The 288,358-nt window shown below is 43.6% G+C and overlaps 8 protein-coding genes and 2 long non-coding RNA genes across 34 annotated transcripts in view; 3 read left to right on the top strand and 7 right to left on the bottom strand.

Annotated features, from left to right (window-relative positions):
- Positions 1-9,072, bottom strand: part of EHBP1 (EH domain binding protein 1) — a 229,754-nt gene extending 220,682 nt beyond the window's left edge. For 6 of the 9 annotated variants that reach the window (XM_065682212.1, XM_065682217.1, XM_065682218.1 and 3 more), the window contains exons 1-2: positions 8,614-8,907; positions 7,184-7,594 (exon numbers count right to left, since the gene is read on the bottom strand). In XM_065682212.1, the coding sequence (XP_065538284.1) occupies positions 7,184-7,287 (104 nt within the window). In that variant the 5' untranslated portion in view covers positions 7,288-7,594; positions 8,614-8,907. Of the gene's footprint in view, positions 1-7,183; positions 7,595-8,216; positions 8,374-8,613; positions 8,908-8,998 lie in introns of those variants that run through there. The other 3 variants (XM_065682213.1, XM_065682214.1, XM_065682216.1) reach the window with 3 other exon arrangements.
- A 456-nt stretch (positions 9,073-9,528) lies between these two features.
- LOC136015780 (uncharacterized) lies at positions 9,529-15,695 on the top strand. Its single transcript, XR_010613334.1, has 2 exons — positions 9,529-10,045; positions 15,147-15,695. It is a non-coding gene; the product is annotated as an uncharacterized LOC136015780 (long non-coding RNA).
- A 57,749-nt stretch (positions 15,696-73,444) lies between these two features.
- TMEM17 (transmembrane protein 17) lies at positions 73,445-77,833 on the top strand. The gene is made up of 4 exons (XM_065682210.1): positions 73,445-73,651; positions 76,557-76,660; positions 76,913-77,026; positions 77,124-77,833. The coding sequence occupies exons 1-4, from the start codon at positions 73,549-73,551 to the stop codon at positions 77,451-77,453; spliced, it is 651 nt and encodes a 216-aa protein (XP_065538282.1). The 5' UTR covers positions 73,445-73,548; the 3' UTR covers positions 77,454-77,833.
- Positions 77,834-91,533: 13,700 nt separating this feature from the next.
- LOC136015776 (uncharacterized) lies at positions 91,534-127,309 on the bottom strand. Of its 4 annotated transcripts, none has more exons than XM_065682203.1 (10): positions 109,807-110,189; positions 109,375-109,414; positions 105,780-108,128; positions 104,039-105,112; positions 103,046-103,111; positions 101,969-102,069; positions 101,348-101,412; positions 100,624-100,775; positions 100,392-100,544; positions 91,534-92,296 (listed from the first exon to the last, which is right to left on the bottom strand). In XM_065682203.1, exons 1-10 carry the CDS (start codon positions 109,936-109,938, stop codon positions 92,076-92,078), a joined length of 4,353 nt encoding a protein of 1,450 aa, XP_065538275.1. In that variant the 5' UTR covers positions 109,939-110,189; the 3' UTR covers positions 91,534-92,075. The 4 variants fall into 4 exon arrangements, with proteins under 4 accessions (XP_065538275.1, XP_065538274.1, XP_065538276.1 ...); XM_065682202.1 differs by lacking the exons at positions 91,534-92,296; positions 109,807-110,189 and adding exons at positions 97,526-98,205; positions 127,199-127,309; XM_065682204.1 differs by lacking the exon at positions 91,534-92,296 and adding an exon at positions 97,526-98,205 and having other exon boundaries at positions 104,477-105,112.
- Positions 119,187-121,648, bottom strand: LOC136015779 (uncharacterized). The gene is made up of 2 exons (XR_010613333.1): positions 119,961-121,648; positions 119,187-119,867 (listed from the first exon to the last, which is right to left on the bottom strand). It is a non-coding gene; the product is annotated as an uncharacterized LOC136015779 (long non-coding RNA).
- Positions 127,310-131,375: 4,066 nt separating the features above from the next.
- B3GNT2 (UDP-GlcNAc:betaGal beta-1,3-N-acetylglucosaminyltransferase 2) lies at positions 131,376-154,385 on the bottom strand. Of its 4 annotated transcripts, none has more exons than XM_065682205.1 (2): positions 153,825-154,385; positions 131,376-133,804 (listed from the first exon to the last, which is right to left on the bottom strand). In XM_065682205.1, the coding sequence occupies exon 2, from the start codon at positions 133,793-133,795 to the stop codon at positions 132,602-132,604; it is 1,194 nt and encodes a 397-aa protein (XP_065538277.1). In that variant the 5' UTR covers positions 133,796-133,804; positions 153,825-154,385; the 3' UTR covers positions 131,376-132,601. The 4 variants fall into 4 exon arrangements, with proteins under 4 accessions (XP_065538277.1, XP_065538278.1, XP_065538281.1 ...); XM_065682206.1 differs by lacking the exon at positions 153,825-154,385 and adding an exon at positions 153,380-153,474; XM_065682209.1 differs by lacking the exon at positions 153,825-154,385 and adding an exon at positions 153,376-153,460.
- Positions 154,386-164,754: 10,369 nt separating this feature from the next.
- Positions 164,755-247,183, bottom strand: COMMD1 (copper metabolism domain containing 1). Of its 3 annotated transcripts, none has more exons than XM_065682199.1 (4): positions 246,951-247,183; positions 223,064-223,345; positions 169,258-169,406; positions 164,755-168,082 (listed from the first exon to the last, which is right to left on the bottom strand). In XM_065682199.1, the coding sequence occupies exons 1-3, from the start codon at positions 247,143-247,145 to the stop codon at positions 169,299-169,301; spliced, it is 585 nt and encodes a 194-aa protein (XP_065538271.1). In that variant the 5' UTR covers positions 247,146-247,183; the 3' UTR covers positions 164,755-168,082; positions 169,258-169,298. The 3 variants fall into 3 exon arrangements, with proteins under 3 accessions (XP_065538271.1, XP_065538272.1, XP_065538270.1); XM_065682200.1 differs by having other exon boundaries at positions 164,755-168,009; XM_065682198.1 differs by having other exon boundaries at positions 164,755-169,406.
- A 118-nt stretch (positions 247,184-247,301) lies between these two features.
- Positions 247,302-254,756, bottom strand: CRLS1 (cardiolipin synthase 1). Of its 3 annotated transcripts, XM_065682195.1 has the most exons (8): positions 254,672-254,756; positions 254,451-254,573; positions 253,381-253,518; positions 252,676-252,805; positions 252,132-252,217; positions 251,348-251,416; positions 250,919-251,010; positions 247,302-249,042 (listed from the first exon to the last, which is right to left on the bottom strand). In XM_065682195.1, exons 2-8 carry the CDS (start codon positions 254,502-254,504, stop codon positions 248,955-248,957), a joined length of 657 nt encoding a protein of 218 aa, XP_065538267.1. In that variant the 5' UTR covers positions 254,505-254,573; positions 254,672-254,756; the 3' UTR covers positions 247,302-248,954. The 3 variants fall into 3 exon arrangements, with proteins under 3 accessions (XP_065538267.1, XP_065538266.1, XP_065538268.1); XM_065682194.1 differs by lacking the exons at positions 254,451-254,573; positions 254,672-254,756 and adding an exon at positions 253,787-254,275; XM_065682196.1 differs by lacking the exons at positions 254,451-254,573; positions 254,672-254,756 and adding an exon at positions 253,616-253,770.
- Positions 254,757-255,519: 763 nt separating this feature from the next.
- Positions 255,520-272,460, bottom strand: MCM8 (minichromosome maintenance 8 homologous recombination repair factor). 7 transcript variants are annotated; one of them, XM_065682189.1, is made up of 19 exons: positions 272,427-272,460; positions 271,954-272,119; positions 271,713-271,787; positions 271,129-271,211; positions 270,801-270,950; positions 269,955-270,058; positions 269,277-269,475; positions 268,347-268,432; positions 266,711-266,862; positions 265,450-265,648; positions 264,957-264,987; positions 264,284-264,424; positions 262,497-262,638; positions 261,680-261,875; positions 261,207-261,420; positions 260,063-260,272; positions 259,277-259,353; positions 258,614-258,803; positions 255,520-256,263 (listed from the first exon to the last, which is right to left on the bottom strand). In XM_065682189.1, exons 2-19 carry the CDS (start codon positions 272,078-272,080, stop codon positions 256,171-256,173), a joined length of 2,469 nt encoding a protein of 822 aa, XP_065538261.1. In that variant the 5' UTR covers positions 272,081-272,119; positions 272,427-272,460; the 3' UTR covers positions 255,520-256,170. The 7 variants fall into 7 exon arrangements, with proteins under 7 accessions (XP_065538261.1, XP_065538260.1, XP_065538258.1 ...); XM_065682188.1 differs by lacking the exon at positions 272,427-272,460 and adding an exon at positions 272,267-272,416; XM_065682186.1 differs by lacking the exon at positions 272,427-272,460 and having other exon boundaries at positions 271,954-272,416.
- A 149-nt stretch (positions 272,461-272,609) lies between these two features.
- On the top strand, positions 272,610-288,094 carry TRMT6 (tRNA methyltransferase 6 non-catalytic subunit). Its single transcript, XM_065682185.1, has 11 exons — positions 272,610-272,747; positions 275,132-275,259; positions 275,685-275,794; positions 279,380-279,471; positions 279,558-279,641; positions 280,834-280,958; positions 282,214-282,572; positions 282,781-282,866; positions 286,069-286,171; positions 286,262-286,348; positions 287,689-288,094. Exons 1-11 carry the CDS (start codon positions 272,647-272,649, stop codon positions 287,860-287,862), a joined length of 1,449 nt encoding a protein of 482 aa, XP_065538257.1. The 5' UTR covers positions 272,610-272,646; the 3' UTR covers positions 287,863-288,094.
- Positions 288,095-288,358: the final 264 nt, after the last annotated feature.

Here is a 288,358-nt window from a genome sequence, read left to right as displayed (position 1 = left end):
ACCTCAACTGCCAAAACATATATCTTTCCCAGCTGAGAGGCTCTGACATAAGCTATATGCTGCAAAAAATACATCTTTTTTTCAAATACAGACAGCAAGAGGAAGAAAACAAAGATGGCTTTATTTACCCTATTGCTGCATGCATATCTTAAAAAAAGGAACAGAAGGTCAGCTGCACAGTTCCTGTGTTTCAGAGTCCATTCTGGGACATGCAAAACAGACTTGGTGCAGAGAGCAGCTCAGGAGTGTCCCACAGCAAGGTAGCAAACAGCCTGCCAAGGCCAGCTTCTACTCCAAGGGGGAAAAGGAGAGAAAGGGACAATGGAAACAAACACACACTTCACACACTCCCCTCAGAGTAAACCGGGAAAGCTTTTAGAAGCAACCAACCAACCCCGCACCCCCGTAGTCTCAGAAAGCCACCCAAGCAGAATGCTTTTACTACCCTAACTGAAGGGTTTGTTTTATAAGAGTTTCCTCAGATTTAGTCAACCTTACCAGCCTCCTCCTCCTCTCCGTATTCACACTCAACTGTGAAAGGGACTTCAGCTCTCTCCAACCAATTAAAAACTAATTGAAGCAACAGACTGGCACTATGCAGCCTGAGCAGCCTAAGAGACTGAAGACTCAGCTCGGATGAGGCCTACACAATGTCATAATATTTCATTTTATTTAACCTCATAAAACAAAGAGCTGAAAAGCGTATTCACTGGGATCCAATCCTGCAAAACAATTCTTTATTGCAGCTCAAGCCCACCAGGTTCAAAGGAACAGTCCACATGTACTTTACTGTATGCGTGCACCACAGCGCCTGCAGGAACAGAGCCAGGGTTTATTTATTTGTAAAGCTCTGTGAGGAAGTTACGCACACACACAGTTTCTCTCTCAAAAAATAAAGCTGGTTAGAATGTAAGTTAGTGTATTTTGTTTATTGAAGGAGACATCCTCACCCCTTTAACTGAATGAACAATACACCATTAGGATAGATTTGTCTACACTTGGATATAACCTTATCTTTTCCGATGTAGGCAATTACTTTTATTACTGCTAGGACAGTAAACTATGTTACAGAATTTCAGGAAAGCATTCTGTCTCTCAAAGACAAATAAGATTTATAAGTATTTATGACAAACCCAAATCTTTCCACCTTACAGTGCCTGCTTCTACCAATGAGGTCTTTAGGAACTGGATCCAGAGTTTCAAATACTCTCAAGAGGCGCTGCAAATCACAAATGGGTATAAGTATGTAGCACTGACAATCCGAACAGGTCAGCAGCAATAAAGATTTCACATACACCCATACCTCTCCTACTGAAATCTCTTCACTGAACAATATGCAACCAACAATTTTGATGAGAAATTCCTAACTTGTGGTCCATGCAACAGACATAAAGCTATGAAAGTGGGCCAGGAGGCCAGCCTGGTAAGGTAGGGAGGGAAAGCAGCTGGTACGAAGGAGTCAGGATTGGTAGACAACCTCCTGACACAACTCAGGCACAGAGCCCAAAGAAGCAGATCTACATTTCTGAAACCAAGTATTTTCTTTTGGACACAAAGAAAAGAGAGTTGCAAGGTGGCAGAGGAGAACTGCTTTTGTGTGTGGACAGTAAGTGTGTTTTAATTGACTGCAGAAAGAAAGGAACAAGGGCAACCCTTAAGGCAGCTGGTGATGATTATTTGGAAAGAGTAAGTTTGGCACACAGTCTAAGCCCTCAAAAAGTCCTCAGTCAAACCTGGAAATGAATGGAGAAAAAAAATGCTGAAGTGTATTTGCAGATGGGGATTATTTGGTGTGGAATCGAAGATCTGAATGAAGAGTGCAAGGACAGGGTGTAATTCAATTGAAAAGAAGAAAAGATAAAAAAACCAGGAGAAATTGCACGAGGCTTTCCTTGCACAAGCTACACTTATTACAGTGTACCCAACGTGCAAATGCAAGGCTGATATTAAAACTCAGAAGAGCAAGCCCATGACAAAAAGCCTGGTTCACAGCAAAACCAACTCAAAGAGGCTCTGAATTGACCTGTAACTGTATCTATTTCTTTCACAAGTTTGAATGCGATCATCCTTAATAATTAAACGCACTTAGGTGCTCACAAAACCCCTCTTAACAACCATGCAAAGCAAGGAAATTAACTGAGCAATGTGACAGCCTGACCCCGTACAGGCATCCCTCAAGGATTTCTGCAGCAAGCAGTTAACTCCAGTTCGCTCTGGGGCCTTCAGCACTGAAGTTTGTTAGAAAGCAAAGAGCAGAAGGCGAGCAGACTGGTGTGAACCGTGGAATCTCAAAAAGCTCATCTCTCCCATGCACAATGCATGCCAAATCTTAAAATTCCTGCAGCATCCAGCTATGGAGCTACAATAAAAGAGAAAAACAGATGGCTAAAACCTTTTGGGAGGGGAAAAAAAAAAAAAAAAAAAGAAAAAGAAAAAGAAAGATTAAGCATTACTTCATTTCCAAAAGAGAAAGACAGATATTTGAAAATACAGACCCTACCTCAGACCATACCTAATTTGACACAAAATGAGGCAAACTGCCTCATGGAAATGAAGCCTGTCTTCAGTTGAGGCAGCATACAAGTTTAACTCTCTTAGAACATCATGGCTTGCTGTATTTTTAGGCAGGATTTAAAACCAAAGCAAGTCATGTGGGAGATGATAGATATTACAAACATTGTAAAAAAAAAAAAAGCAGTGATAAAATAACCTATTTCTTTATCTCTAAAGCACCCCTGAATGGAAAATCCTGTAGAGAAGCCTCCTTATGCTTACTCTTGTCCAGCATTTTAAGCATTTAGCACCAATGTGCAAAGCAGGTGAGCTGCTTTCTTGCTCATAAAAGCAACCAATGGACAATGACATATTAAGAACTTGGCATCCTCAGCTCAGTAAGTTAGGCCATTTTCTGTGAAAAACAGTGAATATTATACTTGAAGCCTCTACTGATTCCCTGACTCATGAGAAACCACACAAAAATAAGGAAAAAATATGGCTTTTATAAACCATGCTATAGGGCTCCATGTGTTCAGCATTAGATGCTTCAGCAACTCTCTAAAACAGCTATCACAGCTTCGGGTCCAAGTACTGGAACTGATCTTTGGTCCAAAGGAGTATTTTCATCCTGTGATGCTCCTCTGCTAAGCCTGTGCCTCAGACAAGCCTTGACTCAGTTGCCTGAACAGAGGACTCCAGCAGCTGAGAAGCCCCAGGGTACACAAGAGATGCATGCCAGCCTGGCAGGCTTGACACAGGATCAACAGGAGACCTGGGCTTCTCCAAACTGGCAGCTTGCACTGGCAGGAAACCCAAAGGCATCTCAAACAGTGCTAGACACCAGTGTTCAGGCAACTGAACTGGATCCCCTGTGTAAGTCACAGCATCAACACATGCCAGCAATGCCCAGCATGCTCCTATCCCACGCAGCAACAGCCTGCTCTGACAGCACAAAGCAGCAAATACAACTTTTATTGTAGAAGCCTAAGCAAAACACATGAGGCCGATTTCTGGTTTTATTCAGTGGTTCTGCACCTAGGATATCAACTAAATTAACTCTCTTCTGCCATGCACAGTCCTTCCAAGCCAGGACTGCAGCTCGCTGGTGAGGGTGGTGGAAAATCCTGGGCTGTCCCAGCTTATTCAAAGGATAAGTGGCGGATGACACACGCCAGTACTGCCTTTGAAAAAAAACCAAGTGCTTATATGATTAATGAAAGCACAACGTTTTCACAGTAGCAGGAGTCGCTAATCCATAAAGACCAAGCCTGAATTTATTAATTTATTTTTAATAAAAGGCTCTAAATAAACAAAGTGCTCAATTTTTTAAAGGTACTGAGCATTCACAATCATAGAATCATAGAATAGTTAGGGTTGGAAAGGACCTGAATATCATCAAGTTCCAACCCGCTTGCCATGGGCTGGGACACCTCACACTAAACCTTGTCACCCAAGGCTCTGTCCAACCTGGCATTGAATATCACCAGGGATGGAGCATTCACAACTTCCCTGGGTCAACCCATTCCAGTGCCTCACCGTCCTTACAGTAAAAACTTCCTCCTTATATCCAATCTAAACTTCCCCTGTTTAACTTTTAACCCATTACCCCTTGTCCTATCACTACAGTCCCTGATGAAGAGTCCCTCCCCAGCATCCCTATAGGCCCCCTTCAGGTACTGGAAGGCTGCTATGAGGTCTCCATGCAGCCTTCTCTTCTCCAGGCTGAACAGCCCCAACTTTCTCAGCCTATCTTCATACAATAATCAGGTCTGGGTGAGCAGGAGCAGCCAAAATGCCATAGAAGCAACTCAGTCCTGTTAATCACCTGAAAATAAAGTTTTTCTAATGAAACAGTGGACAACACTGGAGATTCCATCACAACCTGTCACCCATCAAATACAGCACCAATGAAAAGCAATCATCTGACAGTGGCTGCCTTTAATCATCAGCAGGGACATGAATCAGAAATTACAGAGAGCAGAAAAAGCAAGGAAAGGGAGTGGGTTGGTTTTTTTTTGCTGGACAAATGCTCCTGTACCTAGAGATAATCCTTTTAAATACTGAAGCAGCAACACCAGATTGGTAGAGACTTCCCACACAGCCAGCATAACTCCAGAAAAAAAGAGCAGGAGCTATTTTGAACACTAAGCTATTCAAATCAATACATGTCCAGAGGAGACAAAAAATATTAAAGCCAACCAGAAGTACACCAAAGATCACAAACCTCATGCAATCACTTACAAAAATACTCTAAAACACAAGTCATTTTCTGAAGAGTTAGACAAACACAAGCCCAACAGAAGATAGCAGCTCACAGGCAGGCGTCCAACCTGCTTTGGTCATGCACAATCCCTGCTCACAGACACATCTCAGTTTAAGTGTGCTTATGACTGCATTGTCATTTATTTTAAAATATGAATGGAGCATTCTTTTCCTCCAGAAACACTGCATTGTTAAAATGCCAGTATATTAAAATAACTTACTGCTTACTACATTTCAATCAAACAAGCTACAGACTACAGCGCTGACACTTAATATATATTGAGTGCTTTCAGCAGGAACAGCATATGGAGTTCATTTCTTCCCTTTCTCATATGGGCCAAACTCCAGAGTCAAGCATTAGAAACAGAAAAAGAAATTATTTTGTCAGGACGTGCAAAACTGTATCTTCTCCAAAGTTAAGGAAAGATTGAGTTGAAGGTTCTCAAAACATTTATAGACTTAATCTTTTGTTTCATAGAGGAGTTTAACTTATGGCAGAAATATTGTATTTTAGCCTGCATGCTTAAAGAGCACTTTTGTTAAGGTTCTCCAAACAAGAGGAAGCAGAATAGAAAAGCTACAATCAAATGACTGTGTGAGTGATGTTTTTCCCTATTGTTATTTTTCCTAGAATTCATTCACATTTCAGCACTATACTGTTGCTCCATCATAACCAACACAAGCACTGATCTTGCCTTTATTTAAGTTCAAGAACACAAAATGAAGGTTCAGAAAGACAACTTATTTTTAAAAACTCAGTTGCATATCTGATTTTGAAAGGGTGTTTCACTACTTCACACACAGGCATTTTGCTAGGTGGGCACTCTAGTTTATGATTAAACAATAAGCTAATTGTTTCTAAAATAACAAGATTGTTCACAAGAGAACTTTTGTGCATGAATTCTTCTTAAATCAAGTGAAAGTTAGCTGCAGATCCAATCTGAACATTTCCCGGCAGCATTCATACTTCAGTGTTGAAGCATTCTGCAAATTCTCATGCAAGGAGTGAATCAAAGTGAAAATGAAAGCCAAAACAGGCTACTTTATGCAAACAAAGCATTAAAAGTAACAAACACAACTGCTAAATTGAACCTGATAAATCAAAATTACTGTGGAGAACTCTTTGGCCTGAAATAGAGAGCAGATTGCATGAGATAATCATGACAGCATCTTTCAACTGTTAAAACCGTTTTATTTGTAGTTTATTCTGTGAATCCAAGTTCAATTTCCAAAACAATTCTCTTTTTACTAACCTTTCAAAACATTTTAGGCAAGAAGACAACTTGTTACAGAAAAATTAACCTGAAAGTGTTCCTTTAAGACAAAGCAACAAGCAGCCTCCCAGCATATTTGACAGGGATTTCCAACTCCAAGACACAGAATTTAAATTCGTAGAGGCAATTACTCATAACCAGTGTAAGAAGCCAATGCAAGTGCCAAACTTGCCGACAAGAAGAAAGGCCAAGTATTAGAAAGGAGGCTGCAGTTTATTACAAGGGAATTTGAACCTCTTGGTCCATGAGGTCTGGAAAGTACTTTCTGCGTCCCCTGACACTACAGACTCTCACTAACGTGAGGAATTATGTCAGCAATGTCAATATTCCAAACATATAAAACAGCACTTACATATTTGTATAATGGAGATCTTTACCTGACTATTTAAAAGCTGCTTCTAGTCTTCCCTAGCAGATTTATTTAAGCTCATTCTACACAGGAAGGAAGATGCGCCAGACCCATACCATTAACTGTTAACTGCTGTCTAGTCAGCTCCAAAGCCATCCAACTGGACCACCACTGCACAAAATTATCATCTAAAATACCTTAAAAGAATTCCCAAGGATCTGTCTCTTGCCTCTTCCCATTAAAATGTGGAAAGGAACAAGGAAGAAAGAAAGACAAAACATCAGCAGATGCAAAAGTCAAAACTGAAATGGGGATCCACCCCAGATGAACACACCACCATCTTTCAGGACTCATCTCAAATGCCTCAGTAAGGTAACCACAGTGTCAGCAGATAACACTCAGCACCAAAAGTTGAGCTGGAAGCTGGAGAACAGCTCACAGGAAATATTTAATTAAACAAAAATATCAAAAACTAAAACCACCAAAACCCAAAACCAAAACCACACCACCAAGTCACACATACCAAGCTAATAAATGCACTGTCCTCTGCATGATAAAAACAATGCCAGCTTAGAAAAAAATTGGTGTACAGAACAAAACCAACAGGTCCAAAACAAATACACAGCAAAACAAGCACTCATCAAGAAAGACAAGCACACCACGCTGCTGCTTCAGGCAAAAGAAAGCATGGGGAAAAGACCAGTGCATGCACACCAAACGGTACAAAATGAGCAACATCCTTCCTATTTCAGCACCGTCAGCTTACTCCACTCATTCGTGCAGCAACATGAGTGCTTCTTACCATTTTTTGGTGCACTCGACCATCAGCTCCTGGTAAGAGGCCACAAACTGGAACTTGGATGCATGTTTCCCAACACGCTGCAGTCTTTTCCAAACTGAAGCCATGACGGTGAGAAATGCCAGTCCTCTCACACAGTAGCAACTCTGCTAATAGCAGTGTAGGTTGAAGAGTGTGTGTGCTCGATACTAGCAGATTTATATACAGACACAGTAAAAACAGTGTGTGAGGAAGTTGACGGGATGTCTACAATTCATATTCTGCCTCTCCCTTCTTCACAGTAAATCCCAGTCTAGCTGAGTGGCTCATCACTGGACAGGAGCAGCATGCAATACGAGTGGATAGGTAACTGAAAGGAAGTTTTCTCATGGAATCATCATTCTTCACACAGTAGATGATGTGGAGAATGCAGGACTGCAAGACAGATAGAGCAGAAGGGATAAAGCATTGGTTAATATACTCCAGACTACAGTGCTGCAATTGCACGTGATCTTGAACCTTTCAAGCAACCACAATAGACGACAAAAACATACCCCCTTCCTGCTGTCATCCCCCCTCCCTCCAATTAAATAAATAAATAAGAATGCTGCAGCAATTTCAGGAATGCAAACCACGAGTCTGTTTGGAAACATATCAACATGTCCTTTTATCAGCACCATCATAACTGGCAACAACAACAAAAAAGGGCAGGTCAGGGCCACACCGAATCCTTATGAAGCATCTCCAGGAAGCAATACGAAGTGGCTGAGGTGCTGCCAATGTGCACCCAGAGGGAGGGACACAGGGAGATGAAAGCAAGTTCTTTGTCTTGATGACAAAAGGTGTAACAGTTGTTTCCTCTCTCACACACACCTCCTGCTCCCATTTCTCCTTCCAAGGAGAAGGAACAGCCAAGAAGCCGACATGGGAGTGCTACTACTTAAATGCCTGTGCCAAGGTGAGGAGGAGGATGAAAGATGAAGGGGCATTTCTTGAGCCCTCGCTGCATCATACTGAAATGGAAATGCCTCTCCATCCTGAACTGAGAAACGCTCACCAGGGATGCAAAAAGGAAGAAACCCAGGCAGGTCTTCACCCTCCATAGGAAAGCAGCATCTCTGCTGGGCGTGGAGGAAAAAGCCTCTTCACTGGGAACGTGGGGAAGCAAATGGTGTCGGCACCTGGCGAGGAGGCCGGGCAGGATGGCATCAAGGCTGGCAAGGAGACAACCTGGCTCCAGGAATGTCCCGCTGAGGGAGGGGGGACCGTCCCCGCGCCCCGTCCCGCCCCACCAGCCCCTGTCACCTCAGCGCCCAGTCCGTGGGGCAGCGCCCCCCGCAGCCGTTAGCGTTTAAAACACTAAAACGCCAACGGCAAGGAGCAAGGGAGGGGGGAAGAGGGACGGCTCGGGGAGCGGGAGGGGACGAGACGCAGGGCAGCGCCACGGCACTCACCTGCCCGGCTCCTCACGGCCGGTCCCCGCCGGGCGGGCGCTGGCACCACACGGCAGGCGAGAGTCAGCGTTGCCGCTGCCCATTACTGCGGCAGCCCCGCCGGCGGCAGCGCCCTGCGGCTGTCCCCGTCCTCCTGCAGCCTCATGGCGAGCACAGGGCACACTCCGCTCCTGCTCTCCTCGCCTCACCCCGAAGGCTAGGCAGGCTGCGCGGACCCACCGCGCCTCACCACACCACCATCGCCCTCCTGCCGGCGCCGCGCCGCGCCTCACCCCAGCCCGCCGCTCCCCCCGCCCCCGCCGCCCGGCTGAGCCCGCCCCCGCCACGCCATTGGCTGCGCCGCTCGCTTCCCGGAACCTATTGGCTAGCTGCCCCTGTCAATCACCTGCGGGCGAAAGCGGCGATCCTCGCGCAGCGGAGAGAGGGAGGTAGTGAGAGCAGACGGAGCTTACAGACCCTCTTCTCCCGCCCCTGACTGCATCTCTTTTGTGATTGGTGGCAGCTCTCTAGGAGGCGGGGTTTCTTGAAAGGAGGAGCTATTCGATAGGTGAACGCTGCTGTCCGTCAGCACGAAAGTGTCCGGTGATTGGCTTCGGCGCTTCCTAAAGCCGAGGGTGGGCGTGGTGCCAGCAGCAGGCTGTCAGGGGAGGGGCGTGGCTGCGCGGCGGCTGGCAGCGGCCGTCGGGACCCGGCGCCGCCGTCTGAGGGCCGCTGCGGTGCGGGATGGAGGGTGGCGGGGGGAGCGGGCCGGGAGGGAGCCCCGGCCGCCGCCTGTCAGGTCGGTGCGGGCGGCTGACGGGAGGGAGCGGCGGCGGGAGGCGGGCAGCGGCGGTGGGAGGGGAGGGAAAATCACGGCGGGGGCCGGTGCCGGCGGCGGGGCCGCCCCTCAGGAGGTGTCGGCGCAGCGTGATCCAGAGCCCTGCGCCGGAGGGGCTCTGGAGTCCTTGCGGGGGTCGATGGAAACGAAAGGCGGAATTAGATAACGCGGGCAGAGGATTCTTTGCGGATTTCCCTTGGTTATGTGCTCTGTGGGCTTCACGCAAACACTGGGGTTTGGCTGTTGGGTGCAGTTTGATGTAGGTGTATCTGCAGGGGCGAAGGGAGCCGTGAGGGGGTGATCCCTGCGGGAATTCCCCGGCCTGGCTGCCGCTTCTCCCAGTGTGGTGCCAGATACAAGCCCTCGGTGCTAGATTCCAGCTTTAATCGAAGGTGAAATGGGGGTTTATTCCAGTTCAGAGAGGAAATGCCATGCTGCTTCCTGCCCATTTGCCTTCCAAAGCCTCCTTTTAAGTCACAGATCCCAAAGCGCTGTTGGCAACAAGTGGATTCTGGAGTCAGGATAACGTCGTGTGGGAGCTAATCCTGAACCTATCAGCCAGCCAAGTAAGAAACTAAGCCAGCTATCAAGTGGAAGCACAGGGAAATAAGAAAGGTAATGCAGTGGAGGTCTGAGAGCAGCTGTGAAATTAAAACCCCGGGGCTTTGCAGTCCTCTGTTCTTTCTCATGACAAACCAAACGGAGTCCAAGCCTGATCTATGGACTGGGAAGCTCTTTATCCCTGTCTTTTCCTCTTCTTCCCTAAGCTGCCTCCCTCTGTGCTGGTGTATCACAGAGGCTGCCAGCATTCAGTGGCTGTAGTGAAAGGAGAGAAAAAACGACTGTGTGGATGGCCACAGGCCTAAGCTGAACTAAGTGACTTTGGAGAGGGGGAATATTTGAGCTATTAAAAAGGTCAGCCCCTTGCTTATGATGTGCTAGTCTTCATTCCTTTGCCTTCTCTCAGGACAGATTTACTTATCCGAGCTGCCAGAGGGCATGCATTTTCTACCTATTTGGAGCTGTCCTGAAAGACACAGTGATTTTCCTTCTTAAAGCATTACGCTGGAATGTTAAAGACAGTTGTACTTACACAGATTTTCTCGGAAATGTTCTCTTTTCTTTTCCTGCATATTTTTAAGTTACAATTTGAAGATTTTTACACATCTGCCTAAGATTTCTGTCCCAGTTTTGCAGCTGGTCTGCACGCACAGAGTAATTTCAGCACACTTGAGGGAGGCGTTACTGGGTTTTGTAAGTGCAGATCACCTGCTTAGGATGTGGGAAACGAGGCCAGGATTTCCAGAACACATCAGAACGCGCAGTCTGGAGCACACATATGCTTGGTTCTGGCTTGGAAAATACCAGACGGAAATCTGGCAGCTGTAAGGTGTATCAAACAAGTCATTTAAAATTCCAGTGGCCCTGAGGAGCTCCTTGGTTACTCATACCAGGGAAACACCAAGAGTCAGTTGTACTGATTTTGTTTCAAAATATGTCTTTATTCTGTATATACTAAAATAGTTGACCTGTAAGCTGCTCTGATTTATCTTCTGAATACCATGCAGCATCCAGGCTAATTCCTAAGACATATCTTTGGCCAAGACCTTTTTTCCTTGAATGAGAGAGACATTTTCTGTCCTGTGGAATAAATGTAGAAAGTCTGGTGGTTGGTTCAGTGACTTGTGTTTCAAACATCATTATTTATTAATATTTTCCACTTCTTTCTTTCAAGTTACACCAGGCCTAAGAAGTACACAGCATAAGGCTGCTTCTTCCTTCATTGTGTGGGGAGAGTTGTAACACAGGCAGTTATCCTACAGATTGTCTGTTTATTTCACAGGTTTTAAGAGTAGGAATCCTCAGCTCTAACAATTGTGGGGAAGCTTTAGGAGATTTCAAAGAGTGTGAGCAATTATTCTGCAAAGAAGGGCAAGATCTGCAGCTGCAGATTAGAAGCTAGAGGCCACCTCAGCGTTCTCAGGTTACTGGACTGGGTCCTAGACCAGACCAACTCGAAAGCCCTTGTGACTTCTGTTGGCACCTCACAGCCCAAAGGAACCAATAATGAGCAAAAGGGGTTAGCAAAGGTATGGGTGAAGAACCCCATTCCCCTTCCCCTGCTCAGAGCACAGCACGGAACTCCTGCATTGACTTCATTGCACACTGAAAAGATCTTTTAAGTGGACCTGCCAGCCATAAGCCTGGTACGTGCTGGTGAACCAGCAGAAACCATAGCTCAGCTATGCATCACGGTTCAGGATCTGAGCCAAAATCTAGGGAAACAGTCACATTTTTTTACTTAATCCAATATTATGAGCTTGATGGTGGAAACAAGCAAAGGTAGTTACACCAAAGTGCCCAATACTCACTTTTTTATAGCTGGGTGAACAACTCTCATGTGATGCTAGAAGAGTCCTCCTGACTATGAAAACATTATGCATCATTTTATGCACAGTGTCAGAGACCTTCTCACTCATGAGCAGGAAAAAGAGTCATGTGCTGAATAGGCAGATACTGTTTTGTTATTTAAAGATACATAATATATATGATTCAGTATACTTAAACCGTATTCCTGTCAGAACTGCTGCTTCTTTCCCTAAGGAAGGACAGGTGAGGAAGTGTATTTGTGTACCTCTGAGTACATTTTCATGTGTGTCATTCTGGAAATGGCATGGAGCAGCATGCTGAGAGCTGCTCACATTGGGAAGTTGGCAGGGCCGACCAGGGAGTCCCCAGAGCAGCCTGACCCGGTTCTTTATAAGCAGCTGGTTCCACCAGGACACCCTTACTATCCAAAAATACATACTCGTGCTCTGTTGCTCCTCTTCCCCCTCCCTCCATAGTGACACTGAAATATCCAGCCTCCCCCACAATCTCCATAGAAATCCCAATATTTATCTTCTTCCTGGATTTTAACGCCTGCTTTGGCTTGATGGTGGTAGATTGCAAGCCTCCTGGTCCAACTAGAAAGATGATCTATGCTCTATTTATGTTATTCGCTGTTAAGCTTTAAAGATATACAGCCTCTCCTTTATCCTTCAGTGCCTTGTCATCAGCATGACTAAGGACATGTTGTTCACCAATAAAGAAATGACCTTTGCTAGAAATAGCTATCATTATAAATCTCAGTTTCCCTGCCCTTCTGTGTATGAGCCTGCAGAAATGTCACTCGAGAGATCGACTAATTAGATTCTGTCAAATTTGCAAGAGCACTCAGCTTTTTGAGGCAATGGGCGATGCACATGAGGCTACCCTCACCTGCTTACATTTTAAACCTTCTTGTATTGTCTAAATCACATCAAAAGTTGGATCCCATGTTAATGAAGGTAGTGGAGAATTTGCACTGCCCTCAGTAGATCTGCATAAAGTACCATCCTTCTGGTCCCCGACACATCACTAACTGATGTGTGACACCATAAAATTCAGTTCTCTAACCAGTAATATTCACCAAGTTCTACAGCAGCACACTTGTCTGCTCTTTTTGTTTCTTAACAGCCCAACAGTAAATACATACATACATAACAATAAAAATGTATGCAGCAACAAAATATGGTTTTTAATCCTCCCTTCTTTTGTTTCTTATGTGTTGCTGGTTTTCCACTCAGCTGTCTTTTCACATGATGTGATGACATCCAACAACCGTTCTGTTTTGCAGGGAAAAATGTTCTGAATATTCCCTCTGCTAGATATTGATGAAAAGAGAAGGGGGGGAAGGGTGGAATACCCTGTTTTATTTGTGCAATGAAAGACTTTGAGACTTGCAGCTGAGGAAAGCCAATTCCCACGTTGCAGAGTTAGATAGCCCAGTTACTATCATAGCCTGTAACAAAAGCATATAATTTCAGCAATATTCCCAGCTGCACTTAAAGCACCAGGCATAAAAAAATCACAATTTGTTCTTGCTTTACCAGCAAAATAAGTGGATTTTAGGATGTGCTCTGCTGGTCTCACATTTTGTTAGCACTCTGCCAGGGCTGAGGCAGGCCAGATAGCCCGGTACTTACCTACTGACCAGCTCACATATGCAGTGTTCCTAACCCAGGCCAGGTCTCAGCCCAAGGCACTGAGCTGTGTACAGGCACCCACCCTGGTAAACCTCATCCTCAGCCTGCCTCCAGAGGCCAGGCTCACACAAGCTCTGCTGCCAAGGATAATCTGCGGAGACAGGGGCTGGGTTAACTCACCAGCACCTCTTTCTATGAATTCTCTATCCAGCCATTCTCCTGCTGTGGCTGGAGCTTGCGTTTATATGTGGTGAGACCCTGCTGTGCTTCAGCCTCCAGGCTCTGTGCCAGAGAGGCTACTCAAAAGACCCATTCCCTGGGTGGCCCCTTCCTGTTACCACTGCTTTGCTCCCCAGCTTCATTATGCAACCTCACAGGCACTAGCTACTCCCTGCCTTGCCCCTCTTAACCCCACTGCCCTGTCTTACAGGCAAAGTCAAGCAGGCTGGTTCAAAGAGTGGATGAAAACCATCCTCACCTGTCTTTCCTTTATCTCCCCTTTCTCGTCTGGCTGAAATTCTTCCCAAACCACTCAGCAGTAAGGGGCATGTTGTATTTATCTGCAGACGAGGTCAAGGACAGGAGTCACATTCCTGACATGCAGAAGCCACATTGCAGTTCAGCCTGTGGAGGCAAGACAAAAGATGGGGTATTGATGGTGGAGACCCATGCACTGTGGACAGCATTGCCCTATTCTGTACCATAAACCTCTGGATAAGAACTGCTTTCTCCAAGTTTATTATCAACTCACTTGTCAGTCAGCTTGCAATGGTCTGAATGAGTTTCATCATTAACCTTTCAATATCCTTGCGAATTGTGCACATCTCTTAGTGGCCCCAGTTTTTGTCTTCTTTTAAAAAAAGGGGAAAAAAAGGCAATATAAAAAGCAGCAGCCTGTACTTTTTCCATAAATAACCACTTTCGATCTTTTATCATGCTTAGTGCCTCCTGTACCTTTTCCAGTTCTTCAATACCCTTCCTGTGTGGTCTCCCCAGCCTTTTTGCAAAGTATAATTATGCTTGTATAGGACATCCTGCAGCACTAATGAGGTAAAGAATGCCTTTGTTCTTCTCTTTTTAAAATAAACAGCACAGAGTGTGGCAGCAGGGCCAGAGCAGTGATCCTCCCCCTGTACTGGGCACTGGTGAGGCTGCAATTAAATACTGTGTTCAGTTCTGGGCCCCTCACTACAAAAAGACATTGAGGTGCTGGAGCAGGTCCAGAGAAGGGCAGCAAAGCTGGTGAAGGGTCTGGAGCACAAGTGTGATGAGGCTGAGGGAACTGGGGGTGTTTAGTCTGGAGAAGAGAAGGCTCAGGGGCGACCTTGTCACTCTAGAACTGCCTGAAAGGAGGATGGAGTGAGGCGGGGGTCAGTCTCTTCTCTCGAGTAACAAGCGATAGGACAAGAGGTAATGGCCTCAAGTGTAGATGTGACACTTTAGGGACATGGTTTAGTGGTGGACTTGGCAGTGTTTAGTTAACAGTTGGATTCGAAGATCTTAAGGGTCTTTTCCAACCTAAATGATTCTTTCTTAGCAAATAATCCAGCTGTTAATTTAGGATGCCTTTTATAAACAATGACCTTGTTTCTCTGAAACTGTTCACTTTCTCATTGTAATCTTCTTTTTTCCTTCTTTTCTACAGTTACTTTCCACTTCAAGCATGACCTTATTTTTTCATATATACTTTTTTAATAACTTTGTTACAGGTTGTATACTTTTTCATAACCTACCACCAACACTCTGTGGAGACAGCTGAAAGGACCAAACTTTAGACAAGATGAAGACAGGGTGCAAACGATGGCTAGGATTGGGAAAAAGCATCTCAGACAGGTATGGCAGCACAAGTGAGAAAGCAAGACTCTTTTTCCGCAGAGATTAAGAACAGAAAGATCATCTTCTGAGAGCTATGGAAGAAAATAAGAGATGGAGCAAGTTCAGAGGAAGACCTGCTCCCTAGCTCCCATACACACACCCATTCTACATGGCACTGGATATGCCAGACCTCTGATTAATCAGGTGTAGCTGCTTCATGGAGGCATCTAAGGAAACTGCAGATTCAAAGGTGGGAAGGTCAAGGAGTGAAGATTGTACAGCCCGTACATGTTTTTCTACTGAGATCCTGTCTATTAGGAGAGGAGTAGCTGGACATGCAATCAGAATACTGAACTGGAAAAATGTAAAGCCTTCTAACTGTATTTCTGTAACTCTGCATAAATGCCAGAGAAATAGTAAAATGTAATACAGCTGTCTCTAAAGATTATGCAGGAAATACTTCTTTGCGCAGATATAATATCATATGTCGGCTTTAAAGAGAACGCCTGGTTAACTTTGGACCTACACCATCATTCATCCACGCAGTACATCAGTAAGAGAGGCACTCTTCCTTAGAGTACAGACATTAGCAATGCACATATCATCATAGATCAAATATGGGGCCTTCTTGGAAGACTGTCTAGAAGCAATTACCTTGCAGATGTGGTAAGACAATCTATTATGCAAACCAGTGCTCTTACTAGACAGAAGAAATTTGTATCTAACAACTTGTACAATCAGAATCCAAGACATCATACATTAGTGCTTGATGAAAAGAATCTCAAAGCACAGAGTGGAAATATATGTATGTGGTGTGGCCTTCAACCTGCAGATTTATAGGTAGCAAAGTTGCAGCTGATGAAAATGAGCCCCATGGACCTGGAATCCTTCCCGGAGTAACAAGGGACTGGACAAGAGAGAACGGCCTCAAGCTGCACCAGGGGAGATTTTGATTGGATACTAGGAAAAATGTCTTCAGAAAGAGGGTTGTCAGGCATTGGAACAGGCTGCCCAGGGCAGTGGTAGAATCACCATCCCTGAAAGTGTTCAAAAACCTTGTACATGAGTTTCACAGTGACATGGTTTAGCGGTGGACTTGGCAGTGCTGGGGTGACTGTTGGACACGATCATCTTACAGGTCTTTTCCAACCTAGATGATTCTATTATTCTATGCAAGAAAGGCAAGTGGGCAAGTGTTTGCAGACTTTGGTTGTGGTGTTGGGCAGGTGTGAGGTGGTGTGGTGAGAATCAGTTTTGAAAGGACAAGCAATGATTAATTGTGTTGTAAAAATGACTGCAAAGTTTCCTGCTCAATCTTTAAAATCTGAGCAGCCACCCAGTTTCGATAAATATCTCTAGTTAATCTGAAAATGAAACTAAATAATCACACCCAAGGTAGGCAATTCCAGACTTGGAAACAGCTCTTCAATGCCCAGATTAATCCACATGGATTTAAATGCTGTTGCAAGTTATTTTTAACTGAGTGTATTACCTTACCACTAATCCCCCTGCACTCTGTTTAAGCTGTATATATATTAAAGTCACACTGTCAGAAAACATGGGGACAGTTAGCTTCCAAAATCTGCATGCAGCAACACTATGTTCAATTTCATCCATATAAAATGGTGAGAGTTTGCTCACAGAATATGCATCACACCATACAGAAAAGGTACCTCTCACAGGTACCTGTGATGGCAAAAAGAACATTCTGGTGGATATGCTTTGACAGGGATGTGGGCTGAAATCCATCTGGTGATCAGTCACTAAATGCCTGTAACAAATAAACCAGCCCAAAACTCTGTGTACTGTATATACTGCTGGCAGCCCTGCACTGGGGAAAAAAAATGCAAATGTTGACTAATTCATGTGGTGCTTTCACTTACACAGAGAGCCAACCATCCAAAGCTACAGAATGGGACCACCATTCTTCAGCCCCTTCCAGATCTGTACACACTCACCAGCTGCCCCGAGAACCCCTAAGCCATTCTTTCTAAGGACAAAATGGGCACATCAAACATTATAGTTATTACCTAAATTCTTCAATGATACTGATATCCAGGATAACTTAGGGAGTAGATGGTTGAAGCACAGTTAGCAAAAAACGTTAGATCTCAGTACAAATGGGACGTAGGACTCATTTTGCCAGATGATGGTGGTTCTGGGGCTCTTCCAGTTTGCCCCACTTCAGAATCTCATATTTGCTAAATTCCTCTGCAGGAGCTTGTGGATGACAGCAGCCTTACTGACCATGTATCCCTATTGCAGACTTCTCAGTGAGTCCCCAGCTAAAGGAATAGGTTGCTCAATTTAGCTATCATTCATTCACAGGCTTGGGAAGGGACATTCAGATTTTTTTCCCTCTGAATAATTTTAGGAATCGTCCTGATTCTTCACACATGCCTAGAAGGAGTGAATGCTTTGCCAGGTCTGTAGAGGGACAAGTAGGAAAAAGGAAATCTCTAGTTTGGGCTACTTTCTAACTGCACCTAGGTGACACAGCAGTGCCTAGGGCCATCTTGAATCACTAGCTTTGAAATGAAAGATATAGAGGCATAAATGGGTTTATCTCCAGAAAAAGCAGAATCCCAAAACCCCATCAATCATGCCTGCAGCCCAGGACAAGTGCTGGGAACGAGATGCAACCTAATCAGTCACCAGGATACCTTCCTTTCGTCTCCAACCAGAGCTCTGGAGCTCAGCAAAGGACCTACATAACAACAGCAAAAGGCTGGTAAAGGCATCTCAGCCCCCTCTCTTCCTGGCAAAAATTCCTGTATCATCCAGGCTATCAGAATCTGTCTGTTCTGTGAAACAATGGATGTATCAAACATTCTGGCAAAGCCCTGTGGGAATGGCAGTTCAATGATGTTGAAAAGAAAACTGTCGGAGAGATTAGTTTGTCTGACAGTCTTTACGCTTTCCGATGAAGAAGAACAGTCCTTTCATACATGTTGAATTTACCTGTGGTGTGAACCAACCTCTGTCAGTGGGGCTGTAAGTGTTGCCAGGTTAGAAAAATCAGTCATTGCTGTCTAGCACCTGCCCCCTGTACGTCTCAGAGTGCCAAAGTTTCCTAGCCACTTAGTCTGCTGCAAGCGATGCTCATTGTACACTGAAGCATCTCAGGGTTTGGATACAGCCTTCAGGACATTTTCTGCACCGTCTATTCAAATGTTTCCCCGAGTAGGCAGACGGTATAACTGCATGGGGGTCCACAGACCATGGAAACATCAGGCTCTGGTTATGGAGACAAAAAGAGGTAAGGGAGCAAATGTTAACTGGAGTGGCAGTCTCAACTCGTTTCTCACACCACTTTGCAGGTTAAATAGCCTGTGCTGCCGGCTGTCTGGCACCATCTCTCTCTACATGACACAACAAAACTTGATCACCGTTGCGCCACAGCCAGCCCTCAAACCCTGTGGTGTGCAGAAACAATAACCCCTAAAAAGACGCACACAACTGCTCTCCTGAGAGTCTCTGCAGGTATTAGACGTGTGTCACACACTCACCATCCATTCTTCTCCCAAATCTAAAAGGCACCTACAAGAAATCTGGAGAGAGATTTTTGACAAGGTCATGTAGTGACAGGACAAGGGGGAATGGCTTTGAACTGAAAAAGGGTAGATTTAGATCAGATACCAGGAAAATTTCTTCACTATAGGGGTGCTGATCCACTGGCACAGGTTGCCCAGAGAAGCTGTGGCTGCCTCATCCCTGGCAGTGTTCAAGGCCAGGTTGGATGGGGCTTGGAGCAACCTGGTCTAGTGGAAGGTGTCCCTGCCTGTGGTATGGGGGGTGGAGCTAGATGAGCTTTAAGGTCCCTTCCAACCCAAACCATTCTGTGATTGTGTGATTCTATGATCTAAGACATCTGTAAGATCAAAACTCGGATACAGAGTAATGGCTAGAAGTTTCAGGTCCTTTTCTTGGTACCGATAAGATGCCCAACACAAATTACAGTGGTATGGATTTTGTCCCTGGCTCTTTCTGTTCCTCACACCATTCTGGCAGCCCCGTGGTGGCAGCAACCCAAATAAAGTAATGGGTTGTGTCTTTCCTGGGAGTAGGTAAAACCCATGAAGCAGTAGGAATGGTGTGTTATTTCCCAGCTGTGACACAGATGGGAAAAAGGACAGCACAGCTGGGGGCCTGGTGCCATCCAGTATGGCTAGGCAGCAGCAGTGCCTCTTTTGAGGATGCAGCAGCTGGCTGCAATCCTTTTGCTTCCCTGCGCTGTGGCTCAGAAGCTCCACTCTGCAGTGGCTGAGATGCAGATGTGGGTATCCAATGCAGTAGCAAGCTGGCCTAGGACAGCTGAGGGAAGATGGAACTGCAAGAAGAGGCCTCTTGTGTCCTTCTGATCTGTGGGAGGAGCAGTGGGGTCCCAGCCAAGCACAGTAATGACACATATAAGAGAAGTAGTTTGATTAAAGGTCTGAAAATGGCATCCATGCCCAGCTCTGCCAAAGGTTAGCTTGTGCAGCCTCTGAGCTCTCTCTGTAGCAAGAGGATAACAATGTTTACTCACCTTTAAAAGTAGGATTAAAATACTCAAGCACTTTGTGAGGGATCAAGGTATGGTGCAGTCAATAGGAAAGAAAAGACCTGCACTCCAGGTTTTGTGATTTCTAACACAGTTTCCTTTCCAGAAAACTAAAATCATTTTGTTGGGGGAGGAACAATTGCCAAACAAATTCTGCCATTCATTTGCATACATTCTTTTCCTGCAGATAGCCAGGATGTGAGTGGGTTTTCTCAGGACAGTGAGAGCACTTCCTTTATCACAAGATTTTCTTTTGCCAGTGATTTAGTTGAGAGGGCAAACTGCAAAGGAGGTAAAACTGCTCAGCTTACAGTTACATGCTCCTACGGCTTATTTCAAGTGTTGCCCAATCTACTTATTTTTCCTAGCATGAATCTCGGAATAGCTGAACCAAGTTTAGCAAACCTTTGCACTCGAAAGATGAACCTGCAGCCATTGCAAAAGTAGGCCCAAAAAGTTTGGCTAAATTATAAGGGACCAAGCAAAGGGGTTCTGGCATGTGGCAGCTTTAGTAACTGTAGATGCACTTGAGCTTGCTTGAGCTACTACATCAGGCAGTGTTGATCTCATTGCTTACCGCAAAACCATGATGCATTCCTGAGTCCATGGCAGCATCACCTCAGTAAGACTAAAATAAAACCCAGTGAAAGGTTTTATATAATGCCAAGGCCACAAGATCTCTAATGTAGTTTTCTTACTGGAGCAAGAGCTAAGTACAGCTTAAATTCATTAGCTAATGGCCTGTGACAATGAAGGACAAAGACAATTATTATGCACATCTCCAAGCCGATTGTTTCTGTGTGAAGAAAATGCAACAAATTATTGTTCTCCTATATTAATGTTCCATAAAGGATTACTATCACATCTATTTCAAAAACCCCTATCCCTTGCAAAATGCAGACTAATGCTGGATAAATTTGATTTTCATAGATGAAAGCTTGGTGGAAAAATCAAGATTTTATTAGAGCCATGGACAATCACATTACATTTTATATGATATGAGGACTTCACTACTGAATCAGGAAATTGATCTCAGGACATTTTCTTTCTCCTGAAGACTTATCAATTCCCTGAGCATCTCTCATGTATCTCAAATGTTTATCCTTGGATATAATAGTCAGAGGCATTCTTAATGGCTGGTTTTATTTATAGAAAAGTCAGAAAATATACACAGTATGGAGTTGTAAAGATGAGTGAAAGCTTCCTACCTCTCTCAGTATCAGCTGCTGGTACAATTCTTGCACTTGGAACATGAAAGGAAAAGGAGGTTAGAGTAGCCATACAGCTGGAATGGTAAAAATAATTATTTCACTTCTGTTTCGTTAACAAAATGTCACTTCCCATGGAACTTTAATTTAGGAAGAATCACCATTTTGCAGACCTCAAGGCTCATAACAAGCATAAAATCTCGCAGAAAAATTAAACCAGATTTATGGTTAAATAACCTGAAGACTATGGGTCTGCTTCCGAAAAAAAAGAAAATTATATCCTAATACAGAAAAGTTAAATCATGTCACCACTTTCAGCAAAACGTATGGTAGATCACGCTCCTTGTAATATTGTAATGCCAGCGGGTAAAGCACTAAGGAAAGGATGTGTGACCTGAGTCTGCCAACAGCTGTAAATTCACATTGAACACCCAGATCCACCGCATTTCCAGGGCTCCATCCTGTACTCATCTACATGTGCAAGCTCTGACACGCTGCCAAGTCTCCAGGAGGCTGCCAACGCCAGCTCCATGTCAAAAAGGGAAGGGCTAACCCTAACATCCAGATCGTGCCTCCCTGCTGAACACTTACTGCCACTCTCACCCAGTAATGGCCAGGGATTTCCAGTGACAATTCGAGATTTTCTGAAGCTGTGGCTGCTTCATCACCACTTGCCCCTTTCCAGAAAGGTGCTGGATAAACATGTCAATAGAGACTTCTCACAGCATTCAAGGACATAACCCGTGACTTTCGTAACACCAAGCAAGCTTGCAGAGGAGCACAAAACGCCTGGTTTTATGCACAGTATTTTATGAAATCTCATATTCTGGTAAGCATAGAATCATAGAATCATAGAATAGAATCATAGAATAGTTAGGGTTGGAAAGGACCTCAGGATCATCTAGTTCCAACCTCCCTGCCATGGGCAGGGACACCTCACACTAAACCATCCCACCCAAGGCTTCATCCAACCTGGTCTTGAACACTCATTGTTCCCAGAAACCATGCGGGACTACCCAGAAGTGCACTTGGAGCAGCAACCCATCCTCCTTCTCCTCTGTACGCACTCCCAGTTGGTCACTCATAGGTGCTCAAGATTTCACAGTTACTCTGGAGTTAATGGATTGTTCACACAGGGCTCGACAAAACCCCAAATTTATCCTCCAGTGACAAGCACTGGCCAAAAAACCTCCTTCAGGTAGGGCTTTGTAATCATAGAATGGTTTGGGTTGGAAAGGACCTGAAGAGCACCTAGTTCCAACCCCCCCTGCCATGGGCAGGGACACCTCACACTAAACCATCCCACCCAAGGCTCTGTCCACCCTGGCCTTGAATGCTGCCTGGGATGGAGCGTTTACCACTTCTTTTTGAAACCTGTTCCACACTGACACCAGAAAAGCTCAGGGTGAATTCTGGTGTCCCAGCATGGCCCAGGTGCACAGTTACAGCTTGTCCCACAAGCTTTCATGTGTGCTCTGCTTGGTTTGACCATGTTGTCTCCCTCATTCCACAAACCAGTCTCTGTGCATTTTCTCTTTGCAGTTGACAGTTGTAATATCAGCCACTGAGGCTGTAATAAAATGCACAACATGGGCTGTACATATGGAGTGTTACAGATTATGAAATCTAATGTCATTTTTTAGAAGTCATGAAAACATTATCTAATTCCCCCCCTCCCCGAGAGACTCAGGAATATGTTTATATACTAAAATGTCAAAATCGTAAACCGCCTGATTTTGCACTATTCACTTTGCGTTGTGTGAGGCAGATATTCCGTGACATTTCATAAATAGTGACTCAGAAATAATTAGTATGCTGAGTAACAAGCTTTCCACTACAATACAGCAGAATCCACTCTAAACCCCTGATTTTCATGACGCACTTGCACAGTCTAACTCAAACGCTGCAAATCAAAGTCAACTCTGGGGAATAAAAATGCCACCCTTGGGTTTTGTTCCATTTTCTCTTCCTTTAAAGGGAGGTATATTGATAGGAACAACACCAGGGCTGCAGTGACAAGCAGCAGTAGCTGTGCTTCTCCCAAACGGCAGGGACAAAAGAAGCAGCATGTCTTGCTGTTACGACATGAGGGAGAGGTTCCAAGAGAGCATCATGTTAGTGAGATTAAAATTAACACAAGCGCTGAACAAAATCCTTCTTTGAAGGAAAGAGATGATTTAAAATTGCTTATAATTAAGGGAGGAATAGCCCTGCGAGCAGCTCGGCTCCAGCAAAGGAGTCTTCCAGATTTTCACTGCTCAGCTTGTAATACTCCTACTTACATTTTTTTAAGCATGCAGTAGATTTTATTGCCTTTTTGGGATATTAATATGCATCCCATTACAAATTGTGAGTTGCAGCACTGGATAATTTCCCTTCAAGAATGCAAAGCAGGTTCTGTGCTGTATCAGCCCATGTGACAGCACAGCAACTACCATCCCCTGCCATCTTTCAGCAGCAATTCGTAAATGGTTGCTCAGCAAGAAAACTGGAGCAAGTCCCACCTTAGGACCTCCTCATGGTGTTGGGTTTTAACTCGGTGGATGTTCTGCTTAAAATAAAAAGAAAACCTAAGATTCAGCTCAAATGCTCAGCACTGGAGATTCAGATAAACCCAAGAAACAGCAGCATCATATCATAGCGTATAATCATAGAACGGTTTGGGCTGAAAGGGACCTTAGAGATCATCCAGTTCCATCCCCCTGACACGGGCAGGGACACCTTCCATCAGACCAGGTTGCTCCAAGCCCCATCCAACCTGGCTTAGTCATCTGTTAATTATACCAGAGGTACTCGTCTCAGTTTGTGAGATCCCACTTAGAGTACTGCGTTCCGATCTGGAGCATAGAATCATAGAATAGCACCCAAATAAAAACTGCTCGAGCAAGTCCAGAGGAGGCCATGGAGATGATCAGAGGGCAGAAGCACCTCTGCCATGGAGACAGGCTGAGAGAGCTGGGCTTGTTCAGTCTGGAGAAGGCTCGAGGGAGACCTTACAGCAGCTCCCAGTGCCTAAAGGGACTACAAGAAACCTGGAAAGGGGCTTTGGACAAGGGCCTGTAGGGACAGGACAAGGGGGAATGGCTTTAAACTAAGAGTTGATTTAGATTAGACATTAGGAAGAAGCTCTTCCCTATGAGGGTGCTGAGGCCCTGGCACAGGGTGCCCAGAGAAGCTGTGGCTGCCCCATCCCTGGCAGTGCTCAAGGCCAGGTTGGATGGGGCTTGGAGCAACCCGGTCTAGTGGAAGGTGTCACTGCCCTTGGCAGTGGGTTGGAACTGGATGAGCTCTACGGCTCCTTCCAAACCACTCTATGATTCTCTCACTTTGTCTGCTGTTGTGCTGGCACTATACGCAAAGCTTCTTCTTGAGACTTGTCACAGAAGAGACAGCAAATTTTAAGTGCAAGGTTAAAAATAAAAAGAAAAGAGGAGAAGTCAGTGTGAACTTTCATCATGTGTAGATACAATGTACATCCCACAGCATCACTGTCTCTGTGTTGCACTAGCTATCGACATACCTGTAAGAGCACTCAGTTGCTGGAGGTCTTGACAGTACAAAAACACCCTCTTCTGCTTTATCTTCCTGGGGTAAAGTATTTGCAAAAGAACTACCCTCACATTGAGTAAAGGTATAACTATTGACATAAAGTAATTAATTATTGTAAGCATAAATGACACTAGCTGAGCCAAAATTAACCTTGACATAGGTGGCTGTGTCTCCACCAAACCCAAGCAACAAGTGCTATTCCTGAATTTGGACATGGGTATTGAACCAGCAGAAACACTACCCCAGGTAGCAGCTATGCATGAGGATGTATGTTAAATATCACTGTTTACACATGCTTTACACTGCTTTTCTGTTATAAAGCCCTTTCAATCTGTGAGAAAATACTTTTCAACACTGAAATGGAAAAAATGGTCAGGCCAGGCTATGCTATTTTTTGCCTTTATCACAGGACTCAGCTTTGGTGGGTGCCATAACTTGGTTTGGGCTGAGGTAATCTAACGCATTAGAACCCTACACAGTAACACCAGCTCAGACATAAAACACTGAGCTGAGGTCACAACTGTGATATCTGATTGCCTTTGCCTAGAAACTGTAGTCAGCATTTGTAATCCTTAATAGGGAGTTTCAAAACAGCCTCCAATGTGTGCAAAGTGTATAGCCTGCTTTGTGTGCTGCAATGTCAAGAGAGTTTAGGAGGCTCCTGTAATCTTTGCTGCTTGCTTTCAGCAAGATGTTGGCATGTTCTTTCCACACAGGCCTGTTCAGCTCCACACTTTTCCTCTCAACACCTACACATCACCTTTCAATTAACAGCTATTAAAAAGAACTTCCAGAAGTGTCTGCAGTTTGTCACGGACTACCTTTGATGATAAATTCACAGTAAGTTGAAGAAAAAAAAGTCCACTCAAAGATCAAACATCCAAATTAGCTCCCGTTCCTCTGTCTTACTCTTCACTCCCTCCATCATTCATCAGAGGTTCAAATCAGTTCTGAAGGTGTGACAACATGATCCATCCAAGAAACCTAATTCAGAAGCAGTGATTTTTCTTACGGTTTGGGTTTAGGCTTTCTCCTTTCTCAGGGCCCAAGAATGTTCATGGGAGCTTGCTAAGGAACCATTTTGAGTTGCCTGTTTGTGTAAAAATAACCCATGTTTCCTTGACATGTTGAGAATACAACATGCCAGAAATAACTTACATATTTTAGGAGGTCTTTCTGCTTGTGAAAGTCCAGCATGCTACTGGCTTTATCAAGAGGCCTAAAACATGCTTGTGGAACTTGAAAAAGACCTTTACAATGACTGATGCAGTCAATTTGTAAGGCTAACTCATTAAATTAGCAGAAATGCTAAGTCTTACAAGAAGCAATTGCTGTCTTATGCAAAAGATGAAATGGACTCAAATGGCAAAGGAAATTTCATGTCTCCTAGCTGACAATGAAATAACAGACCATTGCAAACTCCTTCCAGACTCTCTTATTTTGGACATGCTCCACATCCTTTTCCAAGCCAGCATTTTCCTGGCCAAAAAAAGCCTCTGGGAGATCCTATCTTTACTCACATCTCTGCAGTTCCAGCCCCAGCCAGGCCTGGATAGTTAAGCAGAAGCCAGCTGAGGATAACAGCATTACCTTCACAACATGTATTGGAGAAGATAACTTTGGAGTTATGATCTGAAAGAGTGCCATGTCCACAGAGCTGAAAAGGTTTATGCAGTTCTTTTTGGTTTGTAGCTTCTCTAGATCACAGCATTGCAGCTTTTAAGGTTACTCACAGGGAGAGGTCTCTTAACGCTTACAAGGCTTCTCTTGTTACTAGCTCTTTAAAGAGTTTACTTATTGCTGCAGGAAAAGGCCAGGAAAGCTGGGACATTGGAGGACTGTTTATAGGATTTTATCTTGTAGGCAGCCTTCCGTAATGAGTGAATACCAGAAAATCCAATATATTGGAGAAACATGCCAAAGCCTTGGGATCAGATATGCTGCATGGTCACTTGTACTTACACATGTCCTTTGCAGCAAATGAATGACAGCACTTGTTAAAAGTATTCGTTGCAGTGAATGTGACCAATAGTACTCAGAAGATAAAATACCCATCCCAGTTCCCACAGGGAATGCTTTCTGCTCCACACCCTTCCTGAAGGCACACCTACAGTATTGGCTCCATGGCCTGCAGCTAATTGAGAAGCATGTGCTGCTAAGGTCACTAGGAAGGATTTTTTGGGTTGGGTTTTTTCCCAATACACAAGGGCTGTTTTGCTGGACTCACTCTCTGTCTACATGCAGCATCTCCTGAGGCATGTATGTGTAAGTTGGTTGATAACAGCAAGACATTTGTGTTGCTGAGGGGAACTGTTTTCAGGCTCCTTCATTTACTACACACAGAAAGGACAGAGTCTGTCAAAGCAGGACACGCACTCCTCAAGCAGTCCTACTTCTGGTCACCAAAGGAGAAACATCCTGTTCAGGTCTCCTGCACTATCAAAGAAGCAATAATAATGAAGGACCACATCCTCAGCTGGCATTCACCAGGTTAGCTTCCTTTATCTGACAGCATTTTCCTTCTTCTCCCAACTCCACCTATGAAATGATGTCAAAACCCTCAACCACTGCTTTTATAGACACAGATTTAATTTCCCATTCCCACAGCCAGCTACCACCCAGCAACTGGAGCCAAACCCCTGCCTGGGGCTAGAGCAAGGCCTTGTTCTAGCAGGGCTGAAAGCTTACCTAGGAACAGCAACCATTCTCCAGGAGGGACAGGATTTCATTCAACATACCCCATGGACAGGCAGTGGGGCTGGCACTCAGAGCCTAGATGTGGAACTTGGTCTGGGATCACCTTAGAAAAGAACAGGGTCATGGAGCCCCATGGAAGTTCTTTGCTTCTAGAAGTCCCAGAGCTAGCAGAGAGCATCAAGGAATGATCTTGTCCCACATATGTCCTGATCGCAAACATTTCTCCTAGGCGGCTGCTGCTGGATTCAGTCAGGGATGAGATATTGGCCTAGATGGATTTGACAGAAACACCAGTCCCAGATTTTCCAGCAGGATACAGCACAGCTTCTGGCTGCTGTCATTTGCAGCTCAAGCCCAAACTGTGCCTGAGAGGCTCTAGAGTCCGTAAAACACCTCAGGGCCAGCTACACCCCATTGCATGGGAAAAGAGAACCAGACACATCCTGAGTGTTTGAGGAGCTTCCTATAGAAGTCCCATTGCTTCATTGCCCCAGACTAGGTGCTGCTCCTAGTACCCAGATGCACTCTCTGTCTACATGCAGCATCTCCTGAGTCATGTATGTGTAAGTTCACCACACTACCTCTCCCAAAGATTCAAGGGATGTGCTAATCCTCCCCCATTCATCTGCAGCAGCTTCTGCGTCTCTTTTTTCCACTGTGTGGAAAGTTGAATATCAGAGCCAGCTCCTGCCTCTGTTATTCCCTGCTCGCTGCTGTGAACTGCACAGGCCCCGGATACTCAGCCCCATGCCTGACCTCTCTCCACACAGCAGAAGTCTGCGCTGGTGTTGCTGCCCAGACACTTCTGTGGGCACAGAGGCAGAGATGGTATTTGCAGTTACACCCACTTATGCCTCCGTGCTGTGTGAAGAACTAGCACTCCCTGCTCATCTAGGTTTTGGCTAAAAAGATCTTGAATTTGATTACATCCTAAGACACATCTGGTTTTCGCAGACTGGATACTTGAAAAACCACAAAGAAGAGGTGTTTGGGTTAAGAATGCTCTTGTGATTAAAAAAAATATTGAAAGTCCTCAAGTGTTTGTTTAAGAAACCAATTTTCATTTAAATGCTGGCACAATTTCAACAATTTGGTTTTAATTTTGAAGTGTTGAAAATGCCCTCCGATAATTTCTGTAGCATTCCAGAACCCAAAAGTGATCACACAAAGCAAGGCACTTAAGAAATCAAGTTAAATGCAGAGCTAAAATTCATTTCCTGTTTTCTAAGAAAACAAAATAGGGTTCAATGCTCTTAAGTCTTTCTGAGAAAGATCTTCTCACGAGCAGTTTTCAACCAGGCAGGCACAGTTTGCCTTTTCCCCCCAAACAAAACAGAGTTTGCCCTTTGAAAATGCTTCCAAGAACCTCACAAACCATACCAATACAAATAATTTACTGGACTTTGGTACTAAGTACACTGCTTTAAGCACAGCCTGGTTGGAGCTGAAAACAGTCTAAAATAATTTGATTATGATGATTATAAAAATGCTCAGTGACACATATTTTACAGTATTTGTCCTCTGAGTCTTATCAAAGCAGTGGTCTGACCATTTTATATTAGGATTTGATCTTGCCTTTAGGATTTAGGTGAGACTTACACACCAGCACTGAGTTTCTGTGTCATCACTGCCTCTAACTTCCTGGCTTAACTGAATCCTCAAGAGATGTTAAAAATCAGAAAACTTCTGTGGTCTGGGGTCAAAGTTTGACTTAGTTTTCACTAAAACAAACCCACTGTTAGCCCAAATTCGCTCAAATTCAGGTCTCAATTCACTGAAGCTTCAGTTCATTGGACTTGGCTTGAGTATGTACAGCTCATTCTTCAAAGAAACCAAGTGAAATTGGGTGTATAGCTCACCTCAGATGAGCTGACAACCCCCAGCGAGACAGGTCTCAGTAGGTTTCCTTCACAGAGGTTTTGTGAGCAGCCCCTCTTGTAACATGAATGTGCCTCAGGGATGTTGCAACTAGCTACAGTCACTGCCGTTGTCTCATATTGGTTTCAAGGGAGTGGATTCTGTAAAACATTTTGCTAGGAAAGCTGGTTTCCATTTAAAAAGGAGAAGGAAAAAAAAAAAGACAAATATGCCTCTGAGCAGGCTTTTGAATGCTCCCCTTTGTCAGCTAACACAGTTAACAGGCCTGAATATGACAAGGAGCTTCACATCTATAGTCTGCCTCAAAGGGAAAATGCAAGTAAAGCAAAGCAGCTCGTGATACATCAGCTCAAACAATGATGTGAGTATACCCGACAGAGCACAAGCCGCTGTTGAAATGGTTTACAGGAAGGAGGAAAGTATTAAGAAGGCAAGTATTAACAGTGCTCCCCTTGGCCAGGACATCCCTTCCCTTGTGATCGCTTAGCTTTATTTGACCTTTATATTCACAGAGCACTGGGACACAATGTGTTTCAACACTTCTTCTAAAGCCTATCGTGATCTCAGAGGAAAGCGTATCCAACCACCCTGCTAGCACTGCCATCGGGAATGTAAACTGGCTGTCTACAAAGACAGGATTCACCCCAGTGCCTCTGAACTCAGTGGCAACCTCCAGCACATAAAATCCCCAAATCCTGTGCTATGCTGGTAGCAACCACTTTCATATGGCACATGGGTACTGCCTGGACCAGACAGCAGCTCTGCTCTTGGTGCATACAGCTAAGGACAGCTGTGAGAGCGGCCAGTGGGATTTTGCACCAACTTCTGAAACCATCTTAGAAACCCTCTTAGATAATGCAGCAGGTTGGTCATGATTTCCACCATACTCCTAGAGATGACAGAGAGACCTCCTCCTGCCAAGGACACGGGCAAGATACCAGATATTCAATGTGTTAGATGAATTATAAACTTCAATATGAATAGGTAAGTTTTTGCAGAATGAAACCAAAACAGTTATGGGTATAGACACATATATATATTGGTATAGGCATTTCCTTAGTGTGCCTGAGGGTACAAGAGGTAGGTGACACAGACAGCCCATAGTACCCAATCCATTTTTCTTTGCTGAGGTCCATCTGACTCACAGCCACAGCTCAACCTCTGCACTATTGCTTCACATTTGAGGAGGAAAACATGGAGCTAACTTCAGTACAAATAACAATGAAAATAATTGAGCCTTCTGCTATTGCCAAGGCTGAACAGGAAAGCAAACCTTAGTAGATTTTTCTGTTTCAGAGAGCTGAAGCTGCTTGACGCTTACCCTGAGATACCAAAAAGGGACCTTTATTTTGTGGAACAGAATTCATCCTTTGACAAAGCAGGCCACTTTAGGTATTGATAACAGGCACATTAAAATGATATTGACAAAATCCCTATTTAGAAATACAGTCAATAATTACTATTTTTTAATCCATCATTCAACAGATTCAGCATCTATCCCAGTTTTCAGTTCCCCACAGTAGCTTTCATTGGGTTTACCACAATGCTCACATTATTAACCTACACTCACTCTTCATCAGCATATCTACTGGGAGGCAACTAAGAAATAAGAGGTTAGTTCACTGTTGAATCACTTGGTATAATAGATTAGGTGTGTTAATCCTGATGTATGTGGTCTCAGGAGGGGGTAGAGAGGGCTGTTTTGTTGGTTTTGGTTTTTTTTTTCTCCTCTGTGCCTAGCACATGTGGTAAGGCAACAGCAATAAATCAGAACAAAGGAAATAAAGTACTAAGGCTTTAGGGAACATGGGCTTTAGAAGAAAAACTTGGCTCGCACTAAAAGCAGTATTGCCTTATAACGGATGTTTAAAATTCAGATGTAGAAAGAGAGAGAAAATTATATAAGTGACTTACAGGTCTGTGCAGCTTTCGAAGGGTACTACAAGCCAGTCCATCAAAGCCAGCCCATCTCCCCACCTCCTTCTGGACCTGGCCAGACAGACCCCACGTTCCACAACAGCAACAGTAAAGCAGCAGCAATGGCACATTTCACCTCCAAGCAATGCTGCACCACATTAGGTTGCAGACAAATGATTAAAGAACTAAAACCAACCCAGGCAACTGACATACTGTTTTCCAGGACCAGGGCTCTCCAGCTGCTGTTGACAGTCCTATTGCAAATCAGCGTCAGCTAGAAACATGCTGCTGCAAGAGGAATTGTCTTCCCTTGGGTCCATGCGTCCCTCACACTGTAGTGCATATGGCAGCAGTTTCACACAGTAAGAAGGGACACTGCTGAGTGCTGAGACTCTGTTCCTAGACTTGGGTGGGCAGAAACTGCTTAACAGAAGTAGTAACTACTTTGGAGCAGGTTTTCCAAGATGCTTGGGGTGTTTAGACATGAAGTGAGGTGCCTGGTGAGGTTTTCTGAGGCTTCAAAGTGGGTAAGACTCTTCAGACTCAATCCCTAAGATGGGAATTTTCCTCCTCTCTGCCTCTAATCTCTGGAGGAACTTCTAAAAGGCCACTAAGTGCCTCTCCGCACTTTTGGCCACCTAAATACCTCTGCAGAGATGTTTAGATTTCATGTCACTTCCCCTCCTCTTGTGAGCTCTCCATGGGACTCCCAGCCAGGCTGGTGGCCAAGGGTCAGCTCTGGACTGACCAGTGCTAAGGGCAAGAAAGCAATCTCAGCTGCTGGCAGGGCACAAGGAATCCCAAGAGGTCTAAAGGGCTCCTGTTTGTCTGTCCTGTGCCTTTTAACTTTTTAGGGTAAATACTCTCTTATTTCTTTTAATGCCAATAGCTTTGCTGCCAGTCTGCTGCCCATACACTTAAGGCCAATTAGTCTAACACTAAATGTACCCTACATCCATTTTTCTTGAGATGTTGTTCTGCCTCTCCAGATCTTCCCCTTTCCTCATGCTTTATCAGTTCCAAGCTTGAATAAAAACAAAACCCAGATACCAAGAACTGAGTAGTGACTAAGGTGAGAGCTGTGAAAAGGAATAGAGAGGGAAGACACCATAAATAGAATCAGGGAAGTGTGGCTTGGGGTGTTTAATGAGCTTACATCTGTGATGAGTCCTTACTATAAACAGCAGGTAGACAAGCAGAGCCAACAGCAGAAAGTGCTCAGGAGTAAAGAAGGTAGAGCTGTGCCTCCCACAACAGCAGCAGCCCTGCTGATGGGAACAAGAGATCCTGGGTTAGCACTATTTCACCTACGTGAGACTTTGATTGGGGTGCACAGTGGGATACATGAAATGGGTAGGGAGCAGAACGCATCCTTGTGGAAATCTGGGAGAAGAGAGGGTGAAAAAAATGAAATTGCTTTTACTAGCAGCAAAACAGCAAAGTGCTGGCAAAAGGGTCTTAAGATGCAGCAAGAAAGCAGTGCTGTGCTTTTACCCTTCATCCCTGGGACTTTTCTCTCTCAGTAGAGATACTTACAGTGCTCACAGGGTTGTTTGCAGCCTCCTGGCAGGCAGAGTAGCACCAGTGGAAGGGGAATCAGTGCATGCGCAGGCAGGTCACAGGCTCAGCCCATGGAGAGAGGGTGCTCCACAGGGCAGGATGCCCTTTCCTGCAGGTTCACAAGAGAGGAAAGTCATTTCAGTCACAGCACTTCTCCCTGTCTGCCACCTTGGAAAGCCAAACAGGAACCAACAGGAGCCACAGGAACCACAGCAGCAGGGCTGGCTGCTCAAACAGCTGAAGAGCACCAGATCATAAAGTTAAATCAGGACACATACCAAAAAGGAGCCTGAAGACACCAGCACTCTGCAGTGATCACCTCCCGTGGCCATCACTGCCTCCAGGCATGGAGTCAGGTCCTGGAGATCTCTGGTGCCAAAGGGGAGCCTGAGGCTTGCTCTCTTTGAGTGAGTCAGGAGGGCACCCACACAATTGAGCTCTCCAGGCTTCAGCAAAGGAAAGCAAAGAGAAATTGTGCTGGGGTAGAAAGAGAGGGATCTTGGGCAGGTCGAGAGACTAATGATCAGGGAAAATGAGGACAATTTGGAGCAGCTGTCCTGCAGTCTTCAACAGGATCCCAGCATTGCCCATTGCTGAATGGGCGAACAAGGCCTCTGAAATCCTGTTGCTTGTTTGAAATCAGAAAGCCACAAGCAATCAAAAGATCTCAATGAATTTTGGGGGTTTTAAGCATTGCTTTCTAGTTCCTGAGCGTGTCAAGTGTATTCAGCTCTCATTTTTAATCTTCTCTCCATCCTTACAAAAGAAAACACTATGCTTTTTAATATTACATTGTAATGAAAACTGAAATTTCCTCCTTGTTCTCTGTTTCAGGATCTGTGTCTCTGAGGAAAATGTGATGTATTGTAGGTTTGTAAGAAAATGGAGAATAAGCAAGATTGAAATTCCAGAGGTGGACAATCATGGCTAAATTCAATGCAGACTTTCTTGTATTTAACGAACTAGCCAAGACTGAATTATTGTTAAAAGATATGAATTTTAAACAGTGGGGAAATAAAAACCTATATAAACCAACCTATTCAGAGTTTTTAAAGAGAAAGGCCAGGTTACTCAAACACAGTATGCTCTGCGAATAGCTCCAGGCCACTCCAGCTTGATTTTCTCCATTTAAACACAGAAAAGGTTTGCACTGCTTGTAGCAACCAGCACTAAGACAGGAGGATGTCCCTCCAATACAGCAAATGGCCAGGCTTGCTGCTGAAAGGAAAACACACTCTAGGAAACACTTACAGGAGGTCACTTCACGACAGAAATGTGTGTGGCTGTACCCAGGCTCAGTCACTGGAAAGACTGGAGTTGGAACACCCCAGCTGCTGTGATTGCTCTACATCACTATCCAGCAATGAAGCTCTCTCTGAAGTTTGCATCAGGAAAAATAGAAGCATAGAACAGTTAGGGTTGGAAAGGACTTTAGGATCATGTAGACATACACATGAGAAAGCTGTGAAAGCTGTGCTTTGTGTAACCCGTGTTTCTCATATGACAATGACATGTACATCCAGAGAACAGTCAAAGCCATGGCTTTGGCTGCTGCCAAGCACCACAGCCCTGTCACAAGAGTACCTCGCCCTTGAGATGCTAACAGGGGGATATGCACAATCCTGCCCAACACATACCCAAATACACGAGGATCACACCAAATGCTCTTCCTTCTGCCATTCTGTTACCACAGTACCCAGTCTCCTGCACCACAGCCAACAAGCTGGGCAGGGTAATCTCCCGCAATCCAGCTAAGCTAACTTTCTGCCTGCTCAGCACATTTTACAGCAATGCAGAGCAGATGCGATGGGGGTCAGGATCTGGCTCCCCACATGCATAGTTTTAAAGATTATCATTCAGCAGAAGCTATTGTGAGGAAGAAAAAATGCTAAGCACAGGGCCTGAGTGATTTCTCTGACCCCAAATGCTTTAAAACATAATATTTTATTTGGCTGGTTACAGAAAACATGTGGCAAAGCCTTCATTTTTTGGATGAAGTTTTGGCCTGCAACTCAAGAAGAAAAATAACTGAACTTCTATTCTGCCTCCCTTTGCTATGCACATCCCTGCATCCACATGAGCTGCTCTCACTTGAATTTTAAGATGTGAATATATTTGATAACTCGATTTATTCTGCAGAAATACCAGCAAGGTCCTGATCAAAGATTAACACAATGATCTAAAGAGTAGGGGGCAAATAGGAAAGCACTCCCACAAGAAGTTCGTGCTCCAAGCAAAAAGGGAAGGTTCAAGATGATCAGTTACTAAAAAGGACACAAAAAGTGGCAAGCTCAGGATAGACTTGAACAGCAAAAAAACATTCCTCTGAGTCCTACTGTGTTTAGCAGCATCAAGAAAAACTGCTCAGTGCTCAGCAGTCTCAGAGCTCTTACCTGAGCACAAGGACTACTTTTACAGCAGTATTTTGAGGGGAGGAAAGCTTTGTTTTCAAGTTCCAGTTGTGACCTAACATCATGTCCCAAATATGGCCTTATGCTTGTTAAAAAAGGGCACAATTACTCATTTACCTCCTCAAACCCTGCCCATGCCAACGAACTCAAGCAGCATTTGCAGGGGACTTGAAGGGTGACAGATGCTAAACCACACAGGAGCACAGCAAGAGAGCTGCTTGCAAACCTGTTTGCTGTTTTCTCCTTCCTGGATACAGCTGTTACTGCTGTATCATACCCTCTCCTAAACCTTCCTAAAGGACATAGTACAAAATGAAGGGGTCTCTTCCAAGCTTAGCTATAGAGCTTTAAGCCCCCAGCCAGCAGAGTGGTGTGAGCCTCCTGCAGCAAGACAAAGGGAGGCTCAGACTCTGACCCTTCCTCAGAGGAAGGCTGATGCTATGTCAGTGCACACACATTTTCACCCTACTTGCTCAGCTCCAGAGATGGTTATTTCCAGCTGAGCAACAGCATCGAACAGCAGTAGCAGGTAACCTTTCCAGCCTTTCCATCTGTTCCTGTAGACAAAATGACATAACAAAGGTATTTCTAAACATGCCAAAGCAAGCAGAGGGTTATGATAGTTGGGACAGTTTTGCCCTAGTTCCTTCATCAGGGGTAAATCCCTCAGCTATTCCTGAAAGCCCCCTCCTCAACTGAGCCACTACAGGACCCATGGCTCCTTCATAGCAGCATCTCTCCTATGAAGACAGGCTGAGAGAGTTGGGGCTGTTCAGCCCTGGAGACTTCTCCAGGCTGAATAACCAAGGCTTATAGCAGCCTTCCAGTACCTAAAGGGGCCAACAGGAAAGCTGGAGAGGGGCTTTTTACAAGGACATGTAGGGATAGGACAAGGGGGAATGATGTTAAACTGACAGAGGGGAGAATGAGATTAGACATCAGGCAGCTCTTCCTTGTGAAGGTGGTGAGACACTGGCAAAGGGTGCCCAGACAAGCTGTGGCTGCCCCATCCCTGGCAGTGTTCAAGGCCAGGTTGAACAGGGCTCAGAGCAACCTGCTCTAGTGGAAGGTGTCCCTGCCCGTGGCAGGGGGTTGGAACTGGATGAGCTTTAAGGTCCCTTCCAACCCAAACCAGTCTGGGATTCTATGATTAAAACTCACCTCCCTCTTTTCACCTATTGAATGACCAGCAGCCCAAGCTCCCTTTGTGTATAAGCAAGTGTCCAGCCCAGTGTTTAAGAGAGCTGTGCTCTTTGGCCAGCAAAACAGTTTCCATTCCTGGCTGTTTCGTTCCTCAGGCAGTCAGTAATGCCTCAAGCTCAGTGACCCAGCTGTGGACACGCTGCCCTTCAGCAGCTGGCACTTGGCACAGTGGCTGTTCGTGACTCAGGCTCACAGGAGCCTTTGGAGATGCCTTCCCCTGATTTATAACTGCAAGTGATTCTTTGTGCTCAGGCCGTATTGTTGGCGTGCCAGCTACACTGTGAAAACCTGGAGTTAATAAACTCCACTGTCAGATCGTGGTAGCTCTTTCCAGGGCACAGCTTAGCAGGCCTGGCAATGCTCGCTCCTGCCCTGTCAGCCAGCGTGGCTGCTGATGGATTTCACATTGGAAAAGTCCTGTGACTGTGTACATGAACAGCCCTCTAGTAGCCTCCCTTTCTCTTGCTCCACCTCCTTCTCCCTTTTGGTGTGGAGTTGGGAGTCCGTGGTCTTGCAGCCCTACCCTTAACTGTGAGAAAAGCCTCCTGGCACCTGTGAGTTGGGCTCCCCCTGAGAAAAGAGAGAATTTAAAAAAAGGGATAAAAAAAAGAAAGAAGGAAAAGAGGTGGATGTGACCAGATGACCCTAGAATCCAATGGAATCGGGACGGTGATACCTTAGCTCTAGTAACAGAAATGTTACTGTCCTGGGCAGCATCTTCCTGCAGCAAAGCAGGTCCCTCTGGGAAAGCTGTTCAGCCACACCAGCTCTGGCTCCCACGAGACCTGTCTTGGGGGATCTTGTTTTGCAAAGGCCTACCTCTGTTTCAGATCCTTTAACTTCTGTGCCTCACATCTGCAGCTGCAAGACGGAGCAATTTTTCTTTTCCTTGCATTTCCTGCAAGAAAGCAAAAGGAAAGGCTAGCTTTGCCCTCTGGACACATTTTGCAAAGCAACAGAGGACAGAAAGGAGAGAGGCTTTAAGAGGATTCAGCTATACTGAGAGTAACTTCTGGCACTTACCTGTCTCTTTCCTGATGCACTGCCATGCGTTTGTGCCCCACTGGTGACACCGCACTGCCTTTCTTGCAGCACTTACTCCTAGGGCTCTAAGTGCAGTTGGGACTTTCATGGAATCTTGAAATGGTTTGGGCTGGAAGGGACCTTAAAGCTCATCCAGTTCCAACCCCTGCCATGGGCAGGGACACCTTCCACTAGAGCAGCTTGCTCCAGGCCCTGTCCTGGCCTTGTACACTGCCACGGATGGGACAGCCACAGCTTCTCTGGGCACCCTGTGCCAGTGTCTCACCACCTTCACAGGGAAGTATTTCTTCCTAATATCTAATCTGAATCCCCCTCATCAGGCTCGCAGCAGCTTTGTCCCGCTTTGCTCCAGAGTGACTAGCACTGGAAACTGCTCAAGTAAGAGCTATTATTTTGCAATGCAGTAAGTTTGTTTATGGAGCTGTACAAATAACAGGACCATCTCTGCCACCTGGGCTACACTCTGTTAAACAGCTGCTGCATCTGTCTCCAGAACCAGTGACATTTTATAGTGGGTAAAGTGACTCATGCATTTCACTGCTGCCTGTCCTCCATGTGGCTCGTTTGTGGATTATCAGCCAAAAAGGGTGGAAACAACTTTCACTTCTCAGCATCCCCATGGGACAGGTATGCTTCAGACCTGGCTACATTTCAGCAGAATGATTCATTTACTCTAGGCCATATTTTTGGCTTGTGTAAGCTGGATCGACATCAATGGAGCTTCACCAGTTTACATCAGCCCAAAAACATGACTCTGTATTTTCATGGCATGGATCTCAGTCCTGGAAGGTTTTGAGCAGCCTCTTGAGGGTGCAGGCTGGATGTTCGTTCCTGTGAGCAACGAGCCCTGCCTGGGAGGAGGGGGATCTGGGGAGGCTGGTTTGCTTTGTGTTACTCTGCAGAAGAACAGGGCCGTACCGGTCATGGTGAATGACAACATGAGTGCCAGAGGAAATGTCTGGCAAACAGAATACAACACTTTAGGACTGAAACAGGGAGCTGGGGCCGGAGGAGAGCTGCAACAGGCCCATGAGAGCCCCTGATGCAGGCAGTCAGGAAAGCAGGATCATTGATCACCTCCATGGGACACAGTTTACCAAGAACTGAAAGGATTAAAGAAATTCCACTCAGACACCCAGAAGAAAACCAGCAAACATGGGATGGCTGTGTGTGACTATAACTAATACTTCAATGCTGGTTCTGTGCACAGTGCTGAGCAGTGGATCCTGTGCAGTGCTGGATGCCCAAGGTGAAGCGATGTGTGCAGTCCTTACCCTGTTCATGCCATACTAAGGTTAACGAGGGCTTACAGCCATCCTCCTTCCCCAGTCCTTTGTGGAGATTTATTCCTGGGCAAATCCCTCTTATAAAAACAAACATCTCAGACCAAAGACACAAGACGGACATGGAACTGCTCAAGTGACTCCAGAGGAGGCCACAACGATGCTCCAAGGGTTGGAGCACCTCTGCTGGGGTTGTTCAGCCTGGAGAAGAGCAGGCTATGGAGACACCTTATTGCAGCCTGCCAACACCTAAAAGCAGACTAAAAAAAATCTGGAGGGACTTTTTACAACAGCATGTAGTGACACAACAAGGGGGAATGGCTTTAAGATGAAAGAGGGGAAGGTGTCCTTGCCTGTGGCAGGGGGGTAGAACTGGATGAGCTTTAAGGTCCCTTCCAACCCAAACCATTCTCTGATTCTATGATTCTGTGATTCTAAGATATATACCCATTAAGAAGCTTGGAAACTGATTAGGCAGAGAATTAAGTGAGAATTAGGCAGAACCACAGAGCAATGGAATATGCTAAATATTGTGGTTGTCTACAGGAGCATCCACCCAGAGAAAGCAGTGCTCTTGCAAAACAGAGTTGAGCATAAGTAACCTCATTTTACACAAAGAGAATGCGAGCTACAGAGATTAAAGGCTGCACCATTAAAATGAAAACAAAGCCTGAAAATACCATTGGCATCTTAAGCAAGATTTTGGCAGAATTTGGGCATCTTGTTTGAAAACTGCAATCTGTGAGCTCCATACGCCCTTTCAGCTGCTGCCTAGCCCTGGAGGTGCCTGAACTTGTCCGCTGCCTCCTTGCTAGGCTCTCAGCCTCTGTAGGCGGCTGTTAACCCACTCCCAAGCATGTCCAGAGCTGCTCCAGTCCAAACATCTCTGCTCCAGCTCTCACCTGATTGCTGCCAGTGTTTGGTATCGCTGCCTGGGGCTGGGGATGCTGTCACCATCTGCAGCAGGGACCAGCCTGGGAGCTGCAATGAGAACACACTGTGACACAGCTTGCAAGGTGAAACATGGTGATAAGCACTACCACCCCTAAAGAAATACCTTTTGCTGCAGCATTGACCCACGTGCTGCCCTGGGCAGCTCCATCCCATGTGCTACCCACCCTGTGGGGCCCAAAGAGCTCCCTAAGAGACACCTCTCAAGGAGCAAGACATGGTGAGCCCCAGGGCAGGGTGAGAGGAGAGGGAGCAGGAGCCTGCACCGCAGTGGGGATCCCACGCAGCAAGCCAGGCCTTGCCTTTCGCCCCAAGCACATGGCTGTGAAATTCTTCCCTGTGAGGGTGCTGAGGCGCTGGCACAGGGTGCCCGGAGAAGCTGTGGCTGCCCCATCCCTGGCAGTGTTCAAGGCCAGGTTGGACGGGGCTTGAAGCAACCTGGTCTAGGGGAAGGTGTCCCTGCCTGTGGCTGGGAGTTGGAACTGGAGGAGCTTTAAGGTCCCTTCTAACCCAAACTGTTCTGTGATTCTGTGAGTATACACACAGCAAGAGCTGTTTCCCTCCCTTGCAGATGCTCTTTGCAGTGTCACAGGGTCCTGGATGATGGTAACAAACTGCAGCCATTGCCCAGCCTCCTCTGTACTCTGTAAAGCTCCCAAGGTAACACATGGTTGGTTTTATCTTTTGCCACTTTTTTAAGTATAACTGAGGCTTGAAGCAGAGCTTTGTTTCAGAAATCATATGCCCATTTCTCTCCCTGTTGTGTGACCAGAGTGGTTTCAGACAAGTAACAAAACATATTAAGTGCCTGTAGTAAGTGCTGAAGCCCAGCCTTCCCCACGCTGCAATCCTCTACAGTTTTCTCAAACACAACCAAGCCTATGGCTTGTTTACCCACTTGCAGAATTCTTGGTCTGACAAGTACCAATGCATAAATCACTGTCAGACCACGATCTTTTGTTTCTGCTCCTCTGCAGGCATCTGTCAGAATCACGAAGGATTAATTATCTCACTAGCCTGGATACAGAAATTCAGACCCTCTCTGCATCCACACTCCTTGTCAGATGCTTTGTGGTCCCTTCAGCAACCACTTCACCTGTTCTTCCATTCTTTCATTCAGCCCTCTTATACTTGTTCTGGGGCTGAATATCTGCTCCCTCTTGCCTACATATCAGTCCTTTTTTAGCCTCACAAGGAAGACTAAAAGAGAAAACCACCAAAATCCTTCCCCGTGGCACTGGCCCATTTCAGATACTCTGGTTCCCATTTGGTTGACCATGTTGAGAAGGTGCCTCCTCTCTCCTTCATATACACTTTCCTATGGCTCAGTTCTAACTCCCATTCACACAGTGCTCTAGAGCATGCAGTATTTAGAAGTATGAAACATCCTGGACAAAATAAAGCTGTCCTCCATCCAAAGCCTGTGGGATAATGAACAAACCCAGGAGCAGTCTCTGGGAGGCATCCAAGCTCTGCCACAGCAGATGAAGCAGCTGCATCACTTCTTCGAAAGAGCCCTGACAGACTCAAATATGCTTTTTCTTTGCACCTTGGAGTCAGGACCCAGCTGCTCACAAGGAACTGACACCTCCAGAAGATGGAGGGATAGCGAGGGCTCATCTGCACGTGGTAGATGTAAATTTTCTTGCACAGTGGTGCATTATGAGAGGCCTCTGGAGCTGATGCAGTTTGTGCCACAGTAAAGCTGTTCCCCACAGCACAGGCACAGCTGTTTACAAAGGCAAAAGGAAATAAGCTGTATCTATTAAAACATCTACAGTGAGAATAAATAAAACATTGGTAGTTTTTACTCAGATGCAAACTACTTCCATGAACAGGGGTGCTGGACCTGCATACCCAGAGCTTTCTCTGCAGCAGCAGCAAGGAAAATCAGTTCAAGCCCCCTTTACTGCTAAGCACTGCCTAAGGAAGTCTCTTTTCTCACTCCCATGAATGTTCCTGTGTGTGATTCAGCAGCTGTCTCCAGAAAGCAATTTGGAAGATGGATGAGTTCACCAGGACTGAGGGAAGAAACAGAAGAGAGCATCTTGCTGGGTGCATGGGGACATATTGGTATTTACTTGGATCACACAGTCCTCTCTCCATTTCTTAAACATACCCCAGGCGCCAGAGTTGCTTCAGTTCTTGTTTCCCTCTCTGTGGTAAAGGCCTGAGAAGCAGGAATAGACAAAACCAAGCAGTGAACAGAATCACGTATTTATACAGACAGAGCAGCTTCATCCTGATAGCTCTTGAGTGTGTGGGCTTTATAGAAGGGGAATGCTTGGCACAGCCAATGCAACGTAATCATACTGCCACTGATATGTTGAAAGTGTAACCCGATATAAAAGTACCTCTTCCTATTTGGAGATTTAGACTGCAGCTCCTTTCCAGAGACAAGTCTAAAGCAGGAAGAATTCTTGTTACCCAAAGTGGAGTTCTCCAAGTATTACACTGCTGGAGATTAAAATGCTTCTTTTATACTTGGAAATTGTCTCCTGCAAAGAATCTCCAGAAGCTCCTATAATCCCAGCATTGTGTCTGCTGGCCTTCAAACACTGCTCCAGCCAGAGCTTCCCAGCCTGCTGCGCTGCTCGTAAACTTCCAAGAAAGTGGCGGAGTCTTCTTAGAGCTTCACTTCCCATGCATTTATGAACGTTAATTGATGTGAGTGGGTCCAGCTGCTGGCTGACACTCGCAGAAAGGACAGAACTAGACTAACCCACATTTCCCCTCCCCACCATCAAGTCTATTTGTGGCCCCGCACAGTGCCGGAAATAAACTGCTTCTCTTGGAGAGACCCACTGACAAGCACTGGGATCTCTACGGAGGGCGCAGCAGCCTCAAAGACAGTCATTTTAACTTGGATTTCAAACTCCTCACCAAGGGGGTTTAGAGGGCTGGATATGCTCCCAGAGTGGTGGTAAATGGGGAAGGGGAGGGAGGTGAAGAATAAGCTTTGAGTGCCCTCCTGCTTACAAAGCAGTCCTTCAGGGTCTGCCCATTCCGTCACATTTCTTCTAGCTGTAAGATCCCAGCCTCACAAGTGCAGTGCTGAGCATACTTTAAATGACTCATTAATGTTTGCATACATATGCCAGATGCTTTCTTTTTAAATAAACAAACAGAAACCTCAAACACCCTCTGAGAGATGGAACATTCTTCCTACAGTGAAGACCAGAGTGGCTGCTTGTGCAGGACAGTAGAAGTCTTGTGGACAGTGGAAGGCTGCTTGTGCAGTTCCCCCTATTCCCCCAAATCCCACTTTACGAAAATTTCTCCCTTCCTCATCCCTTCCCCTGCCACATAGGTCATCCAGACTTTGGGGAGGGGTGGAGAAATGTCACAGCTACTTATTTCCTCTTGCAGCACCTAACAGGAAGGGATTTTGCAGGATGAAAGCCGACCATAGCTGGTGGGACCCTGCAGTAATACAGAATTGATGGGTGCTCATCAGAGCATCTGTCCACGCAGGAACCCCCAGCTGAAAGAGGCAGTACCTGAGGTCACCAGAGAGGGGATTTTCAGTAGTTCATGGCTCAGGCTTCCTAAGCTACTCAGGGGCTTTTTTAAACTTTGTCTCAAATCCTTTTTCTTCCAGTATTTCACCTAACTCACCGGGAAATTAAGCACTGTGATTTCCCAGTCCTAGCAGCATTCAACTTTGCCACACAGTTCCCATTTTCTTTACATCATGAAAATGGCAGTGTTACCAAAGGGACAAATGAGATAAACACTGGGTGTATACAAATGCACCATGACAGAGTCTGGAGTCAAAAAGCTCAGATCCAGAATTGCAAGGAAGGTGATATCACTGAGAAGTGGTCTCTCTTCGCTCCGCAAGCTTTACTCCTATGTGTCTGCTCCCACAGACAAAGGAAACACCCGCTGCTCCATGTACATACAGCATCTTTCCCGCGGGGAACTGTTCAAACATGCTGAACAGATTCCACATCAACAAGCACCATAAAATTTTAAATAAAGAAAGTTGAGTGGATATTCCTTTTATGTCTTGTGCAAAGGCACTGGCTACTGAAAGCAAGAGGGATTCACGTGAGTGCTCCATGAGATGTGACTAGAATATGTTCCTTCTGAAGTCCTCTAATCAGAAGTAGTAATGTATTCCCTCTTTCCCCTAAGACTTGGAAATCACATTTTAGCGCCTGCCACAGGACTGTCAGGATCAGCATTTCAAGTAGCAATTCGGCCTTTATCAACATTCAACAGCATTGTAAGTCAGGAATAATTAAAATAATATTAACATAGAGTTATCAAGAAAGGTAAGACTGTCTACGTTCAACATCCGATTCATTTAGCATTTACTGCAATAATGCAATCAGCAGGAAGATATTTAACAGAAATGTCAGCTTCAGTGGGATGTCTCAGGGGTTCAGACCTGTTTAGAGGTGTGCCCTGTTCTGTATGTACCACCCTCAAGCTCCCCAGAGCTCTTCAGTGCACTCCTTGCAGTGTCATCTTGGAAAGTTGTTTCATGTACCTGTGTCAAAACAAAAACCAAAGTGTTTCTGTAAAACCCAGAAACACTTTGCCATGATATAGACCAGATGAACATAGAGCTACGTGGTACAGAAAGATCATACATCCAGGATATATAGAAATGACAGATGAGAGTTCATACAAACGATAGTCTATACAGCCGTGTTTTTCTATTTATAGACACATACATATGTGAAAGGATCTATAAAATCAAATTCATACATCCATTCAGTAGAGCAGGGCAATACATTATGGCTTTACAGAAAGTGTTTCTTGACCTTCGAAGCACACATCTGACAGTGTAATGTGTACTGCACTTACCTACAGCAATATACATAAACACGTATACAAAAATATATAAATTGATATAAATTCAGTCCAAGGTTTTGCCTCATAATGGAGGAAAACAGCTAAGCTACTTTTCTTAACATCTGGAAAGGATTTACTGTCCCTTAGGAAAACTAGGTATCATTTCAGCAGTTTTCAGGCATGAATCCTGCCTTTCTGTTCCCTCTATCTCCAGGCCTACTCCAGCACAGCTGAAAGAAAAAGAAGCCTGGCTGAGGGGTTTGGCTGAGCAGGTTTGCAGTAAGTGTCTAGTGAGACCTTCAAACACTACCTTACATTGACATTAGCAAGAGTGAGGTGCCCAGACATTCTGGAAAATCCCTGTAGCTACTTAAGTCTCACTTGTAAAAGCACTGGGCATGTGACAGAGCACCTTCAGCCAGGATTCCACTGAATTTCAGTGGAAATGGGGTACCTGCATCCAGTGAGTTCCAGCAAATCCCTGCATCAGTGAACACTCACAGTGCTGCAGGACTGGAGCACATGCCCTGGGCTGTATCCATGCCACAGCCCGGTTGCTCCCATCAAGCTCACTTTTCCCCTCACTGCCACAATTACTTCACAACTCGGGTACAAAGAACAGGGAATAATGGACATGCACATAGGAGCCACAAACCTTTGCTCTGCAAGATAAGCCCTAGAGGCCAGATTCTGCACCACCAATCATAAAGCTGTCGTAAGCAGCATGCAGGGGAATGGGTGAAGGATCAAGTCTGACTCAGGAGAGAAGACACCTCTAGCACTGTCCTAACAGCCTGAAGCAGTGGTGAGGGCATCTACTATAATCTCTTTGCTACATATGGGGCTGCGTCAAATACGTCTTGAACAAACACTACATCCGTCTTTAAAACAAAGAGCTCTTCCTATGAGTAAAATAACATTAACAATCTGCTGCTTGGAATTATGTCCAGATATGCAGTTTCAACACACTGCCTCTTTCTGGGGTATGCAAAGAAGTCTCATTGCAACACAGACATTCTGAGAAAGTCTCCTCATTGCAGGGACGGCAACAGGCAAGCCAGCCTGCTGCAGGTTCAGATGGCAAGCTCCCACTGAATCCAAGCCCCAACACTCCTTAGCCATGTCTTGTTTGACTGTGTACAGACCAGGTGCTATAGAAAAATGTAAATATTTTTATGGCCTAGCTTGCTTAAAATCCTCAGAGGATGGCTGGCTAAGTGGAAAGGAATGCTGTGCACAAGCAGCAGAACAAATTTAAGGAAAGAAAGAACCCAGAAGTATTATTTTACACAGAGACAGAGTATTTTGCATTGCTCTAGAGCAGTTGTTTAGTACATCACAAAAAGGGCATTAAAGTCTAGATAACACAATTAATAATGAACTCTCCAACACAAAGTATTGTCTCCATCAGCATGACCTCACCCTCCTCATGCACGGAATACAGGCTGGCTTTACAAAGCTACTCACTCGTCTTGCCTTTGAGAAACCAGCCAAGTGCCCAATTCACTCCATCTTGGTGGAGGGCTTCAACAGAGATGGAGTCAGGCTCCTCTCAGAGGTGTGCAGGGAAAGGACAAGGTGCAAATATGAACCAGATGGAAGACGGGAAAATTCACTTGGATATAAGTGTTTTCACGGTGAGGTTGGTCAAATATTGGAATGTGATGCAGAGAGGTGGTGGGACCCCTGTTCTTGGAGATAGTCAAACATCAACAACACATGGCCTTGAGCAACTAGACCCCGCTGTACCTGTGTTGAGCAGGGGTAGACTATGGACATGAGAGACTCCTACAAGCCTCTTGTTACCCTATCATTCCTTAGTTAATCCAAAAGGGCATTTTTGAACAAGGCATTTGTCACTACTTTTCTTGCCTGCCTTCTGTATCAGCATACTGACATTAACTGTCACAAACGCCAGATCCACTGTACTGGCTGACCAAGCCTCCAGCCAAGTGACACCTAGGAAACATGTGACTGGACCTAGGAATTGGTTTGAACTGGGCTACAAGTTACTTTAAAGATCAGCTACATCTTGTGAAATCTAGAAGTCCACATAATAGACTGAAATTTGGTGCTCACAAAGACCATGAGTCTTTGCTGACAGTTCAGATACCTGGCACAAAAGCTGCAAATGAGGGGGTCTACAGAAAAGGTGGTTCCTCTGCGGCCACCATTAGGGTCACTTTTGCCAGCACTGAGCCAAGAGAGTCACACCGACTCTGATGGATCACTTCCGTTTGCCTTGCACAACCTCTCCAGCCAAGACCTCTCATCCTGCATGCACTCCAGCCTCTAACAGCTGAGTCCTGAATGGGATGTGGGAGGAAATATGGTTGGTTTAGGTCCACAAAGTCAGCTTTCTGATCACCCTCCCAGCCTCAGGCAGTGCAGACAGTGGAGAGCAGCAGTTTAATTTCAAACAGCCCAGTGTGCCCAGCCTGGCTGTGCAGGGTACTCCTGCTGACCTCCACTTAGCTGGGGGACATGAAGGCTTTAATACCCATGTAACAACCCAAAAATCATCTTCATAAAACAAAGTCAAAGAAAATCCTGAGCTGAGGTCCCCAAGCTGTGACCACTGAGTCCCCAGGTTGCCTCTCCCAGCACAACTCTTAATAAAGACACTGGTGTGAAGTACAGCCCCTACCTGATAGCTACCAGGACAGCAGAAGAGTCAGTGCTTGCCAACAACACACTTCAGCAGCAAGATCACGGGCAGCCAGCACCACCATCAGCTGACAAAAACAAATCAAAGGCAGCCTAGATCTCCCTTGTGCTTCTCTCTCTGTCAACACGACGTTCAAATCAGTTCTGGAAGTTGTAACTTATATTTATGTTATCCTTTCTTATCTTTTCAGATGTTACCACCCCAGCCAGGCACAGCCTCTGGCATGGGGATCGCCCATTCAACTCCCATGGCCACCTCTGAGAGCACTGTACACTGGGAGGCAGCTTTAGTGAGGCTAAGAAAGCTATACAAGGTGTAAAAACTTTTGGATGAGAGCCTAGATACAACACCAAAGAAGAGGTAAGAGATGTGAGCCTGGCACAAAGCTTGGCAGCACCCTAATGCGCTTAATTTCTTTAGATACGTTTATTAAATTAGTATCTTTTGGTGTATCAGTGCTTATGAAGTTCAAGTTTAACCTGGGGGAAAAAAGAAAGACTTATGTGTATGGATAAAAGCCCATCTAAAATATTAAAGCCATTTTTACAGCTGAACTACTTCATGTTATTTCTTCAAATATAAATACTATAATTATGTTAAATGTAAGGTTATTTCTCTCCATTTAACAAGTCCCTAGTCTTGTCTGAATGCTTGAAAAAAAAAGCAGGTAGACAAGGTTTAGCTGGGCCAGGATGAAAGCACAAACATCTTCATGCCTGTGCCAGATCAATTTAAATTGCAGGGTACAAGGTCTCTGACTGTAAGGGGCCTCGATGGCTGCAGCTGCTGGGAGACCTATCCCCAAGCTTTAAGTCCAAAACTGCACCACTGGGGCAAGTTCTGAGGACATTGTAGCAGTGCTTGTTGTGACAGGATGAGGGGTGATGGTTTTAAAAGAGGGGAGACTCAGGCTGGATGTGAGAAAGGAACATTTTACAGCGAGTGAGGGTGGTGAAACACTGGCTCAGGTTGCCCAGAGAGGTGGTGGATGCACCATCCCTGGAGACACGCAAGACCAAGTTGGATGTGGTTCTGGGCAACCTGATCTAGTCGAAGATGTCCCTGCTCTTTGCGGGGTTGGGGGGGGGGTGGACCAGATGAGCTTTAAGGTCCCTTCCAACCCAAGCTATCCCGTGATGCTGTGATTTTCCCCTTGACTCCAGGGCTTGCACTGATTTCTTGCTTCTTGTGAACAGCCCCATCCTTCCAACTTGGGCAACAGCCCATCTTATCCCTCCAGCTGCCCTGTTGCATTTTCCTCTTGCTGTTCCAGCAGTCTCTGCTCCCCTCTACCTGGACCCTTCTCTGCCTCAAAGCATCGGGGGCAGCTGATCCTCTCCCCTTTAACATCAGCAGTCTCTCTGCTCACTGAGTAGGGATTTGAATATGTTTGGCTCCTACGTGCTTTTGAGGCATCTTTACATGAGTCTGAATTAAGAAAGGTTTCTGAGAGCTGAATACAGCTGCAGCAACCAGCCAGCAACCTGTGAAGGGGGCCATGGTCGTGTAGTTGCCTGACTGGGGACTCTTTCCCTTGGGCTTTCACATGGCCTCACTCCCCTTTTCCTGCTGTTCCTGGCTTCAGTTACAACCATAAGTGAACAATGCGCCCTGTGTGCATGTTTCCCATTTAGCACACAGGCTTGTAAAACATTTTTAATATGTGATTTACATGGGTTCTGGCTTGGACTGAAACTGTTCCCCTCACAAGCTGAGCAAGAGTGGACTGGCTGAAGGTGTTGAAGGAGGGCAAGGTGGGAGCCGACAGGCAGGGTTGAAGGCTTTCAGGTCACTTGTAGCTCCAGCATCCAGCACTGCAGCCTATGAGAAATGATAAGGAAACAACACCATTCCTTCCTCAGCCAGTACTAGCCCCAGAAAAGCAGCCCCACTTCCAAAAGTGACACCTTTTGGGGACAAGCAGTGTCTGGACTTGGTCAAAAGCAGAAGCAATCACAAGCCTCTAGCATTTGAGCCACATCTGTTGTGACTTTTTCCTTCCCCAGAAAATAGCAAAAAAATATTACTAGAAACATAGAAGGAACGGAGAAAACAATGACATTTTGGTTAAACTGAATAGAATGGAAAAACACCATCTTATGTTCTTGTAATAGAAATACATTTTAAAAGTGAATTCTTGCAAAAAGCAATATTTCATTTAGAAGCATCAGGCAGCCCAGTTTAGTGTCATTTGAGGTCTCCAAGTGAGCTTTCCAAATGCTCACATAACTACCTTAGACACAATATCCTATCCAAATTCCAATTCCTTACTCAACTTCAATACAGATTCAATTGGAAAAGATAATATAAACTTCCTGGCCTAAAAAATGCTACCACATGCAATTAAAGTGGTAGAGGAAAGAGGCAGCACTGTACTATGCATCTGATCAGCAGATGCAGCATTCAAGTCTCCATCACAGTGACATGCACTATGAAATGGAAGACTGCTATGACTTGATCTTATATACATATATTACAAGATGATGTAATCTCCACTTCAAGTGCCGACAAAACACACTTAATCACATCTTTGAGGATTCTTTAGAGTTATTGCTACAGAGTAAGTGCAGGGAAATGTTTCAGAGCACTCCAGAAAGCCTCACTAAGGTGATTTCTTCACAGGCTGAAGCACAAAAGACAAGCACAGAAATCCAGAACACCCCCCAGATACTGCCCTTATAATGAATCACTGGGGAAGGTGTCTTAAAGTAATCATGAATGTACAGGAGTTTTTCCCTGCAGAGGCACCTCATCCCTGCTAGCAGCAGCTCAAGCATCCTGAGTTTGATACCTGTTTTGAACTGCTTTATACCCCAATTCTATCAGCAATAAAGCAAGTTCAGCACCAAGCAATGCTAAAACAGCATTTAGGCAGCTCCTGATAATGTGGGTCTTGTGGCACCCAGTGGGATGCACCTGATGGGCTCTCCCCAGGAGATATGGGTGATCAAGGCCATGGGATTGAGGTTCCCAGCGATGCTGGGACCAGAGCAATGACTCACACTTGCTTTGCCAGCACTCATGGAGGGAGGGTGTTCCTCTGCACAAGCAGCACCAATGCCAAATCCTGCCCTGCTCCCAGGAGCAAGGGAAGGCCAAGGCAGGAGACAAGCTGTTCACTTTCCGTGTGAGGACTCACATAACCTCTTGGGCAGCTTCCTCTACTAGGACAGTTCAGTGATTATAATTCCTCTGTGCATGAAGCCTGCACCTCCCTTTGCACCTGGAAATGCTGCATTTCTCGGCTGTACCTATCTGCAGTAACTGAACTTGCTCCTCAAAACACTTAGGAAAGAAAGCAGGTCATCCAGCTCTTACCCAAATCCTTTGAGCTCTCAGGGCAGAAAGGATTTGGGATGGAAGCTGTGGAACTACACAATTCTGAGCTTGAAGTTGCATCAGACAGGACACTTTCAGCACTGCGAATGTACTTTGGCGCACCAGAGGGGTACAGAGAGATGCCAGAAAAAGCCTGAAGGTCTCACTTTGCATAAAGATTTTCCTTTAGTTCAGCCATTTCATCTGTCTCTCGTGCCAATCTGCTGAAGCAGCTCTTTTTTTTACTTCCCAGTACCAATTCCTGGGAACCACAAAGGGCAAGGCAGCCCACAGCTTTCAAAAGAATGACATTTCTTGGCATATTGATTACCAATACTGCCACTGCACTCCACATGCAAAAAACAGGTTTCTGAGAATGTCAGGACTCTTATATGGCTCAGCAGACTTACAGTTTTCAGCTACAGTTGAAAAAATCCATTAGAAGCTCTTCTGTATTCCCCTCCTGATTTTCTCTTCTCCAGACCCAAATGTCAACATTAGAATTTAAGACCTCTGCAAAACATATTTCCATGTGTTTGCTGCTCTCTTAAATGAGCTTTTCAACCATACACTGGCAGTAGCCTAAATATTCACTGATGGCTCTACAAAAGGGTAGGGAAGAACCTTCTTTCTCTCGTTTCTACATAAATATTTTTGCTTAAAGCCAGCCAACAGCTTGAACAAGAGATGGTGGAACATAAAATGAGAGTAGGCGATATCAATTAACCGTAGGAGCGGAGAGAGGAAATGAGAGAGCTTGTGTGTGTATGTGCACAAGCAATAATACAGCAATTTCACTGCAGAAGCAAAGACTAGTAACCTAGCACCCAGAGGTGTCCAAAGTGAGGTCACCTGTGCAAACATTACCTGCCCTCCCTGCACATTTACCTTGTGCTACAGCCTCACATTTCATTATCACCCAGCATTTTTCCATCCCAGATAATTTGATGCTTAGCAGAGTGGCACTAACTGAATAAAAAGTTATCCAACATTGATTGTCATCACTGTTTGCTGGCTTGTGCCTTATGTACTGAACACAGAATGATTCATTTTCCATATAACCCTCAGTGAGATGCCTATCCTATAGATTCTGACGGCCTGTGACTTTGATGACTGTAACCATGGAGCTCCTTGGTGAAACAAAGGAATGGCAGTACTTCTTATTTAGATGTGGAAGTGGCTATACAGATGGTCAGAAGTGCCCTTTTATTCAGGGACTAATTTGGGGTTCTTAGAGGCTGGCTCTTCAGGGACAACTGCATCCAGTAATACTTCATAGTACCTCCACCCTGACTTGCCAGGGAGGGAAGGATCTGTGGTGCCTTTCCTGGTGATGAGATGGCTGTTTCCTCTCAGGAGCTGACTGTTGATGCCCATGCATGGTCACCTCACCCTGGGCTGCACCCAGCGCTCTGCCTCTTTTTGCTCCTGTTACCACAGCATACAGAGGAGCTGGGGGGAGAGCAGCACTCCATGCTCTGCCTTGGCTGCCAGTTTATTAATGGGCACAATTGAAAATGCTAATCCCAATCCACAAAGCCACCAGTGCACTGGGGTCAATTAGCTCTGCAGCTGCCTTGCCCTGGACACCCCCCCCACTGTGACATGCTTGGAAAATGTCTGCCAGCCCCTGACACAGATTTCCTGGGAGCAGGAGAATAAGCCTCTTTGCCTTTAGACTTGACTTGAGCTGAACTGGTTTGCCTTTAGAGAGCCCTGAAAGAGCTGGCTCATCTCCAATGGCTACTGAAATCAGGAGTCCCTTTTTTTCCCCATGAATTTTGAGTCATGCCCCAGCATGGCTCTATATTTTCCCTTTGCCATACAGTTGAATTTCTTACTAAGGCATTGTAGGTAGGAGTTCAGTTAGGATGGAGCAGGCTGTGCTGTTCCCGAGTTGGCAGGAAACTAACAGTCCCTAGACATTAACATGATGGACATGTCGACACAGAGAAACGTATGGTACCAATTAAGACAGTATCAACAATTATGCAGAACACAGTTGAGTAGATTAATTTGTTGCCTGGAGTAAAGGCTGCCAGTACGAAGCTGGCTGTCAAGAGACAGACTTTCATCTTGTGTGCTGCCTTATGCCAAATACTGTGAAGCCCATGTGCACTAAGGATGATTGTTGGGTTTCCTTTTCCACCATCAATCTTGAAGCAGGGAAGGAGCAAGCAATTAATGTCTCTACATGCTGCCTCCTTTCTTCTCTGTTAAATTAAAATAAATAAATAAAAACACACTTGGAAAAAAAATCCCCAAATGACCATTATTCCCAAAACACTAAAATAAGAACTACAAAGTAACTGGGAAAGGATGCTTCTTTTCTTGCTCAGAATGGCTTTCTTTTGCTGAAGGACTGATGCAATAACTCATTTGTCAAACGCACTTTTTCCCAGTTGTCTAAGCAAAGAGAAGAAAAATGGATGTCATGTGCGTGACTCGTTTCCAACTTGCTACTTTTACACTGACCAGCAGGACATTTACATACTCTCCATCTCTCGCTTCCCAATGCTCTTTGCTGAGGAAGATGCAAGATTACCTGTAGCAAGTTGCAACTAAATTCTCCCGCTTTGCAAGGTACCTTCCAGAGGCTTGGTAAAATACCTTAGTTCTAGAGGAGTTGTAAGAACAAGCAGCTGATTTTCTCTAAAAACCTCATGTTTGCAACATGCTACATAGGTCTATGGCTGTCAGAGTATTAAACAACAAAGAAAAATCTAGGACTTGTAAATAATCACTTGCTATGTTAATAAGCAACAGCATTTGAATTCCTGCTAAAGCTCTGTCCCAGCTGTGCTGTCCCAAAATCCAATTAAAAAAAAATCTGCTTACGCTTGTTCCTGCAATACAAAGAATATTGAACCACCCTTCATAAACTCTGCTGTTGCTTACAAAGCATATGGCCCCACATCAGGCTCTCATTTCTCCATATTTAGCCTTGTTAAACTACAGCATGCCTACCTGAGATATAAATTACCTTGAGGCTTGGAGTAATGCCATCCTGAGTAAGGAAACTATTCATAACACAGGCAAAAGTTCCCTGCCCACTTCCAACACAGCACACGCTGATCATAGTCAATGGAGAAATCAAGTTTTAATCCAACATTCCCAGTAAACATGTTGTTCTCTGAGCAGCAGAGCCATGAAATCTGGTTTCTGGAGTTTTATATCCTATACGCCTTACTCCCCCTGCCATTACGTTTGTAGAATATTTGCAGTTTGGCAATATTCCCACCACAAAACCTTCCAGCTCCTTCCTATTATCTTTATTCCTACTTCTACTCCTTAGGTAAAGAAGCTAGAAGCTGCAGGGTCCCAGAAACTAGCTCCTCCTGAGACCAGACATGGGGCTGCCCTTCCTTAGCGACAACACTCCAATTGTCCTCTCCTACTCTAACACTGATTTTCAGGAAAAAAAGTATTTTTCAGACCTTTCCCCCTTGGCCAAATTTGATCAAAACTCTCTAACATTTACCAAAGCTTTTTAGGGTAAATAATGGATGGACAGTATAAGAGATCAGATGACCCAATTTATATCTGCTACACGTAAGTGCAATTCATATCTGCACTTTTACCTGCTATGTGTAAGTGCAAAGGAGCATTCAGGTGCTGAGTGTGAAGGCTGAGGGTGTCTGTCTAATTAGTAATTATTTGCTGATATTGCACAGGTAGCATGAGGCACTAAAGAGGACACTGAGCCTTCAGAGAGGCACTTCATGCTTCCCACCAATGTCTCAACCACATCACAAAGGAATGGGAAGGAATCTTTGAAGCTACTTCCAACACCTTCACTGAACTCTAATGGATTTTTGGGCCCAAGTGTTTTGCCCCATTTTTCTCACTTAGGGCTCATATCTCTTCAAGAGCCCTGTACCCAGGGTTGTTTTCTTTCCTGCGCTCAAGGATTTGCATAGAACCAACATTCTCCAAACCAGAAGATAAAATCTCACCAGGCACTTCCTGGAAAGTTATTTCTGCAGCTGGCAATCCTCTGCCAGGCACACCATCTTCCTGGCAAATACAGCCTAGGCCTGTGCTGGGTGGGTGACTTCCCCCTGAAGGAGAGGAGAGAGGCAGTTTTCAAAGCACACAAGCACAGGCTCCGCTGGAAAGGAGCTTCTCAGAGCACACAGCAGCTCCTCACGTCCATATAGTTCCCAAAGCACACAGATGCCTCCTGCCCTCCAGCATGGCTGCTGCTTCCAAACTCCATTGCCCCAAGGCTCTTTCTTATCTTATATTTCCAGATGCTTCTGACACAGCCTACTGAGCAGAGGGGACTAGAAGTAATGTCAAGGAGAACTGTGGAAGGTCAAAACAAGGCAGTAAAAATTGCATCCATTCAAAAGTGCCCAAATATGATTTTTTTCTTCAATTAAACTTCTAAACATCTACACCATTAAGCATTTTGATAGGGAAAAAAATGCATTCCCTCTTCTTTTTCCTCCTGCTGGCATCCGCAATAAAAACATTTCATCCCAAACATCTTCACTACAACTATTTTCTTTTCTATCATTTTCTTTTCTTATTTTTGAGCTTTCCCAATGTGACATGTTTTCAGAAATGGCACGATAATAAAACACCCACACAACAATAAAATAGATGAGATAGGAAAAACAACTGCAAGACTTCATTTATCCTTTTAGACTCAGTAGCGCAAGAAAAGGAGGAGAAAAATTGCAAACTTAAAATTCTGAAATAGCTACGTATCACCTCCCCTAAAAAAAACTCCAAAGTTTTTCTTTGAAAACGTACTTATGAATAGATGGAGACTGGCATCTGCTGAAAGACAAGTCAGGTTTTGGTGAAGGCTCATTTTTTCTGCAGGAAACATTGCACTGGGGAGGAAAAAAAGCCAGCTCATTGTAATAAAAGCGTAGTCACCACCATTGCATGATCAATGATTAAGGGGAGCATGATGCCATGTAGACTGTTCGCTTATCAAGTTAGTGTAGAGAGGAGCTTTAGGAGGCCTTGGGTGATGAGAGAAGACACAGGACAGTGCATGGTGTAACAGCAAGGACAATTATCCTCCAGCAGTGTTGGAATGGTCCTGTGCTTCCATTTGGGGGTGTGGGAAAAGAGACAGCAAAACAATCTGATTCCAGCCTGCTTTTAAAGAAATGACTCAGCCATTCAAACACACTAGACTATTAAAGACTGTTTAGGTACTGAAGTACTTGAAAATTACATGTTTTCTGGGGAAGGACTGGAAAGTGTGAGCTCAAAAGTGATGGCAATCCGCCTGCCAAGCTGCCTCAAGTAAACCTCCTGAGAAATGTCACCCTGGTCTGCTCTGAGAGTTTCCTGAAGATGGGAGATTGCTGGACAGACCCTTCTTGGTACCCTCCCTTGTTTGCTATGTTCAAGACAAATTGATAAAGAGTTTGCACAGAAGGCCGGGAAGGTCTGCTGGTTCAAACGCACCTCCTCTATCAAGAACGAGGTAAGGGGATTTCCTCCTGACAGCAAAACTGCCTTTTCTCCCCCAGAGACACAGAGCTCACTGGAGGAAATGCAAAGCTACACTGCGTCAGCATCTACATATATCTAGAGGGAAACCACCTCTCCGCACACAGGTCTTCCTGAGCAGCACACAGCAGCAAGCCCAGGCTAGGTCCTGAGAACAGTTCTCTCCCATGTCCTCCCTTTCAGGAGCAATCATATCCTCACTTCCAAAGTCAAAATCTGCAAATACATGGCGCTCTCTAGTGTCTTTGCTCTGCCTGGGAGAAACACAAGTATCCCGAGGTGCTGACATGGTTCCAGACAGCACAGCACAAGCATCCAGACAGAGGGATGCCCAAGGCCTGCTATTAATTAGGATGAGTTTTCCAGCCTATCTGCTTGATTGAACATTCTGGTGGAAGCCACTCCAGCAGCACAATGCCTCCCAGAACAGTCATTTAAACTAAGCCAGGATTTTAAACCACAATCCTGATGGAGACAACTATTCCAGGAAAGTTTCTGTTCCACTATTAGGTCTCCACAGAACCTGAGCATGATAATGTCAGCTCCCAAATTGGCCATCAGCAATGTGTAACACAGATTGTAATTTCGGGGTGCAAGCTCCAAGAAGAAATCCTCATGGAGGAGCTGGCTCAGAGATGGCACCAGGGAGGGCCTGGCAAGCCACAGCATGAGTGGCACAAGTACACGCACTGGGCAGAATGAGGGATTCTTCAGGAGCTGCAGGGACTTTTAGCCATGCAGAACAGCTTAACCCTCCAAGTAGTATGGATGGAAGCAGCCTTGATAGAAACACCACTCCTTCCCTTATGTCTTGCCTCTTCCCATCACCGCTTCACTGGGGGAGGAGGCAAGGGCAGAGCACATTTCTAGCTGTTGAAGGCAAGCAATATCCGAAATGGCAACTGCTTTGATTTACCCTTAAATGGCTTGCTGGTCCCTTTATTACTGCATTTTATACCCCGTTACGGTGCCTCTCTTTCTCCTGTGCTTCTCTGAGGCTGACAATTCATGACAGAAATCATGACAGCACATCCCACAGACTCATAGCCTCAGGTCCAACTGTGTTTGCCTAAACGACAAGATCAATGTGGCAATCTGCTGTAGAACATACAAGATTCCCCCTTCTCCCCCTCTTTTTTCTCTCTCTCTCCTATAATATACATTTCACATTAAATCAGCATCTAAAGAGAGGAGGCTCCTCTAGTGCCTAGGAGAACATATTTTCTTCGAGCTTGCAATGCTGACTGGTGACGAGGGGAAATACACTTGCACCGTGTAATTGATTTGATGTATGCCATGTTTCAGAGGGATAAACACCACCCCCTGGACTCCTTGCATTCCAGAGTCTCCAGCCTAAGCTCCTTGTTAAAGCGTGTTGGGAGTCCATCAAAGACACTGAGCAGTTTTGACGTGCAGATAAATGCTCTTATCTTCAGCTTCCAATGCTGCTTCTCTGAATAAGCACTCTTGACAGTTTTGCTATTTAAACTGCTCTTCAGCTAGGGACAGGAATAGGGGGAAACCAATTTAACGAACTGTATTTCAGCAAACTTCTCTGCTGGGAGAATAAACTGAGCTTGTCACCAAGCCAGATGATTTCCACTGGGACACACCACCACAATTCACAGGGAATAAATTAAGGCCCTGTCCAGGCAACACACTTAAGCACCTGAATAAACCTGCAGCTTAAGCTTATCTGCTGCTTTATGGGCTTAGCATGTCCCAGATAGACATGCATTGAATACGACTGTAAAACACCGGCAAAACTACACATCCAAATAGTACTGTGCTGCTGAGGAACTTTATTATTTTACAGCCAGGCAAATACTAAAACATAAATACGTATCTTTTAGGAGGCCAGTGCAAGAGCCAGGAAGAAAACTCATTCCTCCAAGACCTCCACTTCTTTGCCACAGCACACTATCCCTTGGCTCAGTCTCTCACCCCAGGATATGGGAGAGCAAATCCTGCTTTGTGCTTTCCATCTTCTCTCGCAGGAAGGCTGACTACAGAACACAAACCTGATCATTAGATACCGCTCAGCTGCAGCCCAGGGAAAGCCCCACTGATTTAAATGGATCTAGGATTTCACTCTCTACTTCTCTATACAGGGTTTAAACAAAGTAAAGATATAGAAAAGTTGCAGTAATTTCCAGTGGTATGGCAGGAGTTGAGTTTTAGGGCCAAACCACTATTTCAGGCACCATAAATCCATTTCATGTGTCTCTTAATACAATGGAACAATCTTTCACAAGAAAAATGAAAAAGAGATATTAAAGAAAAAATCCAGGAGAATAAATTGCCAGAAGAAATAATACAAAACGCTTTAAGTATATCAAGAGGGAGATACCTAGAGAAACAGTAAGTCTTTGGCAGACCCAGCAAGCAGAGGGAGCAATCAAATAGGGAGGTTGCAACCAAGCCAAACAATGTCTTTGTAATCAGTTTTCACACTGGAGTATGATTGAGGTCAGAAAAAGGCAGAAGAAATAGCTATTCTAGAGGTTGCTGTCTATGTTGAGACACTACCCAACATGCAGGAATAACATAAATAAATAACAGCAGTCCTGGAAAACCTCAAGATATCCCATTGAAATGAACGTGCTGGACTGACAGCAGCTTTCTAAATGCTCTGGCTGACAAAGTAACTGAGCTCCTGACAAGAATATGGAATTAATCTTTACACAGCTATCACTGCAGAGGGACCCAAATTACACCCATCCTTTAGAAGAGGGCCAGGTCACTGTGGGATGAGCTCAATATTTACGAAATGCCCAACCTAAGAAAAACAGCTGAAAAAAAATCACGTAGCTTGAAGTGAAAACCGCTCAGGCCAAATGCAGCAGCAGATTTTTTAAGTCACTGAAGTTACTCTGAATTTCTAGTGGAGGAATCCAGTTTTGATATTGCCCAGACCATTCTGTAAGAGCCTTTGAACTCTGGCAATGAAATATTCAGTTGCACATATCAGCAAGCCCACATCTATACCCAGTTCCTAGAGTGGTAAGAGTGAAGAGTCCCAGAGATGTCTAAAACGAACAGGATTTTGAATAAGTTGTGTTAAAAGTATCAGACAGGAGGTAAATTCTGGTTTATTGGACTGAGTTGAAAAGCCACCTAGATTAGGTATATGCTTGTATTTCAGGGTGAAGTTTTCAACTTACTATAAATGCCATCTCATCCCCTCTACCCCACAAAATGTTAATCATAAAACCACCCATATTTAATCCTGTGTGTGGAAGACATGGCATTTCATATGCTGCACACTAACCACTAAACTACATTGCCACAACAACAGTAAGCACCCTTTGGATCTATTGGTTACATTGACTAGTACTGTCTGAAGGGATGCAGAATAGACAGAAATAGTGACCCAAGACTCATTCAGGCTCCAGCTGTATAAATTACAACCTCTCACAGAGGAAGTTATTTGATATACTCAAAAAACAAACTGTGAAGCATGCTGCAGATAGACATTGAAAGAAACCAGCCAAAAATCTGCCTCCCATCAACCAAACTTTTCTTGTTCTCAGCAGGACTGGAATTTTACCTTAGCATGAACAGTTGCTCCTACTTGGCTTGGTGTAGAGCAGATACATTATAAGACATCTCCTGAAAAACACCTGGGAAAAAAGACAGATGTGTTACAGATGAGGGGTTTATATATATATATATCACTCTTGTGTCTGAGCAACACCCTAATTATGTCAGAAACTATCAACTCTACATACTTGAAACTTTGAGAAACTGTATTTCTATCAGTTTAATATCTGGAAAGAGGATAACTCTTCACACTTCGGTCTGATCCTACTTGCACCAATCAAAGAAGTAGAGTCTTACTGGATCCTCACTACAATCTACAGCAAGGACAATAAAGTACATCAGAAATAGGAATTACAGTTATAGTTACACCCACCTCCCTGCTCCTATAACATAGCATCATTCCTTTACAATCCAGGAGGCTGTGCCAATCTGCATAGCTGACTATGTGGAAACTACAGCACTAACAAATTTGCTGTCCTCTGTTTTGAGAGATTGCAAAGGTCAATCTAGAAGATCAAACGGGAAAACAATGCGAATTTCCTATGCAACTTTTGCATATGATTGTGTCTAACTGCTGAAAAGGGCAATGCTCCAAGCAATCATGTACAGAAGTGTCTGAGAATCACAAGCAATATAATATGTGCCTTAGTAGAGGTTGGTAACCTGCCAAATTTATGAGTTTTCTTTCAAGACTACAGACATTTTATTCTGCCTATAGATATGGTGGAAACACTGAACAGAACACTGTTTTTCTGATTTCAAGCTTAGAAAAACAAGTGTTGAGTAATTTCTGCATTAAACTGTTTAATAGTCAACTTCTATTCCCCTCTCTCCACTTACAAGTTACATGATCAGAGACAAAAAACTACCAAATTTCTCATGGACCAAAATTTTAAGCAACCGCTTTGTCTCTTTCCTTTAAACCCCACATTGCTCAGACTTTGTGTTTCAAGCCACTGACAGACAACATTTACCAGAAAATTTCCCTGGGGCTACAAAGCATTATCCAGCAAGAACAAATTCCATCCAAAAAGCAAAAGTAAAGCCTCTCGTTTTGATTCTTAGCTTCTCACCATGAGGTTGAGGAAGTCTTCATCAGTTCCAAAAAAGCACAGAGAGGAAATATCCTTTGAAAGTGGCTTGGCAATGTTGGCTGGTACCACTGCTACGTACACGTACATGTACACTGCTATGGGGTTGGGTTTTTACAAATCCATACCCAAGCAAACAGACAGACTGAAATGATCAGGATTGCCTGAGTTACCCACGGGGTTTTTTGCTGCCATGTGATCTGAACTATTTCTATGTGTAATGTCTCAGCATGCTCTCTATTATCAGCATCTATAAGTACCACTGCTGGATCTACAACACACTCTGATATGACATAAAGAGAGGGCACTCTGGAATTGATCTGATATGATGTGCTACAGTTCTAGGACTTTTTATCTACATAACGCTTACCAGCAATGTGGCTTGTATTGAGTTGCAGGTCACAGACATGCCTGAGCAGTAAATTAATTGCTAGAGGACACTGTGCTCACAACACAAGATGGTTACCATCAGGATCACTCCTGCATGATTTCAACCTTGGTCCACCAGGAAGGAAACCACTTTGAGCACACTTCTGGTATACATAAGGGATTACTGCAAAGGCACAAAGATTGATGCTAGGTAAGGAATGCCTCCAGTGTACACTAACATAGAGGCACACTATGTACAACACTGCCAGCTCAGCCATGCAGAGCACCATATACTTGTGCTTTCTCAGGTATCTTCTGCAAGCAAGCATCAAGCTGCATCTGCATGGTATATTAGTCCCTTTATTCCAGTACTGATTACAACCCATTGCCATAATTAAGATGAATAATACTGGGAGGAAATGAATATTACTGGGAGGAACAGGGTTTGTGACCAAGTCAGCAGTGGTTTCAAAGGCCTCAGTGCCTTGGTAAAAGCCAAGAATAACTTCCATTTGAGAAGGTGGAGGCAGTATGAAAACCAGCTCTTTTCAATGCATCTTTCCTTGGAAGCCCCAAAGCAGCTGGATCACATGCCATTTTCCATATGGTGGGCCAATATTTGCCTGTGCAATGGACTATGGCAGTTTCCAGAAAGCAGTATGCGAAATTAATCAGCCCAAATATCAGCCAACACTTACAAACCAAATAGCACTTAAATTTGATGAAAGTTCTGACTAAAAAGTCAGGTGTAGTTAGCAAAGGATTTTTAAATTACAATTTCTCTGAAGGTCCTGGACTAGAAAGGCACTTACACATAGCTAAAAGGGCTGGGGGTGAATGGCAAAAAAACAAGTAAACAAAATCTGTTTGATGAAAAACTCTACTTCAGCTAAAGTCTGTATCTTGACATCCTAATAATGGCAAAGCAAGACAAGCTGATGCTCAAAGAGAGCAAGCTGAAGCTTTTGCTGCTACTCAGACTCTTGTGGTCATTGTCCTTTCTGCACCATTCTTACATGAAAAATCTTTTCCAGCCTAGATTTCACCTAGACTATCTCTTAAGCACATGTTCAACACAGTCGAATCAAGACTGACCAAGAAACAAGTTCTCATTCCATTAGGAGTTACAAAAGTCACTGCAGATGTGCTTAGTGAAGTTATATGGCTTGTTTTAATCGAAAGGTTAAAACTCTTCCTTACCTGAAAAAAGTAATACCATCTTTCATTCACTTCAGCAGAGTGCCTCAGGCTGTCAGGACCCTGATCACACACAGGACTGAAAATACAGCTATATTAGTTGTCCACTCTTAGGCAAAATGAAGCCAGCTCCAAGGAATTACAACTTTCTACCCGTTGCTCTGGAAACTCTAGTTGATGAGCTTTCTCCCACAAATAATAAGACATTCTGAAGTTTAGTCTAACTTGGCATTTCTCCTTCTCTCTGCTTTGACAGGCGTACAGCAAAAAGCTGCTTTAAAATATTTGTCCAGTGATGGAAAGGAGTTCCATGATGCAGGGTAAAGAAACATTGAGGACAGAATGGAAATGACAGAAGGGTACATTTTTCAGTTGATAGATTCAACCCCTCACCAGGATGAATTTTGGGACATAATGGCTGGAATAAAGCACTGCCAGTCCAGGCTCTGAGGCTCAGTTCTCCCTCCTGGCACTGCAGAACGCACCCTTGGCATGTGAGGCAGCTTTGAGGCAGTTTTAAGGCAGCTTTGGATACCTCTAATCTACAGCTGCCAGATCCTAGGTCCAGTCGGCCACGCAAGCCGGGGCAATCTGAAAGCTCTTCTATGCAATGTCTGCTGTCAGCAGACATTCCTACAATCAAGGGTCAGTGGGATTCAGGAATAATTTCAACAAGACACCTTCAGCCAGGATGGAATGACAAGAAGGGACTGCCTAGCAATGTTTTTCAACTGCTCTTAAACCAGGATTCCTTGAGGCAAGGCTGAATGTCAAGCTGGAGGTACTGACAGCTTTAAGACTAATTTGCAAACTCAAGCAGCTAACCCAGATCTGATTTTAAAGGCCCTCCACATCTGATAACTGAGACTTTTATAATAAACAATCTTTATGAGGACTGCTTGAATTCAGCTCCAGGGTTCTTTGGTCTTACTGTTTTGTAGAAAAATAATTTCCTTTATATACTATAACACAAAAAGAAATCCACTTTCAGCACAGGAGCAAACACTGACTTATACTCCGTCTCAAGTAGCTCCTTGCTTTTTTTATAAACATATTCACCTGCAGTGACTATAAGGCAGTAACAAGTCTCCTAGGGAATGTTATGTTATGTATGCACATCATACGTGCTAGTGTGTTTCTGGAAAGTGATACAGAGTTTGAGATCAGAGGTTAATAAAATAAAGATAAATAACTCCTCATCTAATTCTCAAAAGGAAAAAAACACTCAGTAAAAATGTGGACAGATCCCAGCCTTACAGGAATTTCCTTCCATTATGCATTTGGCATCAAGCTCTTTCTGATTTCTTTATTCAGGCATATTTTCCTTCAGGGAGAACACATTACAGTTAGAACACTGCCCATGATTTCATAACATGTATTTATGAAGGTGATCATACTCGCATCTCTCAATGGCTCAATGTCCAGCTGGAGACCAGTAATGAGTAGTGTCCCTCAGGGATCGGTGTTGGGACCGGTCTCGGGAACGGTCTCTTTCAACATCTTTGTCGCTGACATGGACAGTGGGATTGAGTGCACCCTCAGCAAGTTTGCCAATGACACCAAGCAAGTTTGCCAATGACACCAAGCTATCGGTTGATACGCTGGAGGGAAGGGATGCCATCCAGACGGACCTTGATATGCTTGTGAGGTGGGATGATGCCAACCTTATGAAGTTTAACCACGCCAAGTGCAAGGTCCTACACCTGGGTCAGAGCAATCCCAGGCACAGCTACAGGTTGGGCAGAAAAGAGATTCAGAGCAGCCCTGCTGAGAAGGACTTGGGGATGTTGGTCAATGAGAAAATGAACATGAACCGGCTTCATTGTGCGCTCGCAGCTCAGAAAGCCAACCGTATCCTGGGCTGCATCAAAAGGAGCATCACCAGCAGGGCGAAGGAGGTGATCCTGCCCCTCTACTCTGCTCTTGTGAAACCTCACTTGGAGTATTGTGTGCAGTTCTGGTGTCTTCAGCATAAAAAGGAATGGAGCTGTTGGAACACGTCCAGAGGAGGCCCACGAGGATGATCAGGGGACTGGAGCACCTCCCGTATGGAGACAGGCTGAGAAAGTTGAGGCTTTTCAGCCTGGAGAAGAGAAGGCTGCATGGAGACCTCATAGCAGCCTTCCAGTATCTGAAGGGGGCCTATAGGGATGCTGGGGAGGGACTCTTTATTAGGGACTGTAGTGACAGGACAAGGGGTAACGGGTTAAAACTTAAACAGGGGAAGTTTAGATTGGATATAAGGAGGAAATTCTTTCCTGTTAGGGTGGTGAGGCACTGGAATGGGTTGCCCAATGACGGTGTTCAAGGCTAGGTTGGACAGAGCCTTGGGTGGGATGGTTTAGTGCAAGGTGTCCCTGCCCATGGCAGGGGGGTTTGGAACTAGATGATCTTAATGTCCTTTCCAACCCTAACTATTCTATGATTCTATGATCTCTCAAGGCGTCTGCTAATCTAGGCTGACAAATTCCTCATTATCCTTGCAGGACAGCAGTATCAATCCTGAGTCCTCATACAGTGAGTTGTCACATTTAATGTTCAAGGAAAAAACATGTTCTTTAAGCACGATCAATGAGGGCTGTCTGGTACCGCAGTGGGCAATTTGCAGTGTACACCAAAACTCTTCTAGTATATTCATCTAAATTTTTTCCTGTCTCTGCCTGTGAGACTTCCTCTCAAGGCAAACAGGAGATATCTACTGTGGTAAATGTCTAGCATAAAGACATGGATTTGTTTTGCTAACAGAACAGAAGAGCAGATGAGGGAGCATATAATACAGAAGTGAAAACGTAGCTGCAGAAAGAAGCAGTTAAGTAGCTGCATGTGCATGGTGGGCAAGATCAGAAGAACTAAGTGAAAAAAAGTGTGGCTTAGGCCTTAGGCTGCATTTCCTAACAATGCAGACAGGCGAGCACCAGGGTAGGTTTGCCCAGGCAAGGCTGAGAAGTCTCTTGTCACTGGAGAGGTGTGGTTTGGACACCTCTGAGAGGTTGGCCTGGCTTTGGGACAGGAGGATGAAGTTCCCTTCTCAGAGCCTTACTGATTTACATGGAGAATTTAAGGAACTCACAGACATGTCAGGTTACATCAGACAAGACCGAGTGGTTATTCATGACATTTTGCAAGCAGAAGTACTAGCTGAATGGAAATCAACTAGCCAAGTAGAAAACAACTTTGCTGATTTCCACTTCCATTTTAATTACTTCTTACTGACCACATCCCACTGTGACACAAAGCCTACAGCACCTCAGCACAGGTCTTCCCTGTCAACTAAACCCCTGCACCTCAGTAATGCTACAGAAGCAAAAATTGTCATAAGCTGTGCTAATTCACATCAAAGAAAGAAAACACAGTGCAGTGGCACTTCACAGCAGGCTTTAGCTTTTCTCACGGATACCTCCAGTTGTCCTTTACACATGTATCAACACAGTCTGTATTTGTCTCTTGATGCAGATGCTGCAGTTTAAAAACAACAATCCACCTGCACAGTGAATTCGGTACACATCTACTTAGAGCTGCACCAGCACTAAGTGTTTTAAAATACTGTTGTAGTAAATCCTGCAGCTGTAAATTCATAAAGGCAGGCAAGACCTTGCAGATAATCTGAGGGAAAAAAATGGTCTTAACTGAATCCCATAATAAAGCATTTTATGGAGAGGACAAGCAAGCTGGATTTGATCCTTCCATCCTGCCTCCTCCACCATGAATGGAAACAACGTAGCACACATGAAAGGAATCCCTTGACTTTATAGTAAAAATCCCTTTAGACTTTCTCCAGTGTTAAGTACCACTTCATAGATTCCAGTTCCATGAGAAACCCCCATTTCAAATGACGGAAATTTTACATTTCAAAGACAGCAGACTGGAGAGTTCAAACTGATCATTCATACTACCATGGCTACTGGTGCCACAGCCGAGTCTGAAGTACAATGGCGCAAGTACCCAACGTGTACCTACAAATAAGAAACTCCTGCCTTGAGTAACTGAAAATGTAATAAAGAATTAAGCGCTCTTCAGGACTTTGGAGAGTCACTACACTTTCTTCTTGCTACATGATGAGAACTTGAGCTGAGTTTGCTTTGTCTGGAAACACAGCTAACAGATTATGGAACAAAAATAACTATGGAGCCAAATCTGCATCTAAAGAGAGGTATCACAGGTTGCAGTGACGTTGCACTAACATCCCAAAAGCATAACCCATGATATTTGAAGGTAAAGACCCTGAACCAGAACTCTGCTTCTATGCCTGAATCTTCTATGCCTGCAGTGAAACTTGCGGCATTTCCAGTCATTCTCACAATCCTTTACTCTCACAAGGAGGAAGTGTTGGCCTGGATATGAAGAAGGGATAAAGAAAACACAGATTCTGACCTGATAACACAACACTTAACTTTACATTCAGCAAAACTTCAGAGAGGGGAAGATTGCTTGTGTTTAGAAATCCAAATTTAGGCACCCAAATGCACATTAGAGAACACAAATATCTGACCTCAGTTTAGGGTGCTGTTGTTGCCCCAGTTAAGTTGCACTGAAGATTCCACATACTTGCATTTTGAAATCAGGCATTTATGCAACTGTCCAAATAGAAATTTAGAAACTAAAAATGAAAGCCCTAACCCTGTGATTAGTTTCTTAACTAAACAACAGTCCTCTCTGCCTCGTGGTTTTCTTTTCCCTAAATGATCACACAACTAACATTATCCTCCATCACTCACTCTGGGTTTGGGCTTGAGGTAGTCGCAAAGGATGTACAAAACAGCTATTACAGGGAACTGTCAGCAGCATGCAATAACAAAACAAATGTTGCCTTTTCATGGGTCTATGATGCAGGCCACCTTGGAGGTATTTTTTTTTAATACTGTGCCACCTTTGGATTCTGCAATAAAAAGACAAAGCACTGGCACAGTCAGGGCCCACGTCCCAGGAAGCATTTTGTAAGAGTTATACAGACTACAGATAACGTGTCTGGTGTGATGCCCAAGGAGCACAAACAGCCCTACCACCTGAGGGAGCTTAGATCCACAAAACAACCTCTGGGAGAGCCTAGATCTCTGTGAAGTGTTCAGTTCTCAAATGGCTGGGCACCTTGACATAGCAAAACAACTACGCTCTACTAGTAATCAGTAGAGAAGGACAGAAACATGTAAGCAAGCACATTGCTCCTTCCCATGAACAGCCTTCTGGGGGAACCCACCATAGAGGTGAAGCCTCTCCAACTAGTCTGGATTGAACAAGTAATATTTAGACAGCTAAAATTACTGCACAAGACCACCTCATCTATCTATACAAGCAAGGATAAGACCAAGGCTGAAGCCATCAGTTCCTCTGCCATAAAAATCCTCTTACAAATACTCCCTGCGAACTGCGAGGGTCCGCAAAGTGACTCTAGAGCCAAAGCAAAATTCTCCATGTGCATTTCTGCACATAGAGAACACTGCAGCTATTCCAAACACACACTGGACAAAACACTATTGGCTGAGAATTACTGACAGTCCCCACCACTTCCCTGCTTATCTCCTGAAAGAACAATTCTCAAGCGCTGCCCAGACTTGCAGGTGTGACTGGGGCAGAGTTTATCCCCAACAAAGTCTGGAAGCATATGAAAAACATAACTTTGCTGAAAAAAGGTACTCAGCCTGTTTACAGTGTTATAACATGGTGTTCACTGTCTATTCCAGAGCCACCTTTTGGAAGGAGGAGCCCTTTCATCACTGGCCAGGTCATGTAGAGTCCTTTAAGAGAATGTCAATGATCTTCACAGAAGTGAAAATTTGGCTCAAAATCCATCCACTCACAGTAATCGCCTTGTGTATCACTAAAATCTTGAGTACTTTCGCAACACAAACTGTAAAACTTGTTTAATAGCCACAAAACTTCTTTAATAGCCATGCCAGCTTTGAGTTTCCCAACATGCTTGACAAAACTACAAATCAATAAAATAAAACAAGCTAGGGAGCAGCTCTAACTAAATGCCAAGTACAGCAAGAAGAAACTCAATCCACAGGAGCAAGTAATAGTCCTTTGGGGTTTGGGGATTTTTTCTGAGAGGTGGGTTTTTTTTTGCTGCTGTCTTTATGCTTAAGACTAAGATAGCCCATATATATTTCATGCATAGAATGACTGCAGTGTAGGTATTATCTGACACAAGGGCCTGGGCTAAGTCTCATCAGCAACAATAATTGTTTACCAGAAACAAATATCTTGTAGGTGTTAAATGAACATCAGGGACAAGTACAAGTGACACCGAGAAAAGATTGTCCTGGGGTACTGTAAGCCAGGAGCACAGCTGTGAAATTGCTCTGGCAGACACTGTCACAGCTAATAACGCCATCCTTTCAAATACACACATTAGAGCCTTCATGGCATTTGTAATTTGTTAAAACCCCCAATCTGTCACTTCATTCTGAGGACAGGAGGAAAAAGCAAGCCTGCATTCTGCTTGCCTGCACATAGCTCAGCTCATCAGCACTTTTTACATGTTTTACAGCACTCTGCTAAAGCACTGGGCAGGTATTGAAGGGCAAGCATGGACAGTGACTGCTGCTGCTTGCACACTTACTACAGAAGGGACAGCAGCAGAGGCATGCCAGGGAAAATAGCATTCATGAGATTCCACAGCAACACATTCAGAAATACAGCAATTGTGATTCAGGTGCAAAGATAAACCACTGGCACCATTTAAATGAACTCTGTGTTTCTAAAATGCCAACTGTAAGAAACTGCTAATATTTATTTTCATTAGATATACTGCATCTGGTGTTTATGGCTTAGTGCTGTTGCCAGAGAGCCCCAGGAGCTTAGGTCTGGGAGCCAAGCCAGTGTCTACCAACTTAGTTGGACTACTGTGGATACACAAAGATCCAATATTTCTCTGATTTAAAGCTTTCAGGCAGATTTTCAGGGACTTTTGTTTTATTTATAGCTAACATGTGTAGAGAGAAATAAAACAGTCATTTAATATACTGTGCAATTATGGGCCTGTGCCTTCCAGTTTCACATTTCAGTAGCTTATTTTGCAACAGAGAATGGGAAATCTGGTTATTTCTACCTTAACGTTTCATATGTGGAGAGACACAAAGAAATTGAGCAATGGAATAACTTTCCCTAAAAAAAGGAAATGGCCAAATAGAGTTTCATCACAAAAGCTATACAGTTACTTTATTTATACAGATGGTCATTGTAACTGTTATAGCCACATAACAGTTAAATGTTTTTCCTTCTTTGACTCCTTATAGCACAGATTTATATCCTTCTGTTAGAGGAAGCTCTGACTTGTCAATGAAGATGCCCTGGTGTTCTGATCTCTGAAGCTTTAAGATTTTCTTCTGTTTGAAACTGGAGTGGGTGCTCTCCAACCCTCCCTACAGAAAATCAGAATTCTGTTTGTTAAATTGACCAAAAAATGCACGCCTCAGTCTAAAGAAAATTAAACAGAATTAGTAAAAACAAAGAGTATATATTCCATCCTCAGGGAGTATTTTAAGCATCCGCACAGACAAAAATATTAAACAAAAGCATGCACAATTTTATTTCGTGGGGATGCTTGGCCATCTGCTGAAAATACAAGGCTGCCAAATATCACAGATTCACACCTTGTGTCTGGAAATTGAGTTCACATGGCAAATCCATGTATTTCTTGTGGTGTCTGCATTCCACTGGCCTTTCCTGTACCTACTGCTCAGTTTTACACTTCACTGACTGCTATGCTGGATTGCTTCAGTTTTTGAATGAGCAGAGCCCAATTTTGGAAAGTCCCACTGACTGCCACACAGCTGCTGGCAGGCAACCTGACTGTATGCTTGACAGGTTTTCATAAGAAAAATCAAAGTGTCTGGGAGATCAGGGCCCCTGCTCAAAGCCACTGCCATCAGGAAAAGGCGTTAACATTGTGGTGTTCAGAGAAAATTCTTCCATTCTTTCATTCTCAAAAAGTAATCAAACAGAAAATCCTTAAAGGCTGAACTTTTCCAGGTCACCAGCTTATATTATGAAAAAAAAACTGAGACTTCCATGAATATCTGACTTCATCAAAACTCTGCCATACTTTTAATTCATATAAACCTAATGAGCGGAGAGTATGGGACTAGTATTTCCCTAAAGAGTTGTTAACCAGATCAGGACCAAGGCAACAACAGTAAAACAAGGTTTCGTAGAATCAAAGAATCATAGAATAGTTAGGGTTGGAAAGGACATTAAGGCCATCAAGTTCCAACACCTTTGCCATGGGCAGGGACACCTCACACTAAACCATGTCACCCAAGGCTCTATCCAACCCAGACTTTCAGGTAATCTAATTTGAAATCTTGCACAGATTCATCACCTTGCTACTGTCTATAGCACAGAATTTTATGGTGATACCTGCTACATTATAGAATCACAGAATGGTTTGGTTGGAAGAGACCTTAAAGATCGTCTACTTCCAAACCCCCTGCCATGGGCAGGGCCACTTTCCATTAGATCAGGTTACTCCATGCCCTATCTAACCTGGCCTTAAACACTGTCAGGGATTGGGCAGCCACAGCTCCTCTGGGCAACCTATGCCAGTGTCTCACCATCCTCATAGTAGAGAATTTTTTACAAATGTCTAATCTAAACCTCCCCTCTGTCAGTTTAAAGCCATTCCCCCTTGTTCTGTCACTACATGTCCTTGTAAAAGTCCCTCTTCAGCTTTCTTTAGGCCCGTTTTAGGCACTGGAGGCTGCCGTAAGGTCTCCCCTGAGCCTTCTCTTCTCCAGGCTGAGCAAGCCGAGCTCTCTCAGCCTGACAGAAAATACATTCCTAGCACCTACTGGCAATTGGCAAGATAAATAATATAGACTGTACTTCTTGAAGTTCAGAAACCTATCTAACATTAAGGGTGCTTTTCATTATGGTTCCTCAAATATAACAGTGATCTTTAAACTCTTCTATTATTTATTAGGTAGTGAGCCAATTATCAGGTATCCACTCACAGACTTTTATCACTGAAACTGCATTATACCTCTAATGCCTTCATAGCCCAGAGATCCACATGTGGCTAGAACACAACACAATGTTGCAGTCTATGCAGTCTTATGTTGCTTTAACCACCATCCCCCCAGACATCACAGTCACTGTGCTAATTATGGGGGAAGCCTCACAGTTTAAAACAGACTCAGGTCAAAAAACATTAAAAATATTCTGACTTTTTACATTTGCTAAATTATTTGCCAATAAACATAAGTTACCTAATTCAAAGGTGAACCAGGTACCATTGCTGAGCTGTGGTCACTGCTGTACTGACCCATTCTGTGTGACAAAAGTTCCAGCATCTCTTTTATTTTACCTTACGTTTTGATACTTTGTAAGGAGTGTTTTTCACCAGACAACTTACCTGTCTGCTTATGTCCAGGACATGCTGAATTACGTGCCTTTTTCTGTGGTGTTCAACCCAAACTGCAATCAGCATTTCACAGGACTCAACTTTTCATGTTCTATCTTACCTGTAAAAGAGGGATAACTCTCACCTGTGTTTAAAACTATTTTCTAGGTGCCCTTACACAGCAAAGCCTGCTGCCCTCCCTGCTGCTAATGGGACATGTACAGCATCCCTTGAAATTCTGGGCTATCTTTAATTCCTTCTCCCTTCCAATCTGTTGCCATTATTTAAAAACCATTTCCTCTTCATTTCTTCTGAAGATCTTCAGGATTTTTCTTATGCAGATTCCTGCTGTCAGACCCATGTTTGGAGAAGCTCTTTGAAAAGTATCTGCTGTCTATATCACATCATTCATCAGCTGGATAACCAAATGGATTTCTCAGAACTCCTGCTTGTTCAGCCATCTTTCTCTGTAGGAGAACTGTCTCTGTGGGACAGAATGAAATAAGTTTAAACATGGCTTTAAATTATTTAGTCAGAGATAACTGAGTTTGGAAAGTCATACTGGAGAATGATCACCTTGGGAACTAGCTAAGTATGGTTTTGGGGTAAAGGGCAGGAGAAGGGAGGTGATATGTCATGTTGAGTACAGTGAAAACACAGATGTTATCAGTTCTCCTAGTGAAAGGCACAAGCTGCTCTTTCATTCTGGTCACACAGAAAATAATTTCCTGCACACTCAAGATCGGCATTGTTTCTCCTCAGAAGGAATCGGGCCCTAAGGGGGCTGAACAGCCTGGTGAACAGATTATCATAATTTTAGGGGGACTACATTTTATGAATAAGAGAAGAACAAGCAGAATTCAGTTTTACATTACTGACTTCTCTTAATGCTGTGAGGGCCTCTTATAAGGGACAAAAGCTAACGAGACTAAAAAAGTAGTGATGATCTCACCATTGCTTTTAACTTCACATTGACACAAGCAGGTTTCCTTGAGGAAGAGGTATTTTCTAATTTGGTTATAGCTGAATCTATCATAAAATTAAAGTCATTCATATTCACTGTGATAAAATAGCTCTGACAACGTTAATCCTTATTTCACACCCTCCTCTCTCTAGCCATCATCAAGCATCATCGCTCCCCCAGATTTATCCTACCAGAAGCACGGAGGCCCTGCAGCTTCTTTTCATGGACCACGATTTCATAATAACCTTCTCAGAAAAACCCAAACCCTGCCCTAACAGACTAGGGAAAAAAATACACTCTGACTGATTAGAAAGGAACCAAAACGATGTAGAGCTGAGTGAAGATGCTCGGGGCTGGCATGCACCAGCATTTCTGAGGCAAAAAAAAAAAATGCTGTTTTGAGAAACTCACACGCTGGACTCACTGCTGACTGGGCCACCACATTCTCGGGGTGACCTCCCTGCTGGGCACTGCTTTCATTGTCAGGGATGATGGGCAGTCCCAATCAGGCAAGAAAGCACCACACTTGCATAGGGACAAGCAAAAATGTTCTCCATGAACACACAGAAAATGGGGGCTGTTCAGCCTGGAGAAGAGAAGGCTGCCTGGAGACCTCATAGCAGCCTTCCAGTACCTGAAAGGGGCCTACAAAGATGCCACAAAGAAACTCTTCATCAAGGACTGCAACGATCGGACAAGGGGTGATGGGTTTAAACAGGGTAGATTTAAGTTGGATATAAATAAGTTCTTCCCTGTGAGAGTGGTAAGGCCCTGGCACAGGTTGCCCAGAGAAGCTGTGGCTGCCCCATCTCTGGCAGTGTTTAAGGCCAGGTTGGATGCAGCTTGGAGCAACCTGCTCTAGTGGAAGGTGTCCTTGCCCATGGCAGGGGCCTGGAACTGGATGATCTTTAGGTTCTTCCAATCCAAACCATTTTATGATTCTATCTACGTTACAGAAGCAAGCAGGAACGCACTTGTATGCGTGTAAGCACACACCGAGGCAGCAGCGACTGCTCCCGCACACATAACACACATAAACGTGTTTTTACATCACACCGGCAATTATAAGTTCTGGGCTCGCACCTCTCCCAGCAGGCTCCACTAGAACACTGTCCCCGTGCCCGAGGCACCGCTCTCCGCTCCTCAGAAGCCCCGCTCCAGACCCCTGAGAGACCCCACAGCCCAGCCAGCGGCCGGCGGCAACCCGCGGGCACCTCTCCTCCCCACCGCGCCTGCGCGCCCCGTCGCCACAGCAACGGCGGGCCGCGGCGCCTCAGCATGTCGCTGCCCGAGCCCCTGAGGCGGCGGCTGGGCTCCTTCAGCCGCACCGTCTTCACCGACAGCCAGCGCACCGGCCCGAGGGACGCGGGCGGCGGCGGAGGTAACGCGCCACGCCGCCCCCGCAGCGACAAAAATGGCGGCCGGGGCGGCTGGGGCGGGGGGAGCGTCCCGGGAAGGAAGATGGCGGCGCCAGCCGTCACCTGGCCGTCGTAAGGGCGGGGCCTCGGGCGGGGCCGGGCCGTGAGGGCAGTGATCCGGGGGGGGGGTGGCGGTCGTGCCGCGGTCTGCCCCGGCAGGAAGGCGGAGGTGGGGGTTGCGGAGCCCCGTGGCCGTGCTCCAGATCCAGGGTCCGGGGACAGGCCTTGGAGTAACCCCGGTGCCAGCCCAGCCGTGGAACGCCTTGTACATAGGGCCTGGTTTCACCGCCAGTCGTGTAGCGTGGCGGCGTGATGCTGTCTGCGGTGAAACTGCGCTAACACAAGTGCGGTGTTGCAGGCTTCCTTGAGGGGTTACACATGGAAAAGGCGTGATTTAAAACCGGGTACACTCTGCACCCGCCGTCACAGCTTAGTAAGCAAGTTTGCCTAAAGCATTGCAGGTAAAATCCGTTGTTACTCACACACCAGGCACGCCGCCTGTGCCCGAGTAAAAGAAAACACAGCACAGAATAAACAGAAGCACAACGAGGTATACAAAGCTAGAGCTGGGTAGCAAAAACTCAGGCTCACGGTATGCCAGCTTTATCTTTGTTTTTCCAAGTCTGTCAGAATTGCCTATAGCCATTCCTTCATCGTACTGCCAGTGAAACTTGTAAACCATCAATGCCCCCTTTTCATACCTTTGGACTAAGAGTAGCCATGAAATGAAACATGGTCTGTCTGCATAAAAAGGCTATATTCATTTCAACTGGTAAATCCATTCCAAGATGATAAAAATAAATAACCAAAAAGTCATTCTCATTTCAGACAGGAGTACTCATTTCCTTTATGTAGTTACACTGTTAACAATTACTAGTAATTCTTCATTTATCAAACAACACTGAAATACTGTTATTAACTACAGGATTAACTTTTACTTTTAGTCATTTCCATTTTCCATTATGAAAACTCCTAAGTGAATATCCAGCCCTCTGAAACCAATTGCAAATGTACCATTAACTCTTGGAGACTGGGATTTCAAAAGTTAAGTTTATACATATATAAATCAGTGAGTTGCTCTAGCATCAAAGAATTGGCCATCACAATACTGTCGGACTTTTCCATTAATTTTAGCAAGCCCAGAAAATAAGCATTAGTTCAATTCAGGGATAGAAAGATGAATTAGGGTTGGTTTGTATTGCTAAGCAATCATCCAAAACACAGTTCTAAAACTTGAGCAGAAGGTACAAATACACATGCTGTGTCAGTGAAACCTTTAACATACCTAAAGCATGGTCATCACAATTGAAATTGGAGCTCTTGGATTTTCTGCTTTTAAGTAATATGGCCATGAACCATTCAATTGTCATCACGTACATACAGGGCACACACATAGGTATGGGTAACTGGATGGCCATGTTTGAAAGGTAAAACAGCATTTTAGAATTGTATGTCGGTGCTCCTCAAAGCTTTCCTTGTGTTACATTCATTCATTAGGACAGCTGGGACAATTTTAGGTAGATAGTGAAAATGAAGTACCTATAGAATGTAAGAATGCAGATGTAAGTGCTGATGCTTAAAAATGGGATTATTAAATATATATATTGGTTGTCTTACACCTTCTATTTCAGTATAACAGTTCCCTGCCCCTCACACCCTACCCTTAAGGTCTGTCCCCAAGTCCTCCTCCCTTCCCATGTAGTCTAGTAGCTACCATGAATACTTCTGCAACTGGCATAAAGACTTCTGGAACAGAGTGTACCAGGCTGCATGTGGCTGGATTGGAAACAGGGATGCCAGACTGAGATGCAACAAAGACAGGTATGAGAGTGGTTGGAAGATACAGAAAGAGAAGACAGTGGTTCCAAAGCTGGAACTGAGACAACATGACTGTTCAGACAGATTTCAATCAAGTATCACCGTTATGACAGACAGGGACATAGGACTTGAATACAAATCAGTGGGTCACAATGAATACTTTGTAAACTTGCTCAGGTAGTACCACATGTGCCTACAGGCTTCTTTGGGGGAAAACATAAGGAAGGAAACATGATAATTGAAGTAAAGCGGATGCATCATCATTTAAATAGAATACAGCAATAAAACTTCACCCATTAAAAATGAATTATTCCCTTAGAATGACCTTTTAAATTTTTCATTGTTTTAAGTTTAATCTTGTATGTATATTATGAAATCCTAAATGTAGAATTTACTGCCTGCATGTTAAATATTTGCTTTTCTCTACATAGTATGAATGCATTTTGTTCTCTCCTGACTTTAAAGGATAAATTTTTGTTTGACATATACTTGAAATTGTTAGCTGTTAAGAACTAGAAGAATTAATGGGTTCTTGCAACATTCAAATGTCTATTTAAATAAAGATTGAAAATGGAGTAGGCAGTGTAAACCCGCTCTCTAGCAGTTAAATCCTTACTCATGAGGATCCTCTACAAAATAATGATCATCTAGTATTTTGTATCATTTAAACTTCGGCCATTCTCTGAGGAACAGCAATGAAATAACCACTTAATTCTTTCTGAAATGTCAGTATATAGCACTACTTGAGCTAAGACTACCACTCAGAGCTTATGGAGTAAGCCACAAGCTACCAGGTAATCAGCAGTCAGACACTCATCTAGAATATATGATTATGTGATAAAAATTCTCTATCCTGTGAACTGAAAGTTTGCATTAGATTCCAGGAGATGGTGTAACTCAAGATAGGGCAAGAAGTTTTCCTCTGAATAAAAATATTTTTGTTAATGTTTAATTGGGGAGAATGTTAGTGCCCTGCTTGAAGCTAAGGTGAATTCTGTTATGGAAGTATGGAACAAACTAGGAGTGATAAAGACTTCTCTCTATCTACAGATAATGAAGTAGTTTCCAGTTTACCATTGCAGATGTCCCTCTATTTCAACGTTTATTTTTTCCCATTTTGGTGGCTCAGCGTAGTTGTCATGCTCCATCTGAAGGTGAGTCCTAAAGGAAATAGTTTACAAATGTACTGTGTTTCTGATAAGACGCCTGCTAGTACTGAAGTAGAGCTCACTGTAGTTAGAGGTTATTGGGTTTATTGGGGAATTCCTTAGAACTGGAGGTTCAAGTGTACTTGAAAATGAATACAACACTGTCAGCTTAGAGTAGCAAACAGTGTCTTCATTTAACCACAAACAGCATGTTGTTAAATAGCGTATCAGAAACTTTTACTCTCTTCTTCACTCTAGTATCCAGACTTGTCGGATTACTACAAGTTCATCTTGGTCACGATCATGATCCTGACCTCATTAATAGAGGTCATTCGACTCTACCTGGGATACATGGGCAATCTGCAGGAGAAAGTATGTTACTTCATATACACATTAATGTGTGAAGTAGAGCTTAATTTTGGAGTTTAATTTTCGGAGTTTCTTAATAGGTGATATCTCCCTATTATAGGTCCCTGAGCTGGCTGGGTTTTGGCTCCTGACTCTCCTTCTGCAGTTGCCTACGATTCTGTTCTTGCTCTTTAATGAAGGTCTAAAAATTCAGCCACTGGAGCGAGCAGTGAATAGCATCTTTGCTGTCTTCCTCACATTCCAAGTCATTGCAGCCTTTGTCACCCTGAAAAGAATGGTGAACAAACTGGCAACTCACTTTCGTCTCAATGAGTTTGACCACCTGGAGGAACAGCCCATTCCTGGTTTTTACAGCCTTGGTAAAGAAGAAGGAGCAGTTTCCATGGCTGGTGGGGACCGCAGGACTAGGGGTCACACACTGAGGGCTTGAGGAGCTAATGGAGGCAGGCCTCGTGCTGCTACAGAGCTGTTTCCATTTTGTTGGGTCATTTTTTACCTTCCTAGATCAAAGATATTGAAAAATAGATACTGCTTAAAAGTCAACGTTAAACCTCAGAGACTGGAGCTTCACTCTGCAAGAAAAATATCAAAGCCAGTTGCGTAACTGGCTTGAGTGGGCTATTTATGATCTGTTACTGTATGCAGAAACAAGCTCAACAGAGCAGATTTGGTGTTTTTTACATTTTATAAAGGCACATGGTGTTTTCTAAAAAATTGAAGCCTTTTTCCCCTCACTGTTGTTTTGTGAACAAAACACATTGTTTTGTAAGCAAAACACATTTTGTTTACAATAAATCTTTTATACTTGTTTATTGTGTGGATACCAGGTTTGTCTCTGTTCTTCCAGATATGTTGTACATATTTAATGTCTGGTACCTCAGTGAAAATAAACATGGTCTGTCTGCATAGAAAGGCTGGATCTCAGTGAAGGAAAAAAAGTAAAGAAACCCCCCAAAACCCACCCCAACAACAACCTCAAATAATCTTAAAGCCCAGAAAGGACAATGTATGACAGTGAACAAAGACTACAGTTTCAGAGGTGGTCTTCCAGGTAATTCCAGTACTAGGAATTCTTTAATAATAGGCCAAGGATGGAATTTTAAAAGTATTCCTTCCTCAAAACTCCTGCATTCATCGTTGTCTTAGTTGGAGTTTTAAGTATTGAAGGCATTCAAACAGAATGGTGCAGTTTTCTCCAAAGGAGGATTCAGTCAGTCAGCAGTAACAACGTTATAGCCATTAAAAAAAATCGGTTTATGTCCCTGAAAGGCAGAGCCCATTTCTTACAAGCCAGGGCATACACCAAGGTTCCCTCATTCCTGTTATTTGTATTAATGTCTAGACTATCTGCTCCAGTTTCTGTAATGGCTAAAAGTTCACTTTTTCTGTCAAGGAGGGAAGGGGATCGAAAGTTAAAATACATTTTCTATTTGGCTCCTTTGATTTTTTCAGCAGGGCAAGAGTTGTCAGCTTTGGGAGCTGGCACAAACATCCAGCCTGCTCAAAGGAATGTAAAGAAGATGGGTCTAACATGAAAAAGGCACAGTGTGCTTAAAGCTGCTGCATCTTAAAAGCTTATAGAATCTCTTGTGAAAAGAAGGTATTAGCTTTGCTATATACCAGAACAGTTCATTTTATTTTTAATCCATGAGTGAATGGTACAGTTAATTCTACTAAAGTTCCCTCTTCATTTTGTTATTATAAAGCATATATTATCAGAGCATATACTCCTTTGGTTTGTTTTGGGTTTTTTTTGTGTTTGTTTGTTTGTGGGGTTTTTTTAAACAAACTACTGGCTTGGATTGGCTTTTGTGCTGAAAAATAGGCTTCCTGTAACAGAGTCTCTAGGAGTGTCTTTAATGGTTAATATAAAACATTTAGACCCCCATATTCAGAGCCTGCAAGAGGTTTAAGCAGAAGTTACTTCATTTCAAAAACACTTTCACAGCATTAGAAACTCCTTGTCAAAACATTCCTAACTGATGCAGTGGGAACATTGCACATATTTTTATGTCAACCACAATTACACCACTGGAGAATGCCAGGGTCAGGGCTGATGAGCTGCTGAACCTTGGTAGGATCCATTTCAGTAACAGATACTGGCATAATAGGTGTTGGCAGGCCAAAGAGAAACATCAGATACCTTGGAGACTGTTTTCTCCAATGACTGTGAACTCAGGTGACTTAGTGCTTTGGTAGCCATACAGAGCTGCCTCTTCCTGCCCAAATGTGATAGGACTAACACCAATGGATGTGCTTCCAGGCCATGAATCTAGAGCAGACCTCCAAGGAGCTCACATCCACCACTAGGAAAACCAGGGTGTTAAGAGAAAAACAAGTTAATGATGCAGCATGGAAGCTGAGCACTGTTAGCTTTTGATACGTCCCAGTAATTTGTCTAAGAGAACATGAAAGTTAAGGGAAAGCACTATCTTTCCAATAGGGACACCAGCTCTCCAAGTCTGCCCTCAATACCATTGCCAGGACAAGCACTGGGACAGCTTAGAAAAGACACTAAGGCAATTGCTATGCCTTTTGTTCTTCACGTGTCTTGCCTGCTCCCCTTATTAAAAGCCCACTATCAGAGATGAGTAGGGAAGTATACTGAGAGGGTACAGTAATCTAACCTCTTGCCTTAACTAGAAAATGGTATATCCTTTTATTTCTTTCTTGTATCACCTTAACAAGTTTTAACTCTTTTGTGAGATTAAGAGTGTAAAGGGTGTGAAGGCTTTTAAAATCAAGTACATCAAATACAACATAAAGATGAATAAAAGTAAACCGTACACCAATGCTGACAACAAGGAACTGGCCTCCCGTCTAAAGCCATGAGATACGACTCAGAATCTTTGCTTCTGGTGATAAGGAAATGATGCACTTGGAAGGTCAAATTGCCATGTAAAACAATTATCAGGAGCCAAAGACACTCTTTAGGATGGGAGGGAACACATCAATAAGGCAATAAAGAAAACAGAATTCAGAGAAACAGAGTTAGAAATAGTGTTGCCTGGAAATGCTTAAGGTAGAAACCAGTCTGGGGCATAAAGCTCCAGCAACACACTTGGTAAACACAAGATTTCTGCATTCTCTCTTCTCAGGTTTCCTAACAGGCCCACTAATCTATTCCTGATTTCATCATTACCAGCTTAAACATTTAATTATTAATAAATTCTGCAACTCCCAAAGCCTAGAACTCCCATTCAGTGCCTACAGCTGTAGTTTTCCATGAGTTTTGTATTCCTTATGTGTCCAGTGACAAGAAAATTACAGTAACACTCAGGAAAACAGAACAGAGAATTGCACTGAAAAAAGTGTCAGGTGAAGTACATGAGAAGAAAAGGGGGAAAAACACTACAGAAGGTACTTGCACAGTAAGTATACATGAGAAAATAAATAAACAGAGGAACTTCCTAGCATCAAGAGCAAAGCTGCAATAATGGCATTAATGTTTTAAAGAAAAACATAGGAAAGCTTGCTTTATTTTTAATGAAGAAATTCAGGAATAATTGCCAGAACAGACTGGAAGCAGTGAAAGGTGCTTGGGAACTTCAAAGGGACTCACAGCAGGAAAGCTAACAGTCCTTCAGAAGGTGGAGGTGACCCTGCCCCTCTACTCTGCTCTTGTGAGACCTCACTTGGAGTATTGTGTGCAGTTCTGGTGTCCTGAAACTGAAAAGGACATGGAGCTGTTGGAACAAGTCCAGAGGAGGGCCATGAGGATGATCAGGGGACTGGGGCACCTCCCGTATGAAGACAGGCTGAGGAAGTTGGGGCTGTTCAGCCTGGAGAAGAGAAGGCTGCGTGGAGACCTCATAGCAGCCTTCCAGTATCTGAAGGGGGCCTGTAGGGATGCTGGGGAGGGACTCTCCGTTAGGGACTGCAGTGACAGGACAAGGGGTAACGGGTTCAAACTTAAACAGGGGAAGTTTAGATTGGATATAAGGAGGAAGTTCTTTACTGTAAGGGTGGTGAGGCACTGGAATGGGTTGCCCAGGGAGGTTGTGAGTGCTCCATCCCTGGCATTGTTCAAGGCCAGGTTGGACAGAGCCTTGGGTGACATGGTTTAACATGAGGTGTCCCTGCCCATGGCAGGGGGGTTGGAACTAGATGATCTTAAGGTCCTTTCCAACCCTAACTATTTAATGATTCAGAAGTCTTCCTTGTCCTATTACTCAGACAGCTATGAGTAGGTATATAGTTCCATAACAGGAAGAATATACTCACCTTGCAGTGCAAAATATACATGAAGAGAACATAAGAATTTTAAATTCAGCAAAGCAGGCGCTTGGGGAGCAAGGGGGCTTGGTGTTACAGACAAACAGAGAATAGGTGGAAACAAAGGTGAAAGGAAGGAGCTTAAGAACACTGGAAACAAGTGGAAGTTCATTGAGCAGCATCTTGACAGTTTTGAACACAAGCTGTGCAATAGCAGCTTATTGCCACACTAGGGTTTGTGCAGAGAAAACTTCCAAACATATTTTTTCATAATCTAGAGAGCTGCCGATAGCTCTCCCTTCATGAGCAAGGTCTTTGAATGCCAAAAGTCCGTGTAGAGAACTCAATTATTTTATTTCACTACGTTTACTGTTAAGAAAGGCCAACAGCCAATTTAAAGGAAATTTGTACCAACGTAATTTCCTTTCACTGAAGAAACGAGGAACAGGCTTATTGTCTAATGATGCTCTTTTATTTTTAGGTTTCTGATCAATTTGAAGATGAGTTGTGTGTTCAAGGGCATAGTTGCTGAGTTGTTAATACCTGAACTTGGCTGTGTTCCTTGCCTAAAATAGACTTTGTAAAAGGATTTATTTTTTAATAGTAATAGACTTCTAAGAAGGGGAAATTAAATTTGGAAGAGGCTTCAATTATGTACCTTACTCAAGCAGATGTGATAGAGCAGACATGAGATAAGGCACAGATTTGATAGAAAAAACAGACAATTGGTTAAAAAAGGGAGTACAGCATTAACCTTCCTATATCAACAATGCACTCTTTCAGATTGCTGAAAGATTTGTACCCAGAGAAAGGAGATCATGCATTTTACTTTTGCCTTTGTCTCTTACAAACTAGACTAGACTTAGTGGTAATCTTTAACTAGTTAAAGAAGCAGGTAGTACTGGCAGGTAGTACTACGGTCTGATAAGATAGTTGATAGTAATATTTGATAGCTAGGTAAGGCTGCAGAGATCATTTATTTTTAAAAACAAATTTTGTTTCTCCTGGACAAAGATCAGATGGCAGCAATTAAAAAGGACTTTCTTCAGTGATTCAAATAAAGCAAAGATAGTAAAGCGGTTTTCTATAGGAGGCAGGCAAAGCAGTATATAAGGGTCAGCTGATAAGACCAAGAAAAATTGAAACGATAACAGAATAAATAGGTTCAAGAAGCGTAACAGTGAAGGAAAATGAGAATGTTGATGATTGATGTCCCTGAAGGAGCCCCTGGGTACATGAAGCAGAGGATTTATTAAAAGGAAATAAATGTGCTAAGTTACTAGCTTGAAGTCCTATAAGGATTCAGGGGAGACGTTGTTCCCCCAGCTATGCAGCAGCCTACAGGACACAGTCCTACATTCATTAAATACATGCAACTTTCACAGCTTCTTATGGAAAAGCACTTTCTTCTTCAGATGATGCAAGGTTTGAAAGTAATAAAAATACAGGTCCTGGGAAGCATATACTAACTAAGAGACATGAGCACAAGAGAGAAACCATAGAAAGAAATGAACAAATCTGGCAGGCAGCTGCAAGCACAACCATGCTAAAAACTATGGCTTCCTCAGTGAGTTTAGGAAGTATTGGTGACTTCCTTGAGACCTGCCGTGAACACCCAGTGTCATGGAAGAAGTTCCTGCAGTGTATGAAAGAAGCTACTGTTGTTCTTTACGGATAGAAAAGACACTTCTTTATTCACACTAGTGGACCCATACTGTTCCCAAGTAAAAAATGCAAGCAAAAATGTTTGAATGCTCTTTAGTTACCACGTTCTCAATTTATAGAGCTTCCATAAGCTGAATTCAGTAAGGTGAGAAGAATACCAGATATAGCTGTTCCTAATCCCTTGTACTGCTAATGCCAAGGGAAATTTATTTCTTACTGTTTTAAACAGAGAAAACTAATAGGAGGCTGAACCTTTGAACAGAACCTCTTGTCCTATGCCAGCCACTACTGGTCACCAGCTGCTAAAAGAGGAACCTACTGCTTGTGTCAGTGTAGAGTGATTCCTGTCAATCAGCGTTTGACCTCCTGTTTGAGTTACAGAAAGGATTTTGCCTTCAGCAGCTGTTCTCTCTTTGTTTTGACATTGACCCCCTGTCTTTTTGCACAGGTAATGCAGAATTTATCACCAGATTAAAACTCACAGAGGATACCCAAGTGTGCTTATGACTGCAGCATATTCATGTAAAAGTCAACAATTAAAATATATAGCTAAAGGACTCTATATCTTATTTGTTTGTTTTTAAAACACCACAGTTTGAAGCGAAATCTTACCACAACCAGAAACACCACAAATCCTCCATTTCTAAAAGCAGCTGGGGGTAATTGAACAAGCCTTTGAGCAATACCTTCTCTTTGAAGGTCCTGGAGGCAGCTCACTCTTTTTCCCCTCAAATGAGTCAGCATGGTTAACAGCGCATATATAAAAACAGAGGGTGGGATGGAGGAGTGTTTTGACAAGGATCTTCCAATAGTCATACAAAATATTCCAGCAGCCTGTGAGGATCTACCTGAATTGGTAGAAGTAGAAAATCCTCAGCATGCTGCAAGCATCCCAGTATTCCAAGTGCCCTGGATGCAGTCATAGTGGCTCAGGGTACCCTGAAGCACAGCTGAGCGGTCTGTGCCAAGACTGCAATGATGGAAAAGTTTCAAGGTTATCATGCTGTTAGAAACATACCTCCAAAACTTGTTAGCATCTTTCAGCCAAGACAAAGCTATGCTCCTAGGAAAGAGTAACTGGTTGATTGCTGTTCACATCAGGCTTTATCTCAAAGCCAGAGGTCTTTTGAAAGACCGAAACCACTCTGAGAAGTTACCTCCAGAAGAGCACAGCCTCGATTGAAAGAACTTGAAAAGCAGAATTAATGGGTCAAATGAGGACAGCTGTGTGGGATGTCCTAGATGTAACTTTGGCCAATTAGCAGATGTCTCTTCGTGCTGAAGAGGTACAAGAACGCTCAGTGAGGAACAGCAAGCAGTGCAGGGTTGTCCTGGCGAACTGCTCAAGTGTGCCACACGGAAGAGCATGTGATGAGAGCAAGTATTTTCAGCTGATGTATCGACGGAAAAGAAACACCACTGAGCTTTGACGTGTGGCAATAATTTTCTTTCCCCTTTTAAAAAAAAAATCATCACACTGAAAGAAATACATGTTAGTCCTGTGCTAGGAGGCCCTAAAATACTAGTACCCTCTGCCTGCAAACATGTATGTATATAATGCCCAGATAGAAAAGCAATCCCCTTTATGTCTATGCAATATTTGCAGTCCTGTGCTAAGAGTAACAAGCAAGCAAATGAGCACTCCCTGCTACATACACACATGAACTTTTAGCCAGTGAGAGGAATTACTAAATATTCATTTATTCAAAATTGAAAGTGCTCTCATATGCCAAAAAAAAAAATAAAAATCACAGCTTGTTCAGTTATTTGATAGAGCTGCTTTTATTGATAGTCAGCAGAAAAAAACATGTTTCTCCTGCCATTAAGGCACTGGTTCCAATGCGGTAACACCCATCTACCAGAGCAATCAGCACAGTGAAGTCTATATTTCTCTAAACAAAGAGGCGATGTCCTTGACCCTCACCCCTGAGTGCAAGGCAGAGCTTGAGAATTTAAAACTATTCTTTTATACAGCTTTACTCTAGGAAAAAGAAGCAGCTGCAACCTGTGCCCTAAGAATGGTAAGTTCTTGTCACCAGCGTTTGTGTGCCATGTGGGGCCGGCATTGGCAGGTAAACACCATGCAAATCACGGGGGTTAGTGTTCGTCATATGTGCAAATGCACGTGCTGATTTGTACCCTGTGCATATGTACCTTGGATCATATAGTGGTTCTCTGCTCTTTCACTGCTCTCATCTGTAATGGAAATCTTTCCTTGTTGTCAACTTAGGAGAATATTGAAATTTCTCTCTTTCCTCACTGGAGAAAATGTGATAGCAGCTGCCAAAATCAGGCTCCCAGTATTAACTACCTGCATGTCTTTGTACATTACCACTTACCAAGCTGAGCAATCACAGACGGCAGCCAAAAGTGTCCTGAAATTTGGGGGGAGGGGAAACAAGAAAAAACATCCTAAAAGCTGTGAAAGTAGATTGGACAATGAATTAGAAAACATGCTGGTAAGGCAGCAGCAGAAGGATTAGCCAGCCTGGTTGCAGTCAGTGACAGTGAGATGTGACACAATAAAAACTCAGTTACTGGGTTAGGACAGCCCTAGGGTACAGAAGACTGAAATGAAGGAAAGCTGTGGATTGCTTTGTTCTGGAATATTTGGGGGGTTTCTAGAGCTATGAAATATTACAGTGATAATGGAGGTTAGAAAAGAAGGCTTATAAAGGATAATTCAGGATGCACTGAAAGAGTAGTTTCAATATTGAACATTACCTGCAACAAAGCAGCCCAACAGCTATGAGTAGCATGGGGCATGTTTGCCCCTGTTCACATTAGTACAGCTTTCACTTACACATTGCTAAAGGAATGATGCTGGTCCAGTAAGCAGCAGTACAGCTCCCTGTGCTCCATGGACAGCACATTCCCACCCAGTGTGCCAAGGGGTCCTTCAGCAAAGCCAGTCTCTGGGCACGGGGCAGCTTTGGGACCCTCCTTGGGGGAGGATGTGGCAGATGCAAATGGTGCCACCACTGCCCTGAAATCCAGCCCCTGCCAATGGGGATTTTAACTCTGAGAAGATGAACCCTCATTGGGATCCAAGGAAGAGGTTGGTTGCTGTTTTAATTCCACCATATGGCTGGCTGCCGTTGTTTCAGGCTGTGTTGCTGGTGGTTAATCAGGCAGCCAGAGGCTTGAATTTTTAGTGCTGGCTGGCAGACAGTTGATAATACTCCAGCTGTGACAGGAGCTTGAGTAGGACCTCGGTGTCCAACCTAGATTCATACTACTGTGTCCGAGTAAGCACAGAAGTGCTTACTGAGTGCACAGAAGTGCTGAGGACATACAGAGAATCATAGAATAGTTAGGGTTGCAAAGGACCTTAAGATCATTCAGTTCCAACCCCCCTGCCATGGGCAGGGACACCTCCCACTAAACCATCTCACCCAAGGCTCTGTCCAACCTGGCCTTGAACTCTGCCAGGGATGGAGCATTCACAACCTCCCTGGGTAACCCATTCCAGTGTCTCACCACCCTTACAGTAAAGAACTTCTTCCTTATATCCAATCTAAACTCCCCCTGTTTAACACATTACCCCTTGTGCTGTCACTACAGTCCCTAATGAAGAGTCCCTCCCCAGCATCCTTCAGATCCCTCCCGCAGGCCCCCTTCAGGTACTGGAAGGCTGCTCTGAGGTCTCCACGCAGCCTTCGCTTCTCCAGGCTGAACAGCCCCAACTTCCTCAGCCTGACTTCATACGGGAGGTGCTCCAGCCCCCTGATCATCCTCATGGCCCTCCTCTGAATGATCCTCCTCTAATCCCACTTGAATGCGAAATCAGTTGTGTTTCCCCCACCCCAGCACCTTGGGTAAATACTATTTATTTCTCTTGAGGTCTGCAGAAAACCAGTGACTTCCAAAAATGTCACCTGGTATCTTTTCATTGTCAAAAGGTGTCTGCACTGTCTGTTTTTTTTTTTTCAGAGGACCAGACACTCAAAAATTGATATTATCCTATCTCAAGCATTAAGAAAAAATAAATTAAGAATTAATTTTAATTAAAGAATTAATAAGCCCCTGGGGGGAACAAAATCTCTTTAAGAGCTCTGCCCATTGTCCCGCTGAACAAAGGTTTTGACCTTGTAAAAATAAATAAATATTTTCTTACTCTTCTTCATGCTTGGAGCATTGGGATAGAGAAACTGCACAGTGCTTTGAGCCATTTTACTGCTTTATTGTTAGTTCTCCTGAAATCAGCCTGTGAACAAGTGATATTCTAGGTCTGAAGGCTGATGGACCCTTCTCCCCCAGAGCTGGAAGACCTTCGCCAGTCCTGCTTGCCACATACATAATAGAGTATTGCCCATTTTATACCATCAGAACACCATCCCTTATGATGGATATTCAGAACACAGCTTTTCCCATACCTTTATGGGAATTAGGCACTTTTCGAGGCACATGCGACTCAGCCCTGCAGAAATCCCAGTGCTGTTTGCATGCAGAACAGGCACATACAGCTAGCTCAGTGCTTCAGCAGCCTTGCAGTGACAGCCCTGTTATTTAGTACCCATTTACTATACATCATTAATACCCTGTAGGCTTTCTAACATGTAGCTTGTTCCTGCCCTCACTTCTGTGTGGTTTTGATGTGGTAGACATGTGAATGGTGCCCTTCAGGGCTGTGTTCAGAGCAATGATCTTGTTTGTCTCCTGCTGCATCAGTGTGATTTGGAATCTAAAATAGAGACACCAGCTTCAGATGTCTGCAGCATGAACTTACATGGATGCTGTTGTCTGGAATCATCTTTTTTTTGGGGGGGGGGATATTGGAAATATCTTCTATGCTGTTTTCAGCCAGCAGAAGGGCAGGGCAGCTTTTTCTCTTGCTAGCAATGGAAGAAATCCCCATTGTAATATCTACTGCTTATTATCCTTGTTGATAGCTTCCTGCTCCCTTCCAGCTTATGAAGAAGCTGTGGCAGGAGGCAAGCACAGTTACAGTGACTGGGCTTTATTCACTGCTGAAACCTTCCAAAGTCATCTAAACCTTCTGTCTTTCTCAGGTGCCTTCATTCTCCTTAAGATGGAAAAGAAAATATAAGCAGCCAGCACCAGAACTGTCACTGGGGAGATGCAGTAGATGCTCTGTAACCAGCATGGGCACAGGAAGAAGCAGTGTGGGTGGGTGTAGCACCACCGGTTGTAATAGAAAAGGGATTATTTTCCTCCTTTTCTGGGCCTGGGAGAAATAAAGAGCAAACACACCCAGAATATGAAGCAGTGCAACAAAAAGTGAATTGGAAGTTTCTGGTGTGCGGTGAGAGGACAGCCCTCTGCTGAGATGCAGCACACAGTTCCTTCACCGGGACAGACTGACTTCAGCCGTCTGCTTCAAGAGATTTAACTTCTAGAAAATGCCCATCATCCCCTTAAAAAACCCCTAAAATCTGATCACTTTAAAAGCTCCCAGGTTGTACCTTTGAAACCCTGTCAGGTGTTTTCCATTATCTGTCTCCAGAGTGGAAAAGTGGAGAGCATGACAAGGTCTGAGGGACTTACAGAGGAACATGGAGATCCTAGAATAAAGTTGTCCATTGTCACTGTGACCATGTAGCTTAACTGTTGAAGCTAAGACCAAAATCCTACTACAGTTAGCATTATCAAGCACCTCTTTACTGCAATGTATCTTTCACATGTGCAGCACACCCTTAAGAGAGGCACTTTGCCTTAATATGTTAGAAACCCTCTTAAATAAGTTTAAACTATTGCACTTATTCAGCCATGTGCAGATGTTTTCCTGCTGCACTGTTCCATCCCTACTTCCCCTTCCGCCTCTGAACAAGCTCAGACCACTGCATGTCCCCCAAAACCAGCTGAAAACACCCAAACTCACAATTACACAGTCCCATGGCCAATTACCGCAAGTCAGACCTACAAGAACTACAGGGGGCCAGAAATTAGAGCTCAAATGCCCAAAACAAGTCAAGCACAGCTAAGCTGAATGATTTCAAGGGCAGGTCTAAAGGCACATACCAGCACAAATATTTTGATGATCTCAGTTAAGAGACTTCACCACTCCCTCTTCAGGGCCATAAACAAAGTTAAGTCACTGCAAAAACATTCTGAACTGAAGTACCCCAGCAGGAGAATGCGCTCTTCTTGGAGTTTTAACTATTAAAGCCTTACACTGCAAAAACATTTCCGAACAAAACTGGGATAAAACCAGTGTGTTTAGTGGGAATTTTTTAGGGTTTTTTTAAAGCTAGCTACAGAGAGCTTGATGTTATCCTCAGAGTGCTTTCAAGTCTGATGCTGAGGCTGAAACACAGGCAATGGGCAGCTGGGCACAGCTTTTTCACCTTCCATAGGTTGAATCTAGTTGAATTTGGGTGACGTGGTCTAGTGTGAGGTGTCCCATGGCAGGGGGTTGGAACTGGATGATCTTAAGGTCCTTTCCAACCTTAACTATTCTATGAGTTTATGAATCCCAGCATTCCCTGGAAAGCCAAAAGCAAGCTTGAGCTGGGGACAAGTGGCTGGTGGTGCACAATGGCACTGCCTGCACATTGCCCTGGACCAAGCGCCCATGCTACGGCTGGCGGCTGCACAAGAATTTTGGGGGAAAACAGCTATAATTACATTTCTGAGACGGTAATTATGTGTATTTCACACAGCTTAGCAGATGTCATGTGGTACAATAGGTGCTGTGAAGAATACTCATTTATTAAGTAATTTATAGCATAATAATTAACAGCTAATCACTTGCAAGTTAAGATGCTCTGGGAACAGACCCAATTCACAGTATGTGCTGCCTCCTTCCAGGAAATCTCGATATTTAGACAGCACTCCTCACCACCACAAAGCCAGCTTCTCTGCTCCATCCCCGCAGAGCCCGTGCTTGCACACACACATCTGCAGGTAATAACTGTGTATGCGGCAGCAGCTCAAATGAAGAAATCAAACTCTTATGTGATATCCACAGGGCGGGCGGGGAGCCTGAGCTGCTGCCTCTGAAGATGTAAGAAATAGGAGAACAAGCTTTTAAACCAGGCTGGAAGAAAAACGCCATCTTTTTACAATGGAGCAAGCTTCATTGCTCTGCTCTGCCTGGTTAATTTGAAGCTGACACAGATATAGCTACACTTAATACATCCACCACACCTCCATTACAGCGTAGCAATGCCTAACTGGAAACTGCTTCAGCCTCCACGCATGTCAACAGTGACGTTGTCACTGTCAGTCCTCAAACTACATCACAGGATGGCTTAATTGAAAGCTTTCAGCTAAAAACTTGCTCAGATGTAAAGCCACAGGCTCCCCAAGCCTGCCCTCCCTATGCTTGCCCCATCCCTGCAATGCCCAGTTGCTGCCTTGCTGCACACCAGGTTGTGTGGCCAAACCTGCACCTTCTCCAGCAGCCCAGCCCTGACTGAAGTTGAGGGATTTGGGGTCACTCCAAGCCTCCCTACATCTGGGATGGCCATCCTGCAGTCTAAGTGGGATGTCTAAGTGTTTGGACTTTCATAGTAGCATCACTGGCTCTCAAATGGCTGCCCTGGGGGAAGACCAGTGTGCAATCACTGTTCAGAAGCAGCCTGAGCTTTGCAGGAGATGGGGCTTTCCCAGCATTCCCAAGTAATTTCTTAGCCATACTCACTGCATTTTTCCTCATCGCAATCACTCACTTGTATGGGCAAAAAAGACTTTCTCAGGAGGGACTGTCCTCGGTTTGTGGTTATATTACAGCGTCACCAGCCTAGTGCCATTCAAACCACAGCATAAAGCCACATTTCCACTTTTCTCTGCTGGCAGAAAAGCCCTAGGAGTGTGTGCTAGTGTTTGATGGGGAACAAGGAGCTGTATCCACCACAGAGCAGCATGCCAGCCCATGCAAAAAGGCGTGTTTTGGCTGGGGCACTGAGCAAAGGTCCTCATCCTTGGATGGCATGACCCTATGCTGCTCAGTCCCAGCTGTAGGTGCCATAACATCAGCCTCATGTGGTTTAGTCAGCTGTGCAAAGAAATCCCATCCTGAAGCAGGAAACTTTCAGCCCCTTCACTGTGTATTTTCACTTAGGTGTGGGTTGTCCTCAGTTGTCCCTGTACCTAACTCCCATCCGGGCACTGCAGCACTTGCTCGCAGCTGTATCTGTTGTCAGTGAACTCCACTGCCCCATTTCACATCATTAAAAAATAATATTCCTTTATGAGTTTAAAGTTTGCCTTTCAGATTGCTTCCAGGGAGCGTCCCCTCATTCCTGTACAGTGAGGCAAGCCAGTTAGCAGATATACTATTACCACAGTCTTTTGTTTCTTTCCCCTTTAAACTAAGCTGCTCCAGCCCCTAAGCTTTTCATTCAGGGACCCTTCCAAACCACAATCGTTTTCATCACCCACCCAGTCCCATGACTACCTGCACTTTTGAACAGCAGCAGTAAGCTGAAACCATTCTCTTGGGCTTCAGCCTTTGGTTTCCTTCCAGTTTTCTGCACTGCGATCAGAGGCAACTTGCAATGAGCTTTGCCTGCCTGCAGAGAGCTTATTCCCACCCACCAGTGGGGTTATGAGCTCACATATGTATGTACCTTGCATGTAAAGGTCATGACCAGGAGAGTTTCAGTCTGCTGGAGAGTGCCTCATACAACAGCAATGCTACAATACACAGTCATAGGACTGGCCGGTTCTCTAAAGCACAAAGTTTAATGCAAGGCCAGTTGTAATTTTATCTGCTGCCTGGTTAGAACAAGCACAGTGATGCATTCAGATTGCTCTGAGGAGATGGAGAGATGAGAGTTGAGCAGAGTTTACCCACCTCTGGACATGGCTAATTTCATCCTGCCAAAGTCATCAACGGCACTTAAAAGCATCTGTAGGAAGAAGGAAGCTTTTTTCCCCTGCTCTTTCCACTGCTGCTGCAACACAGAGCAGTCGCAGCAAAAGCTGTAGCATCATTCTGGTCTCTGATCTCGTCCGCACTCCTATAAACATCTCTTTATCATCTGTCCATGAAAATCTCCTCTTTGCTCACTTATGGCCCATTTACTGCTCTGCCAGCTAGTGCCTTAAATGAAGCCTTACATGTGCCTGAGGTTCCTCCCCAGCACACAGATGCAATGGAGAAGGAGGGTGAGAGGAGGAGGTCAGCAGGAGGGGTGTTCGAAATCTGCCAGGGCCAACGAGGACATTTAAGCCTCTGGAGATCTCCCTTGACATGACAATAACTTCATGAGCCTCTACCAATGGGCAGACATTGACAAGCAGCAGAAGACACACAAGCGGTGTCCCAGCAGGGTGCAGGCATCCACATTCCTTTCCCAGGTCTCTCCTGATTGTGGGAAAGGAAAGCAAACTCCTTTCTAGGATCCACATCTTCTCCCCTAGCTTGGTGATCCCTGTCCAAGGACAGCGCTCTGCAGCAAGGCAAGGCTTTCCCTGCTTCAAAACCTGGGGAAAAAATAATCAGATTAGTTTGAAGCAGTTGAGAAGAATGAGTTCAATCAGTAAATGTCTCAAACAACATAAATCAGCTGAAGTTCAAATACCATTCCTCCCCTGCAGCTCCTAGGGTATCTGCCAGTCTCCAAGTAAATCACGGACCCTCTGAAACCTCTGCACACATCACAGTCACCCAGCAATAATGCATGAAAGTTCCTGCCACCAGAAAAATCATACCTCATGGCCCATAAATCACCAGTGTGTCATTTCACATGGCCAAGGGCTGCGAGCGAGCAGAGTGCTGCACAGCCAGGTGACAAATTCATTTTGGATGTCAGGAGCAGCAGAGCTTCCAGTCAATCTCAGGCTGCAAGTGCCTGAATTCAGATTTACACATCTAGCAGATCTGGCTTGTTTTATTGTCTGTTAATTCATTCCACCACAGATGAGAGTGAAGGGCAGACGCCAATGCCCTGGCTTGAAGCAAAGGGAAGGAAGAAATTCAGCCCCTCTTGATTGGACTCGGGAGAGCAGGAAAGAAGGGGTGGACTGTTCCTAAAGCCAGCTGGTGTTCATGAGGCAAAGCAGGGCTCCTTCAGCCGTAGTGGAAAATAAAAAGCAACATCATTTGGGACTGAAACAACAGATATTTGTAATAGGGAAACTGTAACACATATTGCTTATGATGGGCTTGGCATCCAGATCTAAGTCCTGCTGTGTTTCACCAAGGATCACATGTGCACCTTAGGTGCTTCTAATAAAAGCCTGACATTACTCCAAACACAGCCATGAGGGGCAGGTGCTGTCACTTCACACCCAGTAAGAAGAGAGGCAGCATGCTACCTCCACCTCCTGCTTTCACACCAAGCACACATGGACCTGCTGCTGTAGCAGGTTTGGCTGCAGCAAGCCCTGCCTGGGCACATTGCTGCACTGGGCTTTTCTCTCTCCCCCTGGGCCAGTGCATGAGCATCAGAAGGGTATTTTGTCTGGACGAAGGGCTGCAGGAATAGATGGTCCAATGCAAGCAATAAAAATAACATGACATGCTGAAACCAGCTCCATGCAGCCAGGTCCTCCCACAGCAGTTGGCTGTCCGGCAGTGGTAGTTGCAGTGATTTACAGCGTGAATTTAAGTAATAAAGTCATAGAATGGTTTGGGTTGGAAGGGACCTTAAAGCTCATCCAGTTCCAACTCCGTCCCTTCAACTAGACCAGGTTGCTCCAAGCCCCATCCAACCTGGCCTTGAACACTGCCAGGGATGGGGCAGCCACAGCTTCTCTGGGCAAATTTAGTGCATGGGAATAGGCTGGAATAAGTAGGTTAAATGCTGGGGACTCTCCCCACAGCATTAGTTATTCCCTGTTCCCAGGTTTAAGGGCAGACATGCTGGTCAGAGGCAGGCAGAGCTTTGCCCATTGTCCTCATTGCCTGAGAAACAACAGCCTCAGAGGCTGGAGGCTGCTTGCTCAGGGCAATCTCTCACTGGGAATCCAGCCCAAGCCTGGCTGAGCAAGCATTTCCAAGACACCTGCTTCAGGAGCTGGACACAACATCACTCAGGTGCCCTTTTCTGGCTCTGCCTGCCCCAGAAACAACCCCAAGCACCCAAAATCTCAGAGGAACCCTCTCACCTCTCTCAAAGAGTGAGCTGTAAAAGAAACCACTTGTATTACATCAGGAAACATCAGGAGAGGTGGTGTCTGGCTTTGTTTCTCACACAGGAGGGGATAAATGGTTTGCAGTTCTGCAGCCCCTTGCACATAAGCAGACTCGGAGCAGAGCATCCCTTTGCATGAGGCAAGGATTACATCACATTTCTACGAACAGGGGAAAGCCAGCAAAGATGCAGGTGGCTGGAGTCCTATCCGGGAACAGAAACCCTTCCAGTCTGCTCCCTCTGCTGCCCGTGCCACACATATCCTGCCTGACATCCATCTCAACAAACGGCAGCTCAGCTGATGGTCTTTTTCAGGAATGACATCATCTCTTTCCCTCTCATAGCATGCAGACCAAGCAAGCCAATTCCATCATTGCATCTCCTTCTTTTCTTGCCAGGCGCTGATGGATTGCGCTAACCATGCACTGGTCGGGTGCAGGCAGTGCATGCTCCAGGGTGGAAGCACTGGCTCCCTCCTCAGGTGTTTTATCTCTGTGGTACATTGGAATATCACCGAGGATATACCTCCTAGCCATAAAGCTGGAGCAGGGGTGAGCCATTAAAGGGAGATAATTCCACATCACTTCCAGACATCCCAGCAGCACTTTGCAGTAGCATAACATCGTGTGTGGAAGGTGAATAATGATACAGCTACAACAGGCAGGGCTGGGAATCACCACAGCACAGATCAGATTTCTTAAACCACTTCATGTCTGCAATATCGTATGTCTTTGTGACAAACAAACAAACGAGGGGGGGATCTTTCATTCAATCCCTTCTCTGAAACATCAGTGAAAAGCAGAATCAGTCCACAAAGAGCAGGAGGCCTCCAGCCCATCACCTACTTGTGTATGTGCATGTAAACACAATATATATATGTATATCAGTGTTTTGATGCCTTTACTGAAAGCTGCCAAGCAGTCATCCCACCCACCCTTGCACAGCAGGGGATGCTGCAGGATGTCTCCGTGCTTTGTAGCTGGAGCACACTCCCAGATGCGGGTCTTCATCCACCCCCTTAGGGCACCCCTGCTTTGGGGAACACAGGGACTGCTCATCTCTGAGTGGTTATGGTTCTGGGGAGAAGACCCCTTGCCTCAGCAGGGTGCACAGGGCAGGACAATCCATGCTTCCCAGGGCCAAACACAACGCTCATCATTAAGTGTGCATTTCCCCCCAGAGCCTGTCCCTGACCCCCACGTTGTCTTCTTCAAAATCACAGAGGAAATCACAGTGCAAACTAGAACTGGAAACCCTGAGGGCCTGGGGCTTGCAGCAGCGTCTCTCTGCCATGGCTCACCTCACTGCCTCCTTCCAGAGCAGCACACTCAAAAAGAGAAAGGAAAATGCCTAAAGACAGCAAAACATCACCTTCTGCAGGCTTGAAGGCCGGCACCTCTCCCAGGCCACCATTTGACGGGCACAAGCATGCATTGCATGTGCTTGTGGTACAGTTGGGTCCTTTTTTTAATATAGAAATATTTAATACTTTTTTTAATATAGACCCAGTGCTTTGGGTGTGAAGCTCTGTGATGTACAAAAGCAGCAATGCCGCATAGCTGCCATGAGCTCTTGAAAGCACCAGCTGCATTTCCAGTGTGTGTCACCCCTTTCTGCAGTAAATTGTGAAAGAGAATAGCTAAACACCAGCTTCTGCTGCTTTCAAGCAACCACACAATGGAAAAAATCAATTTTGAGGAACCCCCTTAAAATGGGATGGAACACATTGTGGCTATAGAAAGGAATTGGGATGCACTGGTTTCATAGCGGGCCAGGGGATGGTGGTACAGAAGGTTTATAGAAGGTAAATTGGTGCCTTTAACTCAGCTCCTGGATGGCACCGCAGGCTTGGGGGGATAACACAGCTTTTGCTAACCTGAAGAGCATTCCAGGAGCCAGCTTCCCATGCAAGAGAACCGTCTGGAGCTCACCTTGCTTCTGGAAAAGCTGGAAAGTCAGCAGAAGCCTCAATCTGCCTGTTACTTGCTTAGCTTTGGAATCCAAACCTTACTGGGAGAGAGTGGAGTTTTCAACCCAAAGAGCCTCCAGGCCCCCTTTATGGAGCCAAGGAGGGAAAATGGGAGGTGGTGGCTGGCCAAAACCAAGGTCAAGATAAGGACAGTATTATTGTAGCCCCTGCTCCTTTTCTTTGACCTTGAAGGGGAAACAAGCACACTGCACAACCCCATTAATGGTTTCCTTCTCTTCACAATGAAAATTTGCACACATTTAGCTGCCTCCTAGGGAGCTGTTTGCATTTTAATGCTTTGCTATTTGCAATAATTTGAAAAGAGCCAGAGCTGATTGCTCCATGTATGTCACAGGAAGCAACAACCAAGATGTCTTGGGGAGACCTATTTTTGTCTAAACCTTATCGGTGCCCAAACCTGGATGGCACTAAACAGCACTGAAGTGCTGCTGTTGGGGAAGTGTGTGCAGGGAGTATTCATTCTGCTTTGCATATCTCTGCAGACAGGAGGACCCCATCAGCACCAACTACCTTGGATGAGCCTGTTACTGGAGAGCCGAACAGTCCCCCCTCACCCCAGAGGCACCACAGCAGCCAGCCAGGCACCAGGGATGCTCTGTTCTTTATCATCTCCGTGCAAGCAGCACGTTCTCACCTGGTTTTGCACAACACTGGCATTTATAGTGCCCTGATTTATACTGCAGACCCTTCCTTGGCATATTCCCCTCTGTGCTGTACACGTTGCTCCTCCCATGATTCAACAGACAAGATATAGGTATTGCTTTTTAGGGGGGAAGGATGGAAAATAGTTACTCTAAGGAAATCTCTGGGGTCCCTTTTTCCTCTTTCACCAGCATCCTCACCCCTTCCCTGCAGAGAAACACACCACGGCCCTTTCCAGACCCTTTAAAGCTCACCCTAGAGCATAAACACCGAGCTGGGCACGCTGATGATTCAAGCTGCTTTGGTCAGCCCTCACTTCCATAGCGCATTTTGACCAAACCTGATTAACAACTGCAAAGAAATTATCCACGAGCTGCACTAACTAGTCCTGTTTTCACTCGGAGACCACCAGCTCCAGCTGTGCCTCACATCTGGCAGCCGCTGCCCAAGCCAGCGTACAGGGGTATAGCTCTGCAGCAGCAGCAGCCCTTGTTGGGTTTTGGTGGCAGACAGTGCCCTCCAGTGGGACACTTGCCACCACACCATCCACGCATCTTCACATAGGGGGGAAAAAATAAGCAAACGTCATTCCAGTTTTAAAAGCCCTAAACTGAGCAAATAGAGAAGTTACAGCCTTCGGCTACAGGACAAGCTGGGGACACAACTGTGCTCTACTGCCAGAGGAGGATTTACTTGGCAGTGGTGCTTTTCACAACTAGCAGCAACTAGCTTCCATGCAAGAACCAAGAATGCTATCCCCATCATTCAGTGACAGGGGATCCATGTGCCATAATCTGGTCAGGAGTCTCCCCAGAACACTAAGTGAAGCTCTGGGGGTGCTCTTCAGCCAGGCTAAAAGCCCCCCAGCCCCAGATCCTTAGGTCATGCCAGGGCTTCCTGTAGAGTTCTGCTTCAGGGGCAGGGGAAAGCAGGCGGCACTGAGCGTAGATGCAGAATAACTTTTAATCTCTTACATTAAACACCGAAATATCTTATTTGCCTTTTTTTTTTCCTTAAAAAAAGTGTTTAATTTCCATGTGCTGACAGCTCCGCGCCGCTCTCATACAGGCTAAGTCAGGAGAAGATGCACAGCAGTGTGGAATACGCACTTTGTTTTCCAAGCTAGGTGAGTATTAAAAATTAAACTACAAGATGAGGAAGACTGTGGTGGGACATTCATGGTCCATAAAACACACCAGAAGGGTTCATTCACACAGCCAGTGGCTTGTGTCAGCTGGGGAAGGCAGGAGTGACAGCACAGGTCAGCAGGGCCATAATGGGGCTTGAGGGAGCCCCAGGACCCCCTCAGAGCTGGGGGGACTGCTCCAGGAACACCCGGTACTCCTGGGCATGGTGGACCCGGGCAGCCCAGAGCCATTCAGGGGGCCTGGCTCGCAGCTTCAGCTGGAAGGGGTCAATGCGCAGGCACTGCCCCAGGTCATGCAGCTCCATCACTGGCTCCTCCGCAGCCCTCGCTGGGGGCTCCTCAAGGCTCAGGGTCCTCTTCAAGTGCCGGCCCCGCACGGCTGCCCTGCACAGGACACCTGCAGCCACCAGCATCGACAGGGCAGCTGTGATGGCTGCACCCACCAGGATGTCAGCATGGCGGAGGAAGAAGCTGATCCCTGCAAGAGAAGGGCCATGGCCTCATCCTGCTTGCCCCAAGTGCCCCCTGCTGTGCACACAAAGTCACCCACACCATGACCACAGTGCTCAAGTGCAGTGGATGCTCCTCCAGGGGGGTCAGCATCTCCCCTGCTGCCTGAATAAACCCTCATGACTGTCTCTGGGGCAGAGCATCTCTCCCAAACCTCCATCCCAAAGAAATATTTAGACCAAGAGCCAGCCTGCAGGAGCAGCACAGGGCTGGTGCTACCCTAGGACAGCCCTGATAAAGCAAAGCCATGGCCAAACCAGTGTGCAGCTACATGGAGGCTAAAAGACCTGCTACCATTCCCATCCAGACGTGAAGGGATCCTCTCCTTGACCAAAGGGATAAATATGTATTTAACATATTATTTCTACCTTAATATAGCAACATCCAGCTGACCTGGGTAGGTTTAGACTACATAACTAGTTAATGAATTTGGAGCTGGGAGAATTGAGGAGAAATGCAATTTGGCTGCAAAGTCACAATCAGGTTTAAGCCACTTCCAATGCTGCAGGGATAAGTAGTTTTGGTAAAGTAGCAGCAATGTTTTGAGTACGTATTGCAGAATATTGCTGCTTTCAGTCTAGCAGGACATATTACTCTGCAAGATTGCATTAGCCAGCTCTGATTACAGGCAAGCACCACATGCCATCTGTTTAGCCTTGTGTCAAATGTGTCAGGGGAGAGCTGGGGTAAACACAACATCAATGCCTTTCTCACCAAGATCTGCACAGTGTGCCAGGAGACCACAGGGCACTCAGAGGAGTGACCAAGTTTGCTGATCACATCAGTTACAGCAGAGGTAACTCGTAAATCACCCCTGTCCACACACTGCTTATAGCAGCAAGCTCTGAGCAGCCAGGGCCAGAAGATGCAGGTCTTGGGGAATAAAGGCTCACATGCACCAAGTTGTAACCCTGGTGCAGAGAAAGTATCAGTCTGGGGAAAGGGAGGCTATGCCTTATGGAGAGGCTATAATTGGAAGTGCCAACAAAGCCAGGGAACAGAGTACAGCAGCAAACACCATGGGCTGTTACCAGTATTTAAACATCTGTTAAATACTCCAGGCTAAGCTCCAGGTTCAGGTGCTGGCTGTCACATCAACTCCCTGCTCCCAGGGAGCATGAGCTGTACCAAGAGTTTCCACCCACAGCCTCCCTCAAGAGGGGGGAGAATCACAGAAGGGCTGAGGTGGGACAGTTGTTTGGTATCTATCTCCAAGGGTGGAGGCTCCAAAACCTCACCAGGCAACCTGTGCTACTGCTCAGTCACCTTCACAGTAAAAACAACAGCAAGTGTTTCCTGATGCCAAGGAAAAATCTCCCGTGTTTCACTTTGTTCCCACTGCCTCTGGTCCTGTCACTGGGCGTCACCAAGAAGAACCTGGCTCTATCTTCTTTGTACCCTCCCTTGAGGTATCAAGGCTTCTCTTCTCCAAGCTAAACAGTCCCAGCTGTCTCTGCCTTTCCTCACAGGAGAGATGCTCTAGTCTCTCATCCTTGTGGACTTTCATTGTATTGAGGAACCCAGAAGTGGCAGCACTCCCTAAAACTTCCAGGCATACTCAGGAGAGCCCTCGGGAGCACAGACCTCACACTGAATTACACCCAACAAGCAGCAAGACTTTAACCTGACACAGTTAAGTGGTGTAGGTCACTCCTTGGAGGCTTATCTAGGCTAACCTCTGAAAGCCAATGCCTTTGGAGTCTGGGAAAGGCCATTTCTCCTTTGACTACAAGACTCTCCTTCTGACTCAGCTATACTGCCTAAGCTTCACTTTTCCTCCCTCCTCTTACTTTCTGAGAGGATCACATTTGCCTCAAAGTCTGCTAATACCTGAACACAACTCGTAAATAAGAGATCCCAAAGCTGAAGGAGGAGGCATAAGGGGACCAACAGCTAGGAACTGCCTTGCAAAGATATTATATAGCCTTCTCACACCAGGCATGGACATCTAAAGCCACCACTCTGGTAGCAGTGCCATTTTTAAGCATCACCTGCAATGCACATTAGCAGAGGCACAGTCACAGAGAGAGCCCCTTATCCGTATGAGCTTGCTCCAGGCTGCATATGGCACGAGCGATGCTGCACAAGTTACACACGCACACAAGAAAAGCACCCAGCTGCAGGAGAAAGCAGAGCTGCTACTTTGTCCTCTACCTGATTGTGCAGCAGGGACGCAGAGGGTGCCAGACTTGGTGGGGGAATGATCTTCATAGTCCTTCTTGCAGCGGCAGAGGTACGTGCCCACACCATTGAAGCACTCTGCCTCCTCCCCGCAGAGTCCGACCCCAGCACTGCACTCATTCACATCTGTAATGGGAATAGGTGCTGTAAGTCGAGTCAGGCTTGGCTTAAAAGGGTTTATCCCAGAGAGAAGTGAAACACCCACCTTCAACGAACAGTGAAACAAGATGCAGCTTCTCTGCTCCTGCCGACGAGCCGAGTAGCTCCTCCAGCTGGGAGTGCAGGAGCAGAGACATGTTCCTCTCCTCTGGCTTCAGATGCAGCCAGAAGGTGAGCAGCAGGTTGGCATCGCTCGTCCTACAGGCAGGAGGAAAACATCACCACCAGGCCCAGCTATGAAAGCCCATTTAGACCTTCTACCCACTTGTATTAGGTCATGGTGCTGCAAGCTCTTGCAAAGATAATTTGTGACAAGAGGCAGCTTTGCACTTGGACCAAGGGATAAAGGAAAGCCTGGTAATGGTCCTCACTTGGAGCTAGGCTGAAGTGACTAGCTGTCTGCAGAAAGGAATTTGTAGTGGCAATCTGCAGCCCCAGGTCAGCATCAACAAAGTGTGGAAGCTGATAGCTTCCAGCTTTTCTCCAGCAGACACCATGGCAGGTGTGAGGATCCTCACTTTCTCCAGAGTTTAAATCCCTCTTAAATGTATGAAGCTACTAGCCAACACTAAACATTATTTTTCAGCATCTTTCCTCTAGAAAATCTTTCCCTACTTTCAGGACAAGTTACAGCCCACAAGAAAGGGGCAAGGCTGGGTCTCTGCCTGGGGAAAGAGAATCAGGAGCCAAGCCACTGCTACCTAAGCAGTACTGCAGGTTGTAGCAGTCAGGTTATAGCTGCCAAGCCAGCAGCAGAGCAGTAGCCCTACCTTTTGATTTCCTTTAGCTTTAGTTCATTGACTCTGCTGGCAGGAAGTTTCAGGTTCTCCTGGATCTGCAAACAGAGACACTGGTGCCAATTTGATGTTTGATGGGCATGAGAACGGCAGTACAGTTTTTCTCAGTCTAACCCCCTTGCCTTGCTCTTCCCCTTCACAAGCCACATGGGATGCATTAGATGTTCCATAGCCCACTGCTCTGAGCCTTTTCTCTAAGGAGAATACAAACCTCCACAACACACAAGGTCATTTGGGAACAGGAAGGGCAATAGTAGTCCCAGGTAAGAGTTTGGGTGCTAAACCTATTTAGTCTTTGCCCTCAAGCTGCCCCATTATCAGAGGTGAGTTCCAGCCCTCCATTGCTTATAACCCTGCCTCTGCAGTACTTCTCCACCACCTTGCAATGGCACAATGCTATGAAGGGCTGCTGCAGCTAACATCAGCCACTGCAGCCAGGCAGCCTGCCAGGGCATCAGCATTGGCCTCAGATCCTGGTTCACCACGTGGCTTTGACAGAAAATCCCTGGAATAAAGGGCACATCATGGTCTCTTCTACTTGAACATTTGGGACATCACATTTGTTTTTCTCCCCTTCCTCACTCCCAGACTTACATGGTTCTTCATAGATTCAAGCAGACCCTTTTGGAGCTCACTTCCACCATGAGGAATCCAGTCCTTGGGTTTGATTTCAATAGTTACTTCAAACAGCACATCTACCAGAAGACACAAGATCCTAGCATAAGTCCATATAACACTGACAGGCTCCTTAAATAAGTTAGTCCTTTAAACAGACACAAGCAGAATAGCTCCACAAGGACGTGCTTGTGTAAGTCACTGCCACGTGGGTATTGCCAGAGGCTGTGCTTCAAGTAGAACAAGTTGTTGAGTACTAGGTGAAAGGAAACCTTAGGTAATGCTCAGTGATGAATACTAGAACTGACCTTTAACTGAATACTTTTTGGTATTCAATTGGTATTCAGAGCATTAATGTATATCCAATCACATTCACATTTCTTTAGCTAGCATCTTTCTCAAAGGAATCACTGTAATTTCTGATAGAGTCTAAAATCCCCTTTCTCACCTATATCTGGGATCAGCTTAGATAAACTGCTGTGGTCTGACTGAATCCAGGCTGGCCCAGATTTGTCTGCTGTTTAAAGCCTATTTATTCAGCAATATTTCTCCTGTTCAATCCTCAGGCTCCTTCTGTATTGACTCCTTTTTGCAAGCTATTTCTGTGGCTTGCTCTGCAAATAACCCCAGTATTATGCTGCTCAGTTGCTAATGTTCCCATAAAGGGGTTTTTGCTTCTCTCCCTGGCCTGAGGAGCAGAAAGAACTGCAGGTTTCTGATGCAGGTAGTCATGAGACACCTATTGGAGTGTATTGGAGCAATTGAGGCTCATTCACCATAGAAAGATATCCTTTAACCAGCCAACGAGGAAAGCTTGAACTGAAACAAGCCGACATTTATGTCAGGTTTAGCACATGAGCTGGGGTTTCTCCGGGGTACATTCAAGGCGGCCAAAGCACAGCTGCGGGATTGCAGTGATATCTTAAAATCTTCAAAGACTCAGAAGCACCCTGCGCTGGTTTCTAAACCTCAGAAGAGGAGGCGTCCATGCACCACACCAATCAGCACTGAACTTAGGGCCAGGCTTTAAGACATGCGTAACTCTGCATTGCTCACCTCCGGGATGGTGCTGGGATTGCAGTGCTGTGCTGTTCTCTAGAGATGCCAGGGCAGAAGCCAGATCTGTCAGAGCAAGGAAAAGAATCAGGCCACTAACCTCAGTGTATTGGTAAGGGTGTGTGGGGGAAGTACATAAGGTATGTGTCACTTTGCAAGAAGAGTGCCATGTGCTAGCTTCTCCCTGTATTCCTTCTGGTGAAATTAAATATCAAGCTCTAAATACAATATACTGTACAGTAGGAAGTGCTTTTTAGAAGATGTCATCCCAATAAACCTAATGTCTGTTCCTGGAAGTGAATGAAATGTTGTCCCTGTGAAGCCACCAAAGCTCCTACAACCAACAGAGCTGCCTTGGACACTGATGAAGCAAAGCAGTTTGTGTTTTAGATGCCAGCAACTTCAAAAGAGCTAAATAAACTCTTCTCCACATCTACAAGAGCAGTTTGGAGGGGAGGAAAGACCAATTGAGAACCTATTCTACCTTCAGACAGGAATTAGTAGGTATGGGTGGCTGAGTATTTCTGTGAAGAAGTCTACCATCAACTCCTAAACTTTCTTAGGAGACAAAAGCCTTCCCCCCCTCCACCCTTCAACTTCTGGAGCTCAAACTCATTTGTCATAGCTAGGAGCATTGCGCCAGGCTACAGCCATAGGAAGCAATGCAAGCCAGAGCTGTTTAAAACCAAAATGAGCAGCCACAGTCTGCTTTGGTTATAAAGTCACAGCTGGGAGGCTGGCTCCTCAAAGCACTTGGATTAGAAACTAGCCTGTCTCTGATAAGAGGAGCATCATCCCATAGATGCCCATGTTACAACAAATAATCCTATGTCTTCTCAAGTACTACCTTCCTTGGATACAGAAGGAGTCAGTGATACCACATCGACCAGCCAAAGGCAACAGCCATGTTATGAGAGCACTGCATCACTGGAGATGGATACTGCACAGTGTCAGGCACCAGCTCAGCCACAAATAACCCAAAATACACCTTACCAAAGAACTTTTCCATGCTTTCTCCCAGAGACACCATATCTCCAGCATTCACACCAGGAGAGGGGTAGAGAGGAGGTTTTGTACTTGTGTTTAGCAGTGGCTCTTCCAGCACTGGTGTCTGTGTGAGATGTGCAGTAGCAGCCACTCCATCTGACAGGCTGCTGCTGGCCCGATCCAGGCTAGATGATTTGGCAAGGAGACCTGCACTGCTGCTGGGCACCTCTGAGGAAGGGGCACCTGCTGTGGTGATCAGAGCAGACACCGACTCTGCGTCCCCCTTTGCAACCTCCAAGGTAGATGGCTCAGCTTTACGCCCAGCACCTTGCCCAGATGGAGCTTGCTCCACCAGAATGTCAGCTTCAGTTTCTCTGCCCTCAGTGCCACTATCCTCAAGGCTCCTTTGCAGCTTGGTTTCATCCCACAGCTGATCATACTCACTGAGGTTAGCACCATACTGAGCATCTTCCATAGGATAAGGAGACCGTTGGGTCTCTTCATCTGGGCTCACAAGCTGAGGCTGGGTCCTGCCACCAACAGGTATAGCTGATGGGCTTGCAGAGGCTCTCAGCATGGGCAATAGACCTTTTGTCACTGCCGTCTTCCAGCCCTCTTTCTTAGAGGTCTCCTGGACAGGCTTTCTGGAAGCTGTAGCGTCATTTGAAGAGCCCATGGTTTCAGAGTCTCTGAACACATAATACTGTCCTCTAAAAGATCTGTATTCATGCCTTACGGAACCATTCCCTGACAGAAACAACACATGGACCGCAGGAGCTTGCGTAGCAAAGATCAGGGTGCCTCGGCTTTGACAGGCATACACCACTTTGGTTTCCACACTTGATGAGATCCCCTGGAAGATGATCTTGTCCTGGTTCTTGCCGCAGCCATCACTCCCATGGAACCCCTGGACATAGATGACAATGTGCTTCTGGGAGCCTGCCCAGATGGTCCAGTTACACCAGATGCTGGTTTTAATGTCAGCATGCAGTGGCAGGTAGAACATCCCAGACCCGCTCTGAAAGACAAGGTGGCAGCTCCTGATGGGGAAATACTCCATTGTCCAGGGAGGTCCAAGCTCTTATGCATGGGAAACAGAAGAGAAACACGGTCAGCAGTTACTGTGTGCACCAGGACATGGCTATCACACATATGGGGTGCTGCAAGTTAACACACAAAAAGCCCCACTTCAGACCCTCTCTTGGTGCAAGACTTCTATAGTTGTAGCCCCTGGAGCCACATCTCAGCTCCATAATCAGAGCTGAACCTGGACCCTAGCTGCTCTGCAAGGGTCTCGCCCCTCACAGCCCATCCAGCCTCCATCAGCTGGAATTATGTGGGTTTGCTTCCCCCAGAGGTTTGGCCAAAAGACCACTTGCTGGAAATCTTCCTATAGTGGGTTTCCATGGCAAGGAAGGAGTCAACATGTGATGAACTGACTGCAACCCCCATGCCGTGTCCTGACACTGGGGGAGGAATTTGGGAGTAAAGTTGAGGCTGGGAAGAAGGGAGTGGTGGGGGAAGAGGTTTAAAGATTTGGTTTTATTTCTTGTCGCTCTGAATTGCGTGGTAATAAATTAAACCAATTTCCCCAAGTCTGTTCTGCCCAGGACAGTGGGCAGACAGCAGGTAATGACTGACAGGCAGGGACTGCAGGTGAAAGACACAGCCTCATCCTTGCCCCCACCAAGTTCTCAAGCCTTCTAAAGATGGTTTATGCCAAGATACAAAGTACTGTGAGACCTACCAGCATGTTTCTGGTGCTGTCCTCCTGGCGTCTGATCCTTTCCATCAGAGGGCTCCTGCAGCTTTTGGTCTCTTGACAGTGTTTCTCCCTGTGGGGCCACAGGAGGAGCAGGGTGTGCAGGAGTGGTGCTGGAGGAGGCATTTCTCTCCTCCTCTGCATGCCCTTGAGGAGCTTCTATGGTTTTCTGTATTTTAACTCCCCTGAGGATGGAGGCAGAAGCCAGTTTGTCATTACCAGCCATGAGCTGATGATGCACAGGCACCATATTCTCCACTCTCCTTGCCTCCCAGGCGCCAGGCAGGGAAGCTGATGCCACCCCATAGCCACTGCTCACACGGTCCTCAGCCTGAGGAAGCCCCACATCAGGCCCTGGGACAGTGATGGAGGCTGGAGAAGGACCCCTGCCCATCAAGGCCACAGAAGCTGAAGTTTCTGCTTGCTGGCCACCGGCCTCCCCCAGCACCAGCTTTGGCATCCCAGGGCTGAGGTGCCTGGTGGACTCGTGTGTGCCCAGTTCAAAGGCTACTGGTGTGTGGTGAGGTGGTGAAGGGGAGAGCATCTCCTGTTCTCCTGGGCCAGCCAGTGAGATGCCCGCACTTTGCCTGAGACTGACAGGGTCCGAATGCAAAGCAGTTGGTGGAGAGAAGAGCACCCTGGACACAGGTTCTGGAGCAAAAGGAACTGCAGGGATTAAATCAGTAGAGCCAAAGTCTGCAAGGACCGGAGCTGTGCAGGAGACCACCAGCGCAGGGGTTGCTTCTGTCCCTGGGGTGGACACAGCTGTCGGAGAATGTTCCAGCCCCGTCGGCAAAGGGGGTACAATCAGCCCCGGCTGTGCAGCTCTGTCGCTTTGGCGGTGGCAGCTTTGTACAGCAAAGGAAGACACATGAGCTTTCTCAGCAGCAGAACCAATGTGTGCTTGGGCATTTTGGAGGAGGCCCCCAGGGTCTGTAGGGGATGTCTTCAGGATGTGACTGCTCTGGCCATGCAAATGAGGGTGCTCTTGCAGGATATCCCATGGTGCTGCGGGCTGCAGCGCTGTTTCCCCCCTGACAATTCCCCTAAAACTTTCCAGGGGAGAAATAACCACACGTTTTGTATGTTGGAGGCCAGTTGTTCCTAGCACAGATTGAGTCATGGACAAACCCCTTAAACTGCTTTGGCATCCTTGGCTTCCCTCAGGTAGCAGATGTGAGTGGTCCCTGTTTACCACTTCATATGGGCTACTCAGACTGGGCATCAGGCCCTTTGCAAGGCCATCAGCATCACTGCTCGCAGTGCCATCAGTTGGGACACTCAACTGGGGGTGGCTTTCAGCCTTCTCTGTGCTGACTGCACTGACCCCTCGGTACATGGTGCTATCTGTGCTCTCTTTGCTTTCTCTTCTGCCAGGGGACAAAGACTGCGAGAGGGCAGCCAAGCCCGTGCAGCTTGTGCATGTTGGCTTAATATTAAACTGTAGGTCTCCCACATCTTTCGGCCCCAGGGTAGGGTGCAGGGCAGACTGCCTGCTCTCCAGACCCACACCTGCTGGCTGCAGAAAAGGCTTCTTTGCCTGCAAGGCACCAAGCAGAGGAGTTTCCAAAAGCATGCTTGAAGGTGTATGGGTATAACCAAACCCCGTGGTAATGTCCCCACTCACAGAGAGACTCGGCCCCCAGGTATCCTGTGCTGCAGTGGGGACAATGCCCTCAGGTGTTCCTCTGCCCTGAGGTTTGCAGCATCTCAGACTTCCCACGGCTGTAGCATCCAGCATGATCCCTCTTCCTGGCATCAATTCACTGCTTAGTGCTGTGGTCTTGCCAAGGCTCACGGTGCTACGTGTGGTTCTAGAGCCCAGCGCATCTCTCAGGTTTTTAGTCCAGCCAGACTGAAAAACATCATCTTCCTTTGGAAGCTTTGGAGCAGGAGATTCAGAAATCACATCATCTTTAGAGGAAGATTCACCTTCCTGGTCTTGGAAGATGTAGTACTTCCCTTTAAATTGCACATCTCTGCGGTTTGGCAAGTGCCTCTTCAGCAACACGACGTGGACAGCCCGGGCGAAGGTGGCAAAAGCATGCGTCTCCTTTTTCCAGCAAGCATAAACGACGCTGTTTTCCACCAGTGAAGAAACGCCTTCAAATAGGATTTTGTCCTCATTTCTGTTGCAGCCCTCCTCAGAGACAAAGCCCTGAATATAAATTATTATATGCTGTCTGGTGCCTGCCCAGATTGTCCAGTTGCACCAAAAGTTTATGGGGGAATCACCATGGTACGCTGGAGGAGAAAACTCCTCATACTTGCCCTTCAGGACTCTGTGGCAGCTCCTTATAGGCACATATGCCAATATCCAAGGAGACTCTGACCCTGGAAGACAAGAAGCAACAACCTGAAGTTTTCCTGCATCTCCACTTCCCGGAATCACTATTCCTTACTTCCACAAAGTATTTTCGAGGTCCCCCATCTCCCCATTTTGCTACCTCCTGCTTCCGTTTGGGAAACATGGAAATGCGTCAGCAGAACAACACACAGGAAATCCCATGTCAGGTCCTGGGGTCCAAGGGGAGAGGTCACCTGGGCATGCACCAACGCATCACCCTGGGGTGCACCTAAACTGCCATCCTTTCCAGCCTGCGGGACTGTTGCCATCCATGCCTGCCAGCAGCCTACCCCAAACCTCCTCCCCATCACTGCTTGCCCCACCTGTATCTACTGCGCATACTCAGAAGCTGGAGAAACCCTGGCCACCACCACCTCTTGCCCCACAGAGAGCCAGGCTGTACCCCCACTGCTACCACCCCAGAGTAAGGCACACTCATCCTTGAAGTGTCCCCTGGCATGGCCATGCAGGAGCAGAGGTCCCAGCGCAGCCATGCAGTTAGTACTGCTTGCAGGGAGGCAGGTTGGATCTCCGGAGTTGGATTATTTAGGGATCAAAGCTAAAGGCTTAAGGAATTGCTACATCTGAATGAGTTACACAAGCAATGAGTGTGCTGTTACCTTTGGTTTCGGCGCACAGGCACTATTTGTTGTCTATACACTGCTGAGCTAGGAGATACAGCTCTCCTTAAGGAACATTCAACCCGTTTGCTTAAAGGGTTCAGCCAAACAAGAAGCCCCCAGAACCCCAGCAGGATGAGCAATGTTAGCATCTCACTGTTGCTAATTAAGCCCTCAAAGTGGGAAACACCTTCCCTTGGGCAGGAAGTGATATGGTATATTCCAAAAACACTATCTCAAAGCTAGAAGAGCCACGAGCCAGCGATAGGTTTACCCTACAGGAGCACAATTAAAGTTTGGGCTGAACTTTTGCTCCTTGTTTTAATTGCTGCCTAACAGTGATTTACTGCTGCACATTGCTCCTGCCTCCAGGATCCTGCTCTGCAGTAGGGGTTTGGCAGCCACAAGATAGCAGCACATGTTATCTCCCACACTAACACTGATTTTTCCCTCCCCCAGCACTCAGTAGCAACCACATCTCCTCCCTCTCCATTCCACCTCAGGGCCACGTTTTTGCTCCTGGTTTTCCACACTGTGGCTTGAGGTACCCAGCAAGTTTTGGGGACGATCTAGTCAGGCTTAAAAACAAAAGCTGGTCTGAGAGTTACCTCACCTGGTTTAACCTTCTGATATTCCCGGGGGGATCCACATGCCTGTAAAGAAAAGAGTGTTATAACAAACCTGAGTACCACTGCCCATGCTTGTAATGCTGCTCAGAGAAATCCCAGCCTAAGCCCAATGTGAAGGGAGGACAAAATCCACCATGTCCTGGTAGCTTGGAGTTTTGCCTTTGGACCAAGCTCCTAGGCCACCCCATTTTTTCTATGGGATAATAAATATTCCCACCTCCAAAAGCATTACCTGATTTATGCTATTAGACCACAACCAATACAAAAACACTCCCAAAACACAGCAAGCAAAGTCCAGCTGTGCTTTAATCCATAGGAGTCATAGAGAGGAGAGAAGGATTTGTAAGTAGGCAGGATGCCAGCCGGACGGAGGGAGCTCCCTGCAGGGAACTGGGTCCCTGCTGCCTATCACTCACCCCTCGAACAGCACCAGCAGCATCACAGCGGGACCTCAGCATTGCCCCAGGAACCTGCCTGCCAGCAGCCAGCCCCCAGGCCCAAGGTACCAGGAACAGGGCCAAAAGCATCAGGGAAGGTAAAGGCTTCATGGCGGAGGTTTAGCAGAGACACATCAAAATAAGCCCAAATAAGAAAAAGAAAACCTCTCTCTCCCTAAAGTAACCCCCCAGGCAAAGTAAATGTGGGATCACCAACTTTCCTAGCCCCTCTCCAAAACACATCCCTGCAGCAAAAGAGCTTGTCTGGGAGCCCACTCACTCATATACTGCCCTGCTACCCCTGTGATAGCAATTAGCTAATCAATGAAATGAGGCCAGCTATCACTCATTAGGGATAGGCCTGCTCTTTCAATTTACTGTCCATTGTTCCTTTGCTGGGTGTTTTGGTGGGAAGGCGTTATCTATTTATAATGCATAACGCTATGAACTGAAGTTAGAGTGATGCTGATATCCTGACCTGACCCAGAAGCAGAGCCCAAGCTGCTTGTTCTCTTAATAAAATAATAAAGGATTCAGTTACTGGAGGGAAAAAAGCCAACCCCAATGTAAAAGTTAATGTTTTCATCAAAACATTTTAACCAGCTTCTGCTGAAGGCTGAGATTTCCCCTAAGGCTGCACTGTTCTCATGCAGGACTGAGTGGAACAGGTGAAACTGCCCTGAAACACAAGCAGCTCCTCTCCTAGTCTATACTTAGTGAAGTGTGGAAAGCAAATAGCCCAGGTGATGAAGTATAAATTATTAGGTGCTTAAAATTCTTTCAGCTGTAATTGTCTAACTTGTCATTAGGGGCCACGCAGATAAGGCAATTAGGCAGGTTGACATGCGGCTTTGACAATATTCCTTTTAAAATGTCAATCACCATTTAGCAAAATAAAAACCAAAATCCTTTTTTTCTTCTAAGTCATCACAGCTTGACAGGCTGAGGGATGTTCTGGGACAAATACACCCATTTTTCTGTGGGTTGAAACAAGCAGCGTGTCAGATCATCCCCCCCGCCCCACCCGGAGTTTGCAGCCGTGTTGGTACGAGCAACTGCATCCCAGCTCCCTTTTTTTAAGCTTTTCCACACATCCCGTGTGTGGTCTCACTGGCCAAAAGACCAGTGAGAAGCTGTAATTCTTGCAGCAGCACAAACCTCCTTCCACGGCCAACTGTCTGTAACTACACATCCAAAGAGAGCCCAGATTCCCTCTCGCTGTGACACAGGACAGACCTGCAGACCCTGCTCCATGCTTACCATAGGTTCATAGAATCATTTACCTGAAGGGGGCCTATAGGGATGCTGGGGAGGGACTCTTCGTCAGGGACTGTAGTGACAGGACAAGGGGTAACGGGTTAAAACTTAAACAGGGGAAGTTTAGATTGGATATAAGGAGGAAATTCTTTCCTGTTAGGGTGGTGAGGCACTGGAATGGGTTGCCCAAGGAAGCTGTGAATGCTCCATCTCTGGCGGTGTTCAAGGCCAGGTTGGATGAAGCCTTGGGTGAGATGGTTTAGTGTGAGGTGTCCCTGCCCATGGCAGGGGGGTTGGAACTAGATGATCTGGAGGTCCTTTCCAACCCTAACTATTCTATGGTTCTATGATTTAGGTTGTAAAAGACTGTTAAGATAGATAGAATCATAGATAGAATCATAGATAGAATCCTATCACCAAGTCCAACTGTTAACCTAACATTGACAAGCCCACCACTAAACCATGTCACTAAGGGCTGCATCTCTACATCTCCAGGGATGGTGACTCAGGGACGGTAGTTGAAGTGATCTGCTCCATAACCTTCCCGGGCACTGAGGTGAAGCTGACAAACCTGTCGTTCCCCAGCTCCTCCTTCTGATAAGCATCCTGGATGCCCTGATGTGAAGTGGGGAGATCCCTGAGGTATCATCTGGCTCACAAGGAGAACAGGAGAGTTTGCTTCATTTTAGCTTAGCAGATGGTAGGGCAGAAATGGTGAAATAAATGGTAAAGCCAAGTTTTTTTGCTGATATGTAAGCATTTAAGTGAGGAATTTTAGCTTGGAGGTGGAGGTTGTTTGTTTGTGTCCTGATTGCTGGGGCAGAGCTGTGTTTTGGCTTTAGTATGACAATAATGCTGATAACACACGAACGTTTTAGTTGTTGCTCAGTAGCACTTACCCTGATCAAAGACTTTTCAGTCTCATGCTCTGACAGTGAGGAGGGGCACAAGAATCCAGGAGGAAGCAGAGACGGGACACCTGACCCTAACTAGCCAAAGGAGTATTCCACACCACAGACATCATGCCCAGTATATAAACTGGGGAGAGTTAGAGGGAAGGGACCGATTGCAGCTCAGGTCAAGCTGGGTATCGGTCAGTCAGTGTTAAGCAGTAGTACTGTGCATCACTTGTGGTTTTTTGGGGAGGTGGGGTTTATTCCTTCCTCTCTCTCTCTCCATTTCATAATTATTATTGTTATTGTATTATTATTATATTTTGCTTTTATTTCAATTATTAAACTGTTCATGTCTCAACCCATGAATTTCTACATTTTTTTCCCAATTCTCCTCCCCATGCCACTGGAACATGACAGTTCGGTAGCTGTTTCTTTTGTTTGTTTTACTGTGGGTATTCCCATAAAACCAGAAATTGTCCATTAGGATGTTTGGTCTTTTTGACTAAACCCTTGTGCTCAGCAGTTGCTACTTCCTTATTTATTTTGGGGATGCCTGGCCTGAGGGTGTCTGTTGGCGGCGAGCAGGTTGGCATGTTCACAATGGCCCACGCCAGCTTGCACAAACTCTGCACATTGAGGCCAAAAATTGTGTTTTCAGCTTCTCTCCCAGCTCCTGTGCTTCCAGTTTCTCAGGATGAAGGTGAATCTCTCCCAGGATGAGCCAATGGACCCAACACAACCCTCAGCAGCCAGGCAGCTCTGAAGCTGCTGAGACACCTTGGCTGCCCATTGCCACTGCGGGGGACACAGCCACCTTGGGGAGCACCGGTGCGGGCAAGTCCATCAAAGAGACAGGCACCAAAATCAAGCTGATTTCAGCAAGTGCTCAAATTTTCCCCCCAGGCAGCACAAAGTATGAGGTGCTCCTACTTACAACTGTGCTGTCATTTATAAGGCAACATAAATAGGCTGAGAGCTTAGGATAGATAAATTTACTATCTATCTGCCTCCCCCTACTGATTGCATTGCTGCATGAAAAGAGAGCGAAAATCATACTGGGCAATAGTTGGTTTTATTCTCTTTTTAAAATCAAAGTTGTCACCCGAGGAAGCTGTGGCTGCCCCATCCCTGGCAGTGTTCAGGGCCAGGCTGGACGGGGCTTGGAGCAACCTGGTCTAGTGGAAGGTGTCCCTGCCTGTGGTGGGGGTTTGGAACTGGGTGATCTTAAGGTCCTTTCCAATCCAAACCATTCTATGATTCTATAGTTCTATTATGCACCAGAGCAAATGGGAAGAGCTAAAGGGAGGCAAGAAATTAGGATTTCACTTATCACCTTGCTAACTAGAAATAACTCAGGTCCGAAACAAAGGGACATTTTAAAACCCAACATTTTAATCAAAGTTGAGAATATTGGTGACATCACTGATAAGCTCTGTTTTTAGCAGGTTTACAAACTTGTGCTATCCTTTAGAGCTCCACAAGGCATCCAGCTAAATACTGGGGGATGTGTCCTGGGTGCCCATCTTAATGGCTGTATCCCTCTGAGTGAGCTGACAGTGCTGTCCTTGCAGGGGCTACTCTATTATTTATATATACAGTATGTAGAATGAGACCCCTGTATCTAGTTGCTGGAGATAAGCATGTTTAATTCCCATTTCTTTGTGTCATTTGTTAGCCAGATTGATTTTAGGTCTGTTGGGGACAAGAATGCAATTATACTTTTAGATGTATTAAAGGTAAGGGATTTCTCAGGACCTGATGCTTTCCTTATATACAGAGTTGGCTTTCCTCGATCACAGACTGCTTTTCATTGATTTGGCTGTTAATCCTCTGGACTGTGCTTGGGGATGTTTTAAATGAGTGATGCCATCATAGTCCAGTTTATCATGGACAGTGTTTTACCCAGGTTGATGGTGAACTGTAATACTGTTAATAAAACTATGTACAGTTCAGACTTCACAGTTTGTGGAATTTTTACAGACTAACAGCATAAATCACACACAAGATTTGTCAATGAAGATGTGTAGCATGGGAGGGTTAAAGTGATTTTTCTCTGGGCTTCACTATGAGGGTGCTGGGGCTCTGGCACAGGGTGCCCAGAGAAGCTGTGGTTGCCCCATCCCTGGCAGTGCTCAAGGCCAGGTTGGATGGGGCTTGGAGTGACCTGGTCTAGTGGAAGGTGTCCCTGCCCTTAGCAGGGGTTGGAACTGGGTGAGCTTTAAGGTCCCTTCCAACCCAAACCATTCTGTGATTCTATGATGGCAAAGGAGCTGTTCTCCAGAACACACGGTAGAACACGTTTTAACAGGTGATGGAAATAAATACCTGCAGAAATGGTTTTCAACAAAATATTCTTCAAATTGAGAAGCTCATGCACCCTGTTCATACAGTGTGTGAGCTGCTGCTTCATCGCACTCAGCCTGAATTTTTTTTCACACGTTTAATTCAGCACCACTCTGATGAACTATTCTCTAAAATCAAAGGAGTTATTTTCCTGCTAATAGCTCCCAAGGCCAGCTTTCCATCGGGAAAGCAGGTTAACTGAGCCTGTGTGTCTACAGCAATGTCTCAGCATCTCCCCAGAAACAGCACTTTCTGCTCAGTGGTTGTGGAGAGGAGACTCGGGGCTCGGACAAGACAGATGCCAGAAGCAACATCTGGCAGGATCAGAGCATCTTCTCTGCACCCAGCCCAGTGGGACTTTTGTCCCCCAGTCTCTCCTAGCAGGGCAGACATTGCCCTTCTGCCATGGGGATGGTGGAGAGCAAGAGGGCTGGTGGCTGTCTCTTTGACCCCAGGAGGTTCCCAAGCCAGGGCTGCCTTGGGAGGACCAGTTCTGGAGGACTTTTAAGGGCGCGCACCCAGCTGGACATGGGCATTCGAATCCCATTCCCAGAACAGATCCCACCTCTGTGCATCCCGAGCAGCAGGAGGAAGAAAAGGCAGAACAAAACCCCACAGCAATGATGCCCTGGCCACCAACCCACGTGCCCGGCCAGGCCGTTCATTCTGGTGTGAGGAAACCCAGGCTGCAGGCAGCTTTGTGTCCTGCAAACCACTGCAGAACTGATTTATATTAAAAATAAAGAGCACACAATACCGAACTGGTTGGGGTTTGTCTATTAATCTCTCAACAGTCAGCTGCAAACCTAACAAATCCCCTGCAATAGCAGCAGGGAGCCCTGTCCCAGCTCGTTCCTCCCTGCCCCTTCTACAGCTAAAAATAATCAATAACGACTGCCCGAAACAGGGAGACCAAAGCCATTTTGTAGGCTGTGGGATCGTGACTCATATCTTTATTTGCATGCTGGCTGGGCACAGAAAGCCACCGCAGGGCTGTGTTTCCCAGCAGCCGTGGTGAAAAATCACCTCCAAACCTATGGGGACCTGGACAGAGGGGCTGCTCTTGTTAGGATGAGCGCCTGCATCCCTTCCTTCTGCCACCACCCTGTGTGATGCTTTGCTGGGAAGAAATCAAAATAGAAATGATGCAGCTGGGTTAACAGCGGTGTTATTCTTCCTGCTTTATGCAAGCGAGGGCTAATTGAACCGCCTGGGAGCAATGAGCCCCGGGGAGGCAGCAGTGGTTGTTATTCTGCTGGTAATTGTTGTTTTCAGCCACCCTAAGCAGCAGAAGGGACCTGTCCAGTGTTTTCTGGGATGGCAATGGAGCTGGAGGAGCTTTCCATCCAAATCCCCATCCCTAAGGGCCACCATCCTCCCTGGGCAGCTGCTCCACTCGGATGGGTCCATTTTCTTGTGCATGCCTGTCTGCAGCCGTTTAGCCTCAAGAACCAGCAGCAACACAAAAGCAGATGCTGGCAACAGCCAAACTGGGGCTCATTTCCTCTGCTGCAACCACATTTCAACAGCCAGTAACAAAAATGAGTGTTCTCCACCCGGCTTGCACTATGCTGGCTCCTACCACAACTGGGGAGTTTGTCAGCGAGGGGAAAAAGCAGCCTCGTGTCTCTGCATTGCTGTCACCAACATGGGGAAAGCCCAGCGCCTTGAGGAGTTCCCCAGCCTGGCTCCCTTCTGCCCCAAAACTGCCTGGCCTGGCCTCAGAAAGGTGGTGGCGTGATGCCAGCCCAGTGGTGCATAGCAAGCTGATGAATAGCCCCTGCCCCACGCTCTCGGGATGACTGTAGCTACATCCCTGTGCTGAGAAACACACTTTTTTGGTGGCCAGATCCTCTCTTCCCCCATCTTGTCTCCTTCCCCACTGCTCTCTCACAGCAGCACACTGGAGTTTGAGGCAGCCTGATGTCGCTTCATGTTGGTTTGTTACTGCAAAGCTGGGGGACGAAAAAAATCCTGACCTCTGCATCAAGGGAAAAAAAAAAAAGGCTGAAAGACCTGAAAAAAGAGGGGGAAAAAGAAAAAATAGAGGCCACTATAAAAATAATCTGTTGCCAGATTTACTTCCTGACTGCTTGGGAACAGGGTGCCAAGGGGTTGCATGAGTCCTGTCCTGACCCCAACACAAGGCTCAGTGCAGACTGATGCTCTTTGCATTGGGTTATCCCCATTTCAGGCCAGTATGACCAGGGTGATGTGCTGGTCTGCAGACAGACTGACCCACCCCAGCTCTACCTAGAGCTGGCAGTCCTGCTTGGTGTTGTAGCAGAACACCCTGTGAAGATGGGGCCATGGAGGAGAGATTTTCCCAAAGCCCTGAATAGACCTGCACAGCCCTGGTTGCACAGGCTCCCCATCTACTCTGGGTTCATACTCACCCCATCTTCTCAGCATAGTCTGTTACATTTGTGCTTGCATCTGATGCTTATGCTGCTAGGTAGGGATAGGTCACGTTGCTGAAACCGTGACCAGAGGCTGGTGGTGGGCTCTGCTGGGGATGCTCATTGCCCCACATACAGACATGCATGGCCAAAAGGCAACAAAGGCAGAAGCAGCAAATCAATGCATGGTGCTTGCCTACACCAGATACATTCAAATGTGCTTTATCTTGGCTGGTAACCTCTCTCTTCCTATCTCCTTTGGCCCCATCACAGTTAGCAGCTACTCCATGAGTATGGCAGCACAGTCATCTTGAAACCTTTCCCCATCCAGAGTCACATTTCCAACCTGCTGCTGCTGCCATTGGCTTCACTGGGCACTGGAAGGTGCTGGAGGAAGGCAGAAAGGATCACTGGGCATGAACACACCCCCCCCCCCCCCCCGGATGCTAGCAAAGAAACCAGCACTTTGCAGTCAGGAAGCAGCTTAACAGTGCGAAAGTTCAGATTTGGAACGCATCACCACTCTTGCCTTCAATGCCTCTAACCGCACGTGATTCTGGAGAACGAGGTTATTGCTGGGACAGAGCTACCATTTCCTGCGCTTGCCAAAGGCTTTCACATGGAAAAGAAATGTTGAAAATCCAACAAACAAACTCTGAAAATGAGGACAAAGCCTAGCTCTGGGATGCTGCAGGAAACACTGCTCTGTACAGCCACGCAATGGAGCCACCGAGCGACTGCAGCAGCAAAAGCAGTAAAAGAGATTGATCCTTCTTACTGCTCTATGCAGGGAGAAAACAGCTCCCAGGTATTGTGTCTTTGGCTATCATGCAGGTACAGGCCACGATGCTGCCTGCTTCAGCCAGAAGTCAGATATTTCAGTGATATCCAGTGATAGGACAAGGGGCAATGGGTGTAAACTGGAACATAGGAAGTTCCACGTTAACATCAGGAAGAACTTCTTTACTGTAAGAGTGACAGAGCACTGGAACAGGCTGCCCAGGGGGGTTGTGGAGTCTCCTACACTGGAGATATTCAAGGCCCGCCTGGACAAGTTCCTGTGTGATGTACTGTAGGTTACCCTGCTCTTGCAGGGGGGTTGGACTAGATGATCTTTTTAGGTCCCTTCCAACCCTTGGGATTCTGGATTCTGTGATTCTGTGATTGTGGTGGAAACCCCTTGGGGAATGGGCTGCTCAGAAACACCCCGCTGTGTGCACAGAGGGGGTTCAACAAAGCCAATGGCAACACCCTGCCTGATTTCAAGGCAGACATGAGCTCAGCCCGAAAGGTTGGAATCCCAGATGCTTTGTGTGTGCTCCCAGGGGTAATGACTGGGCCTGTGCTGGCAGCAGCCGCCACCCTGAACATCAGCTCTTTGAGAGAACACCAGAATCGCCTCCAATTCCTCCAGCGGGATGTTCAAATGACTAAGCCAGTAACGTAAATGTCCTCAAACAACAGGCTGGAAGAGCTGTTGAAGGGGAATTTCCCCTCCCTTCCGCCTGAACTCTCTTTTACTTGTGCTAATGACTTCGCATGAAGGAATCCAGATGTTAGCAATGGCAGCCACGCCAAAGAGCTGGCCCGTGTCTGGTGTGTGCTCCCTTGCTCTCCCGGCTGGCTGGGCTGTGAAGGAGCTTGGGAGCAAAAACCCAGCTGAACAACAGCTTGCACTGGCTGAATGACTGCCAGCAGCCACAGCAGCACCCAACACAGAGTAACATCCCACCTGCAGTAAACCAGGATGATGGATGGTTAAAAAAGATAGACCAAGCAAACATTGCAGCAGCCCTTCACAGCTTTGAAAGGTAAAATGTCAGTAAAAGGTATGCTTGGAAAGGGTATTTGTGAAACAGCAGCTTGAAAACCATTTCTCTGGGTATTTGTCCAAAGCTGCAACTGCCTGCGCTGCTGCAGAGGAGGATGCTCCTATCAGCCATGCACACTGGGCTGGGGAGGATGTTGTGCAAGAGAGAACTCTGTAGGACTCAATTCATCTGATAATGCATCTGTATTTTAACAAATAGCTTGCATCTTTACATCTCCAGGTGACACTGGCTGCTGTCTGTTAGCCACCAGCACCATCAAAAATCTCCCCGCCTGGGGCATTTGTGCTCAACTGGGTGTTGTGGAGCTTGTACAACTTCAAGGTTTCGAGGTGCACAGCCCCAACATGATTGAAAACCAGGCTGTCACCCTCGCCCCAGCAGCGAGCTCACCGTGGAGCAGAGGGACTGAGAGCATCAACCACATTCTTTAAACACAGTATTTTTGACTTATGGCAAATGATCCTAATGAAAAGCAGCTGCCTCATGCCTGTAAATAGGATTTTTTTTAATGCAGAATTTTGCCCTAATAGAGTAAAATCATAACATAGGAATTTTTATATCTATAAAAAGAGTTGCAGCCCCAAATCTAAACTTCACTGACACGGCAGCAGCTTCGGTTGGAGGGGGAGGGCTTAGGGACAAGCATTTATTGAAACATTCAAATGTGCCGAGACTTGAAGCCCACCAGAGACTTTGCTCTGCCCACAGCTCCCTGGCTTTGAGTACACAGTGGCTGCTCCTGCCCCACCAGCACCTCCAGTCCAGGAAGCTGCCATCACACCAGCATCCAGGGACAACGTCCTCCCCATGGAAGTGCTCAGTCAGGGCAGCGCTGGTTCAGAAGACAGCCTGCATGTGAACGCTCCAGTATCTGCAAGAAAGCTCAGCACAGAGCTGTCGAGTTACCTCAAACGGCCTTAAATATGTTCCTCCAGCCACTCTGCAAATCGCTCTGGCAGCCGAGATACGCTCCATATCACACAAACATCTTCGCTCCCAGCCCTCCCTCGCTCTCTCGGGCTGGTTTCTCTGCCAGGTTCCTCCTTGTTGGCTTCTTCAAGTTCAGGCTGATGGCTCAGCCCCAGCTCCCGCCTGCTGGGCTCATTGCAGCTGAGTTTGCATCATACGGCCATGGAGAAATCCAGCTTAACCGTCCTCAGAGAGCAGGCACTCATCCCAATGAAAACTTGTCCATGACACAAAGCGAGTGCAAGCTGGGGCTGCGGTGTCCTCCTGAGCCAAGCCATCTCCATCCGGAACAACAGCTCCAGCAGTCCATGGCTGTGGACACAGATGGATGGAGCAGCAGAAGCCTGTGTGGGAAGTGAGGAGTGTTGCTGTAGGGCAGGGCAGCTTGCCCATCCCATCCTATCCACTCTCTCCAGACACTGGGGCAAAACACCTACCAATTTCCAAGCGGCTTTTCCTCCCCAGGCTGTTACACAGCCAGCAAAACCAGCTGAGAAGTGGCATTTACTGTTTTCTCCCGGGGTACAGTCTCCTGCAGAAGGAAGAAGCAAGAACCAGAGCATTCCTGATGTAAACCTCAAGTATGAAGTTAATAGTAGACATGTGAGCAATAAGCACAGCCACCGCCATGTAACACCAGCTTTCTCCACTCATTTACTCTCACTCAAGAAGCTGGCAAGTTGCCTGCAGAGCCAGTTATTCTTGCTTCAAAAGCCTGAGCTTTAGGACTGTGGTTCTGGGAAACTACATGAAAATGAAGACAACGAAGTAAATGAGCACTGCCTGCATGCAACGGCTTGTTGTGGAAATGAGGAAAATAACTATCAGCTGTGCAGTTATTGCAGAGCTGGTGCTCTTGCACGTTATACTGCTGGTAACTGCTAGGAGTTTTGAATATTATGAGAAAGGGCTTTTTGGCTGGCTCCTGACAACGCTATGGAATGTGAACATAGGATTCAGCACCACATCAGGACAACGTTGCCTCCAGCCCTGTCTTCACTTCCAACAGCAGTCATGAGCAAATGGTCAGGGAAGAGTAAGAACAAGATGACCACAAAAGGTATTTGCCCTGAAGTGCTGTCCTGCCTTCGACTGCTTTCAGCTCAGGGGTCTTCTGAGATGGATGTGATTTGTGGTCAATGACACCGGCCACACAAACACCACGCTCCTCAAGGGGACTCCCTTTTTTGGGTACTTGCCCAGTTTCCCCTTGAGCCCATGTATATGTTTAGCACCCAAAAAGCCTCAGACAGGAAGCTCCACAGGTCTACTGCCTGCTGAATTTACACAGCTGCCTGCAGTGTTTCTGGCTCTGGCTCCCTTTGAAGACCCCCACTTCTTGCTTTTCCAGGCCCTCTGTCATGCCTCTTTTCAGACATTTCTCTCTTAAATCCAAAACTCGTACCTCAGTTACACCAAAGCTTGTCAGTATGGATCCTTGTCTCCTTCTGCTGTCCTCCTTTTGCAGTCCTCCTCTGTCCTTTTCAGGTGAGCAAACCCAACCCGTGTACATTATTGAAGATACGGATAGACCGTGAATTTAGAGTGCCATGAAGATGTACTCTGTCCCTTTCCTTGCCATGTTTTATGTACAACTGGCTTTGAACTCTTCCCACCGCTACCTATAGCAACCCCAAGATGCTGTTTCAGAGCAGCGCCTTCTGTCCCTATAGTGTCATCTTCCACCCATTTCCTTCATGTCTACCTCTCATTTTACTTGGTTTCCAGCAGCGCTTCTGAAATCCCCTGGCTGCCCATGTCCTCCTCTTCACCACCTTCAGAAACTTCATCTCATAACCATGCTGTCCCATCCCACTGCTCACCTCCAGTTCAGCACGAATGCACATGGATCATCTTGGTTCCTGTAAGAGACTGTCCTATGGTTTACCTGCCTAGGACCAAAGACGTTGAGTGAGAGGGAGACTCCAAATAAGAGGTTTAATTTCTGCTATAGACCGTTTGCCTCTTCTCATAAATGCGTCTCAGATCTTCACTCTTTAAGCAAAGCCACAGCGTGCCCAAGAGGTCAGGAACAAAAGCTCTTCATTGAATTTTTACCCGTATTTATACAGCACATCTCAGGTGCTCTCTTTATGCGCTCTCCATGAGTCAGTGTGGAGACGATTCAGAAGTTATCCTTCCCCCCCCACCCCAAGAATGTCGCCCCAGGAGGATATGACACAGCTGGTAAAAGCACCGAGCTCTTTATCCTGTTTCTTAAATACCAGACTCCTTTTCATCCAAGCACATGTTTATGAAGTTCTTCAAATCTTAACATGAACAAAAATTCCCTGGAGTAGAGGCTGGCATCACGCCACGTTATGTATCATTATAAAAGACAAATTCCAGACACCAGGATATTCAGAACAGACCAGAAATAAAAGGAAGAAACACAGGGGAAATTTAAAGAGAAGTATGTGGGAGGGATGTTTAATACAATGTTAAAGCAGGACTCATGTATTTAAGCAAACGCCGAGTGACTAAAGGAAATGCCTGTTGGAATGTTCTTTTGCACAATTCGGGCCCTTTTCATTTCACAGATCTCCCTTCTGGGGATAGAAACAGTAACATCAGCCCTAAAGCACCATGTTTATCTGCTCACCCTCACAGAACTACAGCCACAGGCATATGCTGGTGGCTTTTAAGCCCCTGGAGACACGCGAGGTATGAACACACACTGTGTGTAGAAATAAGCTATCTACAGTGGTTCCGACACCACTGTGCTTCACTTGAAGTCATGGAGAGATACAGACCCAGGGGAGATAAAGTCACTCAGCTATTTCTGTGCATCAGTTTTCCCCCAGATTTTTCATCAGTGTTTCCCTGGGAAGCAGCAGCAGCGGGCCATGGTTCCTGCCTGCAGCTCCCCGTTTGCAGTCCACCGCAAAGTCCTCCCGGCTCCGATGACCCTGCCTGCCCTCAGCAATGCAGGCTCTCCCTTTACAACAAACACTCCTAACTCTGAGCTTTTTATCTTTGTCTATAGACCCTCCTTCCCTCTCTCCTCTGCAGAGGAGCACAGGAAGTCATTTCAGCAAGCCTCAGCCAGCAGGAGTGCCATGGGTCAAGTCCATCATTTACTGCTTCAGCTGATCTACATGAGGCTGGGCACAGCACTGGTCCTGCCCAGCTGGACTGCTGGTTGGAGTGTGCAACTGTTTATTGCAGGCATGATGCAGGTCTGAAACCGTGCTGGCCTCTAACCCGTTTGTCCCCAGCCTGGTGAAACTGGGAGAGGTGAGGCCTTTATCATTTGAGCTTCTCCCATTTACTGCAATGCTTTAGGACACTACCCTGCACACCCATCAGTTAAGAAGGTAAAGGGTAACTCTACCAGGTTATGTGGGAGCCTCCACAAAGATGCTCCAGGGGCTGGAGCACCTTTCCTATGGAGACAGGCTGAGAGCTGGGTTTGTTCAGAGAAGAGAAGGCTTCCAGGAGACCTTATAACAGTCTTCCAGTACCTAAAAAGGGGTTAACAAGAAATCTGGAGAGGGATTTTTACAAGAGCATGTAAGGACAGGACAAGGGGGAATGGCTTTAAACTGACAGAGGGGAGGTTTAGATTAAACATTAGGAAGAAATTGTTCACTGTGAGGCTGGTGAGACATTGGAACAGGTTGAAGAAGCTGTGGCTGCCCCATCCCTGGCAGTGTTCAAGGCCAGGTTGGATGGGACTTGGAGCAACCTGCTCTAGTGGAAGGTGTCCCTAGCCACGGCGGGGGGTTTTAACTAAATGTTTTTTATGGTCCCTTCCAACCCAAACCATTCTGTGATTCTACAATTTCTCTCTAGACACAGAGTTTGGGAATGGATGTAAATAGGATTTTACATATAGATGTATCTTTAACATACTTCCCATTTAGCGAACATGACTTAAGGATTTCCTGAACAGAAAACTGCACTTGTGCACAACAGCCACAGACAAAGCTGTTGCCTTTGAGTCTCCTGACATCTGCAATCTCCTACAGAGATCAAAATGTCACTGACGTCCTCTCTTGGTTTAGATGAAGGACAACAGTGCTGTTGAACTCAACCACAGCTTTCTCTGCTTAGAGGTTCAACTGCAGCAAGTTCCTTTGCTTCTCCAGGCAGGAACCACAGGGACCCAACCCAAAATAAACAAGGAATCAATTTCATCAAGTGTCCTTGCTTTCTGGAGGCATGAAAGCCAAAGGATTGAATCATAGAGGTGGGGAATGAAGAACTCTTCTAATTATTAAGTACCATTAAAAATTTCAGTGCAGAACTCATCTGTGTAATTAGGTCAGTATTAATCACCCCGAGTTAATGATTCAGATCTCTCTGGCATTAAACACCAGGTACATAAAACAAGCATTCTGAAACAGGGGAAATCCAAAATGGACCACCTGACAAGGAAAGTAAACCAGGGGAAAGGTTATTACACTGTTAATGGCCCAACTGAGAGCAGAACCAGAAGGTCCATGTTCTCTCCTGCCCTAAAATATGCTCAGAGTAGGGAAAAAGCATCTGCATTTGTGAGAGGACCCTCATGTGTGCTGGAGCAGCCTGGAAAGTGGGAGAGAGAACCAGGCATCCTCCAAGAATTACCCCTCTGGGCCCATGCCAGTTCCTCCTCCCAAGACACAGGCAGAGATTTCACTTCTCGTTGAGCCGGAAAACTTTCTAGCACGCAGCTGCAACTTCATCATACAGTATGGCTCAGGCAATACACAAGAGAGCTGGAGAATATGACAAATTTTGGCACATATAAATGCAACTTTGGCATAGGAAATAGTAGGAAATCAGTTCCAAAGTTAGATCAAACATGAATATTTTGAAAACCTTTGAGATGCTCCAAATTACATCCCCAAAGACAACGCCTCCATAAGACCCCTACTGTGGCATTCACTTTCCGGCAGCTCTGAAGCCGATTTTTTCACACTTAATACTCTTTCACTTGTAGCTAAAATGGTTTATCTTGCTTTCCTGTGAGGAAGAAGGGACAGGAATTCAAAATCAGGAGGCTACAGGAAAATAAATGCATAACCAGCATTGAATAAGAACTGCTGCCATAGATCACATGAAGGTACAGTTTATCGAGGAAAAAAAGCTCTGTTCCATCATGTAACCAATGACTAAACCACCTATAAAACTTTCATTGTTTTCTGTTATACTTTGTCACTAGAAGATCACAAGGGGATCGGGTTTAAGTCATACCACCCATTGCTGTACCACCAACACACACTGAGGATGGTCCACTCCAAAAGGGTAATAAAGAAGCCCTTCATAATAAATCCATGTGCCATGGATTCTGAGGAGATAACAGCTCCCTCAGTGCATGTTTTCCTCCATGCCCAGAGTGCTTCAGTAGCACTGCAGGCTTTTACTAAGTAGGAGTAGATGGTGCAGAGCAGCGAGTGTATACCATACGTACATACCAGTTCTCCCATGGTTGCTACAGGTCGTACAACATGATGTTTTGCTCAGAAGCCGTTACTGCACAAGTCAACTCTTTCAGTTTTCAGGCATGGATTACTGGCTTTGATAAGGAAGTGGAGTGAGTACTTGTGTCCACTCACAGTGGAGACAGCCAGCTAATGATCTTCTCATTCTTGGAGTGCCAGACACCGAACTTTCGTACAGCACATAATTCTGTCGCAGGGACCTTTGCCAGAGCATGCCGTGAAATTAAGACAAATTCCAGGAAGCTATTTAGGTATTTTTGTTGCTTGTCACTAACCACCATGGTCTAGAAGCAACTTCTAATCATGATTAAAGGCTCTCCTGAGCTACCAGAAGCATTTTGTGCTTCCAACTGAGTGGCGTGAAGGACCCATCTAGCCTTGGTTTGGCTCAGTACAGCTCTTTCTCAAACCTAAATCAGAACAATCCAGGTTAGATCTATACAGAGAATGGATGAGAGCTCTAATAACAAGAATTCTCAGACTCATTCCAGTGAGGAACCTCTCTGAAATCTGAAGGGCACAGACAGAGCTGGGTTATGCAGCTTGCCTTTTCTCTTCAAACCCATCCAATTTCTACTATCGTAAAGCATGGCTTATGTTTCAACTGTCTTGATAGTGATCACGATTATCTTCACCCAAACATCATTAATATTTTTCCTGAGCACCTGGGGTTACATCAAAACCACACAGGATAGATTTAAGAAAACCAGAACAATTCATTGGCCTCTCTGGCATTTATTTTTGCATAAGCAAAGCAGTCAACAGCTAACAAGATGATGAAATTCTCCCTCTCAGGTCTCCTGGGCAGCTGCCAAACTGATGTCTAAAGCAGAAGTCTGTTTCTTCACATACCAGAAAGATTGAAGGGAAGGGAAAACAGGCAAGTTCCTTTGGTTTTACATCTTAAAAAGAAATCCCTCACTTCACACTGTGAGTAACATGGCATCTGTCTTAGTGAGAGGTCATTTGTTCCTTCAGTTTAGCCTGTAATTCCCTACTCTGGCTGTTCCTTACCTGAAAGCTTTTGGGGATTTTTGCCCCTCCTTGTTTATTTAAATCATTTGTAAATGCTTGAATACGGGACAATCAGAAATGTGATGAAGATTTTGGAAAACACACGGGGTCTCTAGGTCCAAAAACATGCTTCCATTTTCTTCAATAATGTTACTGCAGAATACTTCGAATCTCAGTAAAAATTTGGCCTATAACTGCCTATTTTTAATCTCACCCCTACTCACAAGGTGAGCTTTCAGGTTTGATTTCTGTAGAGATGCCCAATGCTAGCCTCCCTTCTTGGCTGAGTAGTTCTAGAGACCAAACATAAATCACACAACTGTTTCCAGCTCTATCACAGCAAACAATAGAATGCTGCAGAATACCAGGAAAACAAGAGCACAAAATGTAGCAAAACCATTAAGAACCTGAGTGATCCTACAGGTAAGAAAACTGAAAAGAAGCGACTTGAAGGATGATGCTGTTTTCTGCAGTTACAGCTCCAATTTATCATATAAATTAAAGGTCTCCGTTCTTAAAAGGAAATCACAGTTTTTACAGAGGGCTATCAAATACTCATCACACATGCATTCTTGATGGTCTGCCAGCATCACACACACACACACGTGATGTCCCCAAAAGAAGACAAAATTCAGACAGTCCTGAGATAAGTGGCTTTTCTGGAGGAGGAATATCAGTAGCAGTGGTAGGAGTAGTGGAGAAAAAACAGATGACGCATTTCAGCCACACGAGGAAACAAATGAATGAATCATGTACAACCCCCTCACACAGGATAAACAGCAAAAAGCAGAATTCGGTCAAAATTCAGCCAGAGGGATGGAGGAAGAGGGGAAAGGGACACAAAAATACAGCCACAACAAATACCGAGCTGCAGCTGTTGGCTTTAAAAGCTAATAGGGGATAGATCTAGGGATTATTTCTAACCCCTGTAGAAACCCTCTCCAAATCTGCCCTGGAGTAGTTTAGTTTGAAGATACAATGGCAGCGACAGTACAAAAGCTAACCCTAAAATCAATGAGAAAGTTTACAGCTTGATTTGCAGCTCAGCACTTCCCCCCACCCCTTACTCCACTGACTCAAATGGTTTGAATCAGGCTCCAAGTCAGTGATGTTTAGGGTTTTTTTTAAAGCTGAATTCCCAGGTGATTTCCCAGTAAACACTGTCCAAACTCTCTCTCCTCCATAGTCCAAAGGTGTGTCACTGGACATGAAGCCACAAAATCATCAAGTACCTTAAGACTACTCTGTCTGAGAGCATCCAAATCCATCTGCTAGAGGGAGGAAAATCCAACCATTCCAGTGAATCCAAAGAAGTGTTTCTGTTTCTCAGTAAACCTCGAGAATTACTGGAGAGGGAATCACTTTGTCTCCACCAACACCTGAGACAACACAGAACAGAGGGGACAAAGACATGACAAGGGAAGAAAGATGGATGCATTTAGATGGGGAGCTGAGCAGGGAAGACTGCAAATGACACAGGTCGTTGGCTGAACAAGCAGAGGTAAGTCAAGGAGCCTAGGAATTAGGAGTGATTTGGGATTTTTTCACTATGAAATTTGAGATTGTGTAATCTTCTGTCTTGATAAATCTGTAACAGGCCATTCAGTATGCATTCACACAAACCCCCCTCCCAGAGAGAGCAGGGTTAAGATTGAAAGAAGGACCTGACCAAAGATCAGTAACTTTACAGCAACAGGAGAGATCCCAAAAGCAGAGATCCCATCTCTCCATTGTCCTTTGGGGCTGAACGAATTCCCTTCGAGCCACCACAACACTGACATCCCAATACACCTGTGGTCAGAACTGAGTGACCCTTATGAGGCCTCTGTGACTGTACCACAAACCAACCACGCTACTGCTGAGCTGGACAGGAAATCTGGGCTATAAACTAACATGGGTAAGTTTTGAGACCTCCCTTGATAGTTCTTCAGAGAGCAAAGCAGCTGCATGCTGCCAACTGCCCCAGTCCCTGAAGCAGGGAAGGGTGCAAAGCTGTAAGTACGTAACTCATGATCTGTAGTCCTTAGGCTGGAGGGCAGTTAAAACTGAATTACTGCAGTAACACACAAATACAGAAGAAAATTGACAACACACAGACTTACACATTAACAGAGCCTGAAGTGAAGACTGACACACCAAGATCAGCAGATGTCCAACTCCTATTTGCTCAGTCAGATGCTAGACATGGTACAAGTGTTTTCACTGACGAATGAAAACAGATTGCCGTTTCAAAAGGCTGGTGTGCAAACAGCCACCCCTCAGCACAGTCTAGCCAGCGTTGTTTAAACACTGCTTTGAGCAGGCTGAGCCAGTATTATACTGAGTAGCACCAAAGACCTAATTGAGCACAACAAAAGAAAACCTGACCTGCTCAGTCCTCAATCATCCCTGACATATAGAAAATATACTTGAGTCTCTCAGTACACAGTTGGTAATTAAGTTTCCCAGTATACAATTTATAATATGTGGAGCTACAGGAAAACAAGACATCAAATTGCTCCCAAGAAGTTAAGATCAAGAGTGGCACTTTGCAACCCTGTCTTTATTCAACTTCCATTCTTGAGAAAACCATTAGCAGACGTCTGGGTAGCATGGGGCTTGTTGGCCATGACAGCTTCCAGAACTGCATTTGCTTTACTAAAGTTCTCCCACTCATGTCATCTTCATCCAGCAAGGAACAGGGCAAGAGCTTTAAAAAGGCTGAAGAGAATGTGGTGATGCTTTGTACTCATGCTGACTGACACCCCTCCTTTCAGACCACCTCTTGCCCATTACTCTCTGTAAAAAGCAGACCTCCCTGCCCTATTTGCTTGCTAAGTTGGTTTCACAGTCATTCTTTGAGAAGGAAATAGTTCACTGTAGACATGAACTCATTTGGATTGGTGCCTTCAGGCAAGCACAACTACAGTTGAAATCTTAGGCATATGAGGTGTTAATAAGCCAGAAAGGAAAGGAGGCCAGGAGTAAACTGCTTACTATAAGCTAGATCAGCACCACAACAGCACTAGATAAGAGCTAGATTGCTCATTGCCACACCACAAAGCCCCAAATTAAGAACTACCGGCATGGGGATCCTTGTTGAATTACATACCTAAAGCAAAAGCTTTAACTAAACTCTAGTCTGCATTTGTCTTGTATTCTTCAGTGAAAGCTCTTTTGAAGTTCGCCTTTGAGCACTTCCAACACTGAAAAGCAGAATGGATTGTCAGGAATTCTCCTATCACCAGTCAAGTGGCACATTTCACTCAAGCATACACAACAAAATAAAACCGGGTAGGGGGGAAGGGATCCAAGAATAGGTGCAGACAGTCCAAGCAGACAGGCAGAATGTTTTGATTTAGAAAAAGGGAATGCCATCTTCTAGAAGATAAACACAGTATTTTGTGCATTAATTGTAGCTCATTTACCTTATCCAAAGGCCTCCAATTCCTCCTCCCAACTGGATTTAGAAGTAAAGGCCTGAGCCTTTATACAAACAAGCTAATGGATTCTAATGGCTTACTCTGATGCAATGTCACTTAATCAGAGCAGTGCTTCCATTTTCCCTGCTGCATTCAGGGAAGAGAAAAAAAAGACTGCATCCACGTTCATTTGCCTCATCTAAACACCTCCCATTGTAGTCAATTTTTCTCATGCTTTAATCTTACTGCACTCTTTCCTCTCACTTAAATTTAAGGGAGAAGAAAAGTATCCATTTTTAGCTCCCTATTATTTCTCAGCTCACTTTCCACTAAAGTAATTCCAGAAGTCATTCATGTGTTTATTTTATAGTCATTACCAGTTTTTGTTCACTGCTACCTCAACTCAAAGTTTGCTTCATAGGAAAACAGCCTGTATTAAAAAAAAAAACTAGAAAGATTCACGATTTCATTACTTTAACAAACCAGGCAAACAAGCAAAATGCAACACAACCAAAGCAAGATACAACAACGTAATACTACAGCTGCTTTTCAAAGACTTCTCATCTTCCATTTCCCACCTGTCGCCAAATCCCTTTCCCACCTCCTGTTGCTTTCCATTTCCTTATCTCTGTTCTTATTTATTTCACTTACTTGTTACTCCACACACTCCCAATTCTTAGTCAAGACAATTCTTTCTCCATGGGAGTGGACTGGAGATCCAATGGGACAGTACAGTCACCAGTGCGTCTCCACCCCCAGCGTAAACAAAACCAGTCTGCCCCATTTCTTCACCGGTACCTCTTACTTATTTAGCCCACTGAGGCCACCTGCTCAGTCTTTTCTCTCCCCTCTCTCTTATGACTTCATAGGGCAGGTAGATGCTTTCTCCCATCATTTCTCCTTGCTAAGTACCACTCAGCCCGTTTTCCCTTAGTTGTATCCTACACAGGAGGCCTGGTTTTAATCTCATGGTTACAGGAAGGGTATGAAGTAATTAATGAATGCTGCCACTCCACCAATCCCACCCACTTCACTAACAGGTTAACATCACATGTGCACTCCACCCTCTCTTACTCATATGATTTAATTCTTGGGCTCTTTTCCTGCCCCTTTGTTCTTGCAACCTGCTCTTGGTTGAGTCTGATCCTTCCCTTGTCCTCATGACTACCTTTAGTGCTCACTTGCCTCTCCTCTGCCTCTCTCCCCCCACCATGTCTCTGCCCACCCACAATACCCTCCTCTTCCTCTCTCTGTAGTCCATATAGAATCTTAACACTATCTCCACTTGCATTCCCCATCATCAGCACAACTTTCCTTTCACCTGGCCCAAACTCCTGACAAAAATCCCACTAATATTTAAAAGGAAACAGGGTGCTGAGCATGGCCAGGAAGAACAGGGCAGGAAGCAGCACATGTACAGTAAAACCTGCAGCTCATTCAGACAGGTGCAGTTCACTATGAGGAAGGACAAGGCAGAGGCCAAACCTCACAGCACAATACCAGAGCACAGACCATCTTCAACCTACATTGGCATCATCGTGAACATCTACAGAACACAAGCGTGGAAGACAACACCACCTCACCTCTCCCCAGACAAAAAAAAAAATCACCTTTAAAGTCAATGAAGGAAGAAAGCAGGTGAAGGAACCAAAGAACTTGTGGCTGCCAAGTTATTTCAAGCAAAACCTGAAGTGCCAGCCATTCAATCTATACCTTGATTCCTTTCAATTGTACAAGCAGTGTTATTGTACAGGCAATTATTTCTGTACACACTATTTTTCCTACAGCACTTCATGTTCCCTTGCTTTTGCCAGTTGTCCATCTATTACAGCATCTAACAAACCCATGCACAACTGCAGCAACAGTTTCCTGATAGTCTGCTACACAAGTATTAATTTGCCAAATAAGAGCCTTTTGCTTCTGAAACGTGTTGTTACTGAGTGCCACGCAGCAGAGCGCAACTGCCCTGCAAGTCAACGTGATGTCTCAAATGAAGCATTCCAAGAAATATTTAAATCACGTTTTATTTTTCAAATTCAAAAATAACAATTAGCTTTATTTAACATGTTACACATCTCAGATTTAAAATATCATGCTCTATTTAAATATCCGAGTGACAACACTATACAAATAAAACATTACACAAAATATATTTAAGAAAATGTTTTGGTCTTCAATCTGAACAATAAATAGACAGGCACTTCTACACATACAAAGGAAGCAACCACTATTTAGAATAACTCTTATAAGCAAATGTGGAAATACAGAAGTTCTGAGTTTTGAGAACATGTTCAACTCTACGTGAGACATCATGCAACTTCAAAGTTTGTTTCAAAATCCCAAACTCTTAGGATCTGCACAATTCTAGATTTGCTACCGCTTTATAGGAGATCCAAACCATGCTCTCATAAGCAATGTGCAATTTCAATTACTTGCATCAAGTCAAGCTACCTGACCACATTTAGTGCCAAAACAGAAAGCAAGGACTGACCAGAGTAGCTTCAGAGTAGCTTTTCACATAAATAACATGAGCAACAAGTCAGCTTTACCTCCTGTGAGCTCAGAGCAGACCTAACTGTACCTATTGCCCAGCCCCAAACAAAATCTGTTCTTCCTGTTCCTTACATATTCAGCTCTTTTATGGGGTGTTCCCAACAGCATCATCTAATAAAAGGGTAAATCCTTCAGACGCAGGCACGCTTTGCACAAAATATCGTAAGTAAAGGAGAAAACACTGCTCCAGGGTGCAAAAAGACTGAAACCCATAAACTACAAAATCCAACAGTTGAAGTCTTGTAAGAGTGTTTCACACTTAAAACTACATCCTTCCAATTTGTGAATTTTCAATCTGACAGTGGTTTCCAAGCACCCACACACAGACACTACTCAAGGAAAAGTTATCTTCCACCATCACAGTTCACGAAAGATGCATTGTAGTAGGCAATCCCTGTTTCCAGTACAGCTAACCACTCACTGACAGCTAGTTACAGCCTTGAAGTCCTTTTTCAAATTAAGACAAATATTGAAACATAATGACCACCTGGACAGTGGAAAAGTCAGGACCAAGTCTTCAAGCCATCAAGTCAGATTTTAGTATTATTCTTATCTTCAGAAGTACTGGAAAAAGTTTTCAGAGAAAATTAAACTATTAAAACAGAGCTTCACTGGTCCACCAAGAAAGTCAGACCCAAACTGGGAAAGTTATTTGTACTTAAGACCCTTATGCACATTGCTTTAACAATTTAAGTGTGGATCTTGCAAGCGTGTCCAAATCTTGATCATTTCTTGAGGTTTTCTACTATGTACTAACATTAAGTTTGTGTAGGAACATATGTTATTTCTGTATTTCTCTTCGATATCAAACGTTTTGAAGCCTTTGTGTTTTTCTGGAGCAAGCCCAAGCTTCTGAAGGCACATTCCAGTATAAACATCATCAATAGGGTAAAGGAGTACCTGGTCAGATGCATTATTAAGTCTTAATGCCAGATCACCAGAGTACAGAAACCCACCACCTCCTGCATATGGAGGATATGACCCTTCATAAACGCTTTCTGGGATGTAGTACTTCAATTTTTTTTCTCTGTGAGGTCCAGCATCTTTGATCACATCGCCTATAAATAAGTCTTTGGCTTTGTCCTTTGTTAAGCTCTTCAAGTAATCCAGGATCTGATTGGTATTCACAAAAACATCATCATCACCCTTAAAAATAAACTGGACATCTGCACAACTGCTGCTGACCCACTTGAGAAACAGCACCTCTTTCAGAGTTAAATTGAAGAAAGTGTCTCTGTAGTTCCAGAGGAGAATGTCTTGGTGGGTTTCACTTTCAAATCTTATCATGTCTGAAAGATCAGGGAAATTATCCTCTGGTGGTGTCTGTCCAAGTAAGAAGACCCTTCTGACTGTCACATCCCCTGATTTGATTTCCTTGCCCCAGGATTCCCTAATGGCTTGCCTTCTATCAAAATGCGGTGTAAGCGACTTAATAGCCAGCAGCAAAAAAGGTTTATGTTTGCACTTGTTTGGCTGATCCATTAATAATGAATAATTTCTACATCTCAAATATAGTAGAAAGTCTTTGAATCTGTCTGGCAAGTTTGCAAAGTCACTAACCTCTGAAGCAACCCATGGGTCAGGGTCACAAGAATTGAGAACGCTCGCATTAGAAACTAAGTTCTCTTCCACAGTCATATTGGAAAGCAAGGTCAGAATAGGGTTGTAGAGCAGCTCAAGCTTCTGTTGCTGTCTGTTCCAATACGCTTTGTGAGGAGTGTATTTCCTCCAGAACTTGCTGCGTGGTATAATAACACGTCCTTTTGCATTCTTCTCTTGGCCACCGCTTTTTGAGACTTCCACAATCACGTAAATAAAAATGTTTACCATCATCAGAATTCCCAGCAGCTTTAATCTTCTGCGTCCAACACTCATTTCTCATACCTGGAAAGAGGAACAAAAGCACAACAGATTTTTAGTTTTGCTATCAAGTTCTTCATCTCAAAACCACAAACTAATTTCAGACAAAGAATGTGCAACTTAGTAGCCTAAAACCAGAGGTTACCTACCACCCCCCCACACAAAGGCAAAAACTAACCTGCCTCTCAGATTGCATCTACTAGCTGTAGGCATGCACAACAAAAAGCTGGTAAGAATGTAAAGTTGCCATTTGTTACTTAGGAATTTTACAGAACATTTTGCTGTCTCTAAGCCAGCCGGCAGTTTTTGTTCCTCATTTAAGTCTCCTTTAAACACTGGTCTGTATAGTAACTAGAATCTGAGCCCTCAGCTTGGCAAAGGCAGAGAAACATTTTTTTCCTGTTAGTAAGGTGAGCTTAAGGGTATAGAATAAATTGCTATATGATAAGGTCAGTTATTTTTAAACTAAGTTTCAAGCTTTTATACTCGCATTCTTATACCTTCCAAATACATAATAGGCAGAGCTGAATTTTAAAGCACACAATTAGTTTCTGTCCATTTCACTTGGCTGTTCCTTGGGAGAGAGGCTGACAAAAACAGGCTACTGCATTGCTGGTATTCAGATCTCTGTAGACATAAGAGAACATGAATTCCAAGAGTGTTTTCTCCTCTCTCCAACTGGAAAAGGAAGTGAATGGCCCCAGAAAGTGAAAGTGTAATAAGGAAGGAAATAGAAACTGAGAAGAAATGAAAAAAGGAGAGGTTTCCTATTCATTTAAGACCAGGAATTGTAAGCGTACCTCCCCCAGCTGTAGCAAAGGTTATTCTATAATCCATCTCTTATTTTTTACTGAGAGGAATGGATCAACCCTTCCTTCTTCCACAGCTGTCAGAAAGAAAGGTGCAAGGAGCAACATGAAAATAAGATGTTCCTCTGAAGGGGTGCTTATCTGTTTACTAGCCATGGGGTGTATCAATGTGCAAGCAACAAGCCCTTCTAAGTTGGGAAGTCAGACTAGAAAATAATTCAGAATTAATAAGAAAGTAAGATTACACTGAAGTCAGATACAGAACCCATTGCTGAAGATGCTTTCATTAGCCAGAAATATATTGGAAGACCAGAAAAACCTCATGAAAAAGCTTCACTATCACTGTTAAAAGCCCAGCTTGCCAACACTGCCTCAGAGCTCCTGAAGTCACAGAGCAACAGTAGTCAGGAAGGTACACTTGAGAAGTACACCTTGTACTTGGCTCTTCACCTTATTTCCAGTCATCACCAGACACATGAGCTAGACTGACCCTTGGTCTCTTCTGGTTTGATCAGTCTTGCTTTCTTTTACTCCTCAGCAAGTGACATGTAAAAGTTAGTATAAGAAAGTGGCCAGTAAACCATCAGTAAACTCTTTTCCCCTCATTTGACCCCTGGATTGTCATTAAATCTAGAGGGGGAGTACTCTGGAGTTTAAATAAAAAGCCACTCCTAGACGCAATGGACTACTCAGCAAAAAATCCCTGCTCTTCCTTCATCTGACATCATGCATCTGCATATTTATCTGTGCATACACTCAGGCCAGATCTATGTTATTTAACATCGAGTTCGCAGGCAGCTATAAAGTTTGCTGTTCTAACTTTCAAGCAGTTTCCTTCTATACCTCAAAACCAAAGCCATGTGTGGTCAGTGTCGTCTTTTAAGCTAAACTGAACTGTCAGAAGGCACTGGCTTGGCCACACAGAATCCACAGAAACGTATCTTCCTTTTTCAACTGCCACAGCAACTTCCACTAAAACCAGGTCATTATATACTGTTTTTCTTCCCTTCCAGTACAAGGGGACTAGCAGCTGTCCTGAGTTTTGTACTGTTCCATGCAGTTCAGCCTGTACATCAATGCTTATCTACCTCATCCTCTATAGCACTTCTCACTAGAACAAAAAGCTCCCCCTAAGTAACAGTTAGCAAACACAGGATTGTCAGGAGCCTCATTTTCCAGGATATCACAGCTTATCTGTCACATCCCCCAGCAACTAAGCTATGAGTATTCAACACTTCTAAGTCATCTGGATGCTTGACTGTTTTTAAGACAATGTGACACCATTTGCAAAGACTTTATTTCAATCACTTTACAAAATCCTTCAAATCACTAAGTCTCCTGGGTAAGCATTTCAATTCTAATCTTCTGGTTTTCACGTGTAGCCTTGCAATCCCCTGCACCAGAGGGAGGCAACTCACACAGAATGATCTCCGTTTACTGCTAGACTTGGTAGTCTTGCAAGATGACTGTGGTTCAGTCACATAAAGCACAGTAAATGCTATCAGACCCACATTTAAGTACTTCCAGTATAACTTTCAGTCTCCTTTTTCAAAAGCTATCGAATATTGGTGGTAAAATTAGTATTTCTGAGAAAACCTATGTAACACGTGACAGTCACAATATGAATAAGAGATTTACAAGACATGAACATGCCCCCCCAACTTTGCATGAAAGCATTCTTTTTGAGAATCAAAAACTGTCGACATGTGGGTTTTTATCAATCGCAATGGAGGGTGTGCTGCATTTGTAATGTTGCTATTGGGGTAGTCGGCTTTTTTGTTGGGGGGGGTATTCGGTTGTTGGGTATGTTGTTGGGTTTGTTGTTGGTTTGTTCCCCCCTCCCCCCCCCAAATAAACACACCATAAGGTCTCAAGACAAATCTCATTTCTTCATCTGCTTTGCTGACACTAATGATTGACCAAAGCACCAGCACGATGGGGATTTTGTGCATAGGGCAGCTTGATAAGGAGCAGCATTGTGGAATACAAGACAGCACTTCGCTTCCTACTTACAGCTTAGTGACAGCAATCTGGACACATCACAAGAACTTTCTTCTATTCCAGTAATACTTTCTTCTATCAGCATTAATATTACAAAAATTCCCAGCTGCCTTTTTTGAGTGCTGAGAATGGAAGATCTGTTAGGAAAGCCAAAACCAAACTAGAAGTGACTGGGTTCATGCTTAAGTCTATCCAATGCGGTTTTATACTAAGTGCTGCTGAAGAACTGAGGCGAACAGTACAAAGCAACACTCCATTTGAAAAAATTCCTGCTGCTTTAGGTGTTAAAAAAGGGGCTAGAACACTTAGCTAGCTAGCTAGCATAAAAAGCAGAACATGAGAGTAAACACTATGTATCAGTAAAGCAAATCACAATACACACAGATCCTGAAAAACAGGAATTACAGCAGAAATTTATTCCAACTTCAGCAAGGAAGGTGAAGAGTTACCTACACTCAGAGGTGATCTGACAGTTTCTCACTGCCCATTTTCAACCTCTCAGCCACATTGATGTGAAGACCATTTTAGCAATCAGTTCAAGTTTGTACAAATCATCACATTTCTGCTTATGCAACTTCCAGCTGCATGGAGTTCTGCGTCAGTATCACTGCATACATAAAGCCAGTTTGTTCAAAGCCTTTAGAAAACACCCGTGTAGCTAGGGAAAAAAAAGTTAACATTAACTATACTATGCATAAAACAAGGTTCTGCTACAGAAACTGTATTTGGAAAGTTTGATCCTGCAGAAATTGGGGGGGGGGGGGGGAGAAAGGAGGAGTTGCCCTCTTCAGCTCCCCTCCACTCTTTTACACTTCACTCAGGAAAAACGAAGGTATTGATAGAAAGGAACAGATTTATGGAGCCACAAAAGCAGCACCGAGATCAAAAGATAGATGGGAATGGCAAGCTAGTGGAACCTGGCAAGAAAAACAGCTTCACTGTGGGAGCAGGCAGCAATCAATAAAACACAATGAGCAACAACAGAAGAAAACAGGTATTACAAAGAAGCTGTGAACTACAAATAGATTCCAAATGCCTTTAAATTCAAATAATATTAATGCAAATAATGTGAAACTGTTCACAGGTGGTTTTTAAACAGTATTATTTTATGCTTTATCTCAAGAGTGAATGTATTGCAAAAGCCTGCAAGGAACCTGTTCTGAAGTCTACAATAGCTGGTCTGAAATGAGAACAACAGAATCACTCTCCTGAGCTGGAAGGGACCCACGAGGCTCAAATCCAACTCTTGACTCCACAAGGGCAACCTAAAAGTTAAAACCATATATATCCAAGAGTATTGCCCAAATGCTCCTTGAACATCGAGTATGCACACTCCATCTAGTCCCAGGAATTAATTATGCATGAGAGTCTTTTCTGAAAGAAAGAATTTACACAACAGACAGGGGCCATGATGCCCCCTGACCAGGGTTACACAGGGAGGAGGCCAAAACCAAGTGCACCACCAGCCCCTAATGTAGCGCACGTGCGACAGCAGTTTGATCTTCACACACACTGGATTTGGGATCCTGCAGAATTTGATTAGCCCTGTTGTAGCACTTGATTTTCCAAAATGACTTCACAAAGCTAGAATATGAAACGTGATGACAGTTTTAGCTTTTCAACTGATGCTACTAATATGTTACTATGCACATAAACAATCCTAAACCTCTACTGAGGTTTAGCTGTAGGCGACAAAAAGGCAAGAGGAAAAAACAGAAGTTGCAAAGAATTGGCTAAAAAAACAAAGTATATTTACAAATTCAGAAAAAGCAATCCTCCCTAGGATAGAGGCCATGGAACAGTGGATTCAGAGGGTGCACTGACTACTCTTCTACAGCAAGATATCAAAACAAACACACCTAGATTTGCAGTCACTGCATGCAGCCTACAATAAATCCAAAAAGGAACTCTAAAGAATGGAACTTGCCTCAACATCCCAATCTGAATCACCACCCTGAACAATGCAGTTTTTCTTTCCTACAGTTTTTAAGCAAGGGTTTGAGTTAAAGATGTTACCATAGATGGTAAAACCTTCAAGGTAGCAGGTGCTCTTTTGGAAATACCATCAAAACAAAGGAGGGCATCCATGAGCATGAAAGCAAGTGGCGAATTAATACTTTTTTGACAGTCAATCCTACCAATTTTAGCAATGAAGCAAAAGCCCTCTTTCCTGAAAAGTCACACCAGCTTTGTATCTAACTTATTTCATTCTGCTTATATTCAATGGAACACCCACTGAGTGTTTAAAATGCCAGAGGATTAACTGGCTGCTTACACATTAACTGAAACATCGTAAGACAAGTTCAGGAACGCCACTTTCCTAAATGAGAACTTTCTTTTACTCCAAGTTTCTATTTAGCAACCTGACTGACAAAGAACCATATATTCATACACCAAATATTGATCATATATGTTGACTTTTATTGATGTTTAGGTTCCCAATCAACAGAGCCTCTAAGATACCCAACTGTACATTGAAGCATCTTCTGCAGCACTCTACACAGTATCCATCCCAAGCTCCCACCTGCAATGCAATGAGAATATACCTATAGCATGAAATCAAAGAGCAATCCTTCAGAAGACAGCTAAAAAAGGGAAAGCAACTGTAACCTCATGTGTCTTTATACTGAAAAAAGTCATCTTCCTTGCTCACAAGTGCTGAAGCCCATGGTAAATTATGCAATCAGAATGCTGGTGGCTATTTAAAGCTTAACACCTAAAAAGATATTACTTGTTACTACGGGCAGGCTCCATCATTTTCCTTTTCAAATAAAGGGGTATATTTTGTTACCAGCACAATGTAATGCAGCACTACCCAGCAAGGATCCTCAAAAGCAGCTTCAGGTCAGCAAGTGGGTTCACACACCACAGCCCTCAACAGCGACTACAAGGGTATTAGCTTGCTTTCAAAAGGCAGTGCAGCCTGTGGTAATACAGTGACCTGTGCTGCATTCCACTGCCCAGCACCAGCACACACCACAAGCTCCTCCAGCAAGATGAACAAAACACAATATTGCTGTTTGTTACATAAAGAAGGAAAGTTTCAAGGAGCAAATGGCAAGCAAGAAGACAACAGCCACAGGTTGTGACTCTAAGTTTAAATGGTGTTTCTACACGTACCAACCATCAATTTTTTCTCTCCAAGACAAGTCCTTTGCTATTAAGACATTCTGTCTTTATTCTTTTTACTTATATTTATTGCCCTCAAATCTCAACATGAAAGCTCAAGAACAGTAGAAGCAAGCTGTGACTATCAGTAAGTAGTCTCAATAGCATATCATAGAGATTCGCAGCTAAGCAAACCACCCAAAGCAAAACTCCCTTAAACCAGTTTGAATATTTAACATTGACAATTAACAATTCCACTAGGAAAGGAATATTAGATAACACAATGTGGGCTACCTCAGGTAGTGCTCCTTCCCACACTGCATATATCTGCATAAGCATTCCTGCACTCACAAAGTGCTCCACAGCAGATGCAGCCATAGCAGCAGAACTGTACTTCAAGGCACTAAACCAAACCTAGGTACACTCATGCAACCACAGAATTAAAGAACAATGTTTAACTAGACTACCTGCCTCAGCCCTCACCTCTTGCAGATGCTCCAGGCTGTGGATCTACAAGCATCCGGACTGATCTAATCACCTGACCTCTCCTTCTGATAGAGACTTTCTCCTCCTCCCTTTCTGACTTCAAGAACTCAGGCCCAATCCCTCCCTCACACTGGCTCTGGTGCTCTGCCAGGCCTCTACAATAAATCAGTTCACATCACTAACCCAGCAGAAAACTAACAATGACCAGAGATGCACAACAGATAAGCACCACAGCAGCTACAGAGAAAGCACACAACAGAGAGTAGGGGAGCAGACATATGTCCCCTCTTCCATCAGGGATGACAACACACCAGAAACTGAGCCTTGGTTCTGGATTCATAATCCCATTCACCCTCTAATAAGAGGCTATCTAGCATCACCAACAATGACATTATACTCAGCCATGTAACACCAGACTTTGAACAGACTGCACAGATGCAAGGTAAAATGTGTAACTTCTCCACCTTCTTAAACCCTGCCAGAAGCCATGACCTTGAACTACAAATATCTGTATCTTCTACTGAAGATAGGAATTATCCTGTATTTTCCAAGTGGGCTGAACAACCTGTCTACATTATTTGATTGCCAAACCCAAGCATTAAAACTCCACTTATTCACTGGGGCTGACAAAAGATAAGATAATCCTTATTTCTTACAGGTATGACACCTACCATTCTACTGGTCCAGGGCTCAACTATCAGGAATTTGGCAAAACAAAGCCATAATTCAGGTATCCATCAGATCCTGCCACCTTTCTCTCTGCAGAGGCTAGCTATAACCGAGGCTATGGCAGACTTGGGTCTCACCACGTAACTTCATTTTGAAGCCTGATACCCCTTATAGCAGTTGTACATAGAGCACTATTTCCGGTAATGCAAGAATGCAATACATGATGGTTCTGAAGATACTATTAAACACATCACAAGCCATACATAGTCCCTCTAACCCTTGTGTGATTCACCAGTTCTTCCAATATCAGTTCTATTCAGGGGTCAAAAGATTGAGAAACACCACAGTTTTAGACTACGAAGACGTTAAGAGTCTCAGGCTGTTACAGAAAGTCTGTGCTATTTCCAGCTTTAAAGAACTTGGACACTATTTCTAGCAACACACAACCAGATCACTTTTTCCACCTCAGGACTATGCAAGTTCACTTTTACACAATAGTAATTAAGATCATAATAAGAACTGGCAAATATTGAAGAGATATCAGTATTCTGCTTCTGCAGAAGCCCATCACAGTGGCTACCAACATTTAATAATAGTCCCTCTTTTCTGTGTTTTCCAAGCACTGGAGTCTGAAACAGTGTTCCAGTTGAAGGAAAGTTAGAGAGATAACACACCACACAAAGCACCAAAAAGTGCAATGACATTCAGAGCAGCTAATGCTTAACATTAATTAATTTCATAGACCTGCTTTGAGTCAACTTCCAGCATATCATTTAGTTTTGGGAGAAATCCTACTCTTCCAATATTTTAATACTCAAAGTCACCAGCACAACTTGGACATGGAATTTCAAGATCTGAGTAAACAGCAAGACCAAGGAAGGATGTGCTTCTATTTTCTTAAAATGCAGCCCAAGGCATAAAGAACTAGTGAGTTTGAATAAAAGGCAATCTAGCTTCATATTCTGGCTTCCCACTGGTCATCTTCAGCACATTTTGCTCAAAGCACACACCAAAAGCCCCAAAAGCAAATCAACCAAAAACTACACCCAAAACCCCCAATGGCACAGTGAAGCATCTCTCTAGTAATACTCACCTGGTTCTCTGCAGTGAGCTATTAAGAGGGCCAGGAACTACATTTGGAGCATGCTTTATTACTGCTATTGTACCTAATCCCACTTTGTCCAATCCCTCTTTGAATGCATTTCGACTTTTATGAATTCCATTGGTGATTAATTTTCCACACAGCAAGAACTTGGAATTACTTGCTTTTCTACTGCCACACAAGAGGGAAACTCTTGGAAAACACATTAAAAAATGGTAGTTATTTTCTGTTTTTCTATATTTTTCGTACATTTGCCATACCAGGTATAAAACAAGCCTTTGTCCTCTGTTCCTCCTTTACCATGCCAAAAGTCCTAGTCGTTTTATTTCTGGAACTGTTTTGCACTTCTGACTAACCTTGTCTTCCCCACACACACATGCTTCTGTTAGGTCATTTTTTGATATGGCAACAACAACAAAAAAGCATTTAGCACTTAAAGCTCACAAATAAAGATTTGCGGAAACATTTTTAGAGCCATGTATCAATGGGGCTGGGTATAAGGGGCAAGGGACACAGTATACTCAGTGTTGCTAAGCTTTAAATAGATTACTTTCAAAACAACCACAAAATTTGAGAAAAAACTTTCCCACACACATCTCTGGGTATTCCCATTAGCTTAGAAAGATGCCTCATTTGAAACACCCACATATGTAACTGCTTGTCCAAGACCCTCACCGTAGGTGGATGATGCTGAGCTTTTGCCACTTAGTTTATCAGGGAAGTCATCACTGTCTTGTAACTCATTATGAAGTTGGATCTTCTCAAGTAAGTTTCCAGCACCCACAAATTTTACCACTGAAATTATCACTAGCCAACACTTGTTTTGGCTGTCAGGTAAAAAGATTAACTGGACCTGAAGCCTCAATATTCCAAATATTAAACTTAACTAATCTTGTTACTCCCAGACCATGTCCTATAATTTAATGGAATGAAGCATACACGACATGGAATCATAAACAATTTAATCAGTTTCATGCTACACCTCTTACTTTGCTTCTGTTATCCATGCCATAACTCCATTCCCAGATGGATTCTGCTCCTCTCTTCTGAGACAGAGTCATGAAAACAATTAGTAAAATCCTCATAAACTACATTAAAATAAATCTGAAATTGCCAGAGTAAAGGAGGACAGTTGCCAGTCTTCCAACAAAACAAGTATTTTTTGTGGTTATCTGCTCAATTCCATCCTTTGCCTTAAAGGTACTGCTTCATTGTTACTCACCGTTTTCCACTCCACCTAATCCTCATCCATATAACTCATCTGCTTTACAAAGGCTAAAGTTGAGCCATCAGCTCTACCACTAGTTTATCTTTTAGTTATAATCTCGAGACTGTCTTTTCAAGTCTGAAACTGGTATGGAAGTACTGAAGCCTCTTACATGAAAGCAAGCCATCTCCAAGCATGGGAGTCACCTTAGGCAGAGGGACAGAGCCCTTCACTGTGCCTCCTTTCTTGATAGCCATTTGTAGCTTTATTTCTACAGAAGGGTTTTCAAATGTGCTCTTGCTTTGAAATAATGCCTCTCGGCTTCACTGGGAGTTTTTAGAGAGTTCTACATTGCTAGGGGCAATCACAACAAAAACTTGTGCAGCAGCAGCAACACTGGAGCTACCTACAGACTTCAGGAAATAACCACACCGTTCATTCCCAATTCATTTGGCACATCATATTTGCAGTCACAGGGATAAGAACTTAGAATCAGCTTCTAAAAATACGCTGAATAAACATATGTCTGCACACAGATGGGTGAAAAACCCTGGCTTCCAACTGAGATGGTGTTAAAAAACAGGAAAGATATAAACTGTTGCAACTTCCCCACACAGAAAAATGTCTCACTCCATGTGGCATTTGATCCAGTATTCCATAGAAACTTTTTGTTTCTTTAGTGATAAATATACTTAAGACAAGCTGATCTAATGAACATGTACTATTCAATCCAATGCTAATTTACTGGCTTCGATACAAACCTGCAAGATGTTGTAATGTAGTACTGACAAGGCCCATTGTTTTAATCATCAAAAGGAGGCCTGCAAACTTGTTTTCAACAATCCGAACTTTTGCTATCAGCCAAGGAAACACTATGGTGAAAAATGAAAGAATCTATCCCTAAACACTGGCCGACTTCATCAAGCACTAAAGCAGCTCTCCCTTCTCATTCTTGTAAGAGCTACCATTTTATGAAGAAGACATTTCAAGAAGCCTATTGGGATTATGTTTCCTATGGTGGATTGAATGCATTAATTAAGGAATAGCCTCAAACAGCACATAAGGTAGAAATTAACATCACCATTGCAACTTCGTAATGTTATAAAAACACCTAATGGAGGCATTTTCTCCAAATACAATCTAGACTTGTAATTTACAGCCCAGTTTTGTGAACCACTGATACTTTAAAGTAAGGAACAGGTTTCTCCACACAGGCTGAGAGTTACCATCATCTGTAAATACAAACAAAATGGCTTAATTATGTAAGCTATACCATCTCATGTTTCCTATAATCCATAGAACACCTTCGAAACATTCTAAGCGGCTGCTTCAAAAAGAGCCTCTGCAGTTACTACATACAGAAGGAAGACATGAAGACAATGAAGTCACTATGCAACCAACATAAGCTACAATTCTGAAGTGAAATAACAAAGCAAGACTCCACTTGCAGCCTCTCAAACCTCATCCAAGTCAAAACCACAACCAAATACAGAGAACATGTTCTGACAAGGTTCTTCTATAGCATACGCCAGATTTGACCAAGCTCCACCACCAAATCTCACCAAGACTCCAAATCGTATGGATTAAGAGTCTGTCTTCACTAGCTAAGAACGCCATCCTACAACCTTGCCAGCGGATGATCAGATTATCATTGAATCCAACTCCTCTAGGTGCAATGCAGACAGACCCTGCAGCTATCTGAAAAGATCTGCGAGCACTACAAACATTTAAATTTCTCTGACTACTACTACTACCTCCAGTCAGCAAGTTTATTCTCTGCAGAGTCTTGCTTCTCAAAGCAATCAGATAACACATATTTAAAGGCATTGCTCACAGTAGTTATATTAGGATGAAACTCAAGAAGTCATCTTGTCAGAAGCTGCTACAAAAAGGTGGGGAAATTCCTACTACACTGAAGTTTGCAAAAGCATAATGAGAATCCAAAACTCCCCACCCCAACAGCTTACTTGACTGCTGTCCTGAGACTGTCCTGTCAGCTTCCGACCGCGGCATAAAGATTGAATAGTCTTTTATTTACTGCTGAATGGCAAGTTCTGAATATCAGAATCCAAAAGTCTTCAAAGTTACACTACAAGGCTTCCTGTCACCCTTTTTGACTAATTCCAGGTGCCTTGCTCCCTCTCGCTCCTTCAATGTGAAAGGGAAGTTACCAGAGAATCACCTTACACTATCTAAAATAACATCTATGAAACAAGTATTTTATTGACTTTATCTTTCTGCTCAAACACTGCAGCAACACCCACAAAGACTGCATCAAACCATCATTACAAAGTAATTGAGGAAAACGAGTTTTTTCATTTCATAAAAAAGTTTACATGAAATTCTTGCTCAACAGATGAAGAGATGCCACCAGATCTCCACTATCTCAAACTGAATACTCCCAACCCTGAATCAAACTGATGAACCTTCACAAAACCTTCAAGAGTAAAGTCATCTATTTTTTCATCCATTCTTAATTAGACAGCTACCAGTAAATCACCCCTACCTATATGTTGTTACAGATGTCCATCTCAAAAGAGCTGGGTTTAATTAAGCAGACATTTAAATATTGTGTACCTACTGAATTCAATGCAAGTTATGTCTAAATATATATACATATATGTATTTTTAACCTGTTCAAATTAAATCCTTGGATTTTCTGAAAGAATGTTCGTATCTGAATTGTTTTAAATATTTCTCTAGAGGATCAAGGTATATGCAAGAAAAGCCCTCTGGTCATTAGAAAAAAGTTATCCATAAATTCAATCCCAGGTTTAATGTATACTTCAATTTTTCTACTGGCATGTACTACTGGAGTTTAGTCATGATTTTCTAGGGATGAAAAAATGATTTCATGATTTCTAGGGATAAAAAAGCAACAGAGCTCCACATGAACACCTCGCTTACATAGGACAATTTAAACCATGGCAGTGTCTCTACATTAGTGCATTCTGCCAATATCACCATTCTAGGCTGCCATACCTGCGGCCACACTGAACAGCTATGGAAGTGTTCCTAAGTGCATGCAAAAACTCAAAACCCAATCAAACCTTGGTGGTTTTCATTTAAGAGTTAAAAGGATCTGAGTTAACAGTTTTGGGTTTGGGGGTTGTTTTTTTTTTTCCTACATTGAGCTTGTACACTAACAACTTGTCACGGTTTAAGCCCAGCCGGTAACTTGCCATAAATACTAACATTAAAGGTTAATACTTCAGAATTTGAGGGCCCACAGTAGTGAAAGTGACCTGTTTTTCCCAATCTAGTATTAAAAAAAAAACCCACAAACCAAACAAAAAACAAAAACAAAAAAACACCACCAAAGTGCATATGGTGTTCTAAGGTCAGTTCAAGCTTTAGAGTTATGACATTGAGCAATTCATTTGGAATAACTCAGAGCTGCCAACTTCTGATTTATGAACTTCAGATTTTTTACGTACCTTTGAGAAGGCTTCAGCTTGAACAAAGAATAATCAAGAGAAGAGGTTTAACTGGGTGGCAGCAGAGAAACACCTCTCAGAAGAAAATTAATTTCATTCACCACATCGATTACAAGTCAGTTGGTAGAGTTTCAGGGCGGTTTAAAAGAGTTTCAGTCATGGCTGACACATTCCTGTAATTTACTCCTTCCCTTGTAAACTGCACATTCCCATCCCACTTTGCACTGATATGACTGTGATGAGTCAGTTCAGGCAGCTAAAGAGGATGATACAGAACCTAACAAAGCAGCAATTAGTTTTCAGCCAGTTCACATCATCAGATTTGCTTGCTGCTGTGCAGCTCAAACACCAGTAACAGTGCACAAGAGAGAAGACTCACACAGCCCAGACCACAGCAGATCCCTCCCCATCTTAAGCTTTCACTTACCAGCACACTGCTACCCCAGCATGACACTACTGATGTTGTTCCCACCTTCATCCAAAGATCCCCACAGGCAGGGACAGACAAGCCTGATCCACCAGAAGCAGCTAGCCTGGCTGGCAACCTCAACCACAGCAAGACGCACCCTGGGGTTTGTATTTCTCTAGCGTTTCTTGTAATCGAGTCAGTGGGTTAGCAGTGAACCAGCATGACCCACCCACTTCCGCTACTCCTACTGTGGTCTGCTCTTTGTTAAGGGGTTCATTTAAATTTGAGTGTTATCATAATTACTAGAAAGCTAAGAAGTGGATAATGAACTGCCCTCCTGCCAGGTATTTCGTACTTTGATCAATGCTAGCTCTGGTAATAAAAAATGAGTAACACACTGCAAACCTGACTGATGCTTTCAATGAACATTTATACAATTAATGTCTGCTGGACAGACAGGAGGTCTTACTTTTGAAATAAGAAAGGATACTTAGTGTTCCCATTCAAGATGCAGATAACCATAATTTCCACAAGACAATTCATCTCCTCCTGGCATTTTTTCCAGCTTTATCTTCAGACCAATACTACTGCCTTAACCATACTCCAACCACTTTCATGTTTGCGTAGAGACCGTTATTTAGTCAACAAAGCCATTCTGTATGCACCATTCTTTAAGGTCACCAAAATTTTACTGCTACTTTGTCTTCCTACCCATGCTAAAGTCAGACATAACCCACGCTACTAAAAACCATGTTTCAAAAGCAAGGTCGGTATAACTTGCTATGTCTGATGAAGGTGCTGCCCCTGATTACCATTGGGTAATCAGTACAAAAACAGACACCAGTGCTACCATGGCAGCCAGTGGCTGGGTGACAGGATACACAGCTGAGACAGTCATCTTCCCAGCCATCTCAAATCATGTTTTCCTGCAAGTGCTATGCCATTACTCCATCAAAAGTAAATTCAAACCAAATTCATACTGCGAATATTCAGGTCTAAATTCAGAGGCAGATCCTAGAATTCTCAGTACTGAACTAAATGACTGTTAAAGAACGCAGAACCTACATTTTAAAATGCAAATACATGAAAAGTGTTAATTGGTTTTGGTTTCAAGTGTAATTAACATGTACAGGGGAAAAAAGGTTTTTAATCTTTCTGATGAATCCATTTAAAGTTCAGAAAATCACTGGAGCTGTAAGTAGGGAAGTTCATTTTCCTCCTTCAAACTTGTAAGATACAAAACCTCACTGCAGCCCATCAAGAAAATAGGTACAATTTCTCCAGCAGTTTTAGGCAGCTAAAGATTCATGTAAGTACCAGGGGGATTTTGTAAAAGATCTTTAAGCAGGTTAGGCAGCTAACTCCTGGTTTTGTTAATGGCAGATAAGCATGTAACCCAATTAGACACATCTAAATCCAAGCAGGAACTATTTCTGTACATGTTACCTTCACACCAATGCAAAGTATCCACTACATTTGAGTGATTCAAGTAATCAACTTTAAGCTGTTTTGCATGTCTCTTAATTGGTTTTATTCAAAAGCAAAACAGTAAGTTTGCAATAACATTCTCTATTCCAAAGATAGCCTTCCATTACTGTTTCCTAACATTCAAATATTACATTAAAAAATATCATTGCTCAAGTAAGATAAAACAGCACTAAATTCATGGTACAACCTGACATTCAGCCATACCACACCTTAAAACATATTAAAATAACCCCCACCCTTTCCCAGTCCATGAATTCCCATATTTGGAAAGCTCACTGTGTTACATTACATATAACCCCCAAAGACAAGCAAACATGAAGGATTCTCTCAATCCACTTGGTTGCTCAGTTCAGCTCACAACACAGCTGTACAAACAGACTGGGGGGCACTGTTGTGCTACACCACACAACAACCTGTGGGCACAGAGGCAGTCAGAAGCACTGCTTTAGCAGCTGTACCTCAAAACTGCATCAACCTACATGAAGATGCTGTAAGCAGGAAACCTAGTGCAGGCTGAATGGCAGCTGTCTGCAGAAACTGAACACCCCACATGTGCACACACACCTTGGTGGGGCACATCAGCTTCCAATACCACACTGCTGCTGTAAATAACATGCAAATATGCACACCCTCTGGTGGTCCATAAACCATCAAGAATTAATCTTTTATAGAAAAGTAATAAAACTAGTCATTCACAAAAAAAAAATAATCCAAGACTCGTTCAAGTTTGGTAGTTGATTTAAAAATGGAAGTGATTTAGTCAAGTCACTCTCAGAGTAACTCTTCTGTGAATTTAAAATAAAGCAGCTGTTAAGTTTCAGAAGTTATTTACAAAGATGATCAAAACTAGCTCCAAACTAAATATTTTTCAACTCTTGCTATTGTATTTCTCTCAAACAACAAAGCTTTCTTAACCAACTGCTGATGGAAATTGTTTCATCAATTCTCCCTTTAAAGATTTCAGCACCACACCCCTCACACTGGGATTCTTCTTATTTAAATGTTAATTGCCTCTCAGGAGACATCAACTCAATAGTTCTTTAGCACAGTTCATCACAAGACATTTTAACGATCCAGTCTTCTCACTGGGTCTTACATGATCTGGAGTTTTAGTCTTTAAAGTCCTAGAAGGCCCAATGAAATCAGTAAAAAGAATGCAAGAGAAGTACAGGATCAAGCCCAAGACACCTGTCAGTTCTTCCTATGTAAAAAGCAAAATGTGCCTGAACAGAACATACAGATTTCCCTTCCTCCCCAGCCCAACTTTAAATTGTTTATTCATTCTATACTAAAATGATGGGAAGGGCATTTTATTATATCATCATCTTCTCTTTTTTATTTTTTGCTGGGTTTTAAGCTCATAAGGATTGTGCAATGCAACTATGAAGTAGTAGCAGACTGATAACACATCTAAACATGTATCTGTGAGGTCAGAACATGGCATAACAGGGAGGTTACATCAGTAATTTTTATTAACTGCACTCAGGCACAAATCTTCCTCCAGACCATGTGAAGCACTTATCTGAACATAGCCTACAACACCCTAGGAACATCAAATACTAACCCTGTGGTTTCTCAGGCCCACAACTGTAACAACTGCACTTTCTTCCACAACTAATTGGTAACACTTTGGTTAAAAATATTTTACAACCATAAAAGATTAAAACTGAGTATACCGGAAAAAACTTTTTTTTTAAAGTTTAAATTAAAAATGCAAATACATGCCTACTTGCTTCAGAATTACTCATGTACTTCTATTGTATAGTAATAGAAAATAAAATAGACATACTAGGCAAAAAGTCCCAAACTGTTCACCTATGAAAGGGACAAAGACTTTCAAAGCTTTTCAAAGGTGATCAATCCTAATGACCTTCCAGAAGCATTAACATGAAAACTATACACATTAAAAAGGCTCATTATTTTAATCAAATACACCTTTCCCCCCATCACCCCCCCCCCCCAATATTCTGTGCTTCCTACGAAAACATACCAATCTAAATGAAAAAGATTATTATGACCTTGTTGCCACAGTAAGCATACTTTTGCCAATAGCTCCCCTCTGGCCTATCCTTGGCAGGGTTTTGAATTATACAGTTTAAAAAGTTTAAGTGTGTGACAAACCCATGAGAAACCTATCAGGCGCTACTACTTAGAGCCACATACTTCAACTGAAAGAGAAGTTAATGAGATTTTTACAACAGGAAACATAACCGAATGCAGTAAAAGAGAGATCTGAAACATCAGCCCTTGATACATTTCTGATAGCTGCTCAGTCACTTTCCATCAAAACCCACAAGTGTGACAGCATACAGAAGCAGCCCATCAAGAAACTAACTTTGTGAAGTTTCACAAACTGTCTGAAGCAAAGATTTTACAGGATAATTTGACACATTTGTCAAAAACTGAGTAATCTGCTGAAAAAGAACAAGTTACCATAGAAATTGGCTGAGGATTTTAGTTGACACTGCTCAATCTTTTTCCTCTCTAGTTAATTTGGAGAAATACAGCTATACAGATTTCAGTCAAGTGCATTTACCAGTGACAAGCCATCCCTGCTTTTTGACTGTTGTGATAATGACAATATTGGCTGTGGTAGGAGACATATGACTACGTTTTAAGTTTCAACACTATCAGCACTGACACAGACTGTCTTTTATCACCACCGTTTGTTCTTTAAGTGGCTTCCTGCAGCCAACAGGGAAAAATCACTATCAGAGCTAGTCCCACTATAAAAACAGCTGCACCAGGTGGCAGTAAGATGACAATTGCTAAATGAATGGTCTTGGCATTGACAAGTCACCATGGAGGAGTACTCCTCTGAAAGACTCTGTTCTCCACGGCGCCCGATGGGTAGGCAAGAAGATGAACACTCAAATCCTGCATTATTTTTTTCCTCCATATAAATAATGTGTAACTTATTCATGCATACAACCGCAAATATTTTTTCAGCATAGAATATAAAGCCACTTTATGCACTTCTCATTTTTCATTAAAGCCTTTCTGAGCAAGCTCTACTTTTATACTGATCTCAGCAGTATCTTCATTACCCAGATGTATTAAAACAAATTAGGAGGAGCTTAAAGGCAACAAAATTTTTGGCCATCAGTGACATTGTGTTCACTGGGAACAATCTCTAGGGAGGTCGGTGAGCTGTATCTATTATGAGACAGGGCATCATCGGATGGCTAGCTAGCACTCCCAGCCATCTAATAAACGACCTTCGAAGCAAGTGCCTTCAGCAGTGTTACCTTGCTGCTGTACTTTGTCTTCCTCACCCATTTACAGTACAATGGGAAAAGAAGCAAGCAAAAACCCAAGCAAAACCACTTCACAGGTGACAAAAATGCCAAATTCTCATTTCTGATCACTTCATGCAGTGTCTGTAGCTTTCGTATAGCTGTACAACAGTACTGCACAACATATCCGGTAGGAAGCTGCACGTTCAAAGCAAGCAGCAAAAATCAGTGTTTCCTTTAAGTCAAAGGATTTCAATTCTAACCAACAGCACTATATTTTTAAGTACAAGACAAACATTCCATACCTTAATTCATCTCCACTGCAGGTTTTTTTGGTTTTTTTTTTGTTTGTTTTAAAGAGTCTATTCTCAAGTTGCTTACTTGAAAATCAGAAATCAGACCAAATCATCAGAAATTACATCTGCTGAACGAGAAAAGCTGTTTCTCCGTTTTGTTTCCTCCACGCACTTGGTAACAATTCGGAGCTAGTTCGATTCCCCCAGTAGTTTCAACAGGCATCAGGCTGGGTCACAAAGGTGACAAGGAGTCAGAGTTGCCAGCAGCCAGTTCATCACCCGAGCAAAGGGCCGGCGGTAGCTGTACCACTCACCGGAGTGCCATCTCTCTCCTCTCCCCACCCATGCACACACCCTCCGTGACACCACGAAAATCTGCCTGACGCAAAAGCGGAACCGCAACAAGAACACGAAACCGTTTTAAGCAACTTCAGGAGATAACTAAATTCGAGGCTGTCTCTCTTTAAGACAGGGGAGGAATAATTAACCAGAAATTTCCTCACAGGAGAACGCTATAATCATGCTTCCTCAACAATTTTCAGATTATATATTTAGCATGTAATTTTATGCATACATCCTTCCACGTCCACATTAAACTCGTCTGTGCCTAAAACCACTTTGTGTCCAATATAAAAAGAAAGGGGGAAGGGAAAAGCCACCCAACCGAACCAAGTAAGCTCTTACTCCGCACAGTTAAACCTAAACATTAATGTTTAATAATCAACTCCAACAGCACTGAGCATTTTGGGAAGTCGGCCTAAAGGGTTACTCGAATAACTTTCACCATAAATTTTTGCAGGATGACTAATGAATTGCGAGCTGCAGTTTGGCCACAATCACAGCGGGTAACCTGAGGTCCCCTCCTGACGGGGTACGGCATGTCTCAGGAAGTTCAAAGGGCTAGAAACCATTATCTCGTGATACATTCAGGCCAATTCTACCAAAAAATACCATTTCCCCCCTTTCAGGTTCACCGAAGTCCGTAGCTTAGAGCCACCACCTCAGCACTGTAGCGTGACAGCAACATCCTAACGCTCAGCAGACATTAATCATTAACCGACTGGGTTAAAGCCGACTAAATTCGCTGATCCCGGGAGCTGTGCGAGCCTTCCAGCTCCTCCAACACCCCCCCCCCCCCGAAGAACACCCGACGGGCGCTACCGTGCCCGCGTTCTCCGCTGTCCCTCCCCTCCAGCCAAGGGCAGGATTGCAGCAGCACCCAGCACTGCAGCAACCCCACGTCCCAGGTTTTCTCTGGAAGCACACAAGCTCACGGTTCCAGCACCAGCTCCTCCTCCCCACGTTAAAACAAACGTATAAAAACAAATAAAAGAAGCGACGACGCACATACGGTCGTTCAACGCGGCTGAGCTGGCTTAAGTTGCACCCATGCCCACAGCCTCTGCCTTGCTCTCGACGAGTTTGTTGCAACATGTGCCGGCTGCCGATGCTCCTGTGCGCCAGGGCAGAGATTCCGCGTCCGCGCGGTTTAACCCCACCCTTCCCACCGCCTGTCGCTTCCCCCACCGGGAGAGGAAAAACACATGGAAAAAAGGGGAAAAACACTGAAAAAAGATCCCAAATAAACACACACGTCTGACTGCTTCCCCTCAGCTTGTATCTGTCAGTACACAAACAAGCTACGAGGACGAAAAATCTCACCATGTGGAAAACAAGGGTAAAAAGGTAAAAATTGAGCAGAAAATGATGGGTTCTCCCCTCTCACGCCCCGTCGCGGCGCCGACCCCGCCGGCCCGAGGAGGCAGCGCTGCCACCAAACCTCCTCACGCACGTACCTTGCCAGGCTGCCGCGGGGCTCTGCCGGGGTTCTTCCTGCCACCGCCTCCACGTCCACCATGCTTCAGTCCGGCCGCCGGCTGCCTCTTAAAGCGGTGAGGGTGTCCCCCTCCCCGGCCTGCCGCCCTACCGCGGCCCCAACACCCGGCGGGGCTCCATGCTGCGGCCGCCGCGCTCCGCCAGATCCCGCACCGGGCGTCGGCTCCGCACCTGAGGGCGCTGCCGGGGCGGCAACCGCGCAGGGTTCGTCCCCTCCCGGCCCGCCTCCCTCTCTCTTTGGGGCCGGCGGACGGAGCGGGGCTGGGAGCGAGGGGACGGCGCGCGGAGGGAGCAGGAGCACCGCGGCGGGGCGCGGAGGGAGCAGAATGGGCGCGGAGGGAGCAGAATCACCGCGGTGGGGCGCGGAGGGAGCAGGAGCACCGCGGTGTCGGGGCGGCCGCCGCCTGAGGCGCGGGCAGCGCTCACTTGTTGCCTGGTGGCACCGCCGCGCGCTACCCCGCCGCGAGCGAGCCGGGGCGCGCGCACCGCCCGCCTCCCAGCCACGCGCTGCGAGGTGGGCGGAGCCACAGAGAGGGAGCAGCCCTCCCGCTGAAGCCACGCCCCTGCCCCGCCGGCGGCGCAGCGGATTGGTGGAGCGGGGAGGTGGGCTGGGGAGGGGTGAGGTGAGGGGGGCCCTGCGCCCCTTCTGGCCGCAGTTGTGGCCGTGGCTGCCGCGCGGTTGTATGCCTGGAGGAACGGGCGGGCGGGCGGAGGCGGGGGCCATGGCACTGCCGCCTGGCCTGCCTCTGCCCCAGCAGGACGCCGTCTTCCCTCACCCCTCCCTCGGCACCGCCTCTCTCCATCCTGTCCCGCGGGCCCGCTTCCGAGCCCACGGCTGCCGCTTGTCCCCCGCTCCTGAACCCGCTGACTTGGTGACCGCCCGCAGCCCGGCCTCCCTTCCGCCATGTTTTCCCTCGACGCCTCACAGGTCGTGAGGTAAAACGCGTATGGGAGGGGAAATTCGTGTCCCCGGCATGGCCCCAGAGCAGTAGCTCGCTGCGAAGCACGCCATCGCTGTCGGCACAGGAGGGAGGAGTCACCCCGGGCCTCCCCACCAAGTGGAGGGCGCCGGGTCTGAGGGCCATTCCCGCAAGGAGGGAGCAGTGCTTGACCTGGCAGAAAGGCAGACACCAGCGCATTTATGTCTGCCAGCTTCGTTAGTGGGAGGTGAGCTGCCACCTCCGTCCCTCCCTCCTGTAATAATAAACGCATGTTTCTGAGGTAAAACCTAGGTTTACAGGCTGGTGGCCTCTAAGAGCCACAGGGGCAGCTGGTCACTTACCTTGCCTTATGACAATGTTCATTCCTTTGGGGTTTTTTCCACACAGCATCAAAGCCTTGCTAAAAACCTGACATTCCACATCACCTTTTTATAAGGTTTCTCATTTTTAAGTAAAGTAATTGAAACTGGCTCAGCTTTATGTGATGGCCTGCAAAGCTTCTGTTAGTGGGGGGAGGAGAAGGAAAGGATTGGTTTAGGCTCTCCGTGCTTCTCTTGGTAAATAAGTCTCTGAGAGCTCCAGATTTTGGAAATTTGCCCTCCAGAGCTGATACTAATCATGCCTGACTCACTCATCAGTAACTCTCTTCTTTGCCGTTTGCTTACTTGCTAAATTGATGGGACTACAAATCCTGGCGAGACACCCTTATTGAAACAAACTAGAGAAATCTCCAAGACGCGGGATGCTTACTGAAATAAAGCATACAACTGTGTGCTGTTACAGCAAGGAGTACAGTCTTCAGACTCATCAGGGCCAGATCAATAGCCACCAGCAAACAGATTTAGAGCTCCCTTGGACTGTGAACCTCACAGCTTTTTATCCTACCCAGGAAGAAAATGAACACATGCCATTTGTTTCTATTTTTAGCACCTGCATTCTCAATCCAATATAAGGAGAGGCCCAAACCAAAGCAATTATCTCAATGTCACCTGGCACAGTCACTTAAAAACTGTTTTCATTGCAGAGGGAGAGGTAAGCATGTCCCCACGACCCACAAAAATGCACGTTTATGCACTTTAATTTTACAGCACTCATTTTCCTCAAGCTTCAGTAGCTGATACATACAGCAACAAAAGCTGGTTTGGTAAACAGCACGAGTGCCCACAGTACGCGCTAAACTCTGTGTCATTACGTATTGGAGGCCCAGAGAAAACCTGTGAGTCTCCTGCTCAAAAATCTCCTTTAGGTGTCTGAAAGGAACGTCCCTATCCACAGTGCATTGGGAGGGACATTACATATTTCATTCCTCTTCAAATATTTATATATGTACTTCATGTCTGAGTAAAGCTGTCCTTTTCATCGAAGTAGAAAGATTACAGCGAAGGGAGGAGTTACCCTAAATCAGCAAGCATCTTTGCTCATTAAGTAACACAAGGCTTCAAAGGAGAATTAAGATTCTGACAGCCAGGAACTTTGCTCCACTGCATGGGAGATTTCATAACAATGTGTTTTGAGATCAATAAAGAAAAGAGGAAACCAAAAATCAACCAGAACAGCGTGTCATGTAACACTGGGTGCTAAGGAGCCTGGAAAAGGACACTGAAGATGTAAATTTTGGCCAGTAGTGAAATGGTCTTGCTGTCTTTAGGGGAAGGACACTTCTCCCTCCTCCTGGTCCCACCCCACAGCCATGCCTGCTCCTCTGTAATCACACCGACTCAACTGGTCACGGGGCTGTGTTGTGAAACCTCGAGGAGGGGGAGGTGTTTTAATACAAATATATTCCGTGATCCAACTGGCAGCTGAGCCTCAAAAATTAGCTGAAAGGAGGAAAATACCTAGAACTGACATTGCCACTGAGCACAGTGTATTTTCAAAACACTGCCTAACTGCATTGCCCCCACTGTGCTCAGTGCAGCTATACCCTACAAACCCCAGCAAGGGGTAAGTCAGGAGCGCACTTTCCAGTCCTGCTGCCCCGAGTGCAGGCAGCTTGACCTTCCCCAAATCCATGCATCATTAAGCCTCGGGATGTTTCTTACCTGATGCTGACAATTAACAGGACCCAGTAGGAGTAATGGTGAGTGTAGCACAGTCCTGGGGTAGAGACTGCCAAGCTTCAGTGTGCCTCAGCCTGCTGCAGCCGCCTGAAAACTGCTCTAGCTCTCAACTCGAATCTCCTCTGTCAGTCATCAGGTTTAATGAAGTCTCGTTAGCACTAAACAGTCCTAACGAAGCAACTCTCCCCCCTATCCTGCCATGACATCCTCCTTCAGGCTTCTCTTCAAAGCAGCCTCCTTCCCTCCTGCCCCATGCATTCTTACTGGGGGTCATGACACCTTCCTGTCCCCACTGTGGTTTCAGGGATGAGGCGAGGACACTGGCTAGCACCAGCTAACCAACTCCTTTGCAGAGAAGCACCTCAGTTGCTCTCAGATTTATATGTATTGTATTTTATTTATATCTCTCCCTTTTCAGACCGTGTTGCTCACGGCCACTGAGACAGGAGAAAACAACTCAAGGACACGAATGCCCTGCCATGCTGTGTCATGACCTGATACAACCTTATACATTAATTAATTGGAACCAGTTCCTAACAGCACACAGACATACTGTTCCCAAGCTCTTGCTGTTGTTATTGTTGCTTTGACAGAGCCTGCTGGGAAAGAGGATTTGGTATCCAGCTGTTGAGACAGGTAGTGAGGTAGTGAGGTGCCACAGTAAGAAGTAACCTTATAAAAATACACTTTTTAAAACACGGGTGGTGGAGCAGACACTCATTACATCTGCCAGTGTGACTGTGAGTGAGTATGGACCCTACTGTGCACAGTAGGACGAAGTAGAACATAGAATCATAGCATCGGGACTGCATCTAAACACAGATGTACGACCTCTCCTGGATGGCTGGTTGTGCTTGGGTGAAGCTAAGGAAGCCATGAAAAATTTTATGTTAAAGTTGTTCTGAAGTTTGTTTCATTAGAAAGGAAGCAGGATTTTCATGATTCAGGTCTTTAAAGCTGAGCTTTGTTATGGGCACATTAGTAAATACTTGCTTTTTCTTTTTTTTTCCTGAGAAAGAGAGCAGATGCTTTTAATTGCAGCTGTTCTCAGCAGCACATACACAGTTTAAATTGGCCTGAATCTGGAATAACTTTTTTGCCTACATATTCAAAAATACCACCTTCACTCAGCATCATGATGCAAATGATTAGACCCAGTATACAGCCCTTCCCAGTGAGTTGCAGAGCATCAGACATTTCTCAGGGGCAGGTTACAGGGAAGTCGTGTGTTCAGGGCACTGGTATTGTGTCACTTGGTGACACAAATTCTTGTTGTCCAAGTTTTTCCATAGGTAGTGTGATATGCACAACAGCCAGAAAAGAGTCTTTTAAAAGGATTCAACTCTCATTTTTTATCAGGTTCAAAACTGTTTCTATTTTTTCCAGGCTATTTATTCATTGCTGTCATTGCAATTGGGTTCACTGGTATGAAAGCTGATGGGGGGCTATGGCATTTGCAGCTATGGAAATGAGCTATGTACTCATGTGCCTTTTCTCAGCAGTATTTGCCTGTTAATTAATAATTGGTACATTGCCAGGAGCAAAGGAGAAGTAGGAATGAGTCCCAGGTTATAAAATCTTCAAGGTTATCTTGCTCTTCCTGTTTCCTAGCAGCAAAGCAAGAGTAAGAGAAGTCAGACACAGCCAGGTTGTGATGAGATGGGGCCTGGCTATGGGGCACTTGCCCTTGAGAGCTGTGGGCTGCTGCCCTGGGGGAGCCACATGGCAGCACATCTGGTCCCACCATACATCCTGGGCTCATCACAGCAGCTGCAGGCACTTCCTCCCCTAGCTACCAGGAAGCAGCAGACACAGGATTTTCCCTTGAATCTGTGTAATGCCTTGGATTTCCAGGTACTTGCAGCCACAGGATTTTCCCTTGAATGTGTGTATTGCCTGGGATTTCCAGGTACTTGCAGCCACCCTTGTGAACATGGTCAGGGCCTCCTCCCCACCACCCATCCCATCAGAAACACTGATTAGCTCCTTTCTATAGGGAGCACCTGCAAGTCTAGCATTTGCATTAGAGAAATGCTTGGCCCAGACCCCTCACTCTGCATCCTGTAGGATTAATGACATCTCCTAGCACCACAGCCCCTGCTTCAAAGCATGCACCCACCACCTGGGCCAAAATGCTGCTGACTGCAGGCACACATGTACTGAAACACTTCCCAGCCTCCCTCTAGTAAATACTCACCTAGATCACCTTGCTTAAACACTCCCCTAAGGCCAGTGCATGCTGGAATTATTTTTCTGTGATGGACCAAAGTTTATCCAGGACACAGGTCCAATCTGAATTTTGTGGACAAACTGGCATGGCTGGAGAACACCTGGAAAGCATGGGACTAACCTGAGTGTGCTTCTGTGACCAAGGAGGATAAGAACACAAGATAAGAGGTTAAAATTTAAATAATAACAGAAGCCTAAAGATTGCCTCTGTGACATGTGAGCACTTCAGCAGCAGCCCTGTTTTTCGAACAGAATGCAAAGACAACATGCAATCGGAGCTGGAGCATCTTGGTTTCTCCAGGAATGAACCTGGTTCTCCCCACCCAAATGTTTGAGCCTGGAGTTCAGCCAAGCAAAAAGCCTCTCCCAGGACTGGCAAGGTTTGTCAGCAGAGTTTGACAGCAAGGTTTGACAGCAAGGCTTGCCAGTGACAGGAACACGGTATTTCAGTGGTCTCACAGTCATTTTCTCCACTTTCTCCTCCTGACACACCTGCATGCAAACCAGCACAGCAAGAACAACCACCACAGAACTGGTTTGCTCCACTTCCCTTTGCTTTTGAGCCTCGGTGAGATGGGGGAGATGTGAGTGCAATGTTCAGCTTTAGCAAAACCACTCGACCTGAAGAGACTGGCACATCCATCCATGTTCCCCAGAGCGCCACTTGTTTTTTCTGGAGCGCTGCAGTTTGCTCTTGCAGGCAAAGCAGGGCAGGATGGCGATGAAAGAAGCTCACCCGAGCTACACTGTGTGCTGCCATTTGTCAGCTGTGGGCAGAGCTGCATTGTGCTCGTATTGATTCACATTTGCCAAGAATAATTACTCTCCGAGCTGCTTGGATTCAAGACAGTATTTTCTTGCTTTAGAAGGACATACCTGCCTTTTTCAGAGAAAGGCTGCAGTAACTAACAGTGTTCCCCCGTGGTGAGGCTCCTTTTCCTTGCAGACAGAAGGCACAGCAGTGCAGAGTGCAGGCAAGAGGATGGAGAAGAATCCACTTGTGTAACAGCAGAAACCAGACAGTAATTATTTTGCAAACAACAAGAAAGCGCCTTCTATGTACAAAGCATCTTTTTTTTTTTTTTTTCCTTCCTGGAAATGCAAGCCCCTTGCACTTCTGCTTATCTCAGTTCAGAGGCATCCCACAGTGTTCTGCAGCAAGACCTGAAGACCTGCAAAACAGAAAACTGCCAGGCAGCAGAAGCTGCAGCTGAGTCTCTGCAAAGGTGAGAAAACAGTTTACACATAGGAAAAAAATGTATTTCAGCTGAACCACTTCAATTTTGCTTTTATTTTTTAGCAGATGCTGTTTTAAGCACCAGCAAAATCCCAGCTGTGGGAGAGCTGCCAGTCCTCACATGTCACTAGATTGTTTTAAACCATCTTGACTGTGGGCATCTCCTGGATGAGGCTCTGTTGTGTGATTTCCCTTGCACTCTCACAGTGCCAGCTTGGGTAAGGCAACTCCAATTAAAACCAGTCCTGTATCTGGAAGGGTGCTGGCATTCAAGCTGGCTGTTTCTGGGTGGCAAAGAAAACGAAGCCAACACCGTGCACCGGAGGTTTTTCAAGACACTCCCAACCATTTGGCAGGGCACTTGCAGCCACCACAGGAGTGAAATCCTGCTCAGCCCATGGAGCTGTGGACTAGCAGTCAGGGCACAGTGACTGTCACCACCTGGACTTGGGGCTGGCGCTCCTTGCTGAGGGCTTCTCCTTTGGATGGCATGAGCAGAAGGAGCTTCAAAACCAGGGTGGGGAGAGCAGCCGTGTCTCAGGCAGACAGCAGTGGCTCCTAAGGATGCAGGGTTGGGGTGGAACGTAACTGGGCTGTTTTGAAACTCTCTCCAAGGCACTCATCAGGCCCTGTCCAGAAAGGGAGATCTGTGCCAGCTCTCTGGGGACCCTGGCAGGAGAGCAGTTACTTGTTTCAGCCCCACTGGCATCCTCTGTGTCCGCCTCTGGGTGCAGGCACTAGTCCAGCATATTGAGCTCGCAGAGCACCCAGGGGTGTTGCTCCCGGCTGGGAAACTCCTTCCCCACACCATCTGGCTGCTGACGGCTTCTTGCAGGCACATGGGGCTCATCAGATTTCCCCCAAGCCCTGCAGTTCTCCTGTAACCGTTTGACATATATTTATGCTCATAAAAGCTACCTCAGAGGCCGCAGTCCACTTGCCTTGCCACACTGCTGTGTTACACACACACTTATTACCAGGAGGCCTCATTGCACTGAATGGAGGCCAGCAGTACCACCCAGGGTGCAGGATGTAGCCCCTGGCATATCAGAATGACAATATATCAAAAAGGAGATCAGAAACCTTTTATCTTGTTACTGTAGGATCTGCAGATAAACTTCAGAAATAAAAAACAGGTTAAAGGGAAATGAAATAATCCACATATCTAGATTTAATATCCAGCCTGATACCAACACGTTACTGAAAAATGATCTGGAGGGAAGATACCTCCTGCATTAGGGACTGAGATCAGCAACATAATCAGAGTAAATGAAGGTTTTTCTCATGGTGCTTGATGGAGAAATCCCTGTGACGTGGCTGTGCTCACTATAAATAAATAAAACTTCAGAAACCAGCACACAGCACAGATGATATCTGAGCCTCGTAAATGAGTAAACCACTGCCCATGTACGAAATCACTGCAGGTTTTGTGCCTGATCCTGTACGTATTAAACCTCCCCCATGTAAATAGTCCCCTGAAGTTAATGGAGCTATACTAATTTGCAATGGCTGGGGATTAAGCCATTGGGGTTAAGCATTTCTGCCAGCTCTGGTTGCAGCACGTTGTAGTTACAGGGCTGGAAGATGACTTAGAGGTATTTCTGTTCTGGGGAAGAAACATCGGTGGCCATTCCACTATGTCAGCAGTGGCCCCAGAGCACAGCTCAGGTACTGAGCACTCACCCTTCACAGGCTGCGTCCTTGGACAGACAAATCCCACTTCTGCCCTGCAAAGGAGGGTGCAGATACAGTCAGACACCACACTGTAAAGCTCATTTCTCTCTTTCCTTCTTATGGAGGATGTGCCAATGTTTTCCAGAGACCGTTTCATTACTATTATGCTGCTTGCAAGCATCTTAATTTAACTCACATTATAGATTCACCAAGGCAAAATGATCTATCCACAGCCTAAATAATAAACTGGGGCGAAAACATCCTTGGGCTGCAAGAGGCCAGAACAAGCACTAATTGAAATGTATAAACTTACATAACATTATTTATAGAAAGAAGCCTGATTGTCAAAGGCCCTGAGAGAGCTGCAACATGGGACTGTTTGTTCTCCCCACAAAGAAAAATTAATTATGTAAGTTTATAAATTCCAGTTGCTTTGCTTGTCTCCTGATGTGCCTGAGGACTGCCTGAAAAGTATTTATGGTTCCCGGCGACTGCTTCTTGATGGCATTTTTTAACCTTGTACTTCTGCATGCCATTGCCTCGCAAGATCTTAGAGCAGGAGATTAGCTTTACACACTGTGTTCTTTGGCCATAGAAAAATGCAGATTTGTCCTGAGGTTCTGCAATAGCAAATGTATTTTAAGGAGATGCCTGGAGGAGGCCAGGGCTCACTGAGCCACCAGGCATTTTGCAGAGGGCAGTGGGGTGGCTGCCATGTTTTAGGAGCACAGGGAGAGACCTGACAAGCTCACAGGAGGCTGGGATCAGACAGACACCTCTCTCTGTTTCAGCCTGCCATCTTCCTGTCGTGGCTTTGCTTATTTTCTGTTTCACTGCCAAGAACAGAGATGCCATGAAGACTCTAATGCTCTACATGGTTTAATTTGCAAGGCAGGAAGATTGCCATTTATTACTAAAATGCACTGTATCATGCAATTTCCTGGTAATGCTGCATTTGGCCAGGATTTTGCCAGCTGGCCATAAAGCTCAGCAAATATGGCAGAGAAATTATGTGTTATCAACCCCAAATGATTAATGTTTCCTCCCAAGTTCTGTTCAGAGGCACTATGGGTTTTGTGCTGTGATCACTGTTTTTCCCCCCATTCACCCCTCTAAAATGTCACTCCTCAAGGGTCTAGAGACACTTGTCAGCATCCAAACCCACCATTTATTCAATTGCCTGGTTTTATATATTCTCCAGTACCATCTCATTACAAAAGCTAACGGCTGAGTGCTGAAGCTTCAGTGTGGCCAAACACTAAGTGAATTAAAATGCAAGCTCCAAGTCCCCTACACTCAGGGGAGATAAGAAAATGTCATTGTAGAAGTATTTCACACCTCCCTGTTGGACAATGTCCTCTGACAGCACCACATTTCAGGGACCTGCCCTTGGGTCCTGTGCTGCGATAATGCCAAGGGCCACCTGCAAAATGCCTGAGGCCAAATGCAATTCCAGGCCCCTTCTTCCAACATGCTTTCAAACCTGTTTTCCTGCAATTTCTTGCACTTCAAGTTCTGCCTTGTTCCCACCAAAAGGAAGGAGGAAGGGCAAGGCATTTGGGGATTTGAGCATGGGGATGATCAAGGGGTAATGGCTTTGAACTGAAAGCCAGTAGGATGTAGATTAGATATAAGGAAGAAATTCTTTCCTGTGAGGGTGGTGAGGCCCTGGCACAGGGTGCCCAGCGAAGCTGTGGCTGCCCCATCCCTGGCAATGTTCAAGGCCAGGTTGGACAGGGCTTGGAGCAATCTGGTTTAGTGGAAGGTGTCCATGCCCATGGCAGACTGTTGGAACTGGATGATCTTTAAGGCCCCTTCCAACCCAAACCATTCTGTGATTCTATGAACTCCATTACATCTGGGAAGAAAGCTTCATAGCACCAGCTCTACCATCCATGGATTTTTTGCTCGGACAAACAGTTTAGGTGATATCCCAAAATAATCCTCCCTAAATGGTACTGGCAGTTCAGAGGTGGATTTGCAGCAGGTGAGGTTGTAGCTGCATCCCCCTTGAAACCCTTTCATTGGAGGTGACACATCATGTCCTCTGGGGGCTCTGGTGGCCCCAGGGATTACCCATGGGATTCAGCTACTGGGAAGAGGCATTTTTGTTGGTGTATGCGTGTCCCTGTCAAGGTGGGGAGGACTCATCTGCAGCTTTGGCAAGGCTTGACTAAACCAGGGTGACCTTTATGGGTAGAAACAGCTTTAGGTTGCTGTGCTGAGGTGAGAAGTACCAATGGTGATGGCTGCCTGTCTCCCTGCGCCATCACCTTTACCTCCCAACATGGTGAGACAGGCCCAGGAGCAGAGCTCTGGCCTTCATGTTGGATTAGACAGCACCCTGAGCTCTGCTTCCCCAGGATTTGGGAATAATTTAAGAGGCACATTTTAACAGCCCCGGCTCCAGGCGAGGACTCGTCGCCTGTTTTTCCGTGTGAGGAGACCACATGAAACATAACGCATTAAAAAGTCATCAGCGGCTGCTGTGGAGAAGCACTGCATTCCCCTGCCCAGCACTGCCATGGGGTACTGCCTTCTTAAAAAGGCTCCCTCTGTCCCCAGCACTGACTGAGCACCTCTTCATAAACGTTTGGCAGAAATGAATGAACTGTTGAAACTCCCCAGAAGGGGAAGGAAACATTTTCACAAGCGATGTGTGGCAAACATGAGTCTTCAGGGAAAACTCAGAGACTTGTCCATCTACAAATGGCTGGTAACTGTCCAAATCAGGAAATCCACGCAGAAAAACAGTAAGTTATTTATTTTGTTAGAGATAGCAAAGAACTGATGTACAGGACAGAAAATCTATCAAAATATCAACCAGTTTATCAAAAAGGTTAAAGCACAATAAAATGTGGAGGTCACGGACTCCAGTGAAAACCCTCCCATGAAACACAATAAATGCACAGATGTTAATGCTGATATTTATACTTGCAAAAAGGGCCTGTAAGAAAGGAAAATAAAAAAGAAACGTAAAATAAAATGACAGTGAGTAACTTGAGCAATGGGAAAGTAAATCAACACCAGTATAAGTATGCCTCATCATCTGCTGCTTCCCATGGCCTGAAGCTTTATGAAGTACAACACCTGGATTTGGAAAAACACGGTGTGCCTGAACTGTTGGGGTATTTTCCAAATACAGATATGCCTAGAAAAATACTCAAAAACTTCAGCAGTTCTGGGAATACACGGACCAAGAAAAAAGAAAATAGTGCTAAGAGAAATCATCTTGCCAAGCAGAGAACGCGTGCACAGCCTGCCAGTTGTGTAATGCGTGATTGAAAGCAACAGCACTCGCAGATATTTTAGGGAGCACCAGATCATAAATGAGTGGCAACTTGGAGGAATTCCCAGAAAACAAGAAGCGACTGCAGGAATAAATTGCAGAGCATTTTAGCGGTGAAAAAGGTGACATCTGAGGAAGAACCAGCTGAAGGCTGCGACATGTGGCTGTTGTTTGTGACTCTCCAGTAAGAAGCAGCAGAGCTTGGGATGGGCTGTCCATCATGTGCACAGTGCGTCATCGTGGACACGGTGCCAGAGCTGCAGCAGCAGAACCTCACTCACCGCAGGGCAAATCCACATAGGAAAGCACCAGCAAAAGTGGGACCAGAGGAAATTGCTGGTGCTCCTGGGTGCTGTCCCCTGCTTGAGCAGCATGTCCTGGGATGCTCCGTGCCCTGCTTCCACCAACACAATGCACTTAGATGAAATACCTGGACTTTGGTCAAAACCAAACCTGCCCCAGCCTGGTGGCACATGGCAGTTCCACTCACAAGTGGTTTTCAGTTATTAGTAAACCAGGAAGGGTGGATACTGGGCAGACTGCAGGTTCACCTGCAATGGTGCAGGTATAAAGGGGAGTTTTCCGAAGTTAAGGATTATGGGAGCGTGGCATGAGTTGTGTCTGAGTTCCTTCCCTGGCTGTTTCTGAAGCCTGGGCAGGGAAACTTCTCTCAGGAGAGAGGTGAGGCTCAGGCAAGGGCTTTCCTTCAGCTCTTCCTCCTGCTGCTTCTTATGTCCCTCGCTTTCCTCCTCTGGCTGTGCTGAGCTGCCTAGGTCCCCGCTGTAAATCTCCAAACTGCCTGGCTTGACCAGCAGCGCAGGATACACTGCAATGTGGCTGCTTCCCTGAAGGAAGGAGGAAGAGGAGGAAGAGGTGATGTCCCTGGCATCACACTGCTGGCATAGCTCAGCATGCAGGCACATGAGCTGGTGCCTGTGGTAGGCAGCAGGTCTCCAAACAGGATGAGGCCCTTATAGCCAACAGGGCTGTGCTGGGATGTCTGCTCAAACAGACCTACACAGGAGGCCAGCATCCATGTGTGGCCCCAGCCACAGTAAGGGCAGCCCAGCCACACATTCAGACTGAGTCTGTTTTACATCTGAACTTTGAGGAAGGAATCTGAAATCCCTCCTGAAGTGTGTAAGCAGCAGCTTTTATTTGCCAACATCACAGAGATATTTAGTGGGACCATTAACAGCAAGTGACATACATGAATCCCAACAAATAGCCACGGGTGCTCGTGTCCTTCACTCAAGGAAGCAAAGCAGAGCAGCATTGGAGGCCTCTTTCTCCAAGTTCAGTCAAAAGTAGCCAGTAGGTTCAAAACTCTGTAGGGAGGGACAGATGGACAGACACACACATAAACCATGACAGTAGGAAGGCACGGTCCTGCTCAAGGGGGACATCTGTTCTCCGTGCTCCAGCTCCAGCTGGGGATTACAGCAGTCTGGGGAAGCAGAGCATCCTCTTCCCTGACTATGTCAAACCTCGTGAAGCAGAAACAGTTTTACTGCCCTGTGACACTCCTGTGCCCTGCCAAGAGCTGGGCAGTGTGGTCCTCAAAACACTTGGCTTTTTTCCCCTCATTTTGCACGATAGCTTATGAAGATCCACCAAGAAGAAAATGAGGACATTAGCTATTCAGGGGAGTGACGATTAGGAAGACAGAAGCAGGCACCCATAAAAACATGCCCCCTTTTAACTTCACACCCCTACCAGGAAAGTATCTAATCATTTCCTAAATGATCCTGATGCTTTTTGCCTCAGCCTCCGTGCCTGGTTACCCATTCCACATATTTATTATTCTTTGCATGAAATAATACTTCCTGACATCTGTTCCCAGTTTGTTTCTCTTTAATTTCCATTTATAGCACATTTTCCTATCCTCTGACCATGTTAAAATAAAACAATAAGTATGTTTGACACGGTGCAAGTTACTTAAGATCATGATCCTTCCCTGACCTTGATTTTTCTTTTTTTAAACATGCTCCAAAATGCAGAAAAAACCCTCCATTTTAATGAAAAAGCAAGTGGAAAGCTCAGAGAATCATCAGCCACTCAGCATTCCACACCTGTGCCAGCAGCCAGGTATCCATGGACCAGCGTGAGGATTGGTTGGTAGTTACAGTCCAGTTCCACTCTGACAAGTATCTGCTGGGGAGAGCAAGGAGCTGTGGGGCTGTGCAGTCCTTTTATGAGATGGAGGGGAGAACCAGGGGGCCATAAGAGACAAGACAGCAGAGGGACAGGCACAGTAAAGGAAATGTTAATTCCCAAGGCAGTGATGCAAATTGGCTTGAGTGATGCTTGCCCTTCTGACCAAGCAGATGGGAAAAGGTGCCCTTCCCTGACTCTGAAGAGATTTTGTGTCCAAGTACAATCTGGCAAGTCCACAAGCAATAAATTCACAAGGAGGAGCAATGAGGAGTACTTCAGTTATGGCACAAGAACATTTTATATTGTCATTTCTATCTTGGTACAAGCCCTCAATATAATTTTAGCTCAGGAGGAGGTTGCTTATGAAGCTGAAATAAAACTGAAAGAATCAATGTAGCCTCAAACCAAATGTGTGTGCACACCTTCTGGTTAAGTAACAGCACAAAACAATGAGCCACTGTCATCTTCAGCTGATCCATCACCACCTTACGGACTATCAGGTATTTCTCCAGTAGGGACCATCATGCTCCATGCTCAGGACAGCCCCTCCAGGTCCTCCTGCATGGATAAGCCAGTACGTGTGGTTATACATCCTGCTGTGAGAGGGACGTGCACCCCTGAACGGAAACATCTGAAACAGAAAACAGTTCTCGGTCCTCTGCAGCGGAAGGGTGGTGGTTGCTCTGCAGTTTGGTGCTATGGCAAAGAGATGTGGGTCCCTCCACAGCCAAGGGCCAGAGCAACTTGGGCAACTCAGCTCGTGGTGCCCTGTGCATACCTTATCTGCCTCTGGAAGCTTTCTTCACACAACTATTTTATCAATAGAGCTTTAGCCTGCAAGGTTGCCAAGGACATATTCTTTTTATCCAAATTCCAAGCTGAATGTGCACACACTAGAAACCCTGGGTCTAACCTGGGGCTTTCTGAGGTCAAAACAAACATCATGACAAACAGGACTAAGAGCAGCCAAGTTAAACTGTGCTCTGACAAAGCACTGGCCGCTCAAATACACTGTGCAGCTTGGTGCCAGGGCTGCACCACTAAAGACCGAGAGCTGGAAGGCTGATGAGGACGGATGGTCTTCGGGGAAGCAGGTCAGAAGTGGCTTTGAAGGCTTGCCAGCAGGTTGCTGGATCAGGCATTCAGCACATGTAGGAGGGCTGCTCCTTTGGGAGAACTAGCATTTCCCATAGCCCTGTGGCTCCTCTGGATTGCCCTCTGGCTCTCCATGGTGTTGGGTAGGTGTGAGTACATGGGCCAGCAACACTGACCACCTCACACCCTCAGGATCCATTTAATCCTCAGCAGCACAGACACACTCCCATTACAGAAGTAATGGTGTCTCTGCTCCCTGAACTCGCTGCACTTCACCTACTCTCCTGGACTTTAAGCTCAGAGCAGACACAGTTCATGTGGGTGGATTTGCTCTACACAGCCCATGGTTTGGAAGGATAAACATGAATCTCCCACAGTCTGCTTGTTTCTTCTGCTCATTTCTTCCCTGCCACAACTGGCCAATTTACCTTTGCTGTTCATCCAGCCCAGTATTTACAGCATCTGCATGACTCAGAGACTGACTGAGGGGAAAAAGAGAAAAGCTATGCTCCACTCGAAGGCCTGATGATGCAAACCTTTATGCAAACAACACCACTGCTGGCTTGGAGAACAGGCCTGGAGGAGGGGATGGAGAAAGCTTCATAGTGTGACTTAGCCCATATTTGGTTGTGAATGCATTCTGCAGTTATAATCAGGATTTAACAATCATCAGATAGATTATGTGCACAAAGGGGAATAATGAAAAAGTACCGAGGGCCATTCATTTTCTGAGTTCCAGTCTCTTTATGTGGTTAAGTGGTCTGAGTCAACGAGTTCATGCTGTCCTCTATTTCTGAGAGCTTCTTCAGCATCTGGCTCACCTTGGCCTCATCAAACTCCAAACAGAGGAACTCCGATTCCTACAAAACAAAATTGCAAGAACAGTAGTTGAGAAAGATAATGGGGTTTCAGATATACAATGGAGGCAGGGCAGCGAGTTCTGGTTTCCTGATAATCTGCGTCCTGTGTCCCTTTTTTTCCCGGTACCACTCAAATAACCTCAGTAGACCCAGAGGCTGGCTACACACCAACCGAGAGCAGTATGTGCCAGCAGCTGTCAAAGTGGACACAGGACAGCTGAGCTCTGCCCACTTTTCCTTTCAGTGCAGGCATCAGCTTGGGTCTCTCTTTAGCTGCAGACTTCTGCAAAACTTGTGGAAATTGAATTATATGTGAGAATTCCCCTTTTCTTTCCAATGCATTGATCCACAAAGCTGTCGCTGCAGACACTGGGAACTGCAAAGTGATTGGAGCTACCGCACAAAGCTCATTACATACAAAACCCAGGTTGTATACAGCGGAAACTCAGACTCCCAGACAGAGTCTTGTACAGGACATTCCAGTCTGGAAATTCAGGAGAGTTTTATGCTCTTTTGTACATGGGCTGTAGTGTCAATACAAACTTAGAAGTGAGCTGTGAAGCAGCACTAATTCGCTCTGAAAAGTCCTGTCACATCTTGAAAAGTAGTTATCTATTGACTAGATGGGAATTGGGATATAGTGAAACGATCTTTTCAAAGGCCCAGATAATAAAGAATATATATATATAAGAATATGCATGTACATATGAGGGTATATATATAAAGAAAGTTGCAGTGATACGGAACTGAATAGTGAGATCTCCAGCCCATTAACCTTACCTACTGCTATGTCTACAGTTACAAAGTATTTCCTACAGTGAATCTGGCAGAAGTAATGTTTCAGATTGCCAGAAGCCTGGCTGTGTCCTAAAGGTCATTCCAGGTGAAGCAGCATCAATGACAGAAAAACAAACTGGAAGTATTTGAAGATGAAAGTGCAGCCGGTATGGAGGAGGCTTCCTTATGAGACACCGGAATAGTTTCAGCCATGAGAATCACTGTGTATCCACCAAGTTTCTATATGCAACACAGACCCCGTGGTGCTTCTAAAAGCAGAAGGGCATCTCCGGGTCTCACCTGTTTTCTGGCAGACTAAAATTTCTATCATTATTTCAAAACACGGGGTTTTTTTTTTATATAATTAACCCCTACCAGAGCCACCACAACTTCATCCTTTACGTTTATGGAGTTAACAGTTAACACACAAGGATAAAATAACTGGACAAATTAAACCCATCAACTTTTACTAACCACATTTTAGGACTGCTATAAGCATTTTCATTCAATGTTTATTATCTTATCTGCTAACAACCAAATCAACCAATGGACCAAGGGGTTATATTTGTTATAGATTTAGCATGTGGGTGCTTCTTATTAGAAAGGGTTTCACAGAACTAAGGAGAACTGTGTTTGAATGCTGTTCAGTAATAGTCACATAAGTAAATATATGCCATGCAGAATATACAGGTGACTACTAGGAAAGGCCTTTGCGTGAGCAAGCAATTATGTTCATCAACAGCATCCTACTGGAAACTATAGGTTGTGGTTTTCTTTTTTTTAGAACTAATTGTTAATCTCTATAGCATCACTTAGTACATTCCAAAACATCACAGAAGTAGCATTAAACATTCAGGATCAATGACAAGAGAGATATGAAATCTAGGACTTGGAAGCAAGGGCTCTCTCACATCGTTTTTCTTGTCCTTGACAATGGTTACTGACACATCTTATGGAAATAGCTTGTATAAAATATCTCTGCAAGTGTAATTACAGCAAAGCATAATTACAGCTGGTCACTGTGCAGAAGGAAGATGTTTGGTGATGAATTTGACAGCTTAACTCCACAGTCACAGTCCTCAACAGGCCAAACTCCAAGGCCAAGCTGCTGGTGACATCTCAGGCTTTCCAGCCACAACTGTGCACCGCAAGTCATGTAAGCCCATCAACTTCCCCAGGCCAGGGTTTGCCCATGCAACCTCCAACATCTGCAAAGGCTGGTTTTAGGGTTTAATGACACAGCGTGTGCGAGCGGACAGAAGAGCAAAGTGCTCAGCTCTGGTGGAGATGTTTTTACACAAGCCTAAGGCATAAGGAGGACATTTTTTCCCCCCCTTCAGGTTTTGTCAGTTAAAAGGAATGTAAACTGAGCAAAAGGACACTCCTGGATTACACTAAGACTCTGCAAGACATTTTATACAAGCTTAAGTGTACTCACTTAAGCATACTTTTATCTATGAAGCAGCTAAAACTTTCCTATGAGGGGTGTAAGGTACCTTATTATGACTGTCTCACGTGGACCAATCTAAAACATGACCAAGAGGGCTGTGCTTTTTATTTAATGCCTCATTAGTTTATACCCTCCATGAAAAACAGGAATAAAAAAGAAGACAGAGCTGTGAAATTCTAAACTCCCCTTTGCTCTCCTCAGGTGTCCTCCAGGGGCAGCACAGATTTGGTACCTCTGCTCCCCCTCAGTAAGAAACACGCATCCCTTTTGACACTTCCTACTGCTAAAGAAAATTTCAGCCTACTTGCAGCCCTCGCAGTTAAGCAAAACCAAAATGGAACAAGTCATTCATTGCATGCAAGTCCTGAAGAACAGCACACTGGGCTTCAGCTGAGCTCTTCACGGAGATCATAGAATGGTCTGGGTTGGAAAGGATGCTAGAGAACACCCAGCTCCAACCCCCTGCCACAGGCAGGGACGCTTTCCACTAGACCAGGTTGCTCAAGGCCCCATCCAACCTGGCCTTGAGATGGACATGGTCTTCAGAAAAAGGCACATGTATGCACATAAGCGGGGCCATTCGAGCATAATCGTGTGCAATGGGAATAGCACCTTCAGGCTGGGAAGCCAAGCTCGGTGCTCTCAGAGGTGTGGGAATGGACATCGATTTCCTGTGGCTGTCTTGGTTTTCCCCCCACATGCTTTCCCACCCCTCCTCCCACTTCCCTCCTGAGCCTGAGCTATAAAAAGGAACTGCAAAACAAACATCCAAGAAACACAAACTCCCCCAGCCTCGAATCAGGTCTTCCAGGTTTTTTCTTTTTCAGTAACAACAGAGTGCTGCAAAAATATTTATGTGAGAGACGAAGAGAAGCGCGACTTTATCTCGGTAACTACAGTTAAAAACCATGTGTTCTTAGAAAACCAGTCCTCACACATTCAAAACTTAAAGACATACAGTAGTTCTCTACTGCGTCAGTGGGAGCAGCTACTTAAAATGGTTTCCAGCAAGTTGGATCCATCTGGTGTTTCTAAGCTATTGTATTGGAAAACCAAAGATAAATCCCCTGCATTCATGTATAATTTTATTCCTATTCATTTCCATTTGATTCAGGGACTTCCTATGGCGCTATTCAGGGAACCTGGTCACTGCCAGGACTGCAACACAAGTTGGGGTAAACCTGCTTTGGATCATGAAGTGTCTCGACTAAGGCTTGTTCCATGGGCCAGGGTGGTGGCTTGGGGCATGTCCCAGCGCAGAAGTGAGGAGTTCAGCTTTCTTAGCAAGCAGCGGTCGCACATGAGACACTGGTGGGGGTTCAGTCAGTGAGGTGCCAGGCCCCACGCTTGCTTGCCCAAGGACAGTGAAGGTTGCTACATGTAAGTATTTGTCTGCTCAGGTGGAAACACCTTGAACAAAGCTGTGAGAGGTGAGGGGAACCTCCTGCCAAGGGGCAGGAAACACAAACTGCTCAGCAACAGAACAAAGATGCTGAGGTGTTGCTGACAGCCTCAACAACACAGCTCAGGTGGGTTCAAGGAACTGGGGGCTTTTTGCCATTAAACCAGAGCAGTGCTGCCAAGCTGGGAGCTAGCTACTAGGAGAGCAGGTCTCCATGGCTCAGCAGAGATGTCCTGTGCAAGGGGAGAGGGAGCCAACTCCACCTTCACACAGGGAGCTTATTCAAGACATGGAGACAGAGAGAAATGCAGGGTTTGTCCAGTTAGATACTATCTTCATATGAAAAGCAGCAGCATTTTAAAACTGCGCAAGGAGAATACAGGAAATGCTCTGTGCCCATCCTCATCTCCGTGGATTTCAGACATGCCTGGAGTGAGCGCAAGCCCACTCACAGCCTTGAACTCGGGTCCCGGAGGCCACTCACTGGGCTATCAGTGCCACTACATCCCTGGCCTTGAACACTGCCAGGGATGGGGCAGCCACAGCTTCTCTGGGCACCCTGGGCCAGAGCCTCACCAGCCTCACAGGGAAGAATTTCTTCCTAATGTCTCACCTCAATCTCCCCTCTGTCAGTGTAAACCCATTCCCCCTAGTCCTGTCACTGCAGGCCCTTGTAAAATGATGTAATATTCTACCCTAACATGCCAGGAGCCAGCCACAGACAGTTTTCCTCCTGAACAGCTGCTCAGTCTCCTCTGCAGAAGACTGGGCCAGGAGTCACCTGCAGACTGCATCTGGCACACGAGCCACAGCTGAACCCACACCAGGCCTGCCGCAGGATGTGTGCGGCAGCTCAGGAGGAGCCTGGGGGGAGACAAAGCGGCCCCCGCCAGCGCAGCGGGGTTTCACCACTCCTCTGCGGATGCTGCCATTACCCACCACAGCACACCCAGCTGTGGGCACCCTCCTGCTGCAGAAAGAGGTGTCAGGCATCTTACTCAGACGGGCTTAGCTGTGCAGCAGGAAAAAGCGCTGAAATACATAGAAGGACAACCTGTCTTTGGAGGATTTCAGGCATACCTATACATCTGAATAATACATGTCTTATATTTCATCCTAAGAAGTTATTGAGGGGGATGTTTCAGATATAAATAGAATGCAACACATTCAAATCACTTATTTTCAAGGCCAGGTTGGACGGGGCTTTGAGAAACCTGGTCTAGTGGGAGGTGTTCCTGCCTGTGACAGGGGGGTGGAACTGGATGGTCTCTAACCCAAGCAATTCTGCGATTCAGAAGAAAGGCAAGGATATTTAAAGCCATGCTACAAGCTAACCCAACCTTTTCTTTCAGACAGAATTACCTCTGTAAATACGTCTCTGAAAACCACCTTTGACTTTTATTGTAAGTGCACTAAAGAAACTGCGGAGCAGCAGGGTTAGGGTTAAATCAGCACGTATTAACACCAGATGAATATCTCACAATTCACAACACAAGCAAATCAGGCTGCAAACAGCAAAGCCAGTGGGGGGTGAAGAAAACAATCCGGGAGAAAGCTGCTGGCAGGGTGAGGTGCAAGGAGCCGCTCACTAAGGCATCACTAAGGCCTCATGCAAGCCTCAACCTGTGGTCAGGTTGCATCAAGCACGGCAGCGAACACGCGTGGGAATTCAGAGCCCACTCATCTCCTCCAGCAACACCCACGAGCAGAAACCAATGTTGCTTTGTTTCCAAGGCATTAATTGAACAGGAAAGACAAAACACTGATTTCAGAGTAAATCCATAGCATATCGGGGTGTTTTTCCCACTTTACAAATGAGTCTCAAGACTTTGCTTACCTGGAGTGAAAGGAAACACGTGCATGGGCTCAGATAGAACACGCTTCAGCAGCACAAGTTAGGGTTACCGAAAAATCATCTCATAAAGAAATCCTCCAAATTTGCTAATTCCATTTAAATACTATTTTAGTAAAACACCTGCAGGGATGACCCTGTTAATAATATCCCAAGTCACAAGTGTAATAGCGTTTCAACAGGAAAATCATAGAATCATAGAATAGTCAGGGTTGGAAAGGACCTCAAGATCACCCAGTTCCAACCCCCCTGTCATAGGCAGGGACACCTCACACTAAACCATCCCACCCAAGGCTTCGTCCAACCTGGCCTTGAACACCGCCAGGGATGGAGCACTCACAACCTCCCTGGGCAACCCATTCCAGTGCCTCACCACCCTAACAGGAAAGAACTTCCTCCTTATATCCAATCTAAACTTCCCCTGTTGAAGTTTTAACCCGTTACCCCTTGTCCTGTCACTACAGTCCCTGATGAAGAGTCCCTCCCCAGCATAGAATCATAAATGGTTAGGGTTGGGAAAGACCTTAAGATCATCTAGTTCCAACCCCCCGTGCCATGGGCTAAATCAATACTGGCCAACTACCTTATCAGTTCCCATTCTACCCTGACATAGAAGGTACGATTTCCTCCTTGCCCGCTCAGCACCAGGGCAGGTTTGGCCTGTGCCAGTGCGATCCAGCTTCCCATTCTCACAACCAAGAACTGCACTTTCTCAGTTACCCATTTTTAATTTCTTAATCCCTAAAAGATTATAATTGTACCTGACAAGAAAGTGTCTGGAAACAGCCAGTGAGGAAACCCAGAGAACTGCCAGAGACCTGACAGCACTAACTGCACCTTGGCTTTGCAAATAACAATAATACAAACCAGTCAAAGTCCTTTAGACTTTCTTTACACAGTGCTCCATCAGGGTCACTTGGCTTGCTTTTAGGTCGACAGATTTAAAGGTGGCCCCTCAACACCTCAGCACTGCTGGGAGGCAGCTCTAAAGCAGGGACATTGAGCTGCCTGTGGAGCCCACTGGCTCCAGTGTTAAAAGGGAGCTGTCAAATAGCCCCGGTCATGCCAGTGACCTGGCCACTGCCTGGAGGTATTAATAGCATGCTCCATGTTAGAGCTATTTCTCTTAACACAGACAGAAACAGTATCACCTGCAAGGTTTGGCTGGACCTGCTTAGAGGCTTGCATGACAAAGAAATGCAAATCTCAATTAAAAGAAAAAAAAAGGGGGGGGGGGAATTTTAAAAATTGAAAAAAAAAAAAAAATATTCCCCCACCTCAAAACAGACAAGAGAAAAGAAATAATAAAAAAATCCCAACATAATCATAGAATCATGGAATGGGTTTGGGTTGGAAGGGACCTTAAAGCTCATCTGGTTCCAACCCCTTGCCATGGGCAGGGACACCTTCCACTAGAGCAGGTTGTTCAAAACCCCAAAGTAACCCAAAATTCAAACTGGAAATTGGACATATTTAAAACAGGGAAAGGACTCATTCTCCTTGGAAAATGCACATCTGAAAGTCATTTTGCGATGATGCTGCCAAGCTCTATTGCAGAAGCTTCCTTCATCGCAGACTCTTACTCATTACTGTGGGAATTTGCTATTGTACTGTCTGGTGTCAGAAAATAAATAAACCCCGATAAGTAAACCCCGATAAACTCACCTCAGCATTACCACCACTATTACTTGCTTCCAAACCTTTCTTTGGAGGCCCTCTCCTTGACCCCTAGTGCACACAACTCAGATGTGACTCACCAGGGCTGCCTGGTTAAGAGGTGTTGGGTTTTGCTCTACTACATTGTGCTTTCTGCACAACGCACAGCCACATCTGTCTTCCATGCAAACATCTGTGGTAGCTGCTGCAGGAATGTCAGAATACATAGGGGGCTACATCTGATCTTCTCTTAGAACATCATGGTGGAGGATCCGTCCCAGCACTGAGCACTTCCTGGCTGCTCCAGGTTTGCTTCTACAAGGAATAGCTGCTCACACCATTCCTAGCAGGACTGGGGAGAACATGAGACAGAAATTACCTGTGTAATTCATGCTAAAAGAAGTAGTAAAAGATAATGTGTAAGTTACCATGACAATGTTCTCTAAAGTAGGAAAACATGACCCAAAAAAGAAGAAAAATATTGAATTTGAGCTTATTTCTTCTTCAGAAATCAGGGTAACACGACAATGAACTGGGTGATTCATGCTAACAGGAGTATTTTGTGTCAGAGGTTTATGAAAGCGATTTATTTTTGCTGTTTAGATTCTCAGATTGGGAACACCTCATGAGTGATAAGAAGAAAAGAACCCCCCCAAAACCGGGCTGTCACAAACCAGTGCAGGGAGATAAAAGTACAAGATGCTGCATCGCATCTTCTATCACATTGCATCACTCGTGATCCCCCTGCAAACCTCAGAAGTTATTCTTAGATTCATTAATATTCTGCAAAGATACACTGGGGCACAAGATAATGACAGCAAAGTCTAGATAATTCCAGAAAAATTGGAACGGATCCACTGATCTCATATGACCACATCTCTGACAATACTAAATCCATCACTTTTCATTCAGTGCAGAGCTATTTTTGCCACAAGCCTATAATCACAGCCTTAAAAAACTCTAAGGTAAAGTGCAGTTCATTTCCATAATACTGTATAAAATAAAGCACAAATATTTGTAACTGGAAGCTCCTTCTAATTCCCCTCCATTATTTTGGTATTACATGAACCAAGAATCTCTTAAGCAAATGATTACTACAGCCCCATAGAAAAGAACAGTTAACCCGCTTGCAGAGTTTTTAATACTTTTAATGTAACATCAAGCCTGTAATATCACAGATTAAACAGATAAAGGATTGTGGAAACCGGAATAATTCCAGGAGCGTAAGACTAGGTCTCTGATACTGCACAGCAAATGTAATGTCATTGCTTTTTGTTAGCAGCCTACTAAAAACAGTCTACCTCATGTTTTATACCTTACATGAAAAACGAGTATTTATGGACGCAGAGATGTGTGTGCTTTAACCTGCTGGTCTTTATGTCTCTTTTAGAAGCACAGATTTCTTTTCAGAAAGTATTACAGGGGGAAAAAAAACCCCAATTCATATTTTAATCAGTGTAATTAATTAGAAGGATGCTTACACTGTAGTTCTTACATGTTTTGCATCAAAGAATTAACAAGAATAACATATAATAAAGAATTAACAAGAAGAAAAAGACAGCTTAACAGTGTTATGCAAGCTTTATGTATTTTCGGTATGGTTATGCTGTTTTCAAACAGATGATAAGAACTTGCACTGATTCCTGTAAGCCTTCCAACTTCTCTTACTTGTGTTTTGTAAAAGATCACTTTGATTTGTACCCATTTCCCTTTTTTGAACTGCTTTAACATTATGTATTCCCTATATCCCACCCAGAGAGCAGCATCCTGCCCTGTGTGCTCCCCCTCCACGAACTCTATTACAGGGGTTACTTACCCATGCTTCCACTTAAAACTATTACACCACACTGCACAAATACAGAGGCTGGCACTGAACAAACGCTGGATGTCCAACACGAGTAATTACCCTGCGTTTGTGATCTCCTGTTTCTTTTCATTAGCAAAAGAGTGCTCAGTCATAACCGCTGCGTTCCAGATGCTGCTAGGACACTGCTCATTCATTATGGATGTTGATTAGCCCAAACCCTCAGCTGGTTTGGAGAAAACACTGCAAACGTCTCTCCTACAAGAGCAAAACACATTCGAATACCCTGAATGCTGAGCCACTTCATATAGCAACTTTCTGTGGCCAGAAGAGAGATGTTATAAAGCCACAGTTCTGCTGGTACCAACACAATACAGAAGAAAAGACCTGTGTATGTTGACGAAATGCAAATTTCATTCTCATCTATGGATGACTCTCTGCAAGATTATACCTGTAGCTTTTTATGTGGGCTTATCTGATTGACTGCCACTTGCTCAGCTTGCTTACCTGGTTCCTCCAATACCCTTTTTCAATGTCTCCAAGTAGCTGAGACTCAAGTTACCCCATAAATGCCTTTCCAAATCTGCTGCAGTCACTGGACATCACAGGAGGTTAACAGAATGGAACTCCTTTCCCTTGCTGAAGAGCGCCCTGTGTTTAGATGCATATAACATATATGGTACTTTGGTCTCCTGTCTGTTTACAGTTCAAGTCACTAGTTATAAAACTGTGAATTTGATAGGGAATTCCCTATCATTTCTTCAACCCTGTATTCAACCGGATTCATAAATGTGGAGTGATTGAAATGTGTTAATAATAATTGTTTAAAAATAGCCTGGTATCTTCTTCTGAGTCCCACATGCCAACACTGAGCACCAATAATAAAGTCGCAAAGTCAATCAAACCCATGAAGCTGCATCAGCTTCATTTCAGCACTTGGCAAACAGGCAAAGAGATGCAGAACCTAAAATCCCTCTGTGTAGCCACAGTTTGAGACATCTATCCCAGTTTTTAGAAACCTGCAGGATTGTTAATAGTGCTCCATAACTTTTCAACACGGCTCCAACCCCTGTGGTTGTAAGCACATGGCTCTTTGCAGATTTACCTGCATCTGCCTCTGGCACCCAGAAAATGGGGAACATCTCATCTGGGAAAGGACTCTGCAGTGCTCAGCTGTGGCCAGCTTCACCGAGCCTCGGGCCAGAGCTTTGCAGGCTGAGGTTGCATTTCACTGTCTTACACGTGAGGTTGTCTCTTACCTTCTGGCAATGCCCTGTGTCCTACCCTTGGCTAGCCTGTTCATGAGCCTGAACCCAAAGCTGGGCACCTACAGCACTGCCTACAGCATCCAGAGGCTGCATTTCCACCCTGGAACATGCTGAATTCAGGCAAAATCTTCTAGGAACTGAGCTGCTGAATGAAATCTCTATCAGGCACGCACAAATAAGACTTTCAGAGGCTCCTAAATACGTTTTACTTTTTCTCCTAGTCTTGATCTTCAGATGGACAAACAGCCTGGAAAGGATTCAGCCTGGCATGCAAAATACTGACCATGTACGTTGGTCAAAGCCGAAGGCCACTAAATAGTGCTGGGTAATTATAACTAACAGCAATGCCATCGGTGTTGCCTTTTTTAGATAGGAATGGAGTTGCACCAGGAGAACAAGACGTTTTAGGACCTAATACTGGTGCAGGAATGAAAAGCAAGATGCTTCTGTATCTAAACTGATGTCTAGAAAATAATGCAACAAGAACCCCCTTCAATTCTTGTCCACCCCCACGGACACTATTTTGACACAGAAAGCACATCACCTCTGTTTGCAGTTGAACTCCAGCATCTCTGAAAGAACAGCTGAGCTCAAGAGTCTTTCTAACCCTAAAACAATGGGCATGGGATGTTTAGTCTTTAAAAGGGGCATTTATCTCCTGCTGCTTGAACAACTTGAAGTAAACAGGTGTAAGAGCATGCAAAATAAATCACTTTGCCTGCTTAGTCCACTAACACTTTCTTGGTGTTGCTGGTACGCAACTCTGGTTGGATATGAAGCCCAGTTGTTATGTACAGAAGGAGCAAACAAGCGGAGTTAAATCACCACTTAAGAAATGCATTTGCTTTCTAACTATTCTTTGCACAAACTTTGTTTCCATTAGGCAAGCTTAAAATACCTCTCTGCAGATGGGCTGCAGAGATCTCTATCGCTCCATGGGTATATTAGGGAGAAAGCCCTGGTCTTCCCCATCCTACAGGCATGGCTCTTTCCTCCTTGCACAAAAGGGGCAATACAAGTCTAGACAGCTCGGGCTCATAAAGAGCAAGGATTACTAAGGGAGAATTTAGGGAGAATTTATTTTAGGGCTTGTGGTCGATTTTTGAAAGTCACAGAATCACAGAATGGTTTGGGTTGGAAGGGACCTTCGAAGCTCATCTGGTACCACCCCCCAGCAATGAGCAGGGACATTGTCAACCAGATCAGGTTGCCCAGAACCACATCCAGCCTGGCCTTGAATGTCTCCAGGGAGGGGGCATCCACCACCTCTCTGGGCAACCTGAGCCAGTGTTTTACCATCCTCACTGTAAAAAATTTTGGGAATCCTATGCAATGCCAGTGTCTGTCACAGGATGCAGTCTTAGGGAAATAAAGGCTGAACTATTAAGTCTAACATTTATATGTATATTTCTCCATGTGAATGCCCCAGTGCATGCCTATGGATATCTGGCAGGGCTGTAGTGATAGGACAAGGGGTAATGGGCTAAAACTTAAACAGGGGACGGTTAGCTTGGATCTAAGGAAGAAGTTCTTTACTGTAAGGGTGGTGAGGCACTGGAATGAGTTGCCCAAGGAGGTTGTGAATGATCCATCCCTGGCTGTGTTCAAGGCCAGGTTGGACAGAGCCTTGGGTGAGATGGTTTAGTGTGAGGTGTCCCTGCCCATGGCAGGGGGGTTGGAACTTGATGATCTTAAGGTCCTTTCCAACCCTAACTATTCTATGATTAAGAGGTTTTAAAAGCAAAACTACAGTGATAGCTGCAAATGTCACCAAACTGTACAGAGAAGAAGATAAAGACAGCATTAAAGAAAATAAATTAAAATATCTTTACCACTGTGAGATTTGTATCAACACGTGTTTAAAAACTAAAAGAAATACACTGTATTTCTGGCAGGGTATCAGGTTCTCATCTTCTTAATCATTCTCCAGCTCATCTCAGCTCCCCCACACTGGTATTCCTTCCCCTGCCGGTGCTCACAAGGGTACCAGTGATGAGAAAGCTCCATCATCATTTATTTGAGCTGTGTCTGCTGTGTCAGCTCTTCATTAACAAAGAGGAACCGCTGCAGGGTGATGTACTTTCCTCCAGAAGTCCCCTGCAGGGCACCTGAAAGGGTAAATGTCCTTCCTCAGCTGTGATCGCTGCCTTCCTGTGCTGATCTGCATTTTTCTATTTCTATCTTGTTTGACAGCTGTACTTGTTTTCTTGCACCACAGTTTGTTTGGTTGGAGCTTTTAAGCCTGCACACAGAGCTGAAATGTCAGTGAGGAGCTTTCTCAACCCGTGTTTAATCTCCAAATACCTATTCTCTGGTTTTTCAGTCTTGTGGCACTTAATTGCAGTATGAAATGAGCCTAAGGAAAAGACAGCCCTTGCTGGAAGGATCTTCTGCTTTTACCTTAAGTTCAGCTTCCCTAGGGAGAACATTAATCAGACCTGGAATTCAGATTCATCACATTTTAACCTCCCTATTATCTAACATGGGAGCCATTCAGTATCACAGAGAAAAAAATAAAATCAGGCATCATCCAGCATTGTAAAAAACCCCTTTTCAGAACCAAGTTTAAGTACTTTGTGATATTATTTACTGTTTTCTTAAATGCATGGGAAAGTACCATATTATACCATCAAACCCTCCATGCTACTGGGGCATGTGTTTGTTTTAGAGTACCGGCAACACTGGAGTTTGCAGACTGTGCATTTAGTTAACTCTTCATTACATAAGGAAATTTCTGTGCTTTCAACTCAACTGTTTATTTAATCTAATCAGTGTCAACCACGTTCCTTTGTTACTGCAGTATTTACTGGCAAAGGAACCGGAATGAGCTGTGGGGTTAAGAATTACTTTTATAGCAACTACATAGATACAGTTTAAGTAATAAGCACTTAAAAATAACCCCAAAGTCAAAGATGCAGGCAAAACCTGAGCAGAGGATACCTGACCTTTAGGAGGATGCGTGACTTGGGATCCGGGTGTATTCTGGCTGAGAGCACTACCAGCCTGTAGGTTTAATAACTTGGTTAGCATCCCCAAACAGATCTCTCTTGCTCCCTTGCAGCTCTTTAATATTTTAGGTTGTGTGTTACATAAAGGATTCAAGCGTCCATTAATGTTCTGCCTGAAAATACTGCACCAAATATAAAAGCTGAGTGGAAATTAATACTCTAAGATAGTTCAAGTGGCCTTATTTTCCATGACAGCAGGCAGTGCTAACTCCTGTTCATGGCAATTGCTAGGAGATTCTGGCTTTTCAACTTCCAATCTGTCTTTAGCCAAGAACACATCTGGTTTGGGCAAAGAAGAGACTGAAGACTCTGAGAATCTACTGCTTAGATTGAATCAGCATTCTGAATAAGGTGTGTTTAAAACCTTCTTTTCTGCTCCATTCTGAACAGTGTGTACCTGTCCTGCAGTCTAAAAGGCACCTGGATTGCCCAAAAGGGAGCAGATGAGGGGAGTAGAGGGCATATTGCTGAAAGACTTCAACACACAGAGCTGAACAAAAAGGACAACGGTGTTTACTTTGGTTGCTGCAAGCTTTGCAAGTGGTTAGTAAAAGCCATGCAAACCTGCTGGCTGGCAGCTCTGAACAGCGACAGGCACTGCCCTCAGAAAGCCGCATGTCCCAGAAGTCCTTGTATTCTTGCACCTAAGCTCTCAGATCAGCAGAACCCAGCTACAGCAAAGAATCTGTGACCACAACATGGAATTTTTCATACAGTAATTTTTCAAGGGCATCTGTTTATGTGCATCTATCCCTGCTGTGTTTACAGCATCACACTGATGCCAGGCAGACATTTGCTCCAGGGTATTTTACCACCTAGGAGGAAGAGCACAAAGCCTGGTGGCATCCTTGCAGGCACACACACCACCACCAGCATCCCCATCCTGTTACAGCAACTTTAACCCTCTGTCCCTGGCATACTGATACATCACACAGCTCCTGAATTACACACAAATATGCCTCAAAATAGAGAGTGAAAAGAGAAGGGCTCATCTAAAAATACAAAAATAGGCTTGAAAATATGCCTGCAGTTCAGGATGCATTCAGCTGGGTTTTCCTTCTTAAAAGGTGTAACAAGACAAAGTGGTCAGGCCAAACAGGCTTTTTTTGCTGTTTTTACAGCATGCATCCATGCCCTTTCCAATGATCTGAAAATAGAGTTTACGGGGACAAAAGGGACTACTCAAGAGTTATGTTGCCACTGCATACACATATTCTCAGCAGGACCAAAATAACTATACTTGCTTCTTTTTAGCAATTTGAATGTATGAACTTACATGGGGGGAAAAAGCCAAATTGGAAATAAAATGTTTTATTTCATTTTTGGCTTTTTTTTTCCTCATTTTTTTTAGAAAGCAAAATTCTGTCTTTGCATTCGCCATGAGAAACCTGCCACAGAAGGGAGGGCAGCCACGTCTCCGCAGTCCAGCCTATTTTACAGCCCCCTATACACTGCTGCTATTGCTGTTTTCAAAGCCTCAGGACGGGCATTGTGCTTGGATTTATCAGCAAAACAGCAGCTCTTGCTGAGTGTGGTGCAAAGCCCACTAAAGATAGTGGGAATCTCTGCACTGACTCCAGTGACCTTTGGATCAAATGCACTAAAATATCACTGGTACGTGCCAGCAGGGAGCCACTGGAGGAATACAGCTCTCTGCTGAAAAAAAGAGAGAAGCCACAGATTTGCATTCTTCTTCCCTCCCTGCTTTTTTTTTAACACATAATACGTCCTTGCTAATATTTGCTGCATGATACTTAATGCCTTTTTTTCCCCCAGCCTTTTTCCTTGTGTAAGAGGAAAAGCAAAGGCTCATGGTGAAAGCTGAAGCTCTAGGTGCAACACTGCAGAGAGATTAGTGTGGGAGGACACTTACGCCTGTGCAGAATCCCACTGAAGCCCTGGGGCCGCAGGCTCTGCCCACACAGCCCTCTCTGCCTCAGCTAGCATTACAACCTTGTTTTAGTCAAGCTAAGCTCATCCTAGAAATCAGTACAGGCAACAGAATATGAACTCTGCACCATGGTCAGTGCACCACCACTGCATCCGTCTGTTTAAAAGTTTAATTAGGACAGATCAGAGCACCAGTTCCCAATGTGATCCTGAAACATGCCATGACATAAAGACCGTTTTCACCCACAGCACTTCATAGTCTTCTAGATACAGACAGGCACCACGTTGAACCTTATGTTTTTAGAAGAAGATTCAAAGAAAAGTTATCTAATTTTGGTTGATCTCTTGTTCCCAATTCAAGGGCAAAGTGGCACTGAAGTGGAAATCATTTCCGTAACTGAATTGCAGAGCAGTCATTTAACAATTAATAAGTGATCCTCTCGGCATATGAAAACTGAATATGAAAATAAGCAAGTGAGAGCTGGAGATACCTCTGCACAAAGAAAAGCTGCAGCTCCTCCACGTCAGATATTTAATTGGTTCTCTCTTTCTTTTTCTCCCCATGAACAAAGGGAGGAGAGGGCGATGAAATATAAAAGAACCCAACCACTCCTCCTGGGGAAAACAGAGATGATGTGAATGGCTCATTTAAGCTTTCTGTATCTTTGAAGCAGAGGAGAAGTCTCTCTCTTTTTTTCTCTCCACAACAGCAACCTTTCTTTTTCAGTCTGCATCCACAGTTTGGACATCAACATTTAGCAGAACAGATGCGCTTCTCATCGGCAGCAAATCTGTAATGCCACAGCCTATTTCTCCTGCATCAACAAAATGTAAGATTTGTGACCAGTTCGCCTTGGTAGATGTAAGGTCATCACTTGCTGTGGGACTGTGAGAAATAAGCTGTGTTTCACCCCCTCCTTGTTCATGTGATCAGACTAAACATGTCCTCCTGCGAGGTCTTGGCAGTGCTGGGGTAATGGTTGGACTTGATAATCTGAAAGGTGTTTTCCAACCTAGTTGATTCTATGATTCTTTAAGCTTGCTTTTATGTGAACTGTTGCTGAATGCCCAGTGGAGATTTTCACTGGCCATCCAACACTTGCACCCTGCTTTTCCCTTCCTTCACAAACCTTTACACACAGACCTGAGAGGTTTGCAAAATCCAGATGACTCCTCTGAAGCATCATTTTGCCTCCCCTCTGGAGATGTAAGAACAAATTCATCTTGGCTGTATTAATTAGCAAGGCTGGGTTCAACTCATGTTAGCTGCTGTCTGTATCTACCACAAAACCATAGTGATTAATTTCTTGGAGCCTGCCAAACCATTTGCAGGAAGAGCACAGGACAATGCACAGACAGCACTGAACATGGGGAGAGGTGCATTGGCAGGGCTGGGCAGTGAACGCGGCGGCATGAGCTTGCCTGCGTTCTGCATGATGCAAAGCCAAAAGTGGTATTTCATTTTCAGGAGGACTAAATTCACTCATAAATTAAAACCAAGTTTGATAAATAGCTAAGAAAAGCAGACACGGTGGCATGCTGGGCTTATTGCATTCATTCTGCTCCACTGTAGGCTTGGTAATGTTCTACTGGACATTATAAAATGTACCTTTTTTCCTTGGATAAATGGATTATCCTGAGATAAAGGATGCTGGGAAGCAGCTTTACATTTGGCACAGCCTTTCTCCCCACAAGCCCAATTAATGGCTTTGGAAACAAGTTATAGACAGGTAAAGATATTTTCTAAGATATCAACCTGGGTTATAAAAAGGGTGCTCATACTATAGAGCTCCTGAAGTAACCAGCGAGTGAAGATGGCATTTTTTACCTCCTTTGATTGATTCTCCAATAAACAAGTTCTTGATGAGAACTCAGCATTACCATTTAATGAGTTTGTGCTACTTCTGTATGCACCCATTTAACAAAGGACTGTAATTAAATGCTGATAAAATACTTTAGCTTGACCTTACAGACCCCAGCTTCTCATTTCAAAACCAGTGCAGTGGCAGCAATGGGTGTCTGGGTTTTTTTTGTTGTGGCAGTAGAGCAGGGGAGGACACTGGTCACCATAAGCATCCTCTGCACCAAAAAAATAACAACACAAGAGTAACTTCCAAAACAACTAACTTTCACCATAACTTTTAACAAAGCAACTCAGTCACATGAAGAAATCAAACACATCTTCGGTGTGTTATAAAATCAGAACAACACATCCCTAATGAAAAACGTCTCAGAGATGCTTTCCAGAAGAAACTCTTCTCATGCAGTGTTGAATCCTGTGCTGCTGCAAAGAGGTTAAGGCCCAGGTTCAGTCTGGGCCTGTAGTCACACTCAGTGGTCAATCCTTAGCAGCAACTTCATGGATGTGTCTGAAGTTCAGACAGTGGGGGGCTCTACATAACTTCCCCTCAAGAGAAAAAACAAATAGGGATGAGAACAGACCTGCTTGTGAATCATTTGAGACAAGTGATGAGACATTTCCCTTGATGGAAACCTCTCTCACATGGTACCATGGATGGACAACGCGCTCTCCTCCCTCCACTGTCCTCCAGCACTGCTCTTGAGCATGTGCCATGAAATCTCCAAGAAAACCAAAGTCTTCCTGAACAAGGGACTAATGCTCCCATTACAGATGGGATTAGCATTCGTGCTCCCATTAAAGATGAACCTCAACAACATGGCGTGGTACTTGCACTGCCTCACTGTAGAGGAGTTAAGGAGAAGGCGAGAGGGTCATTAGCCATGTTAAAAGAATGCATCAGACAATATTTTCCAGCTGGACCAGTCCTCCAATGCAACTCCCCTTTTTCTTGCTAGTTTTTGGCTGCCTTGTCTCAAAATGGTCATGAATAGGAAATAATAAGCAAACACAACATCTCCATTATTCCTACCACACGTTACACGTCCTTTGTGAGCAAAATGACCAGGACTTTTTAAAACTGTGGTGAAGTGTATTTTTAACTGTCACTAAAGATACAGTGAGTCATTAATGAGCCGGGCGCCAGAAGAATGTGGCTTCTGGAGTCATCACTGCTCATTATTTCAAGAAAACAATTAGTCAAAATTAAAAATGAAGCCTTAGAGCTTCCAGGAACTGGATACTGTTCTTTGAATCATTCATGAACAGGACGAAGACAATAAAGGCCATCTGGACCATCCCCTCACCCCTTTGTAATGGGTATAATAAGTGGAGACAACTTCATCAGTAAGGGACAATAAAAATATAGAAACCCTTCAGGAGCTCTGAATGTGGAGGATGCAGGGATGTAAACACTGAAAACTGATGCTTATTTACTGACCCGGCTGTGTTAAACTCCAGGCTCCATACTTTTATTTTTAAACAAGAGTCTTAAGCATTGAAAAATACCAGCCTGAGAGGAATACTCACACTGGAAATAAGTTCAAATAAAAACCCCCGCAGTGTCTAAAACTGGGATTAGACTTTTAAATGACAGCACAGGGATAGAAGATAGCATATTACCAGAAACAGAACAGAACTGAAGCCATTTCTTTCCATTAAAAAATGAATCACCATACTTTTCCCCAGCTATAACCCATTTATCTGACTATAATGAGGAGCTAGCATTTAATGTTCTATCTCTGCAGATTCACTCACTAAAACATAACTACCGCAGGAGCAAAAAGACCTTGGTACCTGCATCTAAAGCACCGGTAGCACCCTCTGAAGTTCTTCAATCTTAGAATAGCCACATCCATAAGGTCAGATGCACTCTGCTTGATGAGATTTGTTGTTATCAGATAAAATGGCCAGAAAAGCAGCTTTACTAATTTTCTGTCTTAGGTAAAAGCTCTAATCACTGTCCTCTTGGTTTTCAGCTACAAAGGGCAAAACTGAGGGGGTTTTGTGGGTGGTTCTCTTTTTTTTAAGGAAAAAACCCAAACCCCAAATATGGTTGGAGTTTCAGATACATCACCCCTCCCCATACTCAGTGACCTGAGAGGCACACTGCTGCAGCAAGATCTTACTGCAGATGCAGACATGTACCCTCAGCTGACAGCTCCAAAAGAGGGGAAGCAAACAGTGCGGTTGCTCACCTCAGTCTGAATTCACTTATGGAAAGAAAAAAACACAGGGTTTTCCACAAGGAAGGCCTGGGGAATCTGGACTGTGGACCCCAGAGGATATTTTTCCCTAAAGATACCTTTCAATTTGCAGCTTTTTGTGCTTAGTCTGTGATCTACTTTTTCCTCGTGTCATAGGCTCTCCCTGACATGGCTTGTCTCAGTGTGATTCAGAGCAGGCATCTTGGGACTCTTCACTGACAGCAGGAAACACCATTTTCTAAGTGGAAAATACAAATCCTCTACAAAGCTGAGTTTCACATCTCTTCTTCAGAAAATGTGGCACCCTTTTGGGGTCTGGGTTGGAAGGAAACTTAAAGCTCATCCAGTTCCAACCCGTTGTCATGGGCAGGGACACCTTCCACTAGAGTAGGTTGCTTCAAGCACTGTTCAACCTGACCTTGAAAATAAATAATCTGAATGTGTTACATTTGATTTATATCTGACACATCCCCTTCAAGAACTTCTTGGCATCGCAGATGTGACTGCTGTCATTGTCTAGTGGTGAACAGCTCTAACGACAGTGTAAAAAGCACAGAAACATTATAAATGTATAATGAGTCTGAGAAGAGCAGCTTGCTATTCTTTCTGTTGGCTTAAACATTACACTTCGGTTTGCAGTCCAGAATGCCCCATATTGAGAGCCTAGATAAGCAGCTGGCTGAGGATTAAATCTAGCACTAAATCTTACACACCTTCCTCTTTTTCACACCCATGGAATACCCTCTCTGGTCTTGATCTGACATCATCAGTATCACAAGCTTCTCTGTTTTAGCTTTTCTGATTCATAGCTCATCTCTCCCTCTCTACAGAAACAGAGAGGACCATCACGTGCCACTCTGATTACAATACCCTGCCTTGGGACTGACTTTGATACATGTTTAAGGCATCTTTACTTTCAAATTGCAATACATGTGCTCCTTATAGGGTGACTATGTTATGACAGCAAAGACAGCAGGAAAAAAAGCCCCAATTAGAAGAACAGCATTTATTGTTTCAAAACCGAAGTTGTTTCTTCTGCTTAATCTCCCTTTGTTGCCTTCCATTAGCAGCCTGGTAACGAGATAATTTCTTACAACACGTTCTCAACACACCTAATGTAGCATGTTTTATTCTGGAATCCTTGAACCACTGTCAGGAGATGAGGAAGAGTTAACGAAGAAAACTAATTTCATAGTTCTGCTTTGGAGCCACCTGTGTGTGACGCTTCCAGAGGGTTCAGTATGTCCTGCAAAGTATTTTGAGCCACACAATTGAAAAAAGATGATCCCATGCTACAGGCACCATCCCAAGACCATATTAAAATGGAAAAGGATTAATATTAGCATGTGCTATACTCATTTTGAGACCGTGTCACTTCTGTCCCTAATACCGCTGTTCACTTTTAGGGTCCATTTTCATAGGATGGTTTGGGTCAGAAGGGACCTTAAAGCTCATCCAGTTCCAACCCCTGCCATGGGCAGGGACACTTTCCACTAGACCAGGTTGCTCCAAGCCCCATCCAACCTGGCCTTGAACATTGCCAGGGATGGGACAGCCACAGTTTCTCTGGGCACCCTGTGCCAGCGCCTCAGCACCCTCACAGGGAAGAATTTCTGCCTAAGAGCTCATCTCAATCTCCCCTCTGTCAGTTTAAAGCCATTCCCCCTTGTCCTGTTCCTACAGGTCCTTGTCAAAAGCCCCTCTCCAAGTTTCTTATAGGCCCTCTTTAGGCACTGGAAGCTGCTCTAAGGTGTCCCCAGAGCTTTCTCTTCTCCAGGCTGAACAAGCCCAACTCTCTCAGCCTGTCTCTGTAGCAGAGCTGCTCCAGCCCTCAGAACATCTTTGTGACCTCCTCTGGACTTGCTCCAACAGCTCCACATCCTTCTTATGTTGTGGGCACCAGAGCTGGGTGCAGGACTGTGCTGGTGGGTCTCACCAGACTGCAGTAGAAGGGGAGAATCCCCTCCCTCGACCTGCTGGTCACGCTGCCGGTGATGCAGGCCAGGACACAGCTGGTTTCTGGGCTGCAAGCGCACACTGCTGGGTCATATTGAGCTCTTCTGCAACCAACACTGCCAAGTCCTTCTCCTCAGGGCTGCTCTCAGTATTTGTCTCTGTATTTGTGCTTGAGATTGCCCTGACCCAGGTGCAGGACCTTGCACTTAGCCTTGTTGAAATTATGACATTTGCACTGGCCCACCTCTCCAACCCTTTCCAGGTCCCTCTGGATGGCATCCCTTCCTCAGGAATGTCAGCAGCATCACTCCACTTGGTGTTTTCGGCAAGCTTGCTGAGGGTGTATTCAAGCCATGTCCCCAACAAAGATGTTAAATAATGGATCAAGCATCTCCAAGTACATAACAGCAGACTAGTCTCTCTCAAATGCAAAAACAGGGCATTTAATAGCAGCGGTATTTAAGAAGCTACTGGTGCATCATCTGGTTAATATTTATACCTCAGCTAAAAGCAGCTTTGAAAAGGCACTTTTTCAGCCACATGTACCAGTGTTAATGACTAACGTGCTTTTGCATGAAGAGGGGGGGAGGAACAGGTGTAGCAAAAAGAAAACAATAGTAGGAAAAAGGCTGTTAGGGAAAAAAGTGTAAAGGTCAAAGAATGGAGTACTGGTCCATCCTTAGAGCTAGTAAGTGTAGCAGCTCACAGTAAATGAAGGATGGTACGGTTTCATTTTGGGGAGAAGACAATTTGCCAGTCATTACAAAACTCCACTACAGCAATTTTCCAACTTACCAAATTGGTCCCTAGGAAAAAACACTTTTTTCCAGGTGCTTTTGCTGCTTTTCATTTGATGTTTTCCAACCCTAACCACTCTGTGATTCTGTTTTTGTAGGTGACACAACCGGGCAGCACTCTTTGAAGTGAATACAGAAATGTTTCCCGTTGGGAGGGAAGAAAGCCCCTGCAAAACCTTCGGTGCTCATTTTACATCGCTAACATCAGGCACTACAGATGTAACTGCCTAGCACACATAAAAGACTGGCTGAAGAAATAAGAATTAGCATGTATTTTCTTCTTCTTTCTTTGGGCAAACAAGCAGATGTGACACGGCATCTAAATGAGCCATCTGAGACTTCATTTCCATGAAACACAATACAACTTGGGCAGGAAAAACAAAATCTGAAGCAGCCTTGGAATAAAATCTCCTATCTCAGAAATACTCTTCAATACCTTAGCATGATTTTGAAGGCTTGTTACTGTGTTAAACCATTATTAAATGACACACATCAGGCAGAAACATCAGGCCTTTCAGGAGTTTTGCTCCTTGTGATGAACACTATTCCTGGCTGGGGAGGGCTCCTTCTTGATGGCCCATTCTAAGAAAGGGTTATCAGAGAGCTGCTACCTCCCACTGCAGGATGACAGAGCCAGGGCATTGAATTACTCTGCTGGAGAACTTCCTCATCTGCTTCTTACGAGTTTCCTTTTGCTTACCCCAACAAGTTCTTAAAATTGCCCTTCTCCTTAGTGCTAAGTTCCTCACATGAAGAGGACAGTAAGCATGGGTTATGTTTTAACTATCTAATCAAGGACTGGGTTTATCACTGGAATTTTATATTCTGCACTATCTGCACGGTCTACACAAGAAAGTAAATATCCCTAATTCAATAATGTGGATCCCACCACCACAAGATCCACTAAAGCTTTTGCTTTAATGCCTGAGCCGGTCTGGTTATTTGAAACAGAGATGCCAGTTCACAGGCCGAGCAACTACTTTTAGAGTTTCAAAACCAGAAATTCAGTAGTTCATCAGTAGTCATTCTTCCATTTAATCTCTAATGCCCTTCCTGTTTTGCTCATAGATTATCCAGCTTTACTTTAAACACTGTAGATGTAGCATCAGACTCATACACAGCCATAACACATTCAGTGTGAGAACAGTTTGTGTAAGATTGCAAACTTTACAGGAAATGGGACTGTATGTGGATCTCATCTTGATCAGTATGTCTAGTATATAATCTAGTTTCCAAAAATATCACTGTAGTTCCCTCTTTGTAAGGAAAACAACCTGAAAATGTTTGAGATGAGGTGATGAGATGATGCTTGCCATGAATAAGAATGTTTATATTGCTGATGAATTAATGTTTGCATGAATGTTTGTGTAACACTTTGTTTTTATCCTTCAGAGTGAGCTTTACATAAATTTTAGATGTATTTACCATCCATTAATGACGGTACCGAAATCCAGATTGATTTCCCTTGGAGAAAAGAAAAAGAATTGTAAAGAAGCAGGGAAGAACATCACAAATCAATCATCTCTGACAGATGACTACAACTGGACTTGGGTTTAAGCCATGGTTTAGCAAGAGATCAATACAAGCTAGCAACGGCAGCTAACAGCCAAATTCAAGCTTGGCTGAATTTTGAGAGCTACAAGATAGGCTCTGCATCTTAAAACCTGGAGGAAGGTGAAGATACGGAAGACCCAAGATTATGGCCAAGGAATCTTTCACATCCTCAAATCCACAGAAGAAAAAAATGCATTTGAGACCTGCCACCTCAGAAAATGAAGTCTGGGGAGCAAGCAATCCCATCCCTCCTCCCATCCAAATCAAGGAAAAAGCAAGTGGCTTTTGAAGCTCTTTGAAGTTCCCTGCCCTAGGAGAGGGCTGATCACTAACCACCAGGAAAAACAACAGGCAGAGCTAAAAACAAAGGAACCAGCTCCTGTCTGCAGCTCCAGACATTGTTCCTGGAGCCTCCAGGAACCTGAAGGAATTACATCCTTTTCACCTATTTCTGGTTTTCTTTTTTAAGGGATGCCCATGGGTGCATGGGAGCATCAACCAAGTACTGGCCTGACAAAGAGATTTCTTCTGCTTTTCAGTTTTTACACCATGTGCTTTTGAAACTAGAGCTCTAATCGGAGTGCTCTTTCCATATCCATTAAAAGACAGAAAACCAAAATACAATCCAAACCTGAGACTACAGACATATGCTATTAGAGCTGGCAACCTTGGTTAATTCAAGACTTGGATATTCTCAGTAGAGGAAGGAAGTGCCAGTGTAATGCCCTGTGCTGATGCATAAGTGCCTTGCTCCAATGCATTTTACTCTCATTTGAAGGTTTCATTAGCAACACTTAGTTTTTTAAGCTACAAAAGCTTGTTTTTCTTAAGCCCTGATGTACCTGTCAATAGGTTGTTTCTTGGAAAAAAACAGGACACTTATGACTTGCGCATCTTGGAAAATCTAACAGGTTAAAGATTGGCAGAGCAAAGCAATCAATATCTTAATCAATATAGCACTCGATGTGCTAAGTTTCAAGAGTTTCGTAGCAAACCCACCCATGAAATATTATCTTTGAATCTCAGTGTATGGGTTAAGAGGTGCATGGTGAGAGAGAAGAGAAACCTGTGGTTTCATTTATTAAGAGCCCCTGGGCTGTAGCCTATTGCTTGGGCCCTTGCTGATCCCAGCCAAGAAGTTCATCTTCCTGCACAAAAGAAATAAGCTTAGCATCACCACTAAGCTTCATCTTGCTTACTGATGCCTGTCAAGACGTTTGTTCTAAAAAGTTTAGGAAATGGAGGTCTATGGAATCTGCTAATGAAAGGTTTATTATGTTTAATTGAGGCTGATGTTGCATCTGGGTTGGGTTTATTCATTCATGCGGTTAAACACAGATGAGCGATTGTGTCATTAGCAAATTTTGTAAAACAATCAATATTCTGTAATGTGAAAAGCAAAGTTATTTTGGGCCATAAATGTTAATAAAGGCACAAGACATCCCCACAGCCCTTTCAATTTTGCCTCCTGGGTGCATTTGTTTTAGCAGCTTCCCCTGACATCTACGTGCTGAATCTTCTTACAACTGGGATCCACAAAGCCATTGACAGAGTAACTAAACACAGACTTCAAGTTACAAAACAAAGTTGTTCACATCTGGTGGTAAAACAATCTCTGTTCCTGTTGGAGTGAGCTTCAAAACACCTCAGTGAACTCATGTTGCAGATAAAGCTCTAAATATAGCTTGCCCTTAAGAGAGTTTTGACCAAAACAAATGACCCAGTTTAATGAGCATCGCTCCCTCCTTAGCCCCTGAACATTCTGCCTGCCAAAGGAGTAAGAAACAAAAATAGCAGTTTTATCTTCCTCAAAACTACCAATCCTACAGGCTCCTAACGGAGTCCCAGCAGCAGCCTGAGCTGTATGGTATTGGAATTGAAAGCCAGAAAACTGTTAATTAGCTTGTCAAATATCTGAAAGGGCAGGACATATTATAGTCAACAATTCCACAGGCTCAGCCTCAACTCTTGGATTATTGGTTGTTGACACTCTCCTCAAAGCACAGGATTACACATATTCCCCCTGAAGCTTGTCACTGAGCATCCCAAAGAAGCTCCAAAACAAACCTCAAACTGAAGATATTTTAAAGAACAGATGACTGTGAAAAATACAGAATGAACACAGGAAAAGACCATGACTTTCAATAAGGCTCTTCATTAAAACATCCATGCTTGAACATCTGCTTTTCTCCCAAGTGTTGTTAAACATTCACTTCAAGTTCCATGTTTCAAAAATTCCCTCTTCCACTACCAGGTTATTTCCTTGTAATAAAACCTGATGGTTTATTCATGCCCAACATGTCACAGAAACTTTTATTATAGGCGTTTTTCTATAGAGCTGATTTCATTGTCAGACTTCAGCATCTTGCCCCAAATCCCAGAAATCAACACAGAAATCAACCCCAATTTGCAGATTACCAATCTACTATGTCCATCTGCCGCACTATTTAAAGATACCACATTTGTTGACAAAACTTCACCTCCCAAAGGTGAAGCTCCCTGATCTGCTTTATTTTGGCCCAAATATTACTGCTTGTATTAGCTGACATACTAATAAGAAAGAATCTTTTTGAATAGCCATAGTTGAAGAACAACCCTTATTAAATCCCAATATGCACCCTTGCAAAGCTATTTGCTCGGAATTTCCATACTTTGCATGTTTCTTGCTTTGAAATACATGCGTGATTTATGCTACACAATGCATTTCTACCTAATACATTGTCAGAAGTAGAAATTATTAACAGCAGATCCATCAGTCTTCAGTTTAACAGGAATTTACAATGGTTTATCATTTATAGTAAGGGACAAATCATCAAGCTCCTCCAGAAAGACCCCGAAAACCAAGAGAATAACCAATGTCTGAAGACAGAAAATTACAGAGGAAGAAGAGATGGATTTAATAAAAGCAATGTCAAATGGAGTGCAAGTGGTTATTTGCATATGGTTTCAGTACTCTCGGGAAGAGTAGGAAGACAGCTGGGTAAATAGTGAACACCATCAGTTTCTCCCTCCTTAAAGACAGAGTACTCACAGCTTTTAAGAGTTAAGTTTTAGAATTAAGTATAATTTGAAGGAGTAAGAATTACTTTTTAATCAAAGCTTACAAATAAGCACAAAATATCAGAGTATTTCTCTACATTTGCAATGAATTCCAAATTTTCTGAATAACAGTAATCATGAAATATTTTTGCATTTTGTAGGATTTATCACTAAAGTAATAAAGAGAATTCTTAGAAATAGGTACTTTCATTTAGAACTAATAAAACCCAAGTTTGTAAACACCTAAGCTATAATTTTGTTTGATTTCATAAAATACAGCTTTTGCTGGACCTTAACCATGCACTATTTAGCTACAACTGCTCTGTTCACAAGAGTTGTTGTTAAAGGTACTTTAATAAAGTAGTATTCATACACTTAGACTGCAGTAGTGGTTTGTGCTGCATCTTCTTGAGCTCACAAAGAGCCATGCTCCAACAGTTAACAAGTTTCAGGAGCAAAACATGCATGTTCAACATATGTAATGGTGTATGCAATGAAGCGAACCAGTCCACAGCCAGCGCTTCCTGACTTCAGTCCTGAATGTTTGTTACTTCTTCAAGAAGAGACAAGATTAATTCTCTTCTCAAAGTGTTCACTGAGAGTCAACACAAATGAAACCCATTTTAAACCCAGCATACTGTTGAAGAGAGCAACACAAGTGGCAAAGAAGGCTTGTTAGAGTTTGATTATGGGACAGCCAGCAAGCCACAGGAAACAAACCCCATATTTAACACACAACTGAAAGGTCCCAAAATGTATTAAAAACCCTCCTAAAAAATTAAGCTTCTCATCTCTGGGCTGGGTGATGGACATCTCACATATCTTCTCAAACCAGGCATACACTGATGCTAAGAGGCAGTGCTGTGCTTGCTGCTCAAAACCTGAAATGAATTGGAGTGGCCCTTGTGCAGTGTTTGAGTAAAACATATCTTGAGCTACAAATAATTTGTAATCTTTAATGCTCACCGCTAACTCCGCATCAGGCCTGTGATGGGAACTTTCCAGAACACTTGTTGGATTCATTTCTGGAGTAGCCAGAGAACGAAAGTTCAGATATTCTGATTTGTCCTTCTCAACAGCAGTCTGAAACCCTAACTGCATGCAAAGGCTGGATCCGGCAGGACAAACTGTAGTTCACCTCAGCTTTTTTGCTGTTCATAAACAACAACAAAAGCCCAACACACCGATGGAAACAGCTTTAGGATGCGCAAACTGAAAACCTTTGAATGTTGTTAACCAGCAGCACAAGAAAATGTACATGGGGGACTTAAGCCCAGCAGAACAAGAGGAAAAAGCATCTCTGAACGGCACAGGTTGCAATCTTGTCACAAACTTTTTCTGAATAGAGGAGCAAGATTTGCTGCTGAGGTGTGTCTGAGGTAATTGAGAAGATGGCAATATGACATGTCTGCCCAATAAAGCTGTCTCTAAAACGAAAGGATCGGGTCGATGGGTGAGTAGCTTCATGAGGCAAAAGCAAACACGTAATCGCCAATAAAAGCCTCGCCACACAATTAATGTGCGTTGTTCAAAAAACAATGTCCAACCTAATGATGTTTATTTGAAGAGCAGGAGACATAGGCCTTCCTCCCTCTGTGGTGGAAGCCAGGAACATGCCCAGGGCCCTGACACTGTGAGGAGCAGCTGGACTCGGTCACACTCTGAGCACAGCTCCAGGTCACAAAATGCCCCTACAGCTTTTCAGGTGACCTGGCTATACGATGGTTGCGGAACCATATGGCATCCTGACACCCGCACAAAGCTCTGGTGCAACTGTATGGTGGACAACACCTTTGAAAAAACAAGCCCTCTCCCTGCCCTGCCCTGAAACCTCTTTCAGTGACCCATTTGTAAACCATAATAGGCATCAGTATCTTGATAGTTAAGTTGGCAAAAAGTGGATGGAAACACCAGATACCATCTGGAAACAGCCCCCATCAGATACAATCACAGTCCATCAGGCAGAGCCTCAAAACCCCAAGTGTCTGCAACTGCTGCCCAGCTGGCCTGACTGCGTTGCTAGTAAGGGTTTTGGCCTGCTGCACTTTACCAGACAAAAAGGTCTTTCTTGGAAGATGTGACTTTCTAATGAGGCACTATAACAAGGACTGCAATTCAGTGCGCAGAAGACAATAGAAGACCCAATTCGTCCCACGTGAACAAGCCAAAGACTGATCTGAATAAATAAAGCATAAGGCAAAATAGGTTTTAGCCATCAGGTCCATGTTTTTCACGTAGCAAAGCTGAAAAGTGCTAAATTTAAAGACTGAAAATAAAGAAGATACTGTTCCAGTTCTTCTTCATGAGATGCTTTCTCCCCACTACTCCTTATTTACCAGGCATCGATCAAGCTAACAGGAGAGAAGCTGAATTTTGTAGGAAAACATCTTTCCCTTCTAGAAGGAAGAAGAGAGGCTCCTCTGACCCGCAACCGCACAGCTGCCATGACGCCAGGGAAAAGGGTTTCACCTCGCTCCCAGGCTTTGCAGACACCCCTGCAGAAAATCACTTTGCAGAGACAATTTATAAATGTCTTACGCCTGGCGCTGAACTAACCTTATGCAAATGCCATGATAAATCACAGCATGTGCGCAGGGGACAGAAGGCAGAGTATCAAATGACAGAAATAGCCCCGTCTCCTTCATTGTTGATTGTTTTCCCCTAATTTTCAGTTAAAATGCACTTTAGAGATAAGCACAAAAGACTTCCACACCACCACCACCACCCAGGTCAGATACAATGAACTTGTCCTGAAAGAATTTAACCTTACTTTTTAGTCATGCTGCAGAAACTCTACGAAAACAAGGTTTTCCTCATGCTGGGAAGAACAGAAACAAACCCAAGGCTTTAAAAACGGGCTGCCTTGACCTGCAGCTCCTCCTGTCCCAAAGCCAAACGCTTCCCTCATCCTTGCTGGCCTGAACTGTTCAGCTACTGGCCATCACCTTAACACCTTTTTCTGGGTTGAGGTTTCTTTTTGTGCCATGCAAATGCATGCAGAGTATGACAACATAGATGTGTGGGTTTCTGGAAGGCAATGTTAAATTCAAGGGTACAGCTTCTCCCTCAACACCTGGGTAGAGGGTTGAACAGCAAAGCTGTGCAGTGTGAGAAGTAAAGACAGGCTTTCCTGGAGCAGAAACCCTAAACCACTGACTCCTGCACATGAGCCAGCCCTGTTTGAAGAGGACCCTGATCACTGCTGATCCTAAACCTAGAAAAGATAGAAACTCAGAGCTCAGTGGTCAGAAACTCCTCAGCCTGACCAGCAGCTTCCCATTCACGGCAGATTCTGTGCCAGCAATCCTTCCACCATGGCTCATTTAACACGAAAAAGCCAGAATCTGAAGAGTCTTTTTAAGCTGGTATAATTTGCACTACAGGAGACAGTCAAGGCCAGGCTGGATGTGGTTCTGGGCAACTTGATCTACTTGAAGGATGTCCCTGCTCACTGCAGGGGGTTGGATTAGATGAGCTTTGAAGGTCCCCTTCCAATCCAAACCATCCTGTGATTCTGTGATTTGACTAGACCGCTTCTTCCACAGAAAGCCCCACAACGAAATCCAGCAAGAGTTTTTCACTTAATAGTGAATTAGCTGATATGTTATTTTAAATATATATATTTTGTATGTATAAATCTAAGATGGAAAAGTACACAACACTTTTTGTCTGATTTACTATTAATACAAAATATATTTGTTTACAGTGATAATAATAATAAAAAATAAAATACCCCCAAAAACCTGGACTCAATTGTCCATCTTTTTGACCTATGTGTTTACATGTATATATATATATTTTTAAGGAGGTTTCTGAATGCTGATTATCAGCAAAGCTGCTCTCTGTCATGAAATTCCCTGAGCCAAGCAGTGCCCCGGATAAACAGGCAAAACCTGGAAGTTCAAGACCCAGAGAGGTCAGTAGGTGTTCCCAGGGATCTACCTAATGGGAAAACTCCCTAGATAGCACTGACCACTTCCTGCTCAGACAGAAAGGAATTAATTTTACCATTTCATGTTTGAAAGTTGAATAAATGGTTAGTTTTTATGGTACTGATATGTTTCGACGAAAAAAAGAAACCAAACTGGGTTTAATTCTGTCTTCCCAGCCACGCTGTCAAAACGAGTCCCTCCTGCTCTAAATACCATGCATTAAGCAATATGCTACACCAGTTTCCTACAGTTTTACAATATAGAATATTTAAGTAATTTTATTAACCCTATGATAAATCTTTCTTACTACAACTGGTACTCACTGTGAAAATATTGATGCAATACTAAACTATTCCGTAATTTTAAAATAGAAATATATACTTGCTAAAGATTAAGGCAGAACAGCCTCAGGCATCCATCAGAAAGAGAAAGGAAAACAGAATTAAAGAGGTTTAATTGTTTTTGCAGAAGTGTTCATATCTTTGATCGCAAGTTTAGAAAACTACTCAGAGCCACATGGAAATACTTCTGTTGGCGACAGATGATCAATTTATGGATGAAGATTTTGTTTCTTTTAGAGCATTAGGCAAACAATTCCCTCTATTTTTTATAAACAGAAAATTATTTTTCCATTATTCTTATTACAACTTCTATAAATCCATAACCTTTGTTACAGCATTGCACTCATCTTGAATTTCCATCTCATTTTAAAAACTGAGGTGTAAAAGACAAAATAATACCACTTCGCACAGGACGAAACAGGGCAGCCTCCAACACTGGAGGGTAACAATCAGCAAACTCTCAGCTTTTATTTAAGGATGATGTTAACAATGTTGTTGAGATAACATGAGACAAAGAAACACCTCACAAAAAATGTCTTTCATAGTACACACTTTCTTTTGACCCCCTTCTTGCCAGCAGCAACAAAGAGATTAAATAGTGTGGTCTACCAAAAAGATGCAGGAAAATGCTGCCACTCAAAGCATGTGTGTGATTTTGGAGGGAGACAAAATCATAGAATCATAGATTGACAGAATGGTTTGGCCTGGAAGGGACCTTAAAGCTCATCCAGTTCCAATCTCTTCCATGGGCAGGAACACCTTCCACTAGACCAGGTTGCTCCAAGCCCTGTCCAGCCTGGCCTTGAACACTGCCAGGGACGGGGCAGCCACAGCTTCTCTGGGCAGCCTGTGCCAGTGTCTCACCACCCTCACAGTAAAGATCAAAAAGGGCTAGCATAGGAAAAAATTACAAACGGTCAAGGACGGACTGTCAACGTACATGTGAGTATCACAAAGCAACTTTTCTTTACTGCATCAGTTGAACTTGGAAGATGCCTTTTTGAGATGCTGGCTGGACAACCAACAGTCTTCTACAAATATTTGCACAATAAACCACACTGAGGAGCATTCACACCACCAGATCCAGGTATCTGTGGTGCTTAAGGTGGTCTTTGTCAGGCTCACTTTGCCCTTTGAGTCAACCCTGAGACACTCCCTGGAGAAGCCTCTCCCTCCACTACAAGGAACCTACAGAGACGAGACTCAAGACTCAACACATGCAGTTCAGAAGCAATTCTAGTTGCCAAAAATTAGGTAGGGAATTAATCTTACCAGCTGTCACCTTGTACTTCTTTAAGGTTGCTGCTTGAATGTATTGTTTATTTGTTGATTTCATCACTGTTTTTATTAAGATGGCCCATCAGGTCATGTTAATTTTGTATCTCCCTAGAAAAAGACCTTTTCCAAGGTTATCTCTGGTATCCTGGATACAAGCTCCATCAGCCTGTTCCCACTATCTTCAAACCTTAAGAAACAGCCAAAAGTTCTGTTAAGTGTATCAGGATCCATAATACAGAAAAAGAAACCACATTACTTGCAGATGAACACTACTGTGGGTCCAGCCAAGCTGAAGAATGAAGTATTGTCATGTCTCAGGAGAGCAGCATCCGTCAGAAATTTCACTGGCATTCTGCCACTGCACTTTGAAAACAAATCCTCACCTTCAGCTGCTGGCAGAAGGGGGAACAAACTCAACCCCAAGTAATTCCATTCATTTCACTATAATTCACATTTTCAGACACTGCCCCAAGCACCTGGGTAGCAGGAAAACATGCAGGCAGCATAATGAGGCGACACTAGGAAGGAAGACAAGCATTGCACATAAAGGCTGGTACTGAAGTCCTCATGAAAGTAAAAAAAAAATCCACTGCAATATTGTCAGAGTTCCTGCTGTAACAACATCTCTTTGAGCAAGCGATATTGGCAGATTTCAGTTACGTCCTTAGTGAAATACAAGCCGTTAGTAAAACAGACCCGTAATTCATCACCTAGAGCCTCTTCTTGCTCTCTCTGTACTCTTACAAAAAACCAAGGACAGCCTTAGAGACGGAGCTTTAGGAGAAGGAACAAAAAACCCCAGGGCTCCGGCCCAGGAAGCTTGACCCCAGGTAGGCGTTGCAGGCTTCAGCCTTGGGAAAAGCCTGTGAATCTGCTAGCACAAGGGATAGAGAAACAGCAAGATCAAACACCTCCTGGCACTAATTCTTATGAGATTTTCTCTGCTGGAAAAGTGTTTTAGCTGATGGTACACTCTACCTTTCGCATGTTTCTACATTCAGTCAGCTCCATGTATTTCTTGCAGCTGATTTATATATATATAAACCCACATATGTATATAAAACTCCTAATTTCAAAATCTAACTATTGACTTAGCTTTACTCTTCTAAGCTCCTTATAAACCCACAGCGAAACAGGATCCTTTCTGTGAAATTCAACAGAATTATCTTCCTCAAGCCCATGGCAACACGCCTGTGGCTTTATTTTTGAAGGAGAAAAAAACCCAACTATTTTAAATCTCAGATCCTGAGATGGGAATAAAATAACGCTCCCAAAAATAAGTGAAAGGCCTCCTTTACTTCGGATACTGAAAGTTAGCCTTTGTCAAATCCACATGACATGATAGATAGAACCAGATTCTCTGTTTCAATGTTTATATTCTTAAGAGTTCTTGCAGGAGAAAGCTATCCCACTCAACATATTCCTCTCTGTCCCCCATCAGCTTCCTGGTAAGTTAGTTTTTAGTGCTTCTGGCCACTTGGTCCTTATGTGACCCACAGAATATGAGAAAATAAAGAAGGAATTATTGTATGCTTATAGTTTAAGTTCTCATTAAGTTGTTGGTTGACTTTACCAAACTTAACAGCCCCTCAAAATAATTCTTTAGTTTGTTTTGAGTGGTGAAAACAAAGTATGCTTCAGGTTAGGCAAAAGCAGTAATTACAGCATCACTGGTTCAGACACAGGATGAACTATTCCAAGTCATGGCCATCACAGCTGGCTTGTGGGCACCATCGCTTAGAGCAAGTTTCTGGCAGAGCCTCCTCAAGCTACACAAGGCAGCCAAACAGAGGTCCTCTCCCCTGTCCAGAAAATTCCCTTGCACCATTTCTAGTGATCACTGAAGTCTTCTGTGAGCCAATTCTGTTCATTAACCTGGCCAAAAATCAATCTACTAAAGCAGGCAAATCACTGTGTGAAAGAAGAAAAGAGCAGAGCAGGAGAGAGGGGACTAAAACCTCTCTTTCAGCTGCAGCAGTCTGTTAGACCTGCTCAAGCACGATGCATACCTTCAATTCTAACACACGTGACAATTTTTTCCAAGATAATATCAGCTAAATCATGGTACTAACTACACTCCTACCCTGTAAGGAGAGCACTTCTGACTTCAACGTGAGTCTAGAAATCACAGGAGGCTTTGCCACACAGGAAGGGAAGGCTGTATACCTCCTGGTACCATAAGCAATGTCTAACCACAATTCTGAACTGGTTCTGCTCCATGCCCGCAGCCACAGACTTGAGTTCCGTATGCAGTGCCTTTCCCCATGTTTTAGAACATTCTGTTTCAGGTTTCAGGACAAGACTGTTAAGAAATGCTTCCTGAATAAATTAAAGGCCAGGGATGTCAGGACAATTTTGTGTCATTCTGTATTTCTGCTCTCAAAGTAGAAGTACAAAAGAGTTCCTTATCAGCATTCATTTGAAACACATTCCTTGAAGTAGGGATCCATTTGTATTACAGGGAGCAGCACTTTTACACAGGCAGGTTCCATGGTCAGAAGCTGTTCTCCTGAAACTAAAGCAGTACAAAGGAATAAGGCACTGACAAATAGTTAAGCACTGAGCAAATAGTTAAGAATTAATTTCTTCTAAGGTAAATCATCATTGACACTGCAGTGGGAATTAGATATGCCTGTTGTTTAGCCATCTTGGAATCAAAGCAATAAAAAAACCCCTTATAAAAATCATTTGACAAGTACATGCAGGCAGTGTGACAGTGTTTAAGATCACCATGGTACCTGATTGCAACGCTGCTGCAATGCCAGTGACAGCAAGCCAGAAATCTGGAGGTGTTTCAAATGAGGTAAGCTCCAAAGCTCCCTTTTAGATTCTGATTTCCTTGGATGGAAAAAGAAAGGGAAGGTAAGCGCACAAAGAAAAGATACTCTTGGTATTACTGCAAGAGAAGAGACCTTGCAACTTGGAGGGCAGGAAAAGATAGTTATTTCCTTTAACACTCTTTAAAACCTAGTAATGCTGATTGTGTTTGAGCCCCTGGGCATGAAACAACTCGAAGGTGGTGCAACTTATACTAATAAGCATTTCAGTATTTTGAAAACAGTACGTGCTCCTTCCCCTCCTCTTGAAACATTCCCTTAATCCAGGAATTATTAGAAATGAAATGCTAGAGGAGAAGCAAAACCTTTGAATTATTACAGTACACAACAGCATCTTTGTAAGGTTAGAATTGGGACTCATCGTTCACAAGCATGACATATGGGACTAACTCATTTCTTTTCCACATCCAGAAAGGACTGAAGAATTTGTTTCCCTTGCACTCCTGTGAGGCGGAAGACAAACAAAATGAGCTATGGACAGGGAAAGGCTGCTCTGGGAAATATTTACTGCAAAGAGTTGTTTTGATAATTAACTAAGAAAAAATAAGCTCTGCATTTCCCCCATCTCTATCCCTAACATGGAAACAGCTGTCTGTATCTGGGACACATAAGATTACCCATGTGTAATCAAGAGGGACATATATAGCATTGGTACTAACATGAGTAAAGCAGACCTCTGCATTTATTTCTAGTGACTACTATTATTGCCATTGAAATAACCAGATTTTAGCCTTGCAAGAGCCTCAGAAGAAATGCTCCCCGAGTATCTCCAGAGCTGCCTCCACCCTCTGCATCAGTAATCGATACTCTGCTCCTGGCACACCTACATACAGCACGTTGGGAAGGGTGCAGCCCTGTGAGTTTGAAATCAAGTTTCCAAAAAAGACAAAAGTCCATGGGCATGTACGATTATGAGGGGGTGAGTTACAAGAGTACCTGACACATGGCAATGACTCAAATCAGAGTGAGAATTTCAGAGGTGAGAAGGAAGAGGAGACAAAGCGAAGAGCAGGAAAAGCCAGAATAGCTTGTTATGCCCAGGTGCTCATGCAAGTAGAAGGCTGCATACGGAACCAATACATTCAGAATTTATCAGGGGCATGGAGATATGCCATTAGCTTTGTAAAGCCTGACTTCTTCTGCCCATGTGCACAGCACAGCACTTACTGTGCATGAAGGCGACTTCTCTGGTGATTCAACACACTCATAACTGTAAGGTGTGGGTTTTTTTCTGCTTAGGTTGTTATGCTATCACTTTAATACCCTAAAATACCCTGGGAAGAACATGAAAAAGTCCTCCTGCTTATCCAGAAATACAGATTGCGTACGCAGAGCACTTTGCTTTGATCCAAAAAAGCCGTATCTTTTCCTCAACATATGACTCATGACTTTCCACCTGGTTTGTCTCTAATTATTACCAGCCAAGTCTAGAGTCTAAACACAAGATAAAGATGTGCTTGTGCAGACGAGAGAGAAACCATGGACAAAATGTGTCTTCAAGTAAGAAATTTGAATGTGTTTTTTTTCAGTGCAAAAAGTCATGTTCCATCCACTTTGGTGACCCAACCCTTGCCTTCATTAAAAATATCACTGAGTGTCAACAGGATGCTGAGCTTTGCATTAACAATGCTTGTAGTGTGAAGTATGTTTACTAGTGGGCAAAGGAAAATGAAAAAATATCTATTTCCATATGCAACATACAGAGCTAGTCTTCTCTAAATAAATGGACCCATTTGTTCGCATATGTCAATCTTCAGTTCTCTGAACTGATGTTCAAGGAAGTCCAACTTAAAAGTAAAGGTCTAAAAAGGAAGACTTTTATGGAGGCTACAAACAGATGACAGATGAAGCATGGGGGATGATGACCCTTTGGTTTGCTGATATTTAATGAGAAATCTGAAGACTTCATCTAACACATGCACAATTGATTCTCTCAGTGAATCTATTAAACCCCTTGATGGCATCTATTGGAAGCTGAGATTGCCACATGATCCACTACTCTAAAGGGGAACAAACATCACAAAGAATAACCAGTGTCCTGATGCACCCCAGAGCCACATGTTGGGCTGCATTAGCACGCAGGATCATTTGTACAGTCTGACACACAGTTTTAACTGACAGCAGTTTACATACCTTTCTGGCTATGGCAGCTCATTTAAAATGCAAATATGCTTACTTTTAAGTTGCACTCTGCCCAAGTCCTGCACTATAGCTAATCAGGTCTCCTGGGTAATAAGCCTACGTTGTGTTCACGTGTACCTCAATCAGCAAAGGTGATTCTCAGTATAATCATCATCATGAACAAATTTACACAGCTCAGCTACATAAATTTACCACATAAAGCTCATTATTTAGAATACATTAGAACATGCAGGAGCCAAGTCATTCCTATATGTTCCATCCTTGTTTTTAAAGCTCTGCTTCGATGCTGCAGGTAAGTAAATCCACAGAAGGACAATTAGAGACAAGGAGTTTCATGCACAGTTATAAGTGAAGACTTCATACACTGCTTTAAAAAAAAACCCAAAACCAAGCCACACACAACCCCAAGAACACAATCTATTCACAGCTTCCCAGAAAAATAAGCTTTGCCACAGAGCAATTAGAATATGCTGCTTCCGTAACACAGTGTTGGTCTCAGTACATAACACAGAGTGCACATGGAGATATCGTGCAAACCTGAACCTTCCCCAGAACAGCCTCTGTACTTTCATGTGCTCATGGGCAGCTTTGACCTGGGACAGTTCATGGCCCTCTGCTGTGCTGCACAGCTATGACAAAGAAAAGAAGCCCCAGGCAGCTCTCCTGAAACGAAATTAAAACCCAAGTTTGAGAGCGAGGAGGAAGCCAAGGGGATGAAAAGGGGGGAAGAGGCAGAGCAGCACCCTGAGGATGCAGGAGCAGAAGGGAAAAGGGAAGAAGGAGAAGAAATGAAAGCAGAACTGGCAGAGAAAGGCAAAGGAGAAACAGGAAGATTCACGCAGAGCTGCCACTGCTGAGAGGTGACCTGCATTTAAGGACCTGGTGGAGTCCAAGCCCTCTCCAGACTCTTACTTGGGCATGTTTGCTAAAGCCTCCTGCTCCCAACTGACCCTTCTCTAGCAGTTCCCTATTTAGCAGCTAACCCTAGTGAAAGTCTCCTATCTACCAGCAAACCCACCATAACTGGTGCACAGGCAATCTTAAAGCCATGGGTAATCATTTAGAAAAGCAGCAGAGTATCTCAGAAGCAAGTCCTCCATGCCAGCTTGCCACACTTCGAACAACCTTCTCCAGATGTTCCAAAGAAAATGACCTTTCTGCCCTGACAAAGATGACAGACGCTTCCTTGCACAAACACAGCCCAGTGCTAATTGTTCTATAATGTGCTTCCTGCCCAGCTTTCCAGCCTCGAAAAATACCCACTTTAGCCAAGAAAAAACAGTCAGCACCTCCCCAGGGTGTATTTCAGTCGCAGCTCAGCAGGATCTGGTATTACACCTATCCTACTGCATCAGTGTGAGATTTTTCTGCATCATTGCCTACTCCTGTAGCTAAGGCTGAGATTCACCTCACTGACTAGAGTGTATGCAATATAACTGTATGATTATGTTTCTCTATGTATAAAATGCTACTGCTGCACACTTTAAAATTTGGAAAAAGGAAGGTGTTAAGAAAAGGATGAAGCTGGATAACGAATACACTTGCATGCAGCACATGTCTCTGGGTAAACCACTTCAGATAAAACGCAGCATTTGACTTAGGTTCTAACAACTGGGAAAGAAACCAGAAGCACTAAAAGTAATTTTCCAGATTTTGGATGGGGAGTTATTAATATTCTGCTCCAATATACCTCCATCTCAGATTTTCTTTAGCTGGAAGAATCCCACTAATATTTTCTCCAGTGGCTTATGAATATCATGAGCGTTCTGCCTTTATTTGTATGCAGCTATTAAGTAAACTTATTTGCCCACAGGCAAAGGTAAATGTTCTTGTGTGCATACAGGAGGTCCAAGTCAGGACCTTCTGCATGCATGATCTGCAGAAACTCTTTTCAACCCCATTCTTGAAAACTGTATTAAAGAACACGAGCACTACAATGCAAAATTATCATAATACAGAAAATGTCAGAATTACAGTTGCCAGGCAACTTAAAATAACCTCCTGCCCTTTTGCATAAGCACTGTAACGCAAGCTGCCATGTCAAGATCCAAAACTATATATCTTCCAGCAGAACTCTGTCGCAGGCAGTGCCCAGGCAACGAATGAACTGTGTAGGGGCTGTGTAGGGAAGCAGGCTGAGGTCTGCAGGCTGCCCACTGCAGAAGCTGGAAGATGCAGAGCAAAGCAGACAGGGAACTCAGGAAGAGAAAGAAGGATCTTACAGATAAACCAGCTGAATGACACCCAGAGAACAAGGCTATGCCTGTAGAGGAAAGCACATGAAATGGTAGGCGTCACACCAACAGCATTTTTCCAGGGGGTCACTCCTTGTGTGTTCCCAGTTTTTTCCAGGTTCTGTTTGAAGCACCTGGGGTCTGCTTTGCAGAAGGGCTGACATCCATCAGAGTGGTAGGTATGCAATCAAACATACACCGGCTGTACCACCACGGCTCAGCACTCTGGGAACCCAGGGTTAGGGTTTTTCAAACTGGGCAGCAGAATTAGTAGAAATCCTTGTGTCTATGTTCTCTGCCCTTCAACTGTATCCTTGGAATGGATATGGGAACTATAATACCATCATAACTGATGATAACTGTTTATTTATGAGATTTTTATGGCAGTAATAGGGCTTGCACAGGAGCCTCCAAAATAATAAATACTATTAAAATAAACCATGAAGAAATTTGTAATTTTGTATTCAAGGCAGGCTGAAAACTAATGTTAAATAAATACAGAATGAACGAAGAAGACAAATTACTTCGCAGCACCCTTTCAACAAGCCCCTTATTATTCTGGGCAGCGAATGAAACAGAGACAGTGTGGGAGAGAAAACAAACACACAACCAGAGCCAAGCAAAGGGCATAGAAGAAAGGAGGGGGGAGAGGAGCTGCGCTCAAGCAGGGAATGATGCCAAGAGGGGAAGACAGTGAGACGACAACGGGAGAGCCCTGATGACAACTCCCTGCCTGAAGGAGAAAGCCCTGTCCTCTGAAGGGAGGGAGGGCTGCTGGACACTGCTGTCACTTCTTAGGATGGGAAATCATGAGCCAGGCCAACCCAGAGCACAGCCAGCATATAAAGTCATGTGTAACTTCCTGGTCAACAGCAAATTTCTCCCATCATTTGCATGTTAAAGTGCTTACAATACGCAGCCCTCTGGCATGGCATGTGGTTTGATGCCCTGAGAGAAAGGTATGAGTTGAAATCTCTTTCAGGAGCAACAAGAGCTTGTGGAGAGCTCTGCATGTTGTCATGCAAACAGGAAGAGCAAGAAACACAACAGAAGGGGCAGAAGGAATGATGCTGTGTCGCAGGCTTGGAGCACAGCATCACACCTCTGGCAACTCCTTCCAAAAATCCTCTTCCAAAAAGCAATGACTGAGAAAAGAAACATCCCATGCTCTCTGAAATAAAGTACTGCCTGTGCAGAGCAAAAGTCGATGGTTTAGAATAAAAAGATTACTCAAACTCAGTTTTCTTATCAGGTAGCTTCTGTATGAGGATCATGGCAAGCCAACATCCCCCATACAACCCCAAGACACTGGGAAGTGGCAGCACCATCCAACCTCCCAAAGTCTCTCAAGCTAAGCTCTCCTTCAGCAGCTCTGGGGAACAGTCTCCTTCAGGGGTGAGCAAGTCTTCTTGATCTCCAAGCTCTGTGCCTGGAAAAACAAGCCTCTCCCTGCCTCCAAGAGAGAAGCTTCGAGCCCTTGACACTGATCCGTTCATCCACTGTCTTTCAAATCCTTGCTCTCAGCTGGGGGTATTGTCTTTCTTCTGCTTTAGCATCCACTAAGCTTGACTCCGTGTGTTTGCAGAGGAGAGTGTTATGACCCAAAGTGGCCCAGTCACACACCACATCCAGACCATGGTGATATTTCAGCGCTGTTAACTGTCACATAGCATTTGGCATGTTTAAACCCAGAAGTACTTCTGCTCTGCAAATGTAATGCTTGTTTAATATGACTTAAAAAATAGAAACAAACATTTAAAGATAGTTTCTTTATCCTTTCACTTATATCTTGCATTAATTTTACCCCAAGAGTTCAGATTCAGTGCAAATGGAGGTCTTTGATCCACCAGCCAGCACTTCTTTGGCTGACAGTTCAATGACATTCACTTGTCTACTCTTCCCACAGTATAAGTGGATGAGCTGCCTTTCTCTTCTGTTTTTGCTTCCTAGAAAACAAAGGATGAGATAGTTTGCCTCATCTGCTCTGAGCTCAACTAAGCAATGTTTTATCCACGTCCTTCATCTGAGAAGAATGGTTGTTAAGCCATCAGTACACAGTTCAGATGAAGGGTGGGATCTGTTTCACCAAACTTCAGGTCTCTAGAGCTCAGCTAATAATGCTTGCTTTCCTTTGGAGTCCATGGAAACAGATCCTTTGAGGGAACAGTCCACCTAAACTGAGCCAGATTTACCACTCCCTCAAACAGCCAGGGTTTCTCTACATGCTCTCCAATAAGCTCCGGGTGATCAGCTGGGTGCAGACATGGCTCATTGCTCAAACTCCAATGGTGGCAACCTAAACACCACAGGGCAGCAATGGCAGTGAAAAAAGTCACATACTACTGATCACAGAAGTTGACTGGATTCAATCAGTATCTTTTCTAGTGGGAAGGGTAAATAAGAAGAAAAACAATACAGGAAGATGCTGTTGCCTATGCCTGCACCTTCAGCGAGACAGAAGTCATGAATCAACAGCTCTTTTCCATGTCCTTACAGCAGTAGGTACCACAAGAGCCAATTCTGTGAAGTCTCATGTTTGTTCTCATGTATAATCAAGATATTTCCAGGCAGGAACAGGTTCCAGTCTGATTAAGTTTGACCAGACTTCAGCTTTTTCCCAGACAGTCGCACTTTGCAGCTGTCTCTGAGCATCATGGTGATATTTACTGGGAAACGCGAGCGCTCCATTTCCATAAAAGCAGGCAGTTTAAAATTAGCTGCAAATAACTCAAAATGACTGCTTAGAGCAGAAATGTAATTTTCTGAACAGGGTTATTTGTTGTGAACATGATGCACTGCACTCATGATCTGTCATGCCTCATTACCTCAGATAAGTCAGGCCAGCGTAACGGGATACGGTAGAGACTCTCCTCAATGATGAGTTCCTTTAAGATGCTGCCTTCCAGGCTGAAGTCTTAAAAAACAACCCCAAAACCCATTATTGAACTCATTTTCTCAAGTCCTCTGGCATATTTACAGGTTAAATGGAATGAATATTTTTTAATAGTTCTTAAAGCACAGCTCCACTTTTGAGAGTGATTCAACAAAAACGGAATCAATTGACTGAAAAGTTTACTGCCTGTAAGCATTCAAGTATCTCTTCAGAGGTTTAAAGAAATAGATATTATAGCAGCTTTGAATGTTCAATGAAGGTTCAGAAGCTGTCAGAGAATTTATTCTAATTCCAGTAATTTGAGTGTATCTCATTTGGTTAGGCCACCACAAACTAAATATAGGGCAAGCATGTCCCTGATTTGCATTGGTGGAGCTTAGCCACACTGGAACACAAGGAAACTGTGTTCTTTCCATCTTGTATCTGGCTACCTAACTCCATCTAATTTGAGTCTGGGAACTCAAATACAATGCCATAATCTTCACTAGGTGTCCATTGGTGCAATTTATTACAATTACATCATTTGGAATGTAATGCATACAAGGAGGACTAAAACTCAGCACAGGGGTCCTTTAGTTGTACAGGGTCATGGTAAAAAAGAACTAGAAACTTACTTTTGTGCTTAAAACAAGAGGCTTTATACCCTCCTTGTAACTTAAAAGGAAAAAAAACCCCAAAAAGTGGCATCATTTGTATGTTACTTTTAAAAGTGGAACTACATTTCAAGCATTTATTAACCAAATTAAGCATATGCAATTTAAATTATGCTTTCCTTGTCTTAATAACATATTAATGAATATACATCAGCGAGTTGAGCTAAAAATATATTGAAGATTTGCATGTCTGATTAGCTTTACGGAGTTTTGCAAATGACAGTTTGAAAGGAGGACAGAAAAAAAACGTCTTGTGTCAAGGTCTATGCAAAATTACAGCTTAGAGAGGTTTCTTAATCAAAGGGTTGTTTTGTATCTTTTGTAAGCTAGAATCTCTTTCGAAACGAAGAAGACTTGCTCTTAGAATTATGCTCAAAGTAGTCAGTTCCTCAACTTTTAAAGCAGTAAGTGGGACAGTGATGTCTTAATCAAAAGCACTGTCAGTGATCTCCTCCCAGTCATCTCCTTTCAGAGAAAAGCAGGGAAACTTATGCTTCAGCACACTGCCTCAAGTAAGTATATTCAAAACAAGCAAAAAGAATAAAGAATGGAAGAGAAGCACACAAGGCAACAAGGAAAAAGCTATTTTGACAATGAAATTGTTGACAGCAATCAACTTATTCTAACTATTGAATGAGAAAACCCCCAAACCCCACACAACCCCAAACTCCAAACAATAAACCAGTTTCATTGTTAGAGCTGTGACTAAGCCAGGACTTGCTTGCTGTTCAGCTCTACTCCTTCCTGTTTCCAGACTTCTAGCATCACTCCAGGCAACTCGGCCAAATCTGTGGTTCAGCTTGCCATATTTCCTACCTAACACTGGAGAAAATAACCATACAAATATAAGACAAGTATTTCAATCATGTTTCTCATTAATGATGTCACGCATGTATGTAGCTGAGATATATTCTAGAAACAAAGAATGCTAATGCTGCTAAAATATCAAGATTCCTCTGTTCTTGCAATCCTAGCAGGCTCCCACCTCCAGATACCATTTTAGATCATTTCCAAATCACATACCTTTTCCACACTTCTCCAGATAAAGTTTACCATACCAAACTCATCCAACAGCCGTGTCTCTCATTTTCTATTCCTCCTCCACTCTTTGAGGAAAAGCTGGCACTTCAGAGAGGTCATCCTTAGCATTCAAGGAAAGCTGCTTTACTTCTCATGTTCAAGACACCGCTAGCTCAGGTTTAAAAGAGGTAATCCTTTGAACACGTATGTTTAAATGAGCACTTTTCTGGATGACTTCTCAATTTCTTTTGCTCAATTTTGCCCCCATCCCATCCCTTCAACAAATGGGTCCAGACTAAAAATTATTTGGGGAAAACAAAAATAAAGGTGGGGAGGGAGCAACAAAAAAAAAAAAAAAAAAAAAAAAAACCAAAAAACCCAAAAAAACCTCATTTGGACTCACTCAGCCACTTTTAACTCTGTAAATGTGCAACTACCAGAGTAGTGCAATGGTGAGAACAAGTAACAAAGGTCTGGAACTCTTTCAATCCACATTATTACAAGAAAAAGACCTGTAAGTTGAAACTACAGTCTCAGACCCACATGTGATTTTTCCATGGCAGTTCTATTTACTGCCTTCCTTACAGCCTATGTTTTTCACAAGATGAAGCAGAGGCCAGTGTACTAAGATGCATCTGTAAGGCAGAGGAAAGTGAACCTGCAAATGGAGATGAAAAGTTTGCACTTCTTCGGTGCAAACTCCTACCAGTCATCTGCTGAAAACCTGACCTACATGACATGGAGGTTGATGTCTTCTAAAAAAGCCTTGTTTCCAACAGTTTTAATTCCCTTAGGAAGGGGCATAAGCCCCACCTAGAATTTCTTTGCTGGCATCTAGAAGTCCCTAGGTACCACTGCTAGTAGTATGAAATGATAGCAGCAAAAGCATCTGCAGCAGGAATGAGAGTTCACTTTTGTATAAACACAGAGATAGTATTCCAAGCATCACACATGTTGATTGACTACATTTCCATGCAGGCAGCTCATAATATCCTAGCATTAATGCTCAGTTGCTGACTGCCAAGGACAGCTTTGTACACCAGCAAATTCCAGCTGCTACCAGTGAAATCCCTCAGAGATTTTGTAAATGGAATTGTAAGAAGAAAAGGAAGGAAAAAAGGTGACATTTATCCTTTCTTTTTTAATTTTTAACTAGGATGAGATACATGCGTAGAAGCGCTAGAAAGACAGAAAGCCACAGCTTGCTAGAAGTTATAAGAGAAGTATCTCCTCAATAAAAAGATTACACTGAGAACTGCCTATGAATTGCATTCTCCTGTCGCCCATGCCTTCTGCTGCCTAATGTATTAATAGAACTGCTCACCACGTGGGAATTCAAGTTGTGAAGAAAGGTGAAAAAACAAAGCTGCTGGCAGATAACATACAAGCTGCTCAAAAGAAATCACACAGGTTCACTCTTCGGAAAACTAATACATGCAGAGAAACACACAAGCTTAATGGTACAGTTTGCAGTGGTTTTGCTTTGTTTCTCTGGGCTGTGTTGGGTTTTTTTGTTGAATCAATTCTTGCACATCCAAAGCTGTATGCATATATACTTTGTGAAATGTATATACATATATATAAGACAGAGTAAAGAGAATCCAAATGGTTAAGCAGCAGAGTGTAAGTTACAAGCATTTCTCCCCAGATACCTTCTCCTGCAGTAGCTCTTCCTAATTAAAGTAGGTTAAGAACCTGTTCGTATGTACACGCCTGAACACTAATATCTGGGGATCTCAAGAGAGACTGTGACAAACCTGGAAGGATCTCCAAAATGTTTTTCAACAGCCATGTGGCATAGCGTCAAAAGAGTGGGCAGGCTGGCCAACTGGCAAAACAACTTTAAATGTGCTTGGCCAGGCTAGGCCTGTATAAACAAGATGCTTTGTTAACCAATGCAGTGGGCACTTATGTTCACAACAACTCCTTTTTCTCCCTGAGTTTTCTAAGAACAAATTACTTGCTAATGTTGACACCCAAGTCCTCTGAAGAACACAGATGGCCAGCAACACCGGAGCGAAGATGCAAAGAGACCAGTTGCTTTGATTCACTGTGTACAGGATTTCCAGCACAAATATTCCCCCTTTTAAAAATGTTTTATTTGAGAATCACACAACTTTTGACATTTGTTAAAAAGAATCCAGCAGAGATTGCAATTTTTAGTCCTTCAACCACATTCCACTTCCTTGAAAGCTTCTCAGGGTAACTATTTCACAAAATACATTTATCCCAAAAGGAATTAATTCAGAAAACAGAATATATTCACTTTCACACCCAAACTACACACTGCTGCTTTCACAAAAGGTGAGCAGTGCTGAAAGAATTCACTAATTCCTACTGATCCCAGGAGGCCTAACATCAGCAAATGCTCTCTCTGGGTCCTCAACAGCTGGAAACACGGCAGCAAACAGACCCACTCTTTGCATTCAAAGTTGCTTTTTAATAAACCAGGAATCAATCACGCTGGCCAAGTGTGGTCCCCTCTGCCTTCTGCCCCAGGCTTGGTATTAGTAAAATGAGAAACGGTGGTATTTTTTAATCCTCCTTTCCCATTTCAGGTTCTTCATCTCACCTTCTGCAAACCTCCAAAGACCTTCCACTTCATACATTAAACTCTGTTTATTTTTATTTTTGGATTTTTATTTTTGGATTTCCAAGCCTTACGCTATATTTTACCCCAGTTAAAGCCTGGTTTTGCAGCAGCAAGGTTGAATTTCTACCTGCTTGGTAGGTGTGGGAAATGCAGAGCTGCTCCTCTACCCTCTGGCGGCAATCCAGGCCAGGCCACATGCTCTGAAGAAGGCAGAAGCCCTGACTAAGCTAGTGTAACAGCAAGGTCATGCAGTCAAACGATGCCATCTACATGTGGAATTTTGTGCAAATGCAATGCTTTTATTTGCATATTTGCAGTCAGCTTCTACACAATTCCAAGTCCATGGTGATGGGAGATTGCACCGATCGATAGTGGAGTCATTGTGATTATTTACACCCATCACAGCAGTAGTGGCGAGTGTCACATTGAAACTGATCTCCCAACCTGCTTCAAACTGAGCAATTCCTTTGTGATGGGTGATGTGCAGTTTAGCATCTCCAAATTACCCAGTTAATGCAAAGCAATGAGAAACCACAAGAAACTCATAACCATCCTCTAAGCTCATTAGCGACACAGAATAACTTTCTTATTAGAGAACAGAGCCAGAGCTGTGGAGGTTTTGAAGCTCATCAGCCATCTCTGCATCCAGCCCCTCCAACGTGTTCTCTTTAAGTGCTGTCAGCTTTTTTTGCTCCCCACTCCAGTGCCACAGCTCCAAAAAAAATTATCTCGCTCTCCTGAAACCAAACTCCTGATTTCCTGACCCAGAAGTTCACGCATTCAGATGTAACTAAAGCACAAAGTACAAAAGAAACATGCTCTTAGCTCAATCTTCCACGTGAGGTTCAGTGAATAGAGAAGGAACTGAAATGCACACAGAGACTGGATTAAACAAGAAGCATGAAGCCATCTGTTCCACCTGAAAGCCTGTGGGCTAAATACTCAGGTCTGTTGTGGCCAAGATCCTGCCTGTACATCTGACCACACTGACTTTATCCAGCTTGAGTCTTGAAGATCTAAAAGCATGTACAACCACAAACTTTCAGAGTAACCTACCACAGCGCAGCAGTAATGGCAAAGAAAAGGTTGAAAACTATAGAAATGCTTTTAGTAGGGGAGCCAGGATGAGGACTGAGGCTTGTTAGCTAAGGGTAGGTTCTAAAAGCATACCAGCCACTTCTGGGGGCAAGGGAGTTGGGAGAAAACCAGGGCGAGGACTTCCAGAAAAGCCATGAGCAGACAAGGATAAGGTAAGGATGATTAGAATGAGAAAGTCCTTCTGACTGTAAATGGGTAGCGCCAATTCCAGAAAAAGGTGTAGCTGAGTGATGAAATGCATTTGCTGGAAACAATCTTCAACAGACAGGCCTGTTGAACCCAGCTGCCCCTGTCCCAGCCTCATCGCAATCTGTACCCCAAGGCTGCAAGACATGGCTCTGGAGGGTGTTTCATCAAAGCTAAGCAAAATTTTGTTGCTCTATGAGAATGCCAGATGTTAGATTGCAAAACATTTGTCGATCATATGGGACACATAACAGATGGCAAGTTCCCTGTCACAATATAGACCTCAATATATTTTCTGAGAAGGTAAAAAAATCACAAGGCTCCAGGAGTGAATCTGAATTTAGGCACATGAAAGGCAGCAAATATGTATCATTATAACACCTATCTTCATACAGCTCACCTTCAGTTCATCCAGAATTCTCCCCATAACACTCTGAGCTCAGCTACAATCAGAAAACTATCTGTCTCACTTAAATGACTCTATTAAACTACTTCAACAAATCCAGTTCCAGAGTAAAAACAGTTGAAAAGGGATGTCTGTGCGTGCACGCACCTGCACACCCCATGTGTGTATACACGGCACAAATAAACAATGATGTAAACTGTTAGTACCAGTAACTGTAGAATATCCTTGCTTCATGTAGGATGGATAGATGAGGTACTAATGAAAAAATATTGTCATATATATTCAAAGGAAAAGTGACAATTCAAGATGACAGTTATTTGATATCTCAGCTTAATGCTCTTATCTCTGTAATATATAACACTTAAAAATCCCAACAGCCACAAGCAACAAAATTCTCTGCTTGTTCCCTAAATCTCACTTTGCTTTCAGGAGAAGGTGACAAAAATTGAACTGTCAAAGCAAAGGACTACAGAAAGTGCCATGCAGGGGTTTAAGAAAATAACTGAGTTAAGTCAGTCAGCTGTGTTCCAGTTTTCTCTGTGCTGAGTGACCCGCTGCCCTCTGGTTTTTATTTGCTTTTGCACTGTACTGCCTTATGTAACTGTTCCCTCCAGCTCATAAATTTCCAAGGTGAACAAAAAGCTCAAGTGATGACATTTGGCTTGGCCACAAAGGTGATTTTTTTCCACTAACTTCTACTTAACGGGGTTTATATTTTTAATCACATAAAAGTATTAAGCCTGTTGCAGTTAAGTTGATCAATTCTGCTTCTAAATGCCCATGTTTTTCCATTTTTGACCAGAACAATAATTCTGATAATGTTAATAACTACAAAGATTAAAGTGGATTAAGGCCAGAAAGGAGAAACAGTTTAGTGGTTGTTTTTCCTCCCCCTTCTCAGGCCAGGCTACCCTTAGTTTGGCTCGGGTACCCAGAACTGCTGCTAATCTCCCAGAGCATCACTTCGCTCATACTGATACTGTACAAAAGGCAGTAAATCTTTTCAGAATGGATCCTACATAAAAAGGACAGGAAGTCCATTATCTGAAGTTATTTTAAGAGAGAGCTCTGAAGCAGCCTGACCTGCAGTCACACAGAGTCAAAAGCAGCCATAATCCTTCCTCTCTATAGCACGAGTTTACTCATGACACTTTCTTGATCTGACCTTTCTCCATTGGTGAAAGCTATTGCTGGAGACAACCACAGCCAAGAGACCTGTGCTTACAAAAATGTGACAGACACCAAGAGATGCTCAGCAGCATTCAATCTGTAATGCTAGCAAGGTAATAAGATTTATAGAAGCTAAATAATAATAATTCTTTGACTATTTTACTGTGAAAGCATGTTCAATTTCAGTGTTTGTCTACGTGTGTGAATTCAACTTTGTTTATAGCATGGCTGATACAAATTTCACCTAAATTTGTTTAGAATATAAGTAACTAATAAGTCAGAAACGTAAGTTTTCTTTGAGATCTATTTCACTCCTTCCCAGAACACTAAAAGAATAAAATCTTCATAGTCATACAAACTAAAGTTGATGAAATTTCAGAAAACCTCTCCAATCCATAATCCTGATGCAATTTCTTCACATCTTTTGGGAAGAATCCTGCAGTGGAATCCCAGATTTCAGGTTAAATTAGGGCAGAAAATACTCTTTGCTCATATAACATGCTTAACATCCCAAAGAACTTCAACAAAAGTACTATTACATGGATTAACAGTATTTTAAACAATGGAAAAAAATGCATAATACCCATTCTGTAAATAAATTTAAGCATAAAAGCCAAGAGCAAATACTCAGGCTAATCTATAACATTTGATCAGTCTCAGATACGAAACTGCAAAATATATGTAGTGCTGCAAGAAAGCAAAACTTAACGGTAAATCAGCCCACAATAGTAGTAGGAAGAATATAGCCTCAGTGGAGGGGCACATCTCATAAGGAAAATAACATGACAAAGTCCATAAAACAAGTTTAAATATATTAATGCCAAGCCACAGTGCAAAACCAATGCATTTATTTCGTACTAATGACAAGGTCAGATATAAATCTGTGACAGAAATCTGCAGGTAACCTAACATTGCGCAGTAGTGACTGCTCACCATATGCAGCAGCACTGGTGCAGCAGGGCAGGAAGGGCACGAGAAGGGCGAATGCAGCTCACGCCACTGTCCCTCGCAGCAGATTCGTGTCGAGTTGAAATTTCATGCCAAAAGAGCTTTACAGCAATGCTCAGAGAGGGAGAACAAAGACATGAAGAAGGGGGCAGGGAGCTATAGATGTTTTAAGAGAAAGCCAGCAAGGCACAGAAATGCAGGAGGATGAAACCACTGCACCAAAGAAAAGATGGGCTGTTTAAAAGGAAAGAATGAACTGGCAATGATGAGCAGTGAATATCATGAACAGATGAAGGCAAATGTGGGCTAAAGTGCAACTGCTTTAGGAGTGTATTTTTAGCCATACTGTTAAAGAAAATGGGCTTTCAAAGCAGTCTTTCATGCCTAGCATCTTCATCCGCCTTTAACCAAGATTTTTAAAGACTACATCACCAGCACAAAGGAAACTTTAAATGTTACAGTAAAATCTTCACTGAAGAAGCAAAGTTCAAGATGCAAGTTATGATGCAAGATCCTGAACCAAACTTCCCAAAGTTTGGGGCACCAGTATTTCTAAATGCTTCCCATCAGAAGTGTTTTTAAGAGCACTTAGAGGAAAGGGTTCTTTTTTTTTTTTCCCCTATGATCAGTAATGCCAAGGCTAGTAAGAAGTAATGCATGCAAACTGTAATGGATTCTCAAGCCCAGAAACATCTCTCTTCCATCAGAAAACACTTGTGAAATGTAACAAAATTCATGCAAACTCGGTCTAGTGGCATTATCACTTCAAACTTCCCATTTCTAACCATATTAGGTCTTACACATACAGTCTTTCCATCATGAAAGAATTGTCTGATTAAAATTCAGAGATGGCAAGCAGAAAGCAAGGTCATTCATTGAAGCTGAAGGAGCAGACACTCCACCAAACTGTCTTGCCTTCTGCTGGGAAGAGATCTAAATCCAGCCCAGAGACACAGAGAAGAATCAGAGCAACTTTAAATTCTGGAAAGGTATGTTTTATACAGAGTATTTCTTTGCTTCTGTTGAAACATGAAATATTAACGTCAATTCATTACACATCAATGCATGTGTATACTCCCCTGTTATCAAGTGTCCAAATGAAAACAATCTGTTCTAAATAATTTACTCCTGAATCATCAGTCAGCTTTCCTCTGCAAATCCAGATCTTCACTATTTGCCAAGTCACATATATGACTGACAACCTTTTAGAAAAGACATTCTCTTTGTTAAGTTTCAGAAAGGTACCAGCATATGTGTATTTGACGTGCTACAAAACTTGATTATGTAGAACTGATAGAAATGTGCTAATGATAATGTAAAAATACATATAGAGGCTATAAAACATGATTAAGTTTATAGACTGGATCCAGTGTGCAAGAACAGCTTGTTCAACCTTCAATAGTAGCCTCTTTCCAGAAGGCCCCCAAACACATGTGGGAAGAGGCTGAGGGCTGGATGAACTGTTCTGGCAACCTGCTTGCTGACATTTTAGTCCTGGGGTTCTCAAAACTCAGCCCATCACAGGAGTGTGCAGCCTGATGCGGACTGCCTCAACCAAAAGCTTTTCAGCAGAGAAGCTATTTAATACAAAGCTAAAGACCATGTGAAACCACAGCTCCTGAAAATAAACGCCAATTTTGACTCAAGTGGTGACAATGCTAATGACTCTGTGATTATTTCTGGAAGTACCAGTCTAATACCCTTAGTTGCATCAAGTATCAGACACTCGCTGACAGCTCACTACTGTCCTCAGCAACAGAGGCAAAAGTTATGTCTGGTGGCACTTCGAAAAAGTACATTCACACAACTGCTTCCCTTTGAAATACAAAGCTTCATTGCTAAAATAATTCATTTCCTTTTGTTGTGGGACTCTTTGGTACAAGGAGTGACAGCGTCTCTGAAATGTGTATTCTTCCTTCATGTTCACATCCCCTTTCCCATGCTGCACAGGGTGGAAGAAATACAAATATACTTGCTGACTGATGTTACCGCAAAAATCCATTACTGGGGAAAATACAATTTCAAAACAAGAGTCACAATTCCCTCATGAAATACAACAGTGGTTCTGAGTTCAGGATTTGCTTTTAGATGAACATGGGTATTTTTCCCATTTGCTCACTAATGTACTGATACAATTGTACCCCTGTAACCTTTTTTTTCTTAAACTTTTTCCATTTATTACTAATAGAATATAATTGTTTCCAATCTCAACAGCAGAAATCTCCACTTTTTTTTTGACGCTAGGAAAAAAAACCTAAACTCACACACTCGTATTGTATTGGTCACTGCAGAGATACATAAGTAGAAGGCAGAGGGCCAGCACTTAGTAAGGATAAGCATTCAAAGACTGGGGAAAAGTGGATAAACAGAGTAACTTCAACAATATATACTGTGTCTGTAGGATCCCAGTTTACTTGTACATTCATTCCGGCCATGGTATAGCCACAGAGTTTCAATTAAATCATTCAGTCAGCAGAGATGTATTCCAGGCATGTGTGTGTGTACACATGCACATACATATTTTAGGTATATATAATCCAGGTACTAAAATATTATAAAATCTAAGACAACTTGCTAAATGTTAACTATTAACATCAAAACCCCCATATCAGCTCATGATATGTTTTGCAGTAGCTGCTGCTAAGAAATGAGGTTTTAAGAAGCACTAACACACTGCAGAGAAAAAAAGATAACAAATTGAAACACATTTCCTATCAGAAAAAGACAGAAAGATTGAAGATGGGAAGCTGTGCCTTTAGTTATGCATTCATATGAATGCCAAAGATTAAAAAGAAACGCAGCGTTCAGCACTGATAGAGCTGTATCTTTTTCTCAGGCCAGATTGCCTGAGACTAGGTTGCATAGGGTGTGACTGGTAATAAAGATGTGACACGAAAATAGGTGTTACGTAAAATAAAGGAGTCTTTCCCCTTATTTGTCCTAAAACGTAAGGGATGATTGATCATCATAATATGTGAACTTTATTTTTTTTTCAGCTTCTAGTTTGCAGATACGATCTAATTTTAGTATTTGGTTAGAAAAATAAAACAAACTAATGGACTTTGCAGTGCATGGATGTCCTGATGTCTAAATCATGACAATGGAATACAAATATAATCACTAGTATGGCTGATTTTATGTTTTATTTCTACATCATCAGATTTTTCAAGCTTAATGTAAAGAGAGCTGTCAATACATATATGGAGATATAAAAAGAAACCAAACTGCATTCATCAGCCAGAATGTATCTTTCTATTCAAAGATGAACCACAAGTACAAGTACATTAAAGGCCTGGTGGTGAAAAACACACTGACTTGATTTGGATATACAGAATTCAGCAACAGGTAAAATGTCTCAGCACATACGTAGTTAAATCAGGTTTCTGTATTTTGCAACAGAAAGCTTACCTGCCCAATTTTTCCCAGTTCCATTTCAACTATTGCAACAGGAGTGTTTATCTGATCCATGTGTCTCGACTGTGACTTCAGATCCACTCGCCAGTTCATGTTTTTCAGGACGTTATCCCAACGGCTCTGATTGATCAGGCTCTCATGGATCTTCATTCGGTGGTTCTTCCAAAATTTCGCAATGACTGCAGCTTGGTCTGACGTGATGCCACCTTGTTTTTTGGTTTGGGCAGTAAGAAAAGCCTCCAGCTGATTCAAATCCATGTCCGCTGAAGCAATTGACTGTAGGGAAAATAAGAGGAGTAAAAGGGAAAAGCTGGCTCAAAACTACTTTTTAACAGTCTACCAAAAGGTCACATCTTTAGGGTTTTACAAAATACAGGATTTTAAAAGGATAGAGCAAACAGATCTGGGTCATGGAAACCTGACGACTTTCAATAAAACTCAGTCTGTAAGTGCCTACCACTCACCCCAGATTCCTGTCCCCAGAGAGATAGAGGGCAATGGATTGGCAACAGTGATGAGGAAGCTGGGAGCACCTTTGGGAATGCAGTACTGGTACAGGAGGCTTCTCACTGTCTGCCTGGCCCTCTCCTCCAGTATGGCCCAGGCATACCCAACTGGTCACTACTGGGAACACTGAATCAGGCACAATACTGCTGTTCTGATGGTCTGGGGAAAGCTGGGGCAAACATGGCATGCCTCTGGCCAAGGCTGAGACAAGTGAGGAGACATCCCAAGTCATTGCAACATCCACAGCTTCATCTGCCACCACCACACCACAGACAAGGAAGCAAAACTGGTAAATGCTTCACCAGTAAAGCAAGGTCTGCAGCACTGGCCACCGCAATGTGCTGGCTGCAGCAGCAAGAATGTGAGTCTTCCAAGGTTGAGAGCCGGTGTGCATGGAGCAATCCTTAGAAACTCAACTGCAGCTTTTTCCAAAGGGTCAGTGGACTCTGTCAGGCTAAATGTGTGTTTTGCAAGGGAGTGCGAGGGGTAATTTATTTCTCCTCCCTGCAGAACAACAGAAATTATTCTTGCCAAAGCCTTTTTTTAATAGATACCCAATTTTTCCACCTTGTAGGAGTATCAGCTTTTTTCAAAGCTGATACTCCTACAGCCTTAAATTTGCATTGCCTAACTGGCAGCAGTTGCTAAATATGGCTGTGAAAGGAAGGGAGGACAGGAGGTGCGGAGAGGAAACTGTGGCTAAGTTTCCCCATTGTAGTTTCAAACAGACACTTTCGCTTCATTCTCACTCAAAATGGATTCATCTTATCCTAAATGAACACGACAGCTCCAAGCAGGTGCTGATCCAGAGCACAGCAAGGTGAACTGGAGCTAACACTGCAATCTCTGGGGTTTGCCTCTATTTAATTTTCCTTGACACGGTATTCCTGCTGCTGTCCTCCATGCATTCAGGGAAGTAACGATCTTGCTCTAGTTAACCAAGTGGGTAACAGCATGTGGCTTTTGGCTGGATGCACTCCGTGTGCTTCACATTGCTTGTCTGCAAAACTGGGTATCACTTAGCTGAAAACCAAGGGGTTAGTGCTTTCTGAGATTGGCAAGGGTGTGAGACCTGCTGCTTCATCGGCAATGAACTGAAACTGTCAGTGGGGTGAGCTACCAGCAGGCTTTGCCACCTTGCTCTAGACCAGACAGATGTCAAAGCACAGGATCTTACAACAGGAGTGGCCTGAAATAAAATGGCAGGTAGAAAAAAAGACCTAGCACAAGACCTAAAAAAGACCTTACACAAGAACTAGCCCAAACCAAAGAGCTTATGCATCACGCAAATGACAGAACAGCAGCAGGCTTTCTGTTTTGAAGGGAGTAAAGCCAACATCATGACATGCCCAACCTCCAGTAGATACACCACCACGTCCTCCTTACTTAAAGGGTTTTGCTTCTTACCAGGAGCAAACCAGACACAACGCCATGGCCCAAAATCCCCCCCCCCCCCCAACAAACAACTTCTGATTTACAACAGTTTTTTAAACAGCCTTTAATCATCCAGTGTATAAGATCCTTCTCCTGGAGCTTTTGTAGTATTTTGTTTTAAGAGGGACGTGCTGCCTTCCCTCACTCTCACAATGGATTAGCTGCCATCTGTTTCGTGATCAAGAGAAGAAATGGCAATCCACACTATAAGTAAACACTCAGCTGCATCAGGGTTCCAGCTTAATAGAAGCATCTGCCAATTTATTACAAAATTTGAGATGACTAGTGCAGCAAAGATTTTTCTATAGGGCATTCACCCTTTGTATATTGCTTGCTTTTATCATGAAGATATTTAAGAGGAAATTATCCTCTAATATCTAGTTATGCTGAAAGTTAAAAAAACACTTTTCATTTTCAAAACAAAAGCTGTTTGTCCTTTCCTACATCCAATTCTTACACGAACAGGACTGTCTATTACAGCAGTGTGGAATAGTTTCTAGTTTAATATTTTCATATTGCTACATCTATGTGGGGATCTGTTTGAGTGTTGTGTGACACCAACTATCACTTATGCACACCTTTTGGTTGGTTCATGTTGGTTTATGTGAATGAGTGGGCAATAGAGCTGCAGACACAAGCACCGTATGTAAACCCTGTTAAGACCAAGGTCAAGTTGAGATGCAGACTTTCTTCTGTGCTGTTTCAACTGTGCAAAAAATTGCCTTCTGTTTTATTCCTGTGCAGGAACTGAGACTATAAACTGCATCCTCTGCACTGAATGAAGCAAAGGTGTCACGGAGAAACATCTGATCTTTGTTAATGCAGATTCACCCGATCAAATAACCAGGTAACCCTTTCCTAGGCTTGATTTTATAACCTTCAAATATTTCACAGTTGTAACACTTCAGATTATTTTTAACCTCACCCCTTCACAACAACCCTTTTTGCAAGGTGCAGCAAGATTTCTGGCAGTGCTCTGCTAAGATGACAAAAACCAAACACACACACGGAGTTCCTTACTGTGCTTGACACATGATACAAGTCTGACTCCGAAGTGTATCTGAAAGAGGAAGCTTATGACCAAGCTTGCAGTTTTAACTAGAAGAAAGGTTATACAGGAGGGTTAAACTTGCTTGTTTGGCAAAGATCATCAACAGATTGATGATTAGTTACGATCTGGTGCAAGCTACATTTAAAAACTCCATATGTTCGTGTATCATAAGCATGCCGATAGAGTTTGCTACCAAAATACTATCCCATAATACAGAGGAATGAAACCATGTATCATAATCAGCAATCATTTATCTTGCTTGCTCTCACACATGTGCACAGGTACACACAGTATGGATTGCTTAATATGTACATGTACGCAGCTAAGAAATCAGAAGGTGACAACTATACTGTTATTTTGGTGGAATATTTATCAGGTAATGCAGGCCTTAAACAATACCAACAGAGTCCATCATTCAGCTTGGAAATACAACTACTACTTAAAAACTCCTTTTAAAAAGTATATAGAGATTTTAATTGGAAGTGGGTACAAAGAATCGATGAGTACAACTGCAGTATAGCTGCCTGAAGATATTACTGAAGATACATTTACTTTGAAATTCCTCAACATAACTCACCAGCTATAAAAACTGTCAAAACACATAAGAACAGCAAGTCATTTAATGTTATTTTTCATCTTGGAAACATTTCACTGTCGACAGGAAACCTGATAAAAGTTACAAATGAGAGAACAATTAAGGTCTTTGCTGATCTTCCATCTCCTCTATTGTATGAACACTTAAACAACTCATTCTTTAAACAAGTATAGTTCTACTCCATTGCTCATATGAATGGACACAGTTAAATTCTGGACTTTCTTCAAGGTTGAGGAAATATTTAAATGTAACTTGAAAGAAAAAAAGATTTTATATTTCCAGTGATACTCTGAACAGCATTACAAACAGTTCTGCCCATTACCTTTAACAATGTTCATTTATTACACAGAAACTCAAATTACAGTAAATACATCTTATTGATATTTGTAAGGATTAATTTAAAGTTAAAACTTCTTCTGTGCTTATGACTAAAGACAAATAAAATATATCTGATTATAGGTATCCTTCTCATGCTTTTAAACCCTAGGAGTTTTGGAGGAATATTTAGAATCATAGAATCATAGAGTAGTTAGGGTTGGAAAGGACCTTAAGATCATCTATTTCCAATCCCCCTGCCACGGGCAGGGACACCTCACACTAAACCATCTCATTTACCACCACCAGGACAATGACCAGCTCTTGTGCAGTTCCCACAGCAATCAGCAGTGATCAATATAGTTTCACTGATGGAATAAACACCACAGACATGTTTTAGCATCACAACTGGCTCTCGTGAGACCTCACTTGGAGTATTGTGTGCAGTTCTGGTATCCTCAATATAAAAAGGACATGGAGCTGTTGGAACAAGTCCAGAGGAGGGCCACAAGAATGATCAGGGGACTGGAGCACCTCCCGTATGAAGATAGGCTGAGGAAGTTGGGGCTGTTCAGCCTGGGGAAGAGAAGGCTGCGTGGAGACCTCATAGCAGCCTTCCAGTATCTGAAGGGGGCCTATAAGGATGCTGGGGAGGGACTCTTTATTAGGGACTGCAGTGATAGGACAAGGGGTAAGGGGTTAAAACTTAAACAGGGGAAGTTTAGATTGGATATAAGGAAGAAGTTCTTTCCTGTAAGGGTGGTGAGGCACTGGAATGGGCTGCCCAGGGAAGTTGTGAATGCTCCATCCCTGGTGGTGTTCAAGGCCAGGCTGGATAGAGCCTTGGGTGACATGGTTTAGTGCGAGCTGTCCCTGTCCAAGGCAGGGGGGTTGGAACTTGATCGTAAGGTCCTTTTCAACCCTAACTATTCTATGATTCTATGATTTAAAGGTGTGGAAAGCTGTTTCACCCATCAGCTCCTACAGCTGAATCACCGTGAGCATCAATTCAAGAGGGATACATCTTACTAATGTCAATGACTTAGTCCAGACAGACCTTGAAGTGCAGGATCCACTCCTGTACTTTGACTCACCATACTGTCGGTGACACATGTCATTAAATTATAAAGACTTCATATTCTGAGCTAAGCGTGTGTACATGGAGATTCTGCCTTCATTGTTTCTCACTTCATCTCTTTAATGATCCTCAATAAACATACTTTTGCAATATGTTACCACTGTTCCCTTTTTATTTACAGACTGTCCCATCTCTAAGCAGTTCTTACAGCATGTCAACAAGCGCTGCGCTAAAAGTATGACATTGAGGAAAAAAAGCTTATATAGGACCTAATTCCAGTTCTGGAAACCACAAATGCTTTACTATTTCAACACAAAAATCTTCAACTAACAAAAAACAGAAGTTTTCTAGGAATGTAGAGAATCATACCTGTTCTACACCAGTAACTTAATTTACATTATTATGACTATTCACTCAAGTGACTCAGTGAAAAAAGCCTATTTTCAAAACTAGAGTCTTTAAGAGAACACCATTAATATCTAATGGATATTAAAAATTTCCCCATGCTATCTCTTTTGAGATTTAAAAAAAAAATCTATTTTTTTATCCCTAGGAAGCACAGCTTCTGGACAGTATTTCACACTACAAGCATGCAAACCCTACTCTCAGCAACTGTCTCCACCCTTCTTTCCAGAAGCTAAGCAGATGCTTTTAAAGAAGAAACAGTTTTGGTCATACTGACTTCTCTTTGTGCTAATCTTCAACACATACCCACTGTGTTTTCAAATATAATTCAGCCAATAAAAATATGACTTCAAATACCATTTCCTTAATGGAACAGTATTTGATAATCTGGAGAGTTTGGTATTAGCTTAATTAGATCCATTAGACATGTGCTATGGTACACAGAACAGGAAAACAGACTTATATTCATTATCTCTTCTCAGAAACAAAGCCTGACAAGCAATACTGGTGAGAAACAACAACTGGTAAAACCCACTGGGGAAAAAGAGAACGCACTTCATTTCCAGAAAGAAAACATTGCTTGTCAACCATTACGGAAGAGCTCCAAGAGCTGGCCTTGCCAGCATGTGCAGGCATTTTCTCCAGCTGACCCTCAAAATCACAAGCTGCTGCCAGCCTGTAGCACAAAGCAATCACAAGCTCAGAGAAATAAACAATTCAGTTCTGTTCACACTAATGAAGTTCACACTAATGCACTTGCCTCTTCAGGTTTTGGGGAGGTTGGAGTGAGAGGCTACAGCTGTATCACAACCGTTGTGATTCAGATGCTCTCGAAAACTGTTTCTCAGACCCTTGGAGCACAAGCACAGAGCGGGGGACCAGCCACAGACAGGAGGAACATGCCAAGGGACCCCGCTCGGCCAAACCCTTTGATAGCACAAAAGCCAATTCTTGTTAATATCGGGATACTGTGCATTCTTTTCACTTAGAAGAGCTCTGGGGCAAATAGGGGTACCTGCTGCATGCAGCTTTGGGGTGTATAGTTTCTTTCTCCTTCTCTAAAAAGAAAGGCAACCCTGGGAGAGCAGGGGGAGGAACAGAAGCAGCTTTCATCATCTTTGGGTGTAACAGCACACACGGGTCCAAGTGACACTAAGCTATTTGTCAAAGTTAGCTCAGCATGCTCTTCTGCAAATAGTAGCTTCAGACAGAACGAACTAGAGAAGATCTCTGCAACTCTGTGGTTTCTGGATCCTCCTTTCATATATTAACCAGACTCTCTCCCAAGGGCTGCTGAGATATCCAGTCCTGTAATATACGAGCTGTTCCCATAGATGTTCCCTGGATATTAGTCCAGTAGACTTTCCCACGTTTCTGGAGACAGTGGAGGTTTTCAACTAGTTGGTAGGTTGTGCCTCACAAACACTGTTTGTTAGAGTCCAAGAGCTCTCCTGAGAATTGGAATTAAGATAAAATTAGATGCAACAGCCTGCCTGTCTGCACTTGAAAATGGTGATCCATCTTTCGGGAAAAAACCCAAAGCTAAAGGCTTCTACACCCCCAGCAAATCTGTAAGTCAGAAATCACAAGCAACCTTAACCTTAAGTGACCATTTAGTGTTTCTACATCGAAGAAGAAAGACTTTAACTAATCTTTAAGTCTTCATCTAAGTCTGGGGAGACCACACAAATTTCTTTTATTCAAATTCCATACTATGTCCCAATATTACTAACTGTAATAAACAGTTAGAAATGAAATGAAACTCTGCTAATGGAATGAGCTAACTGTGAATCATTAAAAGGATCATAATACATATATTGTTTAAAACCTCTACTTCAATCTTTTTTCTGGCATGTAATAAATAAATCTTCTGCAACAACTATTTCTTATTCCAACCTGTGTAGCTTTTTGATTCATTGCTGAGGAGACACTAACCAGGTCAATGGACATTCAGTAGACTTGTAAATATTTTCAAGTTGGAGTTATTCTGATTTTCATGAATCATGATTGCCTTGGATAGGAGGACTCGCACCACACAGCAGCAACAAAAAACCATTTAACTGCTACTGCGGATGGGAAAAAATGAGTGTGCATGCTGAAGTTGCAGACAAAATTCCTTTCTTCCTGTACTTCTAATTTTATTATGCTTGATTCCATCCAGATTTGTCAAATGTGCACATTAAAGATGAAACTCCTCTCAACGGATCACTTCCATGCCTCTTGACTGACTCCTCCATTGCCATTCCCAAGTTTCCCACCGAGCAGAAACCCTCCAAACCCCTACCTATTTTCTTTTTTTTGCGCATACAAGCTCACCAAACCCAATGTTCTCTGCTAAAATTACTTTTTCATTTGAACATGAAGTTCAATAACAGTGGAGTAGAGATTCAGCTATTTTTGGCCTAGCTTACAATTGAACGCGAAAGTGATCTTTGCATTAGTTTCTAAAAGTATCTGAAGTGACCACATCATTTCCCTCTAGCCTGCCTCTGCCATTAGCCTGTGCGTCTGTAGAAATGACCAGTTTGAGCTCACGATTCCATAAAACACAACTTCCTAAATTTATTTACAGGAGGTGTCATTTTTCTGTGGTCTGAAGACTCATTTGATGACAAAGGAGGATGAAAGGTTGATTAAAACAGGCAGCCACCACTGAACCGCAACCTGAGCCATGCTCCCGCGGTCAGATCGTACTTCCTGCAAACCTGCTCTGCTAAGCTCAAAAGCAGTGGCTGCCCTACCCCAGAGCCATCCTAAAAACCATCTTTAGATGAAGGAAAATTGAAGATCATCAGGACTTTGCTGTCTGGACCTACTTAGAATCACAGAATGGTTTGGGTTGGAAAGGACCTGAAGATTGTCCAGTTCCAACCCCCCCTCACACTTGACCACGTTGCCCAAGGTTCTGTGGAGCATTTACCACTTCTTTGGGCAACCCATTCCAGTGTCTCACCACCCTAACAGGAAAGAACTTCTTCCTTATATCTAAGCTGAACTTCCCCTGTTTTAGTTTGAACCCATTACCCCTTGTCCTATCACTACAGTCCCTAATGAAGTGTTCCTCCCCAGCATCCTTATGGGCCCCCTTCAGACACTAGAAGGCTGCTATGAGGTCTCCACGCAGCCTTCTCTTCTCCAGGCTGAACAGCCCCAACTCCCTCAGCCTGTCTCCATACGGGAGGTGCTCCAGTCCCCTGATCATCCTCGTGGCCCTCCTCTGGACGTGTTCCAACAGCTCCATGTCCTTTTTATATTGAGGATACCAGAACTGCACACAATACTCCAAGTGAGGTCTCACAAGAGCAGAGTAGAGGGGCAGGATCACCTCCTTCGACCTGCTGGTCACGCTCTTTTTGATGCAGCCCAGGATACGGTTGGCTTTCTGGGGTGTGAGTGCGCACTGCTAGCTCATGTTCAGTTTCTCATCGACCAACACCACCAAGAACTTGTCTTAGAGACTGTCTAGGCTTTGTACCACTTACAGAACAAGAATAAATAAATATTTAGGAACAAAACCCCAAAAGACAGAATGAGCCCACCCACTAATAACATTAGTCATAGCTAGATTTCTGAACAATGCCTGAACACTCAGACTGTAAACAGACACTAAAAGCTTGGATTTTAAGCAGTAAACAAAAAAGAAAAAGCACTACCCCCCGTTCTTGAATAATAGTTTCCAAACTACTTAAATTATTTGAAATAGAAAGAGGAAGAGATGTACAAGAAAAAAGGCAATGGAAAATGCTTCTTGGAGAGCACAGATGTTGGACAGGCTAAAGGGAGATAAAACAAGGAACAGAAAAAATAAGGAAATGTTTTATTAATAGCAAATATGCTTGCAACTTCAAGGGTCAAATAGAAAATTAAAAATCTATTTATATTGAAAATACAAATATCAATTGTCCGTCCTGGCCGGTATTCAACCGAATTACAGCAAAAAACCCCCAGCTTTGCTGTCAGTTTTCTCCCCACTTGAGTCAAATTCTTTGCTATGGTTCAGAAAGCATTTTGCCACTTGGGGTGGAGGCAAAGAAGTGTCTCATTTCCAGTAGTTCTTAAACATGCAGCTGTGTCACAGACAAGTTCGAGAGGTTCAACCTTTTCCAAAACAAATGTGCAAACACATGTGCTCCCTGAACTCCCTTTGGCTGGAGCAAGTTGTTTTCTTGGAGAACATATAAATCCTGCAGGTGACATGCAGGATAAAATGGTTTCTTCTTCAGTCCTCCTGAAGGAACTGGATTCGGAAATAAGAACTCTCAACAGATGGGAGCCATTTAATGCTGTATTGCTAAAGACAGAGAGGAAAATAAAAGGCAGAGAGAAATCCAGATAGGACAGAATAAATACCAGATGGTAAACTAAAAAATTAAAAGAAAATTCAAGGGAGGGAGTTAAAGCAGGAAGAGAGGAGACAGACATGGTGACAGTCCCGGAATTGGTGACATGACCTTAAGAGACCACGTGGTCAGCCTCTTTTTCTGCTCCTCTCTTCTCTCACAATACAATAAATGAGAACTGTGTTTATCAGGTTTCTACAATCATTCTGGGAAAATGACTTGCTGTCGCAGCCACCGCTTCATGTTTAATCTTGTTTCACTTAGGAGAGTTAAAAATAGAAGTTGGAGCAGCTCATATTTTGAAGGCAAGTGGAAAAGAAGTTGTAGCCCTACCCTGAGCACAGTAAATGGTGCAGACATTAGCGGAGCTTATTGGAGCTCTCTGCAGGCAGCAATCCTGTCAGTGAAGCAGGCAAAGCACAAACTTGCTTTATGAGGAACCAAGCACAGCAAACAGAACTAACATCATAAATAAATTTTCACTTTTACTCCATGTATCTTGTTTGCATCTTAACAGTTAATCATTAACTCAGCTCATTTCCCCTTAGTTTATATTTGGACATCAGCTTCCTTTACAGCAAAGCACAGATGCTCCAGCAGTGAACAACATGAGATACATGAGTCACACCCCTCAACTGTATGATACTTGCCATATAATGTTTTACAGCCAAATCCTGAATCTAGGCTCTGACTTCCTTCCTTTCACAGCACTATATGGTACATTATTACCTGTACTATTATGAGCAATAGCTGGAGTTATATTTTCCTACCTGGGAACAGAGAGGTTTCTGCACTCCTAGGCCAGGATCACACCACGGCACATTACTGCCTTAGCCCATAACCCTGCAGGCACATTCCACAGCAGCAAAGAGATCAGCAAGTAAAGGAGACAAGGCTACAGACCACACAGGTTCAAGGGAAGCAAGCAAGAGCACTTTACCATCTGGTCATTAATCACCTATTTTGACAACTTGTGCTGCACATTTACAGGTTTGACAGGCGAGAGGCAAGCTTCCAGTCTCAGGATACTAGCCTGCAGATCTTGCTTTTGATACGGATAAAATGGTTTTCCCTCTTGTCAGCTAAGTGAAATACAAAACATGTTCCCAGACCATCAGCAGCCATGGTGGTTGTTAACAGCTGAGCTTTTATGAGAAGAAAGGAGCAGCAGGTCAAACTCTTCACCATAGGCATCAAAACTGTCCAGTAAAGGGCCCTGCTCCATCCACAGTGCTGGGAAACAACACCTGATCGGGAGCAAAGTCCAAATCAGGTTGCTCAGAATAAACCATCCCTCACTTTCCCATAAATACGTAAGTACCATTTGCTGTATCAAAAATGATTACAAGTAAATGCAGTAAAAGTTGTTTCTTGGGGAAAAAAACCACCATAAAGAAACAAAAAGAAACAGCCAAAACATCGATGTGAAAGTACCGTCCATCAGAATTCCATTAAATATTAATGACTACTCCATTAAATATTAATGACTGCTTTAACTACCCCAGAGAGAGTTCTCTATTTCTATCAGGTTAGGCTCCTGACAAAATCATCCATCAGCAGAGCTGGCCAAGTAACTGGGTTTTCCACCAAGCTTGTAGGAACCACTCCACGCCCCTGTGCATTCACAGACAACCTGCATCGCTCTTGAGAGCTGCACATGCATGACAGTCGTTTGAAGAGCTCGTAGACACACACGAGTAAAAAGTGTATGGTGATCAACAAAATCTGGCTTTAGATTTCATCATCGCAGGCCTTAACCCCTAAAAACTTCATTACTCAATTGCTCCAAGACACTGCAGCCCATGCCATCAAAAATAGTTCAATTAGATTTTCCCATGGCTTTTCTTTGTCTTTCAGTCAAATTGGGGTCTACTCATATTAAATGAACTCCCTACTATTTGTCCACATGAACTAGAAAATTTCTCCAGTGCTTTCTTTTTATTAGGAGACCTTTTATAGATTTCCTGACATGTCATAAACTGACACGTCATAAACTGAATCCTGTGAACAAAAGCACTCTCCCTGCTCAGTAAGGAACAACTGACACTCTTCTAACCTGGCTCACAAGAAGCCAAAGCCAGATCCTTCTCTTTCAAACATTCACAAGACTTTATACAATGGACACAAAATAGAGGCACACAGGCAGATATTTGTTTACACGGAGGAATGTCCAGTAACTGATGGGGAAAGAGACCCTCTGCCAAGTTGCATCAGCTGCTCGTGCCTTTGGGCTCCTTTGGGTCCTCAAGAGAGGACCATCTTAGAGGTCTCAAGAGGTCTGAGGTGCAGCATAACAACCTCTAGCCTCCTGAGGACTCATCAGCAAAGTACAGCTCCAGCTACCCATGCATCTCACACGTAACACTGGAGAGCAAACCTTAGGGCCATTCTGCAAGACTCCAACCAGGCTCAGAACCATCATCTTCATCCTAGGTAACATAGTCTGTCACTGAATGGTTGTTAGAAGGGCAGTCATTTCTGCCCTCTGTTCTTACCTCTGCATTCTCTCTAAACATGTATATGTGAGCACCATATAAACATCTGACCATCATAGCAGCCTTCCAATATCTGAAGGGGGCCTACTAGGATGCTGGAGAGGGACTCTTCACCAGGGACTGTAGCATTAGGACAAGAGGTAATGGGTTTAAGCTAAAACAGAGGAAGTTCAGGTTAGATATAAGGAAGAAGCTCTTTACTGTGAGCATGGTGAGTCACTGGAATAGGCTGCCTAAAGAAGTGGTGGATGGTCCATCCCCAGCAGCGCTCAACGCCAGGTTGGACAGAGCCTTGGGTGACGTGGTCTAGTGTGAAGTGTCCCTACCCATGGCAGAGGGTTGGAACTGGTTGATCTTAAGGTCCTTTCCAACCCAAACCATTCTATGATTCTATCTGCTAAAATAATAGCACACTGCTTAAATGTGCCATTTCTACTTCTGCAGAAAAAGGGACTTAACAAATATTTTGTTCGCTTCAGAAGAGGCAAAAATTGAGTTTAATGAAAACCACAAAAGAAATCACAAATTACTCAATTGCATACAATATTTGTACCATATTTGACTATGTAAAACTACAGGGTACTTATACGAACAGTTTGTCCTTGTTAGAACAGAAAATAAACTACTTTTTAACCTCAAATGGCAAAAAGAGTATAAGAGAACAGCACATCTGATGCGACAGTCTGAAGAGAGACAACAGAGCCATGTGTAAATGTCAGACAAGGAGTAAAAATGTGTTGCTTACTTGCCTTTTACACAGATACTACTCAAGTGTCTGCATCTATCTTCAGAACATGTTTCATAATCCTGGCATCATGGTTTATAGAGACTATAAAGAAAGAAAAAAACTACCCACCAAGTTGAGGTAGGAATCTTTTGGCAGAGATCCCAAAAAATCTTAACCAGAAAAAAATCTAACCTTATTTGGAAAAAACCACAGAATTTCACTTGAGCTGTATTTGTATTGCCACTTCTTATTGTTAGAGGAGAGATGAAAAACGTGCTTTCAGAAATATATTAACATATGCAAAGTGAGATAATTTCAAAAGTATTTTAAAAAATTATTAGAAAAACAGCTAAGTCTAAAACTTGTTTGTACAAGTTGGCTCTTATTTCACATTTGCTCTGCACAGTATAATTTAGGTCTTCTTTCAGTGAGATTCTGTTGTAATCTATTTTTACTTATGTGGAATCACACATAAACCAGCATTGTTAAGAGGTAAATACAGAAGATGGCAAAGAATTAGAGGGATTAAAAAAATATGTTCCAGAATCACTGTCACCTTTAGAATAGCAACACACAGTCCTTAAGGACAGCAGATAAACAGATACCGAACTCCACAGGGAGCTGGGAAGGAGGAGGTAGTCACAAGCTTGCTATACAACTATAAAACTACCAAGGTCCTAAGAGATGGAGTACTCTGATTTAGATCTTTGGTTATCAGCTATAAACAGATGCTTATGCACTGTAAACAAAGTAGTAAGAAACCAGTTTGGTTTTCCCAGTAATGAATTCCTAATCCTTCACAATGGAGGCCATCCATAGAATCACAGAATGGTCTGTGTTGGAAGGGACCTTCAAAGCTCATCTAGTCTGACCCCCAATACAATGAGCAGAGACGTCTTCAACTAGATCAGGTTGCCCAGAACCACATTAGTTTGGCCTTGAATGTCTTCTTGAATGTCTCATTCATCACCCCTCTGTGCAACCCAAGCCAGTCAGTTCTGATTTACTCCACATACTAAACACATTTTTAAGTTATGGAAAAGAATATATTCATAATGATAAACACAGAATAAAAAAATAGAATACTTTAGGCTCTGCCTTCAAAGAAAGTCACATAATCTTTTTCTAAAGCCAGTGATCATCTAGGGGTGAACTTGGAGCCCTCTCAGTAAATTGCAGCCAATACTTCCTGCCCAGGGAGGCCCACAGGGAATCGCACCATCCATTCAGACAGCAGCTCAAGCTGCCAGAGGTTCTTACCTGACAACTTCTGACCCATTAGGCCCAATGACTAAAACATCAATGAACAAAAGACTTCAAGTAACAACTGCAGCTATTACAAAAATCAACATCATCCAAACATGTTGAAAAGTTCAAGTCCCCATCACCTTGGTCACCAGACTAGAGGAAATCCAGAGAATACAAGTTGCAAAATGGAATTAATTGTAGTCACACAGCATTTTCACCACTCTTAAGATTTTGGTATTGTCAGCTTGGTTTTTAAAATAAAGTTGTTGGATATACTGCATCCAAATGCTACAAACCAGTACAGTAGAAAAACTAACATACATCATCCTAAGCCAGCAGCTGCTAAGCATTACTGGGAATGGAAAATTTCAGTTTATAAAAAGGCTGACTCGTGTCATCCAAATTTCCTTTCATACACTAGCTGTGAACTTCAGTGGCTAAAGTGAATGCCACAGCTCTGCATCACTGATAGGGTGTTGGATATTTAGCACATTAACACATCTTTCCTGTTGCTCTCTTCTTGGTCTGAATTGTGAAATGAGGATGTATATGTTAGCAGAAGAAATTATGCTCACTCCAATTTAAAGGCTCCATTGACTAGTCTTTTTTCCTAATAAAATTACTTGCAATGAAACAAAATGTATAGAAAGCAAGAAGTCTATCATCGCCCCAACTGTAGGCAGCCTCATGTGACACCAGCAAGGCTGGAGTAAGAATTTCTACTCCATTGCCAATATCAATACGCTCCTGGAGCAAGCAGGCACTAATCTTCCTTCACACCAGTTGTAACAGACACATTTTCAAAAGCATCACGTAATAAACAATGTAATTTCAGTGTACAGCCTTCCTTTCCTTTTAGTCTTTCTTTATACATCAAATCAAAGAAGGGACATCTCACGTTCTCCCCTTTTCATAGGCCGTATCTCAAGAGAAAAAACAATTCATACTAGTCCAGAAAACCACTAGTGCTGAGATGATGGCAGTGAACTTCATTACCTTCTCCAGCATTTCCCACACACTTCGGGAAATAGGGAATGGAGCATTAGCATTTCTGTAATAAATGTATGAAACTACATGTGAAGCCTAAGGGAGTCTTCTTCCCTTTTCAAATATACTCCATACAGCATGTGTTTGATAAATACTAATTAAGTATAGTAGAAGCATTTAATTTGTAGTAATGAACTTCAAAGGCAATATCCAACTCCCTCGTCTTCACAGTAGTCTCTTGATGTGGTCAAGAGAAACTCTGTAGGGACCGGAGTGGACTAATGAATTTCAGCACAACTAATATACTTGCCTTTCTGTGCATGTGTGCAAACACATGAATATACTCATATGCTAATCACATACACGTGTATATGGAACGTCTGTTCACCATACCTGTGTGGAGTGGGTTTTTTGAGAAACAGAGTGCATCCAAAACTTGATGGTGTTATTAATGATGAAAATACTACTTACTGACAGAAGTTCTACAAATGCAACAAAGTGAGCCACATGTTTCAATGGCAAAGGGAAATCAACAGCATACAAAACATGAGGACCATCAAGAAGTACAACTTTCTTAGCAGCAGGCTGTTGTGGAAGCCCATTAACAATTAGCTGATTTTCAGTAGGGCATTTCAAAACTAAGAGGTAATACAGTCACCAGACCATGAAGAGCTGCCACTCATCTGCCTACTCTAGACACAGATAGGGAGGGCAGCCCCCTCCTCTGCAACTGGGACAAAGGAACTACATTTCTACTTGCAGAGATACTATCAACACTGTAATTGAGGAAAAACGCAGAGAGAGAGACTCTCGTTTGGGCAATAGGGAGTTTCCCACACCTATTACACATCAGTGACGCAGGTCTACCGATTTATTTTGATTTACCACTTTTCCATTGATAAGAACATCAAAAAATAATATGACAGGAAAGGTCAAGCAAACCATAAAATGTAAGGTGAGCAATTTACACTAAAGTGACACAGCTACAGCATAATGGCACTTTACAATCTCAAATGAAATGGGTCTTAGATTGAATTTAAGTAAATAACCTTTCCCCTGTCTCACACTTGAGTTATAGAAAATACTACTAATTAAATGAATGATGTTATAATGGTGGGAGTCCTCCTGCATCTGCCTGCCTTCAGGATTTGCACTTGTAGTGGCACATCAGTAGGAAGACTACTAGGTTTGCAATATGGAGGTGCAGAGTCCTTGCTCATACCCCATTGTTTAATGACAGCCCATTTCATTCCACTCATGGTGCAGAATACCATCACCTCTGCATCCCACAGCTGCTGACATCAACTGCTATATAGCTTTTCAATAATTCCAATAGAAATGAAAGCAGTATTGCAAATACAATAGGCTTTAACAAACACCAACTTTTGTAACTGGAGAAATCACAGGAAAAGGAGCATTAAAAAAATCCAGAACAATGCAGGTACATTGCTCTTCCTAGTTAGGTTATGTGTGACACACACACTAAATTGCTGCTCTAGGCAGTGAAGCACTGATCTTACTGTTCCTGTCAATGTTCTTCAACCACGTAACATCCTGCAGCCAGCCTTCCTCTCCAGTTCATTCTTTTGAAGAACTTTTCCCTTCCACTTTATGCTGTTTCTACAGCTGGCAGCTGCACCAATCCTTATGTGAACTGACTGCACATACACATACCTAAAACCTAAAATAAATCAGAAGCACTAATAAGAACACTTCAGGTCAGTATCCATGAACATTTTCATGGCCGCAATAAAGCACATTCAAGTAAACATTCCATTTTCTGCCCTCCAAAGATGATGCTGAAGCAGGGCAAAAAAGGCAGTAACTGTTAAGTTTATATACAGAGGAGAGAAAATGCAGAGGTGCAGTCCAGCTTTGTTAAGATTAGTGAGCTATATAACAGTGATGTTTCACTAAATTAGAGAGTATGTTTGTTATGCAGTTGTTCCAGGCAAACATCAATTGAGACAATAATTTTCTTATGTATGGCCAATTATAACACTGTAGACCTATCCCACTCCCCTCCCAAATTCTGCATGCAGTCATTGTTAGTTTATTTTTGCCTAACCCAGTAACAAATAGAATTATTCATAATAAGCACAGTCATTCACTTGAGTGAAAGTTATAACACTATGAAAGATTCATATTTGGCCAGAAAGCACCTCATATTGACACAGCACTTGCTGATACTGCTTTGTGAGCAACTTGTTACCTTTTACCCAAATTGAGAAGAATGAGCATGCTTATGGAGTTATCTTTCTAGTCAGTAGATGGAGGCACAACTGCAATTCTAAATGGCAGAAAACAGTCTCTCCTATCAACTCTTCCCAAATGATTTTATATCAGTCTTTGGACTGAGGCTGTTCTGCTTCTCAGCCTGCAGAAGCTTGGACAACTGCAAAGCACTAAGAGCTCACGACTCAGCTCACATACTTGAGGAATCACAAGTTATCTGGGGAGAGGCAAGAATGACAGCTCTTCCCTTAATAGAAAATGCAAGAAGTCATTTATTTTCCACCAGTGGCTGTCAGCAGAAATCCTGCTGAAGGCCTTTATCCTCCACAACAGGGTGAACCCTGTGACTGTTTTCCTGCTCTGACTTTTCACCTAAGGACAGATCCATTTTATGAAGAGCAAACAGCCTCTTCCTTCTCAAGCAGAAACAGGACCTCCTCTCTAGGTAACAACAGCAACTTCACAGGAAAGGACTGCAGTCCCTATCAGGAAAGGGACAGTCTTTAGTGACAACATAGGATACCAGCACTAGGCAGCTTCCAAAGCACCCACAGTTTGCCCATGTGAGACCAGAGCATTTTACACACCGAGCACTTTTATCCACTAGTGTCATCGAGTTTTTCCCCAAAAGCCTTTGGATCAGATTTTGATCAAAAGTTTTCTTATTCAACAGATTTTCAAAGGCACAAGGAAAAGTAATCACTAGAAATAGCTGGGCATTCCACAACATAGAAATAGCTACGAGATGAGATTTGAATACACTGTGTGTGCCAGTGGCTAAGCAGAGCCAAATAATGTTGGTTACCATCAACCTCTTGGCTGAAAAACAGTGAAATTAAACATCTGTCATCAGAAAAGTCTGGTAGAAATATCAGCATGGTTCCTAATGAAAGCCACCAATGGAAGAGGGCTAGTGAATGTTATAAAGTGTATACATAGAATTCAGGTGCATTTTACATGATGGATATCAAGCTCTTGGTTCTCATATATCACTTGCGTAGAGCCTGATTAATATTTTTACCAATAACGTACCAGTATTTGTTATTACAGATGGTGGCACCCTCAGTATTTCTGAAAATAAACACATGTAAATCAAATACAATAAAATATTTAGACTCCTCACACTGCAATTTTTATTGTCATTTAGCCAACGTACAGTTTGTTCTGAGGCAGAAGAGCAAACCAGGACACTTCCAACAAAGCAGCAACTGAATCGTGTTCAGTAAATCCAATAACCTACTGCCACCAAAAGGAAAACAGTAGAATTACTCCAGATGTAAAGTAATTATTACCAGTGGAATACAGTTAATTAAACTTACAAAAAGAGAAGACGAATTTAGTATTTTAATCAAGACGATGAAGTCTTTAAAAACCGAAAAAGCTGGGGATAAGAATTTCTAAAAGCTGATCTATGATCTCCTCCAGTTTCTCAGTATTTTGCCACCTTATGGGACAGAAGGCTGGGAAGTATAAAGGTAAAGAACAATTGACAGAACATTAAAACGATACAGTTCTCCAGGGCCAGCCTTCCTAGGGCTCTGCTCTACCTTCCACGATATTCCACACAAGAAGTGATATTTTTTTTTAAAGTAAATTTAATGAGGTAACATGGTTTCTCTACAAAATAAATTCAGCATTTTAGAGGTCAGATGATTCATGCACATTCAGCAGATCTATGGGCAGGAGACAGATGTAAGCAGCAGATCATAACATCTTTTATAAATACAAACCCAGGACTAGTTTGTACACAAACAAGGGGGAAAGAAACATTTAATTGCTTATTGCTGCAATAAATATGATATGCTTTTGTGGCTCTTTTTCATCTCAATACTTCTCTCAGGTGCCACGCTTTGCACAGGTGGAACACAGGAGGGTACAGGAAAAGTCCTTCACCTTGTTTATACTCAGCTCTAATACAACTAAGTGGTTGATTTACAGTACAGATTTATGATTACTACTTAGAAGACATGAAGTAGTACAGCAATTAATTCACAAGGGTAATGAATGCCTCTGCTTCTAACCATCAAGAAGATGGGTATCAGAATAAAAAATCCTCAAGAGACAGGCAGAAGGCATTATTCATCTCATTCAATTTAGGTGCTTACACTCCCTTGAAATTCAACAGAACACAGTACAAGACACCGAATTCTTTCCAGACTGGCCATACAAAGGGTCTGGGCTTCTAAAGGAGGTATATGAAACCAAACAGCATGGCTACCTCCTGAAAGAATGTATTTGGTGCAACCAGGTATTATCATCAATGGAGACAGAAAAGCTACCTGTTGCCTTCTGAAGTTCAGGTAAGATCACGGCACTCAAGGAAAACGGCTGCATAAACAAGTACTCTGACTTTCTATTGTCTATTTCTGCTATTTGCTCCCCTTCCTCCACTATCCAGAGGTGGAACAAAAAAATAAAACCACAAAAAGATAATACAAACATTTTAATAATGCAGATTTTTCACAATGAAATATCAAGACTTGGAATAAATTTGCTTCGAAACTCATGTGACAATTGACAAGGAAGGGACAAAACAGATCTCTGAGTGGAGCTTGCTCCTCCAGCATCCAAGATGTGTGTCCAAATACTAAGATATTGTAAGCACAGAGAAACACTTTTGAAGTTTGCTGTTGTGAACAAATACAATATAACGCCACCTCACACAGTTAAATTCACAGAGATACTAAAAGTGTTCCAGGCAACTCTCTAAAGCATGCAAGTATGTGTGTGGTAGTTCTCAGTTACTTGAAGATTTGGTTAAGCAACTTGTAGGGCCAAGATGGCTCTTCCCCTGCACATGGTTCAAACAAAAGAGAACAGCTCACACTGTATCTGTGTGACCTCTGTGTCACAGCTTCACAAGAGTCAGTTTACGCAAGAGGCAGAGATTTGTAGGCTAGCTGTAAGAACTAAAAAGGAGGTATCAAAAATAATAGCTAAGACAACGGTTTTTCCTACAAGGTAGATGGAGGAAGAAGAAAATATGTTTAAGCCTCCCTACTTTCAAAGTACAACACTAATATCAACCTTTCCCTCACAAACTAAGAGCTGACCAGAAAGCCAAGGGATTTTTTTAGAATGCTCTAGAACAGAGGTCCTGAAAATATCCACAGGAATGAAAGCGTTACATCCTTTAAGTCACCCAATCCACAATACTTGACATGAAGTTGTGTCTGTACAATGTAGTTGGTGTATTGCTTAGCTCAGAACTTCAACTTTAAAGTGTGTTGAACTATATAAACTTTGGTTATATCCCACAAATTTCATTCGTAAGATGAGTGGTGGCAATAAAGACCACGAGACAAACCTGACAACAGTGAGATGATGCTTTGTTATTTATGAATACGAATTTATGTTGGAAGGCATGACCCTGAAGACCACAACTGTTACCAGTTTTGGTTCTTAAAGCAGCACACAGGGAATGTGATATCCCCTCCCCAACATATTGCCATCCTTCTAAGCTATACGTCTATGTTACAGAAATGGGTAAATATTAAATACTTTGACTCATTTGTGTTTTCTGGGGCCTGAATTAATGTTATCTCCAGAATATGACAGCTCAACAGTGCTTGAAAAAGAGCTGTATTTGAAACCTAAATTTCTCTATTTCCTGTAAATGTGTCTTTTCTTCTGGCCTCAAACACACCACATTGGCTGAGCAGCTGTGACATTTCAGAGATGGCTAAAAAGCTACCCACTTCTGCAAGCAGAAAAACAAACCTATATAGCTTGGAGATCATTCACATGAAGTCATTATTCATCTAAAGTTACTATACTGCAGTACTGCACTGAAATAACTAGAAAATACTAATTGTGTTTCTTATCTGCCCCGCCTCTCAGAGGTAAGTTAAAGGCACCTCAAAAAAAGCACCTCAAAAAAAGCACCAAGAAAACCAGGTGAGGAAAAATGTGTATCTATCAGGTCTAAAAAATTACTACCAGAACAGGGGAGAATGGATGGCACAGTAAAATTTGGCTTGGGGAGATTTAGTGAAGAAACTTGATTTTTACAATTAGCCCGAAAAATGAATGAAGAAAAGATTAGGAATCTACAACAAATCGTTGAAGTATCAGATAGAACACATGGGGAGAATCCTAGAATCCCAGGTTGGAAGAGACATCAAGGACCATCTGGTCCAACATTTCCTGGCCAAGCATGATCTAGACTGCTGTGCCCAGCACCTTAAAGGTGTCAAGCTGCACCTTAAAAGCATCCAGTACTGGGGAACCCACCACTTCCCTGGGGAAGCCATTCCAATGGCTGATTGGTCTCATTATGAAAAATTTCCCTCTGGTGTGCAACCCGAATCTCCCCAGGAGTAATTTGTGCCCATGACAAACAAAATGGCACAATTAATGGACCGTTACATTAGGGCATGTAGGCATAAGACAAGAGGGAATGGTTTAAAACTGACAGAGGGGAGATGCAGGTCAGATGTTAGGAAGAAATTCTTTACTATGAGGGTGGCAAGACACTGTCACAGGTTGCCCAGAGAAGCTGTGGCTGCCCAACCCCTGACAGCGTTCAAGGCCACGTTGGATGAGGCTTGGAGCAACCTGGTCTAGTGGAACGCATCCATGCTTTGTGGCAGGGGAGCTGGAACTGGATGAGCTTTAAGGTCTCTCACAACCCAAACCATTTTATGATTCTATGATCTTGCTTCTTGCTCCCCTTTACTCCTGGCTATGCAGTCCCAGCTGCCTCCTTCCATCATCTCTAATGCTCATCAGATCGTTGTCAGAAGACAATTTGAACTCAGGAACTTTCCAGCAATTCTCTTTCTCCTCCTCCCTTTGAGTTATACAATAATCTGACAGAAAACTGTTACCTCACAGAGCAGTCCAGAAAGCACAGCAGTTGTCAAAAGGTAAGAAATGGCAGTAGATGGGGCAAAAGGGTCAAACCCCCTCATTTTGGCCATAACATACTTCCCCACTGGCATACTGTATCTTGCAGAACACAAACCAGATCCGACTGCTCTGCCCACCACTGCAGCTGTCTGCAGGCATGGGTGACAGTAATCAAATATCAGATTAAAGTGGCACATTTCACACATGTAGTTCCTTACCTGCCACAACGAGGGAGACTGCTGCTAACAGCACTGTGGGCACACCCTAATGATGAGAGACTAAGCTGCATTCTCTGCTGAATCTTATGACACTGCATTGAATTACTGCTCATTTAAAGCAGCAGTTAACTTCATATGCTGGGCTAACCTGCATGTCTGCACTAACACACTGATTCCTGAGAACAGGGCAGCAATAAAAGGGGGTGGGGGACTGAAGACACTTTATAGTGATTTTTCTTTTAAAAGGCACATACTTAGAATCCTAGAATAGTTAGGGTTGGAAAGGACCTTAAGATCATCCAGTTCCAACCCCCCTGCCATGGGCAGGGACACCTCACACTAAACCATGCCACCCAAGGCTTCGTCCAACCTGTCCTTGAACACTGCAAAGGATGGAGCACTCACAGCCTCCCTGGGCAACCCATTCCAGTGCCTCACCACCCTAACAGGAAAGAATTTCCTCCTTATATCCAATCTACTTGCTTACTTTTGACCTTGTAACAAATAAGAACACAGATAAAAGGAAGAAAAGCCAATTCCTTTTAAAATTTCCAGCATTTTTTCCATCATATAGACTAACACAAGGTAATCCTGAGGATTCTTTCCAGTAATTTAAAAGATGACCCTCAGCAACACAAATAGCATGCAGTAAAAATAACGTGCAGTGACCGAGAAAGCAAAGCAGGCAAGAATGTTGCTTTACTTGTAAACAAAATATGTCACTTTATTAAGGGGAAATAGCTCGCTGCTAAATACGGTGGCTTGGGCGTAAAAAATTACCCAGCCAAAACTATGCTACCGCGCTTCGATACACTTTTTCCTCCCCCAAAACCTGCCAGACTGATACAACCTGAGAACATCCGTGGATTTAACCACCAGGTGGCAGCGGCCACTCAGGTATTTGTTAGCTGGAGGGTCCCTGTGCCACACTGAGCTGCGACAACTACACCGCGCTGTTCTCTCGAACGGAGAGGAAAAACATCCATTCCAAGGGAAAATACCTTCCTCTCTATATGAAGCCAAACCTGTTTGCTGTTTGAAGCAGCTTGCTTCGCAATTGGTGATGCTTCTCCTAAAACGCAGTTTTCTTGTAAGGAATACGTGAACAGCAGCTCTCCGCAGGAAGCTCTCGAGTACCGGTACTTCCATGAGCATAAACCCAAGAGCCGGCTTTACCCTCAGCAGAGCGCTGGCCTGGTGGCTCCTGCTTCTGAGGAGACGGCTCCACGACACCGGGAGCTCAGCACGGCATGCAAGGGAAGGCACGGAGCCAAAGGCTTCACCTCCGACTGAGGGCGACCGGCTTCACCCCGCGGCAGCACCCAGGGCCCCAGCTGCATCCAGAGCCGCACCGGGGCTCCCTCCTTTCGGAGCCGCGCCGCCCGCACCCGGTACCTGGAGGAGGCCGCCCATCTTGGCGCTCAGGGCGCGGAACTCCTCCGGCGCCGCCTCGGGGTAGAGCTGCCCTCGCAGCAGCTCCTCCGTGATGTCCGCGTTGCCGTAGTAGGCGGCCTGGGCGATGCCGCTGAGGAGCCCGCTCAGCGGCTTCGAGCCCTCGGGCGGCGGCTGAGGCGGCTCCGGCGCCGCCATCGTGAGGAGGGCGGAGGCACCGCCCGCGAGTACGGCGGCCGCGCAGGGGCAGTCCCCTCCGCTGTACCGAGTCTTCTTATCGGGGTGAGGCGGATCGTGCCCTTAGCGAGGTAATTATAACCGAGTACCCAACACGCAAACGGAAAACGCAGCGGCTCTGCCATCCAGACTAATTTTATTTAACACTAGTATTTAGCCACGTCGCACCGAGTACATGGAACTTATTTCAACAAGGTGTAATAACACACACCAACATAGAGCCTTCACCGACCAGTATTCCATCCCCTGACAATGCCATGCAATGTTCCAAAGGTATCTGTGATTAAAACAGGAAAAAAAAAAAAAAACCTCAACACAACAAAAACCCCAATTAAACCCCAATCCCATTAACCAGAACCAAACAGGAATGACATGACTGGGTACAATGCATTTTTTTCTATGCTGATTCTTCAAGTACTCCATTTTACTGAACACTCAGTTTAAGGAAGCTTCCATCAGCCTTGCTCTCTATCCTTTTGCTGTAAGAGACAAGGTCGGCCACAAAACATGGGACAGTTAAGAAAAAGGTACTAACAAATATCAAGTGTTTTCTCTGTGCACCATTCTATACAAGTTTAAATATAAAAAATATTAAAATGCTTTGTATATACAAGCATGTGCAGTCACAAAAGAGACTGTGCTTTCAAGTCTACAGCAAATTTTCTGCTAGTATCATTTATCAGTGGCATCACCACCTGATTTCAGTTATTTAAGCCCTTCATAGTTACACTTTTTTGACATACAAGAAATATCACATTGCTCAAAAATATAAAACATAGGTTTATGATCAACATGATCTGTTCTGCCTAGTTCATTATTCTGTATCTTTTTGTAAGTAGAGAATAAGCAAAGAACATGTGCAAGCTGTCCCCTGGCCTGTGGGAATCTTCAAGCTAGAGGAATAGGAAAGTTAAAGATGTAACAGTATGTGCGGCTAACAATTTCTCCACTCTCCACTCTCTCCATTAATTTGGACAATACTTAAAATGTCTCTTTTCTACAGCAGTATTTAGATTAAACAGCATCATTAAAAGCTTTAAAGAATCTGGAGATACAGGAGTTCCTTCAGTTACTAGAAATTAATACATAGCATGAGAAACTAACTCCATTTGGGTACAGACTACTCTGCACAGCCAACCTTTCTGGGGGCAATGCTCTTCTCTGGTGAATACAGTTCACGGTTACTCGTATTGAAAAAGGGGGCAGGGTAGTAACTCTTCATGGCTTATCCATATCACCACGGAACACGAAGGAAAAGATTTCTATCCTTCTGGTTTAGATCTCTGAAGATACTGTTCCCGATGAGATGCATTCCTCTACTTCAGGCTGATGGACATCATAGTGAGCAATGCTGGTTTAGTGACTTAGGCTGAGGTACAAAGACAAATCTGTTCTTTTAATTGCTTTTTCTTCTCAGATCTTGGCTTACTCAAGTGTCTCGTGTGAAGATGGCAAGAAAGCTGGTGAAAGGTGCATATTTTGACTTCAAAAAGAGTATAAAATTATTCAGAATGCACGTGGCATCAATCAGCAACCTGTGTCTTTAAGGATATTATTTATTTGTTTTGTAAACAACCCTATTTTTAAACAAATAAAAACACATTGAAAAGTCTCTCTATATATACAGTACATGTTCAATCTTCACTCTATTGTGATGCCATAGTTTTAAGCAGAAAAAAAGAGTTCTTGATCCAAAATTCAGTAGCAATATAACCCCCTTTGGCAGTACAGCACCCAGTGGTGCCAAGAGCCTGTCCTTTCAGGAGAACTTCATTTGTTATTTATCACCTGAACCGTTTTTCGGCCGTAGTGGTAATAACTGTACGCAGATGTTACCGTCGTGAAAGCCGTGATGCACCTTTGGGGAAAACAGTTCCTGTAAGTCGTTTGAGTCCAAGTACAATAACAAAGTATCACTTTTAAGCTCATCACTATTTTTCACTACACAGTCAAGAGCTATGTCCAACAGAAATAGGTTTTACAGTTAATATGCTGAAATTCAGTTTTAAGTCGAGGATTAGATAAACAAAGGAACTGCCATGTAGCGCAAAGCAGAATGTTTCAGTGTAACTGCATAGGAGGCAAAATTTTACCATATTAGCACTTGTCTTAGAGAAGGGAAGACAAAAGATTCAGTGTTTGTAGCCTACATTAATTTTAACCAGCTTGAGAACTGTCTGATGGGAGATATTACACATTGGTAGTATAAAAGGGGAACATTCAAACCACACAAGACTGAAATTTCTCATTTTACCAAGTTCCAAAGCTAAAGCACAAGTTGTGGCTTCAGCCTCTTTTGTTCCCTTCTCAGACGCTGGGTAATAACCACCTATATTTCTAAATTAGCAGTGCTTCTCTGTGTCAAAGGCTGACACCATTCAGGTGAGAGCCACCACTACAGTCCTACCCTTCCATTACCACTGCTCTCCCTTGGCCCACTCATCCAGGTAATTTTTGAGAGTGTGTTTACAGACGACCCTGGTGAGTTACACCCAGCATTTCTTCACTACTCACACAATAGAATCGTACAATGGTTTGGGTTGGAAGAGACCTTAGTGATCATCTGGTTTAAACCCCCTTGCCATGGGCAGGGACACCTTCCACTAGTTGGCTCAAAGCCCCGTCCAACCTGGCCTTGAACACTGCCAGGGATGGGGCAGCCACAGCTTGCCAAAACCAGAAGATGCTAAAGAAGCTGCCACCAAAATTAGCTTAACCTCTGTATTCATCAGTAAAAGCAAAATAAGAAATTTGACCAAAACAAAGATGTCTTAACTCACTCAGAGTCCCAGACAAGCAGCAAAGTAAGCATCTTTCATAGATGCAATTCTAGTTTTGGCTTTCAAAAGGATGAAAAACTACATTGACCGTCAAGATCAAGGTCCCTAGATCCTTAAAAGCTTTTGGGTTTGTTTTGGGTTTGTGGGGTTTTGGGGCTTTTTTTGAGTGTCTCTCTCCCTCCCCCCAAAAAGAATACAAGTAACACTGGATTTTCTACTACTTGAAACTAAGTTACTTAGTAATTCTGCTGTTCAGCCTCTTTGTCCTGATCTCTTACCCAACTGCTCAGGAGAAATAACTGCACTTGTAACACCAGCCCTCAGCTACAGTTCAGCTTCAGGTACAGCTCACACCTCCAATGACAGCAGTGAAAGGAACAGCCAGTATTTAAGGAGTTACGCTGCTGTTTGCCTGTTTTCATTCCATCCTTCCCCCTCCTTCCTACAGTCTAGCAGGAATCACAGATTTCTTCAGGTGCTTTTCAGATAGACTTCAGAAACCTAGATTTCAAGGTAGCAGGCATAACAAAAGCAAACCCAAGAAAACATTCCCCATCTATTTTTACTGACATCAAAGTTATTTCTTCAAGGACACCTATGACATGAATAAATAAAGAATCCATACAGCCTTTCTTCCCACTCCCTTCTTTTCTATTAATCTGAATTCTGTCTATTCTGAAGACTTGTTTCTCAGCTCTTACTTCTGGATCTTAACTAGTATCGTTTGACTAGTTTTTGCTTGTACAGTAAATTAAATACCAATAAATATCTAGCTCCTGTGCTTTTAAGAATAAATGTGTAAAAAATTCAGGCATATGGGTCTATTACATCATCTCTGCACAGTTTTTTTTTGTGCCACGCAATTAGATTAACCTCAATTACCAGTTTCTTTAAGAGTACATTAAATTATCAGAAAAAAAACCAAACCCAAAACCAAGTGAAGAGATAAGTTACCATAATGTCTGTAGATATATGCTGTCCACATAATTGAAAACAGGAGCTGCTAAAGAAGCTGCCACCAAAATTAGTTGAACCGCTGTGTTCATCTGATAAAAGCAAAAGAGGAAATGTGACCAAAATGAAGACATGTACTATGTGAAGAATACAGACACTTTTATTACTGGTTTAAATATTAGTCTACATACAGACAATTTATTTAGGAGCCTCTTTTAATGAGTTATATACTCAACTGAACTATACATTATACATACTCAAAATTAGCATGCACTCTGACAGAGCATAGCTGAAAATCTTTCAGGACGTAAATTGCCTTCAAATTGGTTGGCACTATTTTGAAACTTCACTCAGGGGTAGTAGGAATCAGCCCCCTCCCTCCTAACTGCACACCACTCCAAGTACCGCTGTGTTAGTTACTACTCTTACCTTACTAATGAATGTTGGTTTTAATTGGGCAGTAGCATAACAGGGGTTAAAATACCTACTGAGTGTTCTCTGTTGGGTGAGAAAAAGAGGGAAAAAAAGTCAATTTAGTACATTCAATTTGATATTCCTCTTCACACAACACAGAAAAGGCAATTGTAGCACTAAAGATTATACTGATATTGCTCTTATATGATTTACTACATAGCATATATAGGAAAAATGTAAAAATAAATTTTATATGACTTATTACACATCATACACAGGAAAAATATCAGTAGCTCTGGCTCATCTTGAAACCTATTTTATGAAATACTGCTCTGCTTACAAATCTATCTGGTGAAAGAACAAGCACAACACCACATCTTAGGTTAACCACCCAAGGTTTAAGTCATCATCAAGTCTCAAGATTAAAATCTTTTTTGGTTACAACTTTGTTGAAGGCTTATTCATATTTTTATACTTGTAAAAATCATTGTAGAACGGTCTGGGTTGGAAAGGACCTTAAGGTCATCTAGTTCCAACCCTCTGCCTTGGGCAGTGGATGCCTCACATGAGACCACATTGCCCAAGGCTCTGTCCAACCTGGCCTTTGAACACTGCCAGGGATGGAGCATTTACCACTTCTTTGGAGAACCTGCTCCAGTGCCTCACCACCCTCACATTAAAGAACTTCTTTATATCCAACCTGAACTTCCCCTGTTTTAGTTTAAACCTGTTACAGAAGGTTTAATCAAAATACAATGACTACATGTTCCTACAATTTTGTTTAAGGCTATACACTTACCGGTGGAGAAAGAGTTTTGTATCGCACATAAAAAACAGCAGCAATGAGCGCTACATCCCTCAGAATAATCATGGAAGTAAGGGGAACTGAAAAAACAAGCCAATAGCATCTAGTGAAAAATCATGTTCATGATTAAAACCAAACCAAAAAGTGCACAAAATACGAAGCGAGAGGATAACCACTCTCAAATGCTTCTGAACAAGTTTTATGCGTGACTGAAAATTTTTACCATGACTTCTGAAAGAGTTTAATCTGAAGTCCTAAAACAATCCAGTCCATGAGCAAATTTCTGACATAGCTACTCACTATTATTGCTTTAAAGAAATACACTTGAAAATGACAGTATATACTAGTTGGTTTTGGATATGGCAGCACATGCTTTCTGTGATGGGTGTTAAGTATTTGATCAGAGCAAATAACCAAGTGCAACTGACAAAGCAAGAGTTCCAAGCCATAGTTTTCCTACCAGAAACACAAGAAATATTCCTACACGTAAAATCAGCTTCTTTACCTTACATAGTACATGCAATTGATGTTTTCTCACCTGGAATAAGATTTGTACAGGTCAGGCTTACGTAGAGCACACTGATGAGAATTTTATCAGCCAGAGGATCCAGAGCACTTCCCAAAGCTGATTTCTGATTAGCCCAGTTCCGTGCAATAAATCCATCCAGCTGGGAAAAACAAAGGTCAATGTTTCTGTTAGAAAACTAACAATAAAAATAGCTTATATAGGCTGTTTACAGAGGTATTTCATGAATGACTTCACATAATACAGCTAGCTTAAGATGAAATATGATACCCTTTAGCTGATATTTTATGCTTTTTTCATATTGCATTCCAGATTTTTGGAATGCCTCTGAACACATTCAATTCTGATTATTAAATAATATTTTTTTAAAAAAGGGAGAAAAAGGAAAAAAGAGTGACTGATGCTCTTAAAATTCACAGAATTATTGTTATGATGGGTGGACCTGGGACACCTGCACACTGTTACAGACCACCAATGCATAAGCACTGACTGGAGAGTGCCCACTTGGGGCTGGGTCAGGGAACTCTGATACTCATTCCCCGTGCTCCAGCAGCACTAGGTCCCTTTCGGGCACCTCCCAGCTCCCTCCACAAAGCTGCCAAGACATATATAGGATAAAACCAAATCTGTACTGGGATATGAGTTTCAGTGCATGCCAACTGGATCCCCATAACCCACCACTATCCCCACAGTATTTCCAAGCCGATGCACACGTACCAAATCCGTAACACCAGCCAAAACAAAGACACCCAGCGCAACATTGAAGTTTTCTTCAACGATCAAATAGCCCAAAACTGGCGCCAAACCCATTCTTGCCATTGACAGTATGTTTGGGATGGTCCAGGGGTTTTCATACTGTAAAACAAGGAAGCAAAAACTTCAGGTCAGGAAGGCAAATCCCCGATTTGGCACGTAACAACCAAGGCAAACACACACTTCAACTTCAACCGACCTTTGTGTGCTGTTTGCGCAAGACACACGGACACGTCCGTGAGCTACTGAACATTAACTCGGCCTCCGGAGCGACAACGCACCGCCGGCAGAGACCCACGGAGCGCTCCGGGGGCTCCAACGCCGGGCAGCCCCGCCCGTCCCCACCAGCGCTCCCCACCGGGTCACGTACCAGCTCGGCGTAGCGCCCCGCCACACGCCGCTCCGGGGGGGGTCCCGATGGGGGGGCGGCGGCGCCGCCGCTGAGGAGGCGCCAGGCGGCCGCGGGCTCCCGCAGCAGCCGCTGGGGCCGCCGCCGCCACCAGCCCGCCGGAGCCCCGCCGCCCGCCCAGCAGAACACTCCGCTGTTGCCATGGCGGCGGCCGCCGCGCCCCTCCGCCACCGCTGCCCCGAGCCGGCTGACCGGAGGCCTTGCGCCGCCGCCCGGCCGCCTCCGCCCCGCGCCGCGGAGGAGCCCCCAGACCCCCCTGCCCAGCCAAGCGGCGGCCAGCATGGTGCGGGGTGGAGCCTGCCGCGGGGCCTAGGCGCGCTGCGGCCCTGCCCGCGGCAGCGAGCGGCCTGCAGCCGCCGGCGCCATCCGCCGTTCCGGCAGCCGGGCGGGGGCTAGGGGACACGGGACGAGCCGCGGGCTGTGCGTGTGCGGCGGCGGGGGGGGACGACGCGCGACTTTTTGCGGCGCTTTACGGCAGTGCCTCCGCCGCTGCACCGCGCACTTTACGGCAGGCTGCCTCCCGTAGGGAGCAGCGGTAGAGTTAGAGAATCGCAGCTGTGAGGAGAAACGGGGAGAAATGGGGAGAAATGAGGAGAAAACGGGGTTCCGCCGCTTAAGGACCTACCCGCTGGTTACAGCTGTCCCCTGGGGGCCCCCGGGAGCGGGCGGCGGAGTCCATGGCGGCATGGCGGGGGCTGACCGGGGTCACCCCGCTCCTCACGGCGGGCGGCGATGTGCTTCAGCTGTTCTATAAGGGTTGAAAGAGAAGGTTTGCTTTATTGTAAACTTCTCAGAGGAGCCAAGTAGGTTCTTGTGCTCTCTTCGCCCTCCCTCGCCCACGTTTACTTTAGCTCAAGGAGGAAGAAGAGTTTACTTTCCCAAGTGCAGCCATCGATTTGCTTCTAAGGCCTGCGCCTGCTCGCCCTCTCTGCCAGTAAGAGGCAGTGGTGGTGGTCATAGTTCTGGCACCAGTTTATCACCCAGGTAGGGTTTGAGCCCCAGCTGTTTAATCAGCATTAGTTACACGCAGCAGTCAGTAAAACAAATAGAGGCTCTAAAAAAACAGTGGCATGTAGGATATTTGCCTCTTCCACAGCTGCCTCAAAGAATCTAGAAAAAGCAGCTAAAATGTGTGTGACTTTGTTAATTTATTAACCCTTCTGCCACATCAGGTAGATGTATTTACTTTTTTCCTTTTTAGACTTGTGGAGGGTGAAGGCAGGAGTCGAACATGACCTGAGCACTGGGAGGCGATGCACCATCAGCAAGTTTGCTGATGAACAGAAGCAGAAGAGTGGCTGAGCATCGTGCTGCCATCCAGGAGGATTGTTATACTGAAAGCTTCTCAGCTGCCGTTTTATTGCACTACACCATGATTCTGATTTAATAAGAGTCAGAAGATGTTCAGCACTTTACTCTTGTGGAACAGACATTATTTATGGTATAGAGATATTATAAAAATCACAGAATGGTTTGGGTTGGAAGGGACCTTAAACTTTCCGCTATACCAGGTTGCTCAAGGCCCCATCCAGCCTGGCCTTGAACACTGCCAGGGATGGGGCATAAATAATAATAAATGTTATTTATATTTCCATGACACAGAAACATAAATAGCATGTTCCCATGACATAATGGCCATTAACACCTACACCAGCATTCACTGTCACTGGGTAAACACTTAAACAAAACACAGATTTCTCATACATAAAGTTTAATGAAAGACATAAATAAAAGCCAAATGCCATTTTACAAATTAAATAGGGTAATAAAGATATTTTCAAATGAAAATATCATCTACAAAGAGCAACAAATACAGAGCTGCCAAACAGAAAATCAGGTCGGGTTCAGTAAGGCAGCATTTCTTAAAAGCAACAAAACTGTCTCACCATGAAGGTTCCCAACTTTTGGACAATATTTCCATATTTGAAATTCTTCTAATGAACTACAGTGCTAAAAATACAACTCTCGTATTCTCATGAAAGAGAATGTTGTGGGTCCAATGTTGCTTGCAGAAGTAAAATCTGTTACTGTACTGTAATCATGTCAATACAAAACACATTCCCCTCTCCTCATGGAGGATGAAGCACGTGCTGGTCTCACCCAGTCTCACATCCTCAAGCAGACCTAAGATGTGTCAAGCAGCAACACCTGGTGTTTGTACTACAGCACCCTGTGGGCACCCTTAGTTTCTGAAAGGTGATCTCACACCTCAGTAAGCAACAGTGCCAGCAGTGCCTTGACTGCTGTGCTAGGCTGCAGCTCAGCATACTTTATTTCTGTAGGGCCATCGAGTCCATTCCATGTGCAATGATTAAGTCTCTCAAAGTTTTGCACTGTGGCTGTTTTCACATAGTCTGAAGCTGATAAATTCTTGAGCCTTTTTTCAAAAGATAACCCTGATCATTTAGGGATCCAATAAAGCTTTCAAAATCAGATACCTGGGAAAAGAAAGACAAAAATGTATTTCAAACTGAAAGAATGACATTTTAGCTGATATAAAACAACAAAGTTTAAAAGAACTGAGTAAAATAATTTGAAACTTGCCTAAGAATAGGTTAGTTTCCTTAGCAAACTGCTGACCTGCTAGGAGGTTGCACCCTTTTGCACTCTACTTACATGCTGTTTTTAATGTGGTGTTACATAGAAAAAGTGTTCTCCACTTAATGACATGTAGAAAGTATGCAGTTACTTATGTCTAAATCGAAGTTCTGAAACAAGTATCAAAGAAAAGTCCAGTTTCTGCATCGCTCACTGATTCCCAACTACTTGTTACAGGTGTAGGGCTTTGAATGGGGAAAACAAATATTCTATATATGAAGGGAAGACTGGAATGAATAATCCTGTGAGAAGAGATCTGGCAGTAATATGTTCTGTCAGACAGGATTCACACCAAATCCAGTCTTATGTACAGCCAACATCTGAAAAAGATTGGAAACTGAAGCAGTCTTGCCCCAGCAGGCCAAAGCAGGCTAAGCAGGGAACAGAAAGAATAACACTATTGCCCATAATAAGTTCCATAAAGAGAAATTAATTATCACTACTTTTCACTCGTTACACCTGAAATCCAGTTTTAAGCTTTAAATTGATATTTGAGGCTTTTTCATAAAATCACAGAATGGTTTGGTTTGGAAGGGACCTTAAAGCTCATCCAGTTCCAACTCCCTTGCCATGCCACCTTCCACTACAGCAGGTTGCTCCAAGCCCTGTCCAACCTGGCAATGAACACTGCCAGGGATGGGGCAGCCACACCTTCTCTGGGCAACCTTTGCTAGGGCCTTACCTCTCTCACAGTAGAGAATTTCTTCCTAATATCTCATCTAAATCTCCCCTCTTTCAGTAGAATGAGCTATCAATATTTTTGTTTGGCTGAAGTCCCTACCCATGTACAGAATGCAAATCAATTGCAGAATAAAATATGTTTGTGGCCACATGTCCCACAAGATACTCTATCAAGTTACAGCATTAGGATGCCTGAAGCAGGAATGAAAACCCCAAAGATGTATTTGGGCCAGAGAAGGTCAAGCAGAAACATCACTGCACTGCTGAAACAGAACACAGACACCACAAGAGTCTAAATTTGGGAGCAAAAATAGGTGTGTCCCCTGGAGAGCCAGAGGAAATAGAGAATACTGGAACCAATATTGCCTTTCATAAATAAAGCAGAATCTTGTTAAGGACCAGAAGGAGAACCAGCCCTTACTAGTGCAAGGAGCCATTACTGTCAGCTAGTAACATTAGTAAAGCTAATAAATAAACAAAAGGCAATTCAGGAAAATTGTTGAGCCACAACAAGCAGAAAGCATTGCTTATTTCTGTTCATTGCAGAGGCACAACAGATGTGCCTTTTCTGCTTTCTATTTTGCAACAAATCTGTGTGGTCTGGTTGATATGCTGGAGGGAAGGGATGCCATCCAGAAGGACCCTGACACGCTTGTGAGGTGGGCTGATGCCAACCTTATGAAGTTCAACCATGCCAAGTGCAAGGTCCTACACCTGGGTCGGAGCAATCCCAGGCACAGCTACAGATTGGGCAGAGAAGAGATTCAGAGCGGCCCTGCGGAGAAGGACTTGGGGGTGCTGGTCGATAAGAAAATGAACATGGGCCGGCAGTGTGTGCTCGCAGCCCAGAAAGCCAACGGTATCCTGGGCTGCATCAAAAGGAGCGTGACCAGCAGGTCGAAGGAGGTGATCCTGCCCCTCTACTCTGCTCTTGTGAGACCTCACCTGGAGCATTGTGTGCAGTTCTGGTGTCCTCAACATAAAAAGGACATGGAACTGCTGGAACAAGTCCAGAGGAGGGCCACGAGGATGATCAGGGGACTGGAGTACCTCCCGTATGAAGATAGGTTGAGGAACTTGGGGCTGTTCAGCCTGGAGAAGAGAAGGCTGCGTGGAGACCTCATAGCAGCCTTCCAGTACCTGAAAGGGGCCTATAAGGATGCTGGGGAGGGTCTCTTCGTCAGGGACTGTAGTAACAGGACAAGGGATAACAGGTTAAAACTTAAACAGGGGAAGTTTAGATTGGATATAAGGAGGAAATTCTTTCCTGTTAGGGTGGTGAGACACTGGAATCGGTTGCCCAGGGGGTTGCGAGTGCTCCATCCCTGGCAGTGTTCAAGGCCAGGTTGGATGAAGCCTTGTGTGGGATGGTTTAGTGAGAGGTGTCCCTGCCTATGGCAGGGGGGTTGGAACTAGATGATCTCGAGGTCCTTTCCAACCCTAACTATTCTATGATTTTGACTGATCTTGCAATTTATTGCAGGAGAAATGCTCAATTTCCTAACTTACCCGTATCTGCAGCTCCTTTGCAATCTGCCGAAGCTGTTGCAAGTCAAAGAGATTGTTGTAAGTTCTCTCTGCAATACTGTTAAGGGCAGAAACAAATCTTTTTGCTTGTGACCGATTGCTCATCCCAGACCCATGCTGTGAACGCTCGAAGTCCAGTTTTCCAAACTCATCAGAGTAGGTTCCCAGCATGCTAAAAATATATTTTAAACAAGAGCAACAGAAGGGAAAAGTAAAAGTGCGTCAGTTTGCTTCCTGAGGCATAACCACTTGAGGAAGCTTTCAGAAGCCACATGGGAAACCATCCCCTGGTAGAGAAAGTCACTATCTAGGGAACTTAGACTAAGCATCTGTCCAGATCACTTTTAAAGTTAAATTGTTCGACTGCAACAACAGAGTAATTACACAAGAGAAAAAAAACCTTTGGTAGTGCCTCATGTCTAATTGACTGTGCACAGATCTACATAACCACTACAATGATACAGCTCAAAGGCCTAAACAATCATAGTCAACTTAGGGTTTTTAAAGAGCTAACAAATCTGAATATTGGCATTATGGGCCTAAATTTGATAAATTAATTTCTTCACTGTGTTTGTGTATCAAAAATTAAAAGGTTTGAATGAATAGCACTGTGATTCTGTTTATTTTTAAAGCAGTGTGTATTACCTGTATTTCATTATTTCTATTACATCCTCAGCATCTTCCTTGGTAGATTTCTCTCTTAATTCCAGTCTTGATCGTGCCTTAAAACAAAACAAAAAAACTCCACAGAAGTATATTTAAGATATATTATAGCCAATCTGAAAAAAGGGTACAGTCACTCCATAACAAGCACAAAGCTCAGGAGCAGAGATGGAACCTAAGAGTACAGGATTTAGAGGAAGATTTCTCTATTTTTTTCAACAGCTCTTCCATGTCATCTCCTGCACATTGACATTATCAGGCTGTAGCTTGGAGTTTATTTGCAGCAGTTTCAGCTTATTCCTGCCTGCACCTACTTTTTTTCCTTTTGGGAGAATGTAATAGATTCTGTTTTGTAGAACCACAGAATGGTTTGGTTTGGAAGGGACCTTTAAAGGCCATCCAGTTCCAACCCCCCTGCCACAGAGGCAGGGACACCTTCCACTAGACCAGGTCGCTCCAAGCCCTGTACCAGCCTGGCCTTGAACACTGCCAGGGATGGGGCAGCCACAGCTTCTCTGGGGAACCTATGCCAGGGCCTCACCAGCCTCATAGTGAAGAATTTTTACCCCATCAAGGGTGTTTTACTTTGTAAGAGGCTTTAAGCAACAGCAGCTCTTAAGCATTTGCAAGTCTCTTGCATTCTTACTGTCTTGTTAACAACAAAAAAGCACAGCAGTGAATAAGCTGTCAAAAACTATAGGGTATCAGTTGCAGTTTAGGAATAACCTGTTTGCTTTCAATCCATTCAGTATTACAGCTTGCATTTACCTCAGTAAGTCGTATCAGTGACTCTAGCTGCCTTGTGGTGATTGGGGTGCTGTCTGCTCCTTGGTTCTGTTTCCGGAGCTCAAGGTAGAATTCCTGGAGGACCTGAGCAGCTTCTGAAGATAAATTTGGGTGAACGTACTGCCGAGCATATCCAATGTACTTCCTCAGCAGCTGATGTGGAATGGCATCAAAGTTTTCTCCTGGTAAGATCTAACCCAGTTACAAAGAGCTTAGATTTGTCTGTCAGAACCCTATAGAATACAATTTTTAACATAAAATCTTCATCCTCTATGCTTTATCTGCTGATATCTTCACTGGAAGGGTTTAGTGCTTCGTATATGAACTATGTACTTTAAAAGTCCACACACTAGGCTTAGAAATGTAATTAAACACATTTGTCCATCTCAGAAAAAGCAGCTAAAGTTTCTTCTTTGCAGTAAGTGCCAAATACGATTTAGCTGTATCAAGAATTCTTACTCAAAAAGAGAAAATCCACTTTCACAATTGTTATACCATATAGCTCCACAGATAAAACCATCACTGCTGATATTCCATTCCCAAAAGTGCATGGGTTTAGCTGCAGCAGGAGATATATCTCCCAAGACTTGGCATTTGACAACATTAGCCCTCAAAAAGATCACTTAAGTTCAACAAGAAATATGCTTCCTCTCCTATAATCCCCAAATCTGCTGTGAGTTGCAAATGCTCAAGGATTTGTTTACACACTGCTTTATTTGGATTCAATACTTCACAGCATATCATGTTATGGTATTGTATCCAGTCTAGTTCTGTAGCTTTTTATTGAAATCTAACACAGCAAATTTGCTCTAAAGCATCACACACAAATTATCTTCTTGCTACCACAACTGAACCCAGCTTGGCTAATAAATTCTTTTCTGTGTGGAGATGAAGATGGCTTAGGCACATCTGGCAGCTCCAGCAGGGTGGGTAACATTAGCTACAACAGACAATTATTAGGAACTGGTGGCTGGAGCCTTAAATGTTGCTTTAAAGCAGAGCAAATTATCATGAGAAGAACTGAGAGTGGGAGACTGAAAGCATCCAGCAAGTCAGGCTTGCCCAGGTCCCAGTGCCAAGAACATCACAGGAAGGGGCACAGCAGCGGGCACAGGACAAGTCCTACCTTTAGTCTTTCCAGCAGGGGTCGATCTGAAGTGGCTTCAAGAATAGAGCGATCCTGTGTGTTGGTGCGAGTCACAACAGCGCTGCTGCAAACCGCCTGCTTTCCAGCGCGGATTGCCATCACGTGCTCAGACAGCAAGTGATCATGGTCTTCATTTGGGGTGTCCAGCAAAATGAAAACTAGATCAAATCTCGACAGCAAAGCACCCCCCATTCTAGAGTAAAGACAAGAAAACCACAATGCTCATAAAGAAGGAACTCTGCTCTGCTTCAAAAACACTTAAAAAAAATCTTGTCCCATTATTCAGAATGAAGTAGAACAGCATTTTCTCTCTCAAAAGCCATGAAAATTAATTATTACAGTAAGTTTGTGTTCAAGCTCCAGGAAACTAGAAAGCAGTTATATAGAAGCTACAAGACTATTATCTACTCCTGATGGTGAACTACATAAACAGCATTTCGGAAAGTGCTCACTTTAAGTTTTCAGACACGGTTTTGGCTTTGTTATAATGTCCTCCAACTGGGTTTGCTGCAGCAACAATAGATGTCCGAGCTGGCAGACTGCAAACAATACCAGCTTTGGCAAGGCTGATGCTTTGCTGTTCCATGGCTTCCAACAAAGCCTGATGCTGGTTTCCCATCTTATCAAATTCATCTATTCCACAAATTCCTGGAAGCAATTAACAACAGGGCAAAGACTTACTACAGAATGCATTAACTGATGGATGAGTGAGTGTATGTTACAATGCAATGCTACATCAGAAGCCCAACCTAGAGTCTTAGGGACTGCATGAGACACCAGATCACATATTCATTTAAGCAAGGGTTTTCATTTCATGGTGCTCCAGGTGAACCATTATGCAGTTGGTCTGGCTTGTGGAAACAGTGTCTTGATCACACATTAAGATAACAAAACAAGCTTTGTAAAAATATAAATAGCTGACATCTTGTAAGCAGCTGTTTTTCAAAACCAGTAAGAGTCCAGCAGCTGCTATCAAGTCAGAGATTCCTCAAAAAGGAAATCCTAGTTCTTTGCCACAGTAAGGCTAGTTTATGACTTGCAGAACACCAGTTTAATATACATCCTAATCCCCAAGAAAGCAAGAACTACCTCCAGAGAAGTACTGGAGAGGCTCAGAACTTCTCAAGGTATGGAAAGCCAATATCATACTTCAGATTTACATTTTTAGTCCACAGTTACGCAAGCACTGTAGTTAATCTTAGACTTAGTAGCATATACACCCACCCCCCACATACAGTCACACAAACTGTGTAGCATTACATGTATTACCTTGATCTCCAAGCACTAAAGCACCAGCTTCTAAGGCAAAATCTCCAGAAGCACCATCTCTAGACAGTGTAACAGTCAGGCCAGAGCTGGTGGAAGTGTTACCACAAACATACACACCTCGAGGAGCAACATTGCACACTGCCTAGAAGAGAAATAAGTACTTTTTTCCTCCCGCAGATGAAGAATTTCATAAGCCTTATTCTAGAGAAACAATTTAAAGCAAACACAAATTTGTATCTTTCTCCTTAACGTGGCCCAGCAGTAAAGTTATATGTCTTTTGGGGTTTCATGGTGTTACTTCTGTAAAACAGTAGGAATAACTTTGATCACAAGACTTGCAGCCCAACCATGTCTACTGTGTTATCAAAACTGCTAGGACCTTGGGTACAGCACTTGGTATCTATCACAGAACTGCAGATATACAGTTTCTGTGTCTTCAGACCCCAAGGTCTATTCAGACTAATATCTTGTCCTGGTGCCCAATACGCTGGCTGCTTCAGAAGCAGCATGCACAGTTCTCCCCAAAACCAGGGGATAAAGGACAGTCTAGTCTTTTCTATGTCGTTAGCATCCAGAAAGCAGCCTGCAATTTGAAATACGAGCTAGCAAAACAAAGCATGGTAAGCTTGAACACTGACACATTGCAGTTCAGTTTGCCTAGAATACAGTTCTAACTGGATTCTCCCACTAAATATCTATAGTTTTGGGTGCCTGTTTTATTTAAAAGATAATACTCAAAGTGTTTTGTTCAGTACCACATACATGACAGGCACTAATTATTACATAACCCCCCCCCCAAGCACCCAACCAGACAAAAAGCCCTGGCTCTTTACGCAACTTTGCTTTTCTCCTTGGGATTTTTTTTCCTGTCACAGTGATGACAGAGGAGCCTTGCCTCAGGGTCTTAGCTGAGGAACAGATTACTAGCTTTTCTTGAATGGCATTCAGCTGTTTAGTAACAGTGTGGAAAAACAAATCACCTGCTGTATGCAGAGAGTCCTCATTCAATGAAAAAAATAACAGAAATTTGTCAAGATGCTTGCATACAAATCCATCACTTTCAGTTATTGCAAGTTGTATCCTAACAAAACATGCCCACATTAGAAAGACTCTGACTTTTTAAATGAGGTACTGCAAGTCCAGGTGAACTCTGTCCCTCCGTCACTTAACAGTAACCATGGGAAAAGACATGGAGCTTTAGAACCATTTGGTTTAAGATTAAAAATATCTATTACTGACAGGTTTTATCACAGCCATACAGAAATGTCCACCAAGATTAAAAACCAAATGCAGCAGCAGGTCTCTATCCCCAAAAAGCCAAGATCTGTGCTAGCAACATAGCAGGTAAGAGAATGGAGGTAAACCTCATAGAAAGTGAATAACACGATATTTTAAACTGCATTAGTTCCAAGCGTTTACCTTCTTCATTCAGCTAGTCCATTGTCAAATAAAGTTAGGAAGGAGTAAAACTCTTCACTGGGAAAAACCTCAACTATATAAGGGCAGGACAGCAAGCCTATACTTGAAAACCCACAGGCTTGACCAAGTATACCTGCTTTGGTAAGGGCTTTAACAGGCCTGACGCCTTCGGCAAGGAGAGGACAGCAGGGGACCTCCCTTTGGGTTCTATCCTATATTTGAGATGTCCTACATTAAAAGATAGCTGCAGCCAGACCCAAGTAACCCTTTGGTTTTGGCACAGCTATGCTAACATGCTTCCAAGAAGTCAAGATAACAAGGGACTGGAGAAAAATACAATAGCACAACAGAAATAAACGAAGTCTTACTTGCAACATTTGACTTTTTCCCAATCCTGGATCTCCAACAACCAGAACATGTGGATCTCCTCGCACTGGGATTCTATTCTTGTCATCTACAAACTTCTGACATCCTCCAAATAATGCCAGGGCCAAACCTGCCTTTACAATCTGTAGTGGTACATACCAACACTTGTAAGTATTTGATCATGGTGACGAATTCTGACAGTTCCCTGGTATTGGCCATAACAACGCTTTCCTTCTGGATGGCTGAACTTAAGGGTATAAAGCTGCCACCTCCTTGTCACTGAAAGTTACTCTGAGTCACAGTTACCCGCAAATACATTCCCTGCTCCTTCCCTTCACCCTGGATAAGCTTTATAAATCACAGAATGGTTTGGGTTAGAAGGGACCTTAAAGGTCATCAGTTCCACACCCCTGCCATAGGCAGGAACATCTTCCGCTAGACCAGGTTGCTCCAAGCCCCATGCAACCTGGCCTTGAACAGTGCCAGGAATGGGGCAGCCACAGCTTCTCTGGGCAGCCTGTGCCAGGGCCTCACCACCCTCACAAGGAAGAATTTTTCACTGTCTAATCTAAATCTCTCCCCCATCAGCTTCAAGCCATTCTCCCTCCTTCAGGAGTTTACTGTGACATAAACATTCCAAGCTGAAGTTGCAGACAGAGCTGTTAAATTACTTACCTCATGGCCATAAATTGCAGGACAAAGAGAGCTGAAAAACAAAGAAGATTGTAACCTAAGGGAAATACAAATCTTGTAGAAGAGTATTTCTCTGTCTGAACTGAGGGTCTTTTGCACCCACTGCTCAATTCTTGCACCTCTTTCCTCTGATGTGGAAAAGCAGAGTGAGGAGCAAAACAATACTCATGAGCTGAATATACTCAGTGAAGGGCAAAAATAATTCATTGCTTTTTTTACCCATAGCTTTCTGTCTCAAGGTTGAACTAAAACACTCCTAACTTCCCTGTATCCTTAAATTTCTCTCAAAGTTCTAACACCCCAACTGCAATACTTCTTCCCAAGCTCCTTGCCCACAAAAGGTTTTTAAATCTCTGTGGTGTCTGTTGTACAAGCCTTAGACATTTCATAGCTTTGACTGTCATGTTTGCTTGAAGGTGGTCATGCTGATTCAGAAATCTAATCCTAGACCTAGTGTAGGTCTGACACAACTTACTTCACAATGAGCCTGAACAGGTTTTCCTCAGCTTGAATTTCTTGAACAGCATAAAGGTCTTTAAGTGAGAACTCCATGAACGATCTCTGAAAAGTCTCATCATCAAAACTCTTTGTTTTTTGTCCTTTACTGTTGCTGACAGAATTGGCCTCAATGTACAACAAGAACATACACTTGTCATTCTTACTTTTAGAAGCTCCTGTTAGAAAAATTGAGAAAGGATGAAGGAATATTCTTTCTATCATTAAGTACTAATGTTATTTACAAATGGCATAGGGTAATTCAGAAATATTAAGTTCAGCCATGTGCAAAATGTTCATATTTAAGTAATGGAACATCTGCATTTTCAAAAAAATGGCGAGTTTCTGGTTACATTTGTTCTTTAAGTTCCCTCCATTTAGGTACACAATAAAATATTCTGCTGGATTAGGAGGTTACATGTATATAGAAAAAAACTTTCTCCCAGAATAAATGAAGATTTCCAGGAATTTCAAATTATTACATTATTTTAGTCAAAGTTGAATACAAAATGTTCTCACTCAATATTTAGAGGGAAAAAAAAATCCATAGTGCAGAATAATTAAACATGTGGCTTAATAATTACTTATTTTCTATATCCCCAATGATTACTTAGCAGAGAACGTGTTCTCATGGTAAATCAGTACTGCATTTCCCCGCAACATATTCTATTACAGTTGTGTGCAACGTAACTCCTCACTTTGGGGAAAAAAAAGAAAGAAAAAAAAGTTGTAAGATTTCTCCAGGGAGGACTGAACTAAGAAAGGTGATACTCCTTCACAGCAGAGTGACAGCTTTCCAATCTTTTGAAGGAGACCTTAAAGGGAAAAGGCTAAGCAAACAATGACTCTTGGTGAGACTTCAAGAAATAAGGATGTCCCTGCTACATTAGTGCTCCAGAGAAGGCTTTCCTGTCAGCTGACACTAAAACATCAGATGTCAGACTGGTACTTAAGATTCAGGCCAATAGCTGTGTCTAGACCAGTGGACTGTGAATCCTGACATGTCACTGATGGAGGTCTGTGGACGTTAGAGACAGTGCTCCTCTTGGACAGCACTGTATCTGGCTTTCTCAAAATAACTCCTTGTTATAAAACTTTGACAAATTCTGAAGAAACACACACTTTAACACATCTACGATTTTGAGGCTCACATTAAAGGAATGGCTGTCACTGTTCTTGTGTTATCACTAGAAAAAACACTGCCCTAGGAAAAAGAAGTTCTCACAGATGACGCATTTTACCTTCCTCAGTGCTTGACACTTTTACTATCCCTGTAACAGTGACCACATCTCCCGGGACACAGCTGTCCACAAGATCTTGAACCAGTTCACATTCAATTGTGCGAGGGATTCGCCCTGCTTCTTGCTTATCATCTGCCATGAGCTCCTGCACCCTGCAAAACATGAGGTGGGTGCACAATCCATGTGTAACATTACAAATTCAGTTACAGCACACAAGACCTGCAGCCGTATGCTTCCAACCAATCCAGAATGGAGACAGCGGGAATGCCCTAAAAAACTCTAGAAAACGCAGCACTGAATTTGGAAAGACCTTTTCAGTTCAGGCTTTAATAAATGGGTGTACACTATGCATAAACCCCAGAAAGACAATTAACTATAAACTCCAGAAATAATAAAAAATCAGATTTTCTAGCACTGAAGAGCAGAAATAAGTACAGTATGTGAAAAAAGATGGACCTCACATAAAAAAAATTAGGGCATCAGACACGATAACCCTGATGAATGTTTAGCTGGCATTTTAACCTTATCAAAGCCCAGAATATCCCTCAGACCATAACAAGGACGGTAGCTCACTCTTTGTATAGTTGTAAAAGGCAAGCAACTAACAAGTTCTTTAAAAGCTTCCAGTCTGGGCTCTGCACTTAAAGCTCTGATGGTTTTCCTTGAAGCTCATTGTCAAGCTTTTCTTAAGAAGCTGTGATAAACAGCACCCTCTAGAGCTGCTGACAAGAATGTCAGCATTGTTTTTTAAATAAATCTTCTAATTATTTTTATTACAGCACGTTAATAAATGAAAAACTTTTAGGTGTCATTTGACACGATAAGACTTTTGATACAGAGCACGTGAAGCTACAGAATCTGAAGTGGGAAAAAGTAAGCTGAGTCCTGCTTTTTCCAAGCCTTGTCCATCCCCTTAGCTCAGTAAGGAACCACATGTCAAACTCTTGTGAATGCATATTATAGGGCAACAGTAGGCTAGCTAACAGCACATAGTAGGATGGAAGCAATGAAAACCAGATCCACCATCCACCTTCCTATACTTTAACATTGTTAATTTGTATAGAAACAGTGACTTGTTCCCCTATAGCAGAATAGCAAAAAAAAAAAAAAAAATTTAGGTATGCCCACTTGCTGATTGGACATAGAAAGCAAATGAATGGGCAGGCACAGCACTATTTCCTTCTACTGAGTGTACCTTAGGAACACATCATCACTTCAACCTAAAATTTCTAGCCCTCAAATTTACTTTCAGTTCATTCAACTAGCACAGCTCACCAATGTAGTCTAATAGGCTTTTTATAGCTGACTTATAGCATGGGAAAGGGAATCATTAAATAACAGATGCAATTAGAAATGATCAAGAAAAGCTGCAAAGAGCAGAAACTGGACATTTCCCAAATAACTCAGTCATGGTAGGAGGAATTTCCAAGAAGCTATTATATTAGGTAGGTTTAATACATGAAGTATAGGAGTGCTCAGATAAAACCACTGCTTTGTAATATAAATTTTGAAGAGTGCTTGCCACAAAAGAGTTAGATTATTAAACTTATGCCATGTAACATGGAATGAGCCATCTTGTCTCTCTTTGACTACCTTGTTGCATTACGTCTTTGAGCAGAAGTGAAGACATGCTTACTTAACAGACTGCCAGTCCACTGTAGTGGTTAAAGGAGAGCTTCTATCAGCTGTGAAAGATCGGCCCCGGCACTCAGGAATAAGGCACTGTAACAACAGTCATTCTAGTTCATTCTCAACTGCTTTTTTAAACATAATAATTTTAAATTGCCTAATTTTATTAATAATTTATATATATATATATATATATATATATATATATATATAAAGAGGGAAAAAGCAATGTGATCCATTGACATCATTTCAGGAAAACAGCTAGTTAAATTGGGGCTACAAATTAGCACGTACATAATTAATGAAGAGCTATCAGCCACAGACACATGAACTCAGAGCTGTTCGAGCAGATATAGCGAATTTTATGATCCCCTTGGTGAATTGGTTCGAGTTCTTGGGTCCTCCGGGGGGGGGGGGGTGTGAAGGGAGGTGGTAGGTGAGGGTTTTTGTGGGTTTAGTGTTTGCTTGCTTTGATTTTGTTTTTTTAATACTTGCAGATGTTTCAGAGGAGATAATCTTTTCACTTGAGCACATCAGCTAATATAACTGGGCACTGTCTTATGTCTAATAACTTTCTAAATCCAGATAAAAACCAGTGAAACTAAAATGTTCTAAACAAAACCCACAAAGACCCCAATCTAAACATAGTAAACCACTACAGTGAGGTGGAGGAGGATTTTTAAACATAACTGGTGAAATGGAAATGAGAAGATATTTCATTTTTTTTCCTAGATTTGAGTGAGTTTCTACATATTGCTTTTGTTTCAGCAGGATACAACTTTCAAATACCAAGGGTATGCAGTAATGCAAAGTTGCTTTTGGTAAGCTTTATGGTTTTTTTTGCATGTCAGTTGTTTAACGTAGCTTTAAAGATACTGGGTTTTGTCAGATCAGTACAAGTAAGAGAAAAGTATGAAGTTAGATGGTTTTAACTTACCTTAGTTGGAAGGGTATACTTTCCATCAGGCAGAGGAACACTCTGAACATCTCCACATGTGCCACATACAAAAGCCAGCTTAGTGCACAGAGGCTTAATGTTACTAACACGCACAACAGTGCCACGCAAGGCAATGTACTTCCCATAGCAGTTGGCTCGAACGTTTTTCAGCTGAGTTAGGGGATCATAGTTGTACACCCTACAGAGAAGTTAAACAGCAACATTTGAAAGCTTACCATACTTAAATACAGAAACAAACAAACCCAACAAAAAAACCCAAACCTCACTAAATGCAAACAAACAAAAAAAAAAAATCCAACACCCAATTATTAGCAGTAACCCAGAGCAATAAGTAGAACTAGTTTGGCTGTGGACTCATGGCATAGTATTTCATTCCTGTTCTAGAAAGCAGTGCGACACTTGCTATTCTCCACGTGTATATACCTTAACATCTGTTTCTCCATTTCACTCTTTTGTTCACAAGGACAGTTTAGCATTTGTCATGGTGAACCAAAAAGCAAAATGTAGACTGTTCTTCTGCAAATAGCTTCACAGAGTCAAGTCTCTCAATAAAATAAATGCATAAGCCTTATTACTGTGCATGAATATTGACAACCATTAGACAAGAAGCAAACAGATCTTCCTGGAAAAAAAACCCAAATATTCAACACACATTACCTAGCGTGAATGAGAGGCACATTTATTATAGGTTCTCCTTCAAGTGGTAATCCTTCCTGCACCTGCAGCTCTGCAGCATGCCTTTCAAGGTCCTTTGTTAGCACCTAGACAGAACAGAAAGACAGGCACAAATGCAGTGTGCCATGCAACACGGAGTCAATTTGCTGTTAGGTTTGATTCCATTCTTTTACAACTAGATCCCCCTACTGCAGTCTGAAGAGTTTTCTGCTGTCCAGACCCCTCACTCTGCTTCTGAGTAGTTTTAAGCTTCATTTTAAATGGAACTAAAAATCAGCATATTTGTTGTGGTTTAGTTTTTAATTAACAAACTGTATACAATAATCTTTAATGCTGTGCTCAACATATGGATTTTTGTGTGACATAAGCCACAAACATCTCAACTTGTCTGTCAACAAGTAGTGAAACACTCCTTTAAGAAACAGAGAGAAGAACCTGCTCACCATTCACCCACCAGCCATGGTTTTGACACATGAGGTGGAAGGCACAGCACAGGTAATTCCCAGTGTATTAAAAAAAACCAAAACACAAAACAGGAATTAGAACTCCCAGTAACCTAAGTGTTGGAACTACATTCAATCTACTGCTTTGATAATGAATAAGCAAAAATGAAAACACCAAGACAAAAAAGATTTTCAAAGTCATGATTTTGTGGGCCATACAGAAATGATCAGGGGGATGAAAGAGTTTCAGTTTTAAATAAAAAGTCATTTCCAATAAGATACAAAAAAACAGATTTGGGGTTTATAACATAACTGCCTCCAAGTCCAACTGACTTGTTTTTCATTGTGAGGATTATGCCTCTGTGTATTAGATCATCTTATTTACCTGGTGAATTGCCAGACCCATACATTGCAGTATCTTCTGAGGCATGTCCCTTAATTCAGTAGATATGTTTGGTATTGATTTAGTCAAATCTTTGTCTTGTATCAGTTCTTTATAGTCCACAAGAATACTTCCTTTTCTTTCTATTTCATCCTGTGAAACATTGAGTTATAAAATACACTTAAAATTTTAAACACAACACACAGAAATCACATCATAAATATTTCATATCTATGATTGAAATTATTTTTGATGGAGAAAACATAAGATTTGTAATGTTATTTGTAAACACCAGGCTGTTGGGATGGGATATGTTTTATTTTGTTTTTACCTTATCATAAAGCTCAATGCGTTGCATGAAAAACTTTTCAAAGGCTTGAGTCTTCTGGACAAAAGGAGACTTGTCAGCATAAGCTAATTAGAAACACGCCATATTAGTAATGGACAGAAATAATTACTTCCCATTTCACAAAATACATAAGCATTATTTTTCTGCATTCCAAACCTGAGAAAGATGATAGATCATTACAATATCACGGTTATGTTCTATCATTAGACCTGATAGAAAAAAAACCAGAACTTTGTCTAGGGTGACACAGGACAAGCACATAGGAATAAGAAATACAAAAGAGGTATGTAAGTTCCAGCCTTTGGTAGCTGCAGGATTTGTGTGGCTTATTGATTAGGTTTAAGAAAGATCATGTTCTACATTATGCAAGACTCTTTTTCACAGTTTGGAGCTCACAGAGATTACAGTATGCCACAAGATTGAAATCTCTGTTGTATTCATGTTTATGTACAATAAATACAAATTTCAGTTGCTTTTTGTTGAACTTATCCCCTCTACTTATTTAACCAATTCTAGAGAAAAAAAGGAACAAAATACTTTCTAAAACAATTTTAGTCTGAAAATACCTTCAGAGAAATAAAGTTTCCAGCCTTTATAGGGAATAAATTGGTCCAACGTTGATTGAACTAGTCGAGATTTTACTAGGAAGAAAATTATAAAAGTGGGGATTAAAACAATGTGGATATTAGACCTTTGCAAGTTTTATTCTCAGTGATTCTTTTGACCGTGGGGAGGCAAAAGTGCAGTAGGTCAAAAGCAAAGCATTATAGCTTTAGAGAACAGGTAGAAGCACAGGAGCTAGCTCACCAGGCTCAGGCACTCTTCTCCACTCTCCCTTGTGTCCTCTGCCTCGCCATCCGCCTCGCCATCCTCCTCGCCACCCCTGAAAGCCTCTCCCGCGGACACATCCCCTGCCTCTGAGGTCCCTGCTCATCCCGCTCCGCAGGTGTCAGCTTGGGGATGCGACAGCAAACTGAGCCAAGAGGAACAGAAGTGTTACCAGAAGAAATTTAATCTATATTAGGGTCAATTGCCAGGGGGGCTTCGCCTGCGGTGCTACGAGCGAAGGCTCTGAGGGACCTCGGAGGCCCTGCGGAAGATTCGGCCTCCCTCTCCCTACCACAGAGCCCGGGGAAGCAAAGAGGTGCCCCGCTGAACAGCCCCGGCAGTGAGGGGACGAAACAACGGCACCAAGCTCCCTCAGCAGGAACCTCCGCCAGCCCCTAAGGAGGCAGGGAGCCTCCCATACACCCCTCAGCACTCTACTTTCGCGCCCATACACTCCTTCCGGCACTGTAGCCAATCCCGAGGGAGCATACAGCGTCGCCATGGAGCAGAGGGCGCAGCTCGCCAGCTCTCATTGGCCGCCCCTTTCCCTTCCGAGGGAGTCTCCCCCCGCCCACTCCCTCTTCGCCTCGGCTTGTTCTGCTCCGCCTCCAATGTGCACTCACGCATGCGCACTGGCCACCTGCGCGGTGCGGGAGCGCACGAGTGGCGGTGATGGAGGGCGGCGTGAGTTTGGTCTCGCGTATTCGTGAGGGGGACTGTGCTGTCCTGAAGCGGGACGATGTCTTCAAAGCGGTACCCGTGCTGCGGCGGAGGTGAGGGGTGTTCGGTGCTGCTTGTTGTCTCCCCCTTGGCCGAGGTTCTCGCGCTCCGCTTCCCCCCACCCTCGAGGCGGCTCCAATGGTCGCCTGCCTGAGGGAAGGGGGGTCCCTGTGCGGCTGTTGTGACCCACAGGTCCTTGCTATGCAGTCAGGAATAACGGCCTCACCAGGCCGAGGTGACAGGCAGCGTGAAAGGTGTCAGTGCTGCCTCAGTTCTTGGGAGGAAAAACTCCGGAAAATCACCTCGCTGCGTTTCTTATATAAGTTTGGAAGTTATTTAATGTGTTTCTGTGTTTTCGTTGTTAAACGGGAGCCGATTGAAGAGGAGGAAAGGTGTGGCAGTCTGAAAAGCATGTCTCCATCATATTTCTCTCACTGTGACATATAATATCCGCAAGATGCAATATTGCATTCTTAAGTAGGGATTGGCTTCAGGGTTCTCGTCGCTGTGAGGCTGTAGGAAGATCCTAGGTGTCAGGTCTGTATAGTTACTGGCTTGGAGAGGATGATATGAAAGGTTTCCTGTTTCTTTCTCCTAGGCCAACTGGCATAGCAAGAAGCACATGCACCCCAGCAGGAAATACGGTAATCAGTGGACACAGCCTGGGCTCGTCCCATTGCAGCAGACAATTTTATAGACCGAAGTGTAGAAGTCAGTGTTGGGTAATGTGGCCAGAGATCTGATTCAGTAGCGTGGAGCTTTAAAGGTACTATGCTTGAATGAGACTGATTTAAAAATGACATAGCTCAGACCAAGGGATTTGGGAGTACTGGCAATTGACAGTCGTAATGTTCACCAGTAGAATCTGGCACCGGAATCAGATAGTTACTCTGTTAGTCTGCAGAGCTCTGCCAAGATCTGCTCATTGGGTCCCTCTTCACTTTTTGTTTAAAACCCTTATCATAAAATAAAGAATAAAAAAGTCAGAGAGTAAATATTGCCATTTAAATGACAGTTTAAATGACAAAGGAAATTAAATTACTTTTGCATTGATTTTTCCCTTTTTATAATCTGATGTGGGTCAGGACAGTCAACACATGGCAATAGCTGTGGTTGGATGTTCTGTTTTGAATGGTCATCAAAATAAAATTGGAATACATGCATGCAATTTTTTATATGTCTAAATTCTTTTCAGTAATTTCAAGTTTTTATGAAGTTTTATTAGTCTTTTAAGATCTAGTTGGCAGGGATTAATAGACTCTGTGAGCAAGTATATTAATTTTGTACGAAAAGAATTTGGTATTGTCTGACAGAACTTTCTTCTTATGCTTTATTTAAGTTCTGGATTGTACTTGGAGATTTAAGTAGTTTCATATGCAAAGAATATGCATGAATTGCATTCTTCAGCCAGTAGAAAAATGGAAATAACAAAGAACATAACCTTTTTGGTTAGCTTCAGAATTAGTAGTGAGTCTTATCAGCAAAGTAAGAGCTCTTAATGATAAATTTTGATAATGATAAATTTTGATTCAAATGTGAGTGTGGCATATACACTGGTACCTGTTTCATTTGACAACATTGGTGTTTCTCTGGTCAGCAAGAAAACCTTTGTAGGTCAGGCTGAAAGTTAAAGGCTTTTTGGATCTTGTTTTGTGTGGAGGAAGAGTGCAAACCTCCTTTAGTGCAATCAAAATGAAAGTGATAATAAATGTTTGTATTAAACATTTCTGCTGTCTTCTTCATAGTCTTGGCAAATGTTATTTCAAAGGAGCTCTGCAAAATACAGGCTCATGCTCATCAAGAGGAATGGCTTTAAACTGAAAAAGGGTAGATTTAGGTTAGATATTAGGAGGAAATTCTTTGCTATGAGGGTGGTGAGAGACTGGCACAGGTTGATCAGAGAAGCTGTGGCTGCCCCATCCCTGCCAGTGTTCAGGGCCAGGTTGAATGGGGCTCAGAGCAACCTGGTCTAGTGGAAGGTGTCACTGCCCATGGCAGGGAATTGGAACTGAATGAGCTTTAAGGTCCCTTCCAACCCAAACCATTCTGTGTCCTTTTTCACTATTCTGCATGACCCAGCCTAGATTTAATATACTTCAGATTCATTTAATTCCTTCCTCTGATGTTCTCTGTCACAAATGGTACTCTGTAATTCAAGTGCTATAGACTTATTTTAGCTGCCATTATAGAATTCTTTTGAACTGGAGAAAAAAAAAACAAAACTTACTGTATGCTCAACTGAAGTTCTTTCCTGACCACTTTCAGTTAAATATGGTTTTGTGATTAATTTCACTTTTTATGCTTGTCCTCCTGGTTTTCTTCAAGAATATGGATAAAAATGGCATGTGTGAAGCTGTAGTTTAGTTTCAGCTGTTGTGGGTTTCCGACATGGTAAAAAGTAATGCTTTTAATATCATCAACTTTTTTATTATTTCAGAAAAATTATTTTTGAGAAGCAGTGGTTCTACCTGGATAACGCCATTGGTCATGTTTATGGAACTACATTCGAAGTAACCGGTGGTGGAAACCTCCAGCCAAAGAGAGAGGCTGAAGAGACTAACAAAGGTATTGCAAGGGACTAACTGATGTTTGGGAAAAAAAAAGAATGAATTCCAGTTGATTTGTTTCTTTGATAATACCAAAGGTGATGGAAAAGCTTTGTATTAATCATCGGTTAACTTAACGTTACTTAACGTTTTTTCTGTCATAAAAGTGCATGATTTTGTCTTAATCTGTTGTTTCACTATTCTCATGAAAAATAAGCTTTTTAATATGGGATAATATTTGGGCCTTACTTTGGGTGAATATATATACATTAAGATGTGTTCTGCATATTACATTTCATTGATTGCTTAGGCAATACTTTGCAAGGCCATGAAGCATATGGGTTTAATCCTGAGAAGTCTGCTTTCTGTAAAACTAAAATCATGTTTTTCCAACTTAAAGATATTTAGAGGGAGATTTTACAAATCTATATCCTTTTCCTTTAGAAACAAAAGAAGCAGGTACAGATAATCGTAACATAGTTGCCGATGGAGCGTCTCAAAAACTGACTCAGGATGACATAAAGGCTTTGAAGGACAAGGGTGTTAAAGGACAGGTAAAAATAAGGTTTTGGTGTCATTTCTGTGCTACCTTGATGGTTATATTTTAGCTTATGAAATAGGCTATTCTTTTTATCGGTGCATAGACTTCAGTGCTTTTTCTTTGTTCTGCTGCCCAAGTCATTGATTTCCCTAAAGATCTGGTTTTACAAAAATGCAAAGGCTATTTTGATAGAAAACTTCATGTAAGGTTAGCATCTCTGTCAATAGAGAGCAAATTATGAATTTATATGGCATCAGAAGTCATAACAAGACAAAAATATTAAAAACTTTAAAGAAAGTTCACATAATCACCTCTCAGTTTTGTTTGTTCATAAGGTTAAAATCAGTGTTTCTATACTACAGACCTGTTAATTATGCAATAATTAATCAAAGGTGTGGGAAGGGATTATAGATGAATACCAAAGTGGTAACAAAGAACACTATGTAACCTATATATTATCAGTGTGCCTCTAGGCAGTACCTACCAAACACATGATGCCAAAACACGTTTTATCTGCATCTCAAAAGCAAAGACTATTCTTAAGAGATCTGTTCTGTTAGAAAAGAGTTCGATTTTTACCCTGCAGTTTGTCAAAAAGCAGTGAGGCCATATTAAATGTTAATAAACCACTGCAGCCAGTTCTGTTGCACGCATATTATCAGGCAGAATTCTCTGTTGTCTTTGGTTTACCCATTCAAATAAAAATAAGAAATTGCTCATGCTTACACCAAGTTCATCTCCTTTTTGCATCTTGCTGTCTGCTGCTGCTCCTCAGGGCAGCTGTTCTGCTTTTGCCCACTTAATAATGGATGGCTCCAAGGAGTTAAAATTGGTATTTCTTCCGTTTCCGTGGTTGTGCTGCTAGTTGTGTTAGCTCCTTGAGAGGAATGTACTAATCAGTCTGATAGCTTTGATGTTTTTCATTCAATCTCATTATCTGTGGCAGAAGATCACTCTGGCTTTCTGTATGTCCTCAGCATGCCTGTGCCATATACCTACCATACTTTTATTTTAGTTTATTAAAATATCCTACTTCGTTAACTCTAGTTTCTGAACTGTAGCTGAATATTCATTTTAGACTGTGTTATACATTGGATGCTGGAGAGGGACTCTTCATCTCAGGGTCTGTAGTGATAGGACAAGTGGTAATGGGTTTAAACTTAAACAGGGGAAGTTCAGGTTAGATATAAGGAAGAAATTCCTTACTGTGAGGCACTGGAACAGGTTGTCCAAAGAAGCAGTAAATGCCCCAACCCTGGCAGTGCTTAAATCCAGGTTGGGTAGAGCTTTGGGCAATGCAGTCGAGTATGAGGCGTCCCTGCCCATGGCAGGAGCATTGGAACTAGATGATCTTCAGGTCCTTTCCAACCCAAACCATTCTATGATATGAACAGTGACAGGTATTATTCTTCCATAAATGACTGAAAAATCTGAACTCATGTTTGTGAATGGCATGTCTTTGTGATGCAGGCTCATTTTAGAAAAGATTGTTACTTGAAATAAAGCAACCTCAGTGTTAATGGGGCCCATCACTTCCCAAATCCTTCCCAGGTGCTGAGGGATAATTATTAGGATGAAGACATGAAGTGGCATGTACTCCCAAGGCGTTATGTAGTGCTGTCAGGGCATTGTGTAGTGCTGCAGCTTCCTTTTGGCTTTTGCTTGCTCTAGAGAAATATTCCTCAGGTTCCTCACTGTAAATTTAACAAAACACCCCAACAAAACAGCACAGGTATTGCATTTAACTTTTTCTGAGAATAAGGCAAAAAAGGAAAGGTAAGTTGCCTCATGCCATTAATAATACCTTTTAAGGGTTTGAAGGACTTTTAAGAACTAATGGTTTGAAAAGCAGCAATAGCAAGTGAAAAGTATGTGCACCACTGCATTTTGGAGCAGGTTCTTAAAAGTGCAATAGGAGATGCTATGTCCACATTGAAAAGAATCTTTTTTGTCATTCCTTCCCCTGCCAGTTCCTGTGAGGCCAGGGTATACTATTGTTCTTGTTTAATAGAAATGTACAATTTTAGCAGTTAAACTACTTTGATCACAACAGCCAAAACAGCACTCTGCAGCATTTGTTCTTGTATTGCAGACAGGGAGACAAATCCGTTTTTTTTGTTGGAGGACTTAGTGATCCTTCCAGCTGTAACCCAAAAATATGAGGAAGAGTTTGATTTGGCAAAGAGAGGAGATGAGAACAAGGAGACCAGGAAATAAAAACTGGAATTTTGAGAAAACCTGGGAGATAGTCAAGGAAGAAGTCAGGGGAGTATTGTAGGAAATAGTAAATGCTGGGTTTGACATTGTGCAAGGAGTTGGTACAGGAGTCCAGCACAATCTGTGATGCAGACAAAGTGGTATAAGGAAAATGTCTGCAAAGTAGTCAGACTATAGGGGAAGAACTAGGACAACATGGCGAAAAAAAGATACCCTCAAAGATAGAGATGCTGAAGTCAGCCAAAGAGACCCAAAGAGGGAGTTGGATTAAAGTAAATGTTACATATGACATCAGGTTCCTTATTTTGTTTTGTTGTTGTAAAGTATTTTGTCTGTATAGCTCAACACAGGACTTGGGGTACTGTTGTGCAATCCAGTTATTATGGTGAATGTTAGACTAACAGTGTATGTCAGTTGTTCTATAATAACTGACAATAAACATAACTGACTCATTCAAAATCCCGTATGAAGACAGGCTGAGAAAGTTGGGGCTGTTCAGCCTGGAGAAGAGAAGGCTGCGTGGAGACCTCAGAGCAGCCTTCCAGTACCTGAAGGGGGCCTATAGGGATGCTGGGGAGGGACTCTTCGTCAGGGACTATAGTGACAGGACAAGGGGTAACAGGTTAAAACTTAAACAGGGGAAGTTTAGATTGGATATAAGGAGGAAATTCTTTCCTGTTAGGGTGGTGAGACACTGGAATCAGTTGCCCAGGGAGGTTGTGAGTGCTCCATCCCTGGTGGTGTTCAAGGCCAGGTTGGATGAAGCCTTGTGTGGGATGGTTTAGTGTGAGGTGTCCCTGCCCCTGGCAGGGGGGTTGGAACTAGATGATCTTGAGGTCCTTTCCAACCCTAACTATTCTATGATTCTATGATTCTATGAACATACAGGATAATAAAAAGTAGCTAATCACTTGGAGAAAGCAGGGTAGTCTCATTCACATTCAGCATGGGATAGGAATATTTAGGTATTGAGGCTTCACAGTAAGGGTTAAAGTAATGATTTGCTGATGCCTAAAGGAACAATCATGGTTTTAATTCATTTTGGGCCAGTATGAGTCTGACCTCTCTCATGGGTTAGTTCTGGCACCTACCAGACTCCTTCCCCACAAAACGCCCCATTTCCAGGATAGGCATTTTCAATTGCACATTTTCATGCTGGCATTATGTAGCTACAGAATGCCAAGAGACAAAAGTAGACAATTAAATTACTGCACTTGTCATGTTGAGTAACAGGAATTTACTTCACTGTTAATGTCAGTAGAAATTAATGGTATACATGTCTCTACTAGAAGAAAATATTTTCAGTGTTTGTTTAAAAAATAATCTATATAAAATGAACGAGAAATACCAGCTATAATAAAAAGAAATTGTTTCTTCCAAGGAAATAGTTCAACAGTTAATAGAGAACAGTACAACGTTCAGAGACAAAACAGAATTTTCTCAAGATAAATACATAAAGAAGAAGAAAAAAAAGTAAGTGAATTTCAAGGTGTAGAAAATATTTAGTAGTTCTCTAATTTGCAGAGCTTAGGATAAAACTTGCTGTGTGTTTCTTACAGATATGAGGTACTTATTACAATTGTGAAACCATCCACTCGCATTCTTTCAACTATGTATTATGCAAGGGAACCTGGAAAAATTAAGTAAGTTTTTATTTTGTTTCTTTTTTCAAATTATGAAAAATTATAATTTATAAAAAATTATAAATTCTATTATAATTTTTTAACAAATTATAACAAAGATATTTTTGTATTCTTTCAAAATACCTGTATTATTCTGGAGTATATAATATTCACATATCTTTTTCCCTATTAATGGAAAGAAAATTAAAAATGTGATATAGAAAATGAACCAATATGCTATATTGCAGCAGAGACGAAGACTTTTGCATCCAGACGAAGCTTTCACCATTTCCCTACCACCACCATCTTGCTAATTATCTATGGAGGCAGAGGCTCTCCACATGTTCTTACCTGGTTTTGGTCAGTGACATATGATCTCTTGTTTTCTAGCTCAGTAATCAAAATAACAAGCCACCTACCAGAAGCATGAATTTTTGTTTTTAATGTGTTTGGGATTCAAAACCTTCTTCAGTCAGAAGTCTTTCTAGAATTTGAAAACAATGTGGTTAACATTGGGGATGGGGGAGGTGAGAACAACAGAGACCTAGCAGTGTTTGATTTTCACTTACCTAAATTAAATGGCGCACTGTTACAGACATTGTTTTAAGTGAATTTGTTGTTTTTAAAGTAGTAAGAGTAGATCTAAGATGCTGAGACTTAAAACCCTCAAATTTATGTTACTTAAGGCTTCCCAAATCTTTTTCCGTCTTCCCCCACTCCATCAGTTAGCTTTATTTATCTACTAAGATTAGTTGTCATTTCCTTGGCCATCACTGAGTCTCTTTAGTGCATGTGCTGTGGTCAGTAGAGTTTGGTTTTGGTCCTGGATTGCAGGTGGTGCATGTCGCTGCAGCAATTAGGAAATACATCCAAATACCATTTGTTCTTTACAAAACTGACCTATCAGAGAAAACAAAGTTTAAAAAATATTTTGTCTCACTGACACAGCAGATGTCCACTTTAGTATGTGCACCCTACTTCACATCTTACTTTTGCCTTCCCTGCTAATTCCTTGTTGGCTGTGATTCTAGTCCTTTTTTATTAACAGATGGTTAATTATAAGTGCCCACATGGTGACTCTGAAGACCGCTGATGCTGTTCCTGAAAATCTTCCTGTAATCCAGCTTTTTTTGACAGGCTCCTGAGCTAATACACAGTATTTCTAACTCTTAAGAAAACTAACTTGGTATTGCTAAACCCCCCTGTCTTCCAGCTACCTGCGGTATGACACCCTGGCTCAGATGTTGACTTTAGGAAACATCCGTGCTGGCAACAAGATGATTGTAATGGAAACATGTGCAGGCCTTGTGCTGGGTGCAGTGATGGAGCGAATGGGAGGTGAGGAATATGGTAGCTTAAGTAATGTATGGACTGAGGTCTTACTTGAAACTTAAGAAATGCATATGTATGTGGTACGTCTAAAAGGCAGTACTTCAAAATGCATTCTCAGTTTTTAAAATGACTTTCAGTGTCTCCACTATTCAAAGAGATACTTGGTTTTCCATTGGAGACAGTTGTATTTTGCATATTACAGTTTGATTTATTTTACACCATTTAAAAAAGGAATAGGAAATCTAAAGTTGGTATCACTCTATGTAGGTCTGTTTTAGTTTCTGTCTTAGCATAATGATATTGTGTACAGAAAAGGCTGTAAGGAGCTTGTATGCTGATTAGTCCCAGGCACTTGGGAAGTCCAGGAAGGTCAATGGCAGAAAACAGGAATAGTAACACTGGAATTCAGACAGCCCACAGCACTGGAAATATCATCATTCCTCTTGTTCATCGCACCAGAGGTTTAATGTATGCAAAATGTGCATTTTGAAAACTAAGTCAAACTTATTCTGGAATATGCTCAAGAAAATGTCATATATGACTTCTATGTTTCAAACTTAGTTAACTAGTTTAATTACAAATCAGTCAAAGACACTAGAGAGAGGTCACAGTTATATTCCAGAAGCCTAGAAAGGTAGGAGGTGCTATCTAATGTTGTGCACCCAGATGTGCTGACTGTTGGCTGAGGAGCTCACTGGCAGCTGTACTGTAATTTGGTTTCTGTTTCAGCAACTTTTGGCCATATGGGTACTTTCTGAAGTACATTAAATAAGATGCCATTTCAGTCTAACTATTGAAAAGCTCTTTTTAGTATGCTTAAACATCTGACATCTCTTCCTTTAGCATCTGGATGTTGAAGAAATTCTTTGCCTATAAATACTGTTTAAACTAGCCTTTATTTTTTTCTCAAAACCACTCCATAGTTACAAGTAACGAATACTATATCAAATGTCTTTTAATTCTTAATTAAATTGGCTTTTCTAACAATTTGTCACTACTTACATGTTCTGTGCTCATCCTAAATACATGCGGAATCTTTGAGTTACCTTGTTCTTTTGACTTTTAGTAACTTGTTCTTCCAATAAAGATCCTCTACCTTGAGGCATGCTTCAGCATATTTAACCTAATGAAGGTTAGATTAAACCCAGGCAATTTACTTGTCTATTTCTAAATGAACACTTCATTTTAGCATTTTAGAAATTTTAAGCAATTTAAGAAATTCTGCCTTTCCAATGTGTTTTTGATTCTCTTGCTCTTGTAGGCTATGGATCCATTATTCAAATGTATCCAGGAAGGGGACCTGTTAGAGCTGCTACCAGTTGTTTTGGATTTCCAAAAGTCTTTTTTGATAACCTCCATGAATTCCCTCTCAGCGAAGTGAATAGTCTGCTCTCTGGGACATTTTCTACAGAGACTCTGCCTTCAGAACCTGAAGATAATGCGATAATGGAAGAAGAAAGCAATGCATTGACTGATGAGAAGCAGACTTCCCTACAGGAAACAGAAGAGGAATCTACTACTGAAGCAGCTATGGAGATCAACCAACCAGAAGAGCAAGAAACAATGGACATTAATGCTGAAGATGTAGAACATAAAGAGAACAAAGAAAATAAGGAAAATGTAAGAATATTTATCGTGGCTACTGAAGTTTTACAACGTCTTATGTACTTTTACAATGCCATCTGAATCAGACATGCTGGAATACAGCTTAATCAGGTGTCAAAATGGAACTCTGGAAGTTGTCTTTTGTCTTACATGAAGCCATCTAAGATGAAAAAATATATGGTTACCAGTTAAAGTGCAAACTTGTTTGTTTTGTTGTTCAAAGGTTCAGGAAAAGCAAAGAAAACAGTGGGAGAGAAGGAAAAAGCTGTTAGAAACTGCTGCTTTGTTGAGAGAGAAGAATGCTGATGGGTGAGTTTGTAGTCAGAAGCATGTTTGAAAACACACCTACAGGAAATAATTTCCTTTGAAACAAATCAAAGCTTTGCTTTAAAAATAAACCAATTTATTTCTTTATATTTACAAGCAAGCAGTCAACCCAGATGTGTCTTGGGTCTATTTTGGTTCTTACCTGGGTGAGATTTTTTTTCTGTTATTTAAATAGTTTGAAGTTTCATGATCTAACAGTCATGGTTTCCTGACTAGCTACAAGTAAACATTCAAAAAGAAATAAATCTCTCCCATCCAAAGAGAAACAGAATCCAGGAGGAATTTAATACAAAATGATTGCCAATTAAAATAATTCCAGGATTCTGATTGGCAAAGTAGAACCTGAGGGTTTGAGTTTATTAAATTGGATCCAAGTTTATTGGTTTGGGGTTGGTTGGTTGTTTTTAGAAACTCATTTCTTTCTTACACAGGAGAAAACACATAACTTCGTTTACTTATTTAGCCAGGATCGATTGTTCCCAAGGAACAATTTCAAATAAAGATTTAGTATCAGAAGTTTAAAACAAATACAATAAATATATTCCTAGAATGATTCTATGATTAAACGTGTTCCCATAGTAGTGTAAGAGGATTTGGTGGTTTTAACTTGTGACTTCTTCATGATGTTCATAGCAAATGCTGAAGTGATTTGAGTTAATCAAGTAAAGTTGATTCAATTAATAACATTCATTTTCCCATCTTAATAATATTGGCTCCCTGGGAATAAAGCAGTTCTGCTTGGGTAAATTTTAATACACGTTTATTGGTTATCGTTAAATGCTTGTGTATAACTTTGTATTATGATGAAATATTTTAACTTGTGCTCATTCATATCTAACATATTTAAGTGGTAGAATTACTATAAAAAGGCAGAGACAGGGCATGCTGTGTTCCCCAAAGCAATCAAATGGTACAGGAGGTTTGTAAAAAGTCCTGCACATCTGTTTGGCAGCAGGAGCACCACTGGCCATTGCAGTGGGTGACCATGGTCCTGGTTTAAACCACAACAACATTAAGCTGCCTAAATAGCACCAGGGTTTTACCCTAGCTGGTTTTACCACTGTCTCCTGCAGCCATCATTATAATTAATTTCTGTGTGTGGTCTGGCAAAGTGGAAACTAATATATGCTTTGATACTTCCTATAGTGTAAAACAGTATTTTTGGATTGTTGATTAAGTTTGAATTTAAGTTTGAAATTAACGAAGTCTATTTAGTATTTGTCTCTTGTTCAGTTGTTTGCAATCACTTGTATACTATTTCTGCCCTTTGTAATGCATGAAAGCCATAACAAATTACCTACTTGAAGGGAGGAGTGATTCCTCTTTAGGAAGTCTTCAGCATGATGAGGGGAAGAGAAGTTTATGGTTGCCTGAAGGCACTGTCACAGATGGCTCAGTCAGGATCACCTTTCTTTAGTCATCTGCCTTTTATAGCTCACCATTTGTTTAGATCAAGAACTGCAGGGAACATACTGCTAAGCCAGGAAAAATTGGCCTGGAATAAAGAAATGCTTCAAACTAACGACATGGTGTATGAGTAGAAGCAGGCAGGGAAGAAGTTAGGGGTTTGTTTTGCAAGAGAAACAGGGAAAGGATGGGTAAAAAAAAAATTGAGGTGGGGAGAAAGATTAGGATTTATTATCAGAGTAAAGAAGAACTGGGTGAGGTAAAGACTGGCACCAGCTTTAAGAGAATTAATTCTTGAGGTCCCGGATTTAACAATATTTACTACTTAATGTAGAAGATAAAAAATTTATTTAAATTGTATCTTCTGTGCTGTTATGTGTTAAAACATTGCTTGTACTACACTGATTTGTTCAATTCCATTTTTATGAGAGTCGAAGTCTGTCATAGGTCTTTGGGGGGGAAAGGAAGACATAAGGGATTTGGTATTCTTTTAAAGAAGACTTCTTTAAGATAGACTATTTTTCTGATACTACAGAAGTGGAAATTTGTTCATAGACACTTCATGTGTTCAGAATTAAACCATATCCTCCTCCCTGCCCTTCTGTGCCCTTCCTCTCCTCATCTTCCCCTCTCACCCATTCCATTAATTTTGTGGCTGGCCAGACCACCTGCTGACAACAATATGTGCTGCCATATGAGGGAACAGAATTTGATTTTTCGCAGTCTCTCTCATCTCTCACCTTCCTGATGTCTGGCAGAGCTCCTGGCAGCATCAGTGCAGCATTCCAAGCCTCCTGAGACTCAGTTCGGAGTATTTCTCTTTATGATCTGCTTGGTTAATTACTGTGCACAAACGTTTTGAAGTTTGGATTTGAAGTAAATGGCTCACAAGGCCACGATGGGCAGAAAACCAAAACAGAAACCACTGGAAGGATTGTCTCACCTCTTTTGTTGTTTTCAGAAAATTGAACATCCATTTATACCTCTTTTTTGGTAGGTGGTTTAACAGTGTCTCCAGTGCTTCTTGCTCCCCTGGAGAACAAATTTAAATTGATGAGTCTTCTCGTAGAGTATCTGTATACTGGAGAAGTAGTTTCATTAGCCAGATCTTTCTGCATCAGAACAACTTACTGATTTACTCAACCAGATCTAGTTTAGCAGTGATTTTCTTGATTAACTCTACATTAGTCTGTAGAGAGTCCTAACTATCTGTTATACTATGATATTGAACTGTGAGAATGGAGAATAAAATATGAAACCTTTAAAGGAAAACTTAAGTTGGCAAGGACATAATTTCTTTTTTAAAGATTTTCTAGTCATATCCATTAAGGGCTTGTTTTATAGAATAACTTTTATATAAAACTTATTTAATGAAGATGATCCAGTCTATACAGAATCACAACTGAGGTTCCATTCTAAGTGACAATTATCAGTCACAAAATGTAAACTCTATTTGGAGGGCGGGCTTAGCGTAGAGAAAGCATCATGCAAATTCTTGGGTTGGAAGAATTAGTGTGGAGCTCAGCACAGCTGAACCGAGTGCTCCTGTGGTGCCTTTAATATACTGCACTTTAGGGAGCAAGTGTTTTATCCTCTTAATTATGCAAGTAGGAAATCGTGATCTGTTCTTGTATTTGGGGAGTTGTTGGAGCCATGAAAACATGCTGATGAGCAACATTTAAGCTGTAATTGATTGCTGTACTAAGTAGGAGAAAATGACACTTGATGAATAGGTTTCAGAAGCAAAAGACTAATGTGCATGAAATTTCTTTTGCAGCTTAATTGTAGCCAGCAAGTTTCATCCCACTCCTTTACTGCTTGCTTTACTGGAATTTGTTGCTCCTTCAAGGCCTTTTGTTGTCTACTGCCAGTATAAAGAGGTAAACCATGTTTCTTACTTTAGCTGTTATAGCTAAAGTAAAGTTTGGGACTGTTCTGCTCTATAATCTACTATTTGTTTTCTCTTTAAGCCGTTAGTAGAATGTTACACAAAGCTGAGGGAAAGAGGCGGTGTTATTAACCTAAAGCTGTCTGAAACCTGGCTACGGAACTACCAGGTAAGGAGTACAGTGAGTGGCTGTAAGAGAGGGTGAAATGCCTCCACAATTAAAAATACCAGTTCCTCTAACTTTGTTTGAATTAGATGTTTGTACATGTGGAGTAGTACCCTCTCAACAATGAAGAAACAGAAGCATCTCTGATTTCTGAGCAGCTCACCACCTCTGGAGAGGTTCTTTTATCTTCCTGATTTTCTCCTTGCCTATAGGCTTCTGGAGTCCATGAGGAATTATTATTATATCATCATCATCTTCTCTTTTTTATTTTTTGCTGGGTTTTAAGCTCATAAGGATTGTGCAATGCAACTATGAAGTAGTAGCAGACTGATAACACATCTAGTTTCTGTGGTGGGTTTTTTGTCTGATGTCTTTCCAATGTTGTCTGTCATAATAATGTAAGTTATTGGTATGATTATTCCTTTTCTGCCCTTCATGTCTAACCAAATTCAAGCAATTGTTAAATTTACCCAAGTGTCATGGTTTAAGCCCAGCTGGTAACTCAGCACCACGCAGTCATTCACTCACACTCCTCTTCCTCACTCCGGGCAGGATGGGAAGGAGAATTGAAAGGATGTAAACTCCATGGGTTGAGATAAGAACAATTTAATAACTAAAGTACAATATAATACTATTACTACTAATTATAATAATTACTATTTGGGGGATGACTTAATTCAAGGGTAGCCATGATTACTGACTATTGATCAGGCAACCAGACTGGGAACAATGAGGAAACTCACAGATGAAGATGTCCACACAAGTTAGGCGTGGCGAGGGTGACTGTGTCCAGGTGCAGGTAGGAACAACACACTACAGTGTCCTGGACACTGTAAATGAGCGCAGACCTGTGATGGCAGTCACAGCAATGAGGAAGCGTAACTGAAGAGAAAGCATTTACAGAAAAGTACAGTGTAGTTGACAGTGATGGTTCATTGCCATGCCTTACCTGGAGAGTAGCTACATAAAGACGATGGTGACAGAACTGGAAATTACTACTCAATGCTGTTAGACCAGCTGTGGCTTCCTGCAGAGTACACCGGTTCTGAACACATTTACTGGGACTTTCATGGATCCCAGACTGGCTTTACAGCTTTGCTGGAACGGCAATAAGTAGTAATCAGCAAAGCCCATAATCTCATGTATTTCTGTGGTTCCTGGTATCAAATACTTGGCCCTTTAAAGACAAAATACGTTTTCCAAAGGGCTGTTGTTGTGATGGCTGGAAAAAAAAATGACATCTTGCACTGTAAGTTTAAAATACACACTTTGATGTGCACCTACAGAGTGAGTTCTTACAGATGCTTGATTTCTTGTTTATTTTGGGTTTTGTGTTTTTAAAGGTCTTACCGGATCGAAGCCATCCAAAACTGACAATGAGCGGAGGTGGAGGGTACCTTCTGTCTGGTATAACTGTTGTCTTGGATAAGGACAAATCTGATTCCAGTAACTTAGAAGCACTGAAGATGGAAGAGCCATCATCTAAAAGATGCAAAGTTCAAGACCTCCATTGTTAACATTTGAAGAATCATAGAATCATAGAATAGTTAGGGTTGGAAAGGACCTCAAGATCATCTAGTTCCAACCCCCCTGCCATGGGCAGGGACACCTCACACTAAACCATCCCACCCAAGGCTTCATCCAACCTGGCCTTGAACACTGCCAGGGATGGAGCACTCACAACCTCCCTGGGCAACCCATTTCAGTGCCTCACCACCCTAACAGGAAAGAATTTCCTCCTTATATCCAATCTAAACTTCCCCTGTTTAAGTTTTAACCCATTACCCCTTGTCCTATCACTACAGTCCCTATTGAAGAGTCCCTCCCCAGCATCCTTATAGGCCCCCTTCAGGTACTGGAAGGCTGCTATGAGGTCTCCATGCAGCCTTCTCCAGGCTGATCAGCCCCAACTTCCTCAGCGTGTCTTCATACGGGAGGTGCTCCAGTCCCCTGATCATCCTCGTGGCCTCCTCTGGACTTGTTCCAGCTGTTCCATGTCCTTTTTATGTTGAG

Source organism: Lathamus discolor, chromosome 5 (genome assembly GCF_037157495.1).
Source record: "Lathamus discolor isolate bLatDis1 chromosome 5, bLatDis1.hap1, whole genome shotgun sequence".
NCBI classification, from domain to species: Eukaryota; Metazoa; Chordata; class Aves; order Psittaciformes; family Psittacidae; genus Lathamus; species Lathamus discolor.
This window is presented reverse-complemented; position numbering and strand designations above follow the sequence as displayed.

Coding starts and splice junctions, on each gene's coding strand:
- TMEM17 (XM_065682210.1), top strand. CDS start 73,549: ATGTCGCTGCCCGAGCCCCTGAGGCGGCGGCTGGGCTCCTTCAGCCGC. Junction 73,652..76,556: donor GGACGCGGGCGGCGGCGGAG/GTAACGCGCCAC, acceptor CTCTATCTACAG/ATAATGAAGTAGTTTCCAGT. Junction 77,027..77,123: donor TGGGCAATCTGCAGGAGAAA/GTATGTTACTTC, acceptor TCCCTATTATAG/GTCCCTGAGCTGGCTGGGTT.
- LOC136015776 (XM_065682201.1), bottom strand. CDS start 109,938: ATGAAGCCTTTACCTTCCCTGATGCTTTTGGCCCTGTTCCTGGTACCT. Junction 105,113..105,779: donor ACAGCACCAGAAACATGCTG/GTAGGTCTCACA, acceptor CCCATGCATAAG/AGCTTGGACCTCCCTGGACA. Junction 101,413..101,968: donor TTGAATCTATGAAGAACCAT/GTAAGTCTGGGA, acceptor CTCTGTTTGCAG/ATCCAGGAGAACCTGAAACT.
- B3GNT2 (XM_065682205.1), bottom strand. CDS start 133,795: ATGAGTGTTGGACGCAGAAGATTAAAGCTGCTGGGAATTCTGATGATG.
- COMMD1 (XM_065682198.1), bottom strand. CDS start 247,145: ATGGCGGCGCCGGAGCCGCCTCAGCCGCCGCCCGAGGGCTCGAAGCCG. Junction 223,346..246,950: donor AGATGGGCGGCCTCCTCCAG/GTACCGGGTGCG, acceptor TTTTCCCTACAG/TCAATTGCTTCAGCGGACAT. Junction 169,407..223,063: donor AACTGGGAAAAATTGGGCAG/GTAAGCTTTCTG, acceptor TTTGTTTTGTAG/GAATCGGAGTTCCTCTGTTT.
- CRLS1 (XM_065682194.1), bottom strand. CDS start 254,107: ATGCTGGCCGCCGCTTGGCTGGGCAGGGGGGTCTGGGGGCTCCTCCGC. Junction 252,218..252,675: donor CTGTACAAATCTTATTCCAG/GTGAGAAAACAT, acceptor TTGTTTTTTCAG/TTCCCCTTACTTCCATGATT. Junction 251,417..252,131: donor ACAAAACTCTTTCTCCACCG/GTAAGTGTATAG, acceptor CTCACCCAACAG/AGAACACTCAGTAGGTATTT.
- MCM8 (XM_065682189.1), bottom strand. CDS start 272,080: ATGAGCAGGGACCTCAGAGGCAGGGGATGTGTCCGCGGGAGAGGCTTT. Junction 265,649..266,710: donor AGTGTCAAGCACTGAGGAAG/GTAAAATGCGTC, acceptor TTTTTCTAACAG/GAGCTTCTAAAAGTAAGAAT. Junction 264,988..265,449: donor CTGTTCAGGCTCATTGTGAA/GTAAGTTGTGTC, acceptor TTTGTTTTTCAG/CTCTCTTTGTCCTGCAATTT.
- TRMT6 (XM_065682185.1), top strand. CDS start 272,647: ATGGAGGGCGGCGTGAGTTTGGTCTCGCGTATTCGTGAGGGGGACTGT. Junction 286,172..286,261: donor TCTACTGCCAGTATAAAGAG/GTAAACCATGTT, acceptor TTTCTCTTTAAG/CCGTTAGTAGAATGTTACAC. Junction 286,349..287,688: donor CCTGGCTACGGAACTACCAG/GTAAGGAGTACA, acceptor GTGTTTTTAAAG/GTCTTACCGGATCGAAGCCA.